Source organism: Bombina bombina, chromosome 12 (genome assembly GCF_027579735.1).
Source record: "Bombina bombina isolate aBomBom1 chromosome 12, aBomBom1.pri, whole genome shotgun sequence".
Lineage (NCBI taxonomy): Eukaryota > Metazoa > Chordata > Amphibia > Anura > Bombinatoridae > Bombina > Bombina bombina.
The window spans coordinates 3,213,462-3,501,819 of record NC_069510.1 but is presented as its reverse complement, the minus strand read 5'-3'; the positions used below and the strand labels follow the sequence as shown (position 1 = coordinate 3,501,819).

General features: G+C 41.6%; 2 protein-coding genes across 3 annotated transcripts in view; one reads left to right on the top strand and one right to left on the bottom strand.

Annotated features, from left to right (window-relative positions):
* The first annotated feature begins 48,837 nt into the window (after positions 1-48,837).
* On the top strand, positions 48,838-202,752 carry LOC128643156 (sulfotransferase 1 family member D1). Its single transcript, XM_053696125.1, has 7 exons — positions 48,838-49,136; positions 97,286-97,408; positions 124,917-125,014; positions 128,560-128,686; positions 151,051-151,145; positions 169,159-169,339; positions 202,388-202,752. The coding sequence occupies exons 1-7, from the start codon at positions 49,010-49,012 to the stop codon at positions 202,498-202,500; spliced, it is 864 nt and encodes a 287-aa protein (XP_053552100.1). The 5' UTR covers positions 48,838-49,009; the 3' UTR covers positions 202,501-202,752.
* Positions 202,753-237,616: 34,864 nt separating this feature from the next.
* LOC128643001 (surfeit locus protein 1) overlaps positions 237,617-288,358 on the bottom strand; it is a 182,515-nt gene continuing 131,773 nt past the window's right edge. For both annotated transcript variants that reach the window (XM_053695921.1, XM_053695920.1), the window contains one exon: positions 237,617-241,110. In XM_053695921.1, coding sequence (XP_053551896.1) covers positions 241,004-241,110 — 107 coding nt within the window. In that variant the 3' untranslated portion in view covers positions 237,617-241,003. The remainder of the gene's footprint in view (positions 241,111-288,358) is intronic.

The following is a 288,358-nucleotide window of genomic DNA, read 5'->3' as shown; positions in this document are numbered from 1 at the left end:
GGCGATGAGCAGCGGACTGTGACAGTTATCACTCATCCGATCTCGCTGCCCTTCGGCTTTTTCCCAGCTTTATTGCTAGCCTGTCACTAAGCACTCACACTAAACTACACTGTTCTACCCCCTATACCGGCGCCCCCGGAGCCCCCCGCAACTAAATAAAGTTACTAACCCCTAAACCGCCGCTCCTAGACCCCGCCGCAACTCTTATAAATGTATTAACCCCTAAACCGCCGCTCCTAGACCCCGCCGCAACTCTTATAAATGTATTAAAACCTAAACCGCCGCTCCCGGACACCGCTGCCACCTACAGTATACCTAGTAACCCCTATCCTGCCCCCCCTACACCGTCGCCCTCTATTATAAAATTATTAACCCCTATCCTGCTGATCCCGCACCTCTCCGCAACTAAATAAATAGTTTAACCCCTAAACCGCCGCTCCATGAACCCGCCGCAACCTATATTAAACCTATTAACCCCTATCCTGCCCCCCCTACACCGTCGCCACCTATAATAAATTTATTAACCCCTATCCTGCCCCCCACTACGCCGCCGCCACTGTAATAAAATTATTAACCCCTAAACCTAAGTCTAACCCTAACGCCCCCCTAACTTAAATATTAATTAAATAAATCTAAATAAATTAACTCTTATTAACTAAATGAATCCTATTTAAAACTAAATACTTACCTTTAAAATAAACCCTAATATAGCTACAATATAAATAAGAATTATATTCTAGCTATCTTAGGATTTATATTTATTTGACAGGTAACTTTCAAGTTATTTTAACCATGTACAATAACTATTAAATAGTTATTAACTATTTAATAGCTTACCTAGCTAAAATAAAGAGAAATGTACCTGTGAAATAAATCCTAACCTAAGTTACAATTACACCTAACACTACACTATACTTTAATAAATTATTCCTATTTAAAAATAAATACTTACCTGTAAAATAAACCCTAAGATAGCTACAATGTAATTAATAATTATATTATAGCTATCTTAGGCCTAGATTTGGAGTTCGGCGGTAAAAGGGCTGTTAACGCTCCGCGGGCTTTTTTCTGGCCGCACCATAAATTTAACTCTGGTATCGAGAGTTCAAACAAATGCTGCGTTAGGCTCCAAAAAAGGAGCGTAGAGCATTTTTACCGCAAATGCAACTCTCGATACCAGAGTTGCTTACGGACGCGGCCGGCCTCAAAAACGTGCTCGTGCACGATTCCCCCATAGGAAACAATGGGGCTGTTTGAGCTGAAAAAAAACCTAACACCTGCAAAAAAGCAGCGTTCAGCTCCTAACGCAGCCCCATTGTTTCCTATGGGGAAACACTTCCTACGTCTGCACCTAACACTCTAACATGTACCCCGAGTCTAAACACCCCTAGCCTTACACTTATTAACCCCTAATCTGCCGCCCCCGCTATCGCTGACCCCTGCATATTTTTTTAAACCCCTAATCTGCCGCTCCGTAAACCGCCGCCACCTACGTTATCCCTATGTACCCCTAATCTGCTACCCCTAACACCGCCGACCCCTATATTATATTTATTAACCCCTAACCTGCCCCCCACAACGTCGCCGACACCTGCCTACACTTATTAACCCCTAATCTGCCGAGCGGACCTGAGCGCTACTATAATAAAGTTATTAACCCCTAATCCGCCTCACTAACCCTATCATAAATAGTATTAACCCCTAATCTGCCCTCCCTAACATCGCCGACACCTAACTTCAATTATTAACCCCTAATCTTCCGATCGGAGCTCACCGCTATTCTAATAAATGGATTAACCCCTAAAGCTAAGTCTAACCCTAACACTAACACCCCCCTAAGTTAAATATAATATTTATCTAACGAAATAAATTAACTCTTATTAAATAACTTATTCCTATTTAAAGCTAAATACTTACCTGTAAAATAAATCCTAATATAGCTACAATATAAATTATAATTATATTATAGCTATTTTAGGATTAATATTTATTTTACAGGCAACTTTGTAATTATTTTAACCAGGTACAATAGCTATTAAATAGTTAAGAACTATTTAATAGTTACCTAGTTAAAATAATAACAAATTTACCTGTAAAATAAATCCTAACCTAAGTTATAATTAAACCTAACACTACCCTATCAATAAAATAATTAAATAAACTACCTACAATTACCTACAATTAACCTAACACTACACTATCAATAAATTAATTAAACACAATTCCTACAAATAAATAAAATTAAATAAACTAGCTAAAGTACAAAAAATAAAAAAGAACTAAGTTACAGAAAATAAAAAAATATTTACAAACATAAGAAAAATATTACAACAATTTTAAACTAATTACACCTACTCTAAGCCCCCTAATAAAATAACAAAGCCCCCCAAAATAAAAAATTCCCTACCCTATTCTAAATTAAAAAAGTTACAAGCTCTTTTACCTTACCAGCCCTGAACAGGGCCCTTTGCGGGGCATGCCCCAAGAATTTCAGCTCTTTTGCCTGTAAAAAAAAACATACAATACCCCCCCCCAACATTACAACCCACCACCCACATACCCCTAATCTAACCCAAACCCCCCTTAAATAAACCTAACACTAAGCCCCTGAAGATCTTCCTACCTTGTCTTCACCATCCAGGTATCACCGATCCGTCCTGGCTCCAAGATCTTCATCCAACCCAAGCGGGGGTTGGCGATCCATACTCCGGTCCAGAAGAGGCTCCAAAGTCTTCCTCCTATCCGGCAAGAAGAGGACATCCGGACCGGCAAACATCTTCTCCAAGCGGCATCTTCAATCTTCTTCCATCCGGAGCGAAGCGGCAGGATCCTGAAGACCTCCAGCGCGGAACATCCATCCGGACCGACGACTGAACGACGAATGACTGTTCCTTTAAGGGACGTCATCCAAGATGGCGTCCCTCGAATTCCGATTGGCTGATAGGATTCTATCAGCCAATCGGAATTAAGGTAGGAATTTTCTGATTGGCTGATGGAATCAGCCAATCAGAATCTAGTTCAATCCGATTGGCCGATCCAATCAGCCAATCAGATTGAGCTCGCATTCTATTGGCTGATCGGAACAGCCAATAGAATGCGAGCTCAATCTGATTGGCTGATTGGATCAGCCAATCGGATTGAACTTGATTCTGATTGGCTGATTCCATCAGCCAATCAGAAAATTCCTACCTTAATTCCGATTGGCTGATAGAATCCTATCAGCCAATCGGAATTCGAGGGACGCCATCTTGGATGACGTCCCTTAAAGGAACAGTCATTCGTCGTTCAGTTGTCGGTCCGGATGGATGTTCCGCGCTGGATGTCTTCAGGATCCTGCCGCTTCGCTCCGGATGGAAGAAGATCGAAGATGCCGCTTGGAGAAGATGTTTACCGGTCCGGATGTCCTCTTCTTGCCGGATAGGAGGAAGACTTTGGAGCCTCTTCTGGACCGGATTATGGATCGCCAACCCCCGCTTGGGTTGGATGAAGATCTTGGAGCCAGGACGGATCGGTGATACCTGGATGGTGAAGACAAGGTAGGAAGATCTTCAGGGGCTTAGTGTTAGGTTTATTTAAGGGGGGTTTGGGTTAGATTAGGGGTATGTGGGTGGTGGGTTGTAATGTTGGGGGGGGGTATTGTATGTTTTTTTTTACAGGCAAAAGAGCTGAAATTCTTGGGGCATGCCCCGCAAAGGGCCCTGTTCAGGGCTGGTAAGGTAAAAGAGCTTGTAACTTTTTTAATTTAGAATAGGGTAGGGAATTTTTTATTTTGGGGGGCTTTGTTATTTTATTAGGGGGCTTAGAGTAGGTGTAATTAGTTTAAAATTGTTGTAATATTTTTCTTATGTTTGTAAATATTTTTTTATTTTCTGTAACTTAGTTCTTTTTTATTTTTTGTACTTTAGCTAGTTTATTTAATTGTATTTATTTGTAGGAATTGTGTTTAATTAATTTATTGATAGTGTAGTGTTAGGTTAATTGTAGGTAATTGTAGGTAGTTTATTTAATTATTTTATTGATAGGGTAGTGTTAGGTTTAATTATATCTTAGGTTAGGATTTATTTTACAGGTAAATTTGTTATTATTTTAACTAGGTAACTATTAAATAGTTCTTAACTATTTAATAGCTATTGTACCTGGTTAAAATAATTACAAAGTTGCCTGTAAAATAAATATTAATCCTAAAATAGCTATAATATAATTATAATTTATATTGTAGCTATATTAGGATTTATTTTACAGGTAAGTATTTAGCTTTAAATAGGAATAAGTTATTTAATAAGAGTTAATTAATTTCGTTAGATGTAAATTATATTTAACTTAGGGGGGTGTTAGTGTTAGGGTTAGACTTAGCTTTAGGGGTTAATCCATTTATTAGAATAGCGGTGAGCTCCGGTCGGCAGATTAGGGGTTAATAATTGAAGTTAGGTGTCGGCGATGTTAGGGAGGGCAGATTAGGGGTTAATACTATTTATGATAGGGTTAGTGAGGCGGATTAGGGGTTAATACATTTATTATAGTAGCGCTCAGGTCCGCTCGGCAGATTAGGGGTTAATAAGTGTAGGCAGGTGTCGGCGACGTTGAGGGGGGCAGATTAGGGGTTAATAAATATAATATAGGGGTCGGCGATGTTAGGGGCAGCAGATTAGGGGTACATAGGGATAACGTAGGTGCCGGCGATTTGCGGTCGGAAGATTAGGGGTTAATTATTTTAAGTAGCTGGCGGCGACGTTGTGGGGGGCAAGTTAGGGGTTAATAAATGTAATACAGGGGTCGGCGGGGTTAGGGGCAGCAGATTAGGGGTACATAAATATAACGTAGGTGGCGGTCGGCAGATTAGGGGTTAAAAATTTTAATCGAGTGGCGGCGGTGTGGGGGGGAGCTCGGTTTAGGGGTACATAGGTAGTTTATGGGTGTTAGTGTACTTTAGGGTACAGTAGTTAAGAGCTTTATGAACCGGCGTTAGCCAGAAAGCTCTTAACTCCTGCTATTTTCAGGCGGCTGGAATCTTGTTGTTAGAGCTCTAACGCTCACTTCAGAAACGACTCTAAATACCAGCGTTAGAAAGATCCCATTGAAAATATAGGCTACGCAAATGGCGTAGGGGGATCTGCGGTATGGAAAAGTCGCGGCTGAAAAGTGAGCGTTAGACCCTTTAATCACTGACTCCAAATACCAGCGGGCGCCCAAAACCAGCGTTAGGAGCCTCTAACGCTGGTTTTGACGGCTACCGCCGAACTCCAAATCTAGGCCTTAGGATTTATATTTATTTTACAGGTAACTTTGTATTTATTTTAGCTAGTTAGAATAGTTATTAAATAGTTATTAACTATTTAATAACTACCTAGCTAAAAGAAATACAAAATTACCTGTAAAATAAATCCTAACCTAAGTTACAATTAAACCTAATACTACACTATCATTAAATTAACTAAATAAACTACCTACAAATAACTACAATTAAATACAATTACATAACTAACTAAAGTACAAAAAATAAAAAAAGCTAAGTTACAAAAAATAAAAAATTAAGTTACAAACATGTTAAAAATATTACAACAATTTTAAGCTACTTACACCTAATCTAAGCCCCCTAATAAAATAACAAACCCCCCAAAATAAGAAAAATCCCTACCCTATTCTAAATTAAATAAATTTCAAAGCTCTTTTACCTTACCAGCCCTTAAAAGGGCCATTTGTGGGGGCATGCCCCAAAAAGTTCAGCTCTTTTGCCTGTAAAAGAAAAATACAACCCCCCCCAACATTAAAACCCACCACCCACATACCCCTAATCTAACCCAAACCCCCCTTACAAAAACCTAACACTAATCCCCTGAAGATCATCCTACCTTGAGTCGTCTTCACTCAGCCGAGCCACCGATGGAACTGAAGAGGACATCCGGAGCGGAAGAAGTTAATCCTCCAAGCGGCGCTGAAGAAATCTTCCATCCGATGAAGTCATCATCCAGGCGGCGCTGAAGAAGTCTTTGATCCGGCCGATGTCATCTTCCAAGAGGCGCTGAAGATGTCTTCTATCCGGGTGAAGTCATCTTCCAAGCCGGGTCTTGAATCTTCCTTCCGCCGACGCGGAACCACCTTCTTCACCGACGGACTACGACGAATGACGGCTCCTTTAAGGGACGTCATCCAAGATGGCGTCCCCTCAATTCCGATTGGCTGATAGGATTCTATCAGCCAATCGGAATTAAGGTAGGAAAAATCTGATTGGCTGATGGAATCAGCCAATCAGATTGAGCTCGCATTCTATTGGCTGTTCCGATCAGCCAATAGAATGCGAGCTCAATCTGATTGGCTGATTGGATCAGCCAATCGGATTGAACTTGAATCTGATTGGCTGATTCCATCAGCCAATCAGATTTTCCTACCTTAATTCCGATTGGCTGATAGAATCCTATCAGCCAATCGGAATTGAGGGGACGCCATCTTGGATGACGTCCCTTAAAGGAGCCGTCATTCGTCGTAGTCCGTCGGTGAAGAAGGTGGTTCCGCGTCGGCGGAAGGAAGATTCAAGACCCGGCTTGGAAGATGACTTCACCCGGATAGAAGACATCTTCAGCGCCTCTTGGAAGATGACATCGGCCGGATCAAAGACTTCTTCAGCGCCGCCTGGATGATGACTTCATCGGATGGAAGATTTCTTCAGCGCCGCTTGGAGGATTAACTTCTTCCGCTCCGGATGTCCTCTTCAGTTCCATCGGTGGCTCGGCTGAGTGAAGACGACTCAAGGTAGGATGATCTTCAGGGGATTAGTGTTAGGTTTTTGTAAGGGGGGTTTGGGTTAGATTTGGGGTATGTGGGTGGTGGGTTTTAATGTTGGGGGGGTTGTATTTTTCTTTTACAGGCAAAAGAGCTGAACTTTTTGGGGCATGCCCCCACAAATGGCCCTTTTAAGGGCTGGTAAGGTAAAAGAGCTTTGAAATTTATTTAATTTAGAATAGGGTAGAGATTTTTCTTATTTTGGGGGGTTTGTTATTTTATTAGGGGGCTTAGATTAGGTGTAAGTAGCTTAAAATTGTTGTAATATTTTTAACATGTTTGTAACTTAATTTTTTATTTTTTGTAACTTAGCTTTTTTTATTTTTTGTACTTTAGTTAGTTTATGTAATTGTATTTAATTGTAGTTATTTGTAGGTAGTTTATTTAGTTAATTTAATGATAGTGTAGTATTAGGTTTAATTGTAACTTAGGTTAGGATTTATTTTACAGGTAATTTTGTATTTCTTTTAGCTAGGTAGTTATTAAATAGTTAATAACTATTTAATAACTATTCTAACTAGCTAAAATAAATACAAAGTTACCTGTAAAATAAATATAAATCCTAAGATAGCTATAATATAATTATTAATTACATTGTAGCTTTCTTAGGGTTTATTTTACAGGTAAGTATTTATTTTTAAATAGGAATAATTTATTAAAGTATAGTGTAGTGTTAGGTGTAATTGTAACTTAGGTTAGGATTTATTTCACAGGTACATTTCTCTTTATTTTAGCTAGGTAAGCTATTAAATAGTTAATAACTATTTAATAGTTATTGTACATGGTTAAAATAAATTGAAAGTTACCTGTCAAATAAATATAAATCCTAAGATAGCTATAATATAATTATTAATTATATTGTAGCTATATTAGGGTTTATTTTAAAGGTAAGTATTTAGTTTTAAATAGGATTCATTTAGTTAATAAGAGTTAATTTATTTAGATTTATTTAATTAATTATTTAAGTTAGGGGGGCGTTAGGGTTAGGGTTAGACTTAGGTTTAGGGGTTAATAATTTTATTACAGTGGCGGCGGCGTAGTGGGGGGCAGGATAGGGGTTAATAAATTTATTATAGGTGGCGACGGTGTAGGGGGGGCAGGATAGGGGTTAATACATTTAATATAGGTTGCGGCGGGTTCAGGGAGCGGCGGTTTAGGGGTTAATACATTTATTATAGTTGCGGTGGGCTCCGGGAGCGGCGGTTTAGGGGGTAATAACTTTATTTAGTTGCGGCGGTGTAGGGGGGTCAGATTAGCGGTGTTTAGACTCGGGGTACATGTTAGGGTGTTAGGTGTAGACAGCTCCCATAGGAATCAATGGGATGTCTGTCAGCAGCGAACTTGTACTTTCGCTATGGTCAGACTCCCATTGATTCCTATGGGATCCGCCGCCTCCAGGCTGGCGCTTTGAAAACCAGGTACGCTGGGCCGTAAAAGTGCCGAGCGTACCTGCTAGTTTTTTGATAACTAGCAAAAGTAGTGAGATTGTGCCGTACTTGTGTGCGGAACATCTGGAGTGACGTAAGAATCGATCTGTGTCGGACTGAGTCCGGCGGATCGAAGTTTACGTCACAAAATTCTACTTTTGCCGGTCTCGAGCCTTTGATAACTAAGGCGAATCAGCCTCGCCACAAATACGCTGCGGAATACGCAGCGTATTTGAGGTTGACGGCTTGATAACTAGGCCCCAACAGCTCCTTGAGACTCTGTTGCAGAGGGGGAGGTGACTAAGCAGTGAGACCGCAGGAGTTAGAGAGTTCAGCGTGTGACGTCAGTCTGCACACAGCAGATGCCGAAGGTGAGAGCTGCAGAGTGACTCTAGATAGAATTAAGTTGTTTAATGTAGCGGAACAGCAGAAGATTACCTTGATAAGTAGATTCCACAGAATTCTGTTTAGTAGATATAGGACAGGGTGTTATTTGTCTCCTCTGATGTTATGCGTAACAGATACGCTTGCTGATTCTTTTGCAGGAGAGTTGACAGTCTATAAAAAAGAATGGCAGAATAATAAATCCTTTTGCACACACAAATAGACTATGAAATTCCAAGGTATGACAGTCTGTGGTTTGAGAGAAAAACGAAGTTTAGCTCCAGCTTAGGTGAAGGTGTGACTACAGGAAGTTCACAAAATACTAAGCAAGGCTTTAGGTGTGACCAGGTGTTTTATAGGGGGTGTGATGAAACTATTGGATAGGAAACTTAAAGGTATACAACCATATGCTAAAATCCTGACATATAGTGTGCCTACATACAAAATTTTGAAAAATTTGGTGCATGTTTAGACTGTTTTGCAGAATGTGTATGCTTTTTTTCTCTTAAAGGCGCAGTACCGTTTTTTAAAGTGATGGTAAACTCTCCCCTTTTTAAAATCATATCTGGAATGTAAGCGCTATTTTAGATGGAGTTTTATTCATCATGTGCAATGAAGATGCGCTATAACTTAGTTATTAATATAGATATGAAATTCAAATACCCCACGTTACACCACCCACTTCAATTTTCCTGTCAGCTAAATGATTGAATTACTCTCCAATCAATGCTCTAGCTACAACAAAAGTGCCATATGGGGAGAGCGCTGATTGGACAACAATTCAATCTGTTAGCTCACAGAAAATTTTACTTTTGAAGTGGGCGGAGGAGCATGCAGTATTTGAATTTCATATCTATAATAAAAAGTAAGTTATAGCGCATCTTCATTAAAGCTAATGAATAAAACTCCATCTAAAATAGCGCTTACATTCCAGATCTGATTTTAAAAAGGGGAGAGTTTACCATCACTTTAAGATTGTTATTTTTTTCACTAAAAGTGTTTTCATGCTTGTTTGTAGTCATTACTAGCCTGTTTAACATGTCAGACATTGAGGAAAGTCAATGTTCAATATGTTTAGAAGCCATTGTGGAACCTCCACTTAGAATGTGTCCCTCATGCACTGAAAGGTCAATAAATTGTAAAGAACATATTTTAGCTACTAAAAGTATGTTGCAGGATGATTCTCAGTCAGAAGAGAATCAGGTTATATCATCTAATTCTCCCCAAGTGTCACAACCATTAACACCCGCACAAGCGATGCCAAGTACTTCTAGTGCGTCTAATTCTTTCACCCTGCAGGATATGAATACTTCCCTCACTGAGGTTTTATCTAAGCTGCCTGGGTTGCAGGGGAAGCGCAGTAGGTCTGGTGTGAGAACAAATGCTGAGCCCTCTGACGCTTTATTAGCCATATCCGATGTACCCTCACCATGTTCTGAAGTGAGGAATTTGCTGGCTGAGGGAGAGATTTCTGAAAATATGTTCCCTCAGACAGATTCAGATATGACGGCTTTTAAATTTAAACTAGAACACCTCCGCTTATTGCTCAGGGCGGTTTTAGCGACTCTGGATGATTGTGACCCTATTGTAGTTCCAGAGAAATTGTGTAAAATGGACAAATTCCTAGAGGTTCCTGCCTACACTGATGTTTTTCCGGTCCCTAAGAGGATTTCGGAAATTGTTACTAAGGAGTGGGATAGACCAGGTATTCCGTTCGCTCCCCCTCCTACTTTTAAGAAAATGTTTCCCATATCAGACGCCGTGCGGGACTCGTGGCAGACGGTCCCTAAGGGGGAGAGAGCTATTTCTACCCTGGCTAAGCGTACAACTATACCTATTGAGGACAGTTGTGCTTTCAAAGATCCTATGGATAAAAAATTAGAGGGTCTCCTGAAGAAAATATTTGTTCATCAAGGTTTTCTTCTCCAACTTATAGCGTGCATTGTTCCTGTAACTACTGCAGCATCCTTTTGGTTCGAGGCTCTTCAGGTTGAGACTCCATTAGAGGATATTCTGGATAGAATTAGGGCTCTCAAGCTAGCTAATTCTTTCATTACAGATGCCGCTTTTCAATTGGCTAAATTAGCGGCGAAGAATTCAGGTTTTGCCATTTTAGCGCGCAGAGCGTTATGTCTTAAGTCCTGGTCTCCTGATGTGTCATCAAAAGCTAAACTTTTAGCCATCCCTTTCAAGGGTAAGACCCTATTCGGGCCTAAACTGAAAGAGATCATTTCAAACATCACTGGAGGGAAAGGCCATGCCCTTCCTCGGGATAAGACGAATAAGATAAGGACCAAACAAAATAATTTTCGTTCCTTTCAAAACGTCAAAGGTGGTCCCTCTTCCCCTGCCGCAAAGCAAGAGGGGAATCTTGCTCATTCCAGGTCAGTCTGGAGACCTAACCAGACTTGGAACAAGGGTAAACAGGCCAAGATGCCCGCTGCTGCCACCAAGACAGCATGAAGGGGTAGCCCCCGATCTGGGACCGGATCTAGTAGGGGGCAGACTTTCTCTCTTCGCTCAGGCTTGGGCAAGAGACGTTCAGGACTCCTGGGCCTTAGAAATAGTAACCCAGAGGTATCTTTCCTACATCTCTTTTCATATTCCTTCCCTACACCGTTCCCCTTCCCCTTTCCCTCCTTCTCGATACCAAAAATTACAGGGATCTGAAGGCAAGAAAAAGAAGAAAGAGAAGAGAGAGAGAAAAAAAAAAAAAAAAAAAAAAAGATCAAGAAGCTATATACAAGTAAATAATACTCACTCCGTCCCCACCCCCAACGCCACGCCACCCCCCCCAGATCACCACCGACTAGGGATCGCCTACCGTATTATCAATCCAGGTGTGTGGAAAAACATTAAGTAAAGTTAGTTCCGCGAAGCTCACTGAAGATAGGAAAGAAGAAAGGATCCGCTTTTGCAGAGGATATGGATAAGATAAAATAACTGGCGTCCATTTCCAAAGGAACTTCTTGATTCGATTCTCCGATGCTTCATAAAGATGAAATGATTCAAAAGCAATTTGATCTTGTAGTATTCTGAAAACCATGGCTAATCCAGGTACACGGCTAGCTTTCCAGTTTTTAAGTATCGAGTATCTAACAGTCAAGATAATAGTATTCAAACTATTTATAGTGTTATCATCAACAGACTCTTGTGAGGGAGATAGAAAGAAAACATCTTCCGCAGATAATCCAATTGTTGTTTTATAGAATTTATTGAACCAAAAAATAATCTTTAACCACAGTTGTCTTACCATAGGACATGTCCAAAACATGTGTATCATATCTGCCCTCTCATGTGAGCATCGGGGACATACACTAGCCGAAGTCGGATAAAATCTAGAAATTTTCCACGGTGAAAGATAGAAATTATTGATCAATTTCATATGGGATTCATTCCAAGATATCGGGACTTTACACTTACGTAAAGAGTCAAAGCTCTGAGTAATTTTATCATGGTTAACCGAGGGGATAAGAGGTAGCCAAGACTTACAAATGTTGTCCCTAACTAGAAGACTCTGCTTGTTCAGCATAATATCATACATCAGGGATATCGAAGAGTTTCCTGCAACAAATCTTTGTACCAAGAGTTTAATATCCGACCAGGCGGGAAAAGAGGAAGAAGACCAACTTTGTGATGAAATAAAATGGCGGATTTGAAAATAAGCAAATAAATTAGATCTAGGTAAATCATATTTGTTAAAAATAGCATCCGCCACTAGTAATTGGTCATTCTCATCAAATAACTGTTTTACATAGTGTAGACCTTTATCAGCCCAGTCTTTGAAAACTTTTTGATATAGACCTGGCAAGAAATTTGGATTATTTGCAATCGGAAGCCATTCAGAGAATGAGTAATCTATATCAAGAATAGCACAAAACTTTTGCCAAGCAGAGACTATGTTTCTAATCGTAATAAGACAGCTGACATTCTGAGGGAGCCTCTGAACTGGAGAATGTAATAAAGCTTTTAACGCGAATGGAGCAATCAAATGATTTTCTAGCTCTTCTGATGACACCAGGTTAGTACCGGAAATCCAGTCTATTGCCGTTTTAACCATCGCAGCCAGATTATAAAGTTTAAGATTAGGAAGAGCCAGTCCCGCAGAATCACGATTTTGCATTAGTCTTGAGAGCGCGATTCGAGACCTTTTATTATTCCTAATGAATTTAGAAATTTGAGTATTAAAGAGCTTAAGATCTTTATTCAATAAAAATAAAGGAAGATTCTGAAGAGGGTATAGCAGTCGCGGAAAAATAATTGATTTTATTAAGTTAACCCTGGCTATGATAGACAAAGGAAAAGCGCCCCAGAGAAGCAAATCCGTTCCTATTTTTTTAAAAAGTGGCTCAAAGTTGGCTTTATACCAGAGTTTAGGGTTTTTATGTAGAATTAACCCTAGATATTTAATAACCTCAACCAGTTTGAATGGGATATTAAGTTCTGCTAACTGGGAATTATTTATACACATTAATTCACTCTTCTCTAGGTTTATCTTATAACCTGAAAAGGAACTAAAAACTTGTAACACATTAAGAGTTGTAGAGATCGACTGCTGAATGTTGGCTAAAAAAATCAACACATCATCTGCGTAAAGCAGTATTTTAAGACGATGTAAGCCAAATGGGACTCCTATCAAAACATCTCTCAATCTTATCGCAAGGGGTTCCAACGCAATATTAAAGAGCAGTGGAGACAATGGGCAACCTTGCCTGGTGCCTCTCTGTAATATTATTCTAGGAGATAGAGATCCATTAATAAGTAGAAAGGAAATTGGATTATGATATAAACGAAGAATGAATTGTAAGAATTCCCCTTTAAAACCAAACTTCTCCATCGCCCTAAATAGATATTCCCACACAATCGAGTCAAAAGCTTTGACCGCGTCCAGAGAAAGAATAGCAACATCTTGCCAAAGTGGCATCTTCCTAACCTTATCCACATTCCAGGCATAATCTAGAAAGTTAATCAGTTTACGGATATTTTTGACTGGATTTCTAGCTACCATGAATCCTGTTTGGTCTGGATGAATGATTTTATGTAGACAGGTAGATAGTCTTGAAGAGATAATAGCCATCAAAATCTTGTAATCTATGTTCAATACCGAGATCGGCCTATATGAAGCCAGATCCTCTGGATTTTTACCTTTCTTTAAAATAAGAGAGATATTGGCCGCAGAGAAGTAGCTAGAGATAGTCTTATTTGAGCTGTAGTAGAAATTAAAGAGTTTTTCTAAAATTGGAAGTAGGACCTCCCCAATACATTTATATAACTCCGCAGGGAGCCCATCTGGTCCAGGGGCCTTGTTCAGTTTCAAGTGATCTATGGCTTTTCTAATTTCATCAGATGAGATCGGGGCATTGATCAACATTAAGTCCTCAATGCTTAATTGGGGAGTATTTATCATAGACCAAAAAATATCTTGATTATCATTTTTTATTTCAACTCTAGAATATAGTTGTTGATAATAATCAAAAAAAGCCTCCATGATCTCATTGGACTCCGTATATCTTCCCTTAGTAGTTTGAATTGCGAGAATAGCGTTTTTCTTTTTTCTAACTTTGGTAAGCCTGGCCAGATATTTTGCAGAAGAGCCATGAACTCCTTTAAAGAGAAGATTTATCTTTGCTTCTTCCTCTAACAATTTTTGTTTTAAAAGCAAATCTCTTTCCTTCCTGTTATCTTGGTACTTTTTCCAATTTCCCGAGGTACGATTTAAGCAAAAATTTCTATATGAGTTCCTAACTTTGTTCACAATTTGTATTTCCCGTGCTCTGCTCTTTTTCTTCGCTATGCCAACATAAGTCTGTATTTCCCCCCGCATAACAGCTTTAAACGCTTCCCAGAAAATTTCCGGTTTATTAAAGTAACTTAAATTATCAGAATAGTATCGCTGCCACAAGGATCTTAAAAAGTTAACGAATTTGGGGTTAGTATACAGATGTCTGGGGAAATAAAAACTAGGCATTTGAGTCCTCTTTTTAAGACAGGTAAGGAGAGATACGGAGATAATCGCATGATCTGATATGATAATATCTCCAATTCCTGTCTCTAGTTTCTGAATGGAAAGTTTCTCTGTAATTAAAAGAAAGTCAATTCTAGAGAAGGTACCGTGTGCTTTAGACTCACAGGAAAAAACCTGTTTATCCGGGTTTTTTAAACGCCATACATCTACTAAATTAAGCCTGGCACAGAACTGAAATAGATATTTTGCATTTTTTTCATAGACTGCTCTATTTTTATTAGATAATCTATCTAAAGCAGGGCATAGGGTTGCATTAAAGTCACCCCCTAATATTAAATTTTCAGTGATAAAAGGGAATAATTTAATTTTTATATTCTCCCAGAATTCTCTAGAGAATTTATTTGGCGCATAGACATTACACAGTACAAATTTAATGTTCTTTATATGCACTTGAATAAGAATATATCTTGCAGCCGGGTCTACTTCTACCTTATCTATCTTATAGTCCAACCCTTTATGGAAGAGAATAGCAACCCCACATTTTCTAGACATCCCCGTAGTGGAGATTACTTCCCCTACCCATTTTGACTTCAATTTAGACGCTTCTTGCTCGTTAAGATGTGTCTCATGAAGGAGAACAACATCTGGTTTATACTTTGCTAGAGTTTTGATAACTAATTTGCGTTTAATGGGGGAAGCTATCCCTCCTATATTCCAAGATAAAATCTTAATCCCTTCCACCATCTAAAAACAGGCTAAATAGCCAATTTATAAGGGTCAGCCCAATCGGAACGACCTGAGGGCGCGGCGTGAACCGGGAGGAGGGAGCGGCGGAGAGAGAAAAAAGGAAAAGAGAAAAAAAAAAAAAAAAAAAAGATAAGTGAAGACAATACACAAAAAAAAATAAAAAAATAAAAAAATAACAACTTTGCTTGCCATATCTAACATTAAGAGACTACTATTCAACATTGCAACGAAAAGCGTAGCCTCTAGCTGCTTTCCATAATCAGTTTTCTAGGATTAACTGCTCTCAATATATTTTTTTACTTCTGCAACCTCGTCAAATACGTGTCTAATACCCTGATCCTCTACTATGATTCTGGCAGGGTATACCATGTGAGCCTTTAACCCCTTATTTATTAATTGTGTGCAAAAAGGGGCCATTAGTCTTCTTTTGGACGAAGTCTCAAAAGAGAAGTCCTGGAATAATAATAATCTGCTATTTCCAAAAATTAATGGATCTGATTTTTTGAACAATTTCAATAAATCAATTTTGTCTTGGAATCTTAAGAGTTTGAATAAACAGACTCTACTTTTTATGACTCCATCTGCAGAAGGCTTCTTGGGGCCTACTCTATGAGCACGCTCGATCGTGAGAGGTAGCAAGTGGGGGGGCATACCAAGAGCTAGGGGTAATGTTGTGGACGTAAATTTTATTAAGTCTTCATATTCTAATAATTCAGGGAGCCCCACCAGTCTAATGTTGTTACGCCTGGAGCGATCCTCAAGATCCTCCAGGCGCAAATGCATATTTTTAATTTTAGATTCTTGTTTTTGTAACATATCGGCCTGCCTATGGGTCTGATCTTCTATATCAGAGATCCTGGACTCTGCTTCTGTTAACCTTGCAGAGAACTGCCTTACTTCAGAGGATAGTGACCCTATTTCAGTAGAAATTGAGCCTAGCTCTTTTTTGATCGCTTCAAATTGAGGTGAAAAGATTTCTGAAATTTTAGCTATAAGATCTTGAGAATCAAAAGAGGGCCTGCTGGTTTCCATGGTACTATCTGTACTGGTATCAATTGTTTTATTTTTCTTGTCTTTTGTTTTCACAGGCATTTTAGGAGAGTTAGATTTCCCCTGAGTGATACATTTTTCCATTCAAATCGTGCCAAAAACAAAAAAAAAAAAAAATATACGTGAATATAATAAAAAAACACAAATGTAAGGATCACCCCTCACATACCCTGCTGGGCTGAAGCCAAGCGATACAAACGTGCAAAGTGTATAGCTTAAGGACGCGTGAAACAAACTTATTCTTTTACTTCCCTCTTTCCCCTTTTCTCTATTGTTAAATTACCGTGAAGATATATATATATATATTTTTTTTCTTTTTTTTTTTTTCCCTCCTCTTCCCTTTTTTTTTTCTTTTTTTTCTTTTTTTTTTTTTCCCTTTTAGTGATTAGATAGAGCCTGCACTCACTTAGACAGATAGAACTTTTCCTTACTCTTTTAACCAGTTAGATAGATGCTCTAAAAATTGACAAGCAGATTATAAAGTGTAAGATTAAACAAAATTATACGTATTATAGCTTCTCAAGGCCCTCTTATAGGATTTACAGCTAGGATATTCTAACCTCCTATGAGACCAGATCTTATTTGGGGAAAAAAAAAGAGTTAACCATATGCATATTAGAGAGAACTTTCCCTTCCCTAATAATCACCACATACTAAACAGGTTGCTTACAGTGTAGCAGGGTAATCAGCATTGCATAGCATTTAAACTTATTTAACACTTCTCTAGATGACACGCTAAAATCAAATATCAATTAACTGATAAGTGCGTCAACAGGATAACACAAAAATCCTATACACACCAAAATACATGTATTACTGAGCCTTCAGAGACCCTTGATAAATTGAACTTGGTATGGGATATATAGTACTAGAGAAAGTCCATTTTTGTCCTCTCTAACAGAGCTGCAGAAATTCTGTTTACCCTTCTCTAAAGATAGAATAAAGGGTTTGTTTTGCAGACTTCAGTTCTTGAAATAATGCAGCAATATGACATGCCAGGTATTTTAACCTAATATACCATCAGTCTTTCGTTACATACATATAGCAAGAAAGTTCCTTCTTCCTGTTTTATGGCTGCAATATCACCACCCCTTCTCCATGCCACCGCAATAGGAAAAGCCGACAGAGATCAACAGTTATGTATTAGAATGGCAAATGAAAAACTCACAGTCTATGCGCCTTGGTCTTGAGGGAGCTACAAACAGCTTAAAGGCTTCAGTGGATTACAGCGTACACCCGCTCCCCTCCTCAAGTTGCGCAACTGGCACGCTGTAGACCATCCGTTTCTGCTATGGCGATAGCTCCAGCACACCTCCGTTTCCTGATTGGATGTATAGGAGGGCTCACCTTATCCGCATTCTCTGATTGGGCGCTAGTATCCGGTCAATTCTGTCACCACTGACGTCTGCGGGGATCTAAATTTCCAAAACCAGCTGGAGCCAAGAGGGGATACAAGCTACCCAGTACTCTAGGAGGTCAAGGGGCCCCTCAACGAGTACTTATTGCCCTCCGTCAGACGCCGACTGTCCAAAAAAAAAGGCCCCAATTCAGCCTCCACAGCACTCTAGCTTACACCGAAGCCCCGGTCTCTTAGTGGGAGCCCATACTGACAGAGAGGGACAAACGTCAGCGGTGGTAGCAGACTCCACAAAATGCCGGTCTCAGCAGCTGGCAATCGGTAGACCTTAGGCAGCAAAGTAGCGGCTCTGTCCAGGGAGCCAAATAGTGTGACTCTGGAGAATTTTCCTGCTGGGGCTTAGGTGTATTCGCCCCCTCTCCCTAGGATGCAAGCTGCACCAGCAACGGGAGAAACAGCATGGGGAGAGAATTGTAATGTCAGTGCTCCGTGCACACGCCAACTCCAGCGTGTGTGCTGCACAGCACAGCTCCTCCTACCGGAAATCCCTACACATTCCTATCCACAAAGATCATCACCAGTTCCTCAGGTTCGCCTTTCTGGACAAGCATTACCAGTTTGTGGCTCTTCCCTTCTGGTTGGCCACTGCTCCCAGAATTTTCACAAAGGTGCTAGGGTCCCTTCTGGTGGTCCTAAGGCTGCGGGGCATAGCTGTGGCGCCTTATCTGGACGATATCTTAATCCAGGCGTCAACTTACCAACTAGCCAAGTCTCACACGGACATCGTGTTGACTTTTCTAAGATCTCACGGGTGGAAGGTGAATGTAAAAAAGAGTTCACTTCTCCCTCTCACAAGAGTTCCATTCCTGGGAACTCTGAATGATTCGGTGGACATGAAAAATTTTCTGACGGAGGTCAGGAAATCAAAGATTTTATCCGTCTGCCGAGCTCTTCATTCCATTCCTTGCCAGTCAGTGGCTCAGTGTATGGAGGTAATCGGCTTAATGGTAGCGGCAATGGACATAGTTCAGTTTGCTCACTTGTATAGAAGAGAGTTTAGGAGTATGAGGCGCAAATAAATTCTACAACCTTAAGAATCGTTTAAATGTGTCGCTATATGTATAAAGACTAAAAAACTAAAAAATACCTTCTAGTTATAAAAATATATAGTTGTCTTTATTGGTGCAATAGTTCATAAACAATTGTGAGTAAGATCAATTTTTTCAAACGGTGTACAAATATTTATAAATACAATCCTGTGTGATATCTAAGGATCTGTCTTATAAAATAGTCTATCGAGAATCTATAGGAAATCTGTAAAAAATCTATAAAAGGTCTATAAAAAGTAATTAAAAAGTTATTTAAAATACATAAGGGTCATTGTGGGGTGTAGTAAAAATACATGAAGATCATAGAGTGGTGTAATAAGATTTCATGAACATGTAGGAGATAGGAGGGATTGTTCTGAGTAAATCCTGTCTTAGTATGTAAAGAGCCTGACTATGAGAGGTACATATGTGTTAGGAAAATATTCCACAACTACTCCTAAAAGGTGTAATCAATATAGACTTGCTAGTATACGTGCAATACACCTAGTACATAAAAACCTAGTGTAGTGTAAATAAACATTCAATTCGTAATTGTTACACGTCAGTGGAAGAAATTCCTCCTAGTACATATGAAATGTGGTTCAAAATCACTGAAAAGATAGTTAGATAGTTCTTTTTCAGCAGCATACAGTCGGCCGACTGAAAGAAAACTATTTTCTCTTTAAATGGTAATCGTTAATAATGTTTTTTAGAATTTATTCATCTTTTGCTATTATAAGTAATAGACAGATGCTGTGGGTGTTGTATACGTTGCCCGGGTTGTTTTTCAAGTTGCCAGAGCTCTACGGTCTAGGAGCAAACAATAGGAAAGTAAGGAGCGGGGGTTATTTTACTTACTTACTCCTAGCCGATTCTAGAGCCTGGATATCGATACAGCTGTTTCTTTTTAGTTCTTCCGCTCAGTTGATGTTGCCGCAGATAGCTTCTTTGTCGCTATCTTGATGTCCTCACTTGTCTGTTAGTTTTTTTTCCCTGCTCACAACTTTCAGTGCAACGGCACAAATGTAACAAAATCCAGGTTCTCTGGTTCGCTAACAAATAGCGGTTACTGTGTTGCGAGGGCTTGTTTGTCAAAATGCGGTCCTTTTGTGAAGAGAGTTCAAACACCGGTAATGGTGGTAAAGTTGTCCTTGTGAACACAATAGGTAGTGTTCCTTTTTTGGCAGTAGTTCGCTACGCGTTTCGGCCGTAAACCTTGGCCTTTTTCAAGCTATACTACTGCATTACATGTTGGCGGGCTTTATATACCCTATTTCAGTTTTTTTTAAAAACGGTCAAACGATTGAATAATGGAATAATAGTCTCATTAGTATTTCAAACATTCATATAATTGAGTAATACTCTCTTAATTACATTGTCTTTGATGGTGATAAAAATGTTTATTTAGGAAATTGTTTTGTCTCCGCTGTTTTAATGCTCAGTAGAGTAACAAGTATAACGCTGATTTGAATCTGTGCTTAAAATGTTTTTAGTGTATTGATATAGTGCTTTGATATAGTGCATTCAACTTGAGTGTTCGCTCAAATGATCTTTTTGTATTTCGTTTTGCTTTTTTCATTTTCTCTCGTTTGTTGAAAGACCAAAAATATAGTCTTTGATAAGAAAATGAAAATATAAATCAAGGAGCAGTAGATATAAGAAAAAATAACATTTTCATAAATATTTGGAAAACTAAAATATATGGGAAAATAAAATATAAAATATAAAATATAGAAAATAGAAAATGAAAAAAGCAAAACGACATACAAAAAGATCATTTGAGCGAACACTCAAGTTGAATGCACTATATCAAAGCACTTTATCAATACACTAAAAACATTTTAAGCACAGATTCAAATCAGCGTTATACTTGTTACTCTACTGAGCATTAAAACAGCGGAGACAAAACAATTTCCTAAATAAACATTTTTATCACCATCAAAGACAATGTAATTAAGAGAGTATTACTCAATTATATGAATGTTTGAAATACTAATGAGACTATTATTCCATTATTCAATCGTTTGACCGTTTTTAAAAAAAAAGTTAAATAGGGTATAAAAAGCCCGCCAACATGTAATGCAGTAGTATAGCTTGAAAAAGGCCAAGGTTTACGGCCGAAACGCGTAGCGAACTACTGCCAAAAAAGGAACACTACCTATTGTGTTCACAAGGACAACTTTACCACCATTACCGGTGTTTGAACTCTCTTCACAAAAGGACCGCATTTTGACAAACAAGCCCTCGCAACACAGTAACCGCTATTTGTTAGTGAACCAGAGAACCTGGATTTTGTTACATTTGTGCCGTTGCACTGAAAGTTGTGAGCAGGGAAAAAAACCTAACAGACAAGTGAGGACATCAAGATAGCGACAAAGAAGCTATCTGCGGCAACATCAACTGAGCGGAAGAACTAAAAAGAAACAGCTGTATCGATATCCAGGCTCCAGAATCGGCTAGGAGTAAGTAAGTAAAATAACCCCCTGTGAAAATTACTTTTATCAACATTATAATAAAGTAAAATATCACTATGTTTCTGAGTGTTTGCTTTCATTATCTCCCTGATATCATTTCTAGTTAAAAGGGAACCTGTATGAAAGCGTAATTATTGTAGGATAAGTGAAATAGACAGATCTCTGAACTGAATTTCTGACAGTCAGAGAGACTCAAAACAAAGTAATAATTAAGTAAGTGAATGACTGCATTATAAGAGATAAATGAACTGTTTGATTTAAGTAAGTCACAATAATGTCTCAAGGCAAAACAATGTATATTCAGTCACGATAAAGATAATATGTAGAGCTCCTAGTGAATAGTGATAAAGTGGATAAAGCTGACACAACAGAGTTGTTTTATTATCAATTGAAATGACAGGGAATGTGCTGTTAACAACCTATTTGATACGAGGTGGAGAGGGTTGTATTTGTGAGCAAAGTTGGAGATCTCATTATTAGCATGCTTTTAGTGTTAGATATGTACATACCTTGTTAGTCTTTTAGATATAAGAATTACCCCCTGTGAGCAATTGAATGTCCGTGCTGCTCTGTGCTGAGTGTTCAGCGTGTGTGGGGAGACTGGCGCGCTGACTGCACAGGATGTACAGCCGCGTGAGTGACGTCACAAAAACAAAGAGGCTTGTAGAGAAGTCCCGCCTTGAAGCAGACTCGATCCGTTGATCTGCTTGTTAAAGGTATTAGAAAATCCTCAGTAGCTTGTTTTGATGATTCCGGAGAGGAAGAAGAAAGTAACTGAGTAAATAGTTACTTGTATATAGTTCCATAAAAACTTTAGGATCATAGAGTGGTAAAATAGGATGGTTTAATTAGTTTGCAGAGAACAAGGAGATTTAGAACAAACTTCCCTCAGACTGCAATAATCAAGCAATGCAGTGAGGAGAAGGAGTGACTTAAATAGGGCTAAAGGATAGGGAGGAGATCCTGATTTAAAGGTATAGACTTAGGCAGAATCATGACAGATCCCCCCTGTCAAGAACCCCCCCCCCCCCCCCACAAGATTGGGGTCCAGGCTTCAGAGGATAAGATGAGTGAAAATCCGCCAATAGAGCCGGGGCATTCAAATCCCGAATCGGAACCCAAGAGTTTTCACTGTCATCATAACCTTTCCAGTGAACCAGGTATTCCAGTGTCCCTCTACGACGTCTGGAGTCCAATATCACATCAACTTCATAATCCAGAGGATCCAGAATTGTAGATCTGTAGACAAGAGGTTGCGGAATCCCTTTTCCCTGGTAGGGTTTCAAAAGCGAAACATGAAAGGAGGGATGGATATGCATATCTGTTGGCAGTTTCAAAGTCACCGCGTTGTCATTAATGATTTTGACAATAGGGAACGGACCAATAAATTGATCAGCTAATTTTTTAGAAGGTACTGGTAGTTTTATGTTTTTTGTGGACAACCAAACAAGATCATTAAGTTTATACACTGGTGCTGGAGTTCTCTTTTTGTCATAATATGTTTTCTGAGACTTCTTGGCCTCACTGAGATGAATCTGCAGCATTGTCATGACTGCCTTCAAAGTGTCAGTGTAAGTTGAAACAGAGGGTGATTGTGAACAAGTTAAAGTGTTGGGGTAAGGTCTGGGATGATAACCATATGTGGCATAAAATGGGGTTACTTTAGTCGATGAATTAACAGAATTGTTATATGCTAACTCAGCATTCGGTAACAGAGTGTACCAATCATTCTGCTGTGTTGATATGAAGCATCTGAGATACTGTTCCAGGGTCTGGTTCAGACGCTCAGTGAGCCCGTTAGATTGCGGGTGAAAAGCCGTAGTGAACCTAAGTGTTATATGCAATGTTTGACATAAATATCTCCAAAATTTAGAGGTAAACTGACTACCCCGATCCGACACAATCGATGCTGGTAATCCATGTAGTTTGACAATGTGGTCATTAAAAACTGTAGCCGTTGTGATGGCTGTAGGTGTCTTCTTTAAGGGAATAAAATGAGCCAATCTCGTTAGATGATCCACAACTACCATTATTGTGTTATGAGCATGTGATTGTGGTAAATCCACAATGAAATCAAAGGATATAACATCCCAAGGTTTCTGTGGTATAGGAAGTGGACATAGTAATCCATATGGTTTGTGGTGCTCTTTCTTTTTGGTTGCGCAAATTTGGCAATTGAAAATATAATCTTGAACTGCCATTTTCATTTGCGGCCACCAGTAGTTTCTATTGATTAACTCATTCGTCTTTTCGATACCAGGGTGTCCCGCTAATGGAGTATTATGGTGTTGTTGAATAATCTGTTTTCTCAAACAGATCGGTACATACATTTTTTCTTTGTACATGTAAAGTATTGACTCAGAGTCGGGAGAACATATAGGAGGTATTTCTAAATCAGATTGTTGTGCTTGATATAAGTCAGATGTTACCAAGGTTGTGGAACCAATTATTTTCGTGAGAGGAATTACCTGAGTCATATTTTCAGATTCTTCAGTTAATTCAAAAGACCTGGAAATGGCATCAGCTTTTGTATTCTTAGTACCGGGTATATGTGTGAGGGTAAAATTGAATCAATCCAGGAATAGAGCCCATCGAACTTGTCTGGAGGATAATGTTTTATTCTTTTTGAGATATTGGAGATTCTTGTGGTCTGTAAACACCTGAAATGGCTGTGTGGTACCTTCAAGTAGGTGTCTCCAATGTTCCATAGCTGACTTCATAGCTAATAACTCCTTATCTCCAACTGAATAGTTTCTTTCTGCAGGTGTTAATCGACGAGAGAAGTAGGCTACAGGATGTTGAAATGAATCTTCCTGTCCTGGTTGTGAGAGTATGGCTCCAATTCCTACATTTGATGCGTCAACCTCCAAAGTATAAGGTAGTTCAGGATCAGGTAACCTTAAAACTGGTGCTGTAGTAAATTCTTTCTTTAGTTGTTGAAATGCTTGTTCTGTTTTTGAATCCCATATGTATTTCTGTTTCCCAGTCAGTTGAGTCAAAGGTTGAACGATAGAAGAGAAGTGATTGATGAATTTTCTGTAAAAATTGGTGAAACCCAGGAACCTCTGTAAGGATTTCATAGAGGTTGGGGTAGGCCAATTTGCAATAGCTGTTAGTTTTTCTGGATCCATTTGTATACCTTTGGGTGAGATGATATACCCTAGGAATTTGATGGTGTCTTTGTGAAATTGACATTTTTCCATCTTTGCATACAAATGGTGGTCTCTTAGGGTTGCTAAAACCCATCTGACATGCTTTTTGTGATCTGTTAAATTTTTCGAGTATATGAGAATATCGTCCAGATACACAATTACACAAACATCCATTAATTCTTTAAATATTTCATTAATAAAGAATTGAAATGTTGCTGGAGCATTTGTTAAACCGAAAGGCATTACATTATATTGGAACAATCCATATCTGGTTTTAAATGCTGTCTTCCACTCATCCCCAGCCTTCATACGAATTAAATTGTAAGCGCCTTTAAGATCTAGCTTCGTAAAGATGGTGGCTCCATGAAGGCGTTCAATTATTTCTGGGATGAGTGGTAATGGATAACAATTTTTAATGGTGACAGCATTTAATGCTCGATAATCTATGATTGGTCTTAATGTTCCGTCTTTGTTTGTCACAAAGAATATTGCTGAAGCAATTGGAGAAGATGAGGGAGTGATAAAACCTTTTTTAAGATTTTCATCCAAGTATTCTCTCAGATGTTTTAATTCTTTCTGTGAGAGAGGGAAAATCCTTCCCGATGGTATTTCTATGCCAGGTTTAGTGTCTATCGGGCAATCGAAATGCCTGTGAGGTGGATGTGTTTCAGCATGTTTTAAGTTGAATACATCACTAAACTCTTTGTATTCATCAGGTAAAACTGATGTCAAATGTCCTATTGGCAGGTAGGGATAACAGGTGTCTAAACAGTATTGTGATGTGAATGTGATATGATTATGTGACCAGTCAATAGAAGGGTTATGTTTCTGTAGCCACGGGTACCCTAAAATTATTGGGTGAATGGATCTAGGAATAACATCAAATGTTAGGAATTCTTTATGTCCGTCAGGGGTGATTGTCAACAGTGGTATTGTGTGGTGGGTGATAGGACCCTTTAATATTTGTGTACCGTCTATTACCCTTACAAAAACAGGAGAGTTTTTCTGCATGATTGGTATTTTATTTAAATTCACAATAGATTCATCTATAAATAGATCATCGGCTCCTGAATCAACGATTGCCTCATTCTGCACTTGTTGAAGATCCCACTGTAAAGACAAGTTTAGTACAAGGAGAGTTGGTTTTTTAATTACTTCAAATTGAAAATCTTTATTTAACTTACCCTTCTTTTGACGCAGAAGGAGTGGGCAACTGGCAACTTCATGCTCCTTATTGGCACAATACAGACACAAATTGGCTAATCGTCTTCTTTGTTTCTCATCCTGAGTTAGAGGTCCACGTATAGTTCCTATTTCCATTGGAACGGGAGTGGAAATGGGTTTCTCAGTATAGGAATGATAAGGTTTCTTAAGAGTGCCTTCAAATTGATGTCTTTCACTCTTTCTTTCACGATATCTCCTATCTATGGCAATACTTAACTTAATGAGAGCTTCCAATGTTTCTGGAAACTCCACCCTTGAAAGTTCATCTTTCAGGTGTTCAGAAAGGCCTAATCGGAATTGATTTTTCAAACTAACTGAGTTCCACTGTGAGTCAGTGGCCCATAGCTGAAAATCAGCTATGTAATCCTCTACTGCTCTTTTCCCTTGTTTGAGGGATCTTAACTTTTGTTCTGCAGTCTGTTGTTTGTTGATGTCATCATACAGAACTGCCATTGTAAGGAAAAAATTCTCTAATGAGTTTAGTAGAGGGTCTTCACTTTCTAGGAACCTATCTGCCCATGCTCCAGGTTCTCCTGAGAGATAAGATATAGCAGTGTATACTTTAATTTTATCAGTACGGTAGGTTCTAGGTTTCAATGTAAAGAGTAACATGCAAGCATTTTTAAATTCGCGAAATTTAGTGCAATCACCACTAAATGGTATGGGGGGATTAACATGTGGTTCAGGTATTTCATTGGTTTTTTGAGAAATAAATTCATTGAGAATTCGTTTCAAAGTACTGTTCTCATTTTTTATTTCAGTTAATCCTTGGGCTATTTCCACTTTTTGATTCAGTGAGGTAATTTGATTAGACATTTCTAGGAGATCCATGATTAACCTGGAATTAAGTGCAAATTTTACTTTTTTTATAGGCTTGATTATTCTGTGAAGATTACTTTTATCAACATTATAATAAAGTAAAATATCACTATGTTTCTGAGTGTTTGCTTTCATTATCTCCCTGATATCATTTCTAGTTAAAAGGGAACCTGTATGAAAGCGTAATTATTGTAGGATAAGTGAAATAGACAGATCTCTGAACTGAATTTCTGACAGTCAGAGAGACTCAAAACAAAGTAATAATTAAGTAAGTGAATGACTGCATTATAAGAGATAAATGAACTGTTTGATTTAAGTAAGTCACAATAATGTCTCAAGGCAAAACAATGTATATTCAGTCACGATAAAGATAATATGTAGAGCTCCTAGTGGATAAAGCTGACACAACGGAGTTGTTTTATTATCAATTGAAATGACAGGGAATGTGCTGTTAACAACCTATTTGATACGAGGTGGAGAGGGTTGTATTTGTGAGCAAAGTTGGAGATCTCATTATTAGCATGCTTTTAGTGTTAGATATGTACATACCTTGTTAGTCTTTTAGATATAAGAATTACCCCCTGTGAGCAATTGAATGTCCGTGCTGCTCTGTGCTGAGTGTTCAGCGTGTGTGGGGAGACTGGCGCGCTGACTGCACAGGATGTACAGCCGCGTGAGTGACATCACAAAAACAAAGAGGCTTGTAGAGAAGTCCCGCCTTGAAGCAGACTCGATCCGTTGATCTGCTTGTTAAAGGTATTAGAAAATCCTCAGTAGCTTGTTTTGATGATTCCGGAGAGGAAGAAGAAAGTAACTGAGTAAATAGTTACTTGTATATAGTTCCATAAAAACTTTAGGATCATAGAGTGGTAAAATAGGATGGTTTAATTAGTTTGCAGAGACCAAGGAGATTTAGAACAAACTTCCCTCAGACTGCAATAATCAAGCAATGCAATGAGGAGGAGTGACTTAAATAGGGCTAAAGGATAGGGAGGAGATCCTGATTTAAAGGTATAGACTTAGGCAGAATCATGACACCCCCGCTCCATACTTTCTTATTGTTTGCTCCTAGACCGTAGAGCTCTGGCAACTTGAAAAACAACCCGGGCAACGTATACAACACCCACAGCATCTGTCTATTACTTATAATAGCAAAAGATGAATACATTCTAAAAAACATTATTAACGATTACCATTTAAAGAGAAAATAGTTTTCTTTCAGTCGGTCGACTGTATTCTGCTGAAAAAGAACTAACTATCTTTTCAGTGATTTTGAACCACATTTCATATGTTCTAGGAGGAATTTCTTCCACTGACGTGTAACAATTACGAATTGAATGTTTATTTACACTACACTAGGTTTTTATGTACTAGGTGTATTGCACGTATACTAGCAAGTCTATATTGATTACACCTTTTAGGAGTAGTTGTGGAATATTTTCCTAACACATATGTACCTCTCATAGTCAGGCTCTTTACATACTAAGACAGGATTTACTCAGAACAATTCCTCCTATCTCCTACATGTTCATGAAATCTTATTACACCACTCTATGATCTTCATGTATTTTTACTACACCCCACAATGACCCTTATGTATTTTAAATAACTTTTTAATTACTTTTTATAGACCTGTTATAGATTTTTTACAGATTTCCTATAGATTCTCGATAGACTATTTTATAAGACAGATCCTTAGATATCACACAGGATTGTATTTATAAATATTTGTACACCGTTTGAAAAAATTGATCTTACTCACAATTGTTTATGAACTATTGCACCAATAAAGACAACTATATATTTTTATAACTAGAAGGTATTTTTTAGTTTTTTAGTCTTTATACATATAGCGACACATTTAAACGATTCTTAAGGTTGTAGCATTTATTTGCGCCTCATACTCCTAAACTCTCTTCTGTACAAACACATTCAATATCAATTGGGGTTGATATTTCAGGAGTCAAGGCTAACCAACATTAGGCAGCGCAGGAAAGCTTTTGAAAATTCTGTCTTCTTTGCAGTTTGCTCGCTTGCATCTCAGACCACTGCAACTTTGCATGCTCAAACAGTGGAATGGGGATTATGCAGATTTATCTCCTCAGATAAATCTGGACTAAGAGACCAGAGACTCTCTTCTTTGGTGGTTGTTACAGGATCATCTGTCCAAGGGAATGTGTTTCCGCAGCCCAGCGTGGGTCATAGTGACGACGGACGCCAGCCTGGAATTCCCTGAAAGCACAGGGATTGTGGAATCAGGAGGCGGCTCTCCTCCCGATAAATATTCTAGAACTGAGAGCGATATTCAATGCGCTTCAGGCATGGCCTCGGCCAGATTCATAAGATCCCAGTCAGACAATATCACGACTGTAGCATATATCAATCATCAGGGGGGAACAAAGAGTTCTCTAGCATTGATAGAGGTTATCAAAATAATTCAATGGGCAGAGACTCACTCTTGCCATCTATCAGCAATCTATATCCCAGGAGTGGAGAACTGGGAAGGGGATTTTCTAAGTTGTCAGACTTTTCATCCGGGGGAGTGGGAACTCTATCCGGAGGTGTTTGCACAATTGATTCAGCAATGGGGCACACCAGAATTGGATCTGATGGTGTCTCGTCAGAATGCCAAACTTCCTTGATACGGGTCCAGGTCAAGGGATCCTCAGGCAGTACTGATAGATGCTCTAGCAGTACCCTGGTCGTTCAACCTGGCTTATGTGTTTCCACCATTTCCTCTCCTTCCTCGTTTGATTGCCAGAATCAAACAGGAGAGAGCTTCAGTGATTTTGATAGCACCTGTGTGGCCACGCAGGACTTGGTATGCAGACCTGGTGGACATGTCATCTCTTCCACCATGGACTCTGCCACTGAGACAAGACCTTCTGATTCAAGGTCCGTTCCAGCATCCAAATCTAGTTTCTCTGCGACTGACTGCTTGGAGATTGAACGCTTGATCTTATCCAAGCGGGGGAGTCGGTCATGGATACCTTGATTCAGGCTCGAAAGCCTGTCACCAGGAAAATTTATCATAAGATATGGCGTAAATATCTTTATTGGTGCAAATCCAAAGGCTACTCATGGAGTAAAATCAGGTTTCCTAGGATTTTGTCCTTTCTCCAAGAAGGATTGGAGAAGGGGCTATCAGCTAGTTCCTTAAAGGGACAGATATCTGCTTTATCAATTCTACTGCACAAACGTCTGGCAGATGTTTCAGACGTTCAGTCGTTCTGTCAGGCTTTAGTTAGAATCAAGCCTGTGTTTATACCTGTTGCTCCGCCATGGAGTTTGAATTTAGTTCTTAAAGTTCTTCAAGGGGTTCCGTTTGAACCTATGCATTCTATAGATATTAAGCTTTTATCTTGGAAAGTTCTGTTTTTAGTTGCTATCTCTTCGGCTCGAAGAGTTTCTGAACTATCTGCATTGCAATGCGACTCGCCTTATCTTGTTTTCCATGCTGATAAGGTGGTTTTGTGTACCAAACCTGGATTCCTTCCTAAGGTTGTTACTAATAAGAATATTAAGGTAATTGTTGTTCCTTCTCTGTGTCCTAATCCTTCCTCTAAGAAGGAGCGTCTATTGCACAACTTGGACGTGGTTCGTGCTTTAAAGTTTTACTTGCAAGCGACCAAAGATTTCCGTCAAACATCTTCTTTGTTTGTTGTCTATTCTGGAAAACGTAGAAGTCAAAAAGCTACGGCTACCTCTCTGGCCTTTTGGCTAAAAAGCATCATCCGTTTGGCATATGAGACTGCTTGACAGCAGCCTCCTGAAAGAATTACAGCTCACTCTACTAGAGCGGTGGCTTCCACATGGGCTTTTAAAAATGCTTCTGTTGAACAGATTTGTAAGGCTGCGACTTGGTCTTCGCTTCATACCTTTTCCAAATTTGATACCTTTGCTTCTTTGGAGGCTGTTTTTGGGAGAAAAGTTCTTCAAGCAGTGGTGCCTTCTGTTTAACCATCTGTCTTGTCCCTCCCTTTCATCCGTGTCCTGTAGCTTTGTTATTGTATCCCACAAGTAAAGGATGAATCCGTGGACTCGTCTTACCTATGTAGAAGAAAACTAAATTTATGCTTACCTGATAAATTGATTTCTTCTATGGTAAGACGAGTCCACGGCCCGCCCTGTCATTTTAAGACAGATTGTATTTTTTTATTTAAACTCAGTCACCTCTGCACCTTGTAATTTCTCCTTTTTCTTCCTGTACCTTCGGTCGAATGACTGGGGGTGGAGCTAAGGGAGGAGCTATATAGACAGCTCTACTGTGGTGCTCTTTGCCACTTCCTGTAGGGAAGGATAATATCCCACAAGTAAAGGATGAATCCGTGGACTCGTCTTACCATAGAAGAAATCAATTTATCAGGTAAGCATAAATTTAGTTTTTTCTTCGTTCTCTTGCTATCTTTATTTGAAAAAGAAGGCATCTAAGCTTTTTTCTTTGTTCAGTACTCTGGACAGCAGTTTTTGATTGGTGGATGAATTTATCCATCAATCAGCAAGGACAACCTAGGTTGTTCACCAAAAATGGGCCGGCATCTAAACTTACATTCTTGCATTTCAAATAAAGATACCAAGAGAATAAAGAAATTTTGATAATAGGAGTAAATTAGAAAGTTGCTTAAAATTGCATGCTCTATCTGAATCACGAAAGAAAAAATTTGGGTTCAGTGTCCCTTTAAGCATGCTCAGGCAATGAAACTGAGATTATGCAGACTTGTCTCCTTGAATAACTCTGGAACAGGAGACAAGGGACTCTCTTCAATGGTGGTTGTCTCTGGATCATCTCTCCCAGTGAACCTGCTTTCGCAGACCATCTTGAGTAATTGTGACAACAGATCCCAGCCTTCTGGGGTGGGGAGCAGTCCGGGGCTCTCTCAAGGCACAGGGGTTTGGACTCAGAGTCTGCTCTTCCTATAAAAATTCTAGAGCTGAGGGCGATCTTCAATGTCCTTCTGGCCTGGCCCCAGTTAGCCTCACTCTGGTTTATCAGGTTCCAGTCAGACAACATATCTTCAGTGGCTTACATCAATCAAGGAGGAATGACGAGTTCCTTAGCGATGACAGAGGTAACCAAAATAATCCAGTGGGCAGAAGCCCCCTCTTGTTACCTGTCGGTGATCCACATCCCAGGGGTGGACAATTGGGAGGCGGACTTTCTGAGCAGACAGACTTTTCATCCGTGGGAGTGGGGACTCCATCCAGAAGTTTTCTCCAACCTGATTCTCAACTGGGATCAACCGGAATCGGAGCTCATGGCATCTTGACAGAATGCCAAGCTCCCGAGATACGGGTCGAGGTCCAGGGACTCCCAGGCGGAGCTGATAGATGCTCTGGCGGTCCCTTGGACATTCAGTCTAGCATACCTATTTCCTTCGTTTGCGCTCCTTCCTCAGGCCTTGCAGGATTTGGTATGCGGATCTGGTGGAAATGACATCTCTGCCACCGTGGAGACTCCAGTTGGGGAAGGACTTTCTGATTCAGGGGCCCTTCCTTCATCCAAATCTAGTTTCTCTGAAGCTGACTGCTTGGAGATTGAACACTTAATTTTATCCAAGAGGGGATTTTCTGATTTGGTCAGAGACCATGATTCAGGCTCGTAAGCCTGTGAGTAGAAGGATTTGCCATAAGATTTGGTGTAAATATCTTTATTGGTGTGAATCCAAGGGCTACTCATGGAATAGGGTTAGGATTCCTAGAATTGCCTTTTCTCCAAGAGGGTTTGGAGAATGGTTTATCGACTAGTTCTTTAAAGGGTCAAATCTCTGCTTTATCTGTTTTGTTACACATATGTCTGGCGGATGTCCCAGATGTTCAATCTTTTTGTCAGGCCTTGGTCAGGATCAGGCCTGTGTTCAAACCAGTTACTCCTCCATGGAGTCTTAATTTAGTTCTCAAAGTTCTTCAAGGGGCTCCGTTTGAGCCTATGCATTAATTAGATATTAAGTTGTTATCTTGGAAGGTTTTGTTTCTTGTTGCTATTTCTTCGGCTTGTAGAGTGTTGGAGCTCTCTGCATTGCAGTTCGAGTCTCCTTACCTTATTTTCCATTCAGATAAGGTAGTTTTACATACTAAATTTAGGATATCTTCCTAAAGTTTTTTTATGATTGGATCATTAATCAGGAGATTGTTGTTCCTTCCTTGTGTCCTAATCCTGCTTCTCAAAAGGAAAGACTTCTGCACAATTTGGATGTGGTCCGTGCTTTAAAGTTTTACCTGCAGGCGACTAAGGATTTTCGCCAGTCTTCTGCTTTGTTTGTGATTTTCTCAGGAAAACGTAAGGGACAGAAAGCTACAGCTACTTCTTTCTTTCTGACTGAAGAGTATCATACGTTTTGCATACGAGACTGCTGGACAGCAGCTTCCAGAGAGAGTTACGGCTCATTCCACTAGGGCCGTGGCTTCCTCATGGCCATTCAAGAATGAAGCTTCTGTGGAACAGATTAGCAGATCTGCAACTTGGTCCTCTCTTCACACTTTTTCAAAGTTCTATAAATATGACACACTTGCTTCGGCTGAGGCCGCTTTTGTGAGAAAGGTTCAAGCAGTGGTGCCTTCCGTTTAGGTTCCCGTCTTGTCCCTCCTGTATCATCTGTGTACTCTAGCTTGGGTATTGAATCCCATTAGTAATTAAGATTATCCGTGGACTCATCGTGTCATTAAAAAGAACATTTTTACTTACCTGATAAATGTATTTCTTTTTTTACACAATGAGTCCACGGCCCGCCCTGTTCTTGTAAGACAGGTTCTGGGTTATTGTAAACTTCAGACACTTCTGCACCTTGACTTTTCCTTTCTTTCCTTTAACTTTGGTCGAATAAATGGAGTGGGAGGGAAGGGAGGAGCTATTTAACAGCTCTGCTGTGGTGCTCTTTGCCTCCTCCTGCTGACCAGGAGGTGAATATCCCATTAGTAATTAAGATGATCCGTGGACTCATTGTGTCAAAAAAGAAATACATTTATCAGGTAAGCATAAATTTTCTTTTCTTCTACTAGATACAAGTCCACGGATTCATCCTTTACTTGTGGGATATTATCCTCCTGCTAACAGGAAGTGGCAAAGAGCACCACAGCAGAGTGGTCTATATAGCTCCTCCATTGACTCCACCCCCCAGTCATTCTCTTTGCCTATACTAAGTGATAGGAGGGGTAAAGTGAAAGAGGTGATAAAATGTTAGTTTTTATTTTCTTCAAGCAAGACTTTTTTATTTTAAATGGTACCGGTGAGTGCTATTTTTTCCCAGGCAGCAGATGGATGAAGATTTCTGCCTGGAGACTGATGATCTTAGCAGTTGTTACTAGGATCCAGAGTAGTTCCCACAGAATGGCTGAGGAGTACTTAAACTTCAGTGTGAGAGACTGTGTTATTTCAGAATTGGCTGACAGTATTCCCATAAGGGAAGGGGTAAGCAGTAATCCTGCATGTGAAATAGAAGGGTATTACTGGGACCTGTATGTTTTTGGGCTGAAAAAATGGTTGACACATGTTTGTTGGGCAAACGATTTTATTTATTTATTAGAGGACAATTAACGTTTTTTTTGTGTGAAGCAAACGTTTTTATTTTTGATGGCAATGGAGGGGGCACATGGCTTTCTTTTAGACCTGGGTATATGGAAACCTACATGGCTAGGTTGAAGACCGCTTTATATCGGTTTTTGCAAGGCAGTGAGACATCAATGTAGATGGACGGAACCTATTTTCACACCTCAGTTGCGCAGTTGAATTCCCATACAAGCAGCAAGCTCCAGCTCCGGTGGGCCTCAAAAGAAAGATTTGGCCTAATCGAAGTGGTAGAGTGATTTGGCAGTCCCTTGAGGACAGGTAGGCGCCACAGCGAGGTGCAAGGGGTTATTTAGTAAATTCATAATGTTTTTTGAATAACGTTTTTACCATTAAGGTTTAAGTATTCCTTTTCTTGTGGTGCAATCTTAGCTAGCAAGATAAGTCACATATATTCTAAAATTGGGATAATTTTATCATTTTAGAGCAGTTTTGGAAAAATTGTACGCTTTTTTTCTCTTAAAGGCGCAGTACCGTTTTTCAGATTATTTTTTTTTCTTCACTACATAAAGTGTTTTCAAGCCTGTTTGTGGTCGTTACTAGCCTGTTTTAACATGTCTGACATTGAGGAAAGCCAATGTTCCATGTGTTTAGAAGCCATTGTGGAACCCCCACTTAAAATGTGTCCCTCATGTACTGAAAGGGCCTTACATTGCAAAGAACATATTTTAGCTGATAAAAGTATGTCTCAGGATGATTCTCATTCTGAAGAGAATCAGGTTTTGCCATCTAATTCTCCACAAGTGTCCCAACCTTTAACACCCGCTCACGAGACGCCTAGTACTTCTAGTACGTCTAATTCTTTCACCCTGCAAGATATGGCTGCAGTTATGTCTACTACCCTTAAAGAGGTATTATCTAAACTGCCAGGTTTACAGGGTAAGCGCAGTAGGTCATGTATTAGAGTAAATACTGAGCCCTCTGATGCTTTATTGGCCATCTCCAATGTACCCTCACAGTGTTCTGAGTTGGGGGTGGGGGGATTGCTCTCTGAGGGAGAGCTTTCTGATTCAGGAAAGATGTTCCCTCTAACAGACTCAGATGTGACGGCCTTTAAATTTAAGCTTGAACACCTCCGCTTGTTACTAAGGGAGGTTTTAGCGACTCTGGATGATTGTGACCCTATTGCCATCCCACCAGAGAATTGTGTAAAATGGATAAATACCTAGAGGTCCCTACTTACACTAATGTTTTTTCCCAGTCCCTAGAAGAATTTCGGACATTGTTACTAAGGAATGGGATAGACCAGGCATTCCGTTCTCTCCCCCTCCTACTTTTAAGAAAATGTTTCCCATAACTGACACCAATCAGGATTCCTGGCAGATGGTCCCTAAGGTGGAGGGAGCTATTTCTACCCTGGCTAAGCGTACAACCATACCTATTGAGGACAGTTGTGCTTTTAAAGATCCTATGGATAAAAAATTAGAGGGTCTTCTAAAGAAATTGTTTATTCATGAGGGGTTTCTTCTACAACCTATAGCGTGCATTGTTCTAGTAACTACTGCAGCAGCTTTTTGGTTTGAGGCTCTAGAGGAGTCCCTTAAGGTTGAGACTCCATTAGATGATATTTTGGATAGAATTAAGGCTCTCAAGCTAGCTAATTCTTTTCAAATGGCTAAGTTAGCGGCAAAGAATGCAGGCTTTGCCATTTTAGCGCGTAGAGCGTTATGGCTTAAGTCTTGGTCTGCTGATGTGTCGTCTAAATCCAAACTTTTAGCTATTCCCTTTAAGGGTAAGACCCTATTCGGGCCTGAACTAAAGGAGATCATTTCTGACATTACTGGAGGTAAAGGTCATGCCCTTCCTATCTGGACGATATTTTGATTCAGGCGTCAACTTACCAGCTAGCCAAATCTCACACGGACGTCGTGTTGGCTTTTCTAAGAACTCACGGGTGGAAGGTGAACATAAAAAAGAGTTCCCTAGTTCCTCTGACAAGAGTTCCATTCTTAGGAACTCTGATAGACTCGGTAGACATGAAAATTTATCTGACGGAGGTCAGAATATCAAATATCTTAACTACTTGCCGAGCACTTCATTCCATTCCTCGGCCATCAGTGGCGCAGTGTATGGAGGTCATTGGGTTAATGGTAGCGGCAATGGACATAGTTCCGTTTGCTCGCTTACATCTCAGACCACTGCAGCTGTGCATGCTCAAACAGTGGAATGGGGATTATGCGGATTTATCTCCTCGGATAAATCTGGATCTAGAGACCAGAGAGTCTCTTCATTGGTGGTTGTCTCAGGATCATCTGTCCCAGGGAATGTGCTTCCGCAGGCCAGCATGGGTCATAGTGATGACGGACGCCAGCCTCTTGGGCTGGGTTGCAGTCTGGAATTCCCTGAAGGCTCAGGGTGTTTGGACTCAGGAGGAGTCACTACTACCAATAAATATTCTGCAACTGAGAGCAATATTCAACGCGCTTCAAGCGTGGCCTCAGCTGGCTTTGGCCAAATTCATAAGATTCCAATATCACGACTGTAGCATATATCAATCATCAAGGGGGAACAAAGAGTTCTCTAGCGATGATAGAGGTTTCCAAAATAATTAGATGGGCAAAGACTCACTCTTGCCATCTATCAGCAATATATATCCCAGGAGTGGAGAACTGGGAAGAGGATTTTCTAAGTCGTCAGACTTTTCATCCGGGGGAGTGGTAGCTCCATCCGGAGGTGTTTGCGGCATTGATCCATCAATGGGGCACACCAGAATTGGATCTGATGGCATCTCGTCAGAATGCCAAACTTCCTTGTTACGGGTTCAGATCAAGGGACCCTCAAGCAGTACTGATGGATGCTCTAGCAGTACTTTGGTCGTTCAACTTGGCTTATGTGTTTCCTCCTTTTCCTCTCCTACCTCATCTGATTGCAATAATCAAACAGGAGAGGGCTTCGGTAATCTTGATAGCACCTGCGTGGCCACGCAGGACTTGGTATGCAGATCTGGTGGAAATGTCATCTCTGCCACCGTGGAAACTGCCACTGAGACAGGACCTTCTCATTCAAGGTCCGTTCCAACATCCAAATTTAATTTATCTGCAACTGACTGCATGGAGATTGAACGCTTGATCTTATCTAAACGGGGATTCTCTGAGTCGGTCATTGATACCTTGATTCAGGCTTGAAAGCCTGTCACTAGGAAAATTTACCATAAGATATGGCGTAAATATCTTTATTGGTGCGAATCCAAGGGCTACTCATGGAGTAAGATCAGGATTCCTAGGATTTTGTCTTTTCTCCAAGAAGGATTGGAGAAGGGATTGTCAGCTAGTTCCTTAAAGGGACAGATTTCTACTTCGTCAATCTTACTAAACAAGCGTCTGGCAGATGTCCCAGACATTCAGTCGTTTTGTCAGGCTTTAGTGCCTGTGTTTAAACCTGTTGCTCAGCCATGGAGTTTGAATTTAGTTCTAAATGTTCTTCAAGGGGTTCCGTTTGAATCCATGCATTCCATTGATATTAAACTTCTATCTTGGAAAGTTCTGTTTTTAGTTGCTATCTCTTCGAAGAGTTTTTGAGCTTTCTGCGTTACAATGCGACTCGCCTTATCTTATATTCCATTCTGATAAGGTGGTTTTGCGCACTAAACCTGGATTGCTTCCTAAGGTGGTTTCAAATAAGAATATTAATCAGGAAATTGTTGTTCCTTCTCTATATCCTAGTCCTTCTTCTAAGAAGGAGCGTCTGTTACATAACTTGGACGTGGTTCGAGCCTTGAAGTTTCACTTGCAAGCGACCAAGGATTTCCGTCAAACACCTTCTCTATTTGTTGTCTATTCTGGAAAGCGTAGGGGTCAAAAAGCTACGGCTACCTCTCTTTCTTTTTGGTTGAAAAGTATCATCTGTTTGGCATACGAGACTGCTGGACAGCAGCCTCCTGAAAAAAATTACAGCTCATTCTACTAGAGCGGTGGCTTCCACATGGGCTTTTCAAAACTATGCTTCTGTTGAACAGATTTGTAAGGCTGCGACTTAGTCCTCCCTTCATACTTTTTCCAAATTTTACAAATTTGATACCTTTGCTTCTTCTGAGGCTATTTTGGGGAGAAAAGTTCTTCAAGCAGTGGTGCCTTCTGTTTAGGTATCTTTCTTGTCCCTCCCGTTCATCCGTGTCCTGTAGCTTTGGTATTGTTTCCCACAAGTAAAGGATGAATCCGTGGACTCGTCGTATCTAGTAGAAGAAAAGGAAATTTATGCTTACCTGATAAATTGATTTCTTCTACGATACGACAAGTCCACGGCCCTCCCTGTCAATTTTTGACAGATTATTTTTTTGTGTTTAAAACTTCAGTCACCTCTGCACCTTTTAGTTTCTCCTTTTTCTTCCTATACCTTCGGTTGAATGACTGGGGGGTGGAGTCAAGGGAGGAGCTATATAGACAGCTCTGTTGTGGTACTGTTTGCCACTTCCTGTTAGCAGGAGATAATATCCCACAAGTAAAGGATGAATCCGTGGACTCGTCGTATCGTAGAAGAAATCAATTTATCAGGTAAGCATAAATTTCTTTTTTGTGTCTAATGTGTAGAAACATTCAGTATAGATAGAGATGCCACAGTTAAAGGGTCAGTCAAGTCCAAAAATAAACTGTTTCAAATAGGGCATGTAATTTTAAACTTTCCAAATTTTATCACCAAGTTTGCTTTGTTCTCTTGGTATTGTTTGAAAGCTAAACCTAGGAAGGCTCAGGATAATGTCTAAGCCCTTGAAGGCCGCCTCTATCACGTGCTTTTTTAATTTGCTTTTCATAACGGGAGAGCTAATAAATCTAAACCATATAGATAACATTGTGCTCACGCCTGTGGATTGTGGCAGATCACTGCACTAATTGGCTTAGAATGTCATGTGATCAGGGGCCTGTCAGAAGATGCTTAGATTCTATCTATCGGTTACTCATAGAGTGTGAACTAATCACCCGTGAGGGTCTCAAGGTGCTACAAGTTAATTTCAGAGGTAAAAACTATATTAATATAACAGTGTTGGTTATGCAAAATTGGGGAATGGGTAATAAAGGGATTATCTTTTTTAAAATGACAAATTCTGGTGTTAACTCCTTTACTTCGACATTTGAAATAGTTCATTTAAAGGGACAGTCATTTCTTTCCAAAGGCATGGAGAGTCAACAATTCCATCCATTACTGGAAATTCAACGCCTGGACACCAGGAGGGGTAGACACCCCAGCCAAAGCTTAAGATCTCTCCCACTTCCCCTACTCCCCCAGTCACTTTGCCTCTAACATGGATTTTCCCGTTGGTAATTTTTACAAAGGTTCTGGGACCACTCTTAGCTGTGGCCAGGACACAAGGGATCGCAGTGGCTCCTTACCTGGACCATATCTTGGCTCCATATTTTCCTTTGGCAAGATCTCACTCAGTCCATGGGTGTAAGATAAATATGGAAAAGTTGCCTGGTTCCCAACCCCAGGGTCTGTTTTCTGGGAACAATCAGATTCGGTTTCCATGAAAATCTTCCTGACTGATCTGAGACGATCCAAACTTCTCTCGTCTTGCCTCTCTTTGCAATCAGCTGCATGCCTCTTGCTGGTGGAATGCATGGAAGTCTAGGCCTCATGGTGTCGGCCATGGACATTTTATTCCTTTTGCTTGCTTTCATCGGCGACCTCTACAACTGTATGCTCAGACAATGGAACAGCGATCATTCAGACTTATCTCAGCAGATATAGTTATTTGTGTTTTTTTAACAGGCTCTGTTTGAGCCTATGCATTATGTTGATATTAAAGTTTTTTTGTATTTTTTTGGCTATTTCTTCTGCTCGCAGTGTGTCGGAATTATCTGCGTTACAGTGTGATTCTAAAATATTTAATGCGGGTAAGGCTGTTCTTTGAACCAAGTTGGGTTTTCTTCCTAAAGTGGTCTCTGACTGCAAAATCAACTAAGAGATTGTGGTCCCTTCTTTGTCCTAATCCTTCCTCTCAGAAGGAATGTTTATTACACAATCTGGATGTGGTTTGTGCCTTAAAGTTCTATCTCCATGCTACCAAGGAGTTTAGACAATCTTCCTCTTTTGTGGTATTCGCAGGTAAGTGCAAGGGTAAAAAACATAATTTATGTAAGAACTTACCTGATAAATTCATTTCTTTCATATTAGCAAGAGTCCATGAGCTAGTGACGTATGGGATATACATTCCTACCAGGAGGGGCAAAGTTTCCCAAACCTTAAAATGCCTATAAATACACCCCTCACCACACCCACAATTCAGTTTAACGAATAGCCAAGAAATGGGGTGATAAGAAAAAAGTGCGAAAGCATATAAAATAAGGAATTGGAATAATTGTGCTTTATACAAAAAAATCATAACCACCACAAAAAAGGGCGGGCCTCATGGACTCTTGCTAATATGAAAGAAATGAATTTATCAGGTAAGTTCTTACATAAATTATGTTTTCTTTCATGTAATTAGCAAGAGTCCATGAGCTAGTGACGTATGGGATAATGACTACCCAAGATGTGGATCTTTCCACGCAAGAGTTACTAGAGAGGGAGGGATAAAATAAAGACAGCCAATTCCTGCTGAAAATAATCCACACCCAAAATAAAGTTTAATGAAAAACATAAACAGAAGATTCAAACTGAAACCGCTGCCTGAAGTACTTTTCTACCAAAAACTGCTTCAGAAGAAGAAAATACATCAAAATGGTAGAATTTAGTAAAAGTATGCAAAGAGGACCAAGTTGCTGCTTTGCAAATCTGATCAACCGAAGCTTCATTCCTAAACGCCCAGGAAGTAGAAACTGACCTAGTAGAATGAGCTGTAATCCTTTGAGGCGGAGTTTTACCCGACTCGACATAGGCATGATGAATTAAAGATTTCAACCAAGATGCCAAAGAAATGGCAGAAGCTTTCTGGCCTTTTCTAGAACCGGAAAAGATAACAAATAGACTAGAAGTCTTTCGGAAAGACTTAGTAGCTTCAACATAATATTTCAAAGCTCTAACAACATCCAAAGAATGCAACGATTTCTCCTTAGAATTCTTAGGATTAGGACATAATGAAGGAACCACAATTTCTCTACTAATGTTGTTGGAATTCACAACTTTAGGTAAAAATTCAAAAGAAGTTCGCAACACCGCCTTATCCTGATGAAAAATCAGAAAAGGAGACTCACAAGAAAGAGCAGATAATTCAGAGACTCTTCTGGCAGAAGAGATCGCCAAAAGGAACAAAACTTTCCAAGAAAGTAATTTAATGTCCAATGAATGCATAGGTTCAAACGGAGGAGCTTGAAGAGCCCCCAGAACCAAATTCAAACTCCAAGGAGGAGAAATTGACTTAATGACAGGTTTTATACGAACCAAAGCTTGTACAAAACAATGAATATCAGGAAGATTAGCAATCTTTCTGTGAAAAAGAACAGAAAGAGCAGAGATTTGTCCTTTCAAAGAACTTGCGGATAAACCTTTATCTAAACCATCCTGAAGAAACTGTAAAATTCTCGGAATTCTAAAAGAATGCCAAGAAAAATGATGAGAAAGACACCAAGAAATATAAGTCTTCCAGACTCTATAATATATCTCTCTGGATACAGATTTACGAGCCTGTAACATAGTAGTAATCACAGAGTCAGAGAAACCTCTTTGACCAAGAATCAAGCGTTCAATCTCCATACCTTTAAATTTAAGGATTTGAGATCCTGATGGAAAAAAGAACCTTGCGACAGAAGGTCTGGTCTTAGCGGAAGAGTCCACGGATGGCAAGAGGCCATCCGGACAAGATCCGCATACCAAAACCTGTGAGGCCATGCCGGAGCTATCAGCAGAACAAACGAGCATTCCTTCAGAATCTTGGAGATTACTCTTGGAAGAAGAACTAGAGGCGGAAAGATATAGGCAGGATGATACTTCCAATTAAGTGATAATGCACCCACTGCTTCCGCCTGAGGATCCCGGGATCTGGACAGATACCTGGGAAGTTTCTTGTTTAGATGAGACGCCATCAGATCTATTTCTGGAAGCTCCCACATTTGAACAATCTGAAGAAATACCTCTGGGTGAAGAGACCATTCGCCCGGATGCAACGTTTGGCGACTGAGATAATCCGCTTCCCAATTGTCTATACCTGGGATATGAACCGCAGAGATTAGACAGGAGCTGGATTCCGCCCAAACCAGAATTCGAGATACTTCTTTCATAGCCAGAGGACTGTGAGTCCCTCCTTAATGATTGATGTATGCCACAGTTGTGACATTGTCTGTCTGAAAACAAATGAACGATTCTCTCTTCAGAAGAGGCCAAGACTGAAGAGCTCTGAAAATTGCACGGAGTTCCAAAATATTGATCGGTAATCTCACCTCCTGAGATTCCCAAACTCCTTGTGCCGTCAGAGATCCCCACACAGCTCCCCAACCTGTGAGACTTGCATCTGTTGAAATTACAGTCCAGGTCGGAAGCACAAAAGAAGCCCCCTGAATCAAACGATGGTGATCTGTCCACCACGTTAGAGAGTGTCGTACAATCGGTTTTAAAGATATTAATTGAGATATCTTTGTGTAATCCCTGCACCATTGATTCAGCATACAGAGCTGAAGAGGTCGCATGTGAAAACGAGCAAAGGGGATCGCGTCCGATGCAGCAGTCATAAGACCTAGAATTTCCATGCATAAGGCTACCGAAGGGAATGATTGTGACTGAAGGTTTTCGACAAGCTGAAATCAATTTTAGACGTCTCTTGTCTGTCAAAGACAGAGTCATGGACACTGAATCTATCTGGAAACCCAGAAAGGTTACCCTTGTCTGAGGAATCAATGAACTTTTTAGTGAATTGATCCTCCAACCATGATCTTGAAGAAACAACACAAGTCGATTCGTATGAGATTCTGCTAAATGTAAAGACTGAGCAAGTACCAAGATATCGTCCAAATAAGGAAATACCACAATACCCTGTTCTCTGATTACAGACAGAAGGGCACCGAGAACCTTTGTAAAAATTCTTGGAGCTGTAGCTAGGCCAAACGGCAGAGCCACAAACTGGTAATGCTTGTCCAGAAAAGAGAATCTCAGGAACTGATAATGATCTGGATGAATCGGAATATGCAGATATGCATCCTGCAAATCTATTGTGGACATATAATGCCCTTGCTGAACAAAAGGCAAGATAGTCCTTACAGTTACCATTTTGAACGTTGGTATCCTTACATAACGATTCAATATTTTTAGATCCAGAACTGGTCTGAAGGAATTCTCCTTCTTTGGTACAATGAAGAGATTTGAATAAAACCCCATCCCCTGTTCCAGAACTGGAACTGGCATAATTACTCCAGCCAACTCTAGATCTGAAACACAATTCAGAAATACTTGAGCTTTCACTGGATTTACTGGGACACGGGAAAGAAAAAATCTCTTTGCAGGAGGTCTCATCTTGAAACCAATTCTGTACCCTTCTGAAACAATGTTCTGAATCCAAAGATTGTGAACAGAATTGATCCAAATTTCTTTGAAAAAACGTAACCTGCCCCCTACCAGCTGAGCTGGAATGAGGGCCACACCTTCATGTGGACTTAGAAGCTGGCTTTGCTTTTCTAGAAGGCTTGGATTTATTCCAGACTGGAGATGGTTACCAAACTGAAACTGCTCCTGAGGATGAAGGATCAGGCTTTTGTTCTTTGTTGAAACGAAAGGAACGAAAACGATTATTAGCCCTGTTTTTACCCTTAGATTTTTTATCCTGTGGTAAAAAAGTTCCTTTCCCACCAGTAACAGTTGAGATAATAGAATCCAACTGAGAACCAAATAATTTGTTACCCTGGAAAGAAATGGAAAGTAGAGTTGATTTAGAAGCCATATCAGCATTCCAAGTTTTAAGCCATAAAGCTCTTCTAGCTAAAATAGCTAGAGACATAAACCTGACATCAACTCTGATAATATCAAAAATGGCATCACAGATAAAATTATTAGCATGTTGAAGAAGAATAATAATATTATGAGAATCATGATCTGTTACTTGTTGCGCTAAAGTTTCCAACCAAAAAGTTGAAGCTGCAGCAACATCAGCCAATGATATAGCAGGTCTAAGAAGATTACCTGAACACAGATAAGCTTTTCTTAGAAAGGATTCAATTTTCCTATCTAAAGGATCCTTAAACGAAGTACCATCTGACGTAGGAATAGTAGTACGTTTAGCAAGGGTAGAAATAGCCCCATCAACTCTAGGGATTTTGTCCCAAAATTCTAATCTGTCAGACGGCACAGGATATAATTGCGTAAAACGTTTAGAAGGAGTAAATGAATTACCCAATTTATCCCATTCTCTGGAAATTACTTCAGAAATAGCACTAGGAACAGGAAAAACTTCTGGAATAACCACAGGAGATTTAAACACCTTATCTAAACGTTTAGAATTAGTATCAAGAGGACCAGAATCCTCAATTTCTAAAGCAATTAGTACTTCTTTAAGTAAAGAACGAATAAATTCCATTTGAAATAAATATGAAGATTTATCAGCATCAATCTCTGAAACAGAATCCTCTGAACCAGAAGAGTCATCAGAATCAGAATGATGATGTTCATTTAAAAATTCATCTGTATAAAGAGAAGTTTTAAAAGATTGTTTATGTTTACTAGAAGGAGGAATAACAGACATAGCCTTCTTGATGGATTCAGAAACAAAATCTCTTATGTAATCAGGAACATTCTGAACATTAGATGTTGAAGGAACTGCAACAGGCAATGGTACTTTACTAAAGGAAATATTATCTGCATTAACAAGTTTGTCATGACAATTAATACAAACAACAGCTGGAGGAATAGCTACCAAAAGTTTACAGCAGATACACTTAGCTTTGGTAGTTCCAGCACCAGACAGCGATTTTCCTGAAGTATCTTCTGACTCAGATGCCACGTGAGACATCTTGCAATATGTAAGAGAAAAAACAACATATAAAGCAAAATTGATCAAATTCCTTAAATGACAGTTTCAGGAATGGGAAAAAATGCCAATGAACAAGCTTCTAGCAACCAGAAGCAAAGAAAAATGAGACTTAAATAATGTGGAGACAAAAGCGACGCCCATATTTTTTAGCGCCAAATAAGACGCCCACATTATTTGGCGCCTAAATGCTTTTTGCCGCCAAAAATGACGCCACATCCGGAACGCCGACATCTTTGGCGCAAAAGAACGTAAAAAATGACGCAACTTCCGGCGACACGTATGACGCCGGAAACAGAAAAGATTTTTTGCGCCAAAAAAGTCTGCGCCAAGAATGACGCAATAAAATGAAGCATTTTCAGCCCCCGCGAGCCTAACAGCCCACAGGGAAAAAAAGTCAAATTTTTAAGGTAAGAAAAATAAATGATTCAAGTGCATTATCCTAAATATGAAACTGACTGTCTGAAAATAAGGAATGTTGAACATCCTGAGTCAAGGCAAATAAATGTTTGAATACATATATTTAGAACTTTATAAACAAAGTGCCCAACCATAGCTTAGAGTGTCACAGAAAATAAGACTTACTTACCCCAGGACACTCATCTACATGTTTGTAGAAAGCCAAACCAGTACTGAAACGAGAATCAGCAGAGGTAATGGTATATAAATAAGAGTATATTGTCGATCTGAAAAGGGAGGTAAGAGATGAATCTCTACGACCGATAACAGAGAACCTATGAAATAGACCCCGTAGAAGGAGATCACTGCATTCAAAATAGGCAATACTCTCCTCACATCCCTCTGACATTCACTGCACGCTGAGAGGAAAACCGGGCTCCAACCTGCTGCAGAGCGCATATCAACGTAGAATCTAGCACAAACTTACTTCACCACCTCCATAGGAGGCAAAGTTTGTAAAACTGAATTGTGGGTGTGGTGAGGGGTGTATTTATAGGCATTTTAAGGTTTGGGAAACTTTGCCCCTCCTGGTAGGAATGTATATCCCATACGTCACTAGCTCATGGACTCTTGCTAATTACATGAAAGAAAAAGCCACTGTGACTACTCTTTTCTTCTGGCTGAGGAGTGTCATTTGCTTGGCTTATGAGGAAGCTGGTCAGCAACCTCCTGTGAAAATTACAGCTTACTCTACCCGTGCTGTCCTCTTGGGCATTTAAGAACAAAGCTTCTATGGAACAATTCTGTAAAGCGGCTACCTGGTCCTCTGCACACTTTTTTTTCTAAATTTTACAAGTTAGTTGTTTTTGCCCCAGCTGAGGCTTCCTTCAGGAGAAAGGTGCTTCAAGTGGTGGTGCCTTCAGTCCTGATTTTAGTTCTCCTTCCCTGTCTATTCTATGTCCTCTAGCTTGGGTACTGGATTCTCAACAGTAATGAATGGAATCGTCAACTTTCCATATCTTTGGAAAGAAAAAAAATAATGCTTACCTGATAAATTCTTTCCTTTCCTGGCAAGGAGTCCACCAACCTGCCCTTATTTCTCTAGGGTAAAGGTTTTTTTTTTTTATCCTTCTGGCACCTTTCTACCCCTAGGTTTCTCCTTATTTCCTCAGCCAAATAATTGGGAGAGCATGGGAAATGATCTTAAGCTTTGGTTGGGGTGTCTGCCCTCCTCCGGGTAGCCAGGCATTGAATTTCCTAACTGTAATGAATGGAATAATGGACTCTCTATGCCAGGAAAATAAATGTATCTGGTAATCATAAATTTTGTTTTTTAAACAATTTAATATGGTCAGGTAAGATAGATCATTAAGAACAAATTAAAGGGCAGAGTAATTTAGGGTACATTGCATGTGTAAGGTTTCAGTGCGGACCAGTAGTACTGCAGTCACCCAGACTTGCGGCACCCTCTGCACTCTGACCCAGTAGCTGTGTGCCCATATTACTGCTGCAGAAAGGATTTAGCTCATTTATTTTTCTGTGGGCTGTATACCTGTCACAAGATATCTAATTACAACAGATTATCACAAGCTGCACCTGGGAACCAAAATTGTAACTAATGCCAGCAACTCTGGGAGTAAAGCAGTCTAATTGTAAAGTGTGGTAAGCCAGGTGTTCTACAGGTTTTGTATTCCGTGCCAGAGACTTGCCCCTTTTACTTTATTTGTTTATCCTGTTGTGGCCATGTTAAGGAAAACATCTTTACATAGCAATGAATAGATAACACACGGCTATGTAAAGATGGCTAGGTACAACGTTATGTGTAAGGACAGCATCACTGTTATCTGTTTATTGCTATGTAAAGATGCAGTCCCTACACATATAACATTGTACTTCACCATCACTGTGGTGTAATATATGTATTGCTAAGTACAATGTTATGTGTTGGGACAGCATCTTTACATAGCAATACATATATTTCACCATGTAGGGACAGCATCTTAACATAGCAATAAATGCAGAAAAGGATATGGCTTAAGCAGTGTTCAAGGTGGGAGGTCAGCATGGGCATGGCTTCCGTGCTGTGCAAGGTGGGATGTCGGCATGGCTTCAGCGGTGTGCAAGGTGAGAGGTCATCATGGGCATGGCTTCAGTGGTGTGGGAGGTGGCATGGCTTCATTAGTGTGCAAGGACAGCATGGGCATGGCTTCCGTGCTGTGCACGGTGGGAAGTCAGCATGGCTTCAGTGGTGTGCAAGGTGGGAAGTTGGCATGGCTTCAGTGGTATGCAAGTTGAGGTCATCATGGGCATGGCTTCAGCGGTGTTCAAGGTGGGAGGTCAGCATGGGCATGGCTTCAGCGGTGTTCAAGGTGGGAGGTAGCATGGGCATGGCTTTAGCAGTGTGTGCAAGGTGGGAGGTAGCATGGGCATGGCTTTAGCAGTGTGTGTAAGGTGAGAGGTCATCATGGGCATGGCTTCAGAGGTGTGCAAGGGGAGAGGTCATCATGGGCATGGCTTCAGAGGTGTGCAAGGTGAGAGGTCATCATGGGCATGGCTTCAGCAATATGTGCAAGGTGGGAGGTAGCATGGGCATGGCTTCATTGGTGTGCAAGGTGTGAGATCCGCATTCGCATTATATTGTATTGGTGTGCAAGTTGGCAGGTCAGCATGGGCATGGCTTCAGCGGTGTTCAAGTTGGGAGGTTGTGCAAGGCCAGCATGGGCATGGCTTCTGTGCTGTGCAAGGTGGGAAGTCGGCATGGCTACAGCGGTATGCAAGGTGGGAAGTATAGAGGTCATCTTGTGTATTTCAGTAATATACATACGATGTAAATCAAGCTATTACCCAGTATAAGCAGAGTTTGCCCCAGACATTCTCTTGTAGCTGTGCACGTGCCTGCAGTATAGAGGGTGTCTTGTGTATTTCAGTAACATCTGGTGTGCCTTTACATTGACTGGCACAAGGGTCTAGACATTCTGCCTCTACAATCTGTGCAGGCACATGGTACAGAAATATCAGGTGAACAAATCTGCTTATACCAGTTATTCCTAAAGCAAAGCTCATGGGTATCAGTCTACATACCTGAGTGATAGGCATGTGCTGTCACATCTGCAGTGTGGTGAGACAGGCAGGGCCACTGACATGAGTCCAACAGGTCAAATCAAATGAAGAATACAAATCCCAAGAGATTTAGACGCACAATAAAGACACATGAGACTGTGTATTTGTCATCAGAAACTGCAGAATATTGTATGTGCAACCTAACTCACTATCTAATCTTTAGGAAATCATGTGTACATGTTTATTTAATTCCTCTGTAACTGAGTAATGTCATCACATTGTTGTCATGAGCTATTTGACAGCAAGGCAAATTATTTAAATGACCGAATCTATAACCTTGTTATTGGCAGAGTTACCTGTCTATACTGTGGTGGTGTTTTCTTCAGTTGCTGCCAAACACATTCTGTGCCAGTTGATTTTGCAATAGAAAATACTCTCAATGGTTATTAAGGTCAATGTTAGTGTTTAACTTGGATTTAGATTTCATGTAACACCCCTTGCACGTAACCAAACCTCTTATTGTCAGGACCGGATTAAAGTTCCTTGGCACTGTGTGAAGTTGCAGTGATTAGGTGAGACACTTAAGTGTAGTTTTCTACCATTGAGACCCGTTTGCTGTCAGAAAGAGACCACCTCAATAACAATGCCTCGCAAACTGACCTCTGTAGAAGGTGTAGCCATAGCGGAAGATATTGCCAAAAACTGGGATCAGATCAAGTCCTTCCAAGCCAGGCCCGGAGACATCCTGATAGACACTTACCCCAAATCAGGTGAGTCTTCTGCATGTACAAATCTTCACTTTCTTAATGGCAACGTCATTCTCAAACTAAAGCCTCGAACCCTCATATGTAAACAATATTTAGTTGTACGTTGTATAACTATTCACCTGTACTGCAGCTCAGTGAGAGAGTCTATCAGTGCACAGATGTTTGTACTCGCTCATCCACAAGGTGCATACAGAGTATTTCCCAATCCTAAGGCGACAACTCATCTTTAGTTAACTAAGTACTGCTAATTTCAGTGTGCTCTGTGCTGCCTCAGGTAGATGCTGATGTATACCAAATGCACTGTTCTATGGTAATCTCAGAGACAAAAAGACAGTTTATAAACATATTACATGTTACTTATTACTTAGTATAGCCTTATGTATGTCCCATCAAGTCTACACATATTCCATGTTACTTATTACTTAGTATAGCCTTATGTATGTCACATCAAGTCTACATATATTACATGTTACTTATTACTTAGTATAGCCTTATGTATGTCCCATCACGTCTACACATATTACATGTTACTTATTACTTAGTATTACCTTATGTATGTCCCATCAAGTCTACACATATTACATGTTACTTATTACTTAGTATTGCCTTATACATGTCACATCAAGTCTACACATATTACATGTTACTTATTACTTAGGATTGCCTTATACATGTCACATCAAGTCTACACATATTACATGTTACTTATTACTTAGTATAGCCTTATGTATGTCTTATCAAGTCTACACATATTACATGTTACTTATTACTTAGGATTGCCTTATACATGTCACATCAAGTCTACACATATTACATGTTACTTATTACTTAGTATAGCCTTATGCATGTCCCATCAAGTCTACACATATTACATGTTACTTATTACTTAGGATAGCCTTATGCATGTCACATCAAGTCTACACATATTACATGTTACTTATTACTTAGTATAGCCTTATGTATGTCCCATCAAGTCTACACATATTACATGTTACTTATTGCTTAGTATAGCCTTATGCATGTCACATCAAGTCTACACATATTACATGTTACTTATTACTTAGTATAGCCTTATGCATGTCCCATCAAGTCTACACATATTACATGTTACTTATTACTTAGTATAGCCTTATGTATGTCCCATCAAGTCTACACATATTACATGTTACTTATTACTTAGTATAGCCTTATGTATGTCCCATCAAGTCTACACATATTACATGTTACTTATTACTTAGTATAGCCTTATGCATGTCCCATCAAGTCTACACATATTACATGTTACTTATTACTTAGTATAGCCTTATGCATGTCCCATCAAGTCTACACATATTACATGTTACTTATTACTTAGTATAGCCTTATGTATGTCCCATCAAGTCTACACATATTACATGTTACTTATTACTTAGTATAGCCTTATGCATCTCCCATCAAGTCTACACATATTACATGTTACTTATTACTTAGTATAGCCTTATGCATGTCCCATCAAGTCTACACATATTACATGTTACTTATTACTTAGTATAGCCTTATACATGTCCCATCAAGTCTACACATATTACATGTTACTTATTACTTAGTATAACCTTATGTATGTCCCATCAAGTCTACACATATTATTGTTACTTATTACTTAGTATAGTCTTATGTATGTCCCATCACGTCTACACATATTACATGTTACTTATTACTTAGGATAGCCTTATGCATGTCACATCAAGTCTACACATATTACATGTTACTTATTACTTAGTATAGCCTTATGCATGTCCCATCAAGTCTACACATATTACATGTTACTTATTACTTAGTATAGCCTTATGCATGTCCCATCAAGTCTACACATATTACATGTTACTTATTACTTAGTATAGCCTTATACATGTCCCATCAAGTCTACACATATTACATGTCACTTATTACTTAGTATAACCTTATGTATGTCCCATCAAGTCTACACATATTATTGTTACTTATTACTTAGTATAGCCTTATGTATTTCCCATCAAGTCTACACATATTACATGTTACTTATTACTTAGTATAGCCTTATGCATGTCCCATCAAGTCTACACATATTACATGTTACTTATTACTTAGTATAGCCTTATGTATGTCCCATCAAGTCTACCCATATTACTGTTACTTATTACTTAGTATAGCCTTATGCATGTCCCATCAAGTCTACACATATTACATGTTACTTATTACTTAGTATAGCCTTATGCATGTCTCATCAAGTCTACACATATTACATGTTACTTATTACTTAGTATAGTCTTATGTATGTCTCATCAAGTCTACACATATTATTGTTACTTATTACTTAGTATAGCCTTATGCATGTCCCATCAAGTCTACACATATTACATGTTACTTATTACTTAGTATAACCTTATGCATGGCCCATCAAGTCTACACATATTATATGTTACTTATTACTTAGTATAACCTTATGCATGGCCCATCAAGTCTACACATATTACATGTTACTTATTACTTAGTATAGACTTATGCATGTCCCATCAAGTCTACACATATTACATGTTACTTATTACTTAGTATAGTCTTATGTATGTCCCATCAAGTCTACACATATTACATGTTACTTATTACTTAGTATAGCCTTATGTATGTCCCATCAAGTCTACACATATTACATGTTACTTATTACTTAGTATAGCCTTATGCATGTCCCATCAAGTCTACACATATTACTGTTACTTATTACTTAGTATAACCTTATGCATGTCCCATCAAGTCTACACATATTACATGTTACTTATTACTTAGTATAGACTTATGTATGTCCCATCAAGTCTACACATATTACTGTTACTTATTACTTAGTATAGCCTTATGCATGTCCCATCAAGTCTACACATATTACATGTTACTTATTACTTAGTATAGCCTTATGCATGTCCCATCAAGTCTACACATATTACATGTTACTTATTACTTAGTATAGACTTATGCATGTCCCATCAAGTCTACACATATTACATGTTGCTTATTACTTAGTATAGCCTTATTCATGTCCCATCAAGTCTACACATATTACATGTTACTTATTACTTAGTATAGCCTTATGTATGTCCCATCAAGTCTATACATATTACATGTTACTTATTACTTAGTATAGCCTTATGTATGTCCCATCAAGTCTACACATATTACATGTTACTTATTACTTAGTATAGCCTTATGTATGTCCCATCAGGTCTACACATATTACATGTTACTTACTATTTAGTATAACCTTATGCATGTCCCATCAAGTCTACACATATTACATGTTACTTATTACTTAGTATAGACTTATGTATGTCCCATCAAGTCTACACATATTACATGTTACTTATTACTTAGGATAGCCTTATGTATGTCCCATCAAGTCTACACATATTACATATTACTTATTACTTAGTATAGCCTTATGCATGTCCCATCAAGTCTACACATATTACATGTTACTTATTACTTAGTATAACCTTATGCATGTCCCATCAGGTCTACACATATTACATGTTACTTATTACTTAGTATAGCCTTATGTATGTCCCATCAAGTCTACACATACTACATGTTACTTATTACTTAGTATAGACTTATGTATGTCCCATCAAGTTTACACATATTACATGTTACTTATTACTTAGTATAGCCTTATGCATGTCCCATCAAGTCTACCCATATTACATGTTGCTTATTACTTAGGATAGCCTTATGCATGTTCTATCAAGTCTACCCATATTACATGTTACTTATTACTTAGTATAACCTTATGTATGTCCCATCAAGTCTACACATATTACTGTTACTTATTACTTAGGATAGCCTTATGTATGTCCCATCAACTCTACACATATTACATGTTACTTATTACTTAGTATAGCCTTATGTATGTCCCATCAAGTCTACACATATTACTGTTACTTATTACTTAGTATAGCCTTATGTATGTCAGATCAAGACTACACATATTACATGTTACTTATTACTTAGTATAGCCTTATGCATGTCCCATCAAGACTACACATATTACATGTTACTTATTACTTAGTATAGCCTTATGCATGGCCCATCAAGTCTACACATATTACATGTTACTTATTACTTAGTATAGCCTTATGCATGTCCCATCAAGTCTACACATATTACATGTTACTTATTACTTAGTATAGACTTATGCATGTCCCATCAAGTCTACCCATATTACATGTTACTTATTACTTAGTATAACCTTATGCATGTCCCATCAAGTCTACACATATTACATGTTACTTATTACTTAGTATAGCCTTATGCATGTACCATCAAGTCTACACATATTACATGTTACTTATTACTTAGTATAGCCTTATGTATGTCCCATCAAGTCTACACATATTACATGTTACTTATTACTTAGTATAGCCTTATGCATGTCCCATCAAGTCTACACATATTACATGTTACTTATTACTTAGTATAGCCTTATGCATGTCCCATCAAGTCTACACATATTACATGTTACTTATTACTTAGTATAGCCTTATGCATGCCCCATCAAGTCTACACATATTACATGTTACTTATTACTTAGTATAGACTTATGCATGTCCCATCAAGTCTACACATATTACATGTTACTTATGATAGCCTTATGCATGTCCCATCAAGTCTACACATATTACATGTTACTTATTACTTAGTATAACCTTATGCATGTCCCATCAAGTCTACACATATTACATGTTACTTATTACTTAGTATAGACTTATGCATGTCCCATCAAGTCTACACATATTACATGTTACTTATTACTTAGTATAACCTTATGTATATCATATCAAGTCTATACATATTACATGTTACTTATTACTTAGTATAGCCTTATGTATGTGCCATCAAGTCTACACATATTACATGTTACTTATTACTTAGTATAACCTTATGTATGTGCCATCAAGTCTACACATATTACATGTTACTTATTACTTAGTATAGCCTTATGTATGTCAGATCAAGACTACACATATTACATGTTACTTATTACTTAGTATAGCCTTATGCATGTCCCATCAAGACTACACATATTACATGTTACTTATTACTTAGTATAGCCTTATGCATGGCCCATCAAGTCTACACATATTACATGTTACTTATTACTTAGTATAGCCTTATGCATGGCCCATCAAGTCTACACATATTACATGTTACTTATTACTTAGGATAGCCTTATTCATGTCCCATCAAGTCTACACATATTACATGTTACTTATTACTTAGGATAGCCTTATGTATGTCCCATCAAGTCTACACATTACATGTTACTTATTACTTAGTATAGCCTTATGCATGTCACATCAAGTCTACACATATTATATGTTACTTATTACTTAGGATAGCCTTATGCATGTCCCATCAAGTCTACACATATTACTGTTACCTATTACTTAGTATAGCCTTATGTATTTCCCATCAAGTCTATACATATTAATGTTACTTATTACTTAGTATAGCCTTATGTATGTCCCATCAAGTCTACACATATTACTGTTACCTATTACTTAGTATAGCCTTATGTATGTCACATCAAGTCTACACATATTACATGTTACTTATTACTTAGTATAACCTTATGTATGTGCCATCAAGTCTACACATATTACATGTTACTTATTACTTAGTATAGCCTTATGTATGTCCCATCAAGTCTACACATATTACATGTTACTTATTACTTAGTATAGCCTTATGTATGTCAGATCAAGACTACACATATTACATGTTACTTATTACTTAGTATAGCCTTATGCATGTCCTATCAAGTCTACACATATTACATGTTACTTATTACTTAGTATAGCCTTATGCATGGCCCATCAAGTCTACACATATTACATGTTACTTATTACTTAGGATAGCCTTATTCATGTCCCATCAAGTCTACACATATTACATGTTACTTATTACTTAGTATAGCCTTATGTATGTCCCATCAAGTCTACACATTACATGTTACTTATTACTTAGTATAGCCTTATGCATGTCACATCAAGTCTACACATATTATATGTTACTTATTACTTAGGATAGCCTAATGCATGTCCCATCAAGTCTACACATATTACATGTTACTTATTACTTAGGATAGCCTTATGTATTTCCCATCAAGTCTATACATATTAATGTTACTTATTACTTAGTATAGCCTTATGTATGTCCCATCAAGTCTACACATATTACTGTTACCTATTACTTAGTATAGCCTTATGTATGTCACATCAAGTCTACACATATTACATGTTACTTATTACTTAGTATAGCCTTATGTATGTCCCATCAAGTCTACACATATTACATGTTACTTATTACTTAGTATAGCCTTATGTATGTCAGATCAAGTCTACACATATTACATATTACTTATTACTTAGGATAGCCTTATGTATGTCCCATCAATTCTACACATATTACATGTTACTTATTACTTAGTATAGCCTTATGCATGTCCCATCAAGTCTACACATACTACATGTTACTTATTACTTAGGATAGCCTTATACATGTCCCATTAAGTCTACACATATTACATGTTACTTATTACTTAGTATAGACTTATGTATGTCCCATTAAGTCTACACATATTACATGTTACTTATTACTTAGTATAGCCTTATGCATGTCCTATCAAGTCTACACATATTACATGTTACTTATTACTTAGTATAGCCTTATGCATGTCCCATCAAGTCTACACATATTACATGTTACTTATTACTTAGTATAGCCTTATGCATGTCCCATCAAGTCTACACATATTACATGTTACTTATTACTTAGTATAGCCTTATGTATGTCCCATAAAGTCTACACATATTACATGTTACTTATTACTTAGTATAGCCTTATGTATGTCCCATCAAGTCTACACATATTACATGTTACTTATTCCTTAGTATAGCCTTATGTATGTCCCATTAAGTCTATACATATTACATGTTACTTATTACTTAGTATAGCCTTATGCATGTCTCATCAAGTCTACACATATTACATGTTACTTATTACTTAGTATAGCCTTATACATGTCCCATCAAGTCTACACATATTACATGTTACTTTTTACTTAGTATAGCCTTATGCATGTCCCATCAAGTCTACACATATTACATGTTACTTATTACTTAGTATAGACTTATGCATGTCCCATCAAGTCTACACATATCACATGTTACTTATTACTTAGGATAGCCTTATGTATTTCCCATCAAGTCTATACATATTACTGTTACTTATTACTTAGTATAGCCTTATGTATGTCCCATCAAGTCTACACATATTACATATTACTTATTACTTAGTATAACCTTATGTATGTCCCATCAAGTCTACACATATTACATGTTACTTATTACTTAGGATAGCCTTATGCATGTCCCATCGAGTCTACACATGTTACATGTTACTTATTACTTAGTATAGCCTTATGTATGTCCCATCGAGTCTACACATATTACATGTTACTTATTACTTAGTATAGCCTTATGTATGTCATATCAAGTCTATACATATTACATGTTACTTATTACTTAGTATAGCCTTATGTATGTCAGATCAAGTCTACACATATTACATGTTACTTATTACTTAGGATAGCTCTATGTATGTCCCATCAAGTCTACTCATGTTACATGTTACTTATTACTTAGTATAGCCTTATGCATGTCCCATCAAGTCTACACATATTACATGTTACTTATTACTTAGTATAGCCTTATGCGTGTCCCATCAAGTCTACACATATTACATGTTACCTATTACTTAGGATAGCCTTATGTATGTCCCATCAATTCTACACATATTACATGTTACTTATTACTTAGTATAGCCTTATGCATGTCCCATCAAGTCTACACATATTACATGTTACTTATTACTTAGTATAGCCTTATGCATGTCCCATCAAGTCTACACATATTACATGTTACCTATTACTTAGGATAGCCTTGTGTATGTCCCATCAATTCTACACATATTACATGTTACTTATTACTTAGTATAGCCTTATGCATGTCCCATCAAGTCTACACATATTACATGTTACTTATTACTTAGTATAGCCTTATGCATGTCCCATCAAGTCTACTGATATTACATGTTACTTATTACTTAGTATAACCTTATGCATGTCCTATCAAGTCTATACATATTACATGTTACTTATTACTTACGATAGCCTTATGTATGTCCCATCAATTCTACACATATTACATGTTACTTATTACTTAGTATAGCCTTATGCATGTCCCATTAAGTCTACACATATTACATGTTACTTATTACTTAGTATAACCTTATGCATGTCCCATTATGTCTACACATATTACATGTTACTTATTACTTAGTATAGCCTTATGCATGTCCCATTAAGTCTACACATATTACATGTTACTTATTACTTAGTATAGCCTTATGCATGTCCTATCAAGTCTACACATATTACATGTTACTTATTACTTAGTATAGCCTTATGCATGTCCCATCAAGTCTACACATATTACATGTTACTTATTACTTAGTATAGCCTTATGCATGTCCCATCAAGTCTACACATATTACATGTTACTTATTACTTAGTATAGCCTTATGTATGTCCCATAAAGTCTACACATATTACATGTTACTTATTACTTGGTATAGCCTTATGCATGTCCCATCAAGTCTACACATATTACATGTTACTTATTACTTAGTATAGACTTATGTATGTCCCATAAAGTCTACACATATTACATGTTACTTATTACTTAGTATAGCCTTATGTATGTCCCATAAAGTCTACACATATTACATGTTACTTATTACTTAGTATAGCCTTATGTATGTCCCATCAAGTTTACACATATTACATGTTACTTATTACTTAGTATAGCCTTATGCATGTCCCATCAAGTCTACACATATTACATGTTACTTATTACTTAGTATAGCCTTATGCATGTCCCATCAAGTCTACACATATTACATGTTACTTATTACTTAGTATAGACTTATGCATGTCCCATCAAGTCTACACATATTACATGTTACTTATTACTTAGTATAGCCTTATGTATGTCCCATCAAGTCTACACATATTACATGTTACTTATTACTTAGTATAGACTTATGCATGTCCCATCAAGTCTACACATATCACATGTTACTTATTACTTAGTATAGCCTTATGTATGTCCCATCAAGTCTACACATATTACATGTTACTTATTACTTAGTATAGACTTATGCATGTCCCATCAAGTCTACACATATTACATGTTACTTATTACTTAGTATAGCCTTATGCATGTCCCATCAAGTCTACACATATTACATGTTACTTATTACTTAGTATAGCCTTATGTATGTCCCATAAAGTCTACACATATTACATGTTACTTATTACTTGGTATAGCCTTATGCATGTCCCATCAAGTCTACACATATTACATGTTACTTATTACTTAGTATAGACTTATGTATGTCCCATAAAGTCTACACATATTACATGTTACTTATTACTTAGTATAGCCTTATGTATGTCCCATAAAGTCTACACATATTACATGTTACTTATTACTTAGTATAGCCTTATGTATGTCCCATCAAGTTTACACATATTACATGTTACTTATTACTTAGTATAGCCTTATGCATGTCCCATCAAGTCTACACATATTACATGTTACTTATTACTTAGTATAGCCTTATGCATGTCCCATCAAGTCTACACATATTACATGTTACTTATTACTTAGTATAGACTTATGCATGTCCCATCAAGTCTACACATATTACATGTTACTTATTACTTAGTATAGCCTTATGTATGTCCCATCAAGTCTACACATATTACATGTTACTTATTACTTAGTATAGACTTATGCATGTCCCATCAAGTCTACACATATCACATGTTACTTATTACTTAGTATAGCCTTATGTATGTCCCATCAAGTCTACACATATTACATGTTACTTATTACTTAGTATAGCCTTATGCATGTACCATCAAGTCTACACATATTACATGTTACTTATTACTTAGTATAGACTTATGCATGTCCCATCAAGTCTACACATATCACATGTTACTTATTACTTAGTATAGCCTTATGTATGTCCCATCAAGTCTACACATATTACATATTACTTATTACTTAGGATAGCCTTATGCATGTCCCATCAAGTCTACACATATTACATGTTACTTATTACTTAGGATAGCCTTATGTATTTCCCATCAAGTCTATACATATTAATGTTACTTATTACTTAGTATAGCCTTATGTATGTCCCATCAAGTCTACACATATTACTGTTACCTATTACTTAGTATAGCCTTATGTATGTCACATCAAGTCTACACATATTACATGTTACTTATTACTTAGTATAGCCTTATGTATGTCACATCAAGTCTACACATATTACATGTTACTTATTACTTAGTATCGCCTTATGTATGTCAGATCAAGTCTACACATATTACTGTTACCTATTACTTACTATAGCCTTATGCATGTCCCATCAAGTCTACACATATTACATGTTACTTATTACTTAGTATAGCCTTATGTATGTCCCATCAAGTCTACACATATTACATATTACTTAGTATAACCTTATGTATGTCCCATCAAGTCTACACATATTACATGTTACTTATTACTTAGTATAGCCTTATGCATGTCCCATCAAGTCTACACATATTACATGTTACTTATTACTTAGTATAGCCTTATGTATGTCCCATCAAGTCTACACATATTACATGTTACTTATTACTTAGTATAGCCTTATGTATGTCCCATCAAGTCTACACATATTACATGTTACTTATTACTTAGTATAGCCTTATGTATGTCCCATCAGTTCTGCACATATTACATGTTACTTATTACTTAGTATAGCCTTATGCATGTCCCATCAAGTCTACACATATTACATGTTACTTATTACTTAGTATAACCTTATGCATGTCCCATCACGTCTACACATATTACATGTTACTTATTACTTAGTATAGCCTTATGTATGTCCCATCAAGTCTACACATATTACTGTTACTTATTACTTAGTATAGCCTTATGTATGTCCCATCAAGTCTACACATATTACATGTTACTTATTACTTAGTATAGCCTTATGCATGTCCCATCAAGTCTACACATATTACATGTTACTTATTACTTAGTACTTAGTATAACCTTATGCATGTCCCATCAAGTCTACACATATTACATGTTACTTATTACTTAGTATAGCCTTATGCATGTCCCATCAAGTCTACACATATTACATGTTACTTATTACTTAGGATAGCCTTATGTATGTCCCATCAAGTCTACACATATTACATGTTACTTATTACTTAGTATAGCCTTATACATGTCCCATCAACTCTACACATATTACATGTTACTTATTACTTAGTATAGCCTTATGTATGTCCCATCAAGTCTACACATATTACATATTACTTATTACTTAGGATAGCCTTATGCATGTCCCATCAAGTCTACACATATTACATGTTACTTATTACTTAGGATAGCCTTATGTATGTCCCATCAAGTCTATACATATTACATGTTACTTATTACTTAGTATAGCCTTATGTATGTCCCATCAAGTCTACACATATTACATGTTACTTATTACTTAGTATAGCCTTATGTATGTCCAATCAAGTCTACACATATTACATGTTACTTATTACTTAGTATAGCCTTATGTATGTCCCATCAAGTCTACACATATTACATGTTACTTATTACTTAGTATAGCCTTATGTATGTCCCATCAAGTCTACACATATTACATGTTACTTATTACTTAGTATAACCTTATGTATGTCCCATCAAGTCTATACATATTACATGTTACTTATTACTTAGTATAACCTTATGTATGTCCCATCAAGTCTACACATATTACTGTTACTTATTACTTAGTATAACCTTATGTATATCATATCAAGTCTATACATATTACATGTTACTTATTACTTAGTATAGCCTTATGTATGTGCCATCAAGTCTACACATATTACATGTTACTTATTACTTAGTATAACCTTATGTATGTGCCATCAAGTCTACACATATTACATGTTACTTATTACTTAGTATAGCCTTATGTATGTCCCATCAAGTCTACACATATTACATGTTACTTATTACTTAGTATAGCCTTATGTATGTCAGATCAAGACTACACATATTACATGTTACTTATTACTTAGTATAGCCTTATGCATGTCCCATCAAGACTACACATATTACATGTTACTTATTACTTAGTATAGCCTTATGCATGGCCCATCAAGTCTACACATATTACATGTTACTTATTACTTAGTATAGCCTTATGCATGGCCCATCAAGTCTACACATATTACATGTTACTTATTACTTAGGATAGCCTTATTCATGTCCCATCAAGTCTACACATATTACATGTTACTTATTACTTAGGATAGCCTTATGTATGTCCCATCAAGTCTACACATTACATGTTACTTATTACTTAGTATAGCCTTATGCATGTCACATCAAGTCTACACATATTATATGTTACTTATTACTTAGGATAGCCTTATGCATGTCCCATCAAGTCTACACATATTACATGTTACTTATTACTTAGGATAGCCTTATGTATTTCCCATCAAGTCTATACATATTAATGTTACTTATTACTTAGTATAGCCTTATGTATGTCCCATCAAGTCTACACATATTACTGTTACCTATTACTTAGTATAGCCTTATGTATGTCACATCAAGTCTACACATATTACATGTTACTTATTACTTAGTATAACCTTATGTATGTGCCATCAAGTCTACACATATTACATGTTACTTATTACTTAGTATAGCCTTATGTATGTCCCATCAAGTCTACACATATTACATGTTACTTATTACTTAGTATAGCCTTATGTATGTCAGATCAAGACTACACATATTACATGTTACTTATTACTTAGTATAGCCTTATGCATGTCCCATCAAGACTACACATATTACATGTTACTTATTACTTAGTATAGCCTTATGCATGGCCCATCAAGTCTACACATATTACATGTTACTTATTACTTAGTATAGCCTTATGCATGGCCCATCAAGTCTACACATATTACATGTTACTTATTACTTAGGATAGCCTTATTCATGTCCCATCAAGTCTACACATATTACATGTTACTTATTACTTAGGATAGCCTTATGTATGTCCCATCAAGTCTACACATTACATGTTACTTATTACTTAGTATAGCCTTATGCATGTCACATCAAGTCTACACATATTATATGTTACTTATTACTTAGGATAGCCTTATGCATGTCCCATCAAGTCTACACATATTACTGTTACCTATTACTTAGTATAGCCTTATGTATTTCCCATCAAGTCTATACATATTAATGTTACTTATTACTTAGTATAGCCTTATGTATGTCCCATCAAGTCTACACATATTACTGTTACCTATTACTTAGTATAGCCTTATGTATGTCACATCAAGTCTACACATATTACATGTTACTTATTACTTAGTATAACCTTATGTATGTGCCATCAAGTCTACACATATTACATGTCACTTATTACTTAGTATAGCCTTATGTATGTCCCATCAAGTCTACACATATTACATGTTACTTATTACTTAGTATAGCCTTATGTATGTCAGATCAAGACTACACATATTACATGTTACTTATTACTTAGTATAGCCTTATGCATGTCCTATCAAGTCTACACATATTACATGTTACTTATTACTTAGTATAGCCTTATGCATGGCCCATCAAGTCTACACATATTACATGTTACTTATTACTTAGTATAGCCTTATGCATGGCCCATCAAGTCTACACATATTACATGTTACTTATTACTTAGGATAGCCTTATTCATGTCCCATCAAGTCTACACATATTACATGTTACTTATTACTTAGTATAGCCTTATGTATGTCCCATCAAGTCTACACATTACATGTTACTTATTACTTAGTATAGCCTTATGCATGTCACATCAAGTCTACACATATTATATGTTACTTATTACTTAGGATAGCCTAATGCATGTCCCATCAAGTCTACACATATTACATGTTACTTATTACTTAGGATAGCCTTATGTATTTCCCATCAAGTCTATACATATTAATGTTACTTATTACTTAGTATAGCCTTATGTATGTCCCATCAAGTCTACACATATTACTGTTACCTATTACTTAGTATAGCCTTATGTATGTCACATCAAGTCTACACATATTACATGTTACTTATTACTTAGTATAGCCTTATGTATGTCCCATCAAGTCTACACATATTACATGTTACTTATTACTTAGTATAGCCTTATGTATGTCAGATCAAGTCTACACATATTACATATTACTTATTACTTAGGATAGCCTTATGTATGTCCCATCAATTCTACACATATTACATGTTACTTATTACTTAGTATAGCCTTATGCATGTCCCATCAAGTCTACACATACTACATGTTACTTATTACTTAGGATAGCCTTATACATGTCCCATTAAGTCTACACATATTACATGTTACTTATTACTTAGTATAGACTTATGTATGTCCCATTAAGTCTACACATATTACATGTTACTTATTACTTAGTATAGCCTTATGCATGTCCTATCAAGTCTACACATATTACATGTTACTTATTACTTAGTATAGCCTTATGCATGTCCCATCAAGTCTACACATATTACATGTTACTTATTACTTAGTATAGCCTTATGCATGTCCCATCAAGTCTACACATATTACATGTTACTTATTACTTAGTATAGCCTTATGTATGTCCCATAAAGTCTACACATATTACATGTTACTTATTACTTAGTATAGCCTTATGTATGTCCCATCAAGTCTACACATATTACATGTTACTTATTCCTTAGTATAGCCTTATGTATGTCCCATTAAGTCTATACATATTACATGTTACTTATTACTTAGTATAGCCTTATGCATGTCTCATCAAGTCTACACATATTACATGTTACTTATTACTTAGTATAGCCTTATACATGTCCCATCAAGTCTACACATATTACATGTTACTTTTTACTTAGTATAGCCTTATGCATGTCCCATCAAGTCTACACATATTACATGTTACTTATTACTTAGTATAGACTTATGCATGTCCCATCAAGTCTACACATATCACATGTTACTTATTACTTAGGATAGCCTTATGTATTTCCCATCAAGTCTATACATATTACTGTTACTTATTACTTAGTATAGCCTTATATATGTCCCATCAAGTCTACACATATTACATATTACTTATTACTTAGTATAACCTTATGTATGTCCCATCAAGTCTACACATATTACATGTTACTTATTACTTAGGATAGCCTTATGCATGTCCCATCGAGTCTACACATGTTACATGTTACTTATTACTTAGTATAGCCTTATGTATGTCCCATCGAGTCTACACATGTTACATGTTACTTATTACTTAGTATAGCCTTATGTATGTCATATCAAGTCTATACATATTACATGTTACTTATTACTTAGTATAGCCTTATGTATGTCAGATCAAGTCTACACATATTACATGTTACTTATTACTTAGGATAGCTCTATGTATGTCCCATCAAGTCTACTCATGTTACATGTTACTTATTACTTAGTATAGCCTTATGCATGTCCCATCAAGTCTACACATATTACATGTTACTTATTACTTAGTATAGCCTTATGCGTGTCCCATCAAGTCTACACATATTACATGTTACCTATTACTTAGGATAGCCTTATGTATGTCCCATCAATTCTACACATATTACATGTTACTTATTACTTAGTATAGCCTTATGCATGTCCCATCAAGTCTACACATATTACATGTTACTTATTACTTAGTATAGCCTTATGCATGTCCCATCAAGTCTACACATATTACATGTTACCTATTACTTAGGATAGCCTTGTGTATGTCCCATCAATTCTACACATATTACATGTTACTTATTACTTAGTATAGCCTTATGCATGTCCCATCAAGTCTACACATATTACATGTTACTTATTACTTAGTATAGCCTTATGCATGTCCCATCAAGTCTACTGATATTACATGTTACTTATTACTTAGTATAACCTTATGCATGTCCTATCAAGTCTATACATATTACATGTTACTTATTACTTACGATAGCCTTATGTATGTCCCATCAATTCTACACATATTACATGTTACTTATTACTTAGTATAGCCTTATGCATGTCCCATTAAGTCTACACATATTACATGTTACTTATTACTTAGTATAACCTTATGCATGTCCCATTATGTCTACACATATTACATGTTACTTATTACTTAGTATAGCCTTATGCATGTCCCATTAAGTCTACACATATTACATGTTACTTATTACTTAGTATAGCCTTATGCATGTCCTATCAAGTCTACACATATTACATGTTACTTATTACTTAGTATAGCCTTATGCATGTCCCATCAAGTCTACACATATTACATGTTACTTATTACTTAGTATAGCCTTATGCATGTCCCATCAAGTCTACACATATTACATGTTACTTATTACTTAGTATAGCCTTATGTATGTCCCATAAAGTCTACACATATTACATGTTACTTATTACTTGGTATAGCCTTATGCATGTCCCATCAAGTCTACACATATTACATGTTACTTATTACTTAGTATAGACTTATGTATGTCCCATAAAGTCTACACATATTACATGTTACTTATTACTTAGTATAGCCTTATGTATGTCCCATAAAGTCTACACATATTACATGTTACTTATTACTTAGTATAGCCTTATGTATGTCCCATCAAGTCTACACATATTACATGTTACTTATTACTTAGTATAGCCTTATGCATGTCCCATCAAGTCTACACATATTACATGTTACTTATTACTTAGTATAGCCTTATGCATGTCCCATCAAGTCTACACATATTACATGTTACTTATTACTTAGTATAGACTTATGCATGTCCCATCAAGTCTACACATATCACATGTTACTTATTACTTAGTATAGCCTTATGTATGTCCCATCAAGTCTACACATATTACATGTTACTTATTACTTAGTATAGCCTTATGCATGTCCCATCAAGTCTACACATATCACATGTTACTTATTACTTAGTATAGCCTTATGTATGTCCCATCAAGTCTACACATATTACATGTTACTTATTACTTAGTATAGACTTATGCATGTCCCATCAAGTCTACACATATTACATGTTACTTATTACTTAGTATAGCCTTATGCATGTCCCATCAAGTCTACACATATTACATGTTACTTATTACTTAGTATAGCCTTATGTATGTCCCATAAAGTCTACACATATTACATGTTACTTATTACTTGGTATAGCCTTATGCATGTCCCATCAAGTCTACACATATTACATGTTACTTATTACTTAGTATAGACTTATGTATGTCCCATAAAGTCTACACATATTACATGTTACTTATTACTTAGTATAGCCTTATGTATGTCCCATAAAGTCTACACATATTACATGTTACTTATTACTTAGTATAGCCTTATGTATGTCCCATCAAGTCTACACATATTACATGTTACTTATTACTTAGTATAGCCTTATGCATGTCCCATCAAGTCTACACATATTACATGTTACTTATTACTTAGTATAGCCTTATGCATGTCCCATCAAGTCTACACATATTACATGTTACTTATTACTTAGTATAGACTTATGCATGTCCCATCAAGTCTACACATATCACATGTTACTTATTACTTAGTATAGCCTTATGTATGTCCCATCAAGTCTACACATATTACATGTTACTTATTACTTAGTATAGACTTATGCATGTCCCATCAAGTCTACACATATCACATGTTACTTATTACTTAGTATAGCCTTATGTATGTCCCATCAAGTCTACACATATTACATGTTACTTATTACTTAGTATAGCCTTATGCATGTACCATCAAGTCTACACATATTACATGTTACTTATTACTTAGTATAGACTTATGCATGTCCCATCAAGTCTACACATATCACATGTTACTTATTACTTAGTATAGCCTTATGTATGTCCCATCAAGTCTACACATATTACATATTACTTATTACTTAGGATAGCCTTATGCATGTCCCATCAAGTCTACACATATTACATGTTACTTATTACTTAGGATAGCCTTATGTATTTCCCATCAAGTCTATACATATTAATGTTACTTATTACTTAGTATAGCCTTATGTATGTCCCATCAAGTCTACACATATTACTGTTACCTATTACTTAGTATAGCCTTATGTATGTCACATCAAGTCTACACATATTACATGTTACTTATTACTTAGTATAGCCTTATGTATGTCACATCAAGTCTACACATATTACATGTTACTTATTACTTAGTATCGCCTTATGTATGTCAGATCAAGTCTACACATATTACTGTTACCTATTACTTACTATAGCCTTATGCATGTCCCATCAAGTCTACACATATTACATGTTACTTATTACTTAGTATAGCCTTATGTATGTCCCATCAAGTCTACACATATTACATATTACTTAGTATAACCTTATGTATGTCCCATCAAGTCTACACATATTACATGTTACTTATTACTTAGTATAGCCTTATGCATGTCCCATCAAGTCTACACATATTACATGTTACTTATTACTTAGTATAGCCTTATGTATGTCCCATCAAGTCTACACATATTACATGTTACTTATTACTTAGTATAGCCTTATGTATGTCCCATCAAGTCTACACATATTACATGTTACTTATTACTTAGTATAGCCTTATGTATGTCCCATCAGTTCTGCACATATTACATGTTACTTATTACTTAGTATAGCCTTATGCATGTCCCATCACGTCTACACATATTACATGTTACTTATTACTTAGTATAACCTTATGCATGTCCCATCACGTCTACACATATTACATGTTACTTATTACTTAGTATAGCCTTATGTATGTCCCATCAAGTCTACACATATTACTGTTACTTATTACTTAGTATAGCCTTATGTATGTCCCATCAAGTCTACACATATTACATGTTACTTATTACTTAGTATAGCCTTATGCATGTCCCATCAAGTCTACACATATTACATGTTACTTATTACTTAGTACTTAGTATAACCTTATGCATGTCCCATCAAGTCTACACATATTACATGTTACTTATTACTTAGTATAGCCTTATGCATGTCCCATCAAGTCTACACATATTACATGTTACTTATTACTTAGGATAGCCTTATGTATGTCCCATCAAGTCTACACATATTACATGTTACTTATTACTTAGTATAGCCTTATACATGTCCCATCAACTCTACACATATTACATGTTACTTATTACTTAGTATAGCCTTATGTATGTCCCATCAAGTCTACACATATTACATATTACTTATTACTTAGGATAGCCTTATGCATGTCCCATCAAATCTACACATATTACATGTTACTTATTACTTAGGATAGCCTTATGTATGTCCCATCAAGTCTATACATATTACATGTTACTTATTACTTAGTATAGCCTTATGTATGTCCCATCAAGTCTACACATATTACATGTTACTTATTACTTAGTATAGCCTTATGTATGTCCAATCAAGTCTACACATATTACATGTTACTTATTACTTAGTATAGCCTTATGTATGTCCCATCAAGTCTACACATATTACATGTTACTTATTACTTAGTATAGCCTTATGTATGTCCCATCAAGTCTACACATATTACATGTTACTTATTACTTAGTATAACCTTATGTATGTCCCATCAAGTCTATACATATTACATGTTACTTATTACTTAGTATAACCTTATGTATGTCCCATCAAGTCTACACATATTACTGTTACTTATTACTTAGTATAACCTTATGTATATCATATCAAGTCTATACATATTACATGTTACTTATTACTTAGTATAGCCTTATGTATGTGCCATCAAGTCTACACATATTACATGTTACTTATTACTTAGTATAACCTTATGTATGTGCCATCAAGTCTACACATATTACATGTTACTTATTACTTAGTATAGCCTTATGTATGTCCCATCAAGTCTACACATATTACATGTTACTTATTACTTAGTATAGCCTTATGTATGTCAGATCAAGACTACACATATTACATGTTACTTATTACTTAGTATAGCCTTATGCATGTCCCATCAAGACTACACATATTACATGTTACTTATTACTTAGTATAGCCTTATGCATGGCCCATCAAGTCTACACATATTACATGTTACTTATTACTTAGTATAGCCTTATGCATGGCCCATCAAGTCTACACATATTACATGTTACTTATTACTTAGGATAGCCTTATTCATGTCCCATCAAGTCTACACATATTACATGTTACTTATTACTTAGGATAGCCTTATGTATGTCCCATCAAGTCTACACATTACATGTTACTTATTACTTAGTATAGCCTTATGCATGTCACATCAAGTCTACACATATTATATGTTACTTATTACTTAGGATAGCCTTATGCATGTCCCATCAAGTCTACACATATTACATGTTACTTATTACTTAGGATAGCCTTATGTATTTCCCATCAAGTCTATACATATTAATGTTACTTATTACTTAGTATAGCCTTATGTATGTCCCATCAAGTCTACACATATTACTGTTACCTATTACTTAGTATAGCCTTATGTATGTCACATCAAGTCTACACATATTACATGTTACTTATTACTTAGTATAACCTTATGTATGTGCCATCAAGTCTACACATATTACATGTTACTTATTACTTAGTATAGCCTTATGTATGTCCCATCAAGTCTACACATATTACATGTTACTTATTACTTAGTATAGCCTTATGTATGTCAGATCAAGACTACACATATTACATGTTACTTATTACTTAGTATAGCCTTATGCATGTCCTATCAAGTCTACACATATTACATGTTACTTATTACTTAGTATAGCCTTATGCATGGCCCATCAAGTCTACACATATTACATGTTACTTATTACTTAGTATAGCCTTATGCATGGCCCATCAAGTCTACACATATTACATGTTACTTATTACTTAGGATAGCCTTATTCATGTCCCATCAAGTCTACACATATTACATGTTACTTATTACTTAGTATAGCCTTATGTATGTCCCATCAAGTCTACACATTACATGTTACTTATTACTTAGTATAGCCTTATGCATGTCACATCAAGTCTACACATATTATATGTTACTTATTACTTAGGATAGCCTTATGCATGTCCCATCAAGTCTACACATATTACATGTTACTTATTACTTAGGATAGCCTTATGTATTTCCCATCAAGTCTATACATATTAATGTTACTTATTACTTAGTATAGCCTTATGTATGTCCCATCAAGTCTACACATATTACTGTTACCTATTACTTAGTATAGCCTTATGTATGTCACATCAAGTCTACACATATTACATGTTACTTATTACTTAGTATAGCCTTATGTATGTCCCATCAAGTCTACACATATTACATGTTACTTATTACTTAGTATAGCCTTATGTATGTCAGATCAAGTCTACACATATTACATATTACTTATTACTTAGGATAGCCTTATGTATGTCCCATCAATTCTACACATATTACATGTTACTTATTACTTAGTATAGCCTTATGCATGTCCCATCAAGTCTACACATACTACATGTTACTTATTACTTAGGATAGCCTTATACATGTCCCATTAAGTCTACACATATTACATGTTACTTATTACTTAGTATAGACTTATGTATGTCCCATTAAGTCTACACATATTACATGTTACTTATTACTTAGTATAGCCTTATGCATGTCCTATCAAGTCTACACATATTACATGTTACTTATTACTTAGTATAGCCTTATGCATGTCCCATCAAGTCTACACATATTACATGTTACTTATTACTTAGTATAGCCTTATGCATGTCCCATCAAGTCTACACATATTACATGTTACTTATTACTTAGTATAGCCTTATGTATGTCCCATAAAGTCTACACATATTACATGTTACTTATTACTTAGTATAGCCTTATGTATGTCCCATCAAGTCTACACATATTACATGTTACTTATTCCTTAGTATAGCCTTATGTATGTCCCATTAAGTCTATACATATTACATGTTACTTATTACTTAGTATAGCCTTATGCATGTCTCATCAAGTCTACACATATTACATGTTACTTATTACTTAGTATAGCCTTATACATGTCCCATCAAGTCTACACATATTACATGTTACTTTTTACTTAGTATAGCCTTATGCATGTCCCATCAAGTCTACACATATTACATGTTACTTATTACTTAGTATAGACTTATGCATGTCCCATCAAGTCTACACATATCACATGTTACTTATTACTTAGGATAGCCTTATGTATTTCCCATCAAGTCTATACATATTACTGTTACTTATTACTTAGTATAGCCTTATATATGTCCCATCAAGTCTACACATATTACATATTACTTATTACTTAGTATAACCTTATGTATGTCCCATCAAGTCTACACATATTACATGTTACTTATTACTTAGGATAGCCTTATGCATGTCCCATCGAGTCTACACATGTTACATGTTACTTATTACTTAGTATAGCCTTATGTATGTCCCATCGAGTCTACACATGTTACATGTTACTTATTACTTAGTATAGCCTTATGTATGTCATATCAAGTCTATACATATTACATGTTACTTATTACTTAGTATAGCCTTATGTATGTCAGATCAAGTCTACACATATTACATGTTACTTATTACTTAGGATAGCTCTATGTATGTCCCATCAAGTCTACTCATGTTACATGTTACTTATTACTTAGTATAGCCTTATGCATGTCCCATCAAGTCTACACATATTACATGTTACTTATTACTTAGTATAGCCTTATGCGTGTCCCATCAAGTCTACACATATTACATGTTACCTATTACTTAGGATAGCCTTATGTATGTCCCATCAATTCTACACATATTACATGTTACTTATTACTTAGTATAGCCTTATGCATGTCCCATCAAGTCTACACATATTACATGTTACTTATTACTTAGTATAGCCTTATGCATGTCCCATCAAGTCTACACATATTACATGTTACCTATTACTTAGGATAGCCTTGTGTATGTCCCATCAATTCTACACATATTACATGTTACTTATTACTTAGTATAGCCTTATGCATGTCCCATCAAGTCTACACATATTACATGTTACTTATTACTTAGTATAGCCTTATGCATGTCCCATCAAGTCTACTGATATTACATGTTACTTATTACTTAGTATAACCTTATGCATGTCCTATCAAGTCTATACATATTACATGTTACTTATTACTTACGATAGCCTTATGTATGTCCCATCAATTCTACACATATTACATGTTACTTATTACTTAGTATAGCCTTATGCATGTCCCATTAAGTCTACACATATTACATGTTACTTATTACTTAGTATAACCTTATGCATGTCCCATTATGTCTACACATATTACATGTTACTTATTACTTAGTATAGCCTTATGCATGTCCCATTAAGTCTACACATATTACATGTTACTTATTACTTAGTATAGCCTTATGCATGTCCTATCAAGTCTACACATATTACATGTTACTTATTACTTAGTATAGCCTTATGCATGTCCCATCAAGTCTACACATATTACATGTTACTTATTACTTAGTATAGCCTTATGCATGTCCCATCAAGTCTACACATATTACATGTTACTTATTACTTAGTATAGCCTTATGTATGTCCCATAAAGTCTACACATATTACATGTTACTTATTACTTAGTATAGCCTTATGCATGTCCCATCAAGTCTACACATATTACATGTTACTTATTACTTAGTATAGACTTATGTATGTCCCATAAAGTCTACACATATTACATGTTACTTATTACTTAGTATAGCCTTATGTATGTCCCATAAAGTCTACACATATTACATGTTACTTATTACTTAGTATAGCCTTATGTATGTCCCATCAAGTCTACACATATTACATGTTACTTATTACTTAGTATAGCCTTATGCATGTCCCATCAAGTCTACACATATTACATGTTACTTATTACTTAGTATAGCCTTATGCATGTCCCATCAAGTCTACACATATTACATGTTACTTATTACTTAGTATAGACTTATGCATGTCCCATCAAGTCTACACATATCACATGTTACTTATTACTTAGTATAGCCTTATGTATGTCCCATCAAGTCTACACATATTACATGTTACTTATTACTTAGTATAGACTTATGCATGTCCCATCAAGTCTACACATATCACATGTTACTTATTACTTAGTATAGCCTTATGTATGTCCCATCAAGTCTACACATATTACATGTTACTTATTACTTAGTATAGACTTATGCATGTCCCATCAAGTCTACACATATTACATGTTACTTATTACTTAGTATAGCCTTATGCATGTCCCATCAAGTCTACACATATTACATGTTACTTATTACTTAGTATAGCCTTATGTATGTCCCATAAAGTCTACACATATTACATGTTACTTATTACTTAGTATAGCCTTATGCATGTCCCATCAAGTCTACACATATTACATGTTACTTATTACTTAGTATAGACTTATGTATGTCCCATAAAGTCTACACATATTACATGTTACTTATTACTTAGTATAGCCTTATGTATGTCCCATAAAGTCTACACATATTACATGTTACTTATTACTTAGTATAGCCTTATGTATGTCCCATCAAGTTTACACATATTACATGTTACTTATTACTTAGTATAGCCTTATGCATGTCCCATCAAGTCTACACATATTACATGTTACTTATTACTTAGTATAGCCTTATGCATGTCCCATCAAGTCTACACATATTACATGTTACTTATTACTTAGTATAGACTTATGCATGTCCCATCAAGTCTACACATATCACATGTTACTTATTACTTAGTATAGCCTTATGTATGTCCCATCAAGTCTACACATATTACATGTTACTTATTACTTAGTATAGACTTATGCATGTCCCATCAAGTCTACACATATCACATGTTACTTATTACTTAGTATAGCCTTATGTATGTCCCATCAAGTCTACACATATTACATGTTACTTATTACTTAGTATAGCCTTATGCATGTACCATCAAGTCTACACATATTACATGTTACTTATTACTTAGTATAGACTTATGCATGTCCCATCAAGTCTACACATATCACATGTTACTTATTACTTAGTATAGCCTTATGTATGTCCCATCAAGTCTACACATATTACATATTACTTATTACTTAGGATAGCCTTATGTATTTCCCATCAAGTCTATACATATTAATGTTACTTATTACTTAGTATAGCCTTATGTATGTCCCATCAAGTCTACACATATTACTGTTACCTATTACTTAGTATAGCCTTATGTATGTCACATCAAGTCTACACATATTACATGTTACTTATTACTTAGTATAGCCTTATGTATGTCACATCAAGTCTACACATATTACATGTTACTTATTACTTAGTATCGCCTTATGTATGTCAGATCAAGTCTACACATATTACTGTTACCTATTACTTAGTATAGCCTTATGCATGTCCCATCAAGTCTACACATATTACATGTTACTTATTACTTAGTATAGCCTTATGTATGTCCCATCAAGTCTACACATATTACATATTACTTAGTATAACCTTATGTATGTCCCATCAAGTCTACACATATTACATGTTACTTATTACTTAGTATAGCCTTATGCATGTCCCATCAAGTCTACACATATTACATGTTACTTATTACTTAGGGTAGCCTTATGCATGTCCCATCAAGTCTACACATATTACATGTTACTTATTACTTAGTATAGCCTTATGTATGTCCCATCAAGTCTACACATATTACATGTTACTTATTACTTAGTATAGCCTTATGTATGTCCCATCAAGTCTACACATATTACATGTTACTTATTACTTAGTATAGCCTTATGTATGTCCCATCAGTTCTGCACATATTACATGTTACTTATTACTTAGTATAGCCTTATGCATGTCCCATCACGTCTACACATATTACATGTTACTTATTACTTAGTATAACCTTATGCATGTCCCATCACGTCTACACATATTACATGTTACTTATTACTTAGTATAGCCTTATGTATGTCCCATCAAGTCTACACATATTACTGTTACTTATTACTTAGTATAGCCTTATGTATGTCCCATCAAGTCTACACATATTACATGTTACTTATTACTTAGTATAGCCTTATGCATGTCCCATCAAGTCTACACATATTACATGTTACTTATTACTTAGTACTTAGTATAACCTTATGCATGTCCCATCAAGTCTACACATATTACATGTTACTTATTACTTAGTATAGCCTTATGCATGTCCCATCAAGTCTACACATATTACATGTTACTTATTACTTAGGATAGCCTTATGTATGTCCCATCAAGTCTACACATATTACATGTTACTTATTACTTAGTATAGCCTTATACATGTCCCATCAACTCTACACATATTACATGTTACTTATTACTTAGTATAGCCTTATGTATGTCCCATCAAGTCTACACATATTACATATTACTTATTACTTAGGATAGCCTTATGCATGTCCCATCAAATCTACACATATTACATGTTACTTATTACTTAGGATAGCCTTATGTATGTCCCATCAAGTCTATACATATTACATGTTACTTATTACTTAGTATAGCCTTATGTATGTCCCATCAAGTCTACACATATTACATGTTACTTATTACTTAGTATAGCCTTATGTATGTCCAATCAAGTCTACACATATTACATGTTACTTATTACTTAGTATAGCCTTATGTATGTCCCATCAAGTCTACACATATTACATGTTACTTATTACTTAGTATAGCCTTATGTATGTCCCATCAAGTCTACACATATTACATGTTACTTATTACTTAGTATAACCTTATGTATGTCCCATCAAGTCTATACATATTACATGTTACTTATTACTTAGTATAACCTTATGTATGTCCCATCAAGTCTACACATATTACTGTTACTTATTACTTAGTATAGCCTTATGCATGTCCCATCAAGCCTACACATATTACATGTTACTTATTACTTAGTATAGCCTTATGTATGTCCCATCAAGTCTACACATATTACATGTTACTTATTACTTAGTATAGCCTTATGCATGTCCCATCAAGTCTACACATATTACATGTTACTTATTACTTAGTATAGCCTTATGTATGTCCCATCAAGTCTACACATATTACATGTTACTTATTACTTAGGATAGCCTTATGTATGTCCTATCAAGTCTACACATATTACATGTTACTTATTACTTAGTATAGCCTTATGTATGTCCCATCAAGTCTATACATATTACATGTTACTTATTACTTAGTATAGCCTTATACATGTCCCATCAAATCTACACATATTACATGTTACTTATTACTTAGTATAACCTTATGTATGTCCCATCAAGTCTATACATATTACATGTTACTTATTACTTAGTATAGCCTTATACATGTCCCATCAAATCTACACATATTGCATGTTACTTTTTCTTTCATGTAAGTGGCAAGAGTCCATGACCTAGTGACATATGAGGATATACATTCCTACCATGAGGGGGCAAAGTTTCCCAAACCTCAAAATGCCTATAAATACACCTCGCACCTCAGTCATACCTTAGTTTTATAAACTTTGCCTCCTATGGAGGTGGTGAAGTAAGTTGTGCTTGATTTCTTCTATGATAGGCACTTCTTAGCATTTTGAAGTCCAATTCCTCTGAGTACAGTGTTTGTCAGAAGGATGTGAAGTGAGTATCGCCTGTTGATCTCATGGTTTCACCTATGGGAAATCTATTCAAAGGCTCTCTGTAATCAGTCGTAGGGATTCATCCCCTGCCTCCCTTTTCAGACCGACGTTATACTCCTATACCATTACCTCTGCTGATAGTTTTCAGTACTGGTTTGGCTGTCTGCTATATGTGGATGAGTGTCTTCTGGTAAGTATTTATAATTTTTTAAGACACTCTCAGCTATGTTTGGTGCTTTATATTATATTGTACAGTTTTAAATATATGTGTTTGCCATGAGTCAGGTTCATGTATATTTCCCTTTTGCAGTCTATCAGTTTCAGTATGGAAATTATGTTTTTGGGAAGCTTATTTATATTATTTTTCTTACCTGGGGTTTCAGTTCCTTCAATTTGACTTAGTTTTCCAAATTTTCGCAGGCAAACTAGGCTCACGAGGACGCAAAATGCAATTTTTTTTATTGCGTCATTCTTGGCACAAAAATGTTTTGGTGCGAAGTTGCGCCTATGGTGACACTAGTCTCGTCATTTCCTGCGTCTTTGTTGACGTTAGTTTTTTTGGCACGAGGTTGTGCTTGTTATGACGCGAGTTGCGTCATTTCCTGGTGATAGCTTTGGCGCCAAAAAAAATTTCATTTCATTTTGCGTCATGCGTCATACTTGGCGCCAAAATTGTTATTATCCCTCTTCCTTTAATGCTTCTTGCTCTCTTTATATTATAGAGATCTATGATGCTTTCCTTTTTGCTTATTTAGCATAAGCATTTTTTTCCCATTCTGAAACTGCTATGAGGAAATTGAATATTTTGTTTAAATGTTATTTCTTTCTAATGACACACTGATTCCACAGCAAAGCTGTTATCACCTCCCTTCCCTCCCACCCCAGTCATTCTCTTTGCCTATGTTAGAGCAAGGAAGTGGTAAAGTTAGGTGTTAGTAATAGATTCTTCAAGCAAGATTTTATTATTTTTTTAAGTAGTACAAGATTGTGCAGCTTTGTTCTAGGTTGTAGCTGTAGTCCATATCAGTCTCTTCAGTAGAGCAGCGGTGGCTTTAGAGCACTGGGAACTGGTGGGACATAATTCTCATTGTGCCTCCCATGTAATGTATGCTGCCCTATCTCTGAGAGCCTGAGTAAGATTACTCAGTCTTTATCTTTTTTCCCACAGGTCGATGTGAGGGAGAGGACCTCTCAAACCTGGTGAGCTGCCTTGCTATCTGGCAGATTTAAGAGGTAAGTGCTCACTTATTTTTCTGGGTCTGGGACATAAGGAAAGAAGAACTCAGAAGAAGTTGTAGCACTTTATTTGCTTGCTACTAAATCCTCCTATGGATAAAAGGAGGGGACTTATGTAGGCAGCACTTTATGCAGGCACTGGGACTGAGGAGGTACTTTAGGCTCAGTATTGAGGTGGTTTTCACTTTAGTATAAGATGCCAACTGGGAGATTACTTTTTTGAGACGCCCACGATGGGCGGAGCTATGTGAGGCGGCAATTTGTGTTGCGCACCACTTTTTCTGCACTTCCTGATTCAGGGAGGAATGAGAGCGTAATAAACATATTCCTCAGAGTGTAAAGTCTTGCGTTTTGGACCGGACAGCAGTTCGTTTTTATTTACAGCTGAGTTCAGGATTATAGCCGGTGTCAGCAGGGCAGGTAGGCACCTCAGCAAAGTTAAGCTGAGGCGTAGAGGTGCTCTGCAGTATTTGTGTAGCTATTTAACCCTCTCTGCATACAAAAATAAAAAAGTTACGTTTTAAAATTTAAAGAGGCAGTAACATTTTTTTTCTCCCTGTTTTAATTTTTATTAAAATTTAAGCTTTTTATTTGATAATTTGATCCATTGTGAGTTAGAATGGACCAAGGGGCCTTGCAAAATGTCACTTGTTCTTTATGTTTTGATGCCAATGTGGAACCAGCAATCCCTTTCTGTTCCTCATGTAATAAGAGAACTTTAAATTTTTTCTGAGCCAACATTTCTTTCATGTAATTGGCAAGAGTCCATGAGCTAGTGACATATGGGATATACAATCCTACCAGGAGGGGCAAAGTTTCCCAAACCTCAAAATGCCTATAAATACACCCCCCACCACACCCACAATTCAGTTTTACATACTTTGCCTCCTATGGAGTTGGTGAAGTAAGTTTGTGCTAGATTTCTAAAAATATGTATTGTACTTATATTTGCCATGAATCAGGTTCATGTATTTCCTTCTGCAGACTGTCAGTTTCATATTTGGGGAATATAAACATTTTAAGAAATTTATTTCTTACCTGGGGTTTAGTCTTCTTTTCTACTTCTTTTGACTACTTCTTGCTATTGCGGGTATTAGGCCCGCGGGTGCGTTAAATGCTAAACTTTATTGCGTCATTCTTGGTGCAAAAAAATACGTTTATGACGCAACTTCGTCATTTCCAGCGTCATACGTGACGCCGAGACCTTTCACACGGCGGCGTCAGTGACGCGAGTGTGTCATTTCTGGTTATTTTTGGTGCCAAAAAAGTTTACGCTACGTTGTGCGTCATACTTGGCGCCAAACTTTTTCATTATTTCAATACCCCATTGATGTTTGCCTCTTGCTTTTTTCTCATTCAAAGGCCTATGCTTTTGCATTTTTTCCCATTCCTGAAACTGTCATATAAGGAAATAGATAATTTTGCTTTATATGTTGTTTTTTCTCTTACATTGTGCAAGATGTCCCAATCCGATCCTGTCTCTGAAGTTTCTGCTGGAACATTGCTGCCTGACATCGGTTCTACCAAAGCTAAGTGCATTTGTTGCAAAATTGTAGAAATTATTCCACCGAATGTCATTTGTAATAGTTGTCATGATAAACTTTTACATGCAGATAGTGTTTCTATCAGTAATAGTACATTGCCAGTTGCAGTTCCTTCAACTTCTAATGTACATGATATACCTGTAAATTTTAAAGAATTTGTTTCTGAATCTATTATGAAGGCTTTGTCTGCATTTCCACCTTCTAATAAACGTAAAAGGTCTTTTAAAACTTCTCATTTAGTTGATGAAATTTCAAATGACCAACAACATAATAATTCATCCTCTTCTGATGAGGATCTATCTGAGACAGAAGATCCTTCCTCAGACATTGACACTGACAAATCCACTTATTTATTTAAAATAGAGTATATGCGTTCTTTATTAAAGAAGTGTTAATTACTTTGGATATTGAGGTTACCAGTCCTATTGACGTTCAATCTCCTGTGGTTTTTCCTATTCCTGAGGCTATTTCTGATATGATTTCTAGGGAATGGAATAAGCCAGGTACTTCTTTTATTCCTTCTTCAAGGTTTAAAAAATTGTATCCTTTACCAGCAAAATCTATAGAGTTATGGGAAAAAATCCCCAAAGTTGATGGGGCTATTTCTACTCTTGCTAAACGTACTACTATTCCTATGGAAGATAGTACTTCCTTTAAGGATCCTTTAAATAGGAAGCTTGAATCTTATCTAAGGAAGGCCTATTTATATTCAGGTCATCTTCTCAGACCTGCTATTTATTTGGCTGATGTTGCGGCTGCATCAACTTTCTGGTTGGAGAATTTAGCACAACAAGAATTGGATTCTGATATATCTAGCATTATTCGCTTACTGCAACATGCTAATCATTTTATTTGCGATGCCATTTTTTATATGATCAAAATTGATGTTAGATCCATGTCTTTATCTGTATTAGCTAGAAAAGCTTTGTGGCTTAAATCTTGGAATGCTGATATGACATCTAAATCTAGATTACTATCTCTTTCTTTCCAAGGTAATAATTTATTTGGTTTTCAGTTGGATTGTATTATTTCAACTGTCACTGGAGGAAAAGGCGTTTTTCTGCCTCAGGATAAAAAACTTAAGGGTAAATCTAAGGCTTCTAACCGTTTTCGTTCTTTTCGTCAGAATAAGGAACAAAAACTCAATCTTCCTCCCAAGGAATCTACTTCCAATTGGAAGCCTTCCTCAAATTGGAATAAATCCAAGCCATTTAGGAAACCAAAGTCAGCCCCTAAGTCCGCATGAAGGTGCGGCCCTCATTCCAGCTCAGCTGGTAGGGGGCAGATTAAGGTTTTTCAAGGATTTTTGGATCAAATCTGTCCAAAATCATTGGATTCAGAGCATTGTCTCTCAAGGGTATCGAATAGGATTCAAAGTAAGACCTCCTGTGAGAAGATTTTTTTCTCTCATGTATCCCTGTAAATCCAGTGAAAGCTCAGGCTTTTCTGAAGTGTGTTTCAGACCTGGAGTCTTCAGGGGTAAACATGCCAGTTCCTCCTCAGGAACAAGGTTTGGGGTTTTATTCAAACCTATTCATTGTACCAAAGAGAGAAATTTATTCAGACCAGTTCTGGATCTGAAAATTTTGAATCGTTATGTAAGAGTACCAACTTTCAAGATGGTGACTATAAGGACTATTCTGCCTTTTGTTCAGCAAGGACATATTGGGGCCTATTTATCAAGCCGTCAACCTCAAATACGCTGGAATTCCGCAGCGTATTTGTGGCGAGGCTGATTCGCCTTAGTTATCAAGCCCTAGATACAGGCAAAAGTAGAATTTAGTGACGTAAGCTTTGATCTGCCGGACTCAGTCCGACACAGATCGCTTTTTACGTAACTCCAGATGTTCCGCACACAAGTGCGGCACAATCTGACTACTTTTGGTAGTTATCAAAAAACTAGCAGGTACGCTCTGCACTTTTCCGGCCCAGCGTACCTGGTTTTCAATCCGCCGCCCTGGAGGCAGCGGATCCCATAGGAATCAATGGGAGTCTGACCATAGTGAAAGCTCATGTTCGCTGCTGCCCGACATCCCATTGATTTCTATGGGAGCTGTCTACACCTAACACCCTAACATGTACCCCGAGTCTAAGCACCCCTAATCTGCCCCCCCTACACCGCCGCAACTAAATAAATGTATTACCCCCTAAACCGCCGCTCCCGGAGCCCACCGCCACTCTAATAAACTGATTAACCCCTAAACCGCCGCTCCCGGAGACCACCGCAAGCTATAATAAATATGTTAACCCCTAAACCGCCGCTTCCGGTCCCCGCCGCAACTATAATATATGTATTAACCCCTAAACCGCCACTCCCATACCCCGCCGCCACCTACATGATACCTATTAACCCCTATCCTGCCCCCCCTATACTGCCACCCTCTATAATAAAGTTATTAACCCCTATCCTGCTGATCCCGGACCCCGCCGCAACCTATATTAAACTTATTAACCCCTAATCTGCCCCCCCTACACCGTCGCCACCTATAATAAATATATTAACCCCTATAAATAATAATTATATTGTAGCTATCTTAGGATTTATTTTTATTTTACAGGCATCTTTCAATTTATTTTAACTAGGTACAATAGCTATTAAATAGTTAATAACTATTTAATAGCTACCTAGCTAAAATAAAGAGAAATTTACCTGTAAAATAAAATCTAACCTAAGTTACAATTGCACCTAACACTACACTATCATTAACTAAATTATTCCTATTTAAAACCAAATACTTACCTGTAAAATTAACCCTAGATAGCTGCAATGTAATTAATAATTAAATTGTAGCTATTTTAGGATTTATATTTATTTTACAGGTAACTTGGTATTTATTTTAGCTCGTTAGAATAGTTATTAAATAGTTATTAACTATTTAATAACTACCTAGCTAAAAGAAATACAAAATTACCTGTAAAATAAATCCTAACCTAAGTTACAATTAAACCTAACACTACACTATCATTAAATTCATTAAATAAATTACCTACAAATAGCTACAATTAAATACAATTAAATAAACTAACTAAAGTACAAAAAATAAAAAAAGCTAAGTTACAAAAAATAAAAAAAATAAGTTATAAACATTTAAAAAATATTACAACAATTTTAAGCTACTTACACCTAATCTAAGCCCCCTAATAAAATAACAAAGCCACCCAAAATAAAAAAATGCCCTACCCTATTCTTAATTAAAAAGTTCAAAGCTCTTTTACCTTACCAGCCCTTAAAAGGGCCTTTTGTGGGGCATGCCCCAAAGAATTCAGCTCTTTTGCCTGTAAAAGAAAAATACAACCCCCCCAACATTAAAACCCACCACCCACATACCCCTAATCTAACCCAAACCCCCCTTAAATAAACCTAACACTACCCCCCTGAAGATCATCCTACCTTTAGTCATCTTCAGCCAGCCGACCCACCGATGGAACCGAAGAGGAGATCCGGAGCGGAAGAAGTCATCATCCAAGGGGCGCTGAAGAAATCTTCCATCCGATGAAGTCATCATCCAGGCGGCGCTGAAGAATTCTTCCATCCGGGCGATGTCATCTTCCAAGCGGCGTCTTCAATCTTCATCCATCCGGAGCGGAGCCATCTTCAGACGAGCCAACGCGAATTGGACGATATCTTGGTACTAGCTCAATCTTTTCATTTATCAGAATCTCACACGAAACAAATAGTGTGGTCTCTTCAAAGGCATGGTTGGAGGATCAATTTATAAACAGTTTCTTGATTCCTCAAACAAGGGTCACCTTTTTAGGTTTCCAGATAGATTTAGTGTCCATGACTCTGTCTTTAACAGACAAGAGACAAATGGATTTGGTGTTGGCTTGTCTAAACCTTCAGTCTCGATCATTCCCTTCAGTGGCTATGTGCATTGAAGTTTTAGGTCTCATGACTGCAGCATCGGAATTGATCCCCTTTGCTTGTTTCATATGAGACCTCTGCAGCTTTGCATGCTAAATCAATGGTGCAGGGATTATACTCAGATATCACAGCTGATATACTTAAATCCCAACACTCAACTCTCTCTCTCTTGGTGATTGGACCATCACCGTATTGTTCAAGGAGCCTCCTTTGTTCGTCTTTCCTGGACTGTGATCTCAACGGATGCAAGTCTTACAGGTTGGGGAGCTGTCTGGGGGTCTCTGACAGCACAAGGGGTTTGGAAACCTCAAGAGGCGAGTTTACCAATCAATATTTTAGAACTCTGTGCTATTTTCAGAGCTCTTCAGGCTTGGCCTCTATTAAAGAGAGAACTTTTCATTTGTTTTCAGACAGACAATATCACAACTGTGGCGTATGTCAATCATCAGGGAGGGACTCGCAGCCCTTTAGCAATGAAAGAAGTATCTCGGTTATTTTCTTGGGGGGAGTCCAACTCTTGTCTAGTTTCTGCAATTCATATCCCAGGTGTAGACAATTGGGTAGCGGATTATCTTAGTCGGCAGACTTTACATCCGGGGGGAGTAGTCTCTCCATCCAGATGTGTTTTATCAGATTGTGCAGATGTGGTGTCTTCCAGAAATAGATCTGATGGCCTCTCTTCTGAACAAAAAACTTCCCAGATACCTTTTTCTGGTTCAAGGATCCTCAGGCGGAGATGGTGGTGGATGCTTTAGCAGTTCCTTGGTTTTACCAACCTGCTTACATTTTTCAGCCTCTTGTTCTTCTTCCAAGGGTGATCTCCAAGATCATAATGGAACAATATCATGTGTTTCTGATAGCACCAGCATGGACTCACAGGTTTTGGTAAGCGTATCTTGTCCGGATGTCCAGTTTCCAACCTTGGCCACTTCCTTTAAGACCAGACCTTCTTTCTCAAGGGCCGTTTTTCCATCAGGATCTCAAATCTCTAAATTTGAAGGTATGGAAATTGAACGCTTAGTTCTTAGTCATAGAGGTTTCTCTGACTCAGTGATTAGCACTATGTTACAGGCTCATAAGTCTGTTTCAAGGATGATTTATTATAGGGTTTGGAAAACCTAGATTTCATGGTGTTCCTCTCATAAATTCTCTTGGCATTCTTTTAGAATTCCTAGGGTTTCTTTAGGATGGTTTGGATAAGGGTTTGTCTGCAAATACTTTGAAGGGACACATCTTTGCTCTTTCTGTCTTGTTTCATAGAAAGATTGCTAAACTTCCTGATATTCACTGTTTTGTTCAGGCTTTGGTTCATATTAAGTCTCCTCCTTGGAGTCTCAATTTGGTTTTAAGGATTTTGCAGGTTCCTCCTTTTGAGCCTATACATTCTTTGGATATTAAACTACTTTCTTGGAAAATTTAATTTTTTTGGCTATCTCTTATGAGTCTCCTTATCTGATTTCCCATCAAGATAAAGCTTTGTTTAAATTTCTGCCTAAAGTTGTGAATTCTAACAACATTAATAGGGACATTTTTGTTCCTTCCTTTCTAAGAATTCTCTTGAAAGATCTCCACATTCTTTGGCTGTGGTAAGAGCTTTGAAATACTCTATTGAGGCTACTAAGGATTTCAGAAAGACTTCTAGTCTATTTGTTATTTTCTCTGGTTCCAGGAAAGGTCAGAAAACCTCTGCCATTTATTTGGCATCCTGGTTAAAACGTTTGATTCACAAAGCTTATTTGGAGGCGGGGCAGTCTCTGCCTCAGAGAATTACAGCTCATTCTACTAGATCAGTTGCCATTTCTTGGACTTTCAAGAATGAAGCTTCAGTTGATCAGAACTGCAAAGCAGCAACTTGGTCTTCTTTGCATACATTTACTAATATTTACCATGTTGATGTGTTTGCTTCTTCTGAAGCAGTCTTTGAGAAAACTGCCTGAAGAACTTTTCTACCAGTTTGCTTCTACTGCCTATGATTTGAGTTTTTTTTTATTTTTTAAGAAAACTTAATTATTATTTGGATTTAATTTCTCAGAGGAAATAGCTGTTTTTATTTTATCCCTCCCTCTCTAGTGACTCCCATACGTCACTAGCTCATGGACTCTTGCCACTTACATGAAAGAAAACATAATTTATGTAAGAACGTACCTGATAAATTCATTACTTTCATAGTGGCAAGAGTCAATGAGACCCATCCTATTTTTTTGGTGGTTATGATTTTTTTTTTTTTATATATATATAAAGGCACATTATTTTTCCAGTTCCTCTTTTTACTCCTTTTTACACTTCACTTCTTGGCTATTCGTTAAACTGAATTGTGGGTGTGGTGAGGGGTGTATTTATAGGCATTTTGAGGTTTGGGAAACTTTGCCCCTCCTGATAGGATTGTATATCCCATACGTCACTAGCTCATGGACTCTTGCCAATATGAAAGAAATTAATTTATCAGGTAAGTTCTTACATAAATTATGTTTCTTTCATGTAATTGGAAAGAGTCCATGAGCTAGTGAGACATGGGATATACAATCCTACCAGGAGGGGCAAAGTTTCCCAAACCTCAAAATGCCTATAAATACACCCCTCACCACACCCACAATTCAGTTTTACAAACTTTGCCTCTTGGAGGTAGTGAAGTAAGTTTGTGCTAAGATTTCTACGTTGATATGCGCTTCTTAGCATTTTTGAAGCCCGATTCCTCTCAGAGTACAGCGAATGTCAGAGGGAAGTTAAGGGAGTATCACTTATTGAATACAATGATTTCCCTAACGGGGGTCTATTTCATAGATTCTCTATTATCGGTCGTAGAGATTCATCTCCTACCTCCCTTTTCAGATCGACGATATACTCTCAATTTACCATTACCGCTACTAATAACTGTTTTAGTACTGGTTTGGCTATCTGCTATGTGTGGATGGGTGTCTTTGGATAATTATGTTTTTATTACTTAAGACACTCTCAGCTATGGTTTGGCACTTTATGCATTTATATAAAGTTTTAAATATATGTATTGTACTTATATTTGCCATGAGTCAGGTTCATGTATTTCCTTCTGCAGACTGTCAGTTTCATATTTGGGGAATATAAACATCTTTTAAATATGAAATTTATTTCTTACCTGGGGTTTAGTCTTTTTTTCAATTGACTACTTCTTACAAATTGCGGTATTAGGCCCGCGGGTGCGACAAATGCTAAACTTTATTGCGTCATTTTTGGCGCGGAAATGGACGTCTATGACGCAAGTTCGTCACTTCCGCGTCATACTTGATGCAGAGACCTTTCTCACTGAGTGTGTCATTTCTGGTTATTTTTTTGGCGCCAAAAAAGTTTAGTTACGTTGTGCGTCATACTTGGCGATAAACTTTTTTATTATTTCAATACCCCATTGATGTTTGCCTCTTGCTTTTTTCTATCAGAGGCCTATGCTATTTGCATTTTTTCCCATTCCTGAAACTGTCATATAAGGAAATAGATCATTTTGCTTTATATGTTGTTTTTTATCTTACATTTTGCAAGATGTCTCAACATGATCCTGCCTCAGAAGCTTCTGCTGGAACATTGCTGCCTGACATCAGTTCAACCAAAGCTAAGTGCATTTGTTGTAAAAGTGTAGAAATTATTCCACCGAATGTCATTTGTAATAGTTGTCATGATAAACTTTTACATGCAGATAGTGTATCCATTAGTAATAGTACATTGCCAGTTGCAGTTCCTTCAACTTCTAATGTGCATGATATACCTGTAAATTTTAAAGAATTTGTTTCTGATTCTATTCTGAAGGCTTTGTCTGCATTTCCACCTTCTAATAAACGTAAAATGTCTTTTAAAACTTCTCATTTAGCTGATGAAATTTCAAATGACCAACAACATAATAATTTATCCTCTTCTGATGAGGATCTATCTGAGACAGAAGATCCTTCCTCAGACATTGACACTGACAAATCTACTTATTTATTTAAAATTGAGTATTTGCATTCTTTATTAAAAGAAGTGTTAATTACTTTGGATATTGAGGTAACCAGTCCTCTTGACGTTCAGTCTAATAAACGTTTAAATGCTGTTTTTAAACCTCCTGTGGTTTTTCCAGGGGTTTTTCCTATTCCTGAGGCTATTTCTGATATGATTTCTAAAGGAATGGAATAAGCCAGGTACTTCTTTTATTCCTTCTTCAAGGTTTAAAAAATTGTATCCTTTACCAGCAAAATCTATAGAGTTTTGGGAAAAGATCCCCAAAGTTGATGGGGCTATTTCTACTCTTTCTAAACGTACCACTATTCCTATGGAAGATAGTACTTCCTTTAAGGATCCTTTATATAGGAAGCTTGAATCTTATCTAAGGAAGGCCTATTTATATTCAGGTCATCTTCTTAGACCTGCAATTTCTTTGGCTGATGTTGCGGCTGCATCAACTTTCTGGTTGGAGAATTTAGCGCAACAGGAATTGGATTCTGACTTATCTAGCATTTTTCGCTTCTGCAATATGCTAATCATTTTATTTATGATGCTATTTTTGATATTATCAAAATTGATGTTAGATCCATGTCTTTAGCTATTTTAGCTAGAAGAGCTTTGTGGCTTAAATCCTGGAATGCTGATATGACATCTAATTCTAGTATACTATCTCTTTCTTTCTAAGGTAATAAATTTATTTGGGTCCCAGTTGGATTCTATTATTTCAACTGTTACTGAGGGAAAGGGAGTTTTTCTGCCTCAGGATAAAAAACCTAAGGGTAAATCTAAGGCTTCTAACTGTTTTCGTTCCTTTCGTCAGAATAAGGAAAAAAAAATTAAATCCTTCCCCCAAGGAATCTGCCTCCAATTGGAAGCCTTCCTCAAATTGGAATAAATCCAAGCCTTTTAGGAAACCAAGTCAGCCCCTAAGTCCGCATGAAGCTGCGGCCCTCATTCCAGCTCAGCTGGTAGGGGGCAGATTAAGGTTTTTCAAGGATATTTGGATAAAATCTGTTCAAAATAAATGGATTCAGAGCATTGTCTCTCAAGGGTATCGAATAGGATTCAGAGTAAGACCTCCTGTGAGATTTTTTCTCTCACGTATCCAAGTAAATCCAGTAAAAGCTCAGGCTTTCCTGAAGTGTGTTTCAGACCTGGAGTCTTCAGGGGTAATCATGCCAGTTCCTCTTCTGGAACAAGGTTTGGGGTTTTATTCAAATCTATTCATTTTCCCAAAGAAGGAAAATTTATTCAGACCAGTTCTGGATCTGAAAATTTTGAATCGTTATGTAAAAGTACCAACTTTTAAGATGGTGACTATAAGGACTATTCTGCCTTTTGTTCAGCAAGGAAATTATATGTCCACAATAGACTTGCAGGATGCATACCTTCATATTCCGATTCATCCAGAACATTATCAGTTTCTGAGATTCTTTTTTCTAGACAAGCATTACCAATTTGTTGCTCTTCCATTTGGCCTAGCAACAGCTCCAAGAATCTTTTCAAAGGTCCTGGGTGCCCTACTCTCTGTAATCAGAGGTATTGCGGTGTTTCCTTATTTGAACGATATCTTGGTACTAGCTCAGTCTTTACGTTCTGCAGAATCTCACACGAATAAACTAGTGTTGTTTCTTCGGAAACATGGTTGGAGGATCAAGTTTCTTGATTCCTCAGACAAGGGTCCCCTTTTTAGGCTTCCAGATAGATTCAGTGTCCATGACTCTGTCTCTAACAGACAAGAGACGTTTAAAATTGTTTGCAGCCTGCCGGCGCCTTCAGTCTCAGTCATTCCCTTCAGTGGCTATGTGCATGGAAGTTTTAGGTCTCGTGACTGCAGCATCGGACGTGATCCCCTTTGCTCGTTTTCACATGAGATCTCTTCAGCTTTGTATGCTGAATCAATGGTGCAGGGATTATACAAAGATATCACATTTAATATCCTTAAATCCCAATGTACAACACTCTCTGACATGGTGGATAGATCTTCATCGTTTTAGTTCAAGGGGCTTCTTTTGTTTGGCCAACCTAGACTGTGATCACAACAGATGCGAGTCTCTCAGGTTGGGGAGCTGTTTGGGGATCTCTGACAGCACAAGGGGTTTGGAAATCTCAAGAGGCGAGATTACCAATAAATATTTTAGATCTCCGTGCAATTCTCAGAGCTCTTCAGTTTTGGCCTCTGTTAAAGAGAGAACCGTTCATTGTTTTCAGACAGACAATATCACAACAGTGGCATATGTCAATGATCAGGGTGGGACTCACAGTCCCCAAGCTATGAAAGAAGTATCTCGAATACTTGTTTGGGCGGAATCCAGCTCCTGTCTAATCTCTGCGGTGCATATCCCAGGTGTAGACAATTGGGAAGCGGATTATCTCAGCCGCCAGACTTTACATCCAGGGGAGTGTTCTCTCCATCCAGATGTGTTTTCTCAGATTGTTCAGATGTGGGGTCTTCCAGAGATAAATCTCATGGCCTCTCATCTAAACAAGAAACTTCCCAGATACCTGTCCAGGTCCAGGGATGTTCAGGCGGAAGCAGTGGATGCACTGACACTTCCTTGGTGTTATCATCCTGCTTACATCTTCCCGCCTCTAGTTCTCCTTCCAAGAGTGATCTCCAAAATCATCATGGAACAGTCTTTTGTGTTGCTGGTGGCTCCAGCATGGCCACACAGGTTTTGGTATGCAGATCTGGTTTGGATGTCCAGTTGCCTGCCTTGGCCACTTCCGTTACGGCCGGACCTACTATCTCAAGGTCCGTTTTTCCATCAGGATCTCAAATCATTAAATTTGAAGGTATGGAAATTGAACGCTTAGTTCTAAGTCATAGAGGTTTCTCTGACTCAGTGATTAATACTATGTTACAAGCTCGTAAATCTGTCTCTAGAAAGATTTATTATAGAGTTTGGAAGACTTACATTTCATGGTGTTCTTCTCATAAATTCTCCTGGCATTCTTTTAGAATTCCTAGAATTTTACAGTTCCTTCAGGATGGTTTGGATAAGGGTTTGTCTGCAAGTTCCTTGAAAGGTCAAATCTCCGCTCTTTCTGTTTTAATTCACAGAAAGATTGCTATACTTCCTGATATTCACTGTTTTGTACAGGCTTTAGCTCGTATTAAGCCTGTCATGAAATCAATTTCTCCTCCTTGGAGTCTTAATTTGGTTCTGAAGGCTTTACAGGCTCCTCCATTTGAGCCTATGCATTCTTTGGACATTAACTACTTTCTTGGAAAGTGTTGTTCCTTTTGGCTATCTCTTCCGCTAGAAGAGTTTCTGAGCTATCTGCTCTTTCTTGTGAGTCTCCTTTTCTGATTTTTCATCAGGATAAGGCAGTTTTGCTGACTTCTTTTCAATTTATACCTAAGGTTGTGAATTCTAACAACATTAGTGGAGAAATCGTTGTCCCTGCCTTATGTCCTAATCCTAATAATTATTTGGAGAGATCCTTACATTCTTTGGATGTGGTAAGAGCTTTGAAATATTATGTGGAAGCTATAAAAGATTTCAGGAAGACTTCCAGTCTATTTGTTTTATTTTCTGGTCCCAGGAAAGGTCAGAAGGCTTCTGCTATTTCCTTGGCTTCTTGGTTGAAACTTTTGATTCATCAAGCTTATTTGGAGTCGGGTCAGGCCCCGCCTCAAAGAATTACAGCTCATTCTACTAGATCAGTCTCCACTTCGTGGGCCTTTAAGAATGAAGCTTCAGTTGATCAGATTTGCAAAGCGGCGACTTGGTCCTCTTTGCATACATTTACTAATATTTACCATTTTGATGTGTTTGCTTCTTCTGAAGCAGTCTTTGGGAAAACTGCCTGAAGAACTTTTCTACCAGTTTGCTTCTACTACCTATGGTGTTTGTTGTGATATTATAATATATAATGCTTTCTTCCTAGTTTGTGCTCTGACTTGTAAATGTATATAATTGTTGCAAAGAAGCAGGGGCGGGGACAGTGTTGTTGAAGTGAGGAACCAGGAAATAAAGTGTGTAGTTAGTTGCTGTATAAATGGACTCTGTGTCAGATATATTTCTAAACCACCTGGATTTACAAACACTACATTTTGGCGACGAGGATTATGTTTGAACCCTATTGCTTTGTCTCAGCAAACAGTGAGTAACCTGCTGCAATACACAAACAAGAATGGCTGCATGTAATGAATACAACTTCCCTGTGTTTGATTCTGATGCAGAACTAAGCTCAGTGGGCCCAAGATGGCTAAAATGGATTCAGAGATTTGAAAATTATCTTATTGCTTTGGATGTTACTGATGCAAACAGAAAAAAGGCTTTACTGCTTCATTTAGCTGGAGAAAAAGTGTATGACATTTATGATACCTTGTCTGCAACCACTGACTCATACAATGATGTTAAAGATAAACTGACAACATATTTTCTCCCTAAAAAGAACACTCAGTATGAAATATACACATTCAGACAGGCAACACAACAGGGTGATGAACCTTTAGATGCATTTCAAACCAGGTTACGTTTACTAGCAAAGAATTGTGAGTTTTCTAATGTTGAAAATGAGATTAAAGCACAGATAATACAAAGCTGTACTTCTTCAAAACTTAGGAAATATGCACTGAGACAATCTGAACTATCTTTAAAAGATTTGCTTGATTATGGCAGAACATTAGAAATTGCTGACAGGCAAGCTGCAAGCATAGAAAATAGATCTACTGAAGATCAGTTTATTACAAATAGAGTTCAAAAAGACAGTTCAACAGTACAGCCCACAAAAAAGAAACAGATCTCATGTGTGTTATGCAGGAACTGTGGGGGTTTCTATCCACATAATGGGACTTGTCCTGCAAGGAATAAGCAATGCAGGGCATGTGGGAAATTTAATCACTTTGCAAAGCAATGTAGAACAAAACTGTATCAAATACCTCAATCACATACTGAGCCACATACATCAGAACAGTGGAAAGTAAATCTAGTCAGATCTCCTGATCAAAAAGGACAATATTCAAACAATGATGACAAATATGTATTTGTAGTAAACAACATGTGTAACCTAACTCAGCCACAAGTTGATGTACTCATTAATGACACTAAAATCACTGCATTGATTGATTCAGGATCTGCTGTCAATTTAGTGGGTGAACAAACATTTCACATGTTAAAACCACAACCACAGTTATTACAGAGTAAAATAAATATATATGCATATGGATCAACTAAACCCCTTAATGTCATTGGTAAATTTACAGCCACATGTGCATTTAAACACAACAAAACAGCAACTATGTTTTATGTTGTAAAGGGTCAAAATTCTTCTCTTCTGAGTTTTGAAACTTCATCCAGTTTGGGACTTATAAAGCTTATGAATGCAATTTCACCTAGAAAGGACACAGGATCTGTAGCAGATCGGTTAGTACAGCAGTATTCCCATTTGTTTAATGGCATTGGTAAATTGAAAGATTTTCAAGTACAGCTGCATATTAATCCACATATAAAACCTGTAATACAACCACATAGAAGAATTCCATTTCATCTAAGGCACAAGGTTGATGCTGAACTCAGGAACCTTGAAACACAAGGAATCATCGAAAGAGTGCAGGGGCCAACTCCATGGGTCTCCCCAATAGTATCAATGCCAAAACCCAAAGACCCAAATAGTGTAAGAATTTGCATAGACATGAGGCAAGCCAACACTGCCATTATCAGGGAGCGCCACGTTACTCCAACATTAGATGATATAATTCATGATCTCAACCAGGCAAAAGTTTTCTCCAAACTTGATTTAAAATCAGGCTATCATCAACTGGAATTGGATCCAACAAGTAGATATATAACTACATTCTCAACACACACAGGATTGTGGAGATACAAGCGCCTAAGTTTTGGTGTTTCTTCTGCTGCTGAAGTATTTCAAAATGCAATACAGCAAACATTATCTGGAATTCCAGGAGTTAAAAACTTCAGCGATGATATCATTGTGTTTGGAGCTACTCAAGAGGACCATGATAAAAATCTCACAGCAGTTTTTGAGCGACTTCATGAGAAAGGACTTACCTTAAATTGTAGTAAGTGTGAATTTAACAAAACTAAACTAGAATTTTATGGATTTGTTTTTTCAGCTGAAGGCATATCAGCAGACCCAAAGAAAGTGGAAGCAATTCAGAATGCAAATCCTCCAATAGACGCCAGTGAAGTCAGAAGTTTCCTAGGGATGGTAAACTACTGTTCTCGATTTATCCCTAATTTCTCTACTATTGCCACACCTTTAAGAGAGTTAACAAAGAAAAGTGTGCCATGGCGTTGGACTGAAACTGAACAACAAGCTTTTCAACAACTGAAACAGAGTTTGACCAGTGACAAGACAATGTCCTATTTTAACCCTCAACGGCAAACTATTCTGTTAGTAGATGCTAGCCCTGTTGGTTTAGGTGCTATTCTGGTGCAGAGAGACAAAGGCAAGCATTATATAATTGCTTATGGTAGCCGTTCTTTAAATGATGTGGAAAAACGTTATTCTCAAACAGAACGTGAAGCTCTGGCAATAGTTTGGAGTTGTGAATACTTTCATTTATATTTATATGGTTGTCCATTCACACTGATCACAGATCACAAGCCTTTACAGTTGATCTGGAATAATCCAAAATCCAAACCGCCCGCTAGAATAGAAAGATGGGGTTTAAGACTACAACCATATAATTTTACTGTGGTTTACAAATCTGGAAAAGAGAACCCAGCAGACTATATGTCTCGACATCCTATATCAACAGATTCATTCACAAGTTCACCAAGTTCCATGGATGCAGAGGAATATATCAATTTTGTTACTAATCATGCTATACCTAAAGCATTGAGTTTAGAAGAAATACAACAAGCAACATTAGCTGATCCTATACTGCAAAAACTCGCTGTATTAGTTCGGAATGGAAAATGGTACACAGCTGATTCTGACAAAATACATGGAAAAGAGTTGAAGTCATTTGCAAGATTTAGCAAAGAACTCTCAGTGAATAATGACAACAGTATTATCTTGCGAGGTAATCGACTAGTCATTCCGACATGTTTACAACAGCAAGTATTATCCTTAGCACATGAAGGTCACCAAGGAATAGTTAAAATGAAAAGTTTATTGCGAGAAAAAGTGTGGTTTCCATCAATAGATCAACAAGCAGAAAAGTTGGTGAGAAATTGTATTGTGTGTCAAGCCACAACTCCAGGAGCTCACAAAGAACCTTTAAAAATGTCTGCATTGCCTGAAGCACCATGGTGTAATGTGAGTATAGATTTTTATGGTCCATTACCTACTAGAGATTATTTGATGGTGATTATAGACGAATATTCAAGATACCCGGTAGTAGAAGTTATCAGCTCAACATCTTCAGTCACTGTTATTCCGGTTTTAGACAAAGTTTTCTCTTTATTGGGAATTCCTAAAATTGTTAAAACAGATAACGGTCCCCCATTTAACAGTACTCAGTTTAATAAATTTGCTTCATATCTTGGATTTAAACATAGGCAAATTACTCCTTTGTGGCCACAAGCTAATGCAGAAGCTGAAAGATTCATGCGTTCTATGGGGAAATTTCTAAGGGCAACTACAGCGCAAGGTAGACCATGGAAACAAAATTTATACTCTTTTCTGAGAGACTATCGATCAACTCCCCATTGTACTACTGGCAGATCACCTGCAGAGCTGTTATTCAATCGCAAACTTCGGATCAAAATTCCGGATATAAATGATTCGCTAACAGAGACACTCAACAAGGACTTAATACAAAAAGACAGTCATGCCAAAGCCAAGATGAAAGCTTATGCGGATAAATATTATCATACCAAATCTGCTCCTTTTGCTGTTGGAGACAGAGTCCTGTGTAGGCAAGATAGACGACACAAGTTGGATACTTTATATGATGTCATCCCATATACAGTTACAAGAATTCAAGGATCAATGATCACTGCAGTAAGAAATGGACATACAATAACTCGGAACTCTTCTTTCTTCAAGAAACTACACAAAGAACTGGACACTGAAGTATCTGATGCAGAAGACGATGATTCTGATATACCCAAATTATTTCAAGAACATGATGATAATATGTATAACTCAGAGAGCAGTGAGGGGGAAGAAAACATAGCATATGATCAGTCCTTAGATACTAATCGAAAATACCCTCTCAGAGAAAATAGAAGACCTCCTGAATACCTTAAAAACTATGAAAAATAATGTGTTTTCATGTAATGTATTATGTCATCATGCAACTCTTTTATGTGAAATATAGTTGGTCTTATTTCTAGATATTAAGCATAGTATATATATAGTTATATTTATGTTTAGTTTATTTGTTATGTTTCTAATCTAAAGTAAGGGAGAGATATGGTGTTTGTTGTGATATTATAATATATAATGCTTTCTTCCTAGTTTGTGCTCTGACTTGTAAATGTATATAATTGTTGCAAAGAAGCAGGGGCGGGGACAGTGTTGTTGAAGTGAGGAACCAGGAAATAAAGTGTGTAGTTAGTTGCTGTATAAATGGACTCTGTGTCAGATATATTTCTAAACCACCTGGATTTACAAACACTACACTACCTATGATTTGATTTTAAATTCTACCATTTTGATGTATTTGCTTCTTCGGAAGCAGTTTTTGGTAGAAAAGTTCCTCAGGCAGCTGTTTCAGTTTGACTCTTCTGCTTTGATTTAAGTTTTTTCCTTTCAAAAATGAAAATAAACTTATTTTTTTGGGTTGTGGATTAATTTTCAGTGAAATATGGCTGTTTTTATTTTTATTCCCTCCCTCTCTAGTGACTCTTGAGTGGAAGACTCCACATCTTGGGTATTGATATCCCATATGTCACTAGCTCATGGACTCTTGCCAATTACATGAAAGAAAACATAATTTATGTAAGAACTTACCTGATAAATTCATTTCTTTCATATTGGCAAGAGTCCATGAGGCCCACCCTTTTTATGGTGGTTATGATTTTTTGCATAAAGCACAATTATTTCCAAATTTCCTTTGTTGATGCTTTCTACTCCTTTCTTTATCACCCCACTGCTTGGCTATTTGTTAAACTGAATTGTGGGTGTGGTGAGGGGTGTATTTATAGGCATTTTGAGGTTTGGGAAACTTTGCCCCTCCTGGTAGGATTGTATATCCCATATGTCACTAGCTCATGGACTCTTGCCAATATGAAAGAAATGAATTTATCAGGTAAGTTCTTACATAAATTATGTTTTTCTATATTATAGGATTATTTCTTGTGTTTAAGATTATTACAATGTCTTCTGTAAGAATGTTGAGACAGGCTTTGTAAAAATGTAATAATGAAGTGATGGATGATGGGTGGTTCTTTAATATTATGAAGGTGTAAGGCAAAGACATGATATATGATATCACATCTAATTATAGCTAATGAAAGCCATAAATAAATATATAATACATGTATAACCTTAATAAAACTCTTAATTATCAAAATGCCATTTTCTGGGTTTCAGGAACCACTTGGATTCAGGAGATAGTGGACTTAGTAATGCATGATGGGAATGAGCAGATCAGCAGAAGAGCCCCAATATTTGAGAGGATGCCATTTATTGAGCTGCTCCACTTGATGAAACCAGGTAAGTGACCCTAACAATGGTTATCCTTTCCTAAAATGTGACGTCACATATCACATGAACGTCTATAGAAACATTTCATATCAAATACAATGTACATTTATATTTATAGTTGAACCCCTTACCAAGTTTGTATCTATAAACTAAGTAATTGCCAACTTTATATTAACCATATATCTAGAGGATCATGTGACAGCTATATTATATTTAGAGTCATGTGAGAACCATATGATAGCTAGAGGATCATGTGACTACTGTATGATATCTATAGGATCATTTGTCAACTATATGATATCTAGATGCTCATCTGACAACCATATGATATCTAGAGGATCATCTGACAACCATTTGATATCTAGAGGATCATCTAACAACTATATGATATCTAGAGGATCATCTAACAACTATATGATATCTAGAGGATCATCTAACAACTATATGATATCTAGATGTTCATCTGACAACCATATGATATCTAGATGCTCACCTGATGACCATATATTTAGATGTTTATCTGACGACCATATGATATCTAGAGGATCATCTGATGACCATATGGTAGCTAGAGGAACATCTGACGACCATATGATAGCTAGAGGATCATTTGACAACCATATAATATCTAGATGCTCACCTGATGACAATTTGATATCTAGATGTTAATCTGACAACCATATGATATCTAGAGGATCATCTGACAACCATTTGATATCTAGAGGATCATCTAACAACTATATGATATCTAGAGGATCATCTAACAACTATATGATATCTAGAGGATCATCTAACAACTATATGATATCTAGATGTTCATCTGACAACCATATGATATCTAGATGCTCACCTGATGACCATATATTTAGATGTTTATCTGACGACCATATGATATCTAGAGGATCATCTGATGACCATATGATAGCTAGAGGAACATCTGACGACCATATGATAGCTAGAGGATCATTTGACAACCATATAATATCTAGATGCTCACCTGATGACAATTTGATATCTAGATGTTAATCTGACAACCATATGATATCTAGAGGATCATCTGACAACCATATGATAGCTAGAGGATCATCTGACAACCACAGGGCCCAGGTGCAAGAATCTAAGAAGGATCTCCCCCCCCCCCCATTTATATATATATATATATTTATATATTTTTTTTACATTTAACACAGAAAAATAATGTGAATCAGATTACATGTCTGCAAAAGGAGGTACCCTGTGCCCACAGTCTGTGAGATAGTCTGACCCCCTATTACTGTATATAGTGACACTGTTTAACCCACCAGTACTGTATATAGTGAATTAGTGACACAGTCTGTAAGCTGTCTGTAAAATGGCTGGCCTGACCCTTCCCACCCCAGTACTTTATAAAGTGACCACAGTAGTCTGTGACATGGTCCAGCCCCCCTGTACTGTATATAGTGGTACTGTATAGACTGACACTGTTTACCCCCTGCCCCCCCCCCCATGCTGTAGTAACAAGGTCTGTAATTTGCTGGTTCCACAATTATACACACACACACACACATACACATACATGCATAAATACACACACAGTCACATACATACACACATACATACACACACACACACAAACACCAATGGGTAAAACAGAAACACTAACCCTCACACTCACATGATATCAGTGCAGGCAGTCGCAGGTCAACGTTTTTTATTGTTAAATGTTTTTTGTTTTGTTTTTAAAGCTGGGCCCACACCCTTGGACATGTGGGGATGAAGTAATCTCCTGATTGTCATTTGTTTGAGATATTTCCCAGTTTTGAAAGATAGGGCCCCATTTTGCTGGTCCTGTGGGTTGGCCTCTGCCTTTTTGGGCGTTAACCTCTGGGTTGCCTTATATTTTATTTATATCCAATGGGATGTCTTTTATTTGTTTTTGTTTCCTTCTGGAACCTTTTGGGATTGATACTAAGTTGTTTTGGACATGTTAGTCCTATGTTAAAAATGTCTGTTTTTTCCCCTATGAGGGAGAACTTACACAGCGTGCGGGTTGGGATCCTAGGTGCAGGCTGGTCCTGTCGGGTTCTTTCGGTCTTGCGGCACGTGGCATGTTTTCTGCTCGACTGGTTTGATAGACGCGACAAGTGCTCAGGTTATCATTGTTTTTCATGTTCAACTAAGCATTCGAGAGGACCTGTGGGTCTGTGAGGTGGGAGAGATTGTTTCAGTCCTTATAGCCTTCAGTCATAGATGGCAAGGCAGGGGAGTTTTCCACTTCGTCACTCTGACATCTGATTTCAACAGAACTTAGAGTTTTCCTCCCCATGTGGTGGAGGGTTGGAGGGCTTAATGCCCCTTGCCGCAATTGAGCTGTTTGGCCTTCATTTTTAGGCCTCTGGATTTGTCCTTTTGGGCTTGATCCAACAGCTTGTACAGGATAGCTGTCTAGCATGTGTAAGGTTTGCAGTTTGAAACCAGTTGCAGCTCTTGACACCTTGCAGGTATATACGCGTAGGCTGTTTATAGTGTATCTAGATGCAGCTTTTACTCTTTGACGTGTACTGTCTGTCTGAGTTATAAGAGACCTTTGGGTCGTCTTCCATTGTCTCTGGGTAAGTGGATCTCCTTTTAGGGATCTGTGTTTCCAGGTGATGATTGTTCCCTGCAGGGACTTTGTTTAGCTCAAGGTTTTCTGGAGCTGGGTAGGCTTAGTGCCTTTCTCTGCTTGTGCGGAGGTGATAGGGAGACTAGTCCTGTTAGTACGATTTTTTTTACCTCGAGGTATCCCTTGGTTGTCCTGAGGCTCTGAGAAGTATTTTCATACAGCTTCTAGCCTTGCTCCTTGGAGTGTTGGACTTTAGCTAGGGGTGGTTCCTTCCTTTGGTCGGGGCTTTCGAGTACTTCTTGCTATCTGAATTCTCTGGATATGCATCCATACCCTTGTGTCTGGCTTTTTGGCCAGTTGGTGCTTAGTTCTAAGGTAAAGTTTGCCTGAACTGATAGGTGCCCAGACCTGTTTTTCTTCCTGAAACTTCCAGTTGCTGAAGCTTTGCTTGGCCTTTGTCCTGACCCAGTCTTGGGTGGTTTTGGAATCTTGGATCTCAGGGCTGGTCAGGGTGTTCCACGGTAATGGAAACTTGGGCTATGTCCTTGCTCCATCTACCTAACCTGGTCATGGTTGGCCAGGCTTTTGTAATATTTTTTACTCTTTGCCACAGAGTAGCCGATGTCATCTGGTGGTTTAGCCGAGTGGCTTGAGCCTCAAGGGTGGTTGGTTCATACCCAGCTGCTGGCGTTGGATGTCCAGTTTCTGGTGCACCTTAGGGTTGCATTCCCCTGGTCAGCTTGCCAGTGTTCCAGTTGAGTCCCTGCTCTGCAGGTGAAGGGTTTGGTTGTGCCTCTGTTTGGCAAGCTACTTGTAGGGGGTCCTTTTCTAGGACATCTGTGTTGGGGATTTCTCTTCCCATTAGCCAGTGACTTCGGGCCTTGAGGACAGTTGATGCCCTTCCGTCATCATCCCTTTTCCCTTTTTAGGGGATATCATCCCTTTTCCCTTTTTAGGGGATATTCTCCTCCCTATGGAGATAGAGTCCTTGCTTGGGGCTTCTCCTGGATGGGAAGCGGAAAGGTGGGATTGGTTCCCCCTGGGGTCTTGCTGGCTCTAAGAAGACTTGTTGGGCCTTTATTTGATAGATCCTTAGGTCTTGTTGTCTGTTTTCAGTCGGGTTATACTTGTACTCTGTGGGGATGGCTGTGCTATCCTTACGCTCGTTCCTGTACCTCTTTCGGGATTCTTTTGTTCCCCTGGCTTGGATCCCTGAGGCTGGGTTGGTCCAGCTGGGTGTGGGTCTGCAGGTCAGGATGGCCAAGCGGTCTAAGGAATTGCATTCGGGTCGCAGTCTCCTCTAGATGTGTGAGCTTTGTTGAGTTTATGCTGTTAGTTTATTTTGGATATAAGCAGACTAAGAACTGTGCTAAGCCTAAAATTACACTTTTAGCCAATCCTAGACCACTTCCCTCAAAGTTAGTACAGACAAAATAAGATTATAATGTATATAGAGGATGGCGCTAATAGCCAGGTGTAACAGACACACTGATTCAGGACTTATAGTCAAAACAATTTATATGAAAATTAGATTTAAAAATAAAATACGTCATACATTTGTAACTATTTGATAACAATTTGTTTAATAATATTAATATTTAAAAAGGGACGTCTCCCTTACATATATAAAAAAATGTATATCAAAGGAAAAAATGTTTCAAATATACCAACTTAAAAAAGTCGAAAAAATAAGATTAAAAATATATCAATAAAATGAAATACAAAATAGATGAAATAATGCTGAGATGTCCTTAGATGTTATGTCCCAAAAGTTTAAGTTCTAGAATGCAATATAATGCACCTTATGATAGTCTGCTCTGCAGGTTGATCATCAAAACATCACACTAGTAATCAATGGCAGAATAGACGATATATGTCCTGATTATGTGAGTTTTTCATATGGGTTAAAAAGGGCTTCCGTTTAAAAGTTCATGCTGCGCATAATACCTTATTCGAAGCTGCTCTGTAAAGTTGATTTCCGGACTGAATGTGGAACAGACACTCACCTCCTGGAGATAATATGAGCAATTTAACTCACCCCTCTTCACCAGTGTAACGGCTTCTGTATCAAGTTCCTGTCGGTTAAGGAGCCAGCAGATTCGATCAGATTCAGGTGGTATATTTGAAACATTTTTTCCTTTGATTTACATTTTTTATATATGTAAGGGAGACGTCCCTTTTTAAATATTGATCAATATTATTAAACAAACTGTTATCAAATAGTTACAAATGTATCATGTATGACACATTTTATTTTTAAATCTAATTTTCATATAAATTGTTTTAACTATAAGTCCGGAATCAGTGTGTCTGTTACACCTGGCTATTAGCGCCATCCTCTATATACATTATAATCTTATGCTGTTAGCTTAGTCTGCTAGGGTATAGATTTTCCTTTCAAGTTGCTCCATTGATTAGAAGAGGGTTTACTCTTCCTTCAGGTTCTGAGGGTATACTCTCCTTTTCGGGGGCCTCAATTCAGGTTTTGTGTTCCCTTTTTTAGGGACCTGTGTGTAGGTCCAGCGACTTAGGTGTCTGGGGTTGCTTTTGCGGTCTGTTTCTTGCTTGACTGCTTCTTCATCACAAGTACCCTCTGTGTCGTACTATTATGGACTCTGTGTTCTCAAACTTGGGGTTTTTCACCTGGGTGTATTACACACTTTTTCATAGTCTAATGCTTTGGTATTCTATGGTCAGACACTGGGAGGACTTTGCCTCTTCAGTTGCATTCCCTGCTTGCAGGATGTTGGAGAGAAGTCTGTTCTGTCTCTGTGCCCGGTCTTATCCTGGGTTTCGCTTGGTATATGCGTGGGCTTCCTTTCCTTGTTTGGGCCCCTTTGTGTCTTTGTGAGCTGGGCTCACTCTTGGAGGTGTTCTTTTTTGTATTAGGGGACCTTTCGGTTTCCTTGGTTCTCCTTTGCCTTGTTCCCTTGGGGGTCTCGGCTGGTGTCTCCATTTGTGGAGATGAGCGGTGGGGGACTGTTTGTTGGGCGACAGTGTCTCTTGGAGGACTGTTGGCTCAGTTGAGTAAGTTTGCGGTCTCTAGTTTGACTTCTGGACTAATTGCGAGTCAATATCATTGTGGCTTTTCCTCTTAAAATTTTCTCGGCTTCGGACAAAGTGTTTTTTTTTTATTGGGTAGGGGTTCAGGCCTGGTGCCCTCAGTATGGGCAACCTATTGTACACTACCGTCTTTGCATTCAGTGTCCTCTGTAGCTTGGGTATCGTTTTCCCAAAATTAATGAATGCAGCTGTGGACTCTTTCCATTTAAGAAGAAAAACATAAATTATGCTTACCTGAAAAAGAGTCCACAGCTCCCCATCCGTAATTTTATGTGGGGCGTCCTTATATTCTTCTGGCACCTTTCACCCTGATATTTCTTCTATTGTTCCTTGTTCCTCGGCAGAATGACTGGGGGATGAGGGGAGTGGGAGGAGTATTTAAGCCTTTGGCTGGGTTGTCTTTGCCTCCTTCTGGTGGCCAGGTTCTTATTTCCTAAAGTAATGAATGCAGCTGTGGATTCTTTCCATCAGAAGAAAAGGAAATTATCAGTAAGCATAATTTATGTTTTTATTATAATAGGTTGAAAACACGTTGTATTCTGACATATAACTGCCAACAAAGATCTGCGTTACTCCAGGAGTCAGTGGTGCAAAAGTGGGCATAGACTGTTACCTGAGAGTGAGGCAAGTGGGGGCTCTCATACATTTGCTCTATTACATTGCCTCAGCCTGCCTACTTAGGTTTTAGACCTCTCACAATTTTCCACCACTGAATTTTCCTCCCCTTCCATTATCAAGTTAATCTCTTGACTGCTGTCAATATGTGAATGTTGTTATTACTTATGTTTCCATGGCATACCTGGTTTATACACAATTCTAATTTATATCTCCTCCGACTTCTATTGAAAAAACTACCGTGTGGCTCTTAGTGTCAGGGTTCCGGAAGGTGTGTGAGCAAAGATCTGTGTCAACTTTCTTGTGCCCAAACCGGTACTTACCCCGCTAACTTACCCCACTAAATTACCCCACTAACTCATCCTGTATGGTCCCGGACCGGTAAATCTGAGCGTCGCTAACGCAGCAATAAAAAAGGAAACTTTAAAAAAAGTGCTCCCCCTGCTGCCCGCCCATAGAAATGTCCCAACCCGTGCACTGAAATTGTGCGATTAGCAAAGGTATAGGCTATGTTATGGGCGGCACAGCAGGCACTTTGAAAAAATGTGCAAAGGGCTATGGCTATACCTCTCTACCTCACATGCAGTAAAAAAAAAAGGGATTTTATTTTTTTATTTTATTAAACTGGAAAGTCTAGACTGGAACCTTTTTTTTTTTTTGGCTGAATAAATATAATTTTTCCAATAGGGGGGCTATTGGAGAAATTTATATTTATTCAGCCAAAAAAATGTGTATTCTTTCTTTTCTTCTTTTTTTCTCAGAGGGTTCACATGCGCTTTTGCTCCTATGGAGGAGCCTCCACTGCGTGTAGGGATACAAACATCAGAACGTATAGGGATACAAACATCAGAACGTGTAGGGATACAATCCTGGCCCCATTGGAAAAAATATATATTTTTTTAGCTGCTCCTGGCATGTAGCACTAGTACTAGCTACTACTATAATTTTATGTTTAAGCTGATGTTCAGCTGCTCTTCTGCTGCCTTGGAGATTTTTTCCATAGCAAATAGGAGACAAAATCTAATATTTTTGCAATGGCATTTTTGTCTGTGCACATATTTGCGGTGCAAGGTCTTAATGCTGGTGCTGTCAGTGTTAATCATACTTCTAGCAGATCATAAGATCTAATCACTAGTTTGAGATGTTTTGCATATGGATTTCTGATTGTTTTTATCCTTGCAATAACTGCTAAGCCGTGCAGTATCACTAGTATATTGTTTGTACACTGTTACATAATTATATGTGTCTTTATCACAGGGCTTTTACTTGGTAATAGTACAACATAAATGTGTATGTATAAGAACAAAAACAAGGTTTTATGATGTTTTTACTCTCAAATTGAGTAATGAATATTTTATTCCAGTTAAACATTGACAAAACCTCATTTGCTCTTACTTGGCAAACACAGTGCTCGAGGTTAATTAGCAAATGTGCCAAGTCATTTCTAAACAGTTTTCTAAGTTAGACACTACCTTTAATCAACATTGTAATCTCAGTCATGCTATGAGCTGTCTTTTATCATTGTGTAATAAAGGTACAACATCTACAAGAAAACCACTTCTAGTGAGCCATGCTCTTATAAACATGAATACCCTTAAAGGGACAGTACACTGTAAAATTGTTTTTCCATAAATGTATTTTAAATGACTTGTTATACCAACTGCAGAGTATAAAATATTTGAGAAATTGCATTTTCGGATTTATTTGTGTATCTGAAGTAGCTGGTTTTGTGCTTTGAAACCACAGCCTATTACAAAGGGTTGAGCTTCAGGTAATATCAGATCTCATTATGTTATCACTTTTATGTACACAGACTTGCTTCCTTATCTTATATTTGTCTGGAACACCAAAGCTCAATACATAGAGAGAACAATGGAAAATTATCATTTTATTACTTAACTATCATGCCCCCACTGAGGGTGTAATCTCTTCTGCTGGCTGTGTTTACTTAGGCTTGTCAATAGCGTATACGCCAGTATCAAAACTTTCAGTATAGGTTGGGAAACCACAAGCTAAATCAGCTATTTCAAATGCTGAAATATGAGTAAAGGAGCTACTTGCAACCAATTTAATAGATTCTAGCAGGTAAAAAGGATAATTGGGAATAATTTAAAGGGGAGAAAGTTTTTGCGTGAACTGTCCCTTTAACGACCGGCAAAGTAGATGGTACATCATGGTCATTAAGGGGTTAAAGGGACACTAATCCCAAATGTTTTCTTTCTCTTGTAAAGGTGTATCCAGTCCACGGGTTCATCCATTACTTGTGGGATACTCATAAAAATATATAGGCGCTAATGTTAATATGATGTCACTGATAGCTAAGTGATATATATAAAAATAAAATAAAAGAAATATGTGTAATATAATGTTTTGCAAATTCTATTCTTGTTAGCTTGCAGTTCTTTTAAAATGTCTCAAAACAATATTACAAATATTAATCAACAATCTATTACAATATCACTATGATTCTCAATGCAAGATTGGAAAAAATATAAGGCAATCAATATTATAATATATGCTCAGATACGACCTTAATATTTTTCAGGTCAGTCCTTAAGTGCAGATATTCCCTTAAAAGATAAATCCGCAGTGGAGTTCTGCCAGATAATAACCGCTGTTAGCTCAACCACTGTGATGCTTGCTTGTCTGTGACTTTGAAGGGAAATCCTGTCAGGTGCAGCTCCTCTATCCGTTGTTTCCCCTACTCCGGAGATAAGGCTTGTATTATCTGAAAAAAGAACAGGAGCGCAAACTCCGACTCAAGTGAAGATTTATTTCAACATATATGTGCGCAAGTTACAAAATGCACTTACAAGATAGATTAAAATCTGAGCATATCAGTCCGTTCTATGCTGCTGGTTTACCAATGTGCTGTTATGTGCTGTAAAATCACACAGTGGTATCCAAGTCCGTGGCTCACCCGGTCATCTGATAACCTCCAAGGGCTGCCGTCCGCTAACCACAGTGTAGCGATATTTGTCTGTCCTTTGCTTTAAAAATGTCCCCAACGCGTTTCCCCGACGCCGGTCGGGCTTTATCAAGAGGTAAGTGTTGTCTGAGTGCTATGGCTTACGCGGGCTTTTTGTATCCTATATGCTCCGCCTTGTTTCTTTGTACTGGCCAGTAGGCCGTTGTTTCCTTTCTTGCGTAGCCGTCAAACACTAAACTTCACATAAAACATAGTAAAAATGCACATATTAAAAAAGGATGATCTTTCATTTCAGAGATGAAATATTGTTCTAATTATTTTAGCGATTTTATATGAATTGTTTATCATGTTTACATTGTGAAAAATATTTTATTACATTTATTGTGTATATGATGAAAGATAATCCTTTTTTAATATGTGCATTTTTACGGACTGATATGCTCAGATTTTAATCTATCTTGTAAGTGCATTTTGTAACTTGCGCACATATATGTTGAAATAAATCTTCACTTGAGTCGGAGTTTGCGCTCCTGTTCTTTTTTCAGATAAGACATTACTTGTGGGATATTCTCCTTCCCAACAGGAAGCTGCAAGAGGACACCCACAGCAGAGCTGTCTATATAGCTCCTCCCCTAACTGCCACCCCCAGTCATTCTCTTGCAGCTCTCAACAAGAAAGGAAGTATCAAGAGAGATGTGGTGACTTAGTGTAGTTTTTACCTTCAATCAAAAGTTTATTTTTAAACGGTACCGGTGTTGTACTGTTTTTACTCTCATGCAGAAATTGGAAGAAGACTTCTGCCTGGAGGTTTGATGATCTTAGCGGTTTGTAACTAAGGTCCATTGCTGTTCTCACACATAACTGAAGAGTATGGAAAGAAAACTTCAGTTGGGGGGAGGGTCTGCAGATTGCCTGCTTTGAGGTATGTTCAGTATATTTTTTTCTAGAGAGATGATAAGGTCTAGAAAATTCTGACAGTGCCTGATATTTTTAAGGTAAGCCTGATACAGTGATTTAACAACAACTGGGATCATGCTTGCAAAAAGGGATAATATTCATGTTAATACCTATATTACTTAGTGTAAAAACGTTTGCATGATTTATAAATAAAAACGTTTTTTCTCTGAGGGTGATAAATCTTTATTTGGGGCCTAGTTTCCACATGGCTTGTTAGATTACTCCTAGGAGTACTTTTTTAAGGCCCTCTGACTTTGAGTGCATGGTGGGAGGGGCCTATTTTCGTTTTCAGTCTGAGACATCCAGCTTCCCTGAAGGAGTCCTCTGGCTTATAGGACCTCTATAGAGGTTTTTGTTCCTGCAAAAATCGTTTTTAAGGGCAGGTAGGAGCCACAGCAGAGCTGTGGCAGTGTGTTTGACTGTTTGTTAACAGGTTTAATGTTTTTCTAATTAGTTTTTGGCCTGAGGGGTTAATCATCCATTTGCAAGTGGGTGCAATGCTGCTTTAGTCCCTTATACACACTGTAAACATTTCGTAGAGTTTACTAATTTTTTTCACTGTTTGCAGTTTATGTGGTAGTTTTTTTCTCTTAAAGGCACAGTACCGTTTTTGTTTAATTGCTTTTTTCACATTTATTAAAGTGTTTTCCAAGCTTGCTGGTCTCATTACTAGTCTGTTAAACATGTCTGACATAGAGGAAACTCTTTGTTCATTATGTTTAGAAGCCATTGTGGAACCCCCTCTTAGAATGTGTACCAAATGCACTGACCTTTCTATAAGTTATAAAGACCATATTATGGCTTTTAAAGATTTATCACCTGATTTTTCTGAGACTGACAAAAGGGAGGTTATGCCATCTAGCTCTCCCCACGTTTCAGAACCTATAACTCCTGCTCAAGGGACGCCAAATACATCTAGCGCGTCCAATGCGTTTACTTTACAAGACATGGTGGCAGTTATGAATCATACCCTCACAGAGGTATTGTCCAAACTGCCAGGGTTACAAGGAAAGCGGGACAGCTCTGGGGCTAGAACAAATACAGAGCTCTCTGACGCTTTAGTAGCTATGTCTGATATACCCTCACAATGTGCAGAAGTTGAAGCAGGAGAGCTTCTATCTGTGGGTGACTTCTCTGATTCAGGGAAGGCGTTACTTCTGTCTGACTCTGAAATGACAGCATTTAAATTTAAGCTTGAACACCTCCGCGTGTTGCTCAGGGAGGTTTTAGCGACTCTGGATGACTGTGACACCATTGTAGTCCCAGAGAAATTGTGTAAAATGGACAAATACTTTGCAGTGCCTGTTTACACTGATGTTTTTCCAATCCCTAAGAGGTTTTCAGAAATTATTACTAAGGAATGGGATAGACCAGGTGTGCCGTTCTCTCCCCCTCCTGCTTTTAAGAAAATGTTTCATATAGATGCCGCTAAACGGGACTTGTGGCAGACGGTCCCTAAGGTGGAGGGAGCAGTCTCTACCCTAGCTAAGCGTACAACTATTCCTGTCGAGGACAGTTGTGCTTTCCTAGATCCTATGGATAAGAAATTAGAGGGTTTCCTTAAGAAAATCTTTATACAACAAGGTTTTATTCTCCAGCCTCTTGCATGCATTGCCCCAGTCACTGCTGCAGCGGTTTTCTGGTTCGAGTCTCTGGAGGAGGCTTTACAGGTAGAGACCCCGTTGGATGATATCCTTGACAGGCTTAAAGCTCTTAAGTTAGCCAATTCATTTATTTCTGACGCCGTTTTCATTTAACCAAGCTAACGGCTAAAAATTCAGGTTTTGCCATTCAGGCACGTAGGGCGCTATGGCTTAAATCCTGGTCAGCTGATGTCACTTCAAAGTCTAAACTTCTCAAGATCCCCTTCAAAGGGCAGACCCTATTTGGGCCTGGACTGAAGGAGATCATTTCTGATATTACTGGAGGATAAGGCCATGCCCTTCCCCAGGATAGGTCCAACAAGTTAAGGACCAAACAGATTAATTTTCGTTCCTTTTGAAACTTCAAGAGTGGCGCAGCTTCATCTTCCTCTTCTACAAAACAAGAGGGAAATTTTGACCAGTCCAAGCCAGTCTGGAGACCTAACCAGGCTTGGAACAAGGGGAAACAGGCCAAAAAACCTGCTCTAAGACAGCATGAAGGAGTAGCCCCCGATCTGGGACCGGATCTAGTGGGGGGCAGACTTTCTCTCTTCAAGAGACGTCCAGGATCCCTGGGCTCTGGAGATTGTTTCCCAGGGATATCTTCTGGATTTGAAAGCTTCATCTCCAAAGGGGAGATTTCATCTCTCACAATTATCTGCAAACCAGATAAAGAGAGAGGCATTCTTACATTGCGTTCAAGACCTACTAGTTAAGGGAGTGATCCACCCAGTTCCAAAGGAGGAACAGGGGCAGGGCTTCTATTCAAATCTGTTTATAGTTCCCAAGAAAGAGGGAACTTTCAGACCAATCTTGGATCTCAAGATCCTAAACAAATTTCTCAGGGTCCCATCCTTCAAGATGGAGACTATTCGAACCATCCTACCTGTTACGGTACCAACAGGATACCAAGAGTTAATACCATATGAACAACGTCCTGCATAGGGAATCAGCAATTCACAACCCAGCCAGTTTTCAGGTTTAAACAGAATGACATTTATTAAAAGGCTATGCCTAGTATTTATGCAGGTCTGACCCCCAGATGGGGGTTGAAAGAATGTTATACATTAGATGGCGGGAACACGCCCTTTGACATGATACAATGGAATTATATTACTTAAACACTTTAAACACAAGACACTCTTGGCTCTTCTTATCACTTAGGCATTTTCTCTCTGAGGGTGATCAAACAATGGCATGCTTATCACTAACTAGATTATAGCTGGAGCCAGCAACTTGTATTTAGAAAATAAAGTTAACGCTTTCAGTCCTGACCGAAGGGTCCGTCACATAGCTCCCCCCTTGTGGAACACTCCGGCAGACCCGGCTTGACCCTTTGGCGGGTCAACCTGGGGATGACCGGACTAGAAGGTGATAGGCATGTCAGTTTGCTGGGACAATCCATCTGTATTTCCGTTATGAGAGAGAATTCCTGTCCATACAAACAAGGGTTCAACTTCCTCAGTGCCCAGACTTGGGCTAAACAGTCCTTCAAAATCCCATCAGCTTCTTTATGAGTTTTTTGTACCTGCTCTTTATAGGTATCCACAATCCCTTCATACTGACATAGGGTGCCCTTGAGTTGCTGCACCTCACTATGAGCCAGCGTCAGCTTCTCCTCAAGTGTCGCTAAGTTTGTCTTTAATGTTTCATGTCCCACTCTCAAGCTGGTGTTTTCTGCAGTCTGTCGGTGCAGCTTGTCTAGCAGAGATTCACGTTCTAAATGTGCTTTTTCCTCTGCGCTCCTCTTCTCTCCCGCTAGCACTGTTACGTGATTGTTTAACGTGACCATTTCATCCTCTACTTGACTCTTCTTCATCAGCGCATTGTAACAGGACTTCCACGTATCAATAGCGGATAGAGATTTACTGAGCTCAGCGTCCTGGGGCTTAGCAGCAGGTGGGTCAGTCTCTGCTGCATGGATCTGGGCACGGGTAGTCACAGGGTTAACATCCGCGGGACCCATAGGAGCGTAGGCAGAAACAAGGGGGGCCAAGGTATTTCCAAGGAGAACATCAGCTGGTAAATCCTTCATGACCCCCACATTCACAGGTCTAGCGCCCACTCCCCAATCCAAATGTACCCTGGCAACAGGTAGGCGGAACACAGTGCCCCTTGCTACCCTCACAGCCACAGTGTCTCCAGTGTGCTGTTTCTCAGACACCAAGTTCTTTCGAAGCAAGGTCCTGGTAGCACCAGTATCCCGTAGACCACTGACCTCCTTCCCATTCACTTTAACCAGTTGCCGGTTATTCCGGTGGGCAGCTTGCACAAGGTCTGCCTCATGTAGGATGCCCCAGCATTCTTGCGCCTCTACATAGCGGGCCGCAGGCTGAGGGTTACGTGTGATTCCGCCGGCAGGTCTTCTCCAGGACTGTGCTTGGTTCGCTGCATTTAGGGGATACTCTGGTCTTTTGTGCCCTAGTTGCTTACATCCAAAGCACCAAATCGGTTGTGAGTAGCCCCGCGAATTGAACCGGGCTCTCTGAGGGTAGTTCGTGGCCAGAGGCCGTGTGGTATAGCGGTGCGCCGGGGGTTGGTAACTGGCAGCTGCTGGGGTGACTGGGGGTCTGTACTCCACTCTAGCAGGGGGCTTAGTGGTAGCAGTGTCCAGTTTGCGGGCATCCGTATACTCATCTGCCAAGCGAGCCGCTTCATGCAGGGTGGAGGGTTTACGGTCCCGAACCCACTCTCGAACTCCTGCGGGTAAATTGTCGAAGCAATGTTCCAACAGGAATAGCTGCAGCACCTCTTCCCCAGATACGGCTTGGCACCCCGCTATCCAGTGAGCTGCTGTGCGGTGCACCTTACATGCCCACTCAACGTAGGAATCACCAGCTAATTTAACAGTGTCTCTGAACCGCCTCCGGTATGCCTCCGGTGTAACCGCATACCTGGAGAGCAGAGCCTCTTTTACAGTATTATAATCCCCAACTTCCTCATTTGGAATGGCCCGAAAAGCCTCACTGGCCCGGCCGGATAATTTTCCGGATAATATTGTGACCCAGTCCTCTGCGGGTACCTTGTGTAGTGCACATTGCCTCTCAAAATCTGCAAGGTACCCATCAATCTCTCCTTCTGTTTCCAGGAAGTTTTTAAAAGCTGCAAAAACATAATTTATGTAAGAACTTACCTGATAAATTCATTTCTTTCATATTAGCAAGAGTCCATGAGCTAGTGACGTATGGGATATACATTCCTACCAGGAGGGGCAAAGTTTCCCAAACCTCAAAATGCCTATAAATACACCCCTCACTACACCCACAAATCAGTTTAACGAATAGCCAAGAAGTGGGGTGATAAAAAAAAGTGTGAAAGCATATAAAATAAGGAATTGGAATAGTTGTGCTTTATACAAAAAAATTATAACCACCAAAAAGGGTGGGCCTCATGGACTCTTGCTAATATGAAAGAAATTAATTTATCAGGTAAGTTCTTACATAAATTATGTTTTCTTTCATGTAATTAGCAAGAGTCCATGAGCTAGTGACGTATGGGATAATGACTACCCAAGATGTGGATCTTTCCACGCAAGAGTCACTAGAGAGGGAGGGATAAAATAAAGACAGCCAATTCCTGCTGAAAATAATCCACACCCAAAATAAAGTTTAATGAAAACATAAGCAGAAGATTCAAACTGAAACCGCTGCCTGAAGTACTTTTCTACCAAAAACTGCTTCAGAAGAAGAAAACACATCAAAATTGTAGAATTTAGTAAAAGTATGCAAAGAGGACCAAGTTGCTGCTTTGCAAATCTGATCAACCGAAGCCTCATTCCTAAACGCCCAGGAAGTAGAAACTGACCTAGTAGAATGAGCTGTAATCCTTTGAGGTGGAGTTTTACCCGACTCGACATAAGCATGGTGAATTAAGGATTTCAACCAAGATGCCAAAGAAATGGCAGAAGCTTTCTGACCTTTCCTAGAACCGGAAAAGATGACAAATAGACTAGAAGTCTTACGGAAAGACTTAGTAGCCTCAACATAATATTTCAAAGCTCTAACAACATCCAAAGAATGCAACGATTTCTCCTTAGAATTCTTAGGATTAGGACAAAATGAAGGAACCACAATTTCTCTACTAATGTTGTTGGAATTCACAACCTTAGGTAAAAATTCAAAAGAAGTTCGCAACACCGCCTTATCCTGATGAAAAATCAGAAAAGGAGACTCACAAGAAAGAGCAGATAATTCAGAGACTCTTCTGGCAGAAGAGATGGCCAAAAGGAACAAAACTTTCCAAGAAATTAATTTAATGTCCAATGAATGCATGGGTTCAAAAGGAGGAGCTTGAAGAGCCCTCAGAACCAAATTCAAACTCCAAGGAGGAGAAATTGACTTAATGACAGGTTTTATACGAACCAAAGCTTGTACAAAACAATGAATATCAGGAAGATTAGCAATCTTTCTGTGAAAAAGAACAGAAAGAGCAGAGATTTGTCCTTTCAAGGAACTTGCGGACAAACCTTTATCTAAACCATCCTGAAGAAACTGTAAAATTCTCGGAATTCTAAAAGAATGCCAGGAAAAATGATGAGAAAGACACCAAGAAATATAAGTCTTCCAGACTCTATAGTATATCTCTCTAGATACAGATTTACGAGCCTGTAACATAGTATTAATCACAGAGTCAGAGAAACCTCTTTGACCAAGAATCAAGCGTTCAATCTCCATACCTTTAAATTTAAGGATTTGAGATCCTGATGGAAGAAAGGACCTTGTGACAGAAGGTCTGGTCTTAACGGAAGAGTCCACGGCTGGCAAGAGGCCATCCGGACAAGATCCGCATACCAAAACCTGTGAGGCCATGCTGGAGCTACCAGCAGAACAAACGAGCATTCCTTCAGAATCTTGGAGATTACTCTTGGAAGAAGAACTAAAGGCGGAAAGATATAGGCAGGATGATACTTCCAAGGAAGTGATAATGCATCCACTGCCTCCGCCTGAGGATCCCGGGATCTGAACAGATACCTGGGAAGTTTCTTGTTTAGATGAGAAGCCATCAGATCTATTTCTGGGAGTTCCCACATTTGAACAATCTGAAGAAATACCTCTGGGTGAAGAGACCATTCGCCCGGATGCAACGTTTGGCGACTGAGATAATCCGCTTCCCAATTGTCTATACCTGGGATATGAACCGCAGAGATTAGACAGGAGCTGGATTCTGCCCAAACCAGAATTCGAGATACTTCTTTCATAGCCAGAGGACTGTGAGTCCCTCCTTGATGATTGATGTATGCCACAGTTGTGACATTGTCTGTCTGAAAACAAATGAACGACTCTCTCTTCAGAAGAGGCCAAGACTGAAGAGCTCTGAAAATTGCACGGAGTTCCAAAATATTGATCGTAATCTCACCTCCTGAGATTCCCAAACCCCTTGTGCCGTCAGAGACCCCCACACAGCTCCCCAACCTGTAAGACTTGCATCTGTTGAGATTATAGTCCAGGTCGGAAGAACAAAAGAAGCCCCCTGAATTAAACGATGGTGATCTGTCCACCACGTCAGAGAATGTCGGACAATCGGTTTTAAAGATATTAATTGAGATATCTTTGTGTAATCCCTGCACCATTGGTTCAGCATACAGAGCTGAAGAGGTCGCATGTGAAAACGAGCAAAGGGGATCGCGTCCGATGCAGCAGTCATAAGACCTAGAATTTCCATGCATAAGGCTACCGAAGGGAATGATTGTGACTGAAGGTTTCGACAAGCTGAAATCAATTTTAGACGTCTCTTGTCTGTCAAAGATAGAGTCATGGACACTGAATCTATCTGGAACCCTAAAAAGGTTACCCTTGTCTGAGGAATCAATAAACTTTTTAGTGAATTGATCCTCCAACCATGATCTTGAAGAAACAACACAAGTCGATTCGTATGAGATTCTGCTAAATGTGAAGACTGAGCAAGTACCAAGATATCGTCCAATTAAGGAAATACCACAATACCCTGTTCTCTGATTACAGACAGAAGGGCACCGAGAACCTTTGTAAAAATTCTTGGAGCTGTAGCTAGGCCAAACGGCAGAGCCACAAACTGGTAATGCTTGTCCAGGAAAGAGAATCTCAGGAACTGATGGTGAGCTGGATGAATCGGAATATGCAGATATGCATCCTGTAAATCTATTGTAGACATATAATGCCCTTGCTGAACAAAAGGCAATATAGTCCTTACAGTTACCATTTTGAATGTTGGTATCCTTACATAACGATTCAATATTTTTAGATCCAGAACTGGTCTGAAGGAATTCTCCTTCTTGGGTACAATGAAGAGATTCGAATAAAACCCCAGCCCCTGTTCCAAAACTGGAACTGGCATAATTATTCCAGCCAACTCTAGATCTGAAACACATTTCAGAAATGCTTGAGCTTTCACTGGGTTTACTGGGACACGGGAAGTAAAAAATCTCTTTGCAGGAGGTCTTATCTTGAAACCAATTCTGTACCCTTCTGAAACAATGTTCTGAATCCAAAGATTGTGAACAGAATTGATCCAAATTTCTTTGAAAAAACGTAATCTGCCCCCTACCAGCTGAGCGGGAATGAGGGCCGCACCTTCATGTGGACTTAGAAGCTGGCTTTGCTTTTCTAGAAGGCTTGGATTTATTCCAGACTGGAGATGGTTTCCAAACTGAAACTGCTCCTGAGGATGAAGGATCAGGCTTTTGTTCTTTGTTGAAACGAAAGGAACGAAAACGATTATTAGCCCTGTTTTTACCTTTAGATTTTTTATCCTGTGGTAAAAAAGTTCCTTTCCCACCAGTAACAGTTGAGATAATAGAATCCAACTGAGAACCAAATAATTTATTACCCTGGAAAGAAAGGGAAAGTAGAGTTGATTTAGAAGACATATCAGCATTCCAAGTTTTAAGCCATAAAGCTCTTCTAGCTCAAATAGCTAGAGACATAAACCTGACATCAACTCTGATAATATCAAAAATGGCATCACAGATAAAATTATTAGCATGTTGAAGAAGAATAATAATATTATGAGAATCATGATCTGTTACTTGTTGCGCTAAAGTTTCCAACCAAAAAGTTGAAGCTGCAGCAACATCAGCCAATGATATAGCAGGTCTAAGAAGATTACCTGAACACAGATAAGCTTTTCTTAGAAAGGATTCAATTTTCCTATCTAAAGTATCCTTAAAGGAAGTAGCATCTGCCGTAGGAATAGTAGTACGTTTAGCAAGGGTAGAAATAGCCCCATCAACTTTAGGGATTTTGTCCCAAAACTCTAATCTGTCGGACGGTACAGGATATAATTGCTTAAAACGTTTAGAAGGAGTAAATGAATTACCCAAATTATTCCATTCTCTGGAAATTACTACAGAAATAGCACCAGGAACAGGAAAAACTTCTGGAATAACCACAGGAGATCTAAAGACTTTGTCTAAACGTTTAGATTTAGTATCAAGAGGACCAGAATCCTCAATTTCTAATGCAATTAGGACTTCTTTAAGTAAAGAACGGATATATCAGCATCAACCTCTGAGACAGAATCCTCTGTATCAGAAGAATCATTAGAATCAGAATGATGATGTTCATTTAAAAATTCATCTGTATAAAGAGAAGTTTTAAAAGACCTTTTATGTTTACCAGAAGGAGGAATAACAGACATAGCCTTCTTAATGGATTCAGAAACAAAATCTCTTATGTTATCAGGAACAGTCTGAACATTAGATGTTGATGGAACTGCAACAGGTAATGGTACTTTACTAAAGGAAATATTTTCTGCATTAACAAGTTTGTCATGACATTTAATACAAACAACAGCTGGAGGAACAACTACCAAAAGTTTACAGCAGATACACTTAGCTTTGGTAGTTCCAGCACCAGGCAGCGATTTTCCAGTAGTATCTTCTGACTCAGTTGCAACATGGGACATCTTGCAATATGTAATAGAAAAAACAACATATAAAGCAAATTTGATCAAATTCCTTAAATGACAGTTTCAGGAATGGGAAAAAATGCCAGTGAACAAGCTTCTAGCAACCAGAAGCAACAAATAATGAGACTTAAATAAAGTGGAGACAAATTTGACGCCCACAATATTTGGCGCCTAAATGCTATTAGCGCCAAAAATGACGCCACATCCGGAATGCCAACATTTTTGGCGCGAAAAACGTCAAAAATGACGCAACTTCCGGCGACACGTATGACGCCGGAAATAGAAAAAAAAATTTGCGCCAAGAAAGTCCGCGCCAAGAATGACGCAATAAAATGAAGCATTTTCAGCCCCCGCGAGCCTAACAGCCCACAGGGAAAAAGTCAAATTCTAAGGTAAGATAAAAATGATTAAATCATATGCATTATCCCAAATATGAAACTGACTGTCTGAAATAAGGAAATGTTGAACATCCTGAGTCAAGGCAAATAAATGTTTGAATACATATATTTAGAACTTTATAAAAAAGTGCCCAACCATAGCTTTAGAGTGTCACAGAAAATAAGACTTACTTACCCCAGGACACTCATCTACATGTTGTAGAAAGCCAAACCAGTACTGAAACGAGAATCAGCAGAGGTAATGCTATATATAAGAGTATATTGTCGATCTGAAAAGGGAGGTAAGAGATGAATCTCTACGACCGATAACAGAGAACCTATGAAATAGACCCCGTAGAAGGAGATCATTGCATTCAAATAGGCAATACTCTCCTCACATCCCTCTGACATTCACTGCACGCTGAGAGGAAAACCGGGCTCCAACCTGCTGCGGAGCGCATATCAACGTAGAATCTAGCACAAACTTACTTCACCACCTCCATAGGAGGCAAAGTTTGTAAAACTGATTTGTGGGTGTGGTGAGGGGGTGTATTTATAGGCATTTTGAGGTTTGGGAAACTTTGCCCCTCCTGGCAGGAATGTATATCCCATACGTCACTAGCTCATGGACTCTTGCTAATTACATGAAAGAAATTTACTTTTCTCTTTTCCACTGGGGTTGCTGTGACTTGGGCTGCTGCAGCGCCGCTTTGGCGAAGTAGGTTGGCCTCCACAGCTGCTATGACCCGGTCGATAATTTCCGCAGATGGGTTGGGGCCATAATATGCCAGTCTTATTTTAACCGCCCGATCAAAGCTTGCTTCTTCAGGGGTTCTGTCTGCTATGCTGGGCCCATTGGTTCCTTCTGTCCCTGGTACTCTTTCCATCTTAGTCAGTATTGTAATAATCCCCTTCTTCCTGAGGTTACTGGCTTGTGTAGTTGCTCTTCTGGGCGATAAGGTTCATTCCGTCGCTTGCCACCAATTGTTACGGTACCAACAGGATACCAAGGGTTAATACCAGAGGAACAACGTCCTGCATAGGGAATCAGCAATTCACAACCCAGCCAGTTTTCAGGTTTAAACAGAATGACATTTATTAAAAGGCTATGTCTAGTATTTATGCAGGTCTGACCCCCCAGATGGGGGTTGAAAGAAGGTTATACATTAGATGGCGGGAACACACCCTTTCACATGATACAATGGAATTATATTACTTAAACACTTTAAACACAAGACACTCTTGGCTCTTCTTATCACTTAGGCGTTTTCTCTCTGAGGGTGATCAAACAATGGCATGCTTATCACTAACTAGATTATAGCTGGAGCCAGCAACTTGTATTTAGAAAATAAAGTTAACGCTTTCAGTCCTGACCGAAGGGTCCGTCACATTACCTATGATCCAGGAGGGTCAATATATGCATTACAAGTTAGTGGCTCTTCCCTTTGGGTTAGCCACGGCACCAAGAATCTTTACGAAGGTTCTAGGGTCCCTTCTGGCGGTTCTAAGACCGCAGGGTATAGCAGTAGCCCCTTACCTAGACAACATCCTGATAAAGGCGTCAACTTTTCATATCGCCAGGTCCCATACGGACATTGTTCTGGCATTCCTAAGGTCTCATGGGTGGAAGGTGAGAAAATAAAGTTAACGCTTTCAGTCCTGACCGAAGGGTCCGTCACATTACCTATGATCCAGGATGGTCAATATATGCATTACAAGTTAGTGGCTCTCCCCTTTGGGTTAGCCACGGCACCAAGAATCTTTACGAAGGTTCTAGGGTCCCTTCTGGCGGTTCTAAGACCGCAGGGTATAGCAGTAGCCCCTTACCTAGACAACATCCTGATAAAGGCGTCAACTTTTCATATCGCCAGGTCCCATACGGACATTGTTCTGGCATTCCTAAGGTCTCATGGGTGGAAGGTGAACGAAGGAAAGAGTTCTCTCTCACCTCTCACAAGAGTTCCTTCCTAGGAACTCTGATAAATTCAGTAGAAATGAAGATTTATCTGACAGAGGTCAGGTTGTCAAAACTTCTAACTTCCTGCCGTGCTCTTTATTCCATTTCTCGTCCGTCAGTGGCTCAGTGTGTGGAGGTAATCGGATTAATGGTAGCGGCAATGGACATAGTTCCGTTTGCCCGCCTACATCTCGGACCACTGCAACTTTGCATGCTCAATCAGTGGAATGGGGATTACACAGATTTGTCCCCTCTACTAAATCTGGATCAAGAGACCAGGGATTCTCTTCTCTGGTGGCTATCTCGGGTCCATCTGTCCAAGGGAATGAGTTTCCGCAGGCCAGAATGGACTATAGTAACGACAGATGCTAGCCTTCTGGGCTGGGGTGCAGTCTGGAACTCCCTGAAGGCTCAGGGTTCGTGGACTCAGGAGGAGGCCCTCCTTCCAATAAACATTCTGGAACTAAGAGCGATATTCAATGCTCTTCAGGCTTGGCCTCAGCTAGCTGCGGTCAGGTTCATCAGATTTCAGTCGGACAACATCACGACTGTAGCCTATATCAACCATCAGGGCAGACTTTTCATCCGGGGGAGTGGGAGCTCTATCCGGAGGTATTTGCCCAGTTGATCCAACTTTGGGGCAAACCAGAACTGGATCTCATGGCGTCTCGTCAGAACGCCAAGCTTCCTTGTTACGGGTCCAGTTCCAGGGATCCCAAGGCAGCGCTGATAGATGCTCTAGCAGCGCCCTGGTCCTTCAGCCTGGCTTATGTGTTTCCACTGTTTCCTCTGCTCCCTCGTCTGATTGCCAAGATTAAGCAGGAGAGAGCTTTGGTGATCTTGACAGCCCCTGCGTGGCCACGCAGGACTTGGTATGCACATCTGGTGGACATGTCATCCTTTCCACCATGGACTCTGTCGCTAAGGCAGGACCTTCTACTTCAAGGTTCCTTCAAACATCCAAATCTAATTTCTCTACGTCTGACTGCTTGGAGATTGAACGCTTGATTCTATCAAAGCGTGGTTTTTCCGAATCAGTCATTGATACCTTAATTCAGGCTTTAAAGCCTGTCACCAGGAAAATCTATCATAAGATATGGTGTAAATATCTTCATTGGTGTGAATCCAAGGGTTACTCATGGAGTAAGGTCAGAATTCCTAGGATATTATCTTTTCTCCAAGAAGGATTGGAGAAGGGATTGTCAGCTAGTTCCTGAAAGGGGACAGATTTCTGCTCTGTCTATTCTTTTGCACAAACGTCTGGCTGAGGTTCCTGACGTTCAGGCGTTTTGTCAGGCTTTAGTTAGAATCAAGCCTGTGTTTAAACCTGTTGCTCCGCCATGGAGTTTAAATTTAGCTCTTAAAGTTCTTCAAGGGGTTCCGTTTGAACCTTTGCATTCCATAGATATTAAGCTTTTATCTTGGAAAGTTCTATTTTTAGTAGCTATCTCTTCGGCTCGAAGAGTTTCGGAGTTATATGCTTTACAGTGTGATTCCCCTTATCTGATTTTCCATGCAGATAAGGTAGTGTTGCGTACCAAACCTGGGTTTCTGCCTAAGGTGGTATCTAATAAGAATTTCAATCAGGAGATTGTTGTTCCTTCCCTATGTCTTAATCCTTTTTCAAAGAAGGAACGTCTATTACACAATCTTGATGTGGTTCGTGCTTTAAAGTTTTATTTACAAGCTACAAAAGATTTTCGTCAAACATCTGCATTGTTTGTTGTCTACTCTGGACAGAGGAAAGGCCAAAAGGCTTCGGCAACTTCTCTTTCCTTTTGGCTAAGAATCATAATTCGCTTAGCTTATGAGACTGCTGGCCAGCAGCCTCCTGAAAGAATTACAGCTCATTCTACTAGAGCAGTAGCTTCCACATGGGCTTTTAAACATGAGGCCTCTGTTGAACAGATTTGTAAGGCGGTGACTTGGTCTTCGCTTCATACCTTTTCTAAATTCTATAAATTTGATACTTTTGCTTCTTCGGAGGCTATTTTTGGGAGAAAGGTCTTACAGGCAGTGGTGCCTTCCGTTTAAGTTCCTGCCTTGTCCCTCCCTTCATCTGTGTCCTAAAGCTTTGGTATTGGTATCCCACAAGTAATGGATGAATCCGTGGACTGGATACACCTTTACAAGAGAAAACAAAATTTATGCTTACCTGATAAATTTCTTTCTCTTGTGGTGTATCCAGTCCACGGCCCGCCATGTCATTTTAAGGCAAGTGTTTTTTATTTTTAAACTACAGTCACCACTGCACCCTATAGTTTCTCCTTTTTTTTCTTGCTTGTTTTCGGTCGAATGACTGGGGGTGGCAGTTAGGGGAGGAGCTATATAGACAGCTCTGCTGTGGGTCATCCTCTTGCAGCTTCCTGTTGGGAAGGAGAATAACCCACAAGTCATGGATGAACCCATGGACTGGATACACCACAAGAGAAAGAAATTTATCAGGTAAGCATAAATTTTGTTTTTGTGATTCAGATTGCTTAAATTTTAAGCAACTTTCTAATTTACTCCTAGTATCAAATGTTCTTCATTCTCTTGGTATTTTTATTTGAAAAGCAATAATGTAAGTTTAGAAGCCGGCCCATTTTTGATGAACAACCTGGGTTGTTCTTGCTGATTGGTGGATACATTCTTCCACCAATAAACAAATGCTATCCAGGGTTCCGGCCTTTCTTTTTTTAATAAAGATACCAAGAGAATGAAGAAAAATTGATAATAGGAGTAAATTAGAAAGTTGCTTAAAATTGCTGCTCTATCTGAATCACAAAAGAAAAAATTTGGGTTCAGTGTCCCTTGAATATATTATGATGACCAAATGGTACATATTCGATCGAGAAGTTGGTGTTGTGGATCTCTATTCCCTGTAGGAATAACCAATAGTGATGTTACAATGTATACAGTTTGATGTAGCTATTGAGTAAAAAAGGTATAGTACGTAATGTATGTGCATGTGTATATAGATAGATAGATAGATAGATAGATAGATAGATAAGCTGCAGATTTTTAAAATTCCACCTTAAGAGGTTAGAGGTGACATGAATATGGAAAGTGTATGTTGTATGTGTGTATTAATTAACCAATTACAAAGAAGCCCCTGACTATTTTAACCCCTTAACGACCAGCTACGTCCCCTGTACATCACTGCAGTCCTAGGCTTCTCTCTGCCTCGATCTCGCTCAAAATAGTGAGATTGAGCTATTTCTGCATGCCCCAATATGGTGGCAATTAGGTAGAGAGGGAGGGTTAGAGAGCTTTCTTGGGGGGATCAGGGAGGTTAGGGGGGAACCTACACTGCAGCAAATATATTTAAAAATATATATATATATTAAAAAAGGCTTATTTTGATACTGCCCGTACTTAAGATGGCGGTGACAATTGTAAGGTGGGAGAGGGAAGAGAGCTGTTTGAGGGGGGTCAGGGAGGGATCAGGGGGTGGGATGTGTCAGGTGGTAGGCGGATTTATACACTAAAGCTAAAATTAACCCTACAAACTACCTAATTAACCCCTTCACTGCTGGGCATAATACAAGTGTGGTGCGCAGCGGCATTTAGCAGCCTTCTAATTACCAAAAAGCAATGCCAAAGCATATGTCTGTTATTTCTGAACAAAGGGGATCCTAGAGAAGCATTTACAACCATTAGAAATAGTGGCATAAAATATACCAAAATGGGCCTAGATCAATACTTTGGGTTGTCTGCTAAAAAAAATATATAGTTTTGATAGGTAAATTATAAAAAAAAGGCTATATTTCCGTTTAAATGTAGTGATTTCAAAAATGCTAAAAATGCTCTGGTCTTTAAGGGATTAAGGAGCGGTGATAGATGCAAAGTATATTACTTGAAAAAGGACAGGGGCCCGAAACGCGAGTGTGTAGTGCCGATGTCATCACACCTCACACGGTCACTGCTATACTAATGATGCACCACTGATACCAAAACCCCCTCAGCATCTGTACGACTGAATAAGGCTACTTGCAGTGTACTTTGAGGATCCCATACAAATGGAGTATTTACTCAATGCCAGCTAGGCTTGTGTGACACGGATACTGTGAACAGGGACGCAACTGCAAGTATAAATGCAATCTGAAGTCAAGTATGCAACTGTTGATAAATACTTAGACTGTTGCCCATTGGGGATATACTCGCAATATCGTAAGGGGGACTGCACTGCATATGAAGAGCAAAGTATCAAGAAGTAAAGAACCAAGTGCAACATATATGAGAACGTTTGCAAGTTAATTGCTTCCTATATTTAGCCGTACAGAATATTGCTAAAGGAAGAAGTGTGATGTAAGGGGTTTCCTATAAGGGAAGTGCATGAACTTATTAAAGTGCCAGATGTGTATTATCACTGTACTATGACCATATTTGAATACCGTTCTGGACATAGTAATACCATTTCTTTTGTATGACATAAGACAATCAGATTGACATATTCCTCCTAGGATATTCCAGAGATAACATCTTAAAGAGACGGAAAAGGACTACTTGATATGTATAACATCTTAAAGGGACGGAGGACTACTTGAAATGTATAACATCTTAAAGGGATTTGAGAAGGACTGCTTGATATGTATAACATCTTAAAGGGACGGAGGACTATTTGATATGTATAACATCTTAAAGGGACGAAGGATTACTTCATATGTATAACACCTTAAAGGGATGGAGGACTATTTGATATGTATAACATCTTAAAGGGATGGAGAAAGACTGCTTGATATGTATAACATCTTAAAGGGACGGAGGACTATTTGATATGTATAACATCTTAAAGGGATGGAGAAGGACTGCTTGATATGTATAACATCTTAAAGGGACGGAGGACTATTTGATATGTATAACATCTTAAAGGGATGGAGAAAGACTGCTTGATATGTATAACATCTTAAAGGGACAGGGGACTATTTGATATGTATAGCATCTTAAAGGGACGGAGGACTACTTCATATGTATAACATCTTAAAGGTACAGGTTCCTCTTGTACTTGGATTGAGTCTTGAAGCACTTTAGACACATTACATTGTTGATAGTAGCGTCTTTTTGATGATGATGACAGATGGCCCTCCCTTGAGACGCCTAGGGAGATTTTTTTTATCTTTTTTTCACATATTTTGTGTGAATGAGGAGAGCCTTGTGCATATTCTGTATATATATCCATTTATTTACACTATTGAATACATTATAATACTTGTGTGCTGAGAATTGTTTATACTGTTTTGATGTGATGACAATACCTTCTCATGCAACCTAAGGATACTCTGATAATTTATATTATGTAAAGCAGTCACTTCTGATGAGAATGTTTAAAATGATGTGCAGCCCATGCATACAACAAGCAACTCTGTCTGCTGCCCCTTTAAGGTAATGATTTATGGGATAAACATGCTGCATTCTGCAGTAGCTGTGACAGTGCCACTTTACAGGACCATGGGACAATAGATCCTCTCTGTTTGCTAATTAGCGCAGGGTGTGCCAGGTCCCTTATCTCTCTTTCTTCATGTTCAGGGATGGACGAGGTTAACGCAATGCCTTCACCTAGAGTCCTGAAGTCACATCTGCCTATTCAGCTTGTTCCAGATTCATTTTGGAAAAACAATTGCAAGGTAGGCGGGTACCTGAATCACAGGTCACCTGTGTCATCAGCTGGTCAAAAATGTTTTATGGCACATTTACACAGAGTACGGGGCGTTTGTCAGCTTTCCTCTTATCATGGTCACTAGGGGAGGGAGGTAGTGACAGGGAGAGAAGGCATGAAAAAGAATTAAAGATGGTTAAGGGAATGAGAGAGACAGGAAGGAGGGGAATGAGAGAGAAAAATAGAAAGTGAGGAAAGGATGAGAGAGATGGGGTGGGGCAGGAGAGGATGAGAGAGTGGGGGTGAGGGAGAGGGAGGGGGAGATGAGATAGAGGGGATGAGACAGAGGGGAGAAGGGGAAGAGACAGAGGGGAGGAGGGGATGAGACAGAGGGGAGGAGGGGATGAGACAGAGGGGAGGAGGGGATGAGACGGAGGGAGGAGGGGATGAGACGGAAGGGGAGAGGGGATGAGACGAAGGGGAGAGGGGATGAGACGAAGGGGAGAGGGGATGAGACGAAGGGGAGAGGGGATGAGACGAAGGGGAGAGGGGATGAGACAGAGGGGAGGAGGGGATGAGACGGAGGGAGGAGGGGATGAGACAGAGGGAGGAGGGGATGAGACGGAGGGAGGAGGGGATGAGACGGAGGGAGGAGGGGATGAGACGGAGGGAGGAGGGGATGAGACGGAGGGAGGAGGGGATGAGACGAAGGGGATGAGGGGATGAGACGGAGGGGATGAGACAGAGGGAGGAGGGGATGAGACAGAGGGAGGAGGGGATGAGACAGAAGGAGGAGGGGATGAGACAGAGGGAGGAGGGGATGAGACAGAGGGAGGAGGGGATGAGACAGAAGGAGGAGGGGATGAGACAGAGGGAGGAGGGGATGAGACGGAGGGAGGAGGGGATGAGACGAAGGGGATGAGGGGATGAGACGGAGGGGATGAGACAGAGGGAGGAGGGGATGAGACAGAGGGAGGAGGGGATGAGACGGAGGGAGGAGGGGATGAGACGGAGGGAGGAGGGGATGAGACGGAGGGAGGAGGGGATGAGACGGAGGGAGGAGGGGATGAGACGGAGGGAGGAGAGGATGAGACGGAGGGAGGAGGGGATGAGACGGAGGGAGGAGGGGATGAGACGGAGGGAGGAGGGGATGAGACGAAGGGGATGAGGGGATGAGACGGAGGGGATGAGACAGAGGGAGGAGGGGATGAGACAGAGGGAGGAGGGGATGAGACGGAGGGAGGAGGGGATGAGACGGAGGGAGGAGGGGATGAGACGGAGGGAGGAGGGGATGAGACGGAGGGAGGAGGGGATGAGACGGAGGGAGGAGAGGATGAGACGGAGGGAGGAGGGGATGAGACGGAGGGAGGAGGGGATGAGACGGAGGGAGGAGGGGATGAGACGGAGGGAGGAGGGGATGAGACGGAGGGAGGAGGGGATGAGACGGAGGGAGGAGGGGATGAGACAGAGGGGAAGAGACGAAGGGGATGAGGGGATGAGACGGAGGGGATGAGACAGAGGGAGGAGGGGATGAGACAGAGGGAGGAGGGGATGAGACAGAGGGAGGAGGGTATGAGACAGAAGGAGGAGGGGATGAGACGGAGGGAGGAGGGGATGAGACGGAGGGAGGAGGGGATGAGACGGAGGGAGGAGGGGATGAGACAGAGGGAGGAGGGGATGAGACGGAGGGAGGAGGGGATGAGACGGAGGGAGGAGGGGATGAGACGGAGGGAGGAGGGGATGAGACGGAGGGAGGAGGGGATGAGACGGAGGGAGGAGAGGATGAGACGGAGGGAGGAGGGGATGAGACGGAGGGAGGAGGGGATGAGACGGAGGGAGGAGGGGATGAGACGGAGGGAGGAGGGGATGAGACAGAAGGAGGAGGGGATGAGACAGAAGGAGGAGGGGATGAGACAGAAGGAGGAGGTGATGAGACAGAGGGAGGAGGGGATGATACAGAGGGAGGAGGGGATGAGACAGAGGGAGGAGGGGATGAGACAGAGGGAGGAGGGGATGAGACAGAGGGAGGAGGGGATGAGACAGAAGGTGAGGGGATGAGACAGAAGGTGAGGGGATGAGACAGAAGGTGAGGGGATGAGACAGAAGGTGAGAGGATGAGACAGAAGGTGAGAGGATGAGACAGAAGGTGAGGGGATGAGACAGAAGGAGGAGGGGATGAGACAGAAGGTGAGGGGATGAGACAGAAGGTGAGGGGATGAGACAGAAGGTGAGGGGATGAGACAGAAGGTGAGGGGATGAGACAGAAGGAGGAGGGGATGAGACAGAAGGAGGAGGGGATGAGACAGAAGGTGAGGGGATGAGACAGAAGGTGAGAGGATGAGACAGAGGGAGGAGGGGATGAGACAGAAGGTGAGAGGATGAGACAGAAGGTGAGGGGATGAGACAGAAGGAGGAGGGGATGAGACAGAAGGTTAGGGGATGAGACAGAAGGTGAGGGGATGAGACAGAAGGTGAGGGGATGAGACAGGTGAGGGGATGAGACAGAAGGAGGAGGGGATGAGACAGAGGGAGGAGGGGATGAGACAGAGGGAGGAGGGGATGAGACAGAAGGTGAGGGGATGAGACAGAAGGTGAGGGGATGAGACAGAAGGAGGAGGGGATGAGACAGAAGGAGGAGGGGATGAGACAGAAGGTGAGGGGATGAGACAGAAGGTGAGAGGATGAGACAGAGGGAGGAGGGGATGAGACAGAAGGTGAGAGGATGAGACAGAAGGTGAGGGGATGAGACAGAAGGAGGAGGGGATGAGACAGAAGGAGGAGGGGATGAGACAGAAGGTGAGGGGATGAGACAGAAGGTGAGGGGATGAGACAGAGGGAGGAGGGGATGAGACAGAAGGTGAGAGGATGAGACAGAAGGTGAGGGGATGAGACAGAAGGAGGAGGGGATGAGACAGAAGGAGGAGGGGATGAGACAGAAGGTGAGGGGATGAGACAGAAGGTGAGGGAATGAGACAGAAGGTGAGGGGATGAGACAGGTGAGGGGATGAGACAGAAGGAGGATGGGATGAGACAGAAGGAGGAGGGGATGAGACAGAAGGTGAGGGGATGAGACAGAAGGTGAGAGGATGAGACAGAGGGGAGAGGGGATGAGACGGAAGGTGAGGGGATGAGACGGAAGGTGAGGGGATGAGACAGAGGGGAGAGGGGATGAGACAGAGGGAGGAGGGGATGAGACAGAAGGAGGAGGGGATGAGACAGAAGGAGGAGGGGATGAGACAGAAGGTGAGGGGATGAGACAGAAGGTGAGAGGATGAGACGGAAGGTGAGGGGATGAGACAGAAGGTGAGAGGATGAGACACTACATCACACAGTCACACACACATTCTTCTGATAGGTCATCTGTGCACTGTGTAAACAATTGTTTTTATACTTATTTTGTTGCTTTGTGGACCTTGTGTTTAAAACATTGGGACCTACAGGGTCAGTTAAAGCTTTGTATTCTATTTATAGGAGGTAGAAAGAATTATTCACAAGCCAAGTAACACATACAGTATGTTAATGTAGCCCTTGTTTAACCATCACTAGTAATGTACTGTCTCTCTGTCTCACCAGGTGATCTATGTGGCACGGAATGCCAAGGACACGCTAACATCCTTTTACCACTTTGATCATATTGTGCAAATACATCCAGAGCCTGGTACTATAGAGGAATACATGCAGAGGTTCATGTCAGGAGACGGTAAGTGTGTGACCCTGGTATGTGAGAGACGTGTGTATAGCACATAGAGGAATACATGCAGAGGTTCATGTCAGGAGACGGTAAGTGTGTGACCCTGGTATGTGAGAGACGTGTGTATAGCACATAGAGGAATACATGCAGAGGTTCATGTCAGGAGACGGTAAGTGTGTGACCCTGGTATGTGAGAGACGTGTTTATAGCACATAGAGGAATACATGCAGAGGTTTATGTCAGGAGACGGTAAGTGTGTGACCTGGTATGTGAGAGACGTGTTTATAGCACATAGAGGGATACATGCAGAGGTTCATGACATGAGACGGTAAGTGTGTGACCCTGGTATGTGAGAGACGTGTTTATAGCACATAGAGGAATACATACAGAGGTTCATGTCAGGAGACGGTAAGTGTGTGACCCTGGTATGTGAGAGACGTGTTTATAGCACATAGATGAATACATGCAGAGGTTCATGTCATGAGACGGTAAGTGTGACCCTGGTATGTGAGAGACGTGTTTATAGCACATAGAGGAATACATGCAGAGGTTCATGTCATGAGACAGTAAGTGTGTGACCCTGGTATGTGAGAGACGTGTGTATAGCACATAGAGGAATACATGCAGAGGTTCATGTCAGGAGACGGTAAGTGTGTGACCCTGGTATGTGAGAGACGTGTGTATAGCACATAGAGGAATACATGCAGAGGTTCATGTCATGAGACAGTAAGTGTGTGACCCTGGTATGTGAGAGACGTGTTTATAGCACATAGAGGAATACATGCAGAGGTTCATGTCATGAGACAGTAAGTGTGTGACCCTGGTATGTGAGAGACGTGTTTATAGCACATAGAGGAATACATGCAGAGGTTCATGTCAGGAGACGGTAAGTGTGTGACCCTGGTATGTGAGAGATGTGTGTATAGCACATAGAGGAATACATGCAGAGGTTCATGTCAGGAGACAGTAAGTGTGTGAACCTGGTATGTGAGAGACGTGTGTATAGCACATAGAGGAATACATGCAGAGGTTCATGACATCAGACAGTAAGTGTGTGACCCTGGTATGTGAGAGACGTGTTTATAGCACATAGAGGAATACATGCAGAGGTTCATGACATGAGACAGTAAGTGTGTGAACCTGGTATGTGAGAGACGTGTGTATAGCACATAGAGGAATACATGCAGAGGTTCATGACATCAGACAGTAAGTGTGTGACCCTGGTATGTGAGAGACGTGTTTATAGCACATAGAGGAATACATGCAGAGATTCATGACATGAGACAGTAAGTGTGTGACCCTGGTATGTGAGAGACGTGTTTATAGCACATAGAGGAATACATGCAGAGGTTCATGTCATGAGACAGTAAGTGTGTGACCCTGGTATGTGAGAGACGTGTGTATAGCACATAGAGGAATACATGCAGAGGTTTATGTCATGAGACGGTAAGTGTGTGACCCTGGTATGTGAGAGACGTGTGTATAGCACATAGAGGAATACATGCAGAGGTTCATGTCAGGAGATGGTAAGTGTGTGACCCTGGTATGTGAGAGACGTGTTTATAGCACATAGAGGAATACATGCAGAGGTTCATGACATGAGACGGTAAGTGTGTGACCCTGGTATGTGAGAGACGTGTTTATAGCACATAGAGGAATACATGCAGATGATCATGTCATGAGACGGTAAGTGTGTGACCCTGGTATGTGAGAGACGTGTTTATAGCACATAGAGGAATACATGCAGAGGTTCATGTCAGGAGATGGTAAGTGTGTGACCCTGGTATGTGAGAGACGTGTTTATAGCACATAGAGGAATACATGCAGAGGTTCATGTCAGGAGACGGTAAGTGTGTGACCCTGGTATGTGAGAGACGTGTTTATAGCACATAGAGGAATACATGCAGAGGTTCATGTCAGGAGATGGTAAGTGTGTGACCCTGGTATGTGAGAGACGTGTTTATAGCACATAGAGGAATACATGCAGAGGTTCATGTCAGGAGACGGTAAGTGTGTGACCCTGGTATGTGAGAGACGTGTTTATAGCACATAGAGGAATACATGCAGAGGTTCATGTCATGAGACGGTAAGTGTGTGACCCTGGTATGTGAGAGACGTGTTTATAGCACCTAGAGGAATACATGCAGAGGTTCATGTCAGGAGATGGTAAGTGTGTGACCCTGGTATGTGAGAGACGTGTTTATAGCACATAGAGGAATACATGCAGAGGTTCATGTCATGAGACGGTAAGTGTGTGACCCTGGTATGTGAGAGACGTGTTTATAGCACATAGAGGAATACATACAGAGGTTCATGTCAGGAGACAGTAAGTATGTGACCCTGGTATGTGAGAGACGTGTTTATAGCACATAGAGGAATACATGCAGAGGTTCATGTCATGAGACGGTAAGTGTGTGACCCTGGTATGTGAGAGACGTGTTTATAGCACATAGAGGAATACATACAGAGGTTCATGTCAGGAGATGGTAAGTGTGTGACCCTGGTATGTGAGAGACGTGTTTATAGCACATAGAGGAATACATGCAGAGGTTCATGACATGAGACGGTAAGTGTGTGACCCTGGTATGTGAGAGACGTGTTTATAGCACATAGAGGAATACATGCAGAGGTTCATGACATCAGACAGTAAGTGTGTGACCCTGGTATGTGAGAGACGTGTTTATAGCACATAGAGGAATACATGCAGATGATCATGTCAGGAGACGGTAAGTGTGTGACCCTGGTATGTGAGAGACGTGTTTATAGCACATAGAGGAATACATGCAGAGGTTCATGTCATGAGACGGTAAGTGTGTGACCCTGGTATGTGAGAGACGTGTTTATAGCACATAGAGGAATACATGCAGAGGTTCATGTCATGAGACGGTAAGTGTGTGACCCTGGTATGTGAGAGACGTGTTTATAGCACATAGAGGAATACATGCAGAGGTTCATGTCAGGAGAGAGTAAGTGTGTGACCCTGGTATGTGAGAGACGTGTTTATAGCACATAGAGGAATACATGCAGAGGTTCATGTCATGAGACGGTAAGTGTGTGACCCTGGTATGTGAGAGACGTGTTTATAGCACATAGAGGGATACATGCAGAGGTTCATGTCATGAGACAGTAAGTGTGTGACCCTGGTATGTGAGAGACGTGTTTATAGCACATAGAGGAATACATGCAGAGATTCATGACATGAGACGGTAAGTGTGTGAACCTGGTATGTGAGAGACGTGTGTATAGCACATAGAGGAATACATGCAGAGGTTCATGTCAGGAGATGGTAAGTGTGTGACCCTGGTATGTGAGAGACGTGTTTATAGCACATAGAGGAATACATGCAGAGGTTCATGTCAGGAGATGGTAAGTGTGTGACCCTGGTATGTGAGAGACGTGTTTATAGCACATAGAGGAATACATGCAGAGGTTCATGACATGAGACGGTAAGTGTGTGACCCTGGTATGTGAGAGACGTGTTTATAGCACATAGAGGAATACATGCAGAGGTTCATGTCAGGAGATGGTAAGTGTGTGACCCTGGTATGTGAGAGACATGTTTATAGCACATAGAGGAATACATGCAGAGGTTCATGTCATGAGACGGTAAGTGTGTGACCCTGGTATGTGAGAGACGTGTTTATAGCACCTAGAGGAATACATGCAGAGGTTCATGTCAGGAGATGGTAAGTGTGTGACCCTGGTATGTGAGAGACGTGTTTATAGCACATAGAGGAATACATGCAGAGGTTCATGTCATGAGACGGTAAGTGTGTGACCCTGGTATGTGAGAGACGTGTTTATAGCACTTAGAGGGATACATGCAGAGGTTCATGACATGAGACGGTAAGTGTGTAACCCTGGTATGTGAGAGACGTGTTTATAGCACATAGAGGAATACATGCAGAGGTTCATGTCATGAGACGGTAAGTGTGTGACCCTGGTATGTGAGAGACGTGTTTATAGCACATAGAGGAATACATGCAGAGGTTCATGTCATGAGACGGTAAGTGTGTGACCCTGGTATGTGAGAGACGTGTTTATAGCACATAGAGGAATACATGCAGAGGTTCATGTCATGAGACGGTAAGTGTGTGACCCTGGTATGTGAGAGACGTGTTTATAGCACATAGAGGAATACATGCAGAGGTTCATGTCAGGAGACAGTAAGTGTGTCACCCTGGTATGTGAGAGACGTGTTTATAGCACATAGAGGAATACATGCAGAGGTTCATGTCATGAGACGGTAAGTGTGTGACCCTGGTATGTGAGAGACGTGTTTATAGCACATAGAGGGATACATGCAGAGGTTCATGTCATGAGACGGTAAGTGTGTGACCCTGGTATGTGAGAGACGTGTTTATAGCACATAGAGGAATACATGCAGAGGTTCATGTCAGGAGAGAGTAAGTGTGTGACCCTGGTATGTGAGAGACGTGTTTATAGCACATAGAGGAATACATGCAGAGGTTCATGTCATGAGACGGTAAGTGTGTGACCCTGGTATGTGAGAGACGTGTGTATAGCACATAGAGGAATACATGCAGAGGTTCATGTCATGAGACGGTAAGTGTGTGACCCTGGTATGTGAGAGACGTGTTTATAGCACATAGAGGAATACATGCAGAGATTCATGTCAGGAGACAGTAAGTGTGTGACCCTGGTATGTGAGAGACGTGTTTATAGCACATAGAGGGATACATGCAGAGGTTCATGACATGAGACAGTAAGTGTGTGACCCTGGTATGTGAGAGACGTGTTTATAGCACATAGAGGGATACATGCAGAGATTCATGACATGAGACGGTAAGTGTGTGAACCTGGTATGTGAGAGACGTGTTTATAGCACATAGAGGAATACATGCAGAGGTTCATGACATGAGACAGTAAGTGTGTGACCCTGGTATGTGAGAGACGTGTTTATAGCACATAGAGGAATACATGCAGAGGTTCATGTCAGGAGACGGTAAGTGTGTGACCCTGGTATGTGAGAGACGTGTTTATAGCACATAGAGGAATACATGCAGAGGTTCATGACATCAGACAGTAAGTGTGTGACCTGGTATGTGAGAGACGTGTTTATAGCACATAGAGGAATACATGCAGAGATTCATGTCAGGAGACGGTAAGTGTGTGACCCTGGTATGTGAGAGACGTGTTTATAGCACATAGAGGAATACATGCAGAGGTTCATGTCAGGAGACGGTAAGTGTGTGACCCTGGTATGTGAGAGACGTGTGTATAGCACATAGAGGAATACATACAGAGGTTCATGTCAGGAGACGGTAAGTGTGTGACCCTGGTATGTGAGAGACGTGTTTATAGCACATAGAGGAATACATGCAGAGGTTCATGTCATGAGACGGTAAGTGTGTGACCCTGGTATGTGAGAGACGTGTTTATAGCACATAGAGGAATACATGCAGAGGTTCATGTCATGAGACGGTAAGTGTGTGACCCTGGTATGTGAGAGACGTGTTTATAGCACATAGAGGAATACATGCAGAGGTTTATGTCAGGAGATGGTAAGTGTGTGACCCTGGTATGTGAGAGACGTGTTTATAGCACATAGAGGAATACATGCAGAGGTTCATGTCAGGAGACGGTAAGTGTGTGACCCTGGTATGTGAGAGACGTGTTTATAGCACATAGAGGAATACATGCAGATGATCATGTCAGGAGACGGTAAGTGTGTGACCCTGGTATGTGAGAGACGTGTTTATAGCACATAGAGGAATACATGCAGAGGTTCATGTCATGAGACGGTAAGTGTGTGACCCTGGTATGTGAGAGACGTGTGTATAGCACATAGAGGAATACATGCAGAGGTTCATGACATGAGATAGTAAGTGTGTGACCCTGGTATGTGAGAGACGTGTTTATAGCACATAGAGGAATACATGCAGAGGTTCATGTCAGGAGACGGTAAGTGTGTGACCCTGGTATGTGAGAGACGTGTTTATAGCACATAGAGGAATACATGCAGAGGTTCATGACATGAGACGGTAAGTGTGTGACCCTGGTATGTGAGAGACGTGTTTATAGCACATAGAGGAATACATGCAGAGGTTCATGTCATGAGACGGTAAGTGTGTGTTACGGTTACCCTTAGTCTCGCTGAGAGATGGACCGCTTAGTAGCCTGGATCCCTATTGCTAAAGAGGGGAGAAGCTGCTTTCCATAGTATTCTATATGAGTCTCGCAAATATAGAATAATCTCCCTTAGCTGTAGTACAGCTAGGATACCCTTCTGCCCACAAAAACGAGTCAACGCTGCGATTGAGGGTCAAACAAGAACTCAGCACTGGGATGCCCAGCCTGCTTTTTATTAAGGTTACATGCACACAGGGCACTCCCAGGGGGAGAGGGGGGGGGGAGCACAAAATCCCCCATCACACATTTAGATAGAGAGCACTGTCCTTTGACAGGCCACAATAGGATTACAGTACTTAAGATAACAAGTTTACAAGTTCATCTTATCAATTAGCAGTCTGGCTCCAGAGGTGATTAGACAATGGGATTGGTTATCCCTAAACTTAGAGCTGAGGCCAGCAAAAATGTGTATTTAGGCAATAGTTTCTAAAAGCTGAAAAAAAAGAGTTAACTCTTTATGAAATGATACTTGTTACGGTTTTCTTGGAGCCCTTCTTAGGCGCTGGCTTGCTGGTTCAGGCATTGCTGCTGGGAAATAAGCTCTTCACAACAAAATAACTAATGCTTCTGTAACAGTGCTCCCTTTCTGTGGAACACTCTGGCAGACACGGTCTGACCCCTTTTCGGGGCAGACTAAGGCTGTCCAGACCGCTGGTTATGCGGGGCTGAGGTCTGTTTGTCTGGACAACCCGTCGGCGTTGCCATTCTGTTTCCCAGGTCTGTAAGTAATGGTGAAATTGAAGGGTTGCAACGATAAGCTCCAACGTAATAGCCTGCCGTTATCTCCAGAGACCCGGTTCAGCCACACCAACGGGTTATGGTCGGTGACCAGAGTGAACTCCTGACCATATAAATAGGGAGTCAATTTCTTTAATGCCCACACCAAAGCCAAACACTCCTTTTCGACCGCTGCATAGCTGACTTCGCGGGGCAGGAGCTTCCGGCTGATGTAGGCAACTGGATGCTCCCCTCCATCTTCGCCTACTTGGCTAAGGACAGCTCCCAGCCCGAACATGGAAGCGTCTGTATGGACGATAAAACGTTTGTTAAGGGCTGGGGCCGCCAAGACAGGAGCGTTAATTAGAGCATTTTTGAGAGCCTGGAAAGCCGTTTCACAGTGGGGAGACCACAGGACCTGTCGAGGTAAGTTCTTCTTGGTCAAGTCAGTCAGGGGTTTGGCAAGTGTGCTGTAGTCTGGTACGAACCGTCTATAGTACCCTGCCGTGCCCAGGAAGGCTAGGACCTGAGTCTTAGTGATGGGGGTGGGCCAATTGGCGACAGCTTCTATTTTGGCCGGCTCTGGTCGCTGCTTTCCACACCCCACCCGGTGACCCAGGTACTGTACCTCGGCCATCCCAAAGTGGCATTTTTCTGGCTTCAGAGTCAGGCCAGCAGCCCGGATCTGATCCAGAACCATTCCCACATGAGCTAAGTGGTCCTCCCAGGACTCACTGTGGATCGCTATGTCGTCCAGGTAGGCGCAAGCAAAACTCTGGAAGCCATCCAGGAGCCTATCCACCAAGCGCTGGAATGTAGCTGGGGCATTCTTCATCCCAAACGGCATTACCCTAAACTGATATAAGCCGAATGGGGTGACGAATGCCGACTTGGGGATAGCCTCCGGGGCCAGGGGAATCTGCCAGTAACCTTTGCAGAGGTCAATAGTGGTCAGGTAATTTCCCCTGGCTATACGATCGAGTAGCTCGTCTACCCTGGGCATAGGGTAAGCGTCCGTCACAGTATTTTCATTGAGCCTCCGATAGTCTACACAGAACCGGGTGGTCCCATCTTTCTTGGGCACCAAGACAACTGGGGAGGCCCATGGACTATCGGAGGGCTCAATTACCCTGAGCTGGAGCATCTCATCGATCTCCTTCTTCATTCCTGTCCTAACTGCTTCGGGGATTCGGTACGGAGCCTGGCGCAAGGGAGCTTGTCCCGGAGTATCTACCTGGTGGGTGGTTAAAGTAGTGTACCCTGGCTTCGGGGAGAAGGTGAGGTGTTTGGACTGGAGGAGTTGGTTGAGCTGCTCCCTTTCAGTGGGGCTAAGTCGGTCCCCTATCTGAACCTGCGCCACTATACCTGTGGGGAGACTCTTTTCTAATAGGTCTGGAATGGGTAAACTGTCGGGGTCTTCCTGAGGGGAACAACATACGGCCGTCACGTTCTCTGGTCGCTCAAAATATTCCTTGAGCATGTTTACATGGAATGTCTTTCTAAGATTGTTGTCATGGCAGCTAGCTATCACATAAGTGGTGTCTCCCCTTTTCTCTACGATCTGGTAGGGACCCTGCCAGGACGCCTGCAATTTGTCTGTCTTCACCGGCTTAAGTACTAACACCTTTTGTCCTATGGTGAAGATTCTCTTTCGGGCCCCCCGATCGTACCATACTTTCTGTCTTCTCTGGGCCAACTGGAGATTAGCCCGCACGGATTTGGCTAATTGCTCCATTCGGTCCCTGAGTTCCAGCACGTATGGCACAATTGGGACACCGTCAGCCTCCATCTCTCCCTCCCAGTGCTCCCGGATCAGGTTTAGGGGTCCCCGTACCTTTCTTCCGTAGAGCAACTCGAAGGGAGAGAACCCTGTCGTTTCCTGGGGCACCTCCCGATAAGCAAATAGGAGGTGCGGCAGGAAGCGTTCCCAGTCTCGGTATTCCTGAGTGAACGTCTTGAGCATTTGCTTGAGGGTCCCATTGAACCTCTCACACAGCCCGTTCGTCTGGGGGTGGTATGGGGAGCTCAGGAGGGACTTAATTTTGCAAACCTGCCAGAGTTGTTGGGTCAATTCAGCCGTAAATTGGGTGCCTCGGTCGGATAGGATTTCTTTTGGAAATCCTACCCGGGAGAACACCTGTACTAGTGCATTCGCTACCGTATCCGCTTGTATGTTGGATAGGGCGACAGCCTCTGGGTACCTGGTAGCGTAGTCCACTACGGTAAGAATGTAGCGCTTACCGGAGGGACTAGGGGTAGCCAGTGGTCCCACTAGGTCAATAGCAACCCGGCTGAAGGGTTCCTCTACAATGGGCATATTTACTAGCTGGGCTTTAGGGTGATCGCCTCGCCTTCCTACTCGTTGACACACATCGCAGGTGTTACAGTAAGTTCTAACGTCAGCGTGCACCCCTGGCCAAAAGAACGTGTGAGTAATGCGGTGTAGGGTACGGGTAACGGCTAGGTGGCCTGCTAAGGGGATGTCGTGGCCTATTTTGAGGATTTCTTGACGGTATTTGTGGGGCACTACCAGCTGTCGCCTACGCTGTCCCCTTTTCTCTGTCCAGCGGTATAGTTTCCCTTTTTCCCATAAGAATGTTTCGTTATCTGCCCCGCCCCCTCCGGTCTCTGCTCGTTCCCGGTACTTTTGTAAGGTCGGGTCAGTCTTAGACTCTGCCTCGAAAGCATCTGGGGTGTCCCAGGGTATGGGGCCTAACCTGTCAGGCAAGGTCGGGGTAGGTCTTACCTGTGTCTCCCGCACTGGTGAGAGCTCTCGCTCCGTCCGGGCTTGGGCCCGTGTAGTCACTGGGTCCGCCTCGTTGTTGCATACTGGAGCATAGGCAGAAGTCATGGGGCCCAAATCGTTGCCCAGTAGTACTTCGGCAGGTAAATTATCCATTAGGCCCACGTTCACAGCCCCCTTTCCCGCTCCCCAATCAAGATGCACTTTAGCTGTTGGAATTTTGTACACATCCCCCCCCGCCACTCTAACGGCCACAGTCTGTCCGGATCGCTTGTGCTCTGGCACCAAATGACTCTGTACCAGCGTGATAGTAGCCCCTGTGTCTCGCAATCCCTCGGTAGATCGCCCCTCGAGCCATACCCTCTGCCGATGGTGCTGGCGGTTATCTGAGGCAGCATATACAGGGTCTGCCTCGTGAAGCGGCCCCACATATCCCTCCATAGGGGCCTCTTGGTTAACACAGAGGGCCCGGGCCGGACGATAGGACCCAGAGGGGTAATTGTAATTCCTGGGTGTCTGGTGCGTATTAAGGGGGCAGCTAGCCATGAAATGCCCTGGTTGCTTGCATCGGTGGCAAGTCGGTCTGTGACGCTCAGAGCTGTTATTGGGTGGTCCTGAGTGTCGGACGGGCCCTGTGGGCACCGGGGCTCGGAATTCAGCACGAGGGGGTGCACGGTAAACCTCTCTGGGTTCGACCCGTGCTGGAGCTCGGTAGTTCATGGGTTCGTGAAGACGGGAGTCATAATGTTCATCGGCCAATTTGGCTGCTTCTTCTAAGGTAGAAGGCCGCCTGTCTCGCAGCCATTCCTTCCCTTGCTGTTCCATGCCATTATAAAAATGTTCTAAGAGAAACAATTGTAAAATTTCCTCCCCAGTCACCGCTTTACTTCCGCTCAGCCAGTGATTTGCCGCTCTCCGCATTCGGTGCGCCCATTCCATATGGGTATCGTTAGGCTTCTTTTCCGTGCCCCGAAACTGTCGGCAATACGTGTCCGGAGTTACAGCGTACCGTCGCAACAGTGTCTCCTTAACTAGCTCATACTGTGTCACTTCCTTAGCACCCAGAGTACGAAAGGCTTCCAGGGCTCGCCCGGATAGTTTCCCAGACAATATCGTGGGCCACTCTCTGTTGGGAATCTGGTGCAGGGCACATTGCCTTTCGAAGTCCGCCAAATATTCATCAATCCCTGTCTCGCTCTCTAGAAAGGGTCGAAATGCCGTATAGGGTATCTTGGGCCTCCCAGCATTTTCGACAGGGATGATTACCTGCGGGGCTACAGCATTGCGGTGTGCGTTCGCTAGGTTGAGTTTGTGGGCTCGAGTCTCTCGTATATCCTCGTCCGCCTCCGCCATCAACTGCTGTACCAATTCCATTGAGGGGTTCGGCCCGTATAATGAGAGCCTTTCCCGAACAATCCTGGTTTTTTCGTCACTAATCGTGGTCGGTGTTTCCGCCATTATGAAGCTCTGATCCAGTTCGTTCAATTCTGCGATCAGCTCTCTCCTCGGCCGGTTGCTGGCGTACCCCCCTCTGCTTTCAAGTAAATCCTTTAGGGTTGTACGCTTCAATTTTTCGTAAGCGCTCTCCATCCGTTCTGTACCTCTCCTAGGAAATCCAGGAAAATCCCGCCGCTGCCGCCAAATGTTACGGTTACCCTTAGTCTCGCTGAGAGATGGACCGCTTAGTAGCCTGGATCCCTATTGCTAAAGAGGGGAGAAGCTGCTTTCCATAGTATTCTATATGAGTCTCGCAAATATAGAATAATCTCCCTTAGCTGTAGTACAGCTAGGATACCCTTCTGCCCACAAAAAAACGAGTCAACGCTGCGATTGAGGGTCAAACAAGAACTCAGCACTGGGATGCCCAGCCTGCTTTTTATTAAGGTTACATGCACACAGGGCACTCCCAGGGGGAGAGGGGGGGGAAGCACAAAATCCCCCATCACACATTTAGATAGAGAGCACTGTCCTTTGACAGGCCACAATAGGATTACAGTACTTAAGATAACAAGTTTACAAGTTCATCTTATCAATTAGCAGTCTGGCTCCAGAGGTGATTAGACAATGGGATTGGTTATCCCTAAACTTAGAGCTGAGGCCAGCAAAAATGTGTATTTAGGCAATAGTTTCTAAAAGCTGAAAAAAAAGAGTTAACTCTTTATGAAATGATACTTGTTACGGTTTTCTTGGAGCCCTTCTTAGGCGCTGGCTTGCTGGTTCAGGCATTGCTGCTGGGAAATAAGCTCTTCACAACAAAATAACTAATGCTTCTGTAACAGTGTGTGACCCTGGTATGTGAGAGACGTGTTTATAGCACATAGAGGGATACATGCAGAGGTTCATGACATGAGACGGTAAGTGTGTGACCCTGGTATGTGAGAGACGTGTTTATAGCACATAGAGGAATACATGCAGAGGTTCATGTCATGAGACGGTAAGTGTGTGACCCTGGTATGTGAGAGACGTGTTTATAGCACATAGAGGAATACATGCAGAAGTTCATGACATGAGACAGTAAGTGTGTGACCCTGGTATGTGTTAGACGTGTTTATAGCACATAGAGGAATACATGCAGAGGTTCATGACATCAGACAGTAAGTGTATGACCCTGGTATGTGAGAGACGTGTTTATAGCACATAGAGGAATACATGCAGAGGTTCATGACATGAGACGGTAAGTGTGTGACCCTGGTATGTGAGAGACGTGTTTATAGCACATAGAGGAATACATGCAGAGGTTCATGTCAGGAGACAGTAAGTGTGTGACCCTGGTATGTGAGAGACGTGTTTATAGCACATAGAGGAATACATGCAGAGGTTCATGTCAGGAGACGGTAAGTGTGTGACCCTGGTATGTGAGAGACGTGTTTATAGCACATAGAGGAATACATGCAGAGGTTCATGTCAGGAGACGGTAAGTGTGTGACCCTGGTATGTGAGAGACGTGTTTATAGCACATAGAGGAATACATGCAGAGATTCATGACATGAGACGGTAAGTGTGTGACCCTGGTATGTGAGAGACGTGTTTATAGCACATAGAGGAATACATGCAGAGGTTCATGTCAGGAGACGGTAAGTGTGTAACCCTGGTATGTGAGAGACGTGTTTATAGCACATAGAGGAATACATGCAGAGGTTTATGTCAGGAGACGGTAAGTGTGTGACCCTGGTATGTGAGAGACGTGTTTATAGCACATAGAGGAATACATGCAGAGGTTCATGTCATGAGACGGTAAGTGTGTGACCTTGGTATGTGAGAGACGTGTGTATAGCACATAGAGGAATACATGCAGAGATTCATGACATGAGACGGTAAGTGTGTGACCTTGGTATGTGAGAGACGTGTGTATAGCACATAGAGGAATACATGCAGAGGTTCATGTCAGGAGACGGTAAGTGTGTGACCCTGGTATGTGAGAGACGTGTGTATAGCACATAGAGGAATACATGCAGAGGTTCATGACATGAGACGGTAAGTGTGTGACCCTGGTATGTGAGAGACATGTTTATAGCACATAGAGGAATACATGCAGAGGTTCATGTCATGAGACGGTAAGTGTGTGACCCTGGTATGTGAGAGACGTGTTTATAGCACATAGAGGAATACATGCAGAGGTTCATGTCAGGAGACGGTAAGTGTGTGACCCTGGTATGTGAGAGACGTGTTTATAGCACATAGAGGAATACATGCAGAGGTTCATGTCATGAGACGGTAAGTGTGTGACCCTGGTATGTGAGAGACGTGTTTATAGCACATAGAGGAATACATGCAGAGGTTCATGTCAGGAGACGGTAAGTGTGTGACCCTGGTATGTGAGAGACGTGTTTATAGCACATAGAGGAATACATGCAGAGGTTCATGTCATGAGACGGTAAGTGTGTGACCCTGGTATGTGAGAGACGTGTTTATAGCACATAGAGGAATACATGCAGAGGTTCATGTCATGAGACGGTAAGTGTGTGACCCTGGTATGTGAGAGACGTGTTTATAGCACATAGAGGAATACATGCAGAGGTTCATGTCATGAGACGGTAAGTGTGTGACCCTGGTATGTGAGAGACGTGTTTATAGCACATAGAGGAATACATACAGAGGTTCATGTCAGGAGACGGTAAGTGTGTGACCCTGGTATGTGAGAGACGTGTTTATAGCACATAGAGGAATACATGCAGAGGATCATGACATGAGACGGTAAGTGTGTGACCCTGGTATGTGAGAGACGCGTTTATAGCACATAGAGGAATACATGCAGAGGTTTATGTCAGGAGACGGTAAGTGTATGACCCTGGTATGTGAGAGACGTGTTTATAGCACATAGAGGAATACATGCAGAGGTTCATGTCATGAGATGGTAAGTGTGTGACCCTGGTATGTGAGAGACGTGTTTATAGCACATAGAGGAATACATGCAGATGATCATGTCAGGAGACGGTAAGTGTGTGACCCTGGTATGTGAGAGACGTGTGTATAGCACATAGAGGAATACATGCAGAGGTTCATGAGATGAGACGGTAAGTGTGTGACCCTGGTATGTGAGAGACGTGTTTATAGCACATAGAGGAATACATGCAGAGGTTCATGTCAGGAGACGGTAAGTGTGTGACCCTGGTATGTGAGAGACGTGTTTATAGCACATAGAGGAATACATGCAGATGATCATGTCAGGAGACGGTAAGTGTGTGACCTTGGTATGTGAGAGACGTGTTTATAGCACATAGAGGAATACATGCAGAGGTTCATGACATGAGACGGTAAGTGTGTGACCCTGGTATGTGAGAGACGTGTTTATAGCACATAGAGGAATACAGGCAGAGGTTCATGTCAGGAGACGGTAAGTGTGACCCTGGTATGTGAGAGACGTGTTTATAGCACATAGAGGAATACATGCAGAGGTTCATGTCAGGAGATGGTAAGTGTGTGACCCTGGTATGTTAGAGATGTGTGTATAGCACATAGAGGAATACATGCAGAGGTTCATGTCATGAGACGGTAAGTGTGTGACCCTGGTATGTGAGAGACGTGTTTATAGCACATAGAGGAATACATGCAGAGGTTCATGTCATGAGACGGTAAGTGTGTGACCCTGGTATGTGAGAGACGTGTTTATAGCACATAGAGGAATACATGCAGAGGTTCATGACATGAGACGGTAAGTGTGTGACCCTGGTATGTGAGAGACGTGTGTATAGCACATAGAGGAATACATGCAGAGGTTCATGTCATGAGATAGTAAGTGTGTGACCCTGGTATGTGAGAGACGTGTTTATAGCACATAGAGGAATACATGCAGAGGTTCATGACATGAGACGGTAAGTGTGTAACCCTGGTATGTGAGAGACGTGTTTATAGCACATAGAGGAATACATGCAGAGGTTCATGTCAGGAGACGGTAAGTGTGTGACCCTGGTATGTGAGAGACGTGTTTATAGCACATAGAGGAATACATGCAGAGGTTCATGTCATGAGACGGTAAGTGTGTGACCCTGGTATGTGAGAGACGTGTTTATAGCACATAGAGGAATACATGCAGATGATCATGTCAGGAGACGGTAAGTGTGTGACCCTGGTATGTGAGAGACGTGTTTATAGCACATAGAGGAATACATGCAGAAGTTCATGACATGAGACAGTAAGTGTGTGACCCTGGTATGTGAGAGACGTGTTTATAGCACATAGAGGAATACATGCAGATGTTCATGTCATGAGACGGTAAGTGTGTGACCCTGGTATGTGTTAGACGTGTTTATAGCACATAGAGGAATACATGCAGAGGTTCATGACATGAGACGGTAAGTGTGTGACCCTGGTATGTGTTAGACGTGTTTATAGCACATAGAGGAATACATGCAGAGGTTTATGTCAGGAGACGGTAAGTGTGTGACCCTGGTATGTGAGAGACGTGTGTATAGCACATAGAGGAATACATGCAGAGGTTTATGTCAGGAGACGGTAAGTGTGTGACCCTGGTATGTGAGAGACGTGTTTATAGCACATAGAGGAATACATGCAGAGGTTCATGTCAGGAGATGGTAAGTGTGTGACCCTGGTATGTGAGAGACGCGTTTATAGCACATAGAGGAATACATGCAGAGGTTTATGTCAGGAGACGGTAAGTGTGTGACCCTGGTATGTGAGAGACGTGTTTATAGCACATAGAGGAATACATGCAGAGGTTCATGTCATGAGACGGTAAGTGTGTGACCCTGGTATGTGAGAGACGTGTTTATAGCACATAGAGGAATACATGCAGAGGTTCATGTCATGAGATGGTAAGTGTGTGACCCTGGTATGTGAGAGACGTGTTTATAGCACATAGAGGAATACATGCAGAGGTTCATGACATGAGACGGTAAGTGTGTGACCCTGGTATGTGAGAGACGTGTTTATAGCACATAGAGGAATACATGCAGAGGTTCATGTCAGGAGACGGTAAGTGTGTGACCCTGGTATGTGAGAGACGTGTTTATAGCACATAGAGGAATACATGCAGAGGTTCATGTCATGAGACGGTAAGTGTGTGACCCTGGTATGTGAGAGACGTGTTTATAGCACATAGAGGAACACAAGCAGAGGTTCATGTCAGGAGATGGTAAGTGTGTGACCCTTGTATGTGAGAGACGTGTTTATAGCACGTAGAGGAATACATGCAGAGGTTCATGTCAGGAGACGGTAAGTGTGTGACCCTGGTATGTGAGAGACGTGTGTATAGCACATAGAGGAATACATGCAGAGGTTCATGACATGAGACAGTAAGTGTGTGACCTGGTATGTGAGAGACGTGTTTATAGCACATAGAGGAATACATACAGAGGTTCATGTCAGGAGACGGTAAGTGTGTGACCCTGGTAATTGAGAGACGTGTTTATAGCACATAGAGGAATACATGCAGAGGTTCATGTCATGAGACGGTAAGTGTGTGACCCTGGTATGTGAGAGACGTGTTTATAGCACATAGAGGAATACATGCAGAGGTTTATGTCAGGAGACGGTAAGTGTGTGACCCTGGTATGTGTTAGACGTGTTTATAGCACATAGAGGAATACATGCAGAGGTTCATGTCATGAGACTGTAAGTGTGTGACCCTGTTATGTGAGAGACGTGTTTATAGCACCTAGAGGAATACATGCAGAGGTTCATGTCAGGAGATGGTAAGTGTGTGACCCTGGTATGTGAGAGACGTGTTTATAGCACATAGAGGAATACATGCAGAGGTTCATGACATGAGACGGTAAGTGTGTGACCCTGGTATGTGAGAGACGTGTTTATAGCACATAGAGGAATACATACAGAGGTTCATGTCAGGAGACAGTAAGTGTGTGACCCTGGTATGTGAAAGACGTGTTTATAGCACATAGAGGAATACATGCAGAGGTTCATGTCATGAGACGGTAAGTGTGTGACCCTGGTATGTGAGAGACGTGTTTATAGCACATAGAGGAATACATGCAGAGGTTCATGACATCAGACAGTAAGTGTGTGACCTGGTATGTGAGAGACGTGTTTATAGCACATAGAGGAATACATGCAGAGGTTCATGTCATGAGACGGTAAGTGTGTGACCCTGGTATGTGAGAGACGTGTTTATAGCACATAGAGGAATACATACAGAGGTTCATGTCAGGAGACAGTAAGTGTGTGACCCTGGTATGTGAGAGACGTGTTTATAGCACATAGAGGAATACATGCAGAGGTTCATGTCATGAGACGGTAAGTGTGTGACCCTGGTATGTGAGAGACGTGTTTATAGCACATAGAGGAATACATGCAGAGGTTCATGTCAGGAGACGGTAAGTGTGTGACCCTGGTAATTGAGAGACGTGTTTATAGCACATAGAGGAATACATGCAGAGGTTCATGTCATGAGACGGTAAGTGTGTGACCCTGGTATGTGAGAGACGTGTTTATAGCACATAGAGGAATACATACAGAGGTTCATGTCAGGAGACAGTAAGTGTGTGACCCTGGTATGTGAGAGACGTGTGTATAGCACATAGAGGAATACATGCAGAGGTTCATGTCAGGAGATGGTAAGTGTGTGACCCTGGTATGTGAGAGACGTGTTTATAGCACATAGAGGAATACATGCAGAGGTTCATGACATCAGACAGTAAGTGTGTGACCTGGTATGTGAGAGACATGTTTATAGTACATAGAGGAATACATGCAGAGGTTCATGTCATGAGACGGTAAGTGTGTGACCCTGGTATGTGAGAGACGTGTTTATAGCACATACCAGGAGGGACAAAGTTTCCCAAACCTCAAAATGCCTATAAATACACCCCTCACCACACCCACAAATCAGTTTTGCAAACTTTGCCTCCTATGGAGGTGGTGAAGTAAGTTTGTGCTTAGATTCTATGTTGATATGCGCTTCTCAGCATTTTGAAACCCGATTCCTCTCAGAGTGCAGTGAATGTCAGAGGGACGTGAAGGGAGTATCACTTATTGAATGCAATGGTTTTCCTCGCGAGAAATCTTTTCAAAGGTTCTCTCTTATCGGTCGTAGGGATTCATCTCCTACCTCCCTTTTCAGATCGACAATATACTCTTATATACCATTACCTCTGCTGATTGTTTTTAGTACTGGTTTGGCTATCTGCTATATGTGGATGGGTGTCTTTCGGTGAGTATGTATCATTATTTAAGACACTCTCAGCTATGGTTTGGCATTTTATGTATTGATATAAAGTTTTAAATATATGTATTTTACTTATATTTGCCATGAGTCAGGTCTATGTATATTTCCTTTTGCAGACTGTCAGTTTTAGTTTGGGAAGCATGTTTAGGAAGTTATTTTTCTTACCTGGGGTATAGTCCTTTTTTTAAAATTGACTGTTTTTCTTTAAATTTCGCAGGCAAAATTAGGCTTCCAAGGTCACAAAATGCTGTTATTTATTGCGTCATTCTTGGCGCGATAATTTTTTGGTGTGAAGGTTCGTCTTTGATGACACGGTCGTCATTTCCGGCTCCTTAGTTGACGCCAGGTTTCCTTGCACAAGGTTGCGTATGTTATGACGCAAGTTGCGTCATTTCCGGATGTTGTTGGCGCCAAAAAAAATTCAACTTCCTTTTGCGTTGTGCGTCATACTTGGCGCCAAAAAAAATAGTTTATTTTTCACCCCACTTCCTATATGCCTCTTGCCTTATATATGCTCAGAGGGCTATGCTGTTTGCATTTTTTCCCATTCCTGAAACTGCTATATAAGGAAATTGTAAATTTTGCTTTAATGTTTTTTCTTTTACATTTTGCAAGATGTCTCAATTTGATCCTGTCTCAGAAGTATCTGTTGGAACCCTGCTGACTGATCACAGTTGAGCTTTATGGCTAAAATCTTGGAATGCTGACATGGTATCTAAATCTTTCTTTCCAAGGTAACAATTTATTTGTTTCTCGGTTGGATTTAATTATTTCAGCTATCACTGGGGGAAAGGGAGTTTTTTGGCTCAGAATAAAAGATCTAAGGGTAAATCTAAAGCTTCTAATAGTTTTCGTTCTTTTCGACAGAATAAGGAACAGAAAACCAATCCTTCCCCTAAAGACTCTAGTTCCAATTGGAAACCTTCTTCAAGTTGGAATAAATCCAAGCTTTTTTAGAAACCAAAGCCAGCCTCCAAGTCTGCATGAAGGTGCGGCCCTCGATCCAGTTCAGCTGGTGGGGGGCAGATTGAAATTCTTCCAAGACATTCGGGCAGATTCTATTCAAAATCAGTGAATTCAGAGTATTGTCTCTCAAGGTTATCAAATAGGATTCAGAGTAAAACCTCCAGTGAGAAGATTCTTTCACGTTCCAGCAAATCCGGTGAAGGCTCAGGCTTTTCTGAAGTGTGTTTCAGATCTACGGCTTTCAGGGGTAATCATGCCAGTTCCGTTTCAGGAACAGGGTCCGGGGTTTTATTCAAATCAATTCATTGTCCCAAAGAAAGAAAATTCATTCAGGCCAGTTCTGGATCTGAAGTTTTTGAATCGTTTTGTAAGAGTCCCAACTTTCAAGATGGTGACTATGAGGACTATTTTGCTTTTTGTTCAGCAAGGTCATTATATGTCCATGATAGACTAACAGGATGCATATCTTCACATTCCTATTCATCCATACCACTATTGGTTTCTGAGATTCTCTTTTCTAGACAAGCATTACCAATTTGTCGCTCTTCCATTTGGCCTAGCAACAGCTCTAAGGATCTTTTCAAAGGTTCTCGGTGCCCTACTATCTGTAATCAGAGAGCAGGGTATTGCAGTGTTTCCTTATTTGGACGATATCTTGGTACTAGCTCAGTCTTTACATTTAGCCAAATCTCACACAAATCAACTAGTGTTGTTTCTTCAAAGACATGGTTGGGGGATCAATTTACCAAAGAGTTTCTTGATTCCTTAGACAAGGGTCACCTTTTTAGGTTTCCAGATAGATTTAGTGTCCATGACTCTGTCTTTAACAGACAAGAGACAAATGAAATTGGTTTTAGCTTGTCAAAATCTTCAGTCTCAACCATTCCCTTCAGTGGCTATATGCATGGAAGTTTTAGGTCTCATGACTTCAGCATCGGACGCAATCCCCCTTGCTCGTTTTCATATGAGACCTCTACAGCTTTGTATGCTGAATCAATGGTGCAGGGATTAAACTCGGATATCACAATTGATATACTTAAATCCCAACATTCTACTCTCTCTGACTTGGTGCTTAGACCATCATTGTATAGTTCAAGGGGCTTCTTTTGTTCATCCTACCTGGACTGTGATCACAACAGATGCGAGTCTTTCAGGTTGGGGAGCCGTCTGGGGATCTCTGACAGCACAAGGGGTTTGAAAACCTCAAGAGGCGAGGTTATCAATCAATATTTTAGAACTCTGTGCTATTTTTTTTCTGTTCTCAGTAGTTGTTTAAATTGTATTACTAAAATAAATTCATACAACATTATCACAGGCTATATTCTCTAGTATCAACTACTGAGAACACATATATTATATATATTGCCAGCCGAACATTATAACACATCAATGAGAATGGATATAAATCATTTGAAAAAAGCTGATTGATGCAATCAATAACGATCCTCCAAAAAGGTATTTAAAGAGACACCAGAAGCAGGTCTGTTATGGCTTGACAAAGGCTCTTTGGAGCTGAAACACGTTGGCGATAACAGACTGCTATTTTCTGAAACATTGGAACCATCCGGAGCTACCGGAAGTACCTACGCCATCCCTGCATTAGTGGGCATGTCCAGAACCGAACACGGACTAACTTTGGCACTATTAATTGTTACACTTTGTTTTTATGTTAATAAATTGTTATTTTAAACCAACTTATATCAGTGTTAGTTATTTTTAAGCATATTTTTAATTGGTTATTTCCTTTATTAATTATTAGCTACAGAACGTTACCAATTATATTGCCATTTTTATAGATCTTAAGCCAGTGTATAGTACATAGGCGCACACATATGACCTCCCCTTTTTTTCATATAGTACTATTCAGGTTTTTTGGGATTACCCGTTTTTTATGTGGAGTTTGATCTATTTCCAGTGCATATACTTTTCTCTTCCTTCTGCTAAAGCTTTTGATTCACAAGGCTTATTTGGAGTCGGGTAAAGTCCCCCCTCAGAGAATTACAGCTCATTCTACTAGATCAGTCTCCACTTCTTGGGCTTTTAAGAATGAAGCTTCAGTTGATCAGATTTGCCAAGCAGCAACTTCTTTGCATACATTTACTAAATTCTACCGTTTTTATGTATTTGCTTCTTCTGAAGCAGTTTTTGGTAGAAAAGTTCTTCAGGCAGCTGTTTCAGTTTGATTCTTCTGCTAATTTTTTAAGTTTTTTTCTTTCAATTTATGAGAAACTTATTTTTTTTGTGGATTTAATTTTTTCAGAGGAAAATGCCTGTTTTTATTGTATCCCTCCCTCTCTAGTGACTCTTGTGTGGAAAGATCCACATCTTGGGTATTTGCTATCCCATACGTCACTAGCTCATGGACTCTTGCCAATTACATGAAAGAAAACATAATTTATGTAAGAACTTACCTGATAAAATCATTTCTTTCATATTGGCAAGAGTCTATGAGGCCCACCCTTTTTCTGGTGGTTATGATTTTTTGTATAAAAGCACAATTATATTTCCAGTTCCTCTTTTTGTATGCTTTTTTTACTCCTTTTTCTATCACCCCACTACTTGGCTATTTGTGGGTTGAATTATGGGTGTGGTGAGGGGTGTATTTATAGGCATTTTGAGGTTTGGGAAACTTTGCCCCTCCTGGTAGGATTGTATATCCCATATGTCACTAGCTCATGGACTCTTGCCAATATGAAGGAAATTAATTTATCAGGTAAGTTCTTACATAAATTATGTTTTTGTAGTGGGCAGCTGACATCCCTAATCACAGCTGTACTGACCCGTGCTCACCCACTGAAGTTGCTTTATTAAACTGAGTATTGTTAAGTACTTAGAGTATTTGATAAATGTGTTGTATACACATAGTTCATATACAGACCTTTGCTGAGTGTGCAATGCTCATGCGTCAGTCACTGGACTACTTTGTGCACCAATTGGTGACCACTGAGTGTACTCTTGCATCCTTGGGTTCCTGAGAGCAAAAAATAAATGATGCTAATGTGAGAATGTGCATCAGTAGCGTGCGCTAGTTTGTGCTCTATGCGCCTGGTACTGTAATATTCCCCTGCAGTGAATTAGCTGAGTGCATAGAGGAAATGATAGAGCTGTGTATTGGTGTAACCCTGTGTCTTATTCACATCTGCTTCTCTTCAGTTGGCTGGGGATCCTGGTATGATCATGTCAAAGGATTCTGGGAGGCTAAGGAAAAACACAACATTTTATACCTTTTTTTTGAGGACCTGAAACAAGTAAGTAATCAATACCCAGTGTATTTGTATAACACTTACTGTATTTAGTTATAGATGTATTCACTGCAACACAAGAAATTGTGTAGTTATACCCAACGGTAGTGTCTACTCCAGTGGCTCCTAAGTGAAGTGACATGACCTAGCGTTGGGTTTTCACATTCAGACTCATTCAAATTCATTAATTTGTTTTCTAATACATTAAATAACTTGCTGTCAGTAGTGTTTTCTAATACATTAAATAACCATCTGTCATTAGTGTTTTCTAATACATTAAATAACCCTCTGTCATTAGTGTTTTCTAATACATTAAATAACCATCTGTCATTAGTGTTTTCTAATACATTAAATAACCCTCTGTCATTAGTGTTTTCTAATACATTAACTAACCCTCTGTCATTAATGATTTCTAATACATTAAATAACCATATGTCATTAGTGTTTTCTAATACATTAAATAACCATCTGTCATTAGTGTTTTCTAAAACATTAAATAACCATCTGTCATTAATTAGTTTTCTAAAACATTAAATAACCAGCTGTCCGTAGTGTTTTCTAATACATTAAATAACCCTCTGTCATTAGTGTTTTCTAATACATTAAATAACCCCCTGTCATTAGTGTTTTCTAATACATTAAAGTGAAGGTCAATTTTCATCAATGAGTGTCCGGTTTTTAAAAAATACTTTTAAAAACAGGGGCACTTTCATTGATTAAACTTAACATTGCACTGGATTTGAAGAAATACATTTTACTCCTGCAAAGCCAGATCGACGATCCCCCTCCTTCTTCTTCCTGCTGTAGACCACAGCAATGACGAAACTGGCTTCCTCCAATCACAAAGAAAACAGAATTTATGTAAGAACTTACCTGATAAATTAATTTCTTTCATATTGGCAAGAGTCCATGAGCTAGTGACGTATGGGATATACAATCCTAACAGGAGGGGCAAAGTTTCCCAAACCTCAAAATGCCTATAAATACACCCCTCACCACACCCACAATTCAGTTTAACGAATAGCCAAGTAGTGGGGTGATAAAGAAAGGAGTAAAAAGCATCAACAAAGGAATTGGAATAATTGTGTTTTATACAAAAAAATCATAACCACCATAAAAAAGGGTGGGCCTCATGGACTCTTGCCAATATGAAAGAAATGAATTTATCAGGTAAGTTCTTACATAAATTATGTTTTCTTTCATGTAATTGGCAAGAGTCCATGAGCTAGTGACGTATGGTATAGCAAATACCCAAGATGTTGAACTCCACGCAAGAGTCACTAGAGAAGGAGGGATAAAATAAAGACAGCCAATTCCGCTGAAAAAAATGAATCCACATTCCAAATCATAAGTTTTAATCTTATAATGAAAAAGAAAAAAACTGAAATTAGAAGCAGGAGAATCAAACTGAAACGGCTGCCTGAAGAACTTTTCTACCAAAAACTGCTTCTGAAGAAGAAAAAACATCGAAATGGTAGAATTTAGTAAATGTATGCAAAGAAGACCAAGTTGTTGCTTTGCAAATCTGATCAACTGAAGCTTCATTCTTAAAAGCCCAGGAAGTGGAAACTGACCTAGTAGAATGAGCCGTAACCCTCTGAGGCGGGGATTTACCCGACTCCAAATAAGTGTGATGAATCAAAAGCTTTAACCAAGATGCCAAAGAAATGGCAGAAGCCTTCTGACCTTTCCTAAAACCAAAAAAGATAACAAATAGACCGGAAGTCTTCCTGAAATCTTTAGTAGCTTTAACATAATATTTCAAAGCTCTTACCACATCTAAAGAATGTAAAGATCTTTCCAAAGAATTCTTAGGATTAGGACACAAAGAAGGGACAACAATTTCTCTACTAATGTTGTTGGAATTCACAACTTTAGGTAGGAACTTAAATGAAATCCGCAAAACCGGCTTATCCTGATGAAAAAATCAGAAAAGGAGACTCACAAGAAAGAGCAGATAATTTAGAAACTCTTCTAGCAGAAGAGATGGCCAAAAGAAACAACACTTTCCAAGAAAGCAATTTAATGACCAAAGAATGCATAGGCTCAAACGGAGGAGCCTGTAAAGCCTTCAAAACCAAATTAAGGCTCCAAGGAGGAGAGATTGATTTAATGTCAGGCTTGATACGAACCAAAGCCTGAACAAAACAATGAATATCAGGGAGTTTAGCAATTTTTCTGTGGAATAAGACAAACCCTTATCCAAACCATCCTGAAGAAACGGAAAAATTCTAGGAATTCTAAAAGAATGCCAAGAGAATTTATGAGAACACCATGAAATGTAAGTCTTCCAAACTCGATAATAAATCTTTCTAGAAACAGATTTACGAGCCTGCAACATAGTATTAATCACTGAGTCAGAGAAACCTCTATGACTAAGCACTAAGCGTTCAATTTCCATACCTTCAAATTTAATGATTTGAGATCGATGGAAAAACGAACCTTGAGATATAAGGTCTGGCCTTAATGGAAGAGGCCAAGGTTGGCAACTGGACATCCAAACAAGATCCACATACCAAAACCTGTGCGGCCATGCTGGAGCCACCAGCAGAACAAACGATTGCTCCATGAAGATTTTGAAAATCTCTCTTGGAAGAAGAACTAGAGGCAGAAAAATATAGGCAGGTTGATAACTCCAAGGAAGTGTCAATGCATCCACTGCTTCCACCTGAGGATTCCTGGACCTGGATAGGTACCTGGGAAGTTTCTTGTTTAGATGAGATGCCATCAGATCTATTTCTGGAAGCCCCCACATCTGAACAATTTGAAAAAACACATCTGGGTGAAGAGACCACTCTCCTGGATGTAAGGTCTGACGACTGAGATAATCCGTTTCCCAATTGTCTATACCTGGGATATGGACCGCAGAAATTAGACAGGAGCTGGATTCCACTCAAGCAAGTATCCGAGATACTTCTTTCATAGCCTGAGGACTGTGAGTCCCACCCTGATGATTGACATACGCCACAGTTGTGACATTGTCTGTCTGAAAACCAATAAACGGCTCTCTCTTCAATAGAAGCCAAAACTGAAGAGCTCTGAGAATCGCACGGAGTTCCAAAATATTGATTAGTAATCTCGCCTCTTGAAATTTCCAAACCCCTTGTGCTGTCAGAGATCCCCAGACAGCTTCCCAACCTAAAAGACTTGCATCTGTTTTGATCACGGTCCAGGTTGGATGAACCAAAGAGACCCGTAGAACTATACGATGGTGATCTAACCACCAAGTCAGAGATAGTTGAATATTGGGATTCAAGGATATTAAATGTGATATCCTAGAATAATCCCTGCACCATTAATTCAGCATAAAAAACTGGAGAGGTCTCATATGAAAACAAGCAAAGGGAATCGAGTCCGATGCTGCAGTCATGAGACCTAAAACTTCCATGCATATAGCTACTGAAGGAAAAAATAGACACTGAAGGTTCCGACAAGCTGAACCCAATATAAATTGTCTCTTGTCTGTTAGAGACAAAGACATTGACACAGTCTATCTGGAAACCTAAAAAAGGTAACCCTTGTCTGAGGAATCAAGGAACTTTTTTGGTAAAATGATCCTCCAACCATGTCTTTGAAGGAACAACAGAAGTTGAATTGTATGAGATTCTGCAGAACGAAAAGACTGAGCAAGTACCAAGATATCGTCCAAATAAGGAAACAATGAGAACCTTTGAAAAGATTACTCGAGCTGTCGCTAGGCCAGAAAGGGAGAGCAACAAATTGGTAATGCTTGTCTAAAAAAAGAGAATCTAAGAAAATGAAAATAATCTGAATGAAACAGAATATGAAGATATGCATCCTGTAAGTCTATTGTGGGCAAATAATGCTCTTGCTGAACAAAAGGCAGAATAGACCTTATAATCACCATTCTGAAAAATGGTACTCTTACATGACAATTCAAATGATTTTCTTTCTTTGGGACAATGAATAGTTCTGAATAAAACCCCAGACCCCCCCGTTCCTGAAACGGAACTGGTATGAATACCCCAGATAACTCCAGGTCTGAAACACACTTCAGGAAAGTCTGAGCTTTTACTGGGATTGCTGGAATATGTGAGACAGAAAAAGACTTCTCACAGGCGGTCTTACTCTGAATCCTATTCTGTACCCCTGAGAAACAATATTCTGAATCTAAGGAGTTTGGACCAAATTGAACCAAACAACTTTAGAAAAATCTTAACCTGCCCCCTACCAGCTAAGCTGGAATAAGGGCCGCACCTTCATGCGAATTTGGGGGCTGGCTTTGATCTCTTAAATGGCTTGAATTCATTCAATTTTGAAGAAAGCTTCCAATTAGAAACATATTACTTGGGGAAGAATTGGGTTTCTGTTCCTTATTATGAACAAAATCGGTTATAAGTTTAAGATTTACCCTTAGAACTTAATCTTGAGGCAAAAAAACTCCCTTCCCCACAGTAACAGTTGAAAGTATTGAATCCAACTGTGAACCAAATAATTTATTACCTTGGAAGGAAAGAAAATAGAAATCTGGATTTAGAAATCAAATCAGCATTCCAAGATTTAAGCCACAAAGTTCTTCTAGCTAAAAATAGCTAAAGACATACAGGCCCATTTATCAAAGGTCTTGCGGACCTGATCCGACACTGCGGATCAGGTCCGCAAGACCTCGCTAAATGCGGAGAGCAATACGCTCTCCGCATTTAACATTGCACCAGCAGCTCACAAGAGGCCAATCGGCCGCCAGCAGGGAGCTGTCAATCAACCCGATCGTATTCGATCGGGTTGATGTCTGGCGATTCCTGTCCGCCTGTTCAGAGCAGGCGGACAGGGTTATGGAGCAGCGGTCTTTTGACCGCTGCTTCATAAGTTGTGTTTCTGGCGAGTCTGAAGACTCGCCAGAAACACGGCCCTTCAAGCTCCATACGGAGCTTGATAAATGGGCCTGATAGATTTAACCTCAATTTTGATAATATAAAAAAATGGCATCACAAATGAAATTATTAGCATGTTGAATCAAGTTAACAATGCTAAACAAATCATAATCCGATACTTGTTGCGCTAAAGTTTCCAACCAAAAAAGATGAAACAGCTGCAACATCAGCCAAAGAAATTGCAGGCCTAAGAAAAGGACCTGAAAATAAATTAATTTCCCTTAGATAAGATACAAGTTTCCCATCTGAAGGATCTTTAAAATAAATACTATTTTCCATAGGAATAGTAGTACGTATGGCAAGAGTAGAGATAGCCCCATTAACTTTGGGGATCTTTTCCCAAAACTCCAAACTAACTGCTGGCAAAGGATACAATTTTTAAAACCTTAAAGAAGGAATAAAAGAAGTACCAGGCCTATTCCATTCCCTAGTATTAGGAACTGGAAAAAAAAACCTCTGAAGTAACCACAGGAGGTTAATAAGCAGAATTTAAATGTTAGCTAGCCTTAAAATCAAGAGGACTAGTCTCCTCAATATCCAATATAATCAACACTTTTTCAACAAAGAACAAATGTACTCTATTTAAAATAAAAAAGTAGATTTGTTAGTGTCAATATCTGATGAAGGATCTTCTGAATCAGATAAATCCTCATCAGAGAAGGATAATTCTGTATGTTGTCGGTCATTTGAAAATTCATCAACAAAATGAGAAGCTTAAAAAAGACCTTTACATTTTATTAGAAGGCGGGATGGCAGACAAAGCCTTCTGAATAGAATCAGAAAAATATTCTTATAAATTCCCAGGTATATCTTGTACATTAGATGTTAAAAGAATAGCAATAGACAATGCATTAATACTGATGGACATTTTCTCTGCATGTAAAAGCTTATCATGATAACTTATTACAAACCATAGCTAAAGATATAAATTCATAACATTAAAATAAATGAACTTAGCTTTGGTAGGACTGATATCAGTCAGCAGGAATCCAACAGTGTTTTCTGATACAGGAACAGTTTTGAGACATCTTGCAAATGTAAGAGAAAAAACAACATATAAAGCAAAATATCAATTTCCTTATATGACAGTTTCAGGAATGGGGGAAACAAATGCAAACAGCATAGCCTTCTGACATAGAAAAAAAGAACAGAGGCAAAAGGAATGGGGTCTTAAAATAATGAAAATATTTGGCGCCAAGTATGACGCACAACAAACAGAAAAATATTTTTTGGCGCCAAAGACGTCCGAAAATGAAAACACTTGCATCATAGATGACGCAACCTCGTGAAAGACTCAGCGCCAACTAAGACGCCGGAAATGACGAATTTGCGTCACAAACGTAACTTTTGCGCCAAAAAAAAATCTTGCGCCAAGAATGACGCAATAAATTTTGGCCTTTTGCGCCCTCGCGAGCCTAATACAGCCCGCAATATAAAAGAGTCAATTTTAAAAAGACTAAACCCCAGGTAATATTTTTTTTTTTTTCTTAAAAATGCATTTCCCAGATATGAAACTGACAGTCTACAAGAAAAGGAAATATATTTGCCATGATTCAGGTTTCAGTATAAGTACAATACATATATTTAGAACTTTATATAAAATGCCAAACCATAGCTGAGAGTGTCTTAAGTAAAAGAAACATACTTACCAAAAGACACCCATCCACATATAGCCGATAGCCAAACCAGTACTGAAACGAGAATCAGTAGAGGTAATGGTATATAAGAGTATATCGTCGATCTGAAAAGGGAGGTAGGAGATGAATCTCTACGATCGATAACAGAGAACCTATGAAATAGATCCCCGTTAGGATGACAATTGTATTCAATAGGTGATACTCCCTTCACATCCCTCTGTCATTCACTGCACTCTGACAGGAACCGGGCTTCAAAAAAGCTGAGAAGCGCATATCAACATAGAAATCTAGCACAAACTTACTTCACCACCTCCATAGGAGGCAAAGTTTGTAAAACTGAATTGTGGGTGTGGTGAGGGGTGTATTTATAGGCATTTTGAGGTTTGGGAAACTTTGCCCCTCCTGGTAGGATTGTATATCCCATACGTCACTAGCTCATGGACTCTTGCCAATTACATGAAAGAAAAGGTAAGTATTTCTTCAAATCCAGTGCAATGTAAATTTCATCAATGAAAGTGCCCCTGTTTTTAAAAATATTTTTAAAAACCGGGCACTCATTGATGAAAATTGACCTTCACTTTAAAAACCCCCTTTCAGTAGTGTTTTCTAATACATTAAATAACCCTCTGTCAGCAGTGTTTTCTAATACATTATACAGCCCTCTGTTATTAGTGTTTTCTAATATATTATACAGCCCTCTGTCATTAGTGTTTTCTAATACATTATACAGCCCTCTGTCAGTAGTGGGTTTCTAATACATTATACAGCCCTCTGTCATTAGTGTTTTCTAATACATTAAATAACCATCTGTCATTCGTTTTCTTATACATTAAATAACCCTCTGTCAGTAGTGTTTTCTAATACATTAAATAACCATCTGTCACTAGTGTTTTCTAATACATTATACAGCCCTCTGTCATTAGTGCTTTCTAATACATTAAATAACCATCTGTCATTAGTTTTCTTATACATTAAATAACCCCCTGTCAGTAGTGTTTTCAAAAACATTAAATAGCCCCCTGTCATTAGTGTTTATTTCATGTAATTGGCAAGAGTCCATGAGCTAGTGACGTATGGGATATACACTCCTACCAGGAGGGGCAAAGTTTTCCAAACCTCATAATGCCTATAAATACACCCCTCACCACACCCACAATTCAGTTTTACAAACTTTGCCTCCTATGGAGGTGGTGAAGTAAGTTTGTGCTTAGATTCTATGTTGATATGCGCTTCTCAGCATTTTGAAGCCTGATTCCTCTCAGAGTACAGCGAATGTCAGCGAATGGTTTTCCTCACAGGAGATCTATTTCATAGGTTCTCTGTTATCGGTCGTATAGATTCATCTCCTACCTCCCTTATTCATATCGACAATATACTCTCATATTCCATTACCTCTACTGATTCTCGTTTCAGTACTGGTTTGGCTATCTGCTATATGTGGATGGGTGTCTTTTGGTAAGTATGTTTTCATTACTTAAGACACTCTCAGCTATGGTTTGGCACTTTATGTATTAATATAAAGTTCTAAATATATGTATTGTACTTATATATGCCATGAGTCAGGTTTATGTATATTTCCTTTTGCAGACTGTCAGTTTCATATTTGGGAAAAGCATATTTAGGAAAATATTTTTTCTTACCTGGGGTATAGTCTTTTTTCAAATTTGACTGTTTTCTCTTTAAATTTTGCGGGCAAAATTAGGCTTGCAAGGGCGCAAAATGCCGAAGTTTATTGCGCCATTCTTGGCGCAAGAATTTTTTTGGCGCGAAGTTACGTCCCATGACGCAAATTCATAATTTCCGACATCTTAGTTGACCCTGAGTACCTTGCTCTAGGTTGCGTCGTCAATGACGTGAGTGTGTCATTTCAGTATGTTGTTAGCGCCAAAAAAAATTCAATTACGCTGTGCATCATACTTGCCGCCAAATAATTTCATTATTTAAAACCCCATTCCTATATGCCTCTTGCCTTTTTCTATGTTAGAGGGCTATGCTGTTTGCATTTTTTTTCCCATTCCTGAAACTGCCATATAATTTTGCTTTATATGTTGTTTTTTCTCTTACATTTGCAAGATGTCTCAATCTGATCCTGTCTCAGAATTCACTGTTGGAACCCTGCTGCATGATAATAGTTCTACCAAAGCTAAGTGCATTTGTTGTAAATTTGTGGAGATTATGGGGCCTAGTTATCAACGTGTCTACTTACCTGCCTTCGCCGGCCCAATACGCCCGCCTAAGCTCGCCTACCATCGCCGCCGCGGACCTGAAAAATTTCGCCTAAGTTATCAAAAAAGCTGTCAAAAAGCCGCGCACCAAGTACGGGGTGATGAGCAGCATACTGTGATAGTTATCACTCATCCGATCTCGCTGCTCTTTGGCTTTTTCACAGCTTTATTGACAAGCTGTCACTAAGCACCCACACTAAACTACACTGTTCTACCCCCTATACCGGCGCCCCCGGAGCCCCCCCGCAACTAGGTATTAACCCCTAAACCGCCGCTCCTAGACCCCGCCGCAACTCTTAAAAATGTATTAACCCCTAAACCGCCGCTCCTGGACACCGCCGCCACCTACATTATACCTAGTAACCCCTATCCTGCCCCCCCTATACCGCCGCCCTCTATAATAAAGTTATTAACCCCTATCCTGAGGATCCCGGACCCCGCCGCAACTAAATAGTTTAACCCCTAAACCGCCGCTTCTGGACCCCGCCGCAACCTATAATAAACTTATTAACCCCTAATCTGCCCCCTACACCGTTGCCACCTATAATAAATTTATTAACCCCTATCCTGCCCCCCCAGACCGCCGCCACTGTAATAAAATTATTAACCCCTAAACCTAAGTCTAACACTAACCCTAACACCCCCTAACTTAAATATTATTTAAATACATCTAAATATTATAACTATTATTAACTACATTAATCCTATTTAAAACTAAATACCTTTAAAATAAACCCTAATATAGCTACAATATAAATAATAATTTTATTGTAGCTATCTTAGGATTTATTTTTATTTTACAGGCAACTTTCAATTTATTTTAACTAGGTACAATAGCTATTAAATAGTTATTAACTATTTAATAGCTATACAAATGATCAACAGGATTTCACAGCAAATAAAGATGATGGCAATACTGAAAAGCATATAAAAAGCTGGCATAAAGCCCACACTGTAGTGAATATTAGTAGCGTGTACCCATTTACAATGGCAACCAGTCCCATATAGTAACAAATAAAGGTATTCTTACCGTGCCCCCCTGTGTATGCCGGCCGGTCCCAGGGTAGAGGCTGAGTGTATCACGCTGTTACAATCCTCTCCTGGATCTCTTCCGACACCTTTCCCGTGTCTCTCAGCGTCCTCTGTTCCTCCAATCAGCCTGCCATACCCTCCTCAGCCTATAGCAATAGGGGGGCGCGGTTGCGCTTCTGGTGCGTGCGTCCGATGACGTCAGCTCACTACTGCCTCTGCTCGTTCCGGAACAGAATACCGGGTTTAAAACAGTCCTGAACACAGCATAAAATTCCAGTGCTAGCCGTGCTTCACAATGGGCAAACAGTCAATGTAGAATCAAAGTGGAAATCAGGAGCACCGGCAGCAGGTAGTTTAAAAATTAAACATTTATTCTTACACCTTAGTGTTGGTAAAATATTCCAAATGCTTGGCACAAACAATGGAAATGAAGATTAGGATAGTCTGTTGACAACAACCTTACATGTTTCAGCTCCAAGAGCCGTCCTCATAAGCTGCTGTCTGACTTAATAAAATTAACATATTTAAAAGCAGCAGACAAATCCTATTGGTTACAACTTGATTAGTAAACTAGTAACACTTGTAAACCTACTATATAAGTTGCTAGTGTTTAACCCTTAAGCTCCCTTTTTACAGAGTGCAACAATTAAGTAAAAACTTTGTACTTCAGTGCCCTTTTATACACAGATAAATAATGAGTATCTACATATGTATCACAGGATTCAAAACATAGTTCCCAGTACCTTAGCCTATAGTGGTAGCATGAAATAGAAGTTTCCCTAATTGATTATGTGCTGTGAATAGTACAGGAAGATGTAAAAAAGTAAAGATGCAAAATAAAAAGCTACTATTATTTATACACAGTAATAGGTCAATCCCCTATGTTAGGAAGAATTGGTATAAATAGTTATAAATAGTTTTAAATGATTTGTTAACTGATAGAAGGGATTGTAAAATTGTCTTTATATCCTTACTCTTTATTAACATTCTGTGTATAAAAGGGCACTGAAGTACAAAGTTTTTACTTAATTGTTGCACTCTGTAAAAAGGGAGCTTAAGGGTTAAACACTAGCAACTTATATAGTAGGTTTACAAGTGTTACTAGTTTACTAATCAAGTTGTAACCAATAGGATTTGTCTGCTGCTTTTAAATATGTTAATTTTATTAAGTCAGACAGCAGCTTATGAGGACGGCTCTTGGAGCTGAAACATGTAAGGTTGTTGTCAACAGACTATCCTAATCTTCATTTCCATTGTTTGTGCCAAGCATTTGGAATATTTTACCAACACTAAGGTGTAAGAATAAATGTTTAATTTTTAAACTACCTGCTGCCGGTGCTCCTGATTTCCACTTTGATTCTACATTGACTATTTAATAGCTACCTAGTTAAAATAAAGAGAAATTTACCTGTAAAATAAACCCTAACCTAAGTTACAATTACACCTAACACTACACTATACTTTAATAAATTAATCCTATTTAAAACTAAATACTTACCTGTAAAATAAACCCTAAGATAGCTACAATGTAATTAATAATTACATTGTAGCTATTTTAGGATTTATATTTATTTTACAGGTAACTTTGTATTTATTTTAGCTAGGTACAACAGTTATTAAATAGTTATTAACTATTTAATAACTACCTAGCTAAAAGAAATACAAAATTACCTGTAAAATAAATCCTAACCTAAGTTACAATTAAACCTAACACTACACTATCATTAAATTAATTAAATAAATTACCTACAAATAACTACAATTAAATTAAATAAACTAACTAAAGTACAAAAAATAAAAAAAGCTAAGTTACAAAAAATAAAAAAAATAAGTTACCAACATTTAAAAAAAATTACAACAATTTTAAGCTACTTACACCTAATCTAAGCCCCCTAATAAAATAAAAAAGCCCCCAAAATAAAAAAATATCCCTACCCTATTCTACATTAAAAAGTTATCAGCTCTTTTACCTTACCAGCCCTTAAAAGGGCCTTTTGCGGGGCATGCCCCAAAGAAAACAGCTCTTTTGTCTGTAAAATAAAAATACACCCTCCCCCAACATTAAAACCCACCACCCACATACTCCTAATCTAACCCAAACCCCCCTTAAATAAACCTAACACTACCCCCCTTAAGATCATCCTACCTTGAGCCGTCTTCAGCCAGCCGACCACCGATGGAACCGAAGAGGAGATCCGGAGCGGCAGAAGTCATTATCCAAGGGGCGCTGAAGAAGTCTTCCATCCGATTAAAGTCTTCATCCAGGCGGCACTGAAGAGGTCTTCCATCCGATAGAAGTCTTCATCCAAGTGGCACCTTCAATCTTCATCCATCCGGAGCGGAGCCATCTTCAGACGAGCCGACGCGGAGCCATCCTCTTCTTCCCAACGACTAACGACGAATGAAGGTTCCTTTAAGGGACGTCATCCAAGATGGCGTCCCTTCAATTCTGATTGGCTGATAGGATTCTATCAGCCAATCGGAATTAAGGTAGGAAAAATTTGATTGGCTGATGCTATCAGTCAATCAGATTGAAGTTCAATCCGATTGGCTGATCCAATCAGCCAATCAGATTGAGCTTGCATTCTATTGGCTGTTCCGATCAGCTGTGATATGTAATAGTTGTCATGATAAGCTTTTACATGCAGAGAATGTGTCCATCAGTAATTGTACTATGCCTGTTGTTCCTTCAACATCTAATGTACAAGATATACCTGTGAATATAAAAGATTTTATTGCTGATGCGATTCAGAATGCTTTGTCTGCCATCCCACCTTCTAATAAATGTAAAAGGTCTTTTAAAACTTCTCATAAAGTTGATGAAATTTCTAATGACTGACAACATACTGAATTATCCTCATCTGATGAGGATCTATCTGATTCAGAAGATCCTTCCTCAGATATTGACACTGACAAATCTACTAATTTATTTATTTCTTTTATTTGTTCCTTGTTAAAAGAAGTGTTGATTACATTGGATATTGAGGAAACTAGTCCTCTTGATATTGAAACTAGTAAACGTTTAAATTCTGTTTATAAACCTCCTGTGGTTACTCCAGAGGTTTTTCCAGTTCCTGATGCTATTTCTGATATGATTTCTAAGGAATGGAATAGGTCTGGTACTTCTTTTATTCCTTCAAGGTTTAAAAAATTGTATCCTTTGCCAGCAGTTAGATTGGAGTTTTGGGAAAAGATCCCCAAAGTTGATGGGGCTATTTCTACTCTTGCTAAACGTACTACTATTCCTATGGAAGATAGTACTTCTTTTAAAGACCCTTTAGATAGGAAACTTGAATCTTATCTAAGGAAAGCTTATTTATATTCTGGTCATCTCCTCAGGCCTGCCATTTCTATGACTGATGTTGCAGCTGCATCAACTTTTTGGTTGGATGTTTAGCGCAACAGGAAACGGATCCTGATTTGTCTAGAATTGTTCGCTTGCTTCAACATGCTAATCATTTTATTTGTGATGCCATTTTTTATATAATTAAAATTGATGTTAAATCTATGTCTTTAGCTATTTTAGCTAGAAGAGCTTTGTGGCTTAAATATTGTAACACTGACATGGTATCTAAGTCTAGATTACTATCTCTCTCTTTCCCAGGTAATAAGTTATTTGGTTCTTAGTTGGATTCAATTATTTCAACTGTCACTGCGGGGAAGGGAGCTTTTTTGCCTCAGGATTAAAGACCTAAGGGTAAATCTAAAGCTTCTAACCGCTTTCGTTCCTTTCAACAAAATAAGGAGCAGAAACCTATTGCTTCCCCCAAAGAATCTGGTTCCAATTGGAAACCTTCTTCAAGTTGGAGTAAATCCAAACCATTTAAGAATCCAAAGCCAGCCCCCAAGTCTGCATGAAGGTGCGGCCCTCATTCCAGCTCAGCTGGTAGGGGGCAGATTAAGATTCTTCCAAGACATTTGGGCAGATTCTGTCCAAAATCAATGGATTCAGAGTATTGTCTCTCAAGGGTACCGAATAGGATTCAGAGTAAGACCTCCTGCGAGAAGGTTTTTTCTCTCACGCATCCCAGTAAATCCAGTAAAGGCTCAAGCTTTTCTGAAGTGTGTTTCAGACCTGGAGCTTACAGGGGTAATCATACCAGTTCCGTTTCAGGAACAGGTTCTGGGGTTTTATTCAAATCTATTCATTGTCCCAAAGAAAGAAAATTCTTTCAGGCCAGTTCTGGATCTGAAAATTTTGAATCGTTATGTAAGATTGCAAACTTTCAAAATGGTAACTATAAGGACTATTCTGCCTTTTGTTCAGCAAGGACATTATATGTCCACAATAGACTTACAGGATGCTTATCTTCATATTCCGATTCATCCAGACCATTATCAGTTTCTGAGATTCTCTTTTCCAGACAAGCATTACCAATTTGTCGCTCTTCCGTTTGGCCTAGCGACAGCTCCAAGAATCTTTTTGAAGGTTCTCAGTGCCCTACTCTCTGTAATCGGAGAACGGGGTATTGCGGTATTTCCTTATTTGTATGATATCTTGGTACTAGCTCAGTCTTTACATTCTGCAGAATCTCACACAAATCAACTAGTGTTGTTGCTTCAAAGATATGGTTGGAGGATCAATTTACCAAAAAGTTATTTGATTCCTCAGACAAGGGTCACCTTTTTAGGTTTCCAGATGGATTCAGTGTCCATGACTCTGTCTCTAACAGACAAGAGATGATTAAAAAAATTTTCAGCTTGTCGGAACCTTCGGTCTCAGTCATTCCCTTCAGTGGCTATGTGCATGGAAGTTTTAGGTCTCATGACTGCAGCATCGGACGCGATCCCCTTTGCTCGTTTTCATATGAGACCTCTCCAGCTTTGTATGCTGAACCAATGGTGCAGTGATTATACAAAGATATCACAATTAATATCCTTAAATCCCAATGTTCGACTCTCTCTGACTTGGTGGTTAGATCACCATCATATAGTTCAAGGGGCCTCTTTTGTTCGTCCAACCTGGACTGTGATCACAACAGATGCAAGTCTTTCAGGTTGGGGAGCTGTCTGGGGATCTCTGACAGCACAAGGGGTTTGGAAACCTCAAGAGGCGAGGTTACCAATCAATATTTTAGAACTCTGTGCTATCTTCAGGGCTCTTCAGGTGTGGCCTCTGTTGAATAGAGAACCGTTCATTTGTTTTCAGACAGACAATATCACAACTGTGGCATATGTCAATCATCAGGGTGGGACTTGCAGTCCCCAAGCCATGAAAGAAGTATATTGGATACTTGCTTGGGCGAAATCCAGCTCCTGTCTAATTTCTGCAGTTCATATCCCAGGTATAGACAATTGGGAAGTGGATTATCTCAGCCGTAAGACTTTACATCTGGGGGAGTAGTCGCTCCATCCAGATGTATTTTCTCAGATTGTTCAGATGTGGAGTGCTCCAGAAATAGATCTGATGGCTTCCCATCTAAACAAGAAACTTCCCAGGTACCTGTCCAGGTCCAGGGATCCTCAGGCGGAAGCAGTGGATGTGTTAGCAGTTCCTTGGTGTTACCAACCTGCTTATATCTTTCCGCCTCTAGTTCTTCTTCCAAAAGGGATTTCCAAAATCATCATGGAATAATAGTTTGTGTTGCTGGTAGCTTAAGCATGACCTCACAGGTTTTGGTATGCGGATCTTGTTCGGATGTCAAACGGCCAACCTTGGCCACTTCCATTAAGGCTTGACCTTCTGTCTCAAGGTCCATTTTTCCATCAGGATCTCAAATCATTAAATTTTAAGGTATGGAAATTGAATGCCTAGTGCTTAGACATAGAGGTTTCTCTGACTCAGTGATCAATACTTTGTTACAGGCTCGTAAATCTGCTTCTAGGAAGATTTATTATCAAGTTTGGAAGACTTATATTTCATGGTGTTCTCATAAATTCTCCTGGCATTCTTTTAGAATTCCTAGAATTTTACAGTTTCTTCAGGATGGTTTGGATAAAGGTTTGTCTGCAAGTTCCTTAAAGGGACACATCTCTGCTCTTTCTGTTTTATTTCACAGAAAGATTGCTAAGCTTCCTGATATTCACTGTTTTGTACAGGCTTTGGTCTGTATCAAGCCTGTTTATTAAATCAATCTCTCCTCCTTGGAGTCTTAATTTGGTTTTTAAGGCCTTACAGGCTCCTCCTTTTGAGCCTATGCATTATTTGGACATTAAAGGGACACTTAACCCAATTTTTTTCTTTCGTGATTCAGATAGAGCATGCAATTTTAAGCAACTTTCTAATTTAATCTTATTATTATTTTTTCTTCATTCTCTTGCTATCTTTATTTGAAAAAGAAGACATCTAAGCTTTTTTATGGTTCAGAACTGTGGACAACACTTTTTTTTATTGGTGGATGAATTTATCCACCAATCAGCAAGAACAACCCAGGTTGTTTACCAAAAATGGGCCGGCATCTAAACTTACATTCTTGCATTTCAAATAAAGATACCAAGAGAATGAATAAAATTTTACAATAGGAGTAAATTAGAAAGTTGCTTAAAATTGCATGCTGTATCTGAATCATGAACAAATTTGGGTTCAGTGTCCCTTTAAACTACTTTCTTGGAAAGTGTTGTTCCTTTTGGCCATCTCTTCTGCTAGAAGAGTTTCTGAATTATCTGCTCTTTCTTGTGAATCTCCTTTTCTGATTTTCCATCAGGATAAGGCAGTTTTGCGGACTAAATTTAAATTATTACCTACGGTTGTGAATTCTAACAACATTAATAGAGAAATTGTTGTCCCTTCTTTGTGTCCTAATCCTAAGAATTCTTTGGAAAGATCTTTACATTCTTTGGATGTGGTAAGAGCTTTGAAATATTATGTTGAAGCTACTAAAGATTTCAGGAAGACTTCTAGTCTATTTGTTATCTTTTCTGGTTCTAGGAAAGGTCAGAAGGCTTCTGCCATTTCCTTGGCATCTTGGTTAAAGCTTTTGATTCATCAGGCTTATTTGTAGTCGGGTCAGGCCCTGCCTCAGAGAATTACAGCTCATTCTACTAGATCAGTCTCCACGTTGTGGGCTTTTAAGAATGAAGCTTCAGTTGATCAGATTTGCAAAGCAGCAACTTGGTCTTCTTTGCATACATTTACTAAATTCTACCGTTTTGATGTATTTGCTTCTTCAGAAGCAGTTTTTTGTAGAAAAGTTCTTCAGGTATCTGTCTCAGTTTGATTTCTCTGCTTATGTTTTAAGTTTTTTTTCTTTCATTTATGAGAAAAACTTATTTTTTTTGGTTGTGGATTTAATTTTCTCAGCGGAAAATGGCTGTTATTATTTTATCCCTACCTCTCTAGTGACTCTTGCGTGGAGTTCCACATCTTGGGTATTGCTATCCCATACGTCACTAGCTCATGGACTCTTGCCAATTACATGAAAGAAAACATAATTTATGTAAGAACTTACCTGATAAATTCATTTCTTTCATATTGGCAAGAGTCCATGAGGCCCACCCCCTTTTTTATGGTGGTTATGATTTTTTTGTATAAAGCACAATTATTTCCAAATTCCTTTGTTGATGCTTTTTACTCCTTTCTTTATCACCCCACTGCTTGGCTATTCGTTAAACTGAATTGTGGGTGTGGTGAGGGGTGTATTTATAGGCATTTTGTGGTTTGGGAAACTTTGCCCCTCCTGGTAGGATTGTATATCCCATACGTCACTAGCTCATGGGTTCTTGCCAATATGAAAGAAATAAATTTATCAGGTTCTTACATAAATTATGTTTTTTCCCTTTCAAACCCCAACTCAACAAAAAATGAGCTGACCTTGCAGGTAGAACATTTCTCAATATTATATCACTCTGTATACAAACAAAGGCCTCCTTGTCTTATCTCAATGGGGGAGTCATTTCTTCTCCTTTGTCGTTTACATAGCTTTTCTTTAGCTATTTATGCAGGTAGAACAGCTATTTCATATGAGAAAACAAAGGTAAAGGTGCTATTTGTTAACAATTAAATACACTCCAGCAGGTGAATATAAAATTAGAAGCACATTAAAGTGGGCACATTGCAGTACATTGCCCCTTTGATGGTATAAGAGACTGTTCCTTTATTGTAACAATATCCAAACCAGGATACAATAAACCAGGAGAAATAACAAAAGAAAAAAATCTAGCAAATTACACATTAACTAGACACGTGTTATTCTTTCTATATAACCTGCTCCGCACTCTCTCCCCGTCTGTCACCAGCACACCCTTGTGTACCGGTCACATTGTGTAGTCACAAGATCCTTCCTTTGCCCTATAGAACCGCTTGCAGGAGGTGCGCAAACTCATTGAGTTCCTGAACAAAGATCTGCCAGAGGAGGTGCTGACGAACATTGTGCGTCTGACGTCCTTCGAGCAGATGAAGAAAAATCCAATGGCCAACAACTCTACATTCCCTAAGCATATACTGGACCAGTCGCAGGGCATTTTTATGAGAAAAGGTGAGTATCACAGTCCCTAAACTGGCAGACGGCACCAGTAGCACAAGTGGTCCCAAAACCATGTGATTTCCTAAAAACTTCAGTGTCCACTATGGTCTGTGATGTATCTATAATCCTACCAACCAGCTGTTAATATTTCTTCTTATCTACCCAGCACCTACTGATCTCACCTGCTGTTAATACCTCTTACTATACACCCAGCACCTACTGACCTTATCTGCTGCCAATACCTCCTCCTATACACCCAGCACCTACTGACCTTATCTGCTGCTAATACCTCTTCCTATACACCCAGCACCTACTGACCTTACCTGCGGCTAATACCTCCTCCTATACACCCAGCACCTACTGACCTTACCTGCTGCTAATACCTCTTCCTATACACCCAGCACCTACTGACCTTATCTGCTGCCAATACCTCCTCCTATACACCCAGCACCTACTGACCTTATCTGCTGCCAATACCTCTTGCTATACACCCAGCACCTACTGACCTTACCTGCTGCTAATACCTCTTACTATACACTCAGCATCTACTGACCTTATCTGCTGCCAATACCTCTTGCTATACATCCAGCACCTACTAACCTTATCTGCTGCCAATACCTCTTGCTATACATCCAGCACCTACTGACCTTACCTGCTGCCAATACCTCCTCCTATACACCCAGCACCTACTGAACTTACCTGCAGCTAATACCTCTTGCTATACACCCAGCACCTACTGACCTTACCTGCTGCCAATACCTCCTCCTATACACCCAGCACCTACTGAATTTACCTGCTGCCAATACCTCTTGCTATACACCTAGCACCTACTGACCTTACCTGCTGCTAATACCTCTTCCTATACACCCAGCACCTACTGACCTTACCTGCTGCTAATACCTCTTCCTATACAACCAGCACCTACTGACTTTACCTGCTGCTAATACCTCTTCCTATACACCCAGAACCTACTGACCTTACCTGCTGCTAATACCTCTTCCTATACACCCAGCACCTACTGACCTTACCTGCTGCTAATACCTATTCCTATACACCCAGAACCTACTGACCTTACCTGCTGCTAATACCTCTTCCTATACACCCAGCACCTACTGACCTTACCTGCTGCTAATACCTCTTCCTATACAACCAGCACCTACTGACTTTACCTGTTGCTAATACCTCTTCCTATACACCCAGCACCTACTGACCTTACCTGCTGCTAATACCTCTTCCTATACACCCAGCACCTACTGACCTTACCTGCTGCTAATACCTCTTCCTATACAACCAGCACCTACTGACTTTACCTGTTGCTAATACCTCTTCCTATACACCCAGCACCTACTGACCTTACCTGCTGCTAATACCTCTTCCTATACACCCAGCACCTACTGACCTTACCTGCTGCCAATACCTCTTCCTATACACCCAGCACCTACTGACCTTACCTGCTGCTAATACCTCTTCCTATACACCCAGCACCTACTGACCTTACCTGCTGCCAATACCTCTTCCTATACACCCAGCACCTACTGATCTCACCTGCTGTTAATATTTCTTCTTATCTACCCAGCACCTACTGATCTCACCTGCTGTTAATACCTCTTGCTATACACCCAGCACCTACTGACCTTACCTGCTGCTGATACCTCTTCCTATACACCCAGCACGTACTGACCTTACCTGCTGCTTATACCTCTTCCTATACACCCAGCACCTACTGACCTTACCTGCTGCTTATACATCTTCCTATACACCCAGCACCTACTGACCTTACCTGCTGCTGATACCTCTTCCTATACACCCAGCACCTACTGATCTCACCTGCTGTTAATACCTCTTGCTATACACCCAGCACCTACTGACCTTATCTGCTGCCAATACCTCTTCCTATACACCCAGCACTTACTGACCTTACCTGCAGCTAATACCTCTTCCTATACACCGAGCACCTACTGACCTTACCTGCTACTAATACCTCTTCCTATACACCCAGAACCTACTGAACTTACCTGCTGCTAATACGTCTTCCTATACACCCAGCACCTACTGACCTCACCTGCTGCTAATACCTCTTCCTATACACCCAGCACCTACTGACCTTAACTGCTGCTAATACCTCTTCCTATACACCCAGCACCTACTGACCTTACCTGCTGCTAATACCTCTTACTATACACTCAGCATCTACTGACCTTATCTGCTGCCAATACCTCTTGCTATACATCCAGCACCTACTAACCTTATCTGCTGCCAATACCTCTTGCTATACATACAGCACCTACTGACCTTACCTGCTGCCAATACCTCCTCCTATACACCCAGCACCTACTGAACTTACCTGCAGCTAATACCTCTTGCTATACACCCAGCACCTACTGACCTTACCTGCTGCCAATACCTCCTCCTATACACCCAGCACCTACTGAACTTACCTGCTGCCAATACCTCTTGCTATACACCTAGCACCTACTGACCTTACCTGCTGCTAATACCTCTTCCTATACACCCAGCACCTACTGACCTTACCTGCTGCTAATACCTCTTCCTATACAACCAGCACCTACTGACTTTACCTGTTGCTAATACCTCTTCCTATACACCCAGCACCTACTGACCTTACCTGCTGCCAATACCTCTTCCTATACACCCAGCACCTACTGACCTTACCTGCTGCTAATACCTCTTCCTATACACCCAGCACCTACTGACCTTACCTGCTGCCAATACCTCTTCCTATACACCCAGCACCTACTGATCTCACCTGCTGTTAATATTTCTTCTTATCTACCCAGCACCTACTGATCTCACCTACTGTTAATACCTCTTGCTATACACCCAGCACCTACTGACCTTACCTGCTGCTGATACCTCTTCCTATACACCCAGCACGTACTGACCTTACCTGCTGCTTATACCTCTTCCTATACACCCAGCACCTACTGACCTTACCTGCTGCTTATACCTCTTCCTATACACCCAGCACCTACTGACCTTACCTGCTGCTGATACCTCTTCCTATACACCCAGCACCTACTGATCTCACCTGCTGTTAATACCTCTTGCTATACACCCAGCACCTACTGACCTTATCTGCTGCCAATACCTCTTCCTATACACCCAGCACCTACTGACCTTACCTGCAGCTAATACCTCTTCCTATACACCGAGCACCTACTGACCTTACCTGCTACTAATACCTCTTCCTATACACCCAGAACCTACTGAACTTACCTGCTGCTAATACGTCTTCCTATACACCCAGCACCTACTGACCTCACCTGCTGCTAATACCTCTTCCTATACACCCAGCACCTACTGACCTTAACTGCTGCTAATACCTCTTCCTATACACCCAGCACCTACTGACCTAACCCACTGCTAATACCTCTTCCTATACACCCAGCACCTACTGACCTCATCAGCTGCTAATACCTCTTCCTATACACCCAACACCTACTGACCTTACCTGCTGCTAATACCTCTTCCTATACACCCAGCACCTACTGACCTAACCCGCTGCTAATGCCTCTTCCTATACACCCAGCACCTACTGACCTCACCTGCTGCTAATACCTCTTCCTATACACCCAGCACCTACTGACCTTACCTGCTGCTAATACCTCTTCCTATACACCCAGCACCTACTGACCTTACCTGCTGCTAATACCTCTTCCTATACACCCAGCACCTACTGACCTTACCTGCTGCTAATACCTCTTGCTATACACCCAGCACCTACTGACCTTACCTGCTGCTAATACCTCTTCCTATACACCCAGCACCTACTGACCTTACCTGCTGCTAATACCTCTTCCTATACACCCAGCACCTACTGACCTTACCTGCTGCTAATACCTCATCCTATACATCCAGCACCTACTGACCTTACCTGCTGCTAATACCTCTTGCTATACACCCAGCACCTACTGACCTAACCCGCTGCTTATACCTCTTCCTATACACCCAGCACCTACTGACCTTATCTGCTGCCAATACCTCTTGCTATACACCTAGCACCTACTGACCTTACCTGCTGCTAATAACTCTTCCTACACACCCAGCACCCTATTGACCTTACCTTCTGCTAATACCTCTTCCTATACACCCAGCACCTACTGACCTTACCTGCTGCTAATACCTCTTCCTATACACCCAGCACCTATTGACCTTAACAGCTGCTAATACCTCTTCCTATACACCCAGAACCTACTGAACTTACCTGCTGCTAATACGTCTTCCTATACACCCAGCACCTACTGACCTCACCTGCTGCTAATACCTCTTCCTATACACCCAGCACCTACTGACCTTAACTGCTGCTAATACCTCTTCCTATACACCCAGCACCTACTGACCTAACCCGCTGCTAATACCTCTTCCTATACACCCAGCACCTACTGACCTCATCAGCTGCTAATACCTCTTCCTATACACCCAGCACCTACTGACCTTACCTGCTGCTAATACCTCTTCCTATACACCCAGCACCTACTGACCTAACCCGCTGCTAATGCCTCTTCCTATACACCCAGCACCTACTGACCTCACCTGCTGCTAATACCTCTTCCTATACACCCAGCACCTACTGACCTTACCTGCTGCTAATACCTCTTCCTATACACCCAGTACCTACTGACCTTACCTGCTGCTAATACCTCTTGCTATACACCCAGCACCTACTGACCTTACCTGCTGCTAATACCTCTTGCTATACACCCAGCACCTACTGACCTTACCTGCTGCTAATACCTCTTCCTATACACCCAGCACCTACTGACCTTACCTGCTGCTAATACCTCTTCCTATACACCCAGCACCTACTGACCTTACCTGCTGCTAATACCTCTTCCTATACACCCAGCACCTACTGACCTTACCTGCTGCTAATACCTCATCCTATACATCCAGCACCTACTGACCTTACCTGCTGCTAATACCTCTTGCTATACACCCAGCACCTACTGACCTAACCCGCTGCTAATACCTCTTCCTATACACCCAGCACCTACTGACCTCATCAGCTGCTAATACCTCTTCCTATACACCCAGCACCTACTGACCTTACCTGCTGCTAATACCTCTTCCTATACACCCAGCACCTACTGACCTTACCAGCTGCTAATACCTCATCCTATACATCCAGCACCTACTGACCTTACCTGCTGCTAATACCTCTTGCTATACACCCAGCACCTACTGACCTAACCCGCTGCTAATACCTCTTCCTATACACCCAGCACCTACTGACCTCATCAGCTGCTAATACCTCTTCCTATACACCCAGCGCCTACTGACCTTACCTGCTGCTAATACCTCTTCCTATACACCCAGCACGTACTGACCTTACCTGCTGCTTATACCTCTTCCTATACACCCAGCACCTACTGACCTTACCTGCTACTTATACCTCTTCCTATACACCCAGCACCTACTGACCTTACCTGCTGCTGATACCTCTTCCTATACACCCAGCACCTACTGATCTCACCTGCTGTTAATACCTCTTGCTATACACCCAGCACCTACTGACCTTACCTGCAGCTAATACCTCTTCCTATACATCCAGCACCTACTGACCTTACCTGCTGCTAATACCTCTTCCTATACACCCAGCACCTACTGACCTTACCTGCTGTTAATACCTCTTCCTATACACCCAGCACCTACTGACCTTACCTGCTGCTAATACCTCTTCCTATACACCCAGCACCTACTGACCTTACCTGCTGCTAATACCTCTTCCTATACACCCAGCACCTACTAACCTTACCTGCTGCTAATACCTCTTCCTATACACTCAGCACCTACTGACCTGCTGCTAATACCTCTTCCTATACACCCAGCACCTACTGACCTTACCTGCAGCTAATACCTCTTCCTATACACCCAGCACCTACTGACCTTACCTGCTACTAATACCTCTTCCTATACACCCAGCACCTACTGACCTTACCTGCTACTAATACCTCTTGCTATACATCCAGCACCTACTGACCTTACCTGCTGCTAATACCTCTTCCTATACACCCAGCACCTACTGACCTTACCCTTGGTTGCTCTTTGTATGGAAGTTCTGGGTCTCATGATTTCAGCTTCAGTTTTCACATGAGACATCTTCAGCTTTGTTTACTTCCTCAGTTGTGCGGGGAGCTTACTCAGCTATCTCAAATTGTCACATTTGTGAAGTTGGAATTTTTTTAGTGAGGCATTAAGATAAGAATTATACAAGGATTGGACAAGGGCAATACTCTAGGCAAGTATTGTAATATTGTGTTTTATGTATCTCACTGATTCCCTTTTTGCAAAATGTTCCATATCATTATGGTTTCTCTTTGCTATCTCTGGTCTGTTTAATAAACTATACCTTTCATTTACTTCTTTTCCCTCACCACATACTACATTCACCAGCCCATCCCTTTAATCATCACCTCACTTCTGCTCTCATAAACTTCATATATTCCTAAACTCTCTCTCTCTCTCCTCCCTGCTCCACATTGCAAAGACACTCTCAATACTGCAAATCTGTATCTCATCTTATGTCACTCTCCCTCTTACTCATGCTAATTGCTGGTGATATATCCCACAATCCTGGTCCCCCACAACTTCCTAAACTCACCCACCCATGTATGCTTCAAGCTAAACACCAGAACTCTGGAAACCTTATCCAAGTTCCTCTTGTAACTAAATGAAACATCCCCTTCACTTGTGCACTCTGGAACTCTCAATCTGTGTGCAACAATCTCACTTCTATTCATCTCCTACTCCCTCAACCTTCGGGCTCTCACAGAAACCTGTCTCCCTCAGACACAGCTTCCCCTGCTGCTCTGTCACATGGGAGTCTACACTTCAGCCACACCCTGAGGCCTAGAAACAGGCAAGGAGGTGGAGTAGGTATTTATTTTTAATGACACGATGAGTCCACAGATCATCTTAATTACTAATGGGAATACCACTTCTGCCCTGCAGGAGGCGGCAAAGAGCACCACAGCAAAGCTGTTAAATATCACCTCCCTTCCCTCCCACCCAGTCATTCTCTTTGCCTACGTTAAGTGCAAGGAGGTGGTAAATTAGGTGTTGGAAAAAGATCTTCTTTCAAGATTTTATTATTTTTAAAGTAGTACAAGATTGTGCTGCTTTGTTCTAGGGTGTAGCCATAGTCCATATCAGTCTCTTCAGTAGAGCAGTGGTGGCTTTAGAGCAATGGGAACTTGTGGGACATAATTCTCACTGCGCCTCCCATATATTGATGCTGCCCTAACTCTGAAAAACTGAGGGATATTACTTAGGACTTTCGTTTATTTACAGGTCCATGTGAGGGAGAAGACCTCTCAAACCTGGGAACTGCCTTACTGCGAGGCAGTAGATGAGGTAAGTGCTGATTTTATTTCTGGGGGTAGAAGAATACTCAGAAAAAGTTTGGGCACTTTATTATTTTTATTCAGACCTCATTGAACTTGGACTCTTTTTAAAGTTTATCCTAGTGTATTAGGGGACATTATGGCAGCTTGGAGGACACTGGGGTGAATTTGACATGTGACTCATCTCCCGGCAGTCTCATAGCTATCATAGCCGACCGGGAGATTACATATGAGACTACGATGAGCTGTTTGGCAGAGAGCTAGCTCAGTGTGAGGGGGTTTCTCTGTTAAATCGTAGCAAACGGACTGAGCAGCTGCCTAAACTGAAGCTGTTCAGTCTGTTATTTTGCTCCCGGTAGCTGAACTTAGGAAAAATATAATGGCGACCGGGAGATGGATATTAGAACGCCCACGATGGGTGGAGCTTGGGTGGCGCCAATTTAGTTGTGCACTTCTTCCTAACAGTTTTGCTTAGGAGTCAGCACCTCCTTCCTTGCACTTCTGGTTATCGGAAGGAATGGAGGAATTTAAGTCTGAGTGTTTGCGCTTAAAAGGACAGCGCTACAGCTGAGGAGAGAGGCTGGCAGGCACCTCAGCTGGGTCAAGCTGAGGTGTAGAGGGGGTTTGCAGTACTCAAGTACCTCATCTATCTATTCTGTAATTTCTGACCTCATAAAAATAAAAACTTACACTTTAAAATTTAAAGTGACGGTAACGTTTGTTATTTGTTAATTTTTATTAAAAAAGTTAAGACTTCCATATGTGAGTCAGATTGGTTTAACCCTTTAAGGACACAGCTTCCAGTTTGCTCAATTGTTTTATGATGGGAAAATTCCGTCATATGTCCTTAAGAGGTTAAGAGACCATACTAAGTGTCACCTTATGTTTTTAAACAAATGTGGGGAAAAAAAATTCTCCTAAGTGTCCATAAAATATTATAGCCCACACATGCAGTGCCCTGCATTTCCTCACAAACTCCATCTGGAGTTACTTTGTAAGACACCGCTTTGTTAATGTCATTGGCGATATCTGTTGCATTGTCTGCTTTTCCCATGCGACAGGGAAAATGCTTGATGAAGTGTATTTAATCAGAGACAGTTGTAGCTATTCTGAATGTTTCATCCCTGATGTCTGATTAGGAAGATACTTCGGTAGTATATAAGGGGAAAATCTCAGACATTGTCTGGGTAATACCTTTATCTGATATTAAAGTGGTTTCTTTCAGTTTAAGCTTGAACACATCCGTTGGCTACCTAAGGAGGTTCTAAATATCCTAAATGACTCCGAAATTACTGGCGTAGTCTATCCTTATCAATACAGTTAAACAAGTATTTTGATGTGCCCTCCATGGTGTACGTAATTTTAGGTACCAGAAAGGCAGTGACGTGCGGTGACGTCAGAGACTGCTGAGGCAGTGGCTAGGAAGAAGAAATTCTATTAGGGATTACTCATTTAATAACCAGAAGCTGTGCACTTGCGGAGGTGAAAATCAGCATTTGGGAGCTGCAAAGGTAGAATGGAAGATTGCACCAATTCCTGCGTACAACCAGTACTAAATGCAGGAAAGGAAGCCCGGTCCCCAAAGGTAACTTGCGCAAGTTTGAAGAAACCGGTGAGAGCCATACGTCAACCGCTTGTTTAGCGGAGGTCAGTCTGTTACAAGCCGCATACAGAAAAGGGTAAGATAACCTGCACAGCAGGCAATATACAGAATCTTCCCAAGATACAGACTTGCTTTCTAAGACTATCAGTATTGACCTGAACTATCAGTATTGACCTGAACTTTCTCCATATTGCGTGTGTAAAGAAATATGAGAAGTTTAATGGTGGTTGGCCACTACTATTTAATGGACCATATGTACCGCATTAGGAGGGGTAATTTTACAAGATATTAAACAAACTGAAAATATACCAATTTCCTAAAAATCTAGATAAATCAAAATAGAGGGCGCCACATGGTGCAGATCAAATGGTAAATGATATAACAAGCAACAAAGGAATCCTACTCACGAGATGTAAAGCACAGATGTGCAAAAACAGCAGTCCGGAACCACTTGTCGTCCGGTAGACCAATGGAAATGATCACAGGGGTGGATCCTCGTCTCGCCAGGGAGAGTCCAGGGATGCCTGGGGCAGGAGTCAGTCAGCAAATAAGAGATCCAACAGTGACCAGTCCCACACCTCAAATGACTAGAAAGGAGACTAGACCAGCTCCAAAAGGTCAATGATTCAAAATTCAAGAAGGTCGGCAGCAAGTGAGGAGATAAATAAATCTTTAAAATTTATTAAAATGGTAAAAACATAAGCAACGCGTTTCTCAGTGTAACACACGGTTTCATCAGGCTGTATAACAAACAAACTCACAGCTGCCATATTTAAACCCTAGACAACCAATCAGATTGAGGAAAAAATTACAACCCCTTACCAGGTAATACCATGTTTACATGGGGGGGGGGAATAAGAAATATATGTTAAATAAAATTTAATATACAACATGTAGAGATCTACACATAACGTATAATATGTACACACATACAATTAGTAAAAAGTAAAAAATATACTTTCTCCAGAGGACAACTGATCATCTTTAATATGTAGAGAATGAGAAAATTATTAGAAAAATTGACACCAGACAAAACTGCTAATGGTACATTCCAATGGTCAGCAAAAGAAAATAAAATAAATCATACTGACACCAATGGTATGCATTAACCTCCCCTGTTGTCTTGACAACTTAGTTCACGCACATCTCATAGAATAGGTCAAATAGAGTATTATTGATAGTATTCATAAGCTAATAAATTTTTGCTAAACATCTATTTTATGCTTCTTAAGTAAGAAGTCTAGTTGGTCTCGTATGGTTTTTTTCCTTTTTCTTTTTACTATAGATTTTTTGATTGCCCCTATTACACCATGTATGTCTTCAAACACGCCCTCCTCCCTTTTCAACCTGACACCTTATTAAATTTGTGCACATAGAATTCTTTCAATTCTGATCACATTTGGTTATATAATGAATTATGTATTTCCCTTCCCTATTTCACTGCTTATAGTAGCAATACTAAATGGAATTTTTTATGAATCCTACTTCAATAGGATAGATACGTTTTTTTATTTTATTTTATTTTGCTGACCATTGGAATGTACCATTAGCAGTTTTGTCTGGTGTCAATTTTTCTTATAATTTTCTCATTCTATACATATTAAAGATGATCAGTTGTCCTCTGGAGAAAGTATATTTTTTTACTTTTTACTAATTGTATGTGTGTACATATTATACGTTATGTGTAGATCTCTACATGTTGTATATTAAATTTTATTTAACATATATTTCTTATTCCTCCCCCCCCCCCCATGTAAACATGGTATTACCTGGTAAGGGGTTGGAATTTTTTCCTCAATCTGATTGGTTGTCTAGGGTTTAAATATGGCAGCTGTGAGTTTGTTTGTTATACAGCCTGATGAAACCGTGTGTTACACTGAGAAACGCGTTGCTTATGTTTTTACCATTTTAATAAATTTTAAAGATTTATTTATCTCCTCACTTGCTGCCGACCTTCTTGAATTTTGAATCATTGACCTTTTGGAGCTGGTCTAGTCTCCTTTCTAGTCATTTGAGGTGTGGGACTGGTCACTGTTGGATCTCTTATTTGCTGACTGACTCCTGCCCCAGGCATCCCTGGACTCTCCCTGGCGAGACGAGGATCCACCCCTGTGATCATTTCCATTGGTCTACCGGACGACAAGTGGTTCCGGACTGCTGTTTTTGCACATCTGTGCTTTACATCTCGTGAGTAGGATTCCTTTGTTGCTTGTTATATCATTTACCATTTGATCTGCACCGTGTGGCGCCCTCTATTTTGATTTATCTAGATTTCTTATCCTTGTGTCGTGGCGTGACACCTCAGAGGAGCGGCCCTTCTGTCTGGAACATCTCTCCTGGAACTTCACATTACGGACATTAAGGACTTTTCCTTCACATGCCATCTCATTTTGGATGACAGTTTGTACACTATAGATATTATTGTTTAATCTTGCCTATAGTCATTTATAGACCCTGCATTTAAGTCATTTACTTGTTTCAGTTTGTTACACCTAGGCGCCTCTTATAAGTACCATAGTGATATTAGTTGTTACTAGAGTACTAGTTTGCTTCAATTTCCTAAAAAGGTGTATACATAAATACTGCCAATTACTATCTGCCATCTATATTATATTACACTTAAAGTATTCACAGCGCAACTAGGTGGAGGGGTGGATGTGAAATTAAAGTACTTTAGATAATATGGCAAATGGCTATGAACAATTCACAGTTGTTAAATAGATATTGCACACTGGTAAATCAATAAAAATATTCATACATGTTCATAAACCCATTTGTTGATAAAAAAGATAAATAAGTAAGAATAAATTAAAAACAGTACAACAGGTATGTAAAAACCATAAGTGAATCAAAACCGCAGGTAAAAAAAACACTGATGTGTTTTTCAAAATGATATTACCCACTGCAGGGAAGTAGTCTTAGGAGTACACTCGTATGGCTATATTGGTTGCAGGAATAGTATTGCCAACTCCTATTCACAAATTTGAAAATGAGGTGCAGCTGGTTCCAGAGGCTTGTTTCCAAACGCTCTCTTTAATTGAAAATCCTAGGGCGAAAGAAAGAGACAGCGCAGCCCCACATCAAGGTAGTAGTTTCACAATTTTAATTCACACTCAAAAAGTAATGCACTTACAGACAGACAATAAAGATATCGCATTAAGCAAGTCCCAGTTCTTTCAGGGATCTATTCAGGTTCACGGCTATCGATACTGCCGCTTCAATGTTGTTTGCAAACACACAGTCTCAATGAATCAAAGCCGTCCTTGGCTCCGCCCCCAACGCGTTTCGTCTGTGCTATCCAGACTTTCTCAAGAGGAAGTGATGCTGTCCTGCACGCTCCCGTGAGTCACTATTTACATCCGTTTGTGGGTTCTAATTGGATGATAACTGACCTATCCGGTATTAGTATACGGACAAGCCTCTTGTGTTGTAAATGATAAGTCCCACTTAGACTAAAACAAACATCTGAACAATCGTAGCAACATATTGCTATTAGTCATTTTAGATTTACAATTTAATAGACTGCATAAATTACAAAATACAAATTAATATAAACAGCGTAAAAATATTTAAAACTTTAACATTGCCTGATTGACAAAATGGTGTAAAAAATATTATTAATAATAAAACCGCAACTTTTGCATACTGTAAAAGAAAACTAAAATTTACAAGAAATATTTTGCACACATTTTAAAATTACTAAAATTGATAAGAATTCGTTTTTCTTAATTCTTTAAAGGAACCTATATAATGAAACCTATATAATGAAAAAGAGAGAGTTAGCACAAAAGCAAGATGAAACCAAGACAAGGGATACTAGTTCAGAGCATAAAGGCTTGTAAGTCTATGTCAACATTTAACCCTTTTGGGGCCATACAGTTAAGTAAGTGAATCCATTTAGTTTCACATTTTCTAAGGTGCATTAGTCTCTGCTGCTCATTACCCACTGTCTGTGGTATGATCTCTAGAATTTTCACCTTTAGACTATTTGGATTTTTATTATGCACCTTCCTAAAGTGTTCAGACAGACTATGATTCTCATATCCTTTTGTTATATTCTCTATGTGTTCATATATGCGGCGTTTGACTTTCCTTTTCGTTCTTCCTACGTAAATCAAATTGCAATCACACATAAGATAATACACCGCATATATGGATACACAAGAAGCTTTGTCTTTAATCTTGAATTCCTTAGAACAATCCCAATTGTACACACTATCACCTTTACTAATGAGATTGCACATGCAACAGTTAAGTCTACCACATTTAAAGGTACCTCCTTTATTTATACACCAATCTGAGAGTGTCCCTTTCTTTTTGTTATTCAATTCTCTTAGTCTTGATGGTGCTAAAATATTTTTGATGTTCTTATTTTTCTTAAAGATGGTTACTGGATAAGGCTCTAAATGGGGTCCTAACACAGGGTCAGCCTGCAGGATATTCCAATGCTTATGCTCTGTAAGTGCATTACTTTTTGAGTGTGAATTAAAATTGTGAAACTACTACCTTGATGTGTGGCTGCGCTGTCTCTTTCTTTCGCCCTAGGATCATCTATATTATATGTGGGCTATATCATTAGAATTATTGATTGAGGAGTATCTGCAATTTGTTTTTTAGAAATGACCATTTTTATGTTTGGAAAGTGTACAAATGTATGTTTGTTTTAGGATCATATATTAAACGTTTTTATCTGTATTTATCTGATCTATGTAATTCAATGCAATATTGTTTGTTTTAGGATCATATATTAAACGTTTTTATCTGTATTTATCTGATCTATGTAATTCAATGCAATATTGTTTGTTTTAGGATCAAATAGTAAAACTTTTTTATATCTACATTTATCTGATTTATTTATTCCAGTTCTCATAAGGTGGTTCCATTACGGATTTTAGATACATTTATACAAGGTTCATGCAAGGTGTATCGCTTATATATACAGTATCCAAATAAAGTAGAAAGCCCAAAAGGATTAATTACAGAAAAGCTTCATTATCCTATTCATCACGCTTGAAGACATCTCCCTCGCTCTAGGCAGACTAAAGTTGGTGCATTGCAATATTTAACTACTCTCCTTATCTTTAACACTTAGAGCTTTTTTAGCACCTTCTTTATACCTTTATATTTTGTGTATTTAGAAACACAGAAAAGCACTCGCGGGAGAGAGAGACACAGAGGGTTAGAGAGAAAGAGAGACACAATCACACACAGAGGGTTAGAGAGAGAGAAAGAGAGAGAGAGAGAGAGACACAATCACACACACAGGGTTAGAGAGAGAGAGAGAGAGAGAGAGACACAGAGGGTTAGAGAGAAAGAGAGACACAATCACACACAGAGGGTTAGAGAGAGAGAAAGAGAGAGAGAGACACAATCACACACACAGGGTTAGAGAGAAAGAGAGACACAATCACACACAGAGGGTTAGAGAGAGAGAAAGAGAGAGAGAGAGAGAGAGACACAATCACACACACAGGGTTAGAGAGAGAGAGAGACACAATCACACACAGAGGGTTAGAGAGAAAGAGAGACACAATCACACACAGAGGGTTAGAGAGAAAGAGAGACACAATCACACACAGAGGGTTAGAGAGAAAGAGAGAGAGAGAGACACAATCACACACAGAGCATTATAGAGAGAGAGAAAGAGAGAGAGGGAGAGACACAATCACACACACAGGGTTAGAGAGAGAGAGAGAGACACAATCGCACACAGAGCATTAGAGAGAGAGAGAGACAATCACACACAGAGCATTATAGAGAGAGAGAAAGAGAGAGAGGGAGAGACACAATCACACACACAGGGTTAGAGAGAGAGAGAGAGACACAATCGCACACAGAGCATTAGAGAGAGAGAGAGACAATCACACACAGAGCATTATAGAGAGAGAGAAAGAGAGAGAGGGAGAGACACAATCACACACACAGGGTTAGAGAGAGAGAGAGAGACACAATCGCACACAGAGCATTAGAGAGAGAGAGAGACAATCACACACAGAGCATTATAGAGAGAGAGAAAGAGAGAGAGGGAGAGACACAATCACACACACAGGGTTAGAGAGAGAGAGACATAATCACACACAGAGCATTAGAGAGAGAGAGAGACAATCACATACAGAGGGTTAGAGAGAAAGAGAGACACAATCACACACAGAGGGTTAGAGAGAGAAAGAGAGACACAATCACACACAGAGCGTGAGAGAGAGAGAGAGAGAGAGAGAAAGAGACACAATCACACACAGAGGGTTAGAGAGAGAGAAAGAGAGAGAGACACAATCACACACAGAGGGTTAGAGAGAGAGAAAGAGAGAGACACAATCACACACAGAGGGTTAGAGAGAGAGAAAGAGAGAGACACAATCACACACAGAGCGTTAGAGAGAGACACAATCACACAAAGAGGGTTAGAGAGAGAAAGAGAGAGAGACACAATCATACACAAAGGGTGTGAGAGAGAGAGAGAGAGAGAGAGAGAGAGAGAAAGAGAGACACAATCACACATCGAGGGTTAGAGAGAGAGAAAGAGAGAGACACAATCACACACAGAGGGTTAGAGAGACAGAAAGAGAGAGAGACACAATCACACACAGAGGGTTAGAGAGAGAGAAAGAGAGAGAGACACAATCACACACAGAGCATTAGAGAGAGAAAGAGAGAGAGGGAGAGACACAATCACACACAATGGGCTAGAGAGAGAGAGAAAGAGAGAGAGACACAATCACACACAGAGGGTTAGAGAGAGAGAAAGAGAGAGAGACACAATCACACACAGAGGGTTAGAGAGACACACAATCACACACTGAGGGTTAGAGAAAGTGAGACACAATCACAAACAGAGGGTTAGAGAGAAAGATAGACACAATCACACACAGAGGGTTAGAGAGAGAAAGAGAGAGAGACACAATCACACACAGATGGTTAGAGAGAGAGAGAAAGAGAGAGAGACACAATCACACACAGAGGGTTAGAGAGAGAGAGACACAATCACACACAGAGGGTTAGAGAGAGAAAGAGAGAGAGACATTCACACACAGAGGGTTAGAGAGAGATAGAAATAGAGAGAGACACAATCACACACAGAGGGTTAGAGAGAGAGAGAGAGAAAGAGAGAGACACAATCACACACAGAGGGTTAGAGAGAGAGAGAGAGAAAGAGAGACACAATCACACACAGAGGGTAAGAGAGAGACACAATCACACACAGAGGGTAAGAGAGAGACACAATCACACACAGAGGGTAAGAGAGAGAGAAATAGAGAGACACAATCACACACAGAGCGTTAGAGAGAGAGAGACACAATCACACAAAGAGGGTTAGAGAGAGAGAGAGAGAGAGAGAAAGAGAGACACAATCACACATCGAGGGTTAGAGAGAGAGAAAGAGAGAGACACAATCACACACAGAGGGTTAGAGAGACAGAAAGAGAGAGAGACACAATCACACACAGAGGGTTAGAGAGAGAGAAAGAGAGAGAGACACAATCACACACAGAGCATTAGAGAGAGAAAGAGAGAGAGGGAGAGACACAATCACACACAATGGGCTAGAGAGAGAGAGAAAGAGAGAGAGACACAATCACACACAGAGGGTTAGAGAGAGAGAAAGAGAGAGAGACACAATCACACACAGAGGGTTAGAGAGACACACAATCACACACTGAGGGTTAGAGAAAGTGAGACACAATCACAAACAGAGGGTTAGAGAGAAAGATAGACACAATCACACACAGAGGGTTAGAGAGAGAAAGAGAGAGAGACACAATCACACACAGATGGTTAGAGAGAGAGAGAGAGAAAGAGAGAGAGACACAATCACACACAGAGGGTTAGAGAGAGAGAGACACAATCACACACAGAGGGTTAGAGAGAGAAAGAGAGAGAGACATTCACACACAGAGGGTTAGAGAGAGATAGAAATAGAGAGAGACACAATCACACACAGAGGGTTAGAGAGAAAGAGAGACACAATCACACACAGAGGGTTAGAGAGAAAGAGAGACACAATCACACACAGAGGGTTAGAGAGAAAGAGAGAGAGAGAGAGAGAGAGACACAATCACACACAGAGCATTATAGAGAGAGAGAAAGAGAGAGAGGGAGAGACACAATCACACACACAGGGTTAGAGAGAGAGAGAGAGACACAATCGCACACAGAGCATTAGAGAGAGAGACAATCACACACAGAGCATTATAGAGAGAGAGAAAGAGAGAGAGGGAGAGACACAATCACACACACAGGGTTAGAGAGAGAGAGAGAGACACAATCGCACACAGAGCATTAGAGAGAGAGAGAGACAATCACACACAGAGCATTATAGAGAGAGAGAAAGAGAGAGAGGGAGAGACACAATCACACACACAGGGTTAGAGAGAGAGAGAGACACAATCGCACACAGAGCATTAGAGAGAGAGAGAGACAATCACACACAGAGCATTATAGAGAGAGAGAAAGAGAGAGAGGGAGAGACACAATCACACACACAGGGTTAGAGAGAGAGAGACATAATCACACACAGAGCATTAGAGAGAGAGAGAGACAATCACATACAGAGGGTTAGAGAGAAAGAGAGACACAATCACACACAGAGGGTTAGAGAGAGAAAGAGAGACACAATCACACACAGAGCGTGAGAGAGAGAGAGAGAGAGAGAAAGAGACACAATCACACACAGAGGGTTAAAGAGAGAGAAAGAGAGAGAGACACAATCACACACAGAGGGTTAGAGAGAGAGAAAGAGAGAGACACAATCACACACAGAGGGTTAGAGAGAGAGAAAGAGAGAGACACAATCACACACAGAGCGTTAGAGAGAGACACAATCACACAAAGAGGGTTAGAGAGAGAAAGAGAGAGAGACACAATCATACACAAAGGGTGTGAGAGAGAGAGAGAGAGAGAGAGAGAAAGAGAGACACAATCACACATCGAGGGTTAGAGAGAGAGAAAGAGAGAGACACAATCACACACAGAGGGTTAGAGAGACAGAAAGAGAGAGAGACACAATCACACACAGAGGGTTAGAGAGAGAGAAAGAGAGAGAGACACAATCACACACAGAGCATTAGAGAGAGAAAGAGAGAGAGGGAGAGACACAATCACACACAATGGGCTAGAGAGAGAGAGAAAGAGAGAGAGACACAATCACACACAGAGGGTTAGAGAGAGAGAGAAAGAGAGAGAGACACAATCACACACAGAGGGTTAGAGAGACACACAATCAGACACTGAGGGTTAGAGAAAGTGAGACACAATCACAAACAGAGGGTTAGAGAGAAAGATAGACACAATCACACACAGAGGGTTAGAGAGAGAAAGAGAGAGAGACACAATCACACACAGATGGTTAGAGAGAGAGAGAAAGAGAGAGAGACACAATCACACACAGAGGGTTAGAGAGAGAGAGACACAATCACACACAGAGGGTTAGAGAGAGAAAGAGAGAGAGACATTCACACACAGAGGGTTAGAGAGAGATAGAAATAGAGAGAGACACAATCACACACAGAGGGTTAGAGAGAGAGAGAGAGAAAGAGAGAGACACAATCACACACAGAGGGTTAGAGAGAGAGAGAGAGAAAGAGAGACACAATCACACACAGAGGGTAAGAGAGAGACACAATCACACACAGAGGGTAAGAGAGAGACACAATCACACACAGAGGGTTAGAGAGAGAGAAATAGAGAGACACAATCACACACAGAGCGTTAGAGAGAGAGAGACACAATCACACAAAGAGGGTTAGAGAGAGAGAGAGAGAGAGAGAAAGAGAGACACAATCACACATCGAGGGTTAGAGAGAGAGAAAGAGAGAGACACAATCACACACAGAGGGTTAGAGAGACAGAAAGAGAGAGAGACACAATCACACACAGAGGGTTAGAGAGAGAGAAAGAGAGAGAGACACAATCACACACAGAGCATTAGAGAGAGAAAGAGAGAGAGGGAGAGACACAATCACACACAATGGGCTAGAGAGAGAGAGAAAGAGAGAGAGACACAATCACACACAGAGGGTTAGAGAGAGAGAAAGAGAGAGACACAATCACACACAGAGGGTTAGAGAGACACACAATCACACACTGAGGGTTAGAGAAAGTGAGACACAATCACAAACAGAGGGTTAGAGAGAAAGATAGACACAATCACACACAGAGGGTTAGAGAGAGAAAGAGAGAGAGACACAATCACACACAGATGGTTAGAGAGAGAGAGAAAGAGAGAGAGACACAATCACACACAGAGGGTTAGAGAGAGAGAGACACAATCACACACAGAGGGTTAGAGAGAGAAAGAGAGAGAGACATTCACACACAGAGGGTTAGAGAGAGATAGAAATAGAGAGAGACACAATCACACACAGAGGGTTAGAGAGAAAGAGAGACACAATCACACACAGAGGGTTAGAGAGAAAGAGAGACACAATCACACACAGAGGGTTAGAGAGAAAGAGAGAGAGAGAGACACAATCACACACAGAGCATTATAGAGAGAGAGAAAGAGAGAGAGGGAGAGACACAATCACACACACAGGGTTAGAGAGAGAGAGAGAGACACAATCGCACACAGAGCATTAGAGAGAGAGAGAGACAATCACACACAGAGCATTATAGAGAGAGAGAAAGAGAGAGAGGGAGAGACACAATCACACACACAGGGTTAGAGAGAGAGAGAGAGACACAATCGCACACAGAGCATTAGAGAGAGAGAGAGACAATCACACACAGAGCATTATAGAGAGAGAGAAAGAGAGAGAGGGAGAGACACAATCACACACACAGGGTTAGAGAGAGAGAGAGAGACACAATCGCACACAGAGCATTAGAGAGAGAGAGAGACAATCACACACAGAGCATTATAGAGAGAGAGAAAGAGAGAGAGGGAGAGACACAATCACACACACAGGGTTAGAGAGAGAGAGACATAATCACACACAGAGCATTAGAGAGAGAGAGAGACAATCACATACAGAGGGTTAGAGAGAAAGAGAGACACAATCACACACAGAGGGTTAGAGAGAGAAAGAGAGACACAATCACACACAGAGCGTGAGAGAGAGAGAGAGAGAGAGAGAAAGAGACACAATCACACACAGAGGGTTAGAGAGAGAGAAAGAGAGAGAGACACAATCACACACAGAGGGTTAGAGAGAAAGAGAGAGACACAATCACACACAGAGGGTTAGAGAGAGAGAAAGAGAGAGACACAATCACACACAGAGCGTTAGAGAGAGACACAATCACACAAAGAGGGTTAGAGAGAGAAAGAGAGAGAGACACAATCATACACAAAGGGTGTGAGAGAGAGAGAGAGAGAGAGAGAAAGAGAGACACAATCACACATCGAGGGTTAGAGAGAGAGAAAGAGAGAGACACAATCACACACAGAGGGTTAGAGAGACAGAAAGAGAGAGAGACACAATCACACACAGAGGGTTAGAGAGAGAGAAAGAGAGAGAGACACAATCACACACAGAGCATTAGAGAGAGAAAGAGAGAGAGGGAGAGACACAATCACACACAATGGGCTAGAGAGAGAGAGAAAGAGAGAGAGACACAATCACACACAGAGGGTTAGAGAGAGAGAAAGAGAGAGAGACACAATCACACACAGAGGGTTAGAGAGACACACAATCACACACTGAGGGTTAGAGAAAGTGAGACACAATCACAAACAGAGGGTTAGAGAGAAAGATAGACACAATCACACACAGAGGGTTAGAGAGAGAAAGAGAGAGAGACACAATCACACACAGATGGTTAGAGAGAGAGAGAAAGAGAGAGAGACACAATCACACACAGAGGGTTAGAGAGAGAGAGACACAATCACACACAGAGGGTTAGAGAGAGAAAGAGAGAGAGACATTCACACACAGAGGGTTAGAGAGAGATAGAAATAGAGAGAGACACAATCACACACAGAGGGTTAGAGAGAGAGAGAGAGAAAGAGAGAGACACAATCACACACAGAGGGTTAGAGAGAGAGAGAGAGAAAGAGAGACACAATCACACACAGAGGGTAAGAGAGAGACACAATCACACACAGAGGGTAAGAGAGAGACACAATCACACACAGAGGGTTAGAGAGAGAGAAATAGAGAGACACAATCACACACAGAGCGTTAGAGAGAGAGAGACACAATCACACAAAGAGGGTTAGAGAGAGAGAAAGAGAGAGAGATACAATCATACACAAAGGGTTAGAGAGAGAGACACAATCACACACAGAGGTGTAGAGAGAGAGAGAGAAAGAGAGAGACACAATCACACACAGAGCGTTAGAGAGAGAGAGACACACAATCACACAAAGAGGGTTAGAGAGAGAGAAAGAGAGAGAGACACAATCATACACAAAGGGTGAGAGAGAGAGAGAGAGAGAGAGAGAGAGAGACACAATCACACATCGGGGGTTAGAGAGAGAGAAAGAGAGAGACACAATCACACACAGAGGGTTAGAGAGACAGAAAGAGAGAGAGACACAATCACACACAGAGGGTTAGAGAGAGAAAAAGAGAGAGAGACACAATCACACACAGAGCGTTAGAGAGAGAGAGAGACACAATCACACAAAGAGGGTTAGAGAGAGAGAAAGAGAGAGAGACACAATCATACACAAAGGGTTAGAGAGAGAGAGAGACACAATCACACACAGAGGGTTACAGAGAGAGAAAGAGAGAGACACAATCACACACAGAGCGTGAAAGAGAGAGAGAGAGAGACACACAATCACACAAAGAGGGTTAGAGAGAGAGAAAGAGAGAGAGACACAATCATACACAAAGGGTGAGAGAGAGAGAGAGAGAGAGAGAGAGAGAGAGATAGAAAGAGAGACACAATCACACATCGAGGGTTAGAAAGAGAGAAAGAGAGAGAGACACAATCACACAAAGAGGGTTAGAGAGAAAGAGAAAGCGAGAGACACAATCACACACAGAGGGTTAGAGAGAGAAAGAGAGACACAATCACACACAGAGGGTTAGAGAGAGAGAGAGAGAGAGACACAATCATACACAGAGGGTTAGAGAGAGAGAAAGAGAGAGACACAATCACACACATAGGGTTAGAGAGAGAGAAAGAGAGAGAGAGACACAATCACACACAGAGGGTTAGAGAGAGAGAGAGACACAATCACACACAGAGGGTTAGAGAGAGAGAGAGAGAGAGACACACACACAATCACACACAGAGGGTAAGAGAGAGAGACAATCGCACACAGAGGGTTAGAGAGAGAGAGACACAATCACACACAGAGGGTTAGAGAGAGAGAAAGAGAGAGAGACACAATCACACACACAGGGTTAGAGAGAGAGAAAGAGAGAGAAACACAATCACACATAGAGGGTTAGAGAGAGAGAGAGACACAATCACACACAGAGGGTTAGAGAGAGAGAGAGACATAATCACACACAGGGTTAGAGAGAGAGAGAGACACAATCACACACAGAGGGTTAGAGACAAAGAGACACAATCACACACAGAGGGTTAGAGACAAAGAGACACAATCACACACAGAGGGTTAGAGACAAAGAGACACAATCACACACAGAGGGTTAGAGACAAAGAGACACAATCACACACAGAGGGTTAGAGACAAAGAGACACAATCACACACAGAGGGTTAGAGACAAAGAGACACAATCACACACAGAGGGTTAGAGACAAAGAGACACAATCACACACAGAGGGTTAGAGAGAGAGAGAGAGAGACACACACAATCACACAGAGGGTTAGAGAGAAAGAGAGAGAAACAATCACACACAGAGGGTTAGAGAAAGAGAGACAATCACACACAGAGGGTTAGAGAGAGAGAAAGAGAGAGAGACACAATCACACACAGAGGGTTAGAGAGAGAGAGACACAATCACACACAGAGGGTTAGAGACAAAGAGACACAATCACACACAGAGGGTTAGACAGAGAGAGAGAGACAATCACACACAGAGGGTTAGAGAGAGAGAAAGAGAGAGAGAATATCACACACAGAGGGTTAGAGAAAGAGAGAGACACAATCAAACACAGAGGGTTAGAGAGAGAGAAAGAGAGAGACACAATCACACACAGAGGGTTAGAGAGAGAGACACAATCACACACAGAGGGTAAGAGAGAGAGAGAGAGAGAGAGAGAGAGAGACACAATCACACACAGAGGGTTAGAGAAAGTGAGACAATCACAAACAGAGGGTTAGAGAGAAAGATAGACACAATCACACACAGAGGGTTAGAGAGAGAGACACAATCACACACAGAGGGTTAGAGAGAGAGAAAGAGAGAGAGAGACAATCACACACAGAGGGTTAGAGAGAGAGAGAGAGAGAGAGAGAGAGAGAGAAAGAGAGAGAGACACAATCACACACAGAGGGTTAGAGAGAGAGAGAGAGAGAGAAAGAGAGACACAATCACACACAAAGGGTTAGAGAGAGAGAAAGAGAGAGAGAGAGAGAGACACAATCACACACAGAGGGTTAGAGAGAGAGAAAGATAGATAGACAAACAGCACACAGAGGGTTAGAGAGAGAGACACACACAATCACACACAGAGGGTTAGAGAAAGAAAGAGAGAGACATAATCACACACAGATGGTTAGAGAAAGAGAGAGAGAGACACAATCACACACAGAGGGTTAGATAAAGAGAGAGACACAATCACACACAGAGGGTTAGAGAAAGAGAGAGAGACACAATCACACACAGAGGGTTAGAGAGACACATAAGGGACGAGAGAGTCAGAGGGGGAGGAAGAGAGACAGAGAGAGAAAGAGACCATGGGTGAGAACGACACATAAGGAGAGAGATGGATAGAGAGAGAGAGAGAGAGAGACAGACAGACACACACAAAGGGGGGGGGGGAGAGGAACCACTGCATTTTTAAGTAAACAAACGGCAGAGCTACAGAGAGTTCAGAAAGTGAGACTATAAATTAGTGTGAAGTACAGAGGCAAGCTGCTAAGGTGTAAATTTTGAGTAAACAAAATACAAAAATGATCCTTAAACTGCTGTAAAAGAGTAAAAAAACAAAAAACACTAAACCACATTCATTAAATTATCATTTTCACTAACAGAATCCCTTTCAGTAAAATCTAACGGCTAGATCACGAGTTTGGCGTTAGTGTAAAAAAGCAGCTTTAAAGGGACACTGTACCCAATTTTTTTCTTTTGTAATTCAGTAAGAGCATGCAATTTTAAGCAACTTTCTAATTTACTCATATTATCAATTTTTCTTCGTTCTCTTGCAATCATTATTTGAAAAAGAAGGCAACTAAGCTTTTTTTGGTTTCAGTACTCTGGACAGCACTTTTTTATTGGTGGATGAATTTATCAACCAATCAGCAAGGACAACCCAGGTTGTTCACCAAAAATGGGCCGGCATCTAAACTTACATTCTTGCATTTCAAATAAAGATACCAAGAGAATGAAGAAAATTTGATAATAGGAGTAAATTAGAAAGTTGCTTAAAATTTCATGCTCAATCTGAATCACGAAAGAAAAATTTTGGGTACAGTGTCCCTTTAAGGGGTCCTAATGCTGCTTTTTACCGCCCGTTGGTATTACGAGTCTGGCAGGTACAGGTGTACCGCTCACTTTTTTTCCACGACTCGAGGCTACCGCAAATCCCCTTACGTCAATTGCGTATCCTATCTTTTCTATGGGATTTTCCTAACGCCGGTATTACGAGTCTTGGAAGAAGTGAGCGGTACAGCCTCTCTTGTCCGGACTCCTACCGCATTTAAAAGTCAGTAGTTAAGAGTTTTATGGGCTAACGCCGGAACATAAAGCTCTTAACTAAAGTGCTAAAAAGTACACTAACACCCATAAACTACCTATTAACCCCTAAACCGAGACCCCCCCACATCGCAAAAACTAAAATATTTTTTTAACCCCTAATCTGCTGACCGGACATCGCCGCAACCTACATTATACCTATGAACCCCTAATCTGCTGCCCCTAACATCGCCAACACCTACATTATATTTATTAACCCCCTAATCTGCCCCCCCCCATCGTCGCTGACACCTACCTACATTTATTAACCCCTAATCTTCCGACCCCAATGTCGCCGCTACTATACTAAATGTATTAACCGCTAAACCTAAGTCTAACCCCCCAAACTTAAATATAATTTAAATTAAACTAAATTTAACATAATTAAATAAATTCATCTTATTTTTAGTATCAAGAGGACTAGTTTCCTCAATATCCAAAGTAATCAACACCTCTTTTCACAAGGAATGAATATACTCCATCTTAAAGAGATAAGTAGATTTGTCAGTGTCAATATCTGAGGTAGGATCTTCTGAATCAGATAGATCCTTCTCAGAGGAGGATAAATCAGTATGTTGTCGGTCATTTGAAATTTCATCAACTTTATGAGTAGTTTTAAAAGACCTTTTACATTTATTATAAGGCAGAATAGCAGATAAAGCCTTCTGAATCGCATCAGCAATAAAATTGTTCATATTCACAGGGATATCATGTACATTAGATGTTGAAGGCACAACAGGCATTGTACTAGTACTGATGGATACATTCTCTGTATGTAAAAGCTTATCATGACAACTGTTACATACTACAGCTGGATATATAATCTCCGCTAATTTACAACAGATACACTTAGCTTTGGTAGAACTGTTATCAGGCAGCAGGGTTCCAACAGTGGTTTCTGAGACAGGATCAGATTGAGACATCTTGCAAATGTAAGAGAAAAAACAACATATAAAGCAAATTTATCAATTTCCTTATATGGCAGTTTCAGAAATGGGGAAAAAATGCATAGCCCTCTGAGCATAAAAAAAGGCAAGAGGCATATAGGAAGTGGGGTTTAAATAATACAATTATTTGGCTCCAAGTATGATGCACAACACAACATGAATTTTTTTGGCGCTAACAACATCGGGAAATGACGCAACCTTGTGCAAGGAAACCTGGCGTCAACTAAGACGCTGGAAATTACGAATTTTCGTCACCGAACGTACCTTCACGCCAAAAATGACGCAATAAATATCAGTATTTTGCGACCTTGCAAGCCTAATTTTGCCCACGAAAATTAATGAAAAAGCAGTCAATTTTGTAGAAAAGACTATAACCCAGGTAAGAAAAAATAACTTCCTAAATATGTTTCCCAATTTTGAAACTGATAGTCTGCAAAAGGAAATATACATAAACCTGACTCATGGCAAATATAAGTACAATACATATATTTAGAACTTTATATTAATACATAACATGGACTGGAGGCTGTTAGTTATACCACTATATTAACTAATTTTCCACAAGAGTAAGCAAAATTAAAAGGACGAGCAGGAGAGACAAAGCTGCCCCTGCTCGTCCTTAGTGGTATAACTAACAGCCTCCAGTCCATAATGTTATCAGCATAATTATAAATGCAGCCCTCGGATTCTAAGGGCTTAGTTAACCTTAATTTACAAACGGACTGACGACTGCTCAATATTACATATTTATATTCGATTGCTATTATGCAATCCACTGAGTTAAACAGGCCCATTTATCAAGCTCCGTATGGAGCTTGAAGGGCCGTGTTTCTGGCGAGTCTTCAGACTCGCCAGAAACACAAGTTATGAAGCAGCGGTCTAAAGACCGCTGCTTCATAACCCTGTCCGCCTGCTCTGAGCAGGCGGACAGGAACCGCCGGAAATCAACCCGATCGAATACGATCGGGTTGATTGACAGCTCCCTGCTGGCGGCCGATTGGCCGCGAGTCAGCAGGGGGCGGCGTTGCACCAGCAGCTCTTGTGAGCTGCTGGTGCAATGTTAAATGTGGAGAGCGTATTGCTCTCCGCATTTAGCGAGGTCTTGCGGACCTGATCCGCAGTGTCGGATCAGGTCCGCAAGCCCTTTGATAAATGGGCCCCTAAGTGTTTTTAACTCACAGCCTTTGCTACTGTATGTTCCTAGTTGACAAGAAAAAAGTTTAATGTATAAGTGATAAGGAACTTTTTTAATATTTAGACAGCTTTTGTCTCTGGTGAGTTAACCCTTACCACACATTTGTGGAACTACTTTCTCTTTAAACTGTGTTGTACTCTCAGTTACAACTAGTTTATCTAGTTGTTGTTTGTGCTAACATGTGCTGGAGCGATGTTATGTGCTGGAGAGATGTTACCGCACACTTGTGCTAGCATGTGCTGGAGTAATGTTATGTGCTGGAGAGATGCTAGCACAAGTGTGCAGTAACATGTGCTGGAGTGATGTTACTGCACACTTGTGCTAGCATGTGCTGGAGTAATGTTATGTGCTGGAGAGATGTTACTGCACACTTGTGCTAGCATGTGCTAGAGTGATGTTATGTGCTGGAGAGATGTTACCGCACACTTGTGCTAGCATGTGCTTTAGTGATGTTATGTGATGGAGAGATGTTACCGCACACTTGTGCTAGCATGTGCTGGAGTGATGTTATGTGCTGGAGAGATGTTACCGCACAATTATGCTAGCATGTGCTGGATTGATGTTACTGCACACTTGTGCTAGCATGTGCTGGAGTGATGTTATGTGCTGGAGAGATGTTACCGCACACTTGTGCTAGCATGTGCTAGAGTGATGTTATGTGCTGGAGAGATGTTACTGCACACTTGTGCTAGCATGTGCTGGAGTGATGTTATGTGCTGGAGAGATGTTACCGCACAATTATGCTAGCATGTGCTGGAGTGATGTTACTGCACACTTGTGCTAACATGTGCTAGAGTGATGTTATGTGCTGGAGAGATGTTACTGCACACTTGTGCTAGCATGTGCTGGAGTGATGTTATGTGCTGGAGAGATGTTACTGCACACTTGTGCTAGCATGTGCTAGAGTGATGTTATGTGCTGGAGAGATGTTACTGCACACTTGTGCTAGCATGTGCTGGAGTGATGTTATGTGCTGGAGAGATGTTACCGCACAATTGTGCTAGCATGTGCTGGAGTGATGTTATGTGCTGGAGAGATGTTACTGCACACTTGTGCTAGCATGTGCTGGAGTGACATGTGCTGGAGAGATGTTACCGCACAATTGTGCAAGCATGTGCTAGAGTGATGTTATGTGCTGGAGAGATGTTACTGCACACTTGTGCTAGCATGTGCTGGAGTGATGTTATGTGCTGGAGAGATGTTACTGCACACTTGTGCTAGCATGTGCTGGAGTGATGTTATGTGCTGGAGAGATGTTACTGCACACTTGTGCTAGCATGTGCTGGAGTGATGTTATGTGCTGGAGAGATGTTACTGCACACTTGTGCTAGCATGTGCTGGAGTGATGTTATGTGCTGGAGAGATGTTACTGCACAGTTGTGCTAGCATGTGCTGGAGTGATGTTATGTGCTGGAGAGATGTTACTACACACTTGTGCTAGCATGTGCTGGAGTGATGTTATGTGCTGGAGAGATGTTACCGCACAATTGTGCAAGCATGTGCTAGAGTGATGTTATGTGCTGGAGAGATGTTACTGCACACTTGCGCTAGCATGTGCTGGAGAGATGTTACTGCACACTTGTGCTAGCATGTGCTGGAGAGATGTTACTGAACACTTGTGCTAGCATGTGCTGGAGAGATGTTACTGCACACTTGTGCTAGCATGTGCTAGAGTGATGTTATGTGCTGGAGAGATGTTACTGCACACTTGTGCTAGCATGTGCTGGAGTAATGTTATGTGCTGGAGAAATGTTACTGCACACTTGTGCTAGCATGTGCTGGAGTGATGTTATGTGCTGGAGAGATGTTACTGCACACATGTGCTAGCATGTGCTGGAGTAATGTTATGTGCTGGAGAGATGTTACTGCACACTTGTGCTAGCATGTGCTGGAGTGATGTTATGTGCTGGAGAGATGTTACTGCACAATTGTGCAAGCATGTGGTAGAGTGATGTTATGTGCTGGAGAGATGTTACTGCACACTTGTGCTAGCATGTGCTGGAGTGATGTTATGTGCTGGAGAGATGTTACTACACACTTGTGCTAGCATGTGCTGGAGTGATGTTATGTGCTGGAGAGATCTTACTGCACACTTGTGCTAGCATGTGCTGGAGTGATGATACTGCACACTTGTGCTAGCATGTGCTGGAGTGATGTTAATGCACACTTGTGCAAGCATGTGCTAGAGTGATGTTATGTGCTGGAGAGATGTTACTGCACACTTGTGCTAGCATGTGCTGGAGTGATGTTATGTGCTGGAGAGATGTTACCGCACAATTGTGCAAGCATGTGCTAGAGTGATGTTATGTGCTGGAGAGATGTTACTGCACACTTGTGCTAGCATGTGCTGGAGTGATGTTATGTGCTGGAGAGATGTTACCGCACACTTGTGCTAGCATGTGCTGGAGTGATGTTATGTGCTGGAGAGATGTTACCGCACACTTGTGCTAGCATGTGCTGGAGTGATGTTATGTGCTGGAGAGATGTTACCGCACACTTGTGCTAGCATGTGCTGGAGTGATGTTATGTGCTAGAGAGATGTTACCGCACACTTGTGCTAGCATGTGCTGGAGTGATGTTATGTGCTGGAGAGATGTTACCGCACACTTGTGCTAGCATGTGCTGGAGTGATGTTATGTGCTGGAGAGATGTTACCGCACAATTGTGCAAGCATGTGCTGGAGTGATGTTATGTGCTGGAGTGATGTTACTGCACACTTGTGCTAGCATGTGCTGGAGTGATGTTATGTGCTGGAGTGATGTTACTGCACACTTGTGCTAGCATGTGCTGGAGTGATGTTATGTGCTGGAGAGATGTTACCGCACAATTGTGCAAGCATGTGCTAGAGTGATGTTATGTGCTGGAGAGATGTTACTGCACACTTGTGCTAGCATGTGCTGGAGTGATGTTATGTGCTGGAGAGATGTTACCGCACAATTGTGCAAGCATGTGCTAGAGTGATGTTATGTGCTGGAGAGATGTTACTGCACACTTGTGCTAGCATGTGCTGGAGTGATGTTATGTGCTGGAGAGATGTTACCGCACAATTGTGCAAGCATGTGCTGGAGTGATGTTATGTGCTGGAGTGATGTTACTGCACACTTGTGCTAGCATGTGCTGGAGTGATGTTATGTGCTGGAGAGATGTTACTGCACACTTGTGCTAGCATGTGCTGGAGTGATGTTATGTGCTGGAGAGATGTTACTGCACACTTGTGCTAGCATGTGCTGGCGTGATGTTATGTGCTGGAGAGATGTTACCGCACAATTGTGCAAGCATGTGCTAGAGTGATGTTATGTGCTGGAGAGATGTTACCGCACACTTGTGCTAGCATGTGCTGGAGTGATGTTATGTGCTGGAGAGATGTTACCGCACAATTGTGCAAGCATGTGCTGGAGTGATGTTATGTGCTGGAGTGATGTTACTGCACACTTGTGCTAGCATGTGCTGGAGTAATGTTATGTGCTGGAGTGATGTTACTGCACACTTGTGCTAGCATGTGCTGGAGTGATGTTATGTGCTGGAGAGATGTTACTGCACACTTGTGCTAGCATGTGCTGGAGTGATGTTATGTGCTGGAGAGATGTTACTGCACACTTGTGCTAGCATGTGCTGGCGTGATGTTATGTGCTGGAGAGATGTTACCGCACAATTGTGCAAGCATGTGCTAGAGTGATGTTATGTGCTGGAGAGATGTTACCGCACACTTGTGCTAGCATGTGCTGGAGTGATGTTATGTGCTGGAGAGATGTTACCGCACAATTGTGCAAGCATGTGCTAGAGTGATGTTATGTGCTGGAGAGATGTTACCGCACACTTGTGCTAGCATGTGCTGGAGTGATGTTATGTGCTGGAGAGATGTTACCGCACAATTGTGCAAGCATGTGCTAGAGTGATGTTATGTGCTGGAGAGATGTTACTGCACACTTGTGCTAGCATGTGCTGGAGTGATGTTATGTGCTGGAGAGATGTTACCGCACAATTGTGCAAGCATGTGCTAGAGTGATGTTATGTGCTGGAGAGATGTTACTGCACACTTGTGCTAGCATGTGCTGGAGTGATGTTATGTGCTGGAGAGATGTTACCGCACAATTGTGCAAGCATGTGCTGGAGTGATGTTATGTGCTGGAGTGATGTTACTGCACACTTGTGCTAGCATGTGCTAGAGTGATGTTATGTGCTGGAGAGATGTTACCGCACACTTGTGCTAGCATGTGCTGGAGTGATGTTATGTGCTGGAGAGATGTTACCGCACAATTGTGCAAGCATGTGCTGGAGTGATGTTATGTGCTGGAGTGATGTTACTGCACACTTGTGCTAGCATGTGCTGGAGTGATGTTATGTGCTGGAGTGATGTTACTGTACACTTGTGCTAGCATGTGCTGGAGTGATGTTATGTGCTGGAAAGATGTTACCGCACAATTGTGCAAGCATGTGCTAGAATGATGTTATGTGCTGGAGAGATGTTACTGCACACTTGTGCTAGCATGTGCTGGAGTGATGTTATGTGCTGGAGAGATGTTACTGCACACTTGTGCTAGCATGTGCTGGAGTGATGTTATGTGCTGGAGAGATGTTACTGCACACTTGTGCTAGCATGTGCTGGAGTGATGTTATGTGCTGGAGAGATGTTACTGCACACTTGTGCTAGCATGTGCTGGAGTGATGTTATGTGCTGGAGAGATGTTACTGCACACTTGTGCTAGCATGTGCTGGAGTGATGTTATGTGCTGGAGAGATGTTACCGCACAATTGTGCAAGCATGTGCTAGAGTGATGTTATGTGCTGGAGAGATGTTACTGCACACTTGTGCTAGCATGTGCTGGAGTGATGTTATGTGCTGGAGAGATGTTACCGCACAATTGTGCAAGCATGTGCTGGAGTGATGTTATGTGCTGGAGTGATGTTACTGCACACTTGTGCTAGCATGTGCTGGAGTGATGTTATGTGCTGGAGAGATGTTACTGCACACTTGTGCTAGCATGTGCTGGAGTGATGTTATGTGCTGGAGAGATGTTACTGCACACTTGTGCTAGCATGTGCTAGAGTGATATGTGCTGGAGAGATGTTACTGCACACTTGTGCTAGCATGTGCTGGAGTGATGTTATGTGCTGGAGAGATGTTACTGCACAATTGTGCAAGCATGTGCTGGAGTGATGTTATGTACTGGAGTGATGTTACTGCACACTTGTGCTAGCATGTGCTGGAGTGATGTTATGTGCTGGAGAGATGTTACTGCACAATTGTGCAAGCATGTGCTAGAGTGATGTTATGTGCTGGAGAGATGTTACTGCACACTTGTGCTAGCATGTGCTAGAGTGATGTTATGTGCTGGAGAGATGTTACTGCACACTTGTGCTAGCATGTGCTGGAGTGATGTTATGTGCTGGAGAGCTGTTACTGCACACTTGTGCTAGCATGTGCTGGAGTAATGTTATGTGCTGGAGAGATGTTACTGCACACTTGTGCTAGCATGTGCTGGAGAGATGTTACTGCACACTTGTGCTAGCATGTGTTGGAGAGATGTTACTGCACACTTGTGCTAGCATGTGCTAGAGTGATGTTATGTGCTGGAGAGATGTTACTGCACACTTGTGCTAGCATGTGCTGGAGTAATGTTATGTGCTGGAGAAATGTTACTGCACACTTGTGCTAGCATGTGCTGGAGTGATGTTATGTGCTGGAGAGATGTTACTGCACACTTGTGCAAGCATGTGCTAGAGTGATGTTATGTGCTGGAGAGATGTTACTGCACACTTGTGCTAGCATGTGCTGGAGTGATGTTATGTGCTGGAGAGATGTTACTGCACACTTGTGCTAGCATGTGCTGGAGTGATGTTATGTGCTGGAGAGATGTTACTGCACACTTGTGCTAGCATGTGCTGGAGTGATGTTATGTGCTGGAGAGATGTTACTGCACACTTGTGCTAGCATGTGCTGGAGTGATGTTATGTGCTGTAGAGATGTTACTGCACACTTGTGCTAGCATGTGCTGGAGTGATGTTATGTGCTGTAGAGATGTTACTGCACACTTGTGCTAGCATGTGCTAGAGTGATGTTATGTGCTGTAGAGATGTTACTGCACACTTGTGCTAGCATGTGCTGGAGTGATGTTATGTGCTGTAGAGATGTTACTGCACACTTGTGCTAGCATGTTTGCACTCAGCTTGTAATCTAGCCCTTTGTGTTTACAGGTAACGTAGGAGACTGGAAGAACCTGCTCACTCCGGACCAGAGTCAGCTGTTTGAAGAGGATTACCAAAGGCAGATGAGCGGATCTACACTCAAGTTCCAGACTCCTGTGTGACAAACACCAAGTGCCTACAGCTGTCACTTATAATATAATATATTCTGTTCAGACATTACACACATGATGGAGCTGAATATAAGTTACATTTCTTTGTAGATTTAATACAGATCCTGTGATTGATTACACATATACAGACGATCATTTTGTATTATCTTTACTGTTTCGGCGTTCAGACAAGTTAAATTGTTTCACTATTAGTGCTACAGTCTGCAGCAAATATATCAAATATATATTATTAAACTCCTTTTAGTAAAGAGAAAGACTGGTTTAATGATATCTGTGCACAAGCCTCATGGACACTCATTTACACAACGAGCTTGCGCATAAATCTGATGTGACAAAGTCTCACTGACACCATATACGCTCTGTGAGCAGGTGCTATCTTTATATAAAGGTATACATATAAGGGATTTAAACTTTAACTATCTTCACAGGTACCTGCTACCCAAATGCTCCCACTTTACCTTTAGTTTGGTAACCCCTTTTACCCAATTTTCATATACCAATAATGACAGACACAGATTTGGCGTTAGAAAAGGTCACATTTATTAAATTCAAATCTAAATTATGAAAAATGAGCGATCCTCAACTACTAGGATAATAACATATCCTTAATCCAATTTGGATTTGAATTGATAACACAATTCATGCAACAGCATGACGAGAGAACTGGGCGTCCCCACGTAACCAAGGAGCGTGACTGCGCGCAACTCAGGGGCGTCAATTTGCTAGTAACGGGCCGAAAGGTCTGCAGACTAGGAGGGCTTGTGGGTTTGACCGACAGACCAATACCCCGCCCCCGTACCCTACACACCTCCCCCCATTACTGCATTACCCACGTGCCAGGACGCCCACTTCCCGCCGCGTCATGAAATATACCACTAAAAATGCCATGATTTCTCTATGCCATCCACCAGCTCTGACCGACAGACCAGTAGCTGATTTCCTGCTTCGTGGCAAAAAAACCCTTAAGGGGCGCTACACGGGCGGTCTTAATCTGAGTGGCGGAAACACCACAGCATCTGCCCTTAGCCGTGTCGCTTGTGATCGCTCTTGTGCGTGACCTCTTCCTTGGGCTAGGCTTCGTCATTTCTAGGGAGGGAGGGAGGGAAAAAGAAAATAATTATTGTGAGCTCCAAGCATTGTGCAATCATCTTTATAGGCAGTTAATTTCCTCAACTCCTGTTCATACCCCCTCTCCCCCTCCTGGCCAATCCCTGTACTAGCCTATTTAGGATCAGCTAGTTGCAGCTTATCTACACTGCCCATCCCTTCTTCTATTGTCCTGCTATAGCTGTGCTATCCAAAGGAAGGGGCTACGCCTAGCCCCCAACCCCCTATAACCTTCCCAGTCAGTAAAGTCAATTTCCCTTAAGCTGTTCCTCTCCTATTTTAGTCGATACACTTTGCAAAGGTATACATATCTCATGCACACTCATTTACACACTGCGCCTGCGCATAAAGCTAATAGTGACATATTAATTAGTGACATAAAGTCTCACTGACACCATATACGCTCTGTGAGCAGGCGCTATGTTTATATAAGGGTATACATACCTCATGCACACTCATTTACACACTGCGCCTGCGCATAAAGCTAATAGTGACATATTAATTAGTGACATAAAGTCTCACTGACACCATATACGCTCTGTGAGCAGGCGCTATGTTTATATAAGGGTATACATACCTCATGCACACTCATTTACACACTGCGCCTGCGCATAAAGCTAATAGTGACATATTTATTAGTGACATAAAGTCTCACTGACACCATATACGCTCTGTGAGCAGGCGCTATGTTTATATAAGGGTATACATACCTCATGCACACTCATTTACACACTGCGCCTGCACATAAAGCTAATAGTGACATATTTATTAGTGACATAAAGTCTCACTGACACCATATACGCTCTGTGAGCAGGCGCTATGTTTATATAAGGGTATACATATCTCATGCACACTCATTTACACACTGCGCCTGCGCATAAAGCTAATAGTGACATATTAATTAGTGACATAAAGTCTCACTGACACCATATACGCTCTGTGAGCAGGCGCTATGTTTATATAAGGGTATACATACCTCATGCACACTCATTTACACACTGCGCCTGCGCATAAAGCTAATAGTGACATATTTATTAGTGACATAAAGTCTCACTGACACCATATACGCTCTGTGAGCAGGCGCTATGTTTATATAAGGGTATACATATCTCATGCACACTCATTTACACACTGCGCCTGCGCATAAAGCTAATAGTGACATATTAATTAGTGACATAAAGTCTCACTGACACCATATACGCTCTGTGAGCAGGCGCTATGTTTATATAAGGGTATACATACCTCATGCACACTCATTTACACACTGCGCCTGCGCATAAAGCTAATAGTGACATAAAGTCTCACTGACACCATATACGCTCTGTGAGTAGGTGCTATGTTTATATAAGGGTATACATACCTCATGCACACTCATTTACACACTGCGCCTGCACATAAAGCTAATAGTGACATATTAATTAGTGACATAAAGTCTCACTGACACCATATACGCTCTGTGAGCAGGCGCTATGTTTATATAAGGGTATACATATCTCATGCACACTCATTTACACACTGCGCCTGCGCATAAAGCTAATAGTGACATATTAATTAGTGACATAAAGTCTCACTGACACCATATACGCTCTGTGAGCAGGCGCTATGTTTATATAAGGGTATACATACCTCATGCACACTCATTTACACACTGCGCCTGCGCATAAAGCTAATAGTGACATATTTATTAGTGACATAAAGTCTCACTGACACCATATACGCTCTGTGAGCAGGCGCTATGTTTATATAAGGGTATACATATCTCATGCACACTCATTTACACACTGCGCCTGCGCATAAAGCTAATAGTGACATATTAATTAGTGACATAAAGTCTCACTGACACCATATACGCTCTGTGAGCAGGCGCTATGTTTATATAAGGGTATACATACCTCATGCACACTCATTTACACACTGCGCCTGCACATAAAGCTAATAGTGACATATTTATTAGTGACATAAAGTCTCACTGACACCATATACGCTCTGTGAGCAGGCGCTATGTTTATATAAGGGTATACATATCTCATGCACACTCATTTACACACTGCGCCTGCGCATAAAGCTAATAGTGACATATTAATTAGTGACATAAAGTCTCACTGACACCATATACGCTCTGTGAGCAGGCGCTATGTTTATATAAGGGTATACATACCTCATGCACACTCATTTACACACTGCGCCTGCGCATAAAGCTAATAGTGACATAAAGTCTCACTGACACCATATACGCTCTGTGAGCAGGTGCTATGTTTATATAAGGGTATACATACCTCATGCACACTCATTTACACACTGCGCCTGCGCATAAAGCTAATAGTGACATAAAGTCTCACTGACACCATATACGCTCTGTGAGCAGGCGCTATGTTTATATAAGGGTATACATACCTCATGCACACTCATTTACACACTGCGCCTGCACATAAATCTGATGTGACATAAAGTCTCACTGACACCATATACGCTCTGTGAGCAGGCGCTATGTTTATATAAGGGTATACATACCTCATGCACACTCATTTACACACTGCGCCTGCACATAAAGCTAATAGTGACATATTTATTAGTGACATAAAGTCTCACTGACACCATATACGCTCTGTGAGCAGGCGCTATGTTTATATAAGGGTAAACATATCTCATGCACACTCATTTACACACTGCGCCTGCGCATAAAGCTAATAGTGACATATTAATTAGTGACATAAAGTCTCACTGACACCATATACGCTCTGTGAGCAGGCGCTATGTTTATATAAGGGTATACATATCTCATGCACACTCATTTACACACTGCGCCTGCGCATAAAGCTAATAGTGACATATTAATTAGTGACATAAAGTCTCACTGACAACATATACGCTCTGTGAGCAGGCGCTATGTTTATATAAGGGTATACATACCTCATGCACACTCATTTACACACTGCGCCTGCGCATAAAGCTAATAGTGACATATTAATTAGTGACATAAAGTCTCACTGACACCATATACGCTCTGTGAGCAGGCGCTATGTTTATATAAGGGTATACATACCTCATGCACACTCATTTACACACTGCGCCTGCACATAAAGCTAATAGTGACATATTTATTAGTGACATAAAGTCTCACTGACACCATATACGCTCTGTGAGCAGGCGCTATGTTTATATAAGGGTATACATATCTCATGCACACTCATTTACACACTGCGCCTGCGCATAAAGCTAATAGTGACATATTAATTAGTGACATAAAGTCTCACTGACACCATATACGCTCTGTGAGCAGGCGCTATGTTTATATAAGGGTATACATACCTCATGCACACTCATTTACACACTGCGCCTGCACATAAAGCTAATAGTGACATATTTATTAGTGACATAAAGTCTCACTGACACCATATACGCTCTGTGAGCAGGCGCTATGTTTATATAAGGGTATACATACCTCATGCACACTCATTTACACACTGCGCCTGCGCATAAAGCTAATAGTGACATAAAGTCTCACTGACACCATATACACTCTGTGAGCAGGCGATATGTTTATATAAGGGTATACATACCTCATGCACACTCATTTACACACTGCGCCTGCGCATAAAGCTAATAGTGACATAAAGTCTCACTGACACCATATACGCTCTGTGAGCAGGCGCTATGTTTATATAAGGGTATACATACCTCATGCACACTCATTTACACACTGCGCCTGCACATAAAGCTAATAGTGACATATTTATTAGTGACATAAAGTCTCACTGACACCATATACGCTCTGTGAGCAGGCGCTATGTTTATATAAGGGTCTACATACCTCATGCACACTCATTTACACACTGCGCCTGCACATAAAGCTAATAGTGACATATTTATTAGTGACATAAAGTCTCACTGACACCATATACGCTCTGTGAGCAGACGCTATATTTATATAAGGGTATACATACCTCATGCACACTCATTTACACACTGCGCCTGCGCATAAATCTGATGTGACAAAGTCTCACTGACACCATATACGCTCTGTGAGCAGGCGCTATGTTTATATAAGGGTATACATATCTCATGCACACTCATTTACACACTGCGCCTGCGCATAAAGCTAATAGTGACATAAAGTCTCACTGACACCATATACGCTCTGTGAGCAGGCGCTATGTTTATATAAGGGTATACATACCTCATGCACACTCATTTACACACCGCGCCTGCGCATAAATCTGATGTGACAAAGTCTCACTGACACCATATACGCTCTGTGAGCAGGCGCTATGTTTATATAAGGGTATACATACCTCATGCACACTCATTTACACACTGCGCCTCCGCATAAAGCTAATAGTGGCATAAAGTCTCACTGACACCATATACGCTCTGTGAGTAGGCGCTATGTTTATATAAGGGTAAACATACCTCATGCACACTCATTTACACACTGCGCCTGCGCATAAAGCTAATAGTGACATAAAGTCTCACTGACACCATATACGCTCTGTGAGCAGGCGCTATGTTTATATAAGGGTATACATACCTCATGCACACTCATTTACACACTGCGCCTGCGCATAAAGCTGATGTGACAAAGTCTCACTGACACCATATACGCTCTGTGAGCAGGCGCTATGTTTATATAAGGGTATACATATCTCATGCACACTCATTTACACACTGCGCATTAAGCTAATAGTGACATATTTATTAGTGACATAAAGTCTCACTGACACCATATACGCTCTGTGAGCAGGCGCTATGTTTCTATAAAGGTATACATATCTCATGCACACTCATTTACACACTGCGCCTGCGCATAAAGCTAATAGTGACATATTTATTAGTGACATAAAGTCTCACTGACACCATATATGCTCTGTGAGCAGGCGCTATATTTATATAAGGGTATACATACCTCATGCACACTCATTTACACACTGCCCCTGCGCATAAAGCTAATAGTGAAATATTAATTAGTGACATAAAGTCTCACTGACACCATATACGCTCTGTGAGCAGGCGCTATGTTTATATAAGGGTATACATACCTCATGCACACTCATTTACACACTGCGCCTGCGCATAAAGCTAATAGTGACATAAAGTCTCACTGACACCATATACACTCTGTGAGCAGGCGCTATGTTTATATAAGGGTATACATACCTCATGCACACTCATTTACACACTGCGCCTGCGCATAAAGCTAATAGTGACATAAAGTCTCACTGACACCATATACGCTCTGTGAGCAGGCGCTATGTTTATATAAGGGTATACATACCTCATGCACACTCATTTACACACTGCGCCTGTGCATAAAGCTAATAGTGACATATTTATTAGTGACATAAAGTCTCACTGACACCATATACGCTCTGTGAGTAGGCGCTATGTTTATATAAAGGTATACATATCTCATGCACACTCATTTACACACTGCGCATTAAGCTAATAGTGACATATTAATTAGTGACAAAGTCTCACTGACACCATATACGCTCTGTGAGCAGGCGCTATGTTTATATAAGGGTATACATACCTCATGCACACTCATTTACACACTGCGCCTGCGCATAAAGCTAATAGTGACATATTTATTAGTGACATAAAGTCTCACTGACACCATATACGCTCTGTGAGCAGGTGCTATGTTTATATAAGGGTATACATACCTCATGCACACTCATTTACACACTGCGCCTGCGCATAAAGCTAATAGTGACATAAAGTCTCACTGACACCATATACGCTCTATGAGCAGGCGCTATGTTTATATAAGGGTATACATACCTCATGCACACTCATTTACACACCGCGCCTGCGCATAAATCTGATGTGACATAAAGTCTCACTGACACCATATACGCTCTGTGAGCAGGCGCTATGTTTATATAAGGGTATACATACCTCATGCACACTCATTTACACACCGCGCCTGCGCATAAATCTGATGTGACATAAAGTCTCACTGACACCATATACGCTCTGTGAGCAGGCGCTATGTTTATATAAAGGTATAAATACTTCATGCACACTCATTTACACACTGCGCCTGCGCATAAAGCTAATAGTGACATATTTATTAGTGACATAAAGTCTCACTGACACCATATACGCTCTGTGAGCAGGCGCTATGTTTATATAAGGGTCTACATACCTCACGCACACTCATTTACACAATGCGCCTCCGCATAAAGCTAATAGTGACATATTTATTAGTGACATAAAGTCTCACTGACACCATATACGCTCTGTGAGCAGGCGCTATGTTTATATAAGGGTATACATACCTCATGCACACTCATTTACACACTGCGCCTCCGCATAAAGCTAATAGTGACATAATGTCTCACTGACACCATATACGCTCTGTGAGCAGGCGCTATGTTTATATAAGGGTAAACATACCTCATGCACACTCATTTACACACTGCGCCTGCGCATAAAGCTGATGTGACATAAAGTCTCACTGACACCATATACGCTCTGTGAGCAGGCGCTATGTTTATATAAGGGTATACATACCTCATGCACACTCATTTACACACTGCGCCTGCGCATAAAGCTAATAGTGACATAAAGTCTCACTGACACCATATACGCTCTGTGAGCAGGCGCTATGTTTATATAAAGGTATACATACCTCATGCACACTCATTTACACACTGCGTCTGCGCATAAAGCTAATAGTGACATAAAGTCTCACTGACACCATATACGCTCTGTGAGCAGGCGCTATGTTTATATAAGGGTATACATACCTCATGCACACTCATTTACACACTGCGTCTGCGCATAAATCTGATGTGACATAAAGTCTCACTGACACCATATACGCTCTGTGAGCAGGCGCTATGTTTATATAAGGGTATACATACCTCATGCACACTCATTTACACACTGCGCCTGCGCATAAATCTGATGTGACATAAAGTCTCACTGACACCATATACGCTCTGTGAGCAGGCACTATGTTTATATAAGGGTATACATACCTCATGCACACTCATTTACACACTGCGCCTGCGCATAAAGCTAATAGTGACATAAAGTCTCACTGACACCATATACGCTCTGTGAGCAGGCGCTATGTTTATATAAGGGTATACATACCTCATGCACACTCATTTACACACTGCGCCTGGCATAAAAGCTAATAGTGACATATTTATTAGTGACATAAAGTCTCACTGACACCATATACGCTCTGTGAGTAGGCGCTATGTTTATATAAAGGGTATACATATCTCATGCACACTCATTTACACACTGCGCATTAAAGCTAATAGTGACATATTAATTAGTGACAAAGTCCTCACTGACACCATATACGCTCTGTGAGCAGGCGCTATGTTTATATAAGGGTATACATACCTCATGCACACTCCATTTACACACTGCGCCTGCGCATAAAGCTAATAGTGACATATTTATTAGTGACATAAAGTCTCACTGACACCATATTCGCTCTGTGAGCAGGTGCTATGTTTATATATGGGTATACATACCTCATGCACACTCATTTACACACTGCGCTGCGCATAAAGCTAATAGTGACATAAAGTCTCACTGACACCATATACGCTCTGTGAGCAGGCGCTATGTTTATATAAGGGTATACATACCTCATGCACACTCATTTACACACCGCGCCTGCGCATAAATCTGATGTGACATAAAGTCTCACTGACACCATATACGCTCTGTGAGCAGGCGCTATGTTTATATAAGGGTATACATACCTCATGCACACTCATTTACACACCGCGCCTGCGCATAAATCTGATGTGACATAAAGTCTCACTGACACCATATACGCTCTGTGAGCAGGCGCTATGTTTATATAAAGGTATAAATACTTCATGCACACTCATTTACACACTGCGCCTGCGCATAAAGCTAATAGTGACATATTTATTAGTGACATAAAGTCTCACTGACACCATATACGCTCTGTGAGCAGGCGCTATGTTTATATAAGGGTCTACATACCTCACGCACACTCATTTACACAATGCGCCTCCGCATAAAGCTAATAGTGACATATTTATTAGTGACATAAAGTCTCACTGACACCATATACGCTCTGTGAGCAGGCGCTATGTTTATATAAGGGTATACATACCTCATGCACACTCATTTACACACTGCGCCTCCGCATAAAGCTAATAGTGACATAATGTCTCACTGACACCATATACGCTCTGTGAGCAGGCGCTATGTTTATATAAGGGTAAACATACCTCATGCACACTCATTTACACACTGCGCCTGCGCATAAAGCTGATGTGACATAAAGTCCTCACTGACCCATATACGCTCTGTGAGCAGGCGCTATGTTTAATATAAGGGTATACATACCTCATGCACACTCATTTACACACCTGCGCCTGCGCATAAAGCTAATAGTGACATAAAGTCTCACTGACACCATATACGCTCTGTGAGCAGGCGCTATGTTTATATAAAGGTATACATACCTCATGCACACTCATTTAACACTGCGTCTGCGCATAAAGCTAATAGTGACATAAAAGTCTCACTGACACCATATACGCTCTGTGAGCAGGCGCTATGTTTATATAAGGGTATACATACCTCATGCACACTCATTTACACACTGCGTCCTGCGCAATAAATCTGATGTGACATAAAGTCTCCACTGACACCATATACGCTCTGTGAGCAGGCGCTATGTTTATATAAGGGTATACATACCTCATGCACACTCATTTACACACTGCGCCTGCGCATAAATCTGATGTGACATAAAGTCTCACTGACACCATATACGCTCTGTGAGCAGGCACTATGTTTATATAAGGGTATACATATCTCATGCACACTCATTTACACACTGCGCCTGGGCATAAAGCTAATAGTGACATAAAGTCTCACTGACACCATATACGCTCTGTGAGCAGGCACTATGTTTATATAAGGGTATACATACCTCATGCACACTCATTTACACACTGCGCCTGCACATAAAGCTAATAGTGACATATTTATTAGTGACATAAAGTCTCACTGACACCCATATACGCTCTGTGAGCAGGCGCTATGTTTATATAAGGGTATACATACCTCATGCACACTCATTTACACACTGCGCCTGCGCATAAAGCTAATAGTGACATATTTATTAGTGACATAAAGTCTCACTGACACAATATAACGCTCTGTGAGCAGGCGCTATGTTTATATAAGGGTATACATACCTCATGCACACTCATTTACACACTGCGCCTGCACATAAAGCTAATAGTGACATATTTATTAGTGACATAAAGTCTCACTGACTCCATATACGCTCTGTGAGCAGGCGCTATGTTTATATAAGGGTATACATACCTCATGCACACTCATTTACACACCGCGCCTGCGCATAAATCTGGATGTGACAAAGTCTCACTGACACCATATACGCTCTGTGGAGCAGGCGCTATGTTATATAAAGGTATACATACCTCATGCACACTCATTTACAAACTGCGCCTGCGGCATAAAGCTAATAGGACATATTTATTAGTGACATAAAGTCTCACTGACACCATATACGCTCTGTGAGCAGGCGCTATGTTATAAGGGTATACATACCTCATGCACACTCATTTACACACTGCGCCTGCGCATAAAGCTAATAGTGACATAAAGTCTCACTGACACCATATACGCTCTGTGAGCAGGCGCTATGTTTATATAAAGGTATACATACCTCATGCACACTCATTTACACACTGCGTCTGCGCATAAAGCTAATAGTGACATAAAGTCTCACTGACACCATATACGCTCTGTGAGCAGGCACTATGTTTATATAAGGGTTATACATACCTCGATGCACAATCATTTAGCAACACTCGCGCCCTGCGTATAAATCTGAATGTGACATAAAGTCTCACTGACACCATATACGCTCTGTGAGCAGGCGCTATGTTTATATAAGGGTATACATACCTCATGCACACTCATTTACACACTGCGCCTGCGCATAAATCTGATGTGACATAAAGTCTCACTGACACCATATACGCTCTGTGAGCAGGCACTATGTTTATATAAGGGTATACATACCTCATGCACACTCATTTACACACTGCGCCTGCGCATAAAGCTAATAGTGACATAAAGTCTCACTGACACCATATACGCTCTGTGAGCAGGCACTATGTTTATATAAGGGTATACATACCTCATGCACACTCATTTACACACTGCGCCTGCGCATAAAGCTAATAGTGACATATTTATTAGTGACATAAAGTCTCACTGACACCATATACGCTCTGTGAGCAGGCGCTATGTTTATATAAAGGTATACATACCTCATGCACACTCATTTACACACTGCGCATTAAGCTAATAGTGACATATTAATTAGTGACAAAGTCTCACTGACACCATATACGCTCTGTGAGCAGGCGCTATGTTTATATAAGGTATACATACTCATGCACACTCATTTACACACTGCGCGCATAAAGCTAATAGTGACATATTTATTAGTGACATAAAGTCTCACTGACACCATATACGCTCTGTGAGCAGGTGCTATGTTTATATAAGGGTATACATACCTCATGCACACTCATTTACACACTGCGCCTGCGCATAAAGCTAATAGTGACATAAAGTCTCACTGACACCATATACGCTCTGTGAGCAGGCGCTATGTTTATATAAGGGTATACATACCTCATGCACACTCATTTACACACCGCGCCTGCGCATAAAGCTGATGTGACATAAAGTCTCACTGACACCATATACGCTCTGTGAGCAGGCGCTATTTTATATAAGGGTATACATACCTCATGCACACTCATTTACACACCGCGCCTGCGCATAAATCTGATGTGACATAAAGTCTCACTGACACCATATACGCTCTGTGAGCAGGCGCTATGTTTATATAAAGGTATAAATACTTCATGCACACTCATTTACACACTGCGCCTGCGCATAAAGCTAATAGTGACATATTTATTAGTGACATAAAGTCTCACTGACACCATATACGCTCTGTGAGCAGGCGCTATGTTTATATAAAGGGTCTACATACCTCACGCACACTCATTTACCACAATGCGCCTGCGCATAAAGCTAATAGTGACATATTTTAGTGACATAAAGTCTCACTGACACCATATACTCTCTGTGAGCAGGCGCTATGTTTATATAAGGGTATACATACCTCATGCACACTCATTTACACACTGCGCCTCCGCATAAAGCTAATAGTGACATAATGTCTCACTGACACCATATACGCTCTGTGAGCAGGCGCTATTTTATATAAGGGTAAACATACCTCATGCACACTCATTTACACACTGCGCCTGCGCATAAAGCTGATGTGACATAAAGTCTCACTGACCACCATATACGCTCTGTGAGCAGGCGCTATGTTTATATAAGGGTAACATACCTCATGCACACTCATTTACACACTGCGCCTGCGCATAAAGCTAATATGACATAAAGTCTCACTGACACCATATACGCTCTGTGAGCAGGCCTATGTTTATATAAAGGGTATACATACCTCATGCACACTCATTTACACACTGCGTCTGCGCATAAAGCTAATAGTGACATAAAGTCTCACTGACACCATATACGCTCTGTGAGCAGGCGCTATGTTTATATAAGGGTATACATACCTCATGCACACTCATTTACACACTGCGTCTGCGCATAAATCTGATGTGACATAAAGTCTCACTGACACCATATACGCTCTGTGAGCAGGCGCTATGTTTATATAAGGTATACATACCTCATGCACACTCATTTACACACTGCGCTGCGCATAAATCTGATGTGACATAAAGTCTCACTGACACCATATACGCTCTGTGAGCAGCACTATGTTTATATAAGGGTATACATATCTCATGCACACTCATTTACACACTGCGCCTGCGCATAAAGCTAAAGTGACATAAAGTCTCACTGACACCATTATACGCTCTGTGAGCAGGCACTATGTTTATATAAGGGTATACATACTCATGCACACTCATTTACACACACTGCGCCTGCACATAAAGCTAATGTGACATATTATTAGTGACATAAAGTCTCACTGACACCATATACGCTCTGTGAGCAGGCGCTATGTTTATATAAGGGTATACATACCTCATGCACACTCATTTACACACTGCGCCTGCGCATAAAGCTAATAGTGACATATTTATTAGTGACATAAAGTCTCACTGACACCATATACGCTCTGTGAGCAGGCGCTATGTTTATATAAGGGTATACATACTCTCACACACTCATTTACACACTGCGCCTGCACATAAAGCTAATAGTGACATATTTATTAGTGACATAAAGTCTCACTGACACCATATACGCTCTGTGAGCAGGCGCTATGTTTATATAAGGGTATACATACCTCATGCACACTCATTTACACACCGCGCCTGCGCATAAATCTGATGTGACATAAGTCTCACTGACACCATATACGCTCTGTGAGCAGGCGCTATGTTTATATAAGGTATACATACCTCATGCACACTCATTTACAAACTGCGCCTTTATTAGTGACATAAGACTCACGACACCATATACGCTCTGTGAGCAGGCGCTATGTTTATATAAAGGTATACAACCTCATGCACACTCATTTACAAATACTGCGCCTGCGCATAAAAGCTAATAGTGACATATTTATTAGTGACATAAAGTCTCACTGACACCATATACGCTCTGTGAGCAGGCGCTATGTTTATATAAGGGTATACATACCTCATGCACAATCATTTACACACTGCGCCTGCGTATAAATCTAATGTGACAAAGTCTATATTGTATATATTCTTATATATATTTCTATATATATATATATATATATATATATATATATATATTATATATATAACACACACGTCCCTCTCATCAGACCAGCTGTGTCACATGCACTTTATTCTGTAACTATAACACACACGTCCCTCTCATCAGACCAGCTGTGTCACATGCACTTTATTCTATACCTATAACACACACGACCCTCTCATGAGACCAGCTGTGTCACATGCACTTTATTCTATACCTATAACACACACGTCTCTCTCATCAGACCAGCTGTGTCACATGCACTTTATTCTATACCTATAACACACACGTCTCTCTCATCAGACCAGCTGTGTCATATGCACTTTATTCTGTATCTATAACACACAGACCAGCTGTGTCACATGCACTTTATTCTGTACATATAACACACACGTACCTCTCATCAGACCAGCTGTGTCACATGTACTTAATTCTGTACCTATAACACACATGTCCCTCTCATCAGACCAGCTGTCACATGCACTTTATTCTGTACCTATAACACACACGTCCCTCTCATCAGATTAGCTGTGTCACATGCACTTTATTCTGTACCTATAACACACACGTCCCTCTCATCAGACCAGCTGTCATATGCACTTTATTTTGTACCTATAACACACAGACCAGCTGTGTCACATGCACTTTATTCTGTACCTGTAACACACAGACCAGCTGTGTCACATGCACTTTATTCTGCACCTATAACACACAGACCAGCTGTATCACATGCACTTTATTCTGTACCTATAACACACACGTCCCTCTCATCAGACCAGCTGTGTCCTATGCACTTTATTCTGTAACTATAACACACACGTCCCTCTCATCAGACCAGCTGTGTCACATGCACTTTATTCTATACCTATAACACACACGACCCTCTCATGAGACCAGCTGTGTCATATGCACTTTATTCTGTATCTATAACACACAGACCAGCTGTGTCACATGCACTTTATTCTGTACATATAACACACACATCCCTCTCATCAGACCAGCTGTGTCACATGCACTTTATTCTATACCTATAACACACACAACCCTCTCATGAGACAAGCTGTGTCATATGCACTTTATTTTGTACCTATAACACACAGACCAGCTGTGTCACATGCACTTTATTCTGTACCTGTAACACACAGACCAGCTGTGTCACATGCACTTTATTCTGTACCTATAACACACAGACCAGCTGTGTCACATGCACTTTATTCTGTACCTATAACACACAGACCTGCTGTGTCACATGCACTTTATTCTGTACCTATAACACACAGACCTGCTGTGTCACATGCACTTTATTCTGTACCTTTAACACACAGACCAGCTGTGTCACATGTACTTTATTCTGTACCTATAACACACAGACCAGCTGTGTCACATGCACTTTATTCTGTACCTATAACACACACGTCCCTCTCATCAGAGCAGCTGTGTCACATGCACTTTATTCTGTACCTATAACACACAGACCAGCTGTGTCACATGCACTTTATTCTGTACCTATAACACACACGTCCCTCTCATCAGACCAGCTGTGCCACATGCACTTTATTCTGTACCTATAACACGCAGACCTGCTGTGTCACATGCACTTTATTCTGTACCTATAACACACAGACCTGCTGTGTCATATGCACTTTATTCTGTACCTATAACACACAGACCAGCTGTGTCACATGCACTTTATTCTGTACCTATAACACACACGTCCCTCTCATCAGACCAGCTGTGTCACATGCACTTTATTCTGTACCTATAACACACAGACCAGCTGTGTCACATGCACTTTATTATGTACCTATAACACGCAGACCTGCTGTGTCACATGCACTTTATTCTGTACCTATAACACACAGACCTGCTGTGTCACATGCACTTTATTCTGTACCTATAACACACAGACCAGCTGTGTCACATGCACTTTATTCTGTATCTATAACACACAGACCAGCTGTGTCACATGCACTTTATTCTGTACCTATAACACACAGACCAGCTGTGTCCTATGCACTTTATTCTGTATCTATAACACACATCCCTCTCATCAGACCAGCTGTGTCACATGCACTTTATTCTGTACATTTAACACACACATCTCTCTCATCAGACCAGCTGTGTCACATGCACTTTATTCTGTACCTATAACACACACGTCCCTCTCATCAGATTAGCTGTGTCACATGCACTTTATTCTCTACCTATAACACACACGTCCCTTTCATGAGACCAGCTGTGTCACATTCACTTTATTCTGTACCTATAACACACAGACCAGCTGTGTCACATGCACTTTATTCTGTACCTATAACACACAGACCAGCTGTGTCACATGCACTTCATTCTGTACCTATAACACACAGACCAGCTGTGTCACATGCACTTTATTCTGTACCTATAACACACACATCCCTCTCATCAGACCAGCTGTGTCCCATGCACTTTATTCTGTACCTATAACACACACGTCCCTCTCATCAGACCAGCTGTGTCACATGCACTTTATTCTGTACCTATAACACACACGTCCCTCTCATCAGACCAGCTGTGTCACATGCACTTTATTCTGTACCTATAACACACACGACCCTCTCATGAGACCAGCTGTGTCATATGCACTTTATTCTGTATCTATAACACACAGACCAGCTGTGTCACATGCACTTTATTCTGTACATATAACACACACGTACCTCTCATCAGACCAGCTGTGTCACATGCACTTAATTCTGTACCTATAACACACACGTCCCTCTCATCAGACCAGCTGTGTCACATGCACTTTATTCTGTACCTATAACACACACGTCCCTCTCATCAGACCAGCTGTGTCACATGCACTTTATTCTGTACCTATAACACACACGTCCCTCTCATCAGACCAGCTGTGTCACATGCACTTTATTCTGTACATATAACACACATGTACCTCTCATCAGACCAGCTGTCACATGCACTTAATTCTGTACCTATAACACACACGTCCCTCTCATCAGACCAGCTGTCACATGCACTTTATTCTGTACCTATAACACACACGTCCCTCTCATCAGATTAGCTGTGTCACATGCACTTTATTCTGTACCTATAACACACACGTCCCTCTCATCAGACCAGCTGTGTCATATGCACTTTATTTTGTACCTATAACACACAGACCAGCTGTGTCACATGCACTTTATTCTGTACCTGTAACACACAGACCAGCTGTGTCACATGCACGTTATTCTGTACTTATAACACACAGACCAGCTGTGTCACATGCACTTTATTCTGCACCTATAAACACACAGACCAGCTGTGTCACATGCACTTTATTCTGTACCTATAACACACAGACCAGCTGTGTCACATGCACTTTATTCTGTACCTATAACACACAGACCAGCTGTGTCACATGCACTTTATTCCGTACCTATAACACACAGACCTGCTGTGTCACATGCACTTTATTCTGTACCTATAACACACAGACCTGCTGTGTCACATGCACTTTATTCTATACCTTTAACACACAGACCAGCTGTGTCACATGTACTTTATTCTGTACCTATAACACACAGACCAGCTGTGTCACATGCACTTTATTCTGTACCTATAACACACACGTCCCTCTCATCAGACCAGCTGTGTCACATGCACTTTATTCTGTACCTATAACACGCAGACCTGCTGTGTCACATGCACTTTATTCTGTACCTATAACACACAGACCAGCTGTGTCACATGCACTTTATTCTGTACCTATAACACACACGTCCCTCTCATCAGACCAGCTGTGTCACATGCACTTTATTCTGTACCTATAACACGCAGACCTGCTGTGTCACATGCACTTTATTCTGTACCTATAACACACAGACCTGCTGTGTCACATGCACTTTATTCTGTACCTATAACACACAGACCAGCTGTGTCACATGCACTTTATTCTGTACCTATAACACACAGACCTGCTGTGTCACGAACTTTATTCTATACCTATAACACACAGACCAGCTGTGTCACATGCACTTTATTCTGTACCTATAACACGCAGACCTGCTGTGTCACATGCACTTTATTCTTTACCTATAACACACAGACCAGCTGTGAAACATGTACTTTATTCTGTACCTATAACACACAGACCAGCTGTGTCACATGCACTTTATTCTGTACCTATAACACACAGACCAGCTGTGTCACATGTATTTTATTCTGTACCTATAACACACAGACCAGCTGTGTCACATGCACTTTATTCTGTACCTATAACACACAGACCAGCTGTGTCACATGCACTTTATTCTGTACCTATAACACACAGACCAGCTGTGTCACATGCACTTTATTCTGTACCTATAACACACACGTCCCTCTCATCAGACCAGCTGTGTCACATGCACTTTATGCTGTACCTATAACACACAGACCAGCTGTGTCACATGCACTTTATTCTGTACCTATAACATACAGACCTGCTGTGTCACATGCACTTTATTCTGTACCTATAACACACAGACCTGCTGTGTCACATGCACTTTATTCTGTACCTATAACACACAGACCTGCTGTGTCACATGCACTTTATTCTGTACCTGTAACACACAGACCAGCTGTGTCACATGCACTTTATTCTGTACCTATAACACGCAGACCTGCTGTGTCACATGCACTTTATTCTGTACCTATAACACACAGACCTGCTGTGTCACATGCACTTTATTGTGTACTTATAATAAACTACATGGGGCTATTAGTCAGTTATGAGAGCAGACGATTCTTCAGGAACAACCTAAGACATGACTCTAGTAAACAGCACCATTTATTGAAACTGAGACATTATAAACAGAGATGGAAGAATATGATCATTTATTTATGGGTCACATATCTATAAAGTGTATGGTAAAAAGTGCCCAGGCGCACGAGTATGTAAGGCAGTATATAACAAAGCACCATGAGGTGCATACTAGTGTCACCACTAGGTGGGTCAGTATGTGACACTGTGTAACAAGAGTGCATGTACTATTGCTGATGTACAGTTCTGGTTGTGGAGGATTCTCTGATAATTCAGCCGCTCATAGCCTCATGTCTCAGTATGTAGTTCTGGTTGTGGATAAGGAAATTCTCTGATAATTCAGCCGCTCATAGCCTCATGTCTCAGCATGTAGTTCTGGTTGTGGTTAGGGAGGATTCTCTGATAATTCAGCCGCTCATAGCCTCATGTCTCAGCATGTAGTTCTGGTTGTGGTTAGGGAGGATTCTCTGATAATTCAGCCACTCATAGCCTCATGTCTCAGCATGTAGTTCTGGTTGTGGTTAGGGAGGATTCTCTGATAATTCAGCCGCTCATAGCCTCATGTCTCAGCATGTAGTTCTGGTTGTGGTTGTGGAGGATTCTCTGATAATTCAGCCGCTCATAGCCTCATGTCTCAGCATGTAGTTCTGGTTGTGGTTAAGGAGGATTCTCTGATAATTCAGCCGCTCATAGCCTCATGTCTCAGTGTAGTTCTGGTTGTGGTTAGGGAGGATTCTCTGATAATTCAGCGGCTCATAGCCTCACGTCTCAGTATGTAGTTCTGGTTGTGGTTAAGGAGGATTCTCTGATAATTCAGCCGCTCATAGCCTCATGTCTCAGTATGTAGTTCTGGTTGTGGTTAGGGAGGATTCTCTGATAATTCAGCCAATCACAGCCTCACGTCTCAGCATGTAGTTCTGGTTGTGGTTAAGGAGGATTCTCTGATAATTCAGCCGCTCATAGCCTCATGTCTCAGCATGTAGTTCTGGTTCTGGTTAAGGAGGATTCTCTGATAATTCAGCCGCTCATAGCCTCATGTCTCAGCATGTAGTTCTGGTTGTGGTTAGGGAGGATTCTCTGATAATTCAGCCGCTCATAGCCTCATGTCTCAGCATGTAGTTCTGGTTGTGCTTAGGGAGGATTCTCTGATAATTCAGCCGCTCATAGCCTCATGTCTCAGCATGTAGTTCTGGTTGTGGTTAGGGAGGATTCTCTGATAATTCAGCCGCTCATAGCCTCATGTCTCAGCATGTAGTTCTGGTTGTGGTTAAGGAGGATTCTCTGATAATTCAGCCGCTCATAGCCTCATGTCTCAGCATGTAGTTCTGGTTGTGGTTAGGGAGGATTCTCTGATAATTCAGCCGCTCATAGCCTCATGTCTCAGCATGTAGTTCTGGTTGTGGTTAGGGAGGATTCTCTGATAATTCAGCCGCTCATAGCCTCATGTCTCAGCATGTAGTTCTGGTTGTGGTTAGGGAGGATTCTCTGATAATTCAGCCGCTCATAGCCTCACGTCTCAGCATGTAGTTCTGGTTGTGGTTAGGGAGGATTCTCTGATAATTCAGCCGCTCATAGCCTCATGTCTCAGTATGTAGTTCTGGTTGTGGTTAAGGAGGATTCTCTGATAATTCAGCTGCTCATAGCCTCACGTCTCAGCATGTAGTTCTGGTTGTGGATAGGGAGGATTCTGTAATAATTCAGCCGCTCATAGCCTCATGTCTCAGCATGTAGTTCTGGTTGTGGTTAGGGAGGATTCTCTGATAATTCAGCGGCTCTTAGCCTCACGTCTCAGCATGTAGTTCTGGTTGTGGATAGGGAGGATTCTGTAATAATTCAGCCGCTCATAGCCTCATGTCTCAGTATGTAGTTCTGGTTGTGGTTAGGGAGGATTCTCTGATAATTCAGCCAATCACAGCCTCACGTCTCAGCATGTAGTTCTGGTTGTGGTTAAGGAGGATTCTCTGATAATTCAGCCGCTCATAGCCTCATGTCTCAGCATGTAGTTCTGGTTCTGGTTAAGGAGGATTCTCTGATAATTCAGCCGCTCATAGCCTCATGTCTCAGCATGTAGTTCTGGTTGTGCTTAGGGAGGATTCTCTGATAATTCAGCCGCTCATAGCCTCATGTCTCAGCATGTAGTTCTGGTTGTGCTTAGGGAGGATTCTCTGATAATTCAGCCGCTCATAGCCTCATGTCTCAGCATGTAGTTCTGGTTGTGGTTAGGGAGGATTCTCTGATAATTCAGCCGCTCATAGCCTCATGTCTCAGCATGTAGTTCTGGTTGTGGTTAAGGAGGATTCTCTGATAATTCAGCCGCTCATAGCCTCATGTCTCAGCATGTAGTTCTGGTTGTGGTTAGGGAGGATTCTCTGATAATTCAGCCGCTCATAGCCTCATGTCTCAGCATGTAGTTCTGGTTGTGGTTAGGGAGGATTCTCTGATAATTCAGCCGCTCATAGCCTCATGTCTCAGCATGTAGTTCTGGTTGTGGTTAGGGAGGATTCTCTGATAATTCAGCCGCTCATAGCCTCACGTCTCAGCATGTAGTTCTGGTTGTGGTTAGGGAGGATTCTCTGATAATTCAGCCGCTCATAGCCTCATGTCTCAGTATGTAGTTCTGGTTGTGGTTAAGGAGGATTCTCTGATAATTCAGCCAATCACAGCCTCATGTCTCAGCATGTAGTTCTGGTTGTGGTTAAGGAGGATTCTCTGATAATTCAGCTGCTCATAGCCTCACGTCTCAGCATGTAGTTCTGGTTGTGGATAGGGAGGATTCTGTAATAATTCAGCCGCTCATAGCCTCATGTCTCAGCATGTAGTTCTGGTTGTGGTTAGGGAGGATTCTCTGATAATTCAGCGGCTCTTAGCCTCATGTCTCAGCATGTAGTTCTGGTTGTGGTTAGGGAGGATCCTCTGATAATTCAGCCGCTCATAGCCTCATGTCTTAGCATGTAGTTCTGGTTGTGGTTAGGGAGGATTCTCTGATAATTCAGCCACTCATAGCCTCATGTCTCAGTATGTAGTTCTGGTTGTGGTTAGGGAGGATTCTCTGATAATTCAGCCAATCACAGCCTCACGTCTCAGCATGTAGTTCTGGTTGTGGTTAAGGAGGATTCTCTGATAATTCAGCCGCTCATAGCCTCATGTCTCAGCATGTAGCTCTGGTTGTGGTTAGGGAGGATTCTCTGATAATTCAGCCGCTCATAGCCTCATGTCTCAGCATGTAGTTCTGGTTGTGGTTAGGGAGGATTCTCTGATAATTCAGCCGCTCATAGCCTCATGTCTTAGCATGTAGTTCTGGTTGTGGTTAGGGAGGATTCTCTGATAATTCAGCCACTCATAGCCTCATGTCTCAGTATGTAGTTCTGGTTGTGGTTAGGGAGGATTCTCTGATAATTCAGCGGCTCGCATAGCCTCATGTCTCAGCATGTAGTTCTGGTTGTGGTTGTGGAGGATTCTCTGATAATTCAGCCGCTCATAGCCTCATGTCTCAGCATGTAGTTCTGGTTGTGGTTAAGGAGGATTCTCTGATAATTCAGCCGCTCATAGCCTCATGTCTCAGTGTAGTTCTGGTTGTGGTTAGGGAGGATTCTCTGATAATTCAGCGGCTCATAGCCTCACGTCTCAGTATGTAGTTCTGGTTGTGGTTAAGGAGGATTCTCTGATAATTCAGCCGCTCATAGCCTCATGTCTCAGCATGTAGTTCTGGTTGTGGTTAAGGAGGATTCTCTGATAATTCAGCCGCTCATAGCCTCATGTCTCAGCATGTAGTTCTGGTTGTGGTTAAGGAGGATTCTCTGATAATTCAGCCAATCACAGCCTCATGTCTCAGCATGTAGTTATGGTTGTGGTTAGGGAGGATTCTCTGATAATTCAGCCGCTCATAGCCTCATGTCTCAGCATGTAGTTCTGGTTGTGGTTAGGGAGGATTCTCTGATAATTCAGCCGCTCATAGCCTCATGTCTCAGCATGTAGTTCTGGTTGTGGTTAGGGAGGATTCTCTGATAATTCAGCCGCTCATAGCCTCATGTCTCAGCATGTAGTTCTGGTTGTGGTTAGGGAGGATTCTCTGATAATTCAGCCGCTCATAGCCTCACGTCTCAGCATGTAGTTCTGGTTGTGGTTAGGGAGGATTCTCTGATAATTCAGCCGCTCATAGCCTCATGTCTCAGTATGTAGTTCTGGTTGTGGTTAAGGAGGATTCTCTGATAATTCAGCCAATCACAGCCTCATGTCTCAGCATGTAGTTCTGGTTGTGGTTAAGGAGGATTCTCTGATAATTCAGCCGCTCATAGCCTCATGTCTCAGCATGTAGTTCTGGTTGTGGTTAAGGAGGATTCTCTGATAATTCAGCCAATCACAGCCTCATGTCTCAGCATGTAGTTATGGTTGTGGTTAGGGAGGATTCTCTGATAATTCAGCCGCTCATAGCCTCATGTCTCAGCATGTAGTTCTGGTTGTGGTTAGGGAGGATTCTCTGATAATTCAGCCGCTCATAGCCTCATGTCTCAGCATGTAGTTCTGGTTGTGGTTAGGGAGGATTCTCTGATAATTCAGCCGCTTATAGCCTCATGTCTCAGCATGTAGTTCTGGTTGTGGCTAGGGAGGATTCTCTGATAATTCAGCCGCTCATAGCCTCACGTCTCAGCATGTAGTTCTGGTTGTGGTTAGGGAGGATTCTCTGATAATTCAGCCGCTCATAGCCTCATGTCTCAGTATGTAGTTCTGGTTGTGGTTAAGGAGGATTCTCTGATAATTCAGCCAATCACAGCCTCATGTCTCAGCATGTAGTTCTGGTTGTGGTTAAGGAGGATTCTCTAATAATTCAGCCGCTCATAGCCTCATGTCTCAGCATGTAGTTCTGGTTGTGGTTAGGGAGGATTCTCTGATAATTCAGCCGCTCATAGCCTCATGTCTCAGCATGTAGTTCTGGTTGTGGTTAAGGAGAATTCTCTGATAATTCAGCCGCTCATAGCCTCATGTCTCAGCATGTAGTTCTGGTTGTGGTTAGGGAGGATTCTCTGATAATTCAGCCGCTCATAGCCTCATGTCTCAGCATGTAGTTCTGGTTGTGGTTAAGGAGGATTCTCTGATAATTCAGCCGCTCATAGCCTCAGCATGTAGTTCTGGTTGTGGTTAGGGAGGATTCTCTGATAATTCAGCCAATCATAGCCTCATGTCTCAGCATGTAGTTCTGGTTGTGGTTAGGGAGGATTCTCTGATAATTCAGCAGCTCATAGCCTCATATCTCAGTATGTAGTTCTGGTTGTGGTTAGGGAGGATTCTCTGATAATTCAGCCGCTCATAGCCTCATGTCTCAGCATGTAGTTCTGGTTGTGGTTAAGGAGGATTCTCTGATAATTCAGCCGCTCATAGCCTCATGTCTCAGCATGTAGTTCTGGTTGTGGTTAAGGAGGATTCTCTGATAATTCAGCCGCTCATAGCCTCATGTCTCAGCATGTAGTTCTGGTTGTGGTTAAGGAGGATTCTCTGATAATTCAGCCGCTCATAGCCTCATGTCTCAGCATGTAGTTCTGGTTGTGGTTAGGGAGGATTCTCTGATAATTCAGCCGCTCATAGCCTCATGTCTCAGCATGTAGTTCTGGTTAGGGAGGATTCTCTGATAATTCAGCCGCTCATAGCCTCACGTCGCAGCATGTAGTTCTGGTTGTGGTTAGGGAGGATTCTCTGATAATTCAGCCGCTCATAGCCTCATGTCTCAGCATGTAGTTCTGGTTAGGGAAGATTCTCTGATAATTCAGCCGCTCATAGCCTCATGTCTCAGCATGTAGTTCTGGTTGTGGTTAAGGAGGATTCTCTGATAATTCAGCCGCTCATAGCCTCATGTCTCAGCATGTAGTTCTGGTTGTGGTTAAGGAGGATTCTCTGATAATTCAGCCAATCACAGCCTCATGTCTCAGCATGTAGTTCTGGTTGTGGTTAAGGAGGATTCTCTGATAATTCAGCCGCTCATAGCCTCATGTCTCAGCATGTAGTTCTGGTTGTGGTTAAGGAGGATTCTCTGATAATTCAGCCGCTCATAGCCTCATGTCTCAGCATGTAGTAGTTCTGGTTGTGGTTAGGGAGGATTCTCTGATAATTCAGCCGCTCACAGCCTCATGTCTCAGCATGTAGTTCTGGTTGTGGTTAAGGAGGATTCTCTGATAATTCAGCCGCTCATAGCCTTATCTCTCAGTATGTAGTTCTGGTTGTGGTTAAGGAGGATTCTCTGATAATTCAGCCAATCACAGCCTCATGTCTCAGCATGTAGTTCTGGTTGTGGTTAGGGAGGATTCTCTGATAATTCAGCCGCTCATAGCCTCATGTCTCAGCATGTAGTTCTGGTTGTGGTTAAGGAGGATTCTCTGATAATTCAGCCGCTCATAGCCTTATCTCTCAGTATGTAGTTCTGGTTGTGGTTAAGGAGGATTCTCTGATAATTCAGCCAATCACAGCCTCATGTCTCAGCATGTAGTTCTGGTTGTGGTTAGGGAGGATTCTCTGATAATTCAGCCGCTCATAGCCTCATGTCTCAGCATGTAGTTCTGGTTGTGGTTAAGGAGGATTCTCTGATAATTCAGCCAATCACAGCCTCATGTCTCAGCATGTAGTTCTGGTTGTGGTTAGGGAGGATTCTCTGATAATTCAGCCGCTCATAGCCTCATGTCTCAGCATGTAGTTCTGGTTGTGGTTAGGGAGGATTCTCTGATAATACAGCGGCTCGCATAGCCTCATGTCTCAGCATGTAGTTCTGGTTGTGGTTAGGGAGGATTCTCTGATAATTCAGCCGCTCATAGCCTCATGTCTCAGTATGTAGTTCTGGTTGTGGTTAAGGAGGATTCTCTGATAATTCAGCCAATCACAGCCTCACGTCTCAGCATGTAGTTCTGGTTGTGGTTAAGGAGGATTCTCTGATATTTCAGCCAATCACAGCCTCACGTCTCAGCATGTAGTTCTGGTTGTGGTTAGGGAGGATTCTCTGATGATTCTCTGATAATTCAGCCGCTCATAGCCTCATGTCTCAGCATGTAGTTCTGGTTGTGGTTAGGGAGGATTCTCTGATAATTCAGCCGCTCATAGCCTCATGTCTCAGCATGTAGTTCTGGTTGTGGTTAGGGAGGATTCTCTGATAATTCAGCCGCTCATAGCCTCATGTCTCAGCATGTAGTTCTGGTTGTGGTTAGGGAGGATTCTCTGATAATTCAGCCGCTCATAGCCTCATCTCTTAGCATGTAGTTCTGGTTGTGGTTAAGGAGGATTCTCTGATAATTCAGCCGCTCATAGCCTCATGTCTCAGCATGTAGTTCTGGTTGTGGTTAGGGAGGATTCTCTAATAATTCAGCCGCTCATAGCCTCATGTCTCAGCATGTAGTTCTGGTTGTGGTTAAGGAGGATTCTCTGGTAATTCAGCCGCTCATAGCCTCATCTCTCAGTATGTAGTTCTGGTTAAGGAGGATTCTCTGATAATTCAGCCGCTCATAGCCTCATCTCTCAGCATGTAGTTCTGGTTGTGGTTAGGGAGGATTCTCTGATAATTCAGCCGCTCATAGCCTCACGTCTCAGCATGTAGTTCTGGTTGTGGTTAAGGAGGATTCTCTGATAATTCAGCTGCTCATAGCCTCATCTCTCAGTATGTAGTTCTGGTTGTGGTTAAGGAGGATTCTCTGATAATTCAGCCGCTCATAGCCTCATCTCTCAGTATGTAGTTCTGGTTGTGGTTAGGGAGGATTCTCTGATAATTCAGCGGCTCATAGCCTCACGTCTCAGCATGTAGTTCTGGTTGTGGTTAGGGAGGATTCTCTGATGATTCTCTGATAATTCAGCCGCTCATAGCCTCATGTCTCAGCATGTAGTTCTGGTTGTGGTTAGGGAGGATTCTCTGATAATTCAGCCGCTCATAGCCTCATGTCTCAGCATGTAGTTCTGGTTGTGGTTAGGGAGGATTCTCTGATAATTCAGCCGCTCATAGCCTCATGTCTCAGCATGTAGTTCTGGTTGTGATAAGGGAGGATTCTCTGATAATTCCGCCGCTCATAGCCTCACGTCTCAGCATGTAGTTCTGGTTGTGGTTAGGGAGGATTCTCTGATAATTCAGCCGCTCATAGCCTCATGTCTCAGCATGTAGTTCTGGTTGTGGTTAAGGAGGATTCTCTGATAATTCAGCCAATCACAGCCTCATGTCTCAGCATGTAGTTCTGGTTGTGGTTAAGGAGGATTCTCTGATAATTAAGCCGCTCATAGCCTCATGTCTCAGCATGTAGTTCTGGTTGTGGTTAGGGAGGATTCTCTGATAATTCAGCCGCTCATAGCCTCATCTCTTAGCATGTAGTTCTGGTTGTGGTTAAGGAGGATTCTCTGATAATTCAGCCGCTCATAGCCTCATGTCTCAGCATGTAGTTCTGGTTGTGGTTAGGGAGGATTCTCTAATAATTCAGCCGCTCATAGCCTCATGTCTCAGCATGTAGTTCTGGTTGTGGTTAAGGAGGATTCTCTGATAATTCAGCCGCTCATAGCCTCATGTCTCAGCATGTAGTTCTGGTTGTGGTTAAGGAGGATTCTCTGATAATTCAGCCGCTCATAGCCTCATGTCTCAGCATGTAGTTCTGGTTGTGGTTAGGGAGGATTCTCTGATAATTCAGCCGCTCATAGCCTCATGTCTCAGCATGTAGTTCTGGTTGTGGTTAGGGAGGATTCTCTGGTAATTCAGCCGCTCATAGCCTCATCTCTCAGTATGTAGTTCTGGTTAAGGAGGATTCTCTGATAATTCAGCCGCTCATAGCCTCATCTCTCAGCATGTAGTTCTGGTTGTGGTTAGGGAGGATTCTCTGATAATTCAGCCGCTCATAGCCTCACGTCTCAGCATGTAGTTCTGGTTGTGGTTAAGGAGGATTCTCTGATAATTCAGCTGCTCATAGCCTCATCTCTCAGTATGTAGTTCTGGTTGTGGTTAAGGAGGATTCTCTGATAATTCAGCCGCTCATAGCCTCATCTCTCAGTATGTAGTTCTGGTTGTGGTTAAGGAGGATTCTCTGATAATTCAGCCGCTCATAGCCTCATGCCTCAGCATGTAGTTCTGGTTGTGGTTAGGGAGGATTCTCTGATAATTCAGCCGCTCATAGCCTCATGTCTCAGCATGTAGTTCTGGTTGTGCTTAAGGAGGATTCTCTGATAATTCAGCCGCTCATAGCCTCATGCCTCAGCATGTAGTTCTGGTTGTGGTTAGGGAGGATTCTCTGATAATTCAGCGGCTTATAGCCTCACGTGTCAGCATGTAGTTCTGGTTGTGGTTAAGGAGGATTCTCTGATAATTCAGCCGCTCATAGCCTCATCTCTCAGTATGTAGTTCTGGTTGTGGTTAGGGAGGATTCTCTGATAATTCAGCTGCTCATAGCCTCATCTCTCAGCATGTAGTTCTGGTTGTGGTTAGGGAGGATTCTCTGATAATTCAGCCAATCACAGCCTCATGTCTCAGCATGTAGTTCTGGTTGTGGTTAGGGAGGATTCTCTGATAATTCAGCCGCTCATAGCCTCATGTCTCAGCATGTAGTTCTGAGTGTGGTTAAGGAGGATTCTCTGATAATTCAGCCAATCACAGCCTCATGTCTCAGCATGTAGTTCTGAGTGTGGTTAGGGAGGATTCTCTGATAATTCAGCCAATCATAGCCTCATGTCTCAGCATGTAGTTCTGGTTGTGGTTAGGGAGGATTCTCTGATAATTCAGCCAATCACAGCCTCATGTCTCAGCATGTAGTTCTGAGTGTGGTTAGGGAGGATTCTCTGATAATTCAGCCAATCATAGCCTCATGTCTCAGCATGTAGTTCTGGTTGTGGTTAGGGAGGATTCTCTGATAATTCAGCCGCTCATAGCCTCATGTCTCAGCATGTAGTTCTGGTTGTGATAAGGGAGGATTCTCTGATAATTCCGCCGCTCATAGCCTCACGTCTCAGCATGTAGTTCTGGTTGTGGTTAGGGAGGATTCTCTGATAATTCAGCCGCTCATAGCCTCATGTCTCAGCATGTAGTTCTGGTTGTGGTTAAGGAGGATTCTCTGATAATTCAGCCAATCACAGCCTCATGTCTCAGCATGTAGTTCTGGTTGTGGTTAAGGAGGATTCTCTGATAATTAAGCCGCTCATAGCCTCATGTCTCAGCATGTAGTTCTGGTTGTGGTTAGGGAGGATTCTCTGATAATTCAGCCGCTCATAGCCTCATCTCTTAGCATGTAGTTCTGGTTGTGGTTAAGGAGGATTCTCTGATAATTCAGCCGCTCATAGCCTCATGTCTCAGCATGTAGTTCTGGTTGTGGTTAGGGAGGATTCTCTAATAATTCAGCCGCTCATAGCCTCATGTCTCAGCATGTAGTTCTGGTTGTGGTTAAGGAGGATTCTCTGATAATTCAGCCGCTCATAGCCTCATGTCTCAGCATGTAGTTCTGGTTGTGGTTAAGGAGGATTCTCTGATAATTCAGCCGCTCATAGCCTCATGTCTCAGCATGTAGTTCTGGTTTTGGTTAGGGAGGATTCTCTGATAATTCAGCCGCTCATAGCCTCATGTCTCAGCATGTAGTTCTGGTTGTGGTTAGGGAGGATTCTCTGGTAATTCAGCCGCTCATAGCCTCATCTCTCAGTATGTAGTTCTGGTTAAGGAGGATTCTCTGATAATTCAGCCGCTCATAGCCTCATCTCTCAGCATGTAGTTCTGGTTGTGGTTAGGGAGGATTCTCTGATAATTCAGCGGCTCATAGCCTCACGTCTCAGCATGTAGTTCTGGTTGTGGTTAGGGAGGATTCTCTGATGATTCTCTGATAATTCAGCCGCTCATAGCCTCACGTCTCAGCATGTAGTTCTGGTTGTGGTTAGGGAGGATTCTCTGATGATTCTCTGATAATTCAGCCGCTCATAGCCTCATGTCTCAGCATGTAGTTCTGGTTGTGGTTAGGGAGGATTCTCTGATAATTCAGTCGCTCATAGCCTCATGTCTCAGCATGTAGTTCTGGTTGTGGTTAAGGAGGATTCTCTGATAATTAAATGTTACGGTTACCCTTAGTCTCGCTGAGAGATGGACCGCTTAGTAGCCTGGATCCCTATTGCTAAAGAGGGGAGAAGCTGCTTTCCATAGTATTCTATATGAGTCTCGCAAATATAGAATAATCTCCCTTAGCTGCAGTACAGCTAGGATACCCTTCTGCCCACAAAAACGAGTCAACGCTGCGATTGAGGGTCAAACAAGAACTCAGGACTGGGATGCCCAGCCTGCTTTTTATTAAGGTTACATGCACACAGGGCACTCCCAGGGGGAGAGGGGGGGAAGCACAAAATCCCCCATCACACATTTAGATAGAGAGCACTGTCCTATGACAGGCCACAATAGGATTACAGTACTTAAGATAACAAGTTTACAAGTTCATCTTATCAATTAGCAGTCTGGCTCCAGAGGTGATTAGACAATGGGATTGGTTATCACTAAACTTAGAGCTGAGGCCAGCAAACGTGTATTTAGGCAATAGTTTCTAAAAGCTGAATAAAAAGTTAACTCTTTATGAAATGATACTTGTTACAGTTTTCTTGGAGCCCTTCTTAGGCGCTGGCTTGCTGGTTCAGGCATTGCTGCTGGGAAATAAGCTCTTCACAACAAAATAACTAATGCTTCTGTAACAGTGCTCCCTTTCTGTGGAACACTCTGGCAGACACGGTCTGACCCCTTTTCGGGGCAGACTAAGGCTGTCCAGACCGCTGGTTATGCGGGGCTGAGGTCGGTTTGTCTGGACAACCCGTCGGCGTTGTCATTCTGTTTCCCAGGTCTGTAAGTAATGGTGAAATTGAAGGGTTGCAACGATAAGCTCCAACGTAATAGCCTGCCGTTATCTCCAGAGACCCGGTTCAGCCACACCAACGGGTTATGGTCGGTGACCAGAGTGAACTCCTGACCATATAAATAGGGAGTCAATTTCTTTAATGCCCACACCAAAGCCAAACACTCCTTTTCGACCGCTGCATAGCTGACTTCGCGGGGCAGGAGCTTCCGGCTGATGTAGGCAACTGGATGCTCCCCTCCATCTTCGCCTACTTGGCTGAGGACGGCTCCCAGCCCGAACATGGAAGCATCTGTATGGACGATAAAACGTTTGTTAAGGGCTGGGGCCGCCAAGAAAGGAGCGTTAATTAGAGCATTTTTGAGAGCCTGGAAAGCCGTTTCACAGTGGGGAGACCACAGGACCTGTCGAGGTAAGTTCTTCTTGGTCAAGTCAGTCAGGGGTTTGGCAAGTGTGCTGTAGTCTGGTACGAACCGTCTATAGTACCCTGCCGTGCCCAGGAAGGCTAGGACCTGAGTCTTAGTGATGGGGGTGGGCCAATTGGCGACAGCTTCTATTTTGGCCGGCTCTGGTCGCTGCTTTCCACACCCCACCCGGTGACCCAGGTACTGTACCTCGGCCATCCCAAAGTGGCATTTTTCTGGCTTCAGAGTCAGGCCAGCAGCCCGGATCTGATCCAGAACCATTCCGACATGAGCTAAGTGGTCCTCCCAGGACTCACTGTGGATCGCTATGTCGTCCAGGTAGGCGCAAGCAAAACTCTGGAAGCCATCCAGGAGCCTATCCACCAAGCGCTGGAATGTAGCTGGGGCATTCTTCATCCCAAACGGCATTACCCTAAACTGATATAAGCTGAATGGGGTGACGAATGCCGACTTGGGGATAGCCTCCGGGGCCAGGGGAATCTGCCAGTAACCTTTGCAGAGGTCAATAGTGGTCAGGTAATTTCCCCTGGCTATACGATCGAGTAGCTCGTCTACCCTGGGCATAGGGTAAGCGTCCGTCACGGTATTTTCATTGAGCCTCCGATAGTCTACGCAGAACCGGGTGGTCCCATCTTTCTTGGGCACCAAGACAACTGGGGAGGCCCAGGGACTATCGGAGGGCTCAATTATCCTGAGCTGGAGCATCTCATCGATCTCCTTCTTCATTCCTGTCCTAACTGCTTCGGGGATTCGGTACGGAGCCTGGCGCAAGGGAGCTTGTCCCGGAGTATCTACCTGGTGGGTGGTTAAAGTAGTGTACCCTGGCTTCAGGGAGAAGGTGAGGTGTTTGGACTGGAGGAGTTGGTTGAGCTGCTCCCTTTCAGTGGGGCTAAGTCGGTCCCCTATCTGAACCTGCGCCACTATACCTGTGGGGAGACTCTTTTCTAATAGGTCTGGAATGGGTAAACTGTCGGGGTCTTCCTGAGGGGAACAACATACGGCCGTCACGTTCTCTGGTCGCTCAAAATATTCCTTGAGCATGTTTACATGGAATGTCTTTCTAAGATTGTTGTCATGGCAGCTAGCTATCACATAAGTGGTGTCTCCCCTTTTCTCTACGATCTGGTAGGGACCCTGCCAGGACGCCTGCAATTTGTCTGTCTTCACCGGCTTAAGTACTAACACCTTTTTTTCCTATGGTGAAGATTCTCTTTCGGGCCCCCCGATCGTACCATACTTTCTGTCTTCTCTGGGCCAACTGGAGATTAGCCCGCACGGATTTGGATAATTGCTCCATTCGGTCCCTGAGTTCCAATCACGTATGGCACAATGGGGACACCGTCAGCCTCCATCTTTCCCTCCCAGTGCTCCCGGATCAGGTTTAGGGGTCCCCGTACCTTTCTTCCGTAGAGCAACTCGAAGGGAGAGAACCCTGTCGTTTCCTGGGGCACCTCCCGATAAGCAAATAGGAGGTGCGGCAGGAAGCGTTCCCAGTCTCGGTATTCCTGAGTGAACGTCTTGAGCATTTGCTTGAGGGTCCCATTGAACCTCTCACACAGCCCGTTCGTCTGGGGGTGGTATGGGGAGCTCAGGAGGGACTTAATTTTGCAAACCTGCCAGAGTTGTTGGGTCAATTCAGCCGTAAATTGGGTGCCTCGGTCGGATAGGATTTCTTTTGGAAATCCTACCCGGGAGAACACCTGTACTAGTGCATTCGCTACCGTATCCGCTTGTATGTTGGATAGGGCGACAGCCTCTGGGTACCCGGTAGCGTAGTCCACTACGGTAAGAATGTAGCACTTACCGGAGGGACTAGGGGTAGCCAGTGGTCCCACTAGGTCAATAGCAACCCGGCTGAAGGGTTCCTCTACAATGGGCATATTTACTAGATGGGCTTTAGGGTGATCGCCTCGCCTTCCTACTCGTTGACACACATCGCAGGTGTTACAGTAAGTTCTAACGTCAGCGTGCACCCCTGGCCAAAAGAACGTGTGAGTAATGCGGTGTAGGGTACGGGTTACGGCTAGGTGGCCTGCTAAGGGGATGTCGTGGCCTATTTTGAGGATTTCTTGACGGTATTTGTGGGGCACTACCAGCTGTCGCCTACGCTGTCCCCTTTTCTCTGTCCAGCGGTATAGTTTCCCTTTTTCCCATAAGAATGTTTCGTTATCTGCCCCGCCCCCTCTAGTCTCTGCTCGTTCCCGGTACTTTTGTAAGGTCGGGTCAGTCTTAGACTCTGCCTCGAAAGTATCTGGGGTGTCCCAGGGTATGGGGCCTAACCTGTCAGGCAAGGTCGGGGTAGGTCTTACCTGTGTCTCCCGCACTGGTGAGAGCTCTCGCTCCGTCCGGGCTTGGGCCCGTGTAGTCACTGGGTCCGCCTCGTTGTTGCATACTGGAGCATAGGCAGAAGTCATGGGGCCCAAATCGTTGCCCAGTAGTACTTCGGCAGGTAAATTATCCATTAGGCCCACGTTCACAGCCCCCTTTCCCGCTCCCCAATCAAGATGCACTTTAGCTGTTGGAATTTTGTACACATCCCCCCCGCCACTCTAATGGCCACAGTCTGTCCGGATCGCTTGTGCTCTGGCACCAAATGACTCTGTACCAGCGTGATAGTAGCCCCTGTGTCTCGCAATCCCTCGGTAGATCGCCCCTCGAGCCATACCCTCTGCCGATGGTGCTGGCGGTTATCTGAGGCAGCATATACAGGGTCTGCCTCGTGAAGCGGCCCCACATATCCCTCCATAGGGGCCTCTTGGTTAACACAGAGGGCCCGGGCAGGACGATAGGACCCAGAGGGGTAATTGTAATTCCTGGGTGTCTGGTGCGTATTAAGGGGGCAGCTAGCCATGAAATGCCCTGGTTGCTTGCATCGGTGGCAAGTCGGTCTGGGACGCTCAGAGCTGTTATTGGGTGGTCCTGAGTGTCGGACGGGCCCTGTGGGCACCGGGGCTCGGAATTCAGCACGAGGGGGTGCACGGTAAACCTCTCTGGGTTCGACCCGTGCTGGAGCTCGGTAGTTCATGGGTTCGTGAAGACGGGAGTCATAATGTTCATCGGCCAATTTGGCTGCTTCTTCTAAGGTAGAAGGCCGCCTGTCTCGCAGCCATTCCTTCCCTTGCTGTTCCATGCCATTATAAAAATGTTCTAAGAGAAACAATTGTAAAATTTCCTCCCCAGTCACCGCTTTACTTCCGCTCAGCCAGTGATTTGCCGCTCTCCGCATTCGGTGCGCCCATTCCATATGGGTATCGTTAGGCTTCTTTTCAGTGCCCCGAAACGGTCGGCGATACGTGTCCGGAGTTACAGCGTACCGTCGCAACAGTGTCTCCTTAACTAGCTCATACTGTGTCACTTCCTCAGCACCCAGAGTACGAAAGGCTTCCAGGGCTCGCCCGGATAGTTTCCCAGACAATATCGTGGGCCACTCTCTGTTGGGAATCTGGTGCAGGGCACATTGCCTTTCGAAGTCCGCCAAATATTCATCAATCCCTGTCTCGCTCTCTAGGAAGGGTCGAAATGCCGCATAGGGTATCTTGGGCCTCCCAGCATTTTCGACAGGGATGATTACCTGCGGGGCTTCAGCATTGCGGTGTGCGTTCGCTAGGTTGAGTTCGTGGGCTCGAGTCTCTCGTATATCCTCGTCCGCCTCCGCCATCAACTGCTGTACCAATTCCATGGAGGGGTTCGGCCCGTATAATGAGAGCCTTTCCCGAACAATCCTGTTTTTTTCGTCACTAATCGTGGTCGGTGTTTCCGCCATTGTGAAGCTCTGATCCAGTTCGGTGAATTCTGCGATCAGCTCTCTCCTCGGCCGGTTGCTGGCGTACCCCCCTCTGCTTTCAAGTAAATCCTTTAGGGTTGTACGCTTCAATTTTTCGTAAGCGCTCTCCATCCGTTCTGTACCTCTCCTAGGAAATCCAGGAAAATCCCGCCGCTGCCGCCAAATGTTACGGTTACCCTTAGTCTCGCTGAGAGATGGACCGCTTAGTAGCCTGGATCCCTATTGCTAAAGAGGGGAGAAGCTGCTTTCCATAGTATTCTATATGAGTCTCGCAAATATAGAATAATCTCCCTTAGCTGCAGTACAGCTAGGATACCCTTCTGCCCACAAAAACGAGTCAACGCTGCGATTGAGGGTCAAACAAGAACTCAGGACTGGGATGCCCAGCCTGCTTTTTATTAAGGTTACATGCACACAGGGCACTCCCAGGGGGAGAGGGGGGGGAAGCACAAAATCCGCCATCACACATTTAGATAGAGAGCACTGTCCTTTGACAGGCCACAATAGGATTACAGTACTTAAGATAACAAGTTTACAAGTTCATCTTATCAATTAGCAGTCTGGCTCCAGAGGTGATTAGACAATGGGATTGGTTATCACTAAATTTAGAGCTGAGGCCAGCAAACGTGTATTTAGGCAATAGTTTCTAAAAGCTGAATAAAAAGTTAACTCTTTATGAAATGATACTTGTTACAGTTTTCTTGGAGCCCTTCTTAGGCGCTGGCTTGCTGGTTCAGGCATTGCTGCTGGGAAATAAGCTCTTCACAACAAAATAACTAATGCTTCTGTAACAGGAGGATTCTCTGATAATTCAGCCGCTCATAGCCTCATGTCTCAGCATGTAGTTCTGGTTGTGGTTAGGGAGGATTCTCTGATAATTCAGCCGCTCATAGCCTCATCTCTCAGTATGTAGTTCTGGTTGTGGTTAGGGAGGATTCTCTGATAATTCAGCCGCTCATAGCCTCATGTCTCAGCATGTAGTTCTGGTTGTGGTTAGGGAGGATTCTCTGATAATTCAGCCGCTCATAGCCTCATGTCTCAGCATGTAGTTCTGGTTGTGGTTAGGGAGGATTCTCTGATAATTCAGCCGCTCATAGCCTCATGTCTCAGCATGTAGTTCTGGTTGTGGTTAGGGAGGATTCTCTGATAATTCAGCCGCTCATAGCCTCATCTCTCAGTATGTAGTTCTGGTTGTGGTTAGGGAGGATTCTCTGATAATTCAGCCGCTCATAGCCTCATGTCTCAGCATGTAGTTCTGGTTGTGGTTAAGGAGGATTCTCTGATAATTCAGCCGCTCATAGCCTCATGTCTCAGCATGTAGTTCTGGTTGTGGTTAGGGAGGATTCTCTGATAATTCAGCTGCTCATAGCCTCATGTCTCAGCATGTAGTTCTGATTGTGGTTAGGGAGGATTCTCTGATAATTCAGCCGCTCATGGCCTCATGTCTCAGTATGTAGTTCTGGTTGTGGTTAGGGAGGATTCTCTGATAATTCAGCCAATCACAGCCTCACGTCTCAGCATGTAGTTCTGGTTGTGGTTAGGGAGGATTCTCTGATAATTCAGCCGCTCATAGCCTCACGTCTCAGCATGTAGTTCTGGTTGTGGTTAGGGAGGATTCTCTGATAATTCAGCCAATCACAGCCTCATGTCTCAGCATGTAGTTCTGGTTGTGGTTAGGAAGGATTCTCTGATAATTCAGCGGCTCATAGCCTCATGTCTCAGCATGTAGTTCTGGTTGTGGTTAGGGAGGATTCTCTGATAATTCAGCGGCTCATAGCCTCATGTCTCAGCATGTAGTTCTGGTTGTGGTTAGGGAGGATTCTCTGATAATTCAGCCAATCACAGCCTCATGTCTCAGTATGTAGTTCTGGTTGTGGTTAAGGAGGATTCTCTGATAATTCAGCCGCTCATAGCCTCATGTCTCAGCATGTAGTTCTGGTTGTTGTTAGGGAGGATTCTCTGATAATTCAGCCAATCACAGCCTCATGTCTCAGCATGTAGTTCTGGTTGTGGTTAAGGAGGATTCTCTGATAATTCAGCCGCTCATAGCCTCATGTCTCAGCATGTAGTTCTGGTTGTGGTTAGGGAGGATTCTCTGATAATTCAGCTGCTCATAGCCTCATGTCTCAGCATGTAGTTCTGGTTGTGGTTAGGGAGGATTCTCTGATAATTCAGCCAATCACAGCCTCATGTCTCAGCATGTAGTTCTGGTTGTGGTTAGGGAGGATTCTCTGATAATTCAGCCAATCACAGCCTCATGTCTCAGCATGTAGTTCTGGTTGTGGTTAGGGAGGATTCTCTGATAATTCAGCCGCTCATAGCCTCACGTCTCAGCATGTAGTTCTGGTTGTGGTTAAGGAGGATTCTCTGATAATTCAGCCGCTCATAGCCTCATGTCTCAGCATGTAGTTCTGGTTGTGGTTAGGGAGGATTCTCTGATAATTCAGCCGCTCATAGCCTCATGTCTCAGCATGTAGTTCTGGTTGTGGTTAGGGAGGATTCTCTGATAATTCAGCCGCTCAAAGCCTCATGTCTCAGCATGTAGTTCTGGTTGTGGTTAGGGAGGATTCTCTAATAATTCAGCCGCTCATAGCCTCATGTCTCAGCATGTAGTTATGGTTGTGGTTAGGGAGGATTCTCTGATAATTCAGCCGCTCAAAGCCTCATGTCTCAGCATGTAGTTCTGGTTGTGGTTAGGGAGGATTCTCTGATAATTCAGCCGCTCATAGCCTCATGTCTCAGCATGTAGTTCTGGTTGTGGTTAGGGAGGATTCTCTGATAATTCAGCCAATCACAGCCTCATGTCTCAGTATGTAGTTCTGGTTGTAGTTAGGGAGGATTCTCTGATAATTCAGCCGCTCATAGCCTCATGTCTCAGCATGTAGTTCTGGTTGTGGTTAAGGAGGATTCTCTGATAATTCAGCCGCTCATAGCCTCATGTCTCAGCATGTAGTTCTGGTTGTGGTTAAGGAGGATTCTCTGATAATTCAGCCGCTCATAGCCTCATGTCTCAGCATGTAGTTCTGGTTGTGGTTAAGGAGGATTCTCTGATAATTCAGCCGCTCATAGCCTCATGTCTCAGCATGTAGTTCTGGTTGTGGTTAAGGAGGATTCTCTGATAATTCAGCCGCTCATAGCCTCATGTCTCAGCATGTAGTTCTGGTTGTGGTTAAGGAGGATTCTCTGATAATTCAGCCGCTCATAGCCTCATGTTTCAGCATGTAGTTCTGGTTGTGGTTAGGGAGGATTCTCTGATAATTCAGCCGCTCATAGCCTCATGTCTCAGCATGTAGTTCTGGTTGTGGTTAGGGAGGATTATCTAATAATTCAGCCGCTCATAGCCTCATGTCTCAGCATGTAGTTCTGGTTGTAGTTAGGGAGGATTCTCTGATAATTCAGCCGCTCATAGCCTCATATCTCAGCATGTAGTTCTGGTTGTGGTTAGGGAGGATTCTCTAATAATTCAGCCGCTCATAGCCTCATGTCTCAGCATGTAGTTCTGGTTGTGGTTAGGGAGGATTCTCTGATAATTCAGCCGCTCATAGCCTCATGTCTCAGCATGTAGTTCTGGTTGTGGTTAGGGAGGATTCTCTGATAATTCAGCCGCTCATAGCCTCATGTCTCAGCATGTAGTTCTGGTTGTGGTTAGGGAGGATTCTCTGATAATTCAGCCAATCACAGCCTCATGTCTCAGCATGTAGTTCTGGTTGTACTGGGTCAGATGTGACTTGCGTTGTTATATAAGGTGCTGGATGCCAGGCTCAGTATACGCTCTGCTATACAGCTGCTCTGCGTATGAACTTCTTGCACCATAAATATGTTGTGGCTGCACACAGCCCGTACCTGAGGGTGAGACACACAGTAAGTCAGCTATTTCTCACAGCGCAGGGAGCAGAAATAACAAAATGTAAGCTTACTTGGCAGGGAGAGTCCACAACTTCATTACTATTGGGAAATTAACACCTGGCCATCAGGAGGAGGCAAAGACACCCAAGCCAAAACGTATAAAGAAAACAAATAGAGAAAAACAATGGATGTTGAGGATCTCACTTTTTATAGACACAACTGACATGCTATCAGTATCCAGCAAGGGAATGTTAAGCAGAATGGAAGATGGATTACATAAGCAAAAAGCAGGAAATCATGAGTTTGATTATATCACTGAAAACTCTGATAGTTCCCAAAAAAGAAGTGTAATAAAGGTTAAAGATCCTTATGCAGGGTTAATATTTGTAAGCAAGAGACAATCAGCTTATATCCCCAAATGAGTTCTTATACTTGCTGTTCTTTGGAGAGGAGAGGATAATAGGAGCCTTATATGGTAAATAAACAGGGAGTAACTGGTTTGCAGAGCGGTAGCAGCGGAAGAGAAGACTGCAGAGGGAGTTAGAGGTGACCCGGCCAATGCAGAGCAGGAAGAGAAGACTGCAGAAGGAGTTAGAGGTGATCCGGCCAATGCAGAGCAGTAGCAGCGGAAGAGAAGACTGCAGAAGGAGTTAGAGGTGATCCGGCCAATGCAGAGCAGTAGCAGCGGAAGAGAAAACTGCAGAGGGAGTAAGAGGTGACCCGGCCAATGCAGAGCGGTAGCAGCGGAAGAGAAGACTGCAGAAGGAGTTAGAGGTGATCCGGCCAATGCAGAGCAGTAGCAGCGGAAGAGAAGACTGCAGAAGGAGTTAGAGGTGATCCGGCCAATGCAGAGCAGTAGCAGCGGAAGAGAAGACTGCAGAAGGAGTTAGAGGTGATCCGGCCAATGCAGAGCAGTAGCAGCGGAAGAGAAAACTGCAGAGGGAGTTAGAGGTGATCCGGCCAATGCAGAGCAGTAGCAGCGGAAGAGAAGACTGCAGAAGGAGTTAGAGGTGATCCGGCCAATGCAGAGCAGTAGCAGCGGAAGAGAAGACTGCAGAGGGAGTTAGAGGTGATCCGGCCAATGCAGAGCGGTAGCAGCGGAAGAGAAGACTGCAGAGGGGGTTAGAGGTGATCCGGCCAATGCAGAGCAGTAGCAGCGGAAGAGAAGACTGCAGAAGGAGTTAGAGGTGATCCGGCCAATGCAGAGCAGTAGCAGCGGAAGAGAAGACTGCAGAGGGAGTTAGAGGTGATCCGGCCAATGCAGAGCGGTAGCAGCGGAAGAGAAGACTGCAGAGGGGGTTAGAGGTGATCCGGCCAATGCAGAGCAGTAGCAGAGCAGCGGAAGTGGAGACTGCAGAGGGGGTTAGTGGTGATCCGGCCATTGCAGAGCGGTAGCAGAGGAAGAGGAGACTGCAGAGGGGGTTAGAGGTGATCCGGTCAATGCAGAGCGGTAGCAGCGGAAGTGGAGACTGCAGAGAGAGTGGAGATGATCCAGCCAATGCAGAGCGGTAGCAGCGGAAGAGGAGATTGCAGAGGTAGTTACAGGTGATCCGGCCAATGCAGAGCAGAAGCAGCGGAAGAGAAGACTGCAGAGGGGGTTAGAGGTGATCCGGCCAATGCAGAGCAGTAGCAGAGCAGCGGAAGTGGAGACTGCAGAGGGGGTTAGTGGTGATCCGGCCATTGCAGAGCGGTAGCAGAGGAAGAGGAGACTGCAGAGGGGGTTAGAGGTGATCCGGTCAATGCAGAGCGGTAGCAGCGGAAGTGAAGACTGCAGAGGGGGTTAGAGGTGATCCGGCCAATGCAGAGCAGTAGCAGCGGAAGAGAAGACTGCAGAAGGAGTTACAGGTGATGCGGCCAATGCAGAGCAGTAGCAGCGGAAGAGAAGACTTCAGAGGGGGTTAGAGGTGATCCGGCCAATGCAGAGCGTAAGCAGCGGAAGAGGAGACTGCAGAGGGGGTTAGAGGTGACCCGGCCAATGCAGAGCGGTAGCAGCGGAAGAGAAGACTGCAGAAGGAGTTAGAGGTGATCCGGCCAATGCAGAGCAGTAGCAGCGGAAAAGAAGACTGCAGAGGGAGTTAGAGGTGATCCGGCCAATGCAGAGCGGTAGCAGCGGAAGAGAAGACTGCAGAGGGGGTTAGAGGTGATCCGGCCAATGCAGAGCAGTAGCAGCGGAAGAGAAGACTGCAGAAGGAGTTAGAGGTGATCCGGCCAATGCAGAGCAGTAGCAGAGCAGCGGAAGTGGAGACTGCAGAGGGGGTTAGTGGTGATCCGGCCAATGCAGAGCGGTAGCAGAGGAAGAGGAGACTGCAGAGGGGGTTAGAGGTGATCCGGTCAATGCAGAGCGGTAGCAGCGGAAGTGGAGACTGCAGAGAGAGTGGAGATGATCCAGCCAATGCAGAGCGGTAGCAGCGGAAGAGGAGATTGCAGAGGTAGTTAGAGGTGAACCGGCCAATGCAGAGCGGTAGCAGATGAAGAGGAGACTGCAGAGGGAGTTAGAGGTGACCCGGCCAATGCAGAGCGGTAGCAGATGAAGAGGAGACTGCAGAGGGAGTTAGAGGTGATCCGGCCAATGCAGAGAAGTAGCAGAGAAAGTGGAGACTGCAGAGGGAGTTAGAAGTGATCCGGTTGATGCAGAGCGGTAGCAGAGGAAGAGGAGACTGCAGAGGGAGTTAGAGGTAATCCGGCCAATGCAGAGAGGTAGCAGAGGAGTCTGCAGAGGGGGTTAGAGGTGATCCGGTTGATGCAGAGCGGTAGCAGCGGAAGTGGAGACTGCAGAGAGAGTGGAGATGATCCAGCCAATGCAGAGCGGTAGCAGCGGAAGAGGAGACTGCAGAGGGAGTTAGAGGTGATCCGGCCAATGCAGAGAGGTAGCAGAGGAGTCTGCAGAGGGGGTTAGTGGTGATCCGGTTGATGCAGAGCGGTAGCAGCGGAAGTGGAGACTGCAGAGAGAGTGGAGATGATCCAGCCAATGCAGAGCGGTAGCAGCGGAAGAGGAGACTGCAGAGGGAGTTAGAGGTGATCCGGCCAATGCAGAGAGGTAGCAGAGGAGTCTGCAGAGGGGGTTAGTGGTGATCCGGTTGATGCAGAGCGGTAGCAGCGGAAGTGGAGACTGCAGAGAGAGTGGAGATGATCCGGCCAATGCAGAGCGGTAGCAGAGAAAGTGGAGACTGCAGAGGGAGTTAGAGGTGATCCGGCCAATGCAGAGCGGTAGCAGAGGAAGAGGAGACTGCAGAGGGAGTTAGAAGTGATCCGGTTGATGCAGAGCGGTAGCAGAGGAAGAGGAGACTGCAGAGGGAGTTAGAGGTGATCCGGCCAATGCAGCGCGGTAGCAGCAGAAGTGGAGACTGCAGAGGGAGTTAGAGGTGATCCGGCCAATGCAGAGCGGTAGCAGAGGAAGAGGAGACTGCAGAGGGAGTTAGAAGTGATCCGGTTGATGCAGAGCGGTAGCAGAGGAAGAGGAGACTGCAGAGGGAGTTAGAGGTGATCCGGCCAATGCAGCGCGGTAGCAGCAGAAGTGGAGACTGCAGAGGGAGTTAGAGATAATCCGGCCAATGCAGAGAGGTAGCAGAGGAGTCTGCAGAGGGAGTTAGAGGTGACCCGGCCAATGCAGCGCGGTAGCAGCAGAAGTGGAGACTGTGGAGTGAGAAAGAGATGATCCGGTCACCTGATTCAGCTACGGAGAAGTAAGGAGCTCATGAATATCACAGGTGCAGACAACCAACGGCAGAAAGTGTCACAGGAGGCAGCAAAGCTGGAGGTAAGTTAAGCTTAGACAAAAGCTGTAGGCAACACACAACTTGCAATAATCAAGTGAGGTGTTGATGAAGAGGCAGAGCTTAAATAGGGAGAGATAATTGGGTGGTACTATGAGCTTAAAGGGAAAGAATCATGACAGGTATAGAGGTGCCAGAAGATAAGGAAAACCCACGGCCGAAAAACACCGGGCGGGGTTGTGAACTCTCCCTGCTAGGAAAGAAAATAATTTATCAGGTAAGCATACATTTTGTTTTCTTTCCAAAGGCAGGGAGAGTCTATGGCTTCATTCATTACTGTTGGGAAACCAACACCCAAGCTAGAGAGTACACAGAATGAAATGGGAGGGAAAATAAGGCAGGTGGACCTAATCTGAAGGGACCACCCCTTGAAGCACCATGCTCCCAAAAGAAGCCTCAGCTGAGGCAAAAACATCAAACTTGTAGACAGTAGAAAAAGCATGTAAAGAGGACCAGGTAGCCGCCTTACAAATCTGCTCCATATAAGCTTCGTTCTTAAAGGAGAGGACACTGCACGGGTACAATGAGCCATAATCCTCTCAGGAGGCTGCTTTCCAGTTTCCTCATAAGCCAAACCGATGATACCTCTCAGCCAAAAGCAAAGAGTAGTCACAGGGGTTGTCTGGCCCTAGCGCTTACCAGCATACACAAAAAACAAGGAAAAAGACAGTCTAAAAATCTTTGGTAGCATGAAGATAAAACATCAAAGCACAAACTACATCAAGAATGTAACAAACGCTCCTTCTGAGAGGAGGAATAGGGACAAAAGGAAGAAACTACAATTTCCTAGTTGATATTACGGTCCAAAAAACACCAAAGGAGTAAAAACGAACTTGGTACGCAAAAAAGCCTTGTCCGCATGGAAAATAAGATAAGGGGATCACACTGCAAAGCGAGCAGAAGAAATTGCCAACAAAAACTTTCCATGACAAAAGTTTAACATCAACAGAATGTATAGGTTCAAACGAAGCCCTTTGAAGAACACAAAGCCCTTTAAAGAATACCAAGAACAAGATTAAGGCTCCAAAGAGGAGCAACTGACTAAACACAGGTCTGATTCTAACCAGGGCCTGAAAAAAGGACTGAACGTCAGGAAGATTAGCCAATTTCATGTGTAGTAGAACAGAAACAGTCAGAGATCAGATACTTGATAGAACCGGCAGATAAACCCTTCTCCAGACCATTTTGGAGAAACAAAATAATTTGAGTAAACTTTACCTTGTGCCAAGGGAAACCTCGTTCCTCACACCAAGCTACAAAAAGGTATGCCACACTTAGTAAAAATACACAGAGTAACAGGCATATGAGCCTGAATAAGGGTATTGATGAGCCTCTCAGGAAAAAAAAAACTTATTTTGGATAGCACTAAGCGTACGATTGTCACGCAGACAGCCTCAGAGAATCCAAATTTTGGAAAAGGAACAGACCTTGGAGGAGAAGGACCTCTCGCTGAGGAAACTTCCAAGGAAGAGAAGAAGATCCTCACTAGGTCTGCTAACCAAGACCTACAAGGCCACGCTGGAGCAAACTATATCACAGAGGCCCGCTTCTATTTGATGCAGACGATTCCCCCGGAGAAGGATGAAGCGTAGAAAACACATAAAGGAGATTGAAACCTCCATAGAACTGCTAACACGACCACCAACACTGCTTGAGTATCTCTCGATCTCTATCTGAATCAGGGAAGTTTGCAAACCGCAAAAAGGAATTAATAAATCCCTAGGCCCTGACTCCCATGGAGGACCGATCCTGTACGCAATCCTAAGTGGCTGTCCTCCTTTCAGGATTTGAAGATAGCCCTGACCGAGACGACAGTCTGTCCCCCTACATGATCTGGTCCCAAAGCGGGGGCCGACCCTTTAAGCCGACCTGTTATCAGAGGAGGACTTCCAAAACTGCCTGCTCTAGATCCTAAGATTGGATAGGTTTCTAGGAAGTCTTAGGACGGTCAGACTTGGAAGAGGCCGGATAAGTGACCCTTTGGTCTAGACTAGAACCATCCCAGACAAGGGAACACCCCAAAAGGTTATAAGATAGAGAGAACGGTTTCCATGCTTCTCCCATTCCCTAGAAATTATGTCCGCCATGCATGCTAGAAAGGAAAGACCTCAGGAACCCTGGTGCTAAAATCATCATACCTGTCAAGCCTAAGTATCTTAGACTCAATAGAAGGTTAGATTCAGGTACATGCGGAGATGATAAAAAACCTCCGGAAAGAGAAAATGTTAAAGCCTAAATCTGAAAGTTATTTCCTCAGGTTCCGCTGGATCCTTCCGCAGCAGAGTCTGAATCAGCTAGTTGGCTTTCAGAATCTACTGTGGCATGCTCACTCTCAGGATGTTGATATAACACGACTAAAGCAGGCTCTAAATGAGCACTGAGTCGTGAATCTGAGGAAATACGACAAACCTTTCTCTTTCTCTCACCTGAGACGGGTAAGACACTCGACTGTAACTGTGCTGCAAAGTCCACTGGGTAAATAAATACTCCAAGGTTACTGCCTGTGCAACATAAGGGACGGGGACTGAGGAAAAAGGTTGCAATAAATCCTGGACCGCAGAGTCCTGGGAGGTGGAGGGCTCTGAAGGATTAATTCTACTAGGGAAATAGAAATAGTAGCTTCCTTCATGACTTTACAAATTAATATGTAGGAGACTCACCAACAAAAACATAAATTATACTTACCTGATCATTTTCTTTTCTTCAGATGGAAAGATTCCACAGCTGCATTCATTACATGTGGGAATACAAAACCTGGCCACCAGGAGGAGGCAAAGACAGCCCAGCCAAAGGCTTAAATACTCCTCCCACTTCCCTCATCCTCCAGTCATTCTGGCGAGGGAACAAGGAACAGTAGGAGAAATATCAGGGTGAAAAAGGTGCCAGAAGAATAAAAATAACAGACGCCACATAGAAAAACACGGGCGGGGAGCTGTGGACTCTTTCCATCTGAAGAAAAGAAAATTATCAGGTAAGCATAATTTATGTTTTTCTTCATAAATGGAAAGAGTCCACAGCTGCATTCATTGCTTTTGGGAAAACAATACCCAAGCTATAGAGGACACTGAATGCCAAACGGGATGGAACAAGAGGCGGCCCATTCTGAGGGCACCAGGCCTACAAACCCTACCCAAAAAAAACTGCTTCGCCCGAAGCCGATAAAGCTTAGAAAAAGGAAAAGGCCCCAAAGACAATGACCCGCAGATAGTCCATAAGACCTTGCTAGGGACAGCAGAAAGGACTTGACCGAGCCAACCCGCCCCCAGGAGACACCGCCGCCCAGCAGTCGGTCCCCAATGTCCCACTGCTTACAAGAGAAAGGGATCAAGCACCAAAAACTCCCCCCAAAAAAGGAGAAAACGTGAAAGAAAAAAATCAAGGTTCCCCGAAGGGGCCCCAAATAAAGTACAACCGGTTCCATGAAAAAATGAAAAAAGGAACCCTGAGAACCAAGCCAAGCTTACAGAGACCTGAAACGGTCTTGAGAAACAGGCAGGAAACGAGAAACCACAGCACCCACAGTGGGTATGCAAACTCTCAGCCTTCAGGTAGTGAAGCCGCTAAGCTCACCACTAGACCACAGCACCCACAGTGGGTATGCAAACTCTCAGCCTTCAGGTAGTGAAGCCGCTAAGCTCACCACTAGACCAAAACAGCAGGTCAGCCCCCGAAATACGCAGAAACCACAGCACCCACAGTGGGAATGCAAACTCTCAGCCTTCAGGTAGTGAAGCCGCTAAAGCTCACCACTAGACCAAAACAGCAGGTCAGCCCCTGAAATACACAGAAACCACAGCACCCACAGTGGGAATGCAAACTCTCAGCCTTCAGGTAGTGAAGCCGCTAAAGCTCACCACTAGACCAAAACAGCAGGTCAGCCCCTGAAATACGCAGAAACCACAGCACCCACAGTGGGTATGCAAACTCTCAGCCTTCAGGTAGTGAAGCCGCTAAGCTCACCACTAGACCACAGCACCCACAGTGGGTATGCAAACTCTCAGCCTTCAGGTAGTGAAGCCGCTAAAGCTCACCACTAGACCAAAACAGCAGGTCAGCCCCCGAAATACGCAGAAACCACAGCACCCACAGTGGGTATGCAAACTCTCAGCCTTCAGGTAGTGAAGCCGCTAAAGCTCACCACTAGACCAAAACAGCAGGTCAGCCCCCGAAATACACAGAAACCACAGCACCCACAGTGGGTATGCAAACTCTCAGCCTTCAGGTAGTGAAGCCGCTAAAGCTCACCACTAGACCACAGCACCCACAGTGGGTATGCAAACTCTCAGCCTTCAGGTAGTGAAGCCGCTAAGCTCACCACTAGACCAAAACAGCACCCACAGTGGGAATGCAAACTCTCAGCCTTCAGGTAGTGAAGCCGCTAAAGCTCACCACTAGACCAAAACAGCAGGTCAGCCCCCGAAATACGCAGAAACCACAGCACCCACAGTGGGAATGCAAACTCTCAGCCTTCAGGTAGTGAAGCCGCTAAAGCTCACCACTAGACCAAAACAGCAGGTCAGCCCCTGAAATACGCAGAAACCACAGCACCCACAGTGGGAATGCAAACTCTCAGCCTTCAGATAGTGAAGCCGCTAAAGCTCACCACTAGACCAAAACAGCAGGTCAGCCCCCGAAATACGCAGAAACCACAGCACCCACAGTGGGAATGCAAACTCTCAGCCTTCAGGTAGTGAAGCCGCTAAAGCTCACCACTAGACCAAAACAGCAGGTCAGCCCCTGAAATACACAGAAACCACAGCACCCACAGTGGGAATGCAAACTCTCAGCCTTCAGGTAGTGAAGCCGCTAAGCTCACCACTAGACCACAGCACCCACAGTGGGTATGCAAACTCTCAGCCTTCAGGTAGTGAAGCCGCTAAAGCTCACCACTAGACCAAAACAGCAGGTCAGCCCCCGAAATACGCAGAAACCACAGCACCCACAGTGGGTATGCAAACTCTCAGCCTTCAGGTAGTGAAGCCGCTAAAGCTCACCACTAGACCAAAACAGCAGGTCAGCCCCCGAAATACGCAGAAACCACAGCACCCACAGTGGGTATGCAAACTCTCAGCCTTCAGGTAGAGAAGCCGCTAAAGCTCACCACTAGACCAAAACAGCAGGTCAGCCCCTGAAATACGCAGAAACCACAGCACCCACAGTGGGAATGCAAACTCTCAGCCTTCAGATAGTGAAGCCGCTAAAGCTCACCACTAGACCAAAACAGCAGGTCAGCCCCCGAAATACGCAGAAACCACAGCACCCACAGTGGGAATGCAAACTCTCAGCCTTCAGGTAGTGAAGCCGCTAAAGCTCACCACTAGACCAAAACAGCAGGTCAGCCCCTGAAATACACAGAAACCACAGCACCCACAGTGGGAATGCAAACTCTCAGCCTTCAGGTAGTGAAGCCGCTAAAGCTCACCACTAGACCAAAACAGCAGGTCAGCCCCTGAAATACGCAGAAACCACAGCACCCACAGTGGGTATGCAAACTCACAGCCTTCAGGTAGTGAAGCCGCTAAAGCTCACCACTAGACCAAAACAGCAGGTCAGCCCCTGAAATACGCAGAAACCACAGCACCCACAGTGGGAATGCAAACTCTCAGCCTTCAGGTAGTGAAGCCGCTAATCTCACCACTAGACCACAGCACCCACAGTGGGTATGCAAACTCTCAGCCTTCAGGTAGTGAAGCCGCTAAGCTCACCACTAGACCACAGCACCCACAGTGGGAATGCAAACTCTCAGCCTTCAGGTAGTGAAGCCGCTAAGCTCACCACTAGACCACAGCACCCACAGTGGGTATGCAAACTCTCAGCCTTCAGGTAGTGAAGCCGCTAAAGCTCACCACTAGACCAAAACAGCAGGTCAGCCCCCAAAATACGCAGAAACCACAGCACCCACAGTGGGAATGCAAACTCTCCGCCTTCAGGTAGTGAAGCCGCTAAAGCTCACCACTAGACCAAAACAGCAGGTCAGCCCCCGAAATACGCAGAAACCACAGCACCCACAGTGGGAATGCAAACTCTCAGCCTTCAGGTAGTGAAGCCGCTAAAGCTCACCACTAGACCAAAACAGCAGGTCAGCCCCTGAAATACGCAGAAACCACAGCACCCACAGTGGGAATGCAAACTCTCAGCCTTCAGGTAGTGAAGCCGCTAAAGCTCACCACTAGACCAAAACAGCAGGTCAGCCCCCGAAATACACAGAAACCACAGCACCCACAGTGGGTATGCAAACTCTCAGCCTTCAGGTAGTGAAGCCGCTAATCTCACCACTAGACCACAGCACCCACAGTGGGTATGCAAACTCTCAGCCTTCAGGTAGTGAAGCCGCTAAAGCTCACCACTAGACCAAAACAGCAGGTCAGCCCCCGAAATACGCAGAAACCACAGCACCCACAGTGGGTATGCAAACTCTCAGCCTTCAGGTAGTGAAGCCGCTAAAGCTCACCACTAGACCAAAACAGCAGGTCAGCCCCTGAAATACATAGAAACCACAGCACCCACAGTGGGTATGCAAACTCTCAGCCTTCAGGTAGTGAAGCCGCTAAAGCTCACCACTAGACCAAAACAGCAGGTCAGACCCCGAAATACACAGAAACCACAGCACCCACAGTGGGTATGCAAACTCTCAGCCTTCAGGTAGTGAAGCCGCTAATCTCACCACTAGACCACAGCACCCACAGTGGGTATGCAAACTCACAGCCTTCAGGTAGTGAAGCCGCTAAAGCTCACCACTAGACCAAAACAGGTCAGACCCCGGAATACACAGAAACCACAGCACCCACAGTGGGTATGCAAACTCTCAGCCTTCAGGTAGTGAAGCCGCTAAAGCTCACCACTAGACCAAAACAGCAGGTCAGCCCCTGAAATACGCAGAAACCACAGCACCCACAGTGGGAATGCAAACTCTCAGCCTTCAGGTAGTGAAGCCGCTAAAGCTCACCACTAGACCAAAACAGCAGGTCAGCCCCTGAAATACACAGAAACCACAAGGTTAAGACCGGGAACAGAAACCAAGAAGAAAACTTCTAAATATAATGCAACTGCATCTTAAAAGACAACTGAAGAACAAGTCCTCAAGTCACAAAGAACTCAGAACATCGAAACATTCACAGATCGAACACGTGCAGCAAGCCTAGATAAGTGAACCCACACGCTACAGTCATACCAGGATGACTCTGAAAAGAGCAGCTGAAAAGAGATATCAAATCCTAATTGCCAGACTGCTAAACATCCACAAAACAGTGGGCACATCACAGGCTATCCAAAAGCCATCAGTCCTTCTCAAATATCTTGAACACAGAGAAAGCACAAAACCTCAAGAAGGCTCACCAAGCCTTAAAAGGCCAGAGGACAACCACATCTCAGATCCTGTTCCACACTGGACAAGCCCAAGCGACAGGCAGGTCTGAAAAACAGGGGAACAGAAAGGACCCCAAACACCAACCCCTAGGGAAGGACAGAATGGGGTGAACTCGTCACCCCCACAAAACTTGGGTGCTAACCCAAGAGCTCCCTCAAATAGGTACTGCCAAAGATAACCCATAGGAGATGAACATCGCAAATGCAGAAGATTCCTATGAGAACCCATCATAACTGACAGTCTCAACATGAAGATTCCAATCTCCACAGAAAGAACAGCACAAGCCAGAAAAGCAAACTGCTCACCCTTACAGGATAAAAATACCTGTTCCAACCTCCTGCACACAAAACAGGACAACAGCCCACCAGAGAGGAAAAAACCCTTCATAAGAAGGACCAAACAACCCCCCAAAGGGAAGTGCACATATAAGGACAGTGCACATGCTCACAAGGCTAAGGACAGTGCACATGCTCACAAGGCATGGGCCAGGTCTGATGAAAACAAAAGCCAAATGAAAAACATCCAGATGTCCCGAAGAACACAGAGAGAACTCCCCACAAAGGAGAATATTCTTTGTTCAAAGGACAAGTCAAGCCATAAGTAGCGCATCCGAGAGCGCCCAGAACCTGGCCAAGCTGCTAGCAGGCTTAAAGGGACATTAAACCACAACATTTTCTTTCATGATTCATAACATTTTTAAAAAGTTTCCAATTTACTTCTATGATCAAATTTATTTAATTCTCATGTTATTCCTTGTTGAAGAGATACCTAGGTAGGTAGAGTGCACATGCCTGAAGCCCTACATGACAGGAAATAGTGCTGCCATCTAGTGCTCCTGCTAATGTATAACATTGTTGTAAAACTGCTGCTATATAGTGCTGCAGACACGTGCACTCTCTTGAGCTTACATTTCTGCTTTTTAACAAAGGATAACAAGAAAACAAAGAAAAATTGATAATAGAAGTAAATTAGAAAGTTGTTTAAAATGTTATGTTCTATCTAAATCATGAAAGAAAACTTTTGGGTTTTTATGTCTCTTTAACTAGCCATTCCTTAGGCCACAGCCTATATTCCCTGGGAAAAACTGACCAGCCACAGGATTATAAGCTTCTGAACTTCCAGAAAGATCCCAAACAAAAACTATAGGCCCGAGCCCCAGAATTGTTTAAAACAAACACCCCAGGGAACACGAATACCTGTCTGAAAAATCACCTCACCTGGGAATAACCGGACTAGCCCGGAGATTCACTCACCAATCTCAACCCAAAAGGAAGAGAACGCCCCCTACAAGAGTCCAAACACTCGAAAAAGGAGCTGGCACACAACAGAGGCGTGCCAAGACTTCTAGAGACCAAGGAAGAATCTTGAGGAGCAAAGTCACTCGAAGAGCGAGTAGAACAAAGGTAAGTCTCCATATCTCCTCAGAGTATGCAACCGGAGGACCACACCCAAGGAAAAAGAAGGCAGAGGATCCAAAACCCCGGTAGAACAAAACCCCCAAGTGAATCTCGGAGAAGGAGACAACATGGCCTAACGTCCCTGATAGGGAAACAAACTCCCGAATAAGGAAAAACCACACAGCCCTCCCCATAAAGCGGTTAAAACCGCTAAGCAGAAAATGGACAAGGCCCAAAAATCTAGACCCGAGGGAAGAGAACCTCAAAAGGAACAAGTCCAAAAAGGACAATACCACGGAGCCCCTGAAAGGCAAGACCGTCAGGGCCGGCGGCAAGGAGGCCCAGAGTCCTCCACCTCCCAACCCACGCAGGGAAGGAAAAACTCCTCTTTCCGACGAAATAACGGAAAACAGAGTGTGTTGCAGCAGAACTTCACCGAGTCCCAGTCGACCAGCTAGAGGGGCTAATAAGGACTGAACCAATCTCCCACGCCTCACGGACCCTCACAGAATGCTTAGCTGAATAACACAAATAATAATGTGAACATTCAGCGCCTCAACCGGACCAGTCAGGCGCCACATGTCTGAAATAGGCCACAAGAAAGAAGGGTCCGAACCCAATCAGGACCAGCCTGAAACTCAGGGTCGATACTGTCAAGGCCACAAACATCCCCAGGGATGGGCATTAGAAAGCAACATTTTTTTTTCTTTTGAAACATAGGACTAACATGTCCTCACATCAAACAAACTTCCGTAGAAGTAAACTGTGCAATCAAAAATCACGAGGGTCGATTCCAGAAAAAATTACCGAAGGAAATACATAAACATGAGCTCAAATAAAAAACCATCCTAACCGGATAAAGCCAAGGCAACCCTTAGGTTATCGCCCAAGAAGAACAGACACACCCGCAGGACCGGATCATGTTCTTCCAGCTCAGGACTAGAAAGGATACTCAATAAACAAGGCAATAAGATGACTTCATCCTCAAATAGCTAATTCTGCAAGCTGATCGAAGTAGAAGACTGAGAATTCCCGTATTCGTTAAGGATGGGATCCTCCAACAATGCCAGAATGTGCCTCAAAAGGACACAAAGGCACACCAGTCTATAACGAAAGGCACAGCATACCCTCGCCGCAGCAGAAGACGACCCTGAAGGTTGACCCCCTGAAGCCTCAGGGACAGTTGTTCCCTCCGATAGTTGAGCAGGCCATCCCATGCCTGAAGAGCCCCGGTCAACTGAACACGTACAATTATGTAAGCACACTTCTGGGAGCTGCAGATGCGCCAGCACCATAGTAATGGACATGCAAAAACGTGCCATAAGGTCCGGGGGGAACAAGCCACCTTCCAGAGAAGGATAAGAAAAATCTTGGTTACCTGCATGTGTAGTAAGAGTTGGTGGTAGGGAACTCGCCACTCGGGGGAACGGGACCCCCAGAGACTGATAGCTCAGCGGCTCCTTGATTCAATTCGTATTCCTCACAAGAAATAGACTGAGTCAGAGACGTTCATCTCCCCATTATCAGAATCCTCCATAACTGGGTTATTGAATACAAATAAACGGACCAAATATGAAAAGCAAACGCCACCTGACACCCACAATGGCTGGGGCACTCACCGCCTCCTAGGACCCAACACCAGTGGAACAGAAATATTCCGTCGTCACACGGTCAGGAATGCAGTAATGGAGTCAAAACGTGACCATGCCCGGTCACCAGGTGCACTGTGCGGTCCAGAAAAAGCACGCTCAACCGTAAAGGACGCATTACTTCCAAAGGCCGTTATGTTCCTAGCCAAGAGCATAAGTAACACCACACATAAGCAGGTCAAATCACATAAACATGATTAAAAAACCCTCTGTTCAATAACCCCCCACAGGAGATATTAACCCTTGATTCCAAGATACAAAAGGAGCCTCACTGAGGCCCTGAGTTATAGTTAGTCCCGCAAGGTGTAGCCTCTCGGGAAATCTTTTGTAATACCAGGCAATCATAAAGAAAGAAAATGAAACGATCATACCGGAATCTGCGCCGTGGAACAGGAACACGGCCCTTCAAGTGTAACAGATAGTAGCGTCGCCTCTGCCATGGACTTGAGAGAAGAAAGCAGGCAGCAAAACTCGTCAATGCTGATTGCTTGTGGAGCTGTTAATATGAGTCGGGGTGGTTTGCAGAAAGACTCTCCCTGCATCTCTGGACTCTAACTTTTACCCATGCTCTCACTGAGAGGCTGACAGGACTACTTAAAACTCCAGTCCCATGCCCAAGAGTACTACCCTCCATAAGACTATTGAGAAACTTCTGACACTTCTCTGCCAACCTCCTGGGACGAAAGGCAAAGAATGACTGGGGGATGAAAGAAGTGGGAGAGGTATTTAAGGCTTTGGCTGGGTTGTCTTTGCCTCCTCCTGGTGGCCAGGTTCTGAATTCCCAAAAGTAATGAATGCAGCTGTGGACTCTTTCCATTTATGAAAAAAAGGACACTTTAATTAGCATTCTTAAAGTAACATTGAAAGGACCAAACAGTCCATATTATAACAACCAAAGAAATCATATAGACAGCTCTTGATGCTGGCATATATACTGACAGGGGCATCCTAGACACTAGGTGTCCTAATAACAGCCCTTGATGCTAAAATGCACATGAAAAAGAGACAGAAAACCAATATTGATATTGCATGCATACGTATCACGTTTGTATGCGAGTAGTGTTAGAGTCATTCCCTGGGATAGAACCTTGGACCTCAGCTTATTGTGGGCTACTTTTGCTGAGTGCTAACACTTTAACACACACATAACATTATGCAGCAGTAATTTTGCCTTGCTGCTTCCTTTTGCAGCTACTTATAAAAAGAAAAAACCATCTCTAGCAGACATAAAAAAACTAAATTTATGCTTACCTGATAAATTTATTTATTTCTTGACACGATGAGTCCACAGATAATCATTAATTACTGTTGGGAATCAATACACAAGCTAGAGTACACAGATGATAAGGGAGGGCAAAACAGGCACCTAAACAGAAGGCACCACCACTTGAAAAACCCTTCTCCCAGAAAAAAACTGCAGCCAAGACCAACTACCAATCTTGCCTTGCAATGCTGATCCACAAAAGCTTCAGTCTTGAAAACCCAAGAAGCAGATACAGCCCCTAAGAAAAGAGCTGTAATTCTCTCAAGAGGCTGCCATCCAGCAGTCTCATAACCAAACAAAGAATATTTTCAACCAAAGGAAAAAAGATGTAACTGTCCCAGAGAAAAAAACAACTAAACAGAAAACTGGTGAAAATCCTTAGTCGTCTGTAGACTGATATTAAGAATATGCACAACATCCAAGTTGTGCCACTAACGTTCCTTAAGATAAACAGAATTAGGACATAGACAAGGAACAACAAATACCTATGAAGAAACACCTTATCTGAAAGAAAGATAAAATAAAGCAAAACACACTGCCAAGTTGAGAAATCCGAGACTCTCCGTGCAGAGGAAAGCCTTCCGAGATAACACTAAATATCTATGGAAAGTACCGCAAAACCTTAAAAACAAGGTTAAGCACAAAGTTAAGTCTCCAAGGGGAGCAACGGACTTAAGGACAGGCTTGAGTCTGACAAGGATTGCACAGCTGGCACGACCGCCAGACGCTTATGTAACAAAATAGACAATGCAGAAAACTAACCCCTCAGGGTACTGACAGATCCTCTCCAGGCATCCTAGAGACAGGCAAGATTCTAGGAATCCTGACTCCACTCCAAGAGAAGCCCTTGGCTTCACACCAATAAGGATAAGTACGCCATAGTCTATGGCAATCCCCTCGAAAACATGCCTGCAAGCCTGAGCCATGATCTCAATGACTGGCTCAGAAACCCCCACGCATAAACAAAACCAGGCGTTCAACACCAAGCAGGCAGCATCTGAGAAACTAGCTTTAAATGAAAAAGGGACCCTGACTCAGAAAGTCCTCCCTCAGGTACAGTAACCAAAGTGGAGAGAGGACATTATCAGGTGGACTGCATACCAGATCCTGCGAAGCCACGCAGAGGCTATTAAAATCCCAGCCACTCTCTCCTGTTGAATACGAGCAATGACTCGTGAAGGAGAACAAACAGAGTAAACATGCATGACAGACTGTCCAGAACATCTATCAGGGCGGTCAGTGGATAACTTGCCAATGAAACGCATCTTGAAAACTAGGCGTTCTGCCGAATACGCCCTCAGAAACCAACTTTGGACCCTCCATTTGAGGATTTACCTAGAGAACACCTCCAAAAAACAGGGCGGGCCGTGGACCGACTACACTACAGGAGAAAGGAATTTATCAGGTAAGCATAAATTATGTTTTCTCCTGTTAAGTGTAGTCAGTCCACGGGTCATCCATTACTTATGGGATACCAATACCAAAGCTAAAGTACACGGATGACGGGAGGGACAGGCAGGATCTTTATACGGAAGGAACCACTGCCTGAAGAACCTTTCTCCCAAAAACAGCCTCCGAAGAAGCAAAAGTGTCAAATTTGTAAAATTTGGAAAAAGTATGAAGAGAAGACCAAGTTGCAGCCTTGCAAATCTGTTCAACAGAGGCCTCATTCTTAAAGGCCCAAGTGGAAGCCACAGCTCTAGTAGAATGAGCTGTAATCCTTTCAGGAGGTTGCTGTCCAGCAGTCTCATAGGCTAAACGTATTATGCTACGAAGCCAAAAGGATAGAGAGGTAGCAGATGCTTTTTGACCTCTCCTCTGTCCAGAATAAACGACAAACAGGGAAGAAGTTTGGCGAAAATCTTTAGTTGCCTGTAAATAAAATTTCAGGGCACGGACTACGTCTAGATTGTGCAGAAGTCGTTCCTTCTTTGAAGAAGGGTTAGGGCACAATGATGGAACAACAATCTCTTGATTGATATTCTTGTTAGTGACTACCTTAGGTAAGAACCCAGGTTTAGTACGCAGAACTACCTTATCTGAATGAAAAATCAGATAAGGAGAATCACAATGTAAGGCTGATAACTCAGAGACTCTACGAGCCGAGGAAATAGCCATTAAAAACAGAACTTTCCAAGATAACAGCTTGATATCAATGGAATGAAGGGGTTCAAACGGAACACCCTGTAAAACGTTAAGAACTAAGTTTAAACTCCACGGTGGAGCTTCAGTCTTAAACACAGGCTTAATCCTAGCCAAAGCCTGACAAAAAGCCTGAACGTCTGGAACTTCTGACAGACGTTTGTGTAAAAGGATGGACAGAGCTGAGATCTGTCCCTTTAAAGAACTTGCAGATAAACCCTTTTCTAAACCTTCTTGTAGAAAAGACAATATCCTAGGAATCCTAACCTTACTCCATGAGTAACTCTTGGATTCACACCAGTGTAAGTATTTACGCCATATCTTATGGTAAATTTTCCTGGTAACAGGTTTCCTAGCCTGTATTAAGGTATCAATTACTGACTCCGAAAATCCACGCTTTGATAGAATCAAGCGTTCAATTTCCATGCAGTCAGCTTCAGAGAAATTAGATTTTGATGTTTGAAAGGACCCTGAATTAGAAGGTCCTGTCTCAGAGGCAGAGACCAAGGTGGACAGGATGACATGTCCACTAGATCTGCATACCAGGTCCTGCGTGGCCACGCAGGCGCTAATAGAATCACCGATGCTTTCTCCTGTTTGATCCTGGCAATCAAACCACAGTCCTCTCACACATCCTATCTATTAGTTGGGTGCAAGAGAATGACTGGGTGAGACGTAGAGGGGAGGAGCTATATAGCAGCTCTGCTTGGGTGATCCTCTTGCACTTCCTGTTGGGGAGGAGTTAATATCCCATAAGTAATGGATGACCCGTGGACTGAATACACTTAACAGGAGAAATATCTTTCTGTTCAGAAGTCCGACTCTCAATGCCTGGAGAGAGAATGACAGAAAGCAATTGTGAGTTTCCGCCCACTGAACAATCCAAGTCACCTTCTATAAGGCAAAGTAAACTGTAGATCCTCCCAGTTGGTTGAAAAAAACCATCGAGGTGACATTCCCTGACTGAAACCAAACTAAGAAACGACTGAGGCCAAGCTATCAGAGCATTGAAGATCGCTCTCTACTTCAGACGTAAGACAGGGAGAAAGATATCCCTAGCTTTTCCTATTCCTGTGAGAATATCCCAGGTATGCCTAGAAAAGGAGCATCATATAAATTATAAAGTTCACAAAACTTTTCAAGGTCGAAAAAAACAGAATTTTTGCTTACCTGATAAATTACTTTCTCTTGTGGTGTATCCAGTCCACGGATTCATCCTTTACTTGTGGGATATTCTCCTTCCCAACAGGAAGTGGCAAAGAGAGCACACAGAAGAGCTGTCCATATAGCTCCCCCTCTAGCTCCACCCCCCATTCGACCGAAGGTTAGGAAGAAATAGGAGAAACCATAGGGTGCAGTGGTGACTGTAGTTTAAACAAAAAACATACCCGACTTAAAATGACAGGGCGGGCCGTGGACTCGATACATCACAAGAGAAAGTAATTTATCAGGTAAGCATAAATTCTGTTTTCTCTTGCAAGGTGTATCCAGTCCACGGATTCATCCTTTACTTGTGGGATACCAATACCAAAGCTTTAGGACACGAATGAAGGGAGGGAACAAGACAGGTACCTTAAACGGAAGGCACCACTGCTTGTAAAACCTTTCTCCCAAAAATAGCCTCCGAAGAAGCAAAAAGTATCGAATTTGTAAAATTTGGAAAAAGTATGCAGCGAAGACCAAGTCGCTGCCTTACAAATCTGTTCAACAGAAGCCTCATTTTTAAAAGCCCATGTGGAAGCCACTGCTCTGGTAGAATGATCAGTAATTCTTTCAGGAGGCTGCTGGCCAGCAGTCTCATAGGCCAAACGGATGATGCTTTTCAGCCAAAAAGAAAGAGAGGTAGCGGTCGCCTTCTGACCTCTCCTCTTACCAGAATAGATAACAAACAAAGAAGTTGTTTGTCTGAAATCCTTAGTTGCTTGTAAATAGAACTTTAAAGCACGAACCACATCAAGATTGTGTAACAGACGTTCCTTCTTCGAAGAAAGATTAGGACACAGAGAAGGAACAACAATTTCCTGGTTAATATTCTTATTAGACACAACCTTAGGAAGAAAACCGGGTTTGGTACGCAAAACTACCTTATCTGCATGGAACACCAGGTAAGGTGAATCACACTGTAAGGCAGATAACTCTGAAACTCTTTGAGCAGAAGAGATAGCTACCAAAAACAAAACTTTCCAAGATAAAAGCTTAATATCTATGGAATGTAAAGGTTCAAACGGAACCCTTTGCAGAACTGAAAGAACTAAATTCAGACTCCATGGCGGAGCTACAGGTCTATAAACAGGCTTGATTCTGACTAAAGCCTGACTAAACGCTTGAACGTCTGGTACCTCTGCCAGACGTTTGTGTAAAAGAATACACAAAGCAGATATCTGTCCCTTTAAGGAACTAGCTGATAATCCTTTCTCCAATCCTTCTTGGAGAAAAGACAAAATCCTGGGAATCCTAACCTTACTCCATGAGTAACCCTTGGATTCGCACCAAAAAAGATATTTTCGCCAAATCTTATGGTAGATTTTCCTGGTGACAGGCTTTCTAGCCTGAATCAGGGTATCAATAACCGGCTCAAAGAAACCACGCTTAGATAGAATTAGGCGTTCAATCTCCAAGCAGTCAGACGCACAGAAATTAGATTTGGATGTTTGAAAGGACCTTGTATTAGAAGGTCCTGCCTCATTGGTAGTGTCCATGGTGGAACAGATGACATGTCCACTAGGTCTGCATACCAGGTCCTGCGTGGCCACGCAGGCGCTATTAGAATCACTGAAGCCCTCTCCTGCTTGATTCTGGCAACCAGACAAGGGAGGAGAGGAAACGGTGGAAAAACATAGGCCAGATTGAAGGACCAAGGCGCTGCTAGAGCATCTATCAGCACCGCCTGGGGATCCCGGGACCTGGACCCGTAAAGAGGAAGTTTGGTGTTCTGACGGGACGCCATCAGATCCAATTCTGGAGTGCCCCATAGCTGAGTCAGCTGGGCAAATACCTCCGGGTGGAGTCCCCACTCCCCCGAGTGAAAAGTCTGACGATTTAGAAAATCTGCCTCCCAGTTGTCTACTCCTGGGATGTGAATTGCTGAGAGGTGGCAAGAGTGATCCTCCGCCCACCTGATTATTTTGGTTACTTCCATCATTGCTAGGGAACTCCTTGTTCCCCCTTGATGATTGACGTAAGCTACAGTCGTGATGTTGTCCGACTGAAATCTGATGAATTTGGCCGCAGATAGCTGAGGCCATGCCTGAAGCGCGTTGAAGATCGCCCTCAGTTCCAGAATGTTTATCGGGAGAAGAGCTTCTTCCCTAGACCATAAGCCCTGAGCTTTCAGGGAGTCCCAGACTGCACCCCAGCCCAACAGACTGGCGTCGGTCGTTACGATGATCCACTCTGGTCTGCGGAAACACATTCCCTGAGACAGGTGCTCCTGAGACAACCACCAGAGAAGAGAATCTCTGGTCCCCTGGTCCAACTGTATTTGAGGAGACAAATCTGCATAATCCCCATTTCACTGTTTGAGCATGCATAGTTGCAGTGGTCTGAGGTGTATCCGTGCAAAAGGGACTATGTCCATTGCCGCTACCATTAGACCGATTGTCTCCATGCACTGAGCTACAGATGGCCGAGGAATGGAATGAAGAGCTCGGCAAGTAGTTAAGAGTTTTAACTTTCTGACCTCTGTCAGAAATATTTTCATTTCTACCGAGTCTATTAGGGTTCCTAGGAAGGAAACTCTTGTGAGGGGGGAGAGAGAACTCTTTTTGATGTTCACCTTCCACCCGTGAGACCTCAGAAAGGCCAATACAATTTCCGTGCGAGACTTGGCTCTTTGGAAAGTCGACGCCCGAATTAAGATGTCGTCTAGATAATGCGCCATTGCTATGCCCCGCGGTCTTAGAACCGCCAGGAGGGACCCTAGCACCTTTGTGAAAATTCTGGGAGCAGTGGCCAACCCGAAAGGAAGAGCCACAAACTGATAATGCTTGTCCAGAAAGGCGAACCTGAGAAACTGGTGATGATCTTTGTGGATAGGAACGTGCAGATACGCGTCCTTTAGATCCACGGTAGTCATATATTGACTCTCCTGGATCATAGGTAAGATTGTCCGAATGGTCTCCATCTTGAATGATGGGATTCTGAGGAATTTGTTTAGAATTTTGAGATCCAGGATTGGTCTGAAAGTGCCTTCTTTCTTGGGAACCACAAACAGGTTTGAGTAAAAACCCAGCCCTTGTTCCGCAATTGGAACTGGGTGGATCACTCCCATTGTATGTAGGTCTTCTACACAGCGTAAGAACGCCTCTTTCTTCGTCTGGTCTGTAGACAAACGAGAAATGTGGAACCTTCCCCTTGGAGGGGAGTCCTTGAATTCTAGAAGATATCCCTGGGATACAATCTCTAAGGCCCAGGGATCGTGTACGTCTCTTGCCCAGGCCTGAGCGAAGAGAGAGAGTCTGCCCCCTACTAGATCCGGTCCCGGATCTGGGGCTACCCCATCATGCTGTCTTGGAGGCAGCTGCAGGCTTCTTGGCCTGTTTACCCTTGTTCCAGCCCTGGTAAGGTTTCTAGGCTGGCCTGGGTTGTGAAGCGTTACCCTCTTGCTTTGTAGTAGGGGAGGGTGATTCGAGACCGCTCCTGAAATTCCGAAAGGAACGAAAATTATTTTGTTTGTTCTTTATCTTAAAGGACTTGTCCTGAGGGAGAGCATGGCCTTTTCCCCCAGTGATTTCTGAAATAATCTCTTTCAATTCAGGCCCGAAGAGGGTCTTTCCTTTGAAAGGGATGTTCAAGAGTTTGGATTTTGACGACACATCGGCCGACCAGGACTTTAGCCATAGCGCCCTGCGCGCTAAAATGGCGAAACCTGAATTTTTTGCCGCTAACTTAGCTAGTTGGAAAGCAGCATCTGTGATAAAAGAATTAGCCAGCTTAAGAGCCTTAATTCTGTCCATAATGTCCTCATATGAGGTCTCCGTCTGGAGCGCATCTTCCAGCGCCTCGAACCAGAAAGCAGCTGCAGTAGTTACAGGAACAATGCACGCAATAGGCTGGAGAAGAAAACCTTGTTGAACAAAAATTTTCTTAAGTAAATCCTATAATTTTTTATCCATAGGGTCTTTAAAAGCACAACTGTCTTCAATTGGTATGGTTGTGCGTTTAGCAAGTGAAGAAATAGACCCCTCCACCTTAGGGACCGTCTGCCACGAGTCCCGCATGGGGTCAGATATGGGGAACATTTTCTTAAAAACAGGAGGGGGAACAAAAGAAATACCTGGTCTATCCCACTCCCTAGTAACTATATCCGCAATCCTCTTAGGGACCGGGAACACATCAGTGTAAACAGGAACTTCTAGGTACTTGTCCATTTTACACAATTTCTCTGGAACCACCAAAGGGTCGCAGTCGTCCAGAGTAACTAATACCTCCCTGAGCAATAAGCGGAGGTGTTCTAGTTTAAATTTAAAAGCCAACGTATCTGATTCTGTCTGCGGAGCAACCTTTCCCGAATCGGAAATTTCTCCCTCAGACAGCACATCCCTCGCCCCCACTTCAGAGCGTTGTGAGGGTATATCGGATACGGCTACTAAAGCGTCAGAATGCTCAGAATCTGTTCTTAAAACAGAGCTATCACGCTTTGCAGGGCAGTTTAGATAAACACAGGCAGTTTAGATAAAAATACTGAGAGGGTATTTATTCATAACTGCCCCCAAGTCTTGCAAGGTAAAAGAGTTAGACGCACTAGAGGTGCTAGGCGTCGCTTGAGCGGGCGTAACTGGTTGTGACACTTGGGGAGAAGTTAACGGGATAACCTCATTACCTTCTGTCTGAGAATCATCTTGGGCCACATTTTTAAGTGCAACAATATGTTCATTAAAGTGTATAGACATATCAGTACAAGTGGGACACATTCTGAGAGGGGGTTCCACCATGGCTTCTAAACACATTGAACAAGGATTTTCCTTGGTGTCAGACATGTTTAACAGACTAGTAGTAAGACAAACAAACAGGCTTAGAAATCACTTTAATCAAGTAAAAACACACTTTGAAAAAAACGTTACTGTGCCTTTAAGAGATAAAAAAAAGACACACAATTTTGCAAAACAGTGAAAAATGCAGCAAACTTTTCGAAATTTTTACAGTATGTACCTAAAGCATTAGTAAGATTGCACCACTAGCAATAAAAACGATTAACCCCTTAATGCCCGAACCGGATCGACAGTAAGCCAGAAAACCGGTTAAAAAACGTTCAGCACCTTGCCACAGCTCTGCTGTGGCCCTACCTACCCTTAGGAACCAGATTTGTGGGGAAAAACATAATTTATGCTTACCTGATAAATTCCTTTCTTCTGTTGTGTGATCAGTCCACGGGTCATCATTACTTCTGGGATATAACTCCTCCCCAACAGGAAATGCAAGAGGATTCACCCAGCAGAGCTGCATATAGCTCCTCCCCTCTACGTCACTCCCAGTCATTCGACCAAGAATCAACGAGAAAGGAGAAACCAAGGGTGAAGTGGTGACTGGAGTATAATTTAAAAGATATTTACCTGCCTTAAAACAGGGCGGGCCGTGGACTGATCACACAACAGAAGAAAGGAATTTATCAGGTAAGCATAAATTATGTTTTCTTCTGTTATGTGTGATCAGTCCACGGGTCATCATTACTTCTGGGATACCAATACCAAAGCAAAAGTACACGGATGACGGGAGGGATAGGCAGGCTCATTATACAGAAGGAACCACTGCCTGAAGAACCTTTCTCCCAAAAATAGCCTCCGAAGAAGCAAAAGTGTCAAATTTGTAAAATTTGGAAAAAGTATGAAGCGAAGACCAAGTTGCAGCCTTGCAAATCTGTTCAACAGAGGCCTCATTCTTAAAGGCCCAAGTGGAAGCCACAGCTCTAGTAGAATGAGCTGTAATTCTTTCAGGAGGCTGCTGTCCAGCAGTCTCATAGGCTAAACGAATTATGCTACGAAGCCAGAAGGAGAGAGAGGTAGCCGAAGCCTTATGACCTCTCCTCTGACCAGAGTACACGACAAACAGGGAAGACGTTTGTCGAAAATCCTTAGTTGCCTGCAAGTAGAACTTGAGGGCACGAACTACATCCAGATTGTGTAGAAGACGTTCCTTCTTTGAAGAAGGATTTGGACACAAGGATGGAACAACAATCTCTTGATTGATATTCCTGTTAGTGACTACCTTAGGTAAGAACCCAGGTTTAGTACGCAGAACTACCTTGTCTGAGTGAAAAATCAGATAAGGAGAATCACAATGTAAGGCTGATAACTCAGAGACTCTTCGAGCCGAGGAAATAGCCATTAAAAACAGAACTTTCCAAGATAACAATTTTATATCAATGGAATGAAGGGGTTCAAACGGAACACCCTGTAAAACGTTAAGAACTAAGTTTAAACTCCATGGCGGAGTAACAGTTTTAAACACAGGCTTGATCCTAGCTAAAGCCTGACAAAAGGCCTGGACGTCTGGATTTTCTGACAGACGCCTGTGTAACAAGATGGACAGAGCTGAGATCTGTCCCTTTAATGAGCTAGCCGATAAACCCTTTTCTAAACCTTCTTGTAGAAAGGACAATATCCTAGGAATCCTAACCTTACTCCAGGAGTAACCTTTGGATTCGCACCAGTATAGGTATTTACGCCATATCTTATGGTAAATCCTTCTGGTAACAGGCTTTCTAGCCTGTATCAGGGTATCAATAACCGACTCAGAAAAACCACGTTTTGATAAAATCAAGCGTTCAATTTCCAAGCAGTCAGCTTCAGAGAAGTTAGATTTTGATGTTTGAATGGACCCTGTATCAGAAGGTCCTGTCTTAGAGGTAGAGACCAAGGCGGACAGGATGACATGTCCACTAGATCTGCATACCAAGTCCTGCGTGGCCATGCAGGCGCTATTAGAATCACTGATGCTCTCTCCTGTTTGATTTTGGCAATCAATCGAGGAAGCAGCGGGAAGGGTGGAAACACATAAGCCATCCCGAAGTTCCAAGGTGCTGTCAAAGCATCTATCAGAACCGCTCCCGGATCCCTGGATCTGGACCCGTAGCGAGGAAGTTTGGCGTTCTGGCGAGACGCCATGAGATCTATCTCTGGATTGCCCCAACGTCGAAGTATTTGGGCAAAGACCTCCGGATGAAGTTCCCACTCCCCCGGATGAAAAGTCTGGCGACTCAAGAAATCCGCCTCCCAGTTCTCCACTCCCGGGATGTGGATTGCTGACAGGTGGCAAGAGTGAGACTCTGCCCAGCGAATTATCTTTGATACTTCCATCATTGCTAGGGAGCTTCTTGTCCCTCCTTGATGGTTGATGTAAGCTACAGTCGTGATGTTGTCCGACTGAAACCTGATGAACCCCCGAGTTTTTAACTGGGGCCAAGCCAGAAGGGCATGGAGAACTGCTCTCAATTCCAGAATGTTTATTGGCAGGAGACTTTCCTCCTGATTCCATTGTCCCTGAGCCTTCAGAGAATTCCAGACAGCGCCCCAACCTAGTAGGCTGGCGTCTGTTGTTACAATTGTCCAGTCCGGCCTGCTGAATGGCATCCCCCTGGACAGATGTGGCCGAGAAAGCCACCATAGAAGAGAGTTTCTGGTCTCTTGATCCAGATTCAGAGTAGGGGACAAGTCTGAGTAATCCCCATTCCACTGACTCAGCATGCACAATTGCAGCGGTCTGAGATGTAGACGTGCAAAGGGAACTATGTCCATTGCTGCTACCATTAAGCCGATCACCTCCATGCATTGAGCTACTGACGGGAGTTGAATGGAATGAAGGACACGGCATGCATTTAGAAGCTTTGTTAATCTGTCTTCTGTCAGATAAATCTTCATTTCTACAGAATCTATAAGAGTCCCCAAGAATAGAACTCTTGTGAGAGGAAAAAGAGAACTCTTCTTTTCGTTCACTTTCCATCCATGCGACCTTAGGAATGCCAGAACTAACTCTGTATGAGACTTGGCAGTTTGAAAGCTTGAAGCTTGTATCAGAATGTCGTCTAGGTACGGAGCTACCGAAATTCCTCGCGGTCTTAGTACCGCCAGAAGGGCACCCAGAACCTTTGTGAAGATTCTTGGAGCCGTAGCCAATCCGAATGGAAGAGCTACAAACTGGTAATGCCTGTCTAAGAAGGCAAACCTTAGATACCGGTAATGATCTTTGTGAATCGGTATGTGAAGGTAAGCATCCTTTAAATCCACTGTGGTCATGTACTGACCCTTTTGGATCATGGGTAAGATTGTCCGAATAGTTTCCATTTTGAACGATGGAACTCTTAGGAATTTGTTTAGGATCTTTAAATCCAAGATTTGGCCTGAAAGTTCCCTCTTTTTTGGGAACCACAAACAGGTTTGAGTAAAACCCTTGTCCTTGTTCCGACCGCGGAACCGGATGGATCACTCCCATTAATAACAGATCTTGTACACAGCGTAGAAACGCTTCTTTCTTTATCTGGTTTGTTGACAACCTTGACAGATGAAATCTCCCTCTTGGGGGAGAGAATTTGAAGTCTAGAAGGTATCCCTGAGATATGATCTCTAGCGCCCAGGGATCCTGAACATCTCTTGCCCAAGCCTGGGCGAAGAGAGAGAGTCTGCCCCCCACTAGATCCGGTCCCGGATCGGGGGCCCTCGGTTCATGCTGTCTTTGGGGCAGCAGCAGGTTTCCTGGCCTGCTTGCCTTTGTTCCAGGACTGGTTAGGTTTCCAGCCTTGTCTGTAACGAGCAACAGCTCCTTCCTGTTTTGGTGCAGTGGAAGTTGATGCTGCTCCTGCTTTGAAATTCCGAAAGGGACGAAAATTAGACTGTCTAGCCTTAGCTTTGGCTTTGTCTTGAGGCAGGGCGTGGCCCTTACCTCCTGTAATGTCAGCGATAATTTCTTTCAAACCAGGCCCAAATAAAGTTTGCCCCTTGAAAGGTATATTAAGTAATTTGGACTTAGAAGTTACATCAGCTGACCAGGATTTTAGCCACAGCGCCCTACGTGCCTGAATGGCGAATCCTGAGTTCTTAGCCGTAAGTTTGGTTAAATGTACTACGGCCTCCGAAATGAATGAATTAGCTAGTTTAAGGACTCTAAGCCTGTCCGTAATGTCGTCCAGCGTAGCTGAACTAAGGTTCTCTTCCAGAGACTCAATCCAAAATGCTGCCGCAGCCGTAATCGGCGCGATGCATGCAAGGGGTTGCAATATAAAACCTTGTTGAACAAACATTTTCTTAAGGTAACCCTCTAATTTTTTATCCATTGGATCTGAAAAAGCACAGCTATCCTCCACCGGGATAGTGGTACGCTTAGCTAAAGTAGAAACTGCTCCCTCCACCTTAGGGACCGTTTGCCATAAGTCCCGTGTGGTGGCGTCTATTGGAAACATCTTTCTAAATATTGGAGGGGGTGAGAACGGCACACCGGGTCTATCCCACTCCTTAGTAACAATTTCAGTTAGTCTCTTAGGTATAGGAAAAACGTCAGTACTCGCCGGTACCGCAAAGTATTTATCCAACCTACACAATTTCTCTGGTATTGCAACAGTGTTACAATCATTAAGAGCCGCTAAAACCTCCCCTAGTAATACACGGAGGTTTTCCAATTTAAATTTAAAATTTGAAATATCTGAATCCAATCTGTTTGGATCAGAACCGTCACCCACAGAATGAAGCTCTCCGTCCTCATGCTCTGCAAGCTGTGACGCAGTATCAGACATGGCCCTAGTATTATCAGCGCACTCTGTTCTCACCCCAGAGTGATCACGCTTGCCTCTTAGTTCTGGTAATTTAGCCAAAACTTCAGTCATAACAGTAGCCATATCTTGTAATGTTATCTGTAATGGCCGCCCAGATGTACTAGGCGCCATAATATCACGCACCTCCCGGGCGGGAGATGCAGGTACTGACACGTGAGGCGAGTTAGTCGGCATAACTCTCCCCTCGCTGTTTGGTGAAATTTGTTCAATTTGTACAGATTGGCTTTTATTTAAAGTAGCATCAATACAGTTAGTACATAAATTTCTATTGGGCTCCACCTTGGCATTGGAACAAATGACACAGGTATCTTCCTCTGATCAGACATGTTTAACACACTAGCAATAAACTTGCAACTTGGTTACAACTTATTTAACAAAAACGTACTGTGCCTCAAAGAAGCACTAAACGATTAAATGACAGTTGAAATAATGAACTGAAAGACAGTTATAGCATCAATCCTTAAAAACAACACAACTTTTAGCAAAGGTTTGTTCCCATTAGTAAAGTAACAATAATTAAATTAGAAACATAAAAATTACAGAGCAACGTTTTTAATCACAGTCAATATATAAGTCTCACAGCTCTGCTGAGAGAATCTACCTCCCTCCAAAGAAGTTTGAAGACCCCTGAGTTCTGTTAAGATGAACCGGATCATGCAGGAAATACAAGAGTAACTGACTGGAAATTTTTGATGCGTAGCAAAGAGCGCCAAAAACGGCCCCTCCCCCTCACACACAGCAGTGAGAGAGAAACGAAACTGTCACAATTAAAACAAGCAACTGCCAAGTGGAAAAATAATGCCCAAATATTTATTCACTCAGTACCTCAGAAAATGCAAACGATTCTACATTCCAGCAAAAACGTTTAACATGATAAATACCTATTAAAAGGTTTAGTGTAATTTTAACAGAGTAATTCCGGTGAAATACCATCCCCAGAATACTGAAGTGTAGAGTATACATACATGTCATTATAACGGTATGGCAGGATTTTCTCATCAATTCCATTCAGAAAATAAAAACTGCTACATACCTCAATGCAGATTCATCTGCCCGCTGTCCCCTGATCTGAAGCTTTTACCTCCCTCAGATGGCCGAGAAACAGCAATATGATCTTAACTACTCCGGTTAAAATCATAGTAAAAACTCTGGTAGATTCTTCTTCAAACTCTGCCAGAGAGGCAATAACACGCTCCGGTGCTATTTTAAAATAACAAACTTTTGATTGAAGTTATAAAAACTAAGTATAATCACCATAGTCCTCTCACACATCCTATCTAGTCGTTGGGTGCAAGAGAATGACTGGGAGTGACGTAGAGGGGAGGAGCTATATGCAGCTCTGCTGGGTGAATCCTCTTGCATTTCCTGTTGGGGAGGAGTTATATCCCAGAAGTAATGATGACCCGTGGACTGATCACACATAACAGAAGAAAAGCTTCTTATAGGCCCTCAAACTGCAGCAGGATCCTCCATGTGAAACAGCCTGAACTTCTAGCCAAATATAACTGCGCATCTGAGGCGCGAAGTTAGGCCCCTCCCACCTCACTCCGGTGCTTGTGAGGCCTAAAGAAACACTCCCAAGTGTTTTAATAATAGCCATGTGGGTAACAACCCCTGAAAGAAACCCAAAGGAACCTTCAAAGTGTCTCAAAAAAACGATATTTTCAATAAAAAACTGTTTGCCATGAAAAAAGTGTCAACCAGCATAAACTAGCCCTGTTATGTAAGCTTGTAATTCCATACTTAGTCTCTGAATACAGCTTACCCTTCCCTCATGGGGATATTATCAGTCTTTTCTAGCATTATCTCAGTCTTGTCTAGAAATAAATGACTGAACATACCTTATTGCAGACTAACCTGCAAACCGTTCCCCCCAACTGAAGTTTTCTTGCACTCCTCAGTCCTTTGTGGGAACAGCAGTGGATTTTAGTTACAACATGCTAAAATCATCTTCCTCCCTGCAGAAATCTTCATCTCCTTTCTGCTAGAGAGTAAATAGTACACACCGGTACCATTTAAAATATCAAACTTTTGCTTGTAGAAAATAAAAACTACATATCTAACACCACATTCACTTTACCCTTCCGATTACTTAGAGCCGGCAAAGAGAATGACTGGGGGGTGGAGCTAGAGGGGGAGCTATATGGACAGCTCTGCTGTGTGCTCTCTTTGCCACTTCCTGTTGGGAAGGAGAATATCCCACAAGTAAAGGATGAATCCGTGGACTCGATACATCTTACAAGAGAAAACAGGGGTATCAATGTCGTCCAAGTAGCCACCTCCTTTAACAGTACACAAGGTGTGCAAGCATACATATGAAGGAAACCACTTCAGCATCAGATGAAGGAATTATACTGTCCGCACCTGAGATTTTTAATCACAGAGGCTACTGGCAAATTCCCCTCACCTGACTTAGGAGAAAGAGCAACCAGTGTAGCAGATGAGAAGCAGAAACCTTATTATAAAAATACTCAAATGTCCTTTTGCATCTTTCCTGAGGAAAGGAAAAAGCAGATAAAGCCGCAGATATCGCAGAGGACACCTGAGCTACAAATCTATAGGCAAATACACTCCTCCAGGAGATTGAGAGGAACCACAGGGCACTGTACGTGACGCCATAGAGGCTTGGGACACTTGAGGAGAAGGCTGTGGCATTGCCTAAACAGCACCATCCCGGGAGACATGAGACTCCGCATGTAACAACTGATCTGTATTTCAGAAGGCAAGACATTAGATGAAACTAATTATTGTCCTGAAGGATATGAGGCTCTAAACAAATAAGGCATAAATGTTCTTTCATATTATGGTCCACCAGCGCCAATAAACATATACTGGAGGTCTGGGTAGATACTCCAGGAAGTATACCACTAACCACAGTGGATAAAAATAATAAAATAACATATCTATTAAATCCTTAGACAATTAAGGAAGCAACATATAGGAACATCAATGTGGACTTCTGAATATAGATGGGCATGTCTACAACAGTCTCTAGCTCCTAAAAAGGAATGCTCACTACACAGAATGGATATTAAAATGTGTAGTCACTTTAAGAGCAAAAATATTGTTACTTTCATAACCCCTACACGGAACCCGCTTTTAGAATGAGGGGACAAGTCAGAGGCAGGGAAAGCAGATCTCATACATTATAGGGGTTTATGGAACTTCAATGGAGTAGAATTAATTCCACAATATCGTTAATATTTTCTGTAAACAGAAAGCATGCAGCGCCTCATCTGGGGAGAACATGAAAAATAAAAAACAACTCTGTAGGGATCACATTGCTAAGATTAGACTCCCCACATGATTAATCAGTTAGAAAAGTCGGCTTAGTAATGCGCCGCTAAGAAGACACTCCCCCTGCAAACGGAAACAACATATTAACAATTGTGCAACAGACAGAAACGGAATGTGCCCTCAGATCTGAATTCCCGCCATTGAAATCACTCTGCATACAGAGCAGTAGCGATAAAAAGGAGATTTATGCTTACCTGATAAATGTATTTCTTTTACGATACGACGAGTCCACGGATTTCATCCTTACTTATGGGATATCGCCTCCTGGTCAGCAGGAGGAGGCAAAGAGCACCACAGCAGAGCTGTATATATAGCTCCTCCCTTCCCTCCCAACCCAGTCATTCGACCAAAGTTAGGAAGAGAAAGGAAAAGGTGCAGAGGTGACTGTAGTTTAACAAAAATAAAACACCTGTCTTAGAAAATGACAGGTTGGGCCGTGGACTCGTCGTATTGTAAAATAAATAAATTTATCAGGTAAGCATAAATTTCCTTTTCTTTTACAAGATACGACGAGTCCACTGATTTCATCCTTACTTATGAGATACAATACCAAAGCTATAGGACACGGATGAAAGGGAGGGACAAGACAGGTTCCTGAAGGCACCACTGCTTGAAGAACCTTTCTCCCAAAAACAGCCATCGAACGAGGCAAAAGTATCAAATTTGTAAAGTTTGGAAAAAGTGTGAAGAGACGACCAAGTTGCAGCTTTGCAAATCTGTTCAACAGAAGCATCATTTTTAAATGCCCATGAGGAAGCCACAGCCCTAGTGGAATAAGCTGTAATCCGTTCTGGAGGCTGCTGTCCAGCAGTCTCATATGCAACACGGATGATACTCTTCAGCCAAAAAGAAAGAGAGGTAGCCGTAGCTTTCTGCCCCCTACGTTTCCCAGAAAAAACAACAAATAAAGAAGATGTCTGACGAAAAGCCCTAGTCGCCTGCAAGTAGAACTTCAAGGCACGGACTACGTCCAAATTATGTAACAGACGCTCCTTCTTAGAAGAAGGGTTAGGACACAAGGAAGGAACAACAATCTCCTAATTAATATTTTGTTGGAAACAACCTTAGGAAGAAAACCAGGTTTGGTACGCAACACTACCTTATCGGAATGAAAAATAAGATAAGGAGAATCACATTGTAATGCCGAAAGCTCAGAAACTCTGCGAGCAGAAAAAATAGCAACCAAAAATAAAACTTTCCAAGATAACAACTTAATATCTATGGAATGCATAGGTTCAAACGGAACCCCTTGAAGAACATTAAGAACTAAATTCAACTCCAAGGAGGAGCAATTGGTCTAAACACAGGCCTGATTCTAGTCAGAGCCTAACAAAAGGATTGAACATCTGGAACATCTGACAGACGCTTGTGAAGCAAAATAGACAAAGCAGAAATCTGTCCCTATAAAAAAAGTTGCTGTCAACCCTTTCTCCAATCCTTCTTGGAGAAAAGATAAAATCCTAGGAATCCTAACCCTACTCCATGAGTAGCCCTTGGATTCACACCAATAAAGATATTTACGCCATATCTTATGGTAAATTTTTCTAGTAACAGGCTTACGCGCCTGAATCAAGGTATCAATGACCGAATCAGAGAACCCTCGCTTAGATAAAATCAAGCGTTCAATCTCCAAGCAGTCAGCTGCAGAAAAATTAGATTCGGATGATGGAAGGGTCCCTGAACGAGAAGGTCCTGCCTCAATGGAAGCTTCCACGATGGGAGATATGACATGTCCACCAGATCGGCATACCAAGTCCTGCAAGGCCACGCAGGAGCGATGAGAATCACCGAAGCCCTCTCCTGTTTGACTCGAGCAATCACCCGGGGAAGGAGAGCAAATGGAGGGAACATATAAGCTAGGTTGAACGACCAAGGCACTGCCAAGGCATCTATCAGTTCGGCCTGAGGATCCCTGGACCTGGATCCGTATCTCGGGAGCTTGGCATTCTGACAAGACGCCATAAGATCCAGCTCCGGTCTGCCCCATCTGAGAACCAGATTGGCAAAGACATGATCCGGCGACAACCACCAAAGAAGAGAGTCCCTTGTCTCCTGATCCAGATCTATTCGAGGAGACAAATTTGCATAATCTCCATTCCATTGTCTAAGCATGCTCAGTTGTAGAGGTCTGAGATGAAAACGAGCAAACGGAATGATGTCCATTGCTTGCTGCCACCATCAATTCAATTGCCTCCATGCACTGAGCCACTGACGACCGAGGATTGGACTGAAGGATCGGCATGTATTCAGAATCTTTAACTTTCTGACTTCCGTCAAAAAGGTCTTCATGGATAGAGAGTCGATTAGAATACCCAGGAAGGGAACCCTTGTCTGAGGGATTAGTGAACTCTTTCCCAGATTCACCTTCCACCCGTGAGTTCATAGAAAGGATAGGACAATGTCGGTATGAAACTTTCTTAGTTGATAAGACAACGCCTGGATCAGAATATCGTCCAGATAAGGCGCCACTGCAATGCCCCGTGGCCTGAGAACCGCTAGCAGAGACCCCAGAACCTTTGGGAAAATCCTGGATGCTGTGGCCAGACCGAAAGGAAGGGCCACGAACTGAAAATGTTTGTCCAGAAAGGCAAACCTCAAGAACTTGTGATGATCTCTGTGGATAGGAATATGAAGGTATGCATCCCTTAAATCCACGGTAGCCATATATTGACCCTACTGGATCAATGGAAGAATGGTCCGAATAGTTTGCAGATTGAAGGATGGAACTCTGAGAAATTTGTTTAGACTTTTGAGATATAAAATTGGTCTGAAAGTTCCCTCTTTTTTTTGGGAACTACAAACAGATTTGAATAAAACCCCTGTCCCTGTTCCTGTATTGGAATGGGACAAATTACTCCCATGGAGGATAGGTCTCTTACACAGCGTAAGAACTCCTATCTTTTTATCTGGTCTACAGACAATCGAGAAAGAAGGAATCTTCCTCTGGGGGAAGATTTTTTGAATTCCAGTTTGTATCCCTGAGATACTATATCTATTGCCCAAGGATCTTGGACGTCTCTTCTGGACGAAAAAATATAGTCTGCCCCTCACAAGAATCTTGTACCACGACTGGCAGTAAAATGAGGATCAGTGTCCTTTAAACACAATCCCCTAAATCCCCTGACGTCAGAGATAATTTCCTTCAAGCCCAGACCAAACAGGGTCTGAAGTTTTAGACTTGGATATCATGTCCGCAGGCCAAGGATTCAACCAAAAGATCCTGCGGGCTAGGAAATAAAAACTGAAATCTCAACAGCTAAGTTAGTAATCTGCAGAGGAGCATCAGTAAAAAAATGAATTTAGCAAATTCAAGAGTCCTAATCCGATCCTAGAGTTTATCCATAGGACCTTCTAACCCAAAAACCTTATCAGTCAAATTGCCGTCACTCTAGGGACGGTAAGAAAATACACAACTGGATGTCGTTGGAAGCCTTGGGTACATCCCCCCGTAAAAGGATGCAACTACCCTCTAAGGAAGCAGTGGTTCATGTAGCCAAACTGAAAACCACTCTAACCATAGGAATGTCTACTCAGCCATCCCAGCTGAGAAGAGTAAAATATAGAATAGAGAGCCAGGGCCATCCAGGGGAAAAATAATTCTAGTAAGGTTAGCTTCCACTTGGGAAGAAAACATAGTAGCATGTGGAATTGAACACTTTAAAACTCCAGCTTGCCAATATCCCACGTCACCCACTAGGTCCCAAAGGTACACCATGTGGGCCTTAAAATTTTGTGGCCATTCCTGGAATGTGGACATACTCCCCAGAAAGAATATCTTTTTTTTTTTTTTTTTTAAAGTAATTTTTTTATTGAAGTTAAAGCATATAACATCACAACAAGGACTCACCCTAAGGCCAGAGTTACAACAGAGATAATAATACATTGTCTATGTAAAGGCATTATTAAGAAAGCAATATGCGCATAAAGCAATAGAAAATACATTTCAAATCTGATTATGAAGATAGACAATATCTTAGGCGAGATGAAACAGAACTTCATTTTATATTATGTCAGCGTATGAACTCCACATTCTAATAATATTTAATCTAAGATCAAAATAGCAGCCTGTGGAGGGTTAGAATAGGTATCAGCCACTCTTGGGCCGAGATGTATAGGGGGTAGGGGGATATTCAGCGGGTAAGCACCGCTATACGCATAGGGAAAGGTGGTGGGGGGACGGAGCCATATATTAATGGAAATAGCATATGGTACTTGGTGTGGACACTTAATTGCCCAATCTTAGAGACCATGGGCCTGGTAGCTGGGTTACCAAAAAAAACTGAATGAGATATGCCTTGGATAGTTAGTCCACTTGGGAGTGTATAGTGGGGCAAAGTAACATTCAAACACAAAATGGAGTAACTAGATAAGGGCTAAAGGCCACTCTGCTAGTGCATTCAGGGAAACCCAAATATTACATGCATAAACTACAAAGGAATGTATACATGTCACGATAATAGCAATTTACTTAGGTGTTCAGGACTGATCTAAAGAGTAACAAAACAGGCAAAATACGATCTTATCTAAACATTGCGTAACAGACTTGCCCACTAGGTAAAGTGGAGTATGATAGAAAATATACATTTCCATACAGAAGATAGTAAACTGTTTAGGAACGATGAGATACATTTGAGCATATAATAAACACATAACATAAGTAGTACACATCATCTCCTGACGTCCGAACTGACATTGTGTGAATAATCATCATTCAATATTAGGAACCCTGTACAGGTTTGTAAGTTATAAACTAATATAAGGGAAAGAATAGCCAAATGGAATGAGGGGGGGTTGGAAGGGCGTAGCTATATGAGTTAACACTTATATGTATCTATACATGGGCATCATAGAAGATAAAGTAGACAAAGCAGGGCCTCTGGGAATGTTAAAATAGCGTCAGTGAAGGCTATACACTAATTTGCAACTTGGGAAATCTAGGGACCTATAAGAAAATACGACAACAGGGAGTTGGGTTAGTGACTGATAGGGTCATATATTAGTATAGTTGTAATAGCCACATCTATAATAGTTTGTGGTGTGCGTCTTTTGCCCAACAAAATAAGTTCCAATTTACTGATTGCTATATTCAACATTACACATCCTAAAGAAAATGACATACTAGCGGGTTATTTTATAATCTCCATTACCAAGCTTGAACTATAGGGGCCAAACAATTAATCTCATATTTTCCCACTCTTATTGATTAAGTAAAACATAAAAAAAAAGAACAAGCATCAACAAAATATATTTAGTCAAGAAGTCAAGCTACTTTTCCTTCTAACCTGCTCTAACAAGTGCTAAATTATATGTGACTTAAGAGTCCGGCAGCGTATGTATGAGAACTTTTCATCAAACAGTGCAGTAAACTTGATGCAGATTTAGAGGGAGTATGCAATGCACAAAGTATATCAGACAAACACAGATCTTTTTCAGCGCTAAAGTGCATTGTTTTGTGTCTTGTCATATAAAGATATATGTGTAGAGTTATTCTCAACTGAGGATCAATATGTGTATATTAGCGCCAAAGAGCTATATATAGAGACATACCTCAACAAAAAAAAATAAAAAAAAATAAGAGGTGACATAATTTACCATGTATATGAGTGTGACACATGTGGTCAGCAGTAGCATAATCCACTACAGAGCCATGCAACAAATGAAATCAATATAGGACATACACAACAATAAGCCTGAGGGTCAAAATGTATGCTAGCTGTCATATATGTCCTAGGTGGGGTACATCTGGGGTTATCAGTTCTGTAATCTGCTTTAAGCTAAGACAGAGATCATAAGCTGTGTGCAATTAACAAAAATGAAATAGAATATAACATTACACACAACAAGCTGTGATCATGTACAAGACAATGCTATGGATAATCCCCTAACATGGCATAGGTATAAGATCGAGGTAATCAGAGTTCAAAGTCACTGGGCTGCGGGGTTGTGACAACCAAAAGATCTACAAATAGTATGTAAAGTTTTTCCCCAACGGCATAGGGAGAATGAGCAAAATAAGTAAAACGTCTTTCCCTTAGCCTGTATCCCATAGGGTTGGTAAAGAAAGTTAGCCGACCCCAGCCTTATCGACACCATCCTCTTCATACAGCTTTGGCTCCGGTAATACCTTTTCTGATGGGCCTCTTGTATAAGCGTGAACGCAGGGAGCTGCAGGGCCAGTCAGACCGAGAACAACTGCGTTGAGCTCCTGTCCTGGCATCGGTCTCCATAATAGAAGAAACTGAGATCCTCCGTCCCTATAGCATATCCCCAAAGCCCCCACCTTTCGGCGGCATAACTTTTTAAGGAGCGACCGCTTCAGACCCGGAGGGCGCCTTCTCCAATCCACCGCAGACACTATCTGCTCTTTTCGCGCGCCAGTCATACTGATGCTGCTGGCCTGGCTTGGGGGTCTCTGGGGCCTTGTAGGTTCTGGGAGTTCAGCCGTACACTGTCGGGAACTGTCTAGGTTGCGATCTTTGTGAGTGGCTTCCATGGTGGGTAGGGAAACATCTGTCTCAGTGGCCTGCTCAGAATGTAGTAGGTTCTCACCCTGTGGTCTCTGTTGCTCGGCCGGCTCTTGAAGAGCTGACTTTAGAAGTGCCGAGATATCATTAGCATTCTCCTCCATCTGCAAAGCAAGTTTTTCTAGCAGCGCCTTCACCTCACCCTGGAAGTCCTCAGTAGGTGTCATAGCCATTTGCACAGAAGGGGCTACTTTATGGAGGAGATAATATGTATATAGTCAAACCACAAGGCTGTTATCAGGCTTAGATTTTTATGCGGCCGAACACTGTGACCTCGTGGCAGCTTAGGAGCGGGTTATCCAAGGTATAATTCCTCCTTCAAGTTGCTAACTAGCATATATGACTGAAGTCATAAAATGAGCTTGTAGAGGTCTTTGTTAGGAGGTTCAGAGTGAATAAATAGTCATTAATAATCCCTCAGTAATATAATTAAGAGCCAGAGCTCTTGCAATATGCGTCCATTCAGCATGGCAGTTGGCTCCGCCCCCCAGAAAGAATATCTTAAGCGGAGGTCTTAAAGGATGTTTTTTTTTTTTTTTTTTTTAAATAAAACTCTTATTTCTGCTGCACAGAAAACAAATCAATTAAAGAGTTAACATTGTTGTTAAAACACATCACTAAGTACATAAAATAAGCAATGTCATGTGTCACCATTCCATATAAAATCTGCACGGAACCGCAGAGCACTGCATGCGGTCATAAAAATATGAGACACACTGTAGGAGAAGAAAAGTGGAATGGATTTACCGGTGTCAACAGACCTCTAAGAGCAATAGCTTTAGAAGAGTATTAATTAAGAAAAAATTTGATACATAAAAGGTGGTACTGTTACTTTAAACATTAAAGTAACATTATATAGCACCCTAAGGCATAAAGGATAAGCTAAACAAAGACAATTGAAAGTATTATGAACAACATAACATAGTTTAGCCTTCACTTGAAGCACGGACTATGTCTACTGTCCCTTCAAATTTTAAAAGCAACAATATTTGTTTGCGTGATTTCTCCTAAATTGTCATGAGCATGAAATGACAGTCATAATCAAATACTGTCAGGGCCTGCCGGACCTCAGCTCTTGTACTGAGCTGTCTAAGTGTCCAATATTTGTCTGGGAGACTAGAGTCTAAAAACGAGCGCAACATAATTGCCCACACGCTATACCCGCCGGAATCCTACTGGAGGGAAATGTTACAAACACAGGCTCAATAGGTCGTAGCATAACATTTGTGCAGAGATATATTGTAATAGTAAAATAACGCTGCCCTCCGAATCGGAATGGAGGGAGAGCGTAACTAAAGAGCTCCGCCCCTCGTGGGCGTACCCAGCACTGTGAATGAAAATGCCCCGCATGGAAAAAAAACCAAAGCAACAGCGGGAAGGCAACTCCGCCCATCGTGGGCGTACCCGCACTTCATCCCCCAGCACTGTGAGTGAAAATGCCCTGCATGGAAAAAAGCCGAAAGTAACAGCGGGAAGGCAACTTAAATCCATTATTTATCGCCATCGCTTCAATCTTTTATACATAAGAGTATAGTATCCTACGATTTACGTAGTCTATTATTTCACTGCACAAGCAAGGAAGTAAAACTATGCAAAATAGCCCAAAGCAAACGCGGGAAGGCAACTCCGCCCATCGTGGGCGTTACCTATATGGAAGCTCCCGGTCGCCATTAAGCCCTACATAGACACCCGGAGACAATAACACACTCTACCCTTAACCAAGTGTATAAAGCCTACTTTAGTATAACCATATGTAGTCGAGTATGCCACCGCATCGATTGCACTAACATTGTCTGTCAATAAGACCTAATAAAGTCTCTGCATTAACACACTCTCAAGGAGTAGCGTGGTCCAGGCAGCTAAGTGTTGTCAAGGAAAAAGCTCTTCACTGACAGAGCCTCTGATTCCCATAACAGCAAGTAGTGCAGAAAGTTAGATATGTCCCTTAAGGAATATTCCTGTAGAGAAAACATAATTTATGCTTACCTAATAAATTTATTTCTCTTGTAGTGTATCCAGTCCACGGATCATCCATTACTTGTGGGATATTCTCCTTCCCAACAGGAAGCTGCAAGAGTCCACCCACTGCAAAGCTGCTATATAGCTCCTCCTCTAACTGCCATATTCAGTCATTCGACCGAAAACAAGCCGAGAAAGGAAAAACCATGGGGTGCAGTGGTGACTGTAGTTCAAATGAAAAAATTACCTGCCTTAAAGTGACAGGGCGGGCCGTGGACTGGATACACTACAAGAGAAATAAATTTATCAGGTAAGCATAAATTATGTTTTCTCTTGTAAGGTGTATCCAGTCCACGGATCATCCATTACTTATGGAATACCAATCCCAAAGCTAAAGTACACGGATGATGGGAGGGACAAGGTAGGTACTTAAACGGAAGTTACCACTGCCTGTAAAAAAAAACCCTTTCTCCCAAAAATAGCCTCCGAAGAAGCAAGGTATCAAATTTGTTAAATTTGAAAAAGTATGAAGCGCAGATCCAAGACTCCGTCTTGTAAATCTGTTCAACAGAAGCCACATTTAAAAAAGGCCCCAGTGAAAACCACAGCTCTAGTAGAATAAGCTGCAATCCCTTCAGGAGGCTGCTGTCCAGCAGTCTCATAAGCTAAATGAATTATGCTTTTTAACCAAAAAGACAGAGGAGCTGCTGAAGTCTTTTGACCTCTCCTCTGTCCAGAATAGACAACAAACAAGGTGAACGTTTGATGAAAACTGTAGTAGCTTGTAAGTAAAACTTTAAAGCACAAACCACGTCCAATATTGTGTAATAGACGTTCCTTCTTTGAGGAAGGATTAGGATACAAGCATGGAACAACTATCCCTTGAGTGATGTTCTTGTTAGATACCACCTTAGGAAAAAACCCAGGTTGGTACGCAGGACTACCTTATCCGTACGAAGGACCAGATAAGGAGAATCACATTGTAACACAGATAACTTGGAGACTCTACGAGTCGAGGAAATAGCTACCCAAAAGGAACTTTCCAAGATAAAGATTGATATCTATGGAACAAAAAAGGTTCAAACGGAACTTCTTGAAGAGCCTTAAGAACCAGGTTTAAGCTCCATGTTGGAGCAACAGTTTTAAATACAGGCTTGGATCTAACCAAAGCCTGACCAAATGCCTGAACGTCTAGAATACCTGCCAGACGCTGGTGCAAAAAAATAGACAGAGTAAAAATCTGTCCCTTTTAAGGAATTAGCTGACAACCCTTTTCTCAAAAACATCTTGGAGAAAAGATAATATCCTGGGAATCCAGGCTTTACTCCATGAGTAACCCTTGGATTCATAACAATCAGATATTTACACCATATCTATGTTCAATTTTCCTAGAGACAGGCTTTCATGTCTGTATTAAGGTATCAATGACTGACTCGGAGAAGCCATGCTTTGATAACATCAAGCGTTCAGTCTCCAGGCAGTCCATCTCAGATTGATTCTATTTAGATGGTTGAAAGGACCCTGAGGTAGAGGGACCTGTCTCAGAAGCAGAGACCGTGATGGAAAGGATGACATGTCCACCAGATCTGCATACCAGGTCCTGCGTGGCTACGTAGGCGCTGTCAAAAACACCAAAGCCCTCTCCTGCTTGGTCTTGACCTCCGAAGGAAATCCCACTCCCCCGGAAGAAAAGTCTGACGACTTAGAAAATCCACCTCCCAGTTCTCAACACCTGGGATATGGATAGCTGATAGACAAGAGTGAGTCTCTGTCCAGTGAATTATTGTAAGACTTCTAACATCACTAGGGAACTTCTGTTCCCCCTTGATGGCTGATGTAAGCCACAGTCGTGTATATTGTCCGACTGAGTATGATGTACCTCAGAGTTGCTAACTGAGGCCAAGTCTGAAGAGCATGGAATATCACTCCCAGAATATTTATTAGAAGGAGGGTCTCCTCCTAAGTCCACTATCCCTGAGCCTTCAGGGAGTTCCAGACTGCATCCCAACCTAAAAGGCTGGCATCCATTGTAACAATTGTCCCATCTGACCTGCGGAAGGTCATACCCTTGGACAGATGGACCCGACATAGTCACCAGAGAAGAGAATCTCTGGTCTCTTGGTCCAGGTTCAACAGGGGGACAAATCTGTGTAATCCCCGTTCCTCTGACTGAGCATGCATAGTTGCAGCGGTCTGAAATGTAGACGTGCAAACGGTACTATGTCCCTTGCCGCTACCTATTAAGCCGATTTCATTCATGTACTGAGCCACCGAAGGGCGCGGATGGGATGAAAAACACGGCAGAAATTTAGAAACTTTGACAACCTGGACTCCGTCAGGTAAATTTTCATTTCTACAGAATCTATCAGAGTCCCTAGGAGGGAAACCCTTGAGATTGGGGATAGAGAACTCTTTCCTTGTTCACTTTCCACCCATGTGATCTCAGAAATGCCAGTACTACGTCCGTATGAGACTTGGCAATTTGGATGTTTGACGCCTGTATCAGGATGTTGTCTATCTAAGGGGCCACTTCTATGCCCCGCGGCCTAAGGACCGCCAAAGCGACCCCAGAACCTCCATAAAGATTCTTGGGGCTGTAGATATCCCAAAGGAAAGAGCTACAAACTGGTAATGCCTGTCTAGAAAGGCAAACCTGAAAAACGAAGGTGATCTTTATGCATCACAATGTGAGGATAAGCATCCTTCAAATCCATTGTAGTCCTCTATTGACTCTCCTGGATCATAGTTAAGATGGTACGAATATTTTCCATCTTAAATGACGGAATTCTGAGGAATTTGTTTAAGATCTTTAGATCCAAAATAGGTCTGAGGGTTCCCTCACCTTGGGAACCACAAACAGATTTGAGTAAAAACTCTGTCCCTGTTCCTCTCTTGGAACTGGATGGATCTCGTACACAATGTAAGAATGCCTCCTGCTTTATCTGGTTTGCAGATAATTGTGAAAGGCGAAATCTCCCCTCTTTTTTGGGGGGAGAATCTTTGAAATCCAGAAAATATCTCTGGGATATAAATTCCAATGCCTAGGGATCCTGGGCATCTCTTGCCCACGCCCGGGCGAAGAGTCAAAGTCTGCCCCCTATAGGATCCGTTACCGGATAGGGGTCCGTTCCTTCATGCTGCCTTAGAGGCAGCAGCAGGCTCCTTGGCCTGCTTATCTTTGTTCCAGGTCCAATTGTCTCCAGACCGCCTTGGACTGAGCAAAAATTCCCTCTTGTTTTGCCTTAGAGGAAGTGGATGCCACACCTGCCCTGAAGTTTTAAAAGGCACGAAAATTAGACCTTTTTTGGCCCTTGATTCCTATCCTGAGGAAGGGCATGACCTTTTCCTCCAGTGATATAAGCAATAATCTCCTTCAAACCAGGCCCGAATAGGGTCTGCCCCTTGAAGGGAAGTTAAGTAGCTTATTTATTAAAGTCACGACAGCTGACCATGATATAAGCCATAGCGCTCTGCGTGCCAGTATAGTAAAAAACAGAATTCTTAGCCGTTAGTCTAGTCAAATGAACAAAGGCATCAGAAAACAAAGGAATTGGCTAGCATAAGCTTGTCAAATATATTCATCCAATGGAGTCGCTAACTGTAAAGCCTCATCAAGAGACTCAACCCAGAACGCCACAGCAGCAGTGATAGAAGCAATGTATGCAAGGGGCTGCAGGATAAAACCCTGTTGAATAAACATTTTTTATCCATTGGATCTAAAAAGCACAACTGTCCTCGCCAGAGGTAGTGGTACGCTTAGCTAGAGTAGAAACTCTTCTCTCCACCTTAGGAACTGTCTGCCAGAAGTCCCGTGTGGTGGTAACTATTAGAAAACATTCTTCTAAAAAATAGGAGGGGAAAAGGCACACCTGGTCTATCCCATTCCTTATTAAAAAAAAATTTTTTTTTTAGTAAACCTCTTTAGGTATTGGAAAAACATCAGTACACACCGGCACTGCATATTATTTATCCAGTCTACACAATTTCTCTGGCCCTGCGATTGTACACATTCATTCAGAGCAGCCAAAGCCTCCCTGAGCAACAAGTGGAGGTTCTCCAGCATAAATTTTAAATGTAGAAATATCAGAATCAGGTTAAATCATCTTCCCTGAGTCAAAAAAAATCACCCACAGACTAAGCATATTGTGAGGTAGTATCATACATGGTTCTTAAAGCGTCTGTATGCTCTGTATCTACCCCCAGAGCTGCTTTCATTTAATTTCAGGTAGTCTGACTAATACTGCTGCCAGAGTATTATTCACCACCTTTGCCATGTCTTGTAAAATAAACGCTATGGACGCCCTTGATGTATTTGGAGCCATTTGAGCGTGAGTCCCTGAAGCGGGAGTCGAAGGGTCTGACACGTGGGGATAGTTAATCGGCATAACTTTCCCCTCGACAGAATCCCCTGGTAAAATAAACGCTATGGGTGCCCTTGATGTACTTGCCGCCATTTGAGCGTGAGTCCCTAAAGCGGGAGTCAAAAGGTCTGACACGTGGGGAGAGTTAGTCGGCATAACTACCCCCACGACAGAATCCTCTGGTGATAATGTTCTTAAAGACAAAAAATTATCTTTATTGTTTAACATGAAATCAGTACATCTGGTACACATTCTAAGATGGGGTTCCACCATGGCTTTAAAAACAGAATTTATGTTTACCTGATAAATTACTTTCTCCAACGGTGTGTCCGGTTCATGGCGTCATCCTTACTTGTGGGATATTCTCCTCCCCAACAGGAAATGGCAAAGAGCCCAGCAAAGCTGGTCACATGATCCCTCCTAGGCTCCGCCTTCCCCAGTCATTCGACCGACGTAAAGGAGGAATATTTGCATAGGAGAAATCATATGATACCGTGGTGACTGTAGTTAAAGAAAATAAATTATCAGACCTGATTAAAAAACCAGGGCGGGCCGTGGACCGGACACACCGTTGGAGAAAGTAATTTATCAGGTAAACATAAATTCTGTTTTCTCCAACATAGGTGTGTCCGGTCCACGGCGTCATCCTTACTTGTGGGAACCAATACCAAAGCTTTAGGACACGGATGAAGGGAGGGAGCAAATCAGGTCACCTAGATGGAAGGCACCACGGCTTGCAAAACCTTTCTCCCAAAAATAGCCTCAGAAGAAGCAAAAGTATCAAATTTGTAAAATTTAGTAAAAGTGTGCAGTGAAGACCAAGTCGCTGCCTTACATATCTGATCAACAGAAGCCTCGTTCTTGAAGGCCCATGTGGAAGCCACAGCCCTAGTGGAATGAGCTGTGATTCTTTCAGGAGGCTGCCGTCCGGCAGTCTCGTAAGCCAATCTGATGATGCTTTTAAGCCAAAAAGAGAGAGAGGTAGAAGTTGCTTTTTGACCTCTCCTTTTACCAGAATAAACAACAAACAAGGAAGATGTTTGTCTAAAATCCTTTGTAGCATCTAAATAGAATTTTAGAGCACGAACTACATCCAAATTGTGCAACAAACGTTCCTTCTTTGAAACTGGATTCGGACACAAAGAAGGCACGACTATCTCCTGGTTAATGTTTTTGTTAAAAACAACTTTCGGAAGAAAACCAGGTTTAGTATGCAAAACCACCTTATCTGCATGGAACACCAGATAAGGAGGAGAACACTGCAGAGCAGATAATTCTGAAACTCTTCTAGCAGAAGAAATTGCAACCAAAAACAAAACTTTCCAAGATAATAACTTAATATCAACGGAATGTAAGGGTTCAAACGGAACCCCCTGAAGAACTGAAAGAACTAAGTTGAGACTCCAAGGAGGAGTCAAAGGTTTGTAAACAGGCTTGATTCTAACCAGAGCCTGAACAAAGGCTTGAACATCTGGCACAGCTGCCAGCTTTTTGTGAAGTAACACAGACAAGGCAGAAATCTGTCCCTTCAAAGAACCTGCAGATAATCCTTTCTCCAAACCTTCTTGAAGAAAGGATAGAATCTTAGGAATTTTTATCTTGTCCCAAGGGAATCCTTTAGATTCGCACCAACAGATATATTTTTTCCATATTTTGTGGTAGATTTTTCTAGTTACAGGCTTTCTGGCCTGAACAAGAGTATCAATGACAGAATCTGAGAACCCTCGCTTTGATAAGATCAAGCGTTCAATCTCCAAGCAGTCAGTTGGAGTGAGACCAGATTCGGATGTTCGAACGGACCTTGAACAAGAAGGTCTCGTCTCAAAGGTAGCTTCCATGGTGGAGCCGATGACATATTCACCAGGTCTGCATACCAAGTCCTGCGTGGCCACGCAGGAGCTATCAAGATCACCGATGCCCTCTCCTGATTGATCCTGGCTACCAGCCTGGGGATGAGAGGAAACGGCGGGAAAACATAAGCTAGTTTGAAGGTCCAAGGTGCTACTAGTGCATCTACTAGAGTCGCCTTGGGATCCCTGGATCTGGACCCGTAGCAAGGAACCTTGAAGTTCTGACGAGAGGCCATCAGATCCATGTCTGGAATGCCCCACAATTGAGTAATTTGGGCAAAGATTTCCGGATGGAGTTCCCACTCCCCCGGATGAAATGTCTGACGACTCAGAAAATCCGCTTCCCAATTTTCCACTCCTGGGATGTGGATTGCAGACAAGTGGCAGGAGTGAGTCTCCGCCCATTGAATGATTTTGGTCACTTCTTCCATCGCCAGGGAACTCCTTGTTCCCCCCTGATGGTTGATGTACGCAACAGTCGTCATGTTGTCTGATTGAAACCGTATGAATTTGGCCTTTGCTAGCTGAGGCCAAGCCTTGAGAGCATTGAATATCGCTCTCAGTTCCAGAATATTTATCGGGAGAAGAGATTCTTCCCGAGACCAAAGACCCTGAGCTTTCAGGGGTCCCCAGACCGCGCCCCAGCCCACCAGACTGGCGTCGGTCGTGACAATGACCCACTCTGGTCTGCGGAAGCTCATCCCCTGTGACAGGTTGTCCAGGGACAGCCACCAACGGAGTGAATCTCTGGTCCTCTGATCTACTTGTATCGTCGGAGACAAGTCTGTATAATCCCCATTCCACTGACTGAGCATGCACAGTTGTAATGGTCTTAGATGAATTCGCGCAAAAGGAACTATGTCCATTGCCGCTACCATCAAACCTATTACTTCCATGCACTGCG

Bases quoted from the DNA above. Each gene is read 5' to 3' on its own strand.
- LOC128643156 (XM_053696125.1), top strand. From the start codon at position 49,010: ATGCCTCGCAAACTGACCTCTGTAGAAGGTGTAGCCATAGCGGAAGAT. The intron at 125,015-128,559 runs GTAGGCGGGTAC...CTGTCTCACCAG, and splicing joins TTTGGAAAAACAATTGCAAG to GTGATCTATGTGGCACGGAA. The intron at 151,146-169,158 runs GTAAGTAATCAA...TTTGCCCTATAG, and splicing joins TTTTTGAGGACCTGAAACAA to AACCGCTTGCAGGAGGTGCG.